This window comes from Pongo pygmaeus, chromosome 1, assembly GCF_028885625.2.
Source record: "Pongo pygmaeus isolate AG05252 chromosome 1, NHGRI_mPonPyg2-v2.0_pri, whole genome shotgun sequence".
Taxonomy (NCBI): domain Eukaryota; kingdom Metazoa; phylum Chordata; class Mammalia; order Primates; family Hominidae; genus Pongo; species Pongo pygmaeus.
This window is the reverse complement of record NC_072373.2, coordinates 188,278,488-188,566,845: the sequence shown is the minus strand read 5'-3', so window position 1 is coordinate 188,566,845 and position 288,358 is coordinate 188,278,488. Positions and strand designations below refer to the sequence as shown.

Here is a 288,358-nt window from a genome sequence, read left to right as displayed (position 1 = left end):
GAGAGCATGAACCTATTCATGAGAGATCCACCTCCCATGACCAAAACACCTCTCATTAGGCCCTACCTCCAATATTGGGATCAAATTTTGACATGAGGTTTGAGGTTACAAACATTCAAACTACAGCATAAATTAATATAGTTCAACACATTTATAAAATAAAGGAGAAATGTCATTGAATCATCTCACTCCATGCAAAATAAGCATTTGAAGAAACTCAAAACTAGTTCATAATTAAGTAAAACAACACGACATTTCACAAACTAGAACTAGACTTCATATGATAAAGAGCAGCTACAAAATATTTCTGGTAAAAGTAATACTTAGGGTAAAGTGTTAAAAATTTTCTGCCTAAGATAAGGAAAAAGAAAAAATTCTACTTCCATTATTTCTATTTATCACTGTACTAGAGATCCTGGCCAGTGTAATGTCATCAAAAGAAATAAAAGATGCAATAACTGGAAATAAAGGAAAAAACTGCCAACATTAAAGAAAATATAATTGTGTATGTAGAAAACACAACAGACTCTACAAACTATTAGAATTAATAAGTGAAAATGGAGAAGTAAGGACTTCTTAAAACCTACTCTTCAAAAAAAAGGAACAAAAACACTGGCAGAGGAGACTGTAAAAATCAACTTTTTCAGAACTCAGAAAATAATGAAAGGTTTGGCACAATCTGAAGAGCATTTGTTAAAAATACACACACACACACACACACACACACACACACAGCTAAATCTCAGTAAGAACAGTATGGTTTACAGTACTTTAACCTGCCTTATTTCCATACTTTTCTCCCCAGCTCCATGGTAGCCTTAAAAACCAATAGACTTACAATCATAGTAACCACGAACCAGCAGCCTAGCAGCCATTGAGGGGATAGAATTAATTTGGTGCTCCCCAAAATCCCCATCCTCAGAGATATATCATTATCTGGCTTTTCTGGAAGTTCCCCGAAAGCCCCCGCTCATGGAGCTAGTCTTTATTTGACCTAATTTAGAGTTCACTCACTGTGAACTTTCCCCTGGGACATTTGTTGAGAACAATTAGTGGTATTTGTTTAATTGCAGTGGCCTGAGGCAATTATGACAGTTAAGGCAAACAAGAAGCTAACCAAATAATCTAAAAGGAAAACTGGAGAAAGAAATGTCCATTCAGGGTTTTGAAAAGCTCCAATATATTCCTAGGACTCTAGAAGGCCAAGCACATGTGCAAAGCTTTGCATATGTCCAGGTAGGCGTAAGAAGAATCTAATACCTCAGCTTTGGTGAACCTGGAGGCTCTGTACAAGCAAGAAGTAAAAGCTAAGGCAGAAATGTAAAGTACTGCCAGGGTATTGAAAATATCCCCACAATATGCATACATAACCCTTTGGAAAATACTGGGAGATATATTGGTTTAATGCCTTTAAGAAGATCTCAGTCCAAAGCTCACCAATAAAGTAAATAAGCAGAGACTTAATGGCCACACATAACAAAAATTACAAATCTTACAGAATTCGTTCAGAAAAATCACTAAATAAACAAACATAAGCAGCCACAACAACAAACAGCATCAAAAAGCTGAAAGGAGGATGTGATTTCCTGAGTTTCCACATCATACTTTTTAAAATGTCCAATCTTCAACAACAAAAATATGAGACACGCTAATAAACAAGAAAATATGGCCCATATACAAGAAAAGAACAATCAATAGAAAATCTCACTGAGGAATGTACTAGACAAATATGTTAAATCAGCTATTTTCAATACAGCCAAAAAAAATTAGAAGAAACTATACTAAAGAACTAAAGGAAAGTATAACAATATCTCATCAAAAGGAGAATATCAATAAAGAGAATGTATTTAAAAGAATTCTTATTCTGCCGAGGGAGAAAAAAATTAAAGAACTAGCTAAAAATTCTGGACTTGAAAAGCACAGTAACTGAAATAAAATTTACTAGTGGGGTTCTGTAGCAGATTGGAAATGTTTGAAGAATTTGGCAGAAGGAAGTATCAGAAAGCTTGAAGATAATTAATTGAGATTAAACGTCTGTGAAACAGAAAGAAAAAACACTGAAAAATATAAGCAGAACCTCACAAATTGTGGCACACCACCAAGCATACTAATGTTTGATATGTGTAAGGGAGTCTCAGAAGCAGAGGAGAAAGAGAAAGGGAGCAGAAAAAGTATTCGAAGAAATAATAATAATAAACTCCCCAAATTTGATAAAAATATTAATCTACAAATCCCAGAGGCTTAAATAACTCCAAGTAAGATGAACTCAAAGAGAGCCACAGCTACACACACCTAATGCATGGTGGCTCACACCTGTAACCCCAACACTTTGGGAGCCTGAGGCAGGAGGATTGCTTGAGCCCAGGAGGTCGAGACTGCAGTGAGCCATGATCATGCCACTGCACTCCAGCCTGGGTGACAGAGCAAGACCCTGTCTCCAAATTAATAATAATACTAATAATAATTGGAAAAGAATAGAGCTATATAGGAGTAAAGTTTTTGTATGCTATCTAAATTAAGTTGGTATTAATTCAAACTAGATTGTTTTAAGTTGTTAATTGTAATCCCCAAAGCAATCAATAAGAAAATATCCCTAAAATATATAGCAAAAGAAATGACAAGGAAATTAAAACAGTACACTAGAAAATACTTATTTAACACAAAAGGCCATAATGAAAGAATAGATGAACAAAATAAGACATAAGATATATAGGAAGAAAATACTAAATAGCAGCTGTAAATTCTACCATATCAGTAATTACATTCAATTTAAAATGTTTAAATATTCCAATCAAAAAGTAATATTTGTGGGCTGGACCAAAAATACTTGATTCATCTATACATAGTCTACAAGAATTATACTTTAAATTCAAAGACACAAATAGGTTGAAAGCCAAAGGATAGAAGATACACTTTGCAAACCATAATAAAAAGAGAACTGAAGTGGCTACACTAATATTAGATAAAATAGCCTTTAAGAAAAAATTATTTGAGACAAAGGACATTTAATAAGGATAAACTGGTCAGTTCACCAGAATACATAATTATAAATATATATTCATCTAATAACACATCCCCAAAACTCATGAAGCAAAAACTGACAGAAGTGAAGGGAGAAACAGACTATTTAAAATAAGAGAGTGAGACTTCAATGTTCCACTTGAAATAATAAATTAAAAACTATACCAAAGTCAACAAAGAAGGAGAGGACTTGAACAAAGCTATAAACCAACCTGTCCTAATAGACATCTATAGAACTGTCCACCTGAAAATAGTAGAAATTCCTCCCACGTACACACAGAACATTCTCCAGGATTGACCACATGTATTAAGCTATTTTGAAAACCTCAATAAATCTGAGTGTTTAAATAATGTAAGGCATATTCTCTGACCACAATGGAATGAAATTAGATTGAAATATCATGAGAAGGAAATTTGGGAAAAACTCAAATATGGAGAAATTAAACAACACACTCCTAAATAACCAATTAGTCAAAGAAGAAACCACTTTCTTAGAAAATTAGGAAATATTTTGAGATGAACGAAACATGCAACATAACAAAACTTATGGGTTGCAGCAAAAGCAGTGCAAAGAGGGAAATGCAGAGCTTAAACACATACACATGAACATAATCTGAAATCAGTAACTTAAACTTCTATCTTATGAAACTAAAAAGGGTCAAACTAAACTCAAAGCAAGCAGAGGAGAAATAATAAATGAAGAACAAAAATAGAGAAAATAGATGAAACTGAAGATTAGCTCATTGACAGATACATGAAAAAATGCTCATCATCACTGGCCATCAGAGAAATGCAAATCAAAACCACAGTGAGATACCATCTCACACCAGTTAGAATGGTGATCATTAAAAAGTCAGGAAACAGTGCTGGAGAGGATGTAGAGAAATAGGAACGCTTTTACACTGTTGGTGGGACTGTAAACTAGTTCAACCATTGTGGAAGACAGTGTGGCGATTCCTCAGGGATCTAGAACTAGAAATACCATTTGACCCCACCATCCCATTACTGGGCATATACCCAAAGGATTTTAAATCATGCTGCTATAAAGACACATGCACATGTATGTTTATTGTGGCACTATTCACAATAGCAAAGACTTGGAACCAACCCAAATGTCCATCAATGATAGACTGGATTAAGAAAATGTGGCACATATACACCACGGAATACTATGCAGCCATAAAAAATGATGAGTTCATGTCCTTTGTAGAGACATGGATGAAGCTAGAAGCCATCATTCTGAGCAAAATATCGCAAGGACAGAAAACCAAACACCACATGTTCTCACTCATAGGTGGGAATTGAACAATGAGAACACTTGGACACAGGGTAGGGAACATCACACACAGGGGCCTGTCATGGGGGAGGGGGAAGGGGGAGGGATAGCATTAGGAGATATACCTAATGTAAATGACAAGTTAACGGGTGCAGCACACCAACATGGCACATGTATACATATGTAACAAACCTGCACGTTGTGCACATGTACCCTAGAACTTAAAATATAATAATAAAAAATTTTACAAATTTAAAAGAAGAAAATGTAGAGAAAATTGATAAGCCTTCGTACCAACATTGTACAAGCATTTCAATTTCTCCATATGTGTGCTAACACTTGTCTTTTCTTGGCTATTATTAAATAACTTGGCTATTATAAAATAGCCATCTCAACAGGTGTGAGGTGATATCCTTGTGGTTTTAATTTCTGTTTCTCAGATGATTAGTGATTAAACACTTTTACATACATCTGTTGGCCATTCATACCCTCTCCTTTGGAGAAATGTCTCTTTAACTCCTTTGTACATTTTTAATCAGGTTATTTGTACTTTGTTTGTTCTGTTGTTGTCATTTTGCTCCTGAGTTGTAGGAGTTCCTTATATTTTTTTGGATATTGACCCCTATATGGTTGGAAAATATCTTCTCTCATTCCATAGGCTACCTTTAAACTCTGTTGATTGTTTCCTTTGCTCTGCATAAGATTTTAGCATGATGCAATCCCATTTGTCTATTTTTGTTTTTGTTGCCTGTGCTTTGGGGGTCAGATGCAAAAAATCATTGCCAAGACCAATGTTAAAAAGTTTTTCCCCTATATTTTCCTGTAGGAATTTTACAGTACAGTTTCAGGTTTATATTTAAGTCTTTAATACATTCTGTGTTGATTTTTTTGTGTGGTATAAGACAAGGGTCCAATTTTATCCTTTTGCATGTAGATATCCAGTTTTTCCAACATCATTTATTGAAGAGACTATCCTTTCTCCATTCTGTATTCTTAGCACCCTTATTGACTGCATATACATGGATTTATTTCTGGGCTCTCTATCCTATCCCATTGATCTGTATGTCTGCCTTTATGCCAGTAACATTGTTTTAATTACTGTGGGTTTGTAATATTTTTGAAACCAGGAATTATAAGGTCTCCAACTTTGTTCTTCTTTCAAGATTACTTTGGCTATTTGGGGTTTTTAGTGGTTTTATATAAACTTTAGGAATGTATTTTCTTTTAAAAACACCATTGTGTATTATGAAAAAGGCCATACTGCCCAAAGTAATTCATAGATTCAATGCTATTCACATTAAACTACCATTGACATTCCTCACAGAATTAGAAAAAAAAAATACTTTAAAATTTATATAGAACCAAAAAAGAGCCCACATAACCAAGACAATCCTAAGCAAAAAGAACAAAGCTGGAGGCATCATGCTACCCAAGTTCAAACTATACTACAAGGCTACAGTAACCAAAACAGCATGGTACTGGTACAAAAACAGACACATAGATCAATGGAACAGAATAGAGATCTCAGAAAAAAGACAACATATCTACATCCATGTGACCTTCGACTAACCTGGCAAAAACAAGCAATGGAGAAAGGATTCCCTGTTTAATAAATGGTGCTGGGAAAACTGGCTAGCCATATGCAGAAAATTGAAACTGGACAACTTCCTTACACCTTATACAAAAATTAACTCAAGATGGATTAAAGACTTAAATGTAAAACCCAAAACTGGCCAGGCACTGTGGCTCACGCCTGTAATCCCAGCACTTTGGGAGGCCGAGGTGGGTGGATCACAAGGTTAGGAGATCAAGACCATCCTGGCTAACACGGTGAAACCCCCTCTCTACTAAAAATACAAAAAATTAGCTGGGCGTGGTGGTGGGCACCTGAGGTCCCAGCTACTCGGGAGGCTGAGGCAGGAGAATGGCATGAACCTGGGAGGCAGAGCTTGCAGTGAGCCAAGATCGCACCACTGCACTCCAGCCTGGGTGACAAATGGAGATTCCGTCAAAAAAAAAAAAAAAAAAAAAAAAAACCAAAACTATAAAAACCCTAGAAGAAAATCTAGGCTATACCATCCAGGACATAAGTGCAGGCAAAGATTTCGTGACAAAAACATCAAAAACAATTGCAACAAAAACAAAAATTGACAAATAGGATCTAATTAAACTAAAGAACTTCTGAACAGCAAAAGAAACTATCATCAGAGTGAACAGACAACCTACAGGAATGGGAGATAATTTTTACAATCTATCTCTCTGACAAAGGTCTAATATCCAGAATCTACAAGGAACTTAAACAAATTTACAAGAAAAAAACAACCCCATCAAAAAGTGGGCAAAGAACATGAAAAGACACTTCTCAAAAGAAGACATTTATGCAGCAAAAAACATATGAAAAAAAGCTCAACATCACTGATCATTAGAGAAATGCAAATCAAAACTTTTTGATACATACACATTTGATACATACACATCAAAAAGTGAAATGATGAGATACCATTTCATGCCAGTCAGAATGGCGATTATTAAAATGTCAAGAAACAACAAAGACTGGTAAGGCTGTGGAGAAATAGGAAAGCTTTTACACTGTTGGTGGGAATGTCAATTAGTTCAACCATTGTGGAAGACAGTGTGGCGATTTCTCAAAGGTCTAGAACCAGAAATACCATTTGACCCAGCAATCTCATTACTAAGTATATGCCCAAAGGAGTATAAATCATTCTATTATAAAGATACATGCACACATATGTTCATTGCAGCATCATTCACAATAGTAAAGACATGAAATCAACCAAAAATGCCCATCAATGATAGACTGGATAAAGAAAATATGGTACATATACACCACGGAATACTATGCAGCCATAAAAAGGAATGAGATCATGCCCTTCGCAAGGACATGGATGGAGCTGGAAGCCATTATCCTCAGCAAACTAACACAGGAATGGAATACCACACACCACATGTTCGCACTTATAAGTGGGAGCTGAACAATGAGAACACATGGACACAGGGAGGGGAACAACACACATCGGGGCTGGTCAGAGGATGCAGTAGGAGGGAGAACACTAGGATAAATAGCTAATGCATGCGGGGCTTAATACCTAGGTGATGGGTTGATAGGTGTAGCAAACCACCATGGCACACGTTTACCTATATAGAAATGCAAATCAAAACCATGATGAGATAGCATCTCATGCCAGTCAGAATGGTGATTATTAAAATGTCAAGAAACAACAGATACTGGTGAGGCTGTGGAGAAATAGGAAAGCTTTTACACTGTTGGTGGGAATGTCAATTAGTTCAACCATTGTGGAAGACAACAAACCTGCATGCCCTGCACATGTATCCCGGAACTTAAAATAAAATAATAAAATAGAATATGCCATTGTGATTTTGATGCAAACTCAATGGGAAATAATATGGAGTTTCCTCAAAAAAAGTTAAAAATAGGACACCATATAATCCAGCAATGTCACTTCTGGGTAGATATACAAAAGAATTGAGATCACAATCTCAAAGAAATATTTGCATTCTCATGTTCATTGGAGCATTATTCACAACAACCAAGATATAAAATAACTTAAATGTCCCCAAACCAATGAATGGATAAAGAATATGTGTTATACATACAATGGAATATCTTTCAGCCTTAAAAAAGTAGAAGGTCATGCTATATGTGACAACATGGATGAACCTGGAGGACACTATGCTTAGTGAAATAAGTCAGTCACATAAGCACATATACTGCATGACTCCACTTAAATGAGTTATCTAAAATAGTTAAATTCATAAAAGCAGAGAATATAATGGTAATTACAAGGGGCTGGAGGGGAGGGGAAATGGGGAGTGCAGCAGGTGAAAAGTTTTAGTTATGCAAAAAGAAGAAGTTCTAGAGAGCTGCTGTATAACACTGTGCCTAGAGTTAACAATACTTTATTGTACACTTAAAATTTTGTTAAGAGGGTAAATCTCAAGCTAAATGTTCTTACTACAAAAAAGAGGCAAGTATCAGAGGAAACTTTTGGAGGTGATGACTATGTTTATTATCTTGATGGTGATGATGGTTTTATGGGTGTGTGCATATGTTCGAACCTATAAAATTGTATACATTAAATATGTGCAATTTGGAATAACAATTATATTTCAATAAGGCCACTAAAAATATTTTAAAACAGAGTGTATTGTACAAGAAAAAATTTGACAACCCTTTAGCTATACTTATCAAGAAAAAGAAAAAAGAGAGAAACCTCAAATTACTAAAATCAGGAATGAAAGAGAGAACATTACAACTAACCTCACAGAAATAAGAAGATTATAAGGGAATGCTATGAAAAATTCAATGCCAACAAATTTTAAAACCTAGATGAAATGGATAAATTCCTAGAAAAACACAAACTACCAAACTGACTCAAGAAGAAACAAAAAATCTGAATAAGCCTATAACATGTAAAGAAATTGAATTAGTAATTCACACAAAGGAAACCCCAATGCCTTAACTAGTGAAACACACCAAACTTTTAAAGAAGAATTATATTAATATTTCACAAATTATTCCAAAAAATAAAAGAGCATGAAACACTTCCCAATCCATTCTATGAGGCCAGTATTATACCCCGACACGAAAACCACATAAAAACATCACAAGAAAACTGCAGACCAACATGGCTTATAAATATAGACACAAAAATCCTCGACAAAACACTAACAAACCAAATCCACAAAATATTACACAAAAGGATTATACACAAGATCAAGTGGGATTTATTACACGAATGATAGTTGGCCCAACATAAAAAATCCATCAATGTCATGCACCATGTTAATGGAATAAAGGATAAAAGCCTCATGATCTTCTCAATAGATGCAGAAAAAGCATTGACAAAACTCAACACCTTTTCATGATTAAAAAAACACTAAGCAAACTAAGAATAGAAGGGAACTTCCTCAACCTGAAAAAAGTTGACTATAAAAACCCACAACTAACATCATACTTAACAGCAAAAGACTATAAGTTTTCCTCCTGAGATCAAAAACAACACACAGGATGTCCACTCTCACCACTTCTACTCAACATTTCACTGGAGATTCTAATTATGGCAATAGTCAATGGAAAGAAATTTTTTAAAATCACATTGAAAAAGACATAAAACTCTCTGTATTCATAGATGACGCTATTCTATAGACAGAAAATGTTAAGGAAGCCACTAAAAAGCAATTAGAGCTAAGAAACAAATTCAGCAAGGTTGCAGGATACAAGATCAATATAGTGAAATTAACTTTATTTCCACACATCAGCAGCAAAAAAATCCAAAAAGGAAATTAAGAAAACAAATCTATTTATAATAACATCAGAATGAATAAAACAATTAGAAATGAATTCAGCAAAAGAAGTATAATACTCATACAATAAAAGTTACAAAAGATCATTGAAAGAAATTAAAGGTCTAAATAAATGGAATGGCATCCCATGTTACAGGATGGGAAGCTTTAATATTATTAAGATGGCAATATTCCCCAAATTGATCTACAGATTCAGTGCAATCTCTACCAAATTCCAGTTGTCTTTTTTGAAGACATTGAAAAGCTGATGCTAAATTTATATGGAAATATAAGGGATGCAGAATAGCCAAAACAATCTTGAAAAAGAAAAGCAAGGTCAGAGGACTCATGCTTCTCAATTTCAAATGAGCCAAGACAGTGCAGTACTGGTGTAAGAACAGATACAAAGATAAACAGGATTAAAATAAAGAAGGGAGGAGGGGAGAGGGGAGAGGGGAATTGGGAGTGACTGCTAATGAGAACAGGGTTTATTTTTGGAGAGTTGAACATCTCCGGAATTAGATAATGGTTGCACAACTTTGTGCAACCATTCACAAACTTTTCTCCATTCAACCCAAATTGGAAAAAAACAAATATCAGTGGTTTAAAAAAATAAAACACTGAATTGTACACTTATAAAGGGTAAATTTTATGGTATGTGAATTATGTCTCACTTCAAAATGAATAAATGAGTTTAATTAGGCACATAACTTAGTTTTGCAAGATAAGAAGAGTTCTGTGGATGAATGGTGGTGAAGATACAACAAAGGGAATGTGCTTACTGCCGCTAAACTGCACGCTTAAAGATAGTTAAGCTTAAAGTAGTTAAGATAGTATATTGTGTGTTATATGTATCTTACCACAATTAAAATAAAGTCATTAAATGACTGAATGATAGAGAAAAATAGTGAATTTAGCAAGGCCAGTGCATACAAAATCAATTTTTTTTAATTTTATTTGTATATACCAGCAACAAGCCATTAGAAAATAAAATGTTAAGAAAAATAATATTTACAATAGCATCACAAAACAAATCAACCTAGGATTAGATTCAAAATAGGTGTGTAAGACCTCAACCCAAAAACTCAAAAATATTGTTGAAATATGTTAAAGACTGAATAAATAAATGGAGAAATATAATATATTCATAATTAGACAATATTGTTAAGATGTTCACTCTCCCTCTATAGATTCAAAATGATCCCAATAAAATCCCCAGATGGTTTTGATTTTTGTGGAAATTGATAGGCAGACTCTAAATTTTTATTGAAATGCAAAGAGTCAAGGCAATTTTGAAGAGAAAGAAGAGCAGAGCTAAAGGATGTATGCTATCATATAATGAGACTTATTATAAAGGTACAGGAAACAGGACAGTGTGACATTGAAAAATAAACATAGACAAATAGACCGAACATAAACTATCTATAAACAAATTCGTGCACATATGGATGCTAGATTTAAGACAAAGCTGCCAATACCACCCAATAGGGAGAAGACTGCCTTCTTAGAAAATGACATAGGACAAGATCTTTATGATTAAAAGATTGATAAATTGGACTATGCTAAAATGAATAACTTTCTTTCTTCAAAACATGCCATTAAGGGAATGAGAAGCCATGGAGTGGGAGGTGTTTACAAAACAGAGCTGATAAAGAGCTCACAGTCATGTTTATTAAAAGCCCCTACAAATCAGTAAGAAAAAAGACAGACAATATAATAGAAAAATGGTCAAGAGACTTGAATAGGCACTTCACAAACAAGGATAATTTCAAATGGCCCCCAAGAAACCTATGAAAAGATGTTCAACAGCTTTAGTCATCTAAGAAATGCAAAATAAACCCAAAATGAGTTACTACTACACGCTCATCAGTATAGTTAAAATTAAAAGAACTGGTATTACCCAGTATTGGCAAAGACGTGAAAAAAAAACTAGAACTTTCTATGCTGCTGGTGAGTGGGGACAATTGTACATTCACCTTCGAAAATGGTTTAGCAGGATCTGGCAAAGTTGAACATATGCGTATGATAGGACCCAATAATCCCAAGTATATTTCCAAGAGAAATGTGTACATATATACACAAAAAGATGTATACAAGAAATCTATAGCATCATCATTTGTCATCACCCCAAACTGGAAAAAAAACAAATGCCTATTAATAGCAGAAGAAATAAATAAACCATGGTGAAGTTCTACAATGGAATAATATACAGCAATGAAAAAGAGTAAACTATATGCAACAGCATAAACAAATCTCACAGATGTAATGCTGACCAAAAGAAATCAGACACAAAACACACACACCGTTTGGTTCCATTGAGTTGATTTCAAAACTAGACAAAGATTTCTGTGGTGTTAGAAAGCAGAATAGTAGCTGCCTTTGGGGTGAGGGTTTGGGACTGGCTGGAGACACAAGGAGCTGGGGGGTCTGGAGTGGTCTTAACATTATGTTTTTTGACCTGGATGGTGTCCAAACAGTGGTTTTCATTTTGGAAGATGTCACTGCACTGTAAACTTATGACTTCTGCTCTTTCATGTGGTATGTTATACTTCAATTAAATAGCTTGAAAAATTAAAGTAGATACATTTGACTCTAATGGCATCTTCAAGCCAAGTCCATCCCAGCAGTGTGGCCCTGGTATCAACTGATGTGCATTCTGGGGTCTAGAGAAACCCACTGATCAGCTCCTCAAAACCCACTGAGATCCATGGGCTTTGGCTCCTCATCCCAAGTCTGCAGTTGCTCAGTGTGCCCCACGGCTACCTGCAAAGGCAGGTGAGGGCCTCCATATTATAATCCTTGCACCCCTTTCCTCTTCTTGGACCCAAAGCACTCTGAATATATGGCCCCTTGCCTCTCAAATTCTGCCCCTTTAATCCTAAAACCACACATGGCTTTCCCCCAAGCCATTTGAATCCAAAAGCCTGAGAAAGTGTCTCACCTCATGAATAAGGAAAGAAAATCACATAACTTCATCTCAAAAAAAAAAAAAAAAAAAAAAAAAGCATCCTACATTTGAATCTCATCTTAGCAACTTGCTAGCTTAAGTAGTAGCCTTGAGTAAATTACTCAACCTCTCTCAGGTTGAGAATTAAAAATAGTATCTGTCTTTCAGATTTATTTCAGAGAAGAGAAAATACATGTAAATACTTAGCACAAAGATTTGTACTTTGCTTGTTAATTTCATTTTTGGAAAAATCAAAAGCAGAAACAAAAAGCACACCTTTTCTAAAACCTGGCCTTATCCTGGCTTTTGGTGTTAACTCTTTATAGATAAGGTAGGGAAACCATGCCAGAGCATAAAGCCATAAAAACAGTGGGCGGGAGGGAAATGTAGGCACCACCTAGCCAATCTTCCAGACAAAGCGAGACCCTCTGCGAGTCCACCTCTGGGACCACCTACTTCCATCCTCCTTGTCACAGGAAGCTCACCCCTTCATAGTACAGCCCACCTAGCTTGATTAAGACATATTAATTCATTCAAGGACTACTTATAGACTGCGTGGTATATGCCAGGCACTGTGCCAGGTGTTGAAGATGCAAGGAACAAGATGGATGCCAGCCTTGCCCTTTTGGCACTAAGAGCCTAATGAGGTAATGAACTGTAATTTTTAGGAAGTTCTCTGTGTAACAGTGTGTTGAACAAGTAGGACTCACGGTCCAAAGCACCTGTCTTTTTGTCTTCCACTGTTCAGGTCCTCCCTTGACTTTTCTAGCCACTTTTGGGTGATACAAGTCCTCCAGTCAGTCATGAGGGTGTCCAATCTCAGGTAGCTGTCAACTCTCCCAAATCCATTCAACATTACAGCTCTTCACTGCCCCTCTGCCAAGCTCAGACCAGGCCCAGGTGGAAAACCCAACCAGGCTTCTTTCCCTCTTCCTCCCTTGCCCACTGGCTGGCTAATACTGATGACCCCCACCCGAGACAGGAAAGTTCTTAGGTGCTAGGTACTGTTTTTTGCTGGCTTTGGGCTCCCTGGATCTGGCAGGTGTTTAGAGTTGAAGCTTCCTTTCCATGGGTGCTTCTGTGGTTTCTTTAGGGCTAGCCACTCACCCATCACTGAGTGATTCTCTTGGTCAAGCATCTTGCTGCATGTTTGCCCCTCCAGCCAACCTTCCCAGGGGAGGCGGAGGCTGGGGACCTGTTGCAACTCCATCCAAGGCTTTTTGTGCATATGGCCCGAAGCTGGTCTGTACAAAACACTTCAGCATCCTCTGCCTTGACATTCTGAGGCTGTAGGATTCTCCCAACACACCCTCCTCTTTTTCCACTTACCCACTGGCTGATGGCCAGCCTGACCCGCTTCAGATTTCTCAGATGGGAATCAGACCCCAGTTCACTGCCCTTCTTCTCCCCTCTCAAACTGCAGAGGCATAAGTTTCTATTATAATGGAGAAGAAAGAAAATAGCACTTCTCTCTTGACTTATGGAAGACAAAGACTCATCCCTCCAGCAGCATCCTAAGATTCAGGGGTGATGGGAGCATTCTGCCCTGGGTACAGGCAGTGAGGAGGTGCAGTGTTGCAGAGAATTTTTAAATCATAGTAAAACCAGTTAAATGCTGGTCTAATTTTTATGATCAATATGCTCTGGCAATACTAAACAGTGTCTGTGACAAAATACTTCTCCCTGCTGGGACAGACCCTTCCTGCCCCACCCTTTGGTACATCACTGCCCCCAGTCTCTCCCCTTTGCATTAGGGTTGGGGGACTTTGGACCACACTTATAGTTCTCTCCAAAAGTCCTCTCCACCAATGGTTACACAACCTGCCCTCTTACTACCCCTGAGGTGAGCGGTGGCATTTAGAGTCATTGAGCCAAAATTTTTATATCACCTTTGAAAATGAACATGTTGGACTGGCCGGTGCATGACTTTAACACATGGACACAGGCAAGTGAACATCACACACTGGAGCCTGTCAGGGGGTTGGTGGCTAGGGGAGGGATAGCATTAGGAGAAACACCTAATGTAGATGACAGGTTGATGGGTGCAGCAAACCACCATGGCACGTGTATATCTATATAACAAACCTGCACATTCTGCACATGTATCCCAGAACTTAAAGTATAATTTTTTTAAAAGTCCAATTTAATAGGCCGTTGCCCTCACAGCAAGCTAGAATATGCCTTCCTGTAACTCCTGTTCCCATCCTGGAGATAATTATGTCCTTCAGGGGCAGGAACATACTAAGGATTCAGTGAGTTAAGAGGCAAAGCACCTGACTCAGGAGTGGCCAATAAGTCCTAATCGCCACTCTCCCACCCCGCATCTGGGCGTGTGAGGGGACTGATGGAGAAGTGGTGTCTTCCCAACCTCCGCTTGAGATTCATCTAAAGAGTCTCACACATCCACCCGTCTGCCTGCTCTACAAACAGAAGCTCCTTTCATCCTTTCCCACCTGTACAAACACCACTGAGTCTTTTATTTTTAATTTTTTGGTTAAAAAATTATAAAATCAAGAGTGTTCTTTAAGAAAATTAAAACACATACCTCACAGAGAGCTAATAGCATTTAATAACACTGTTAATCACATTTTGGGGTACCACTGTTGTGTTTATTTATATGCATCTATCTATATGGATACACACATCCTCACTAGCATCAAACTGTGTAAGAATCCTATATTCTGTCCTTTTCATGTAATTCTGTTCTCTTTGCCTCTTCAGAACGCCTCCCTCTACCTCTTCAATGCTGATTGATCTCCCCTCACCCTAACTCTTGTGGCATTTGAGATATCCCAAACTTTTTGCACTTAGCTACATTTTCCTGCAGTGACATTTCATGGTTTAATGCTTTATCTTTTTAAAATTAATTTTCCTCAAATTTGTATATTTTACTACAAAAGGGATGCTTATTCATGCAACATCCCAAACATTACAGATGTGTATAAAATCAAAAGTGAAAACTACGCCACCCAGCTTGTAATTCCACAGCCTGGAATTACAACTAACACTGCAGATTACACCTTTTCACATTTTTCTATGCATATACAAACATACGTGGGTATATATGCAAACATATACATGCATATTTTTTCACAAAAATGGAACATTTCTATGTAGACTATTCTCAAACTCGCTTTCTTAACTCATATGGCTTGGACATATTCTGTATCAGTATATATTGATCTACTTTTTTCTTTTCAGTAATTACATACCATTCTATTATGTACATGCACCATAACTTTCTAAATTTGCTCCCTGTTAGCTGGGCGCAGTGGCTCACACCTGTAATCCCAGCACTTTGGGAAGCCAATGCAGGAGAATGGCTTGAGCCCAGGAGTTTGAGACCAACCTGGGCAACGTGGGGAAACCCCATCTCTACAATAAAAAATTTTTAAAAATTAGCCAGGCATGATGGCGCACACCTGTAGTCCCAGCTACTTGGGAAGCTGAGGTGGGAGGATCACTTGAATCCAGGAGGTCACGGCTGCAGTGAGCCATGATTGCGCCACTGCACTCCAGCCTGGGCAACAGAGCAAGATCCTGTCTCAAAAGTGAAATAAAATAAATTTGCTTCCTCTTGATGGATACTTAAGGACTTTCTGGTCATTTGCTATCACTAACAATGTTTCCACGGACGTCTTCATAGATAAATAATTCAGCATGTTGTACGATGCTTCTGTAGGATAAATTTCTAGAAGTGCAATTGCTGGGACACAGAGCATGCACATCTTAAAGAGTGACAGATGCTGCCAAATTTCCCTCTAAGAAGCCTACATGAATTTACACTCCTGTCAATAGTGTATGAGGGGACCAGCTTACCCACATACTCACCAACATTGGATGCAATCACTTTAATGTTAGCAACTCTAATTGGTGGTTTTGCTCTGTTGTGTTGTTTTGTTTTTTGAGACAGAGTTTCATTCTTGTTGCCCAGGCTGGAATGCAATGACACGGCCTCAGCTTACTGCAACCTCAGCCTCCTGGGTTCAAGCGATTCTCCTGCCTCAGCCTCCCGAGTAGCTGGGATTACAGGCTCCTGCCACCACACCTGGATAATTTTTTTTGTATTTTTAGTAGAGATGGGGTTTTACCATGTTGGGCAAGCTGGTCTCGAACTCGTGATCTCAGGTGATCCACCCACCTCGGCCTCCCAAAGTGCTGGGAGGATTACAGGCTTAAGCCACTGCGCCAGGCCTCTGTTGTTAAGTTCAGTGATGGGACAGAGACTGCTAGCCCCCTCCTTAATCCAATTCCCCCTTCTTCCATACCAGTATATATTTTAGCTGAGCAAATGTTCACTCAACTAAAGGGACATTCCCTAGACTCTCTTCAAGCTGGGTGTGTGGCTGTGTGACTAAGATCTGACCATATACGTAGCCAGATATAAGTGTAAGAGGAGTGTGTGATTTCCAAGTTGTGCTGTAGAAGGGAAGAAGCATTCCCTCCCCTTCCCCTGTGCTCGATAGACTACTATATGCAGTAGGCCCTGTGCCAGCTAAACTATGGATGCAATGGCTGAAACGTGCAGCCACCATGGAGGATGACATGGAATCTGAATGTTGAGGATGGCAGAGAAGCAAGACATCTCAGATCCACAACACTACAGAATCACCATACTAGCTCTGGGCCGTCTACTCATATTTTCACACAGGAAAGAAAAAAACTCTTCCTTTAAGCCACTGTATTTTGACCTTTCTTTATCACAGCCCCCAAACTTGTATCCTGACTAATAAAGGTGGGAATTTGAGAAGACATTTTAAAATGCATTTACTTTGGCTTTTTCCCCATCAAGTCCTGCCAGCGTTTTTTCCCAACTGGGTTGAAGTTCCTTGAGAGCCTGACCTTATCTCACTAGCTGTTTACTGGTTGATTACAAGTGTTCTGCTGGTGTTCCGGCCACTCACAGTGGACAGAACCCACTTTCATAAACTTGCAGGATTCCTAAGAGTGACCTGTTTCACAAATACTGGCCCACACTGCACCAAGGTCAGAGGCAAAGTAAAAAACTTTCCAAAATTTTCAGCATAACAGTCATTGTGCCTTATGCAGTCTAAAAAATTCTTGTAGAATTTATTTGGGTATGATTTCTCAGAGCTATATATGTTTTTTGTTTGTTTGTTTTGTTTTTTGAGATGGAGTCTCTCTGTCGCCCAGGCTGGGGTGCAGTGGCACAATCTCGGCTCACTGCAAGCTCCGCCTCCTGGGTTCATGCCATTCTCCTGCCTCAGCCTCCCAAGTAGCTGGGACTACAGGCGCCCGCCAAGATGCCCGGCTAATTGTTTATATTTGTAGTAGAGCTGAGGTTTCACCATGTTAGCCAGGATGGTCTCGATCTCCTGACCTCGTGATCCGCTATATGTTTTTAAAAGTTAAAGATTTGATAGACCATGAGCACCAATACTACAAGTCTCTTGTTATCTGCCTTTTGCACATTCATAAGGTTCCTAAGTAAAGCGGGTGAGAGGGTTGGGGCAACTGATGATTAGAACCACATACATTGATGCACTAAGTTATTTGTGAGATGCTTCTCCTAAAATTGTAGGTCTGCTCAGCTGCCAGACACACCAGCTGTGATAGAAGTAGCCATAGAATCTGGAGAAAGTAGCTTGGAATCTTCTGAAGCCCAAATACGTCTAAGTCACAGCTATTGATGGTAAATATCAGGAAGGTTTGAGCTGGGTTTTAAAAATAGACATTCAGAGTGAGCTGGGAAAAAGGACTTTACTAAAGCCTAAGAAGAAAATCAGGGCCTGGTGAGTGATGGCAGTTACAAAGTTGGTGCAAATTTTGGGGAGATGAATTTCAGTTCTCTCTGATATTTTACAATTTGTGAGCTGCCTTGTTAAGGTGGTAGTTTGCTGAAAATATTTAAGGAGAAATTAGATGATCATTTTCAGGGAGATTGTAAAAGGGCTTGCCTCACTTACGAATGGTGAATGTGACTTGGCTCCTTGTAATTATAAACTTCCACATCCCTATGCATTACCCCAGTGACCTTTACTTTTGACCAAGGCATTATGAAGGTTGTGAGAAGAATTTGTATTTGCTATGGTATGAATGTATTCCCCAAATTTCATGTGTTGGAAACTTAATCCCCAAATTCATATGTTGATTGAACATGAGGCCTTTGGGAGGTAATTAAAATTAGATAAGGTCATCGGGGTAGGGCTGTCATGATGGGACTGGTGGCTTTGTATGGAGAGGAAGAGAAACCTGAGCTGACACCCAAACACTTGCCCTGTCACCATGTGATGTCCCCCACCATGTTATGACACAGCAAGAAAGCTCTCACCAGATGCAAGCAACATGCTCTTGGACTTCCCGGCCTCCACAGCTGTGAGCTAAATAAACTTCTTTTCTTTATAAATTACCCAGTCTGTGGTATTCTGTTATTGCAACAGAAAATGGACTAAGACAATATTCTTTTTTAAAATATCTCTAAGACTCCTAGGACTTCCATGAGCTAATGCCCATTACCTAGAGGTGATTTGCTATTAGACATAAGATCTTTTAAAGACCATGTATATTTAGGCTGGGCACAGTGGCTCACTCCTGTACACCCAGGACTTTGGGAGACTGAGGTGGGCAGATCATTTGAAACCAGGAGTTCGAGACCAGCCTGGTCAACATGGTGAAACCCCGTCTCTACAAATATATATATATATTGTATATATGTGTATATATATATAAAAATTAGCCATGCGTGGTAGCTCACGCTTGTAATCTCAGGCACAAGAATTGCTTGAACCCTGGAGGTGGAGGTTGCAGTGAGCCAAGACTGTGCCACTGCACTCCAGCCTGGGTGACAGAGTGAGACTGTCTTAAAAAAATAAGAAAGACCATGTGTATTTAGAAAGATTGACAACATCAACAATACCTCTTAGAGCTCTATTTCTTAAGCAACTTAGAATCTTCTCTCCTACATTTATCAAGGCAAATACTTTGCCAGCATTACAGAACTTACTGTAACCACCAAAAGGCAGAGTTGTATGTTGTCTTGCTTTGAGGCCACTCATAACAGTCTTAACTGGGATCAGTATGCCCCACCTCACGTAAAGGTAGACTCAGGAAGTAATCCATGATTGTAGCAGTGACCATGTGTGGTGGATGCTCATGATCTTGCAGGATGAGCACATCTTTTCAAAGCTAACTGTACTAAGTTTTTGGCTTGGGATATCCCTCACCCTACCTCCATACCCCAAGACCCCTTTCTCAATAATAACTACACTTTAACCTAGTCCTTGTATTCACTAAATTACCAGTAAGTCATAAAAAGTGAACATAGGCACCCAATATGGACCTCTGCTCTGAAAGAACAAAACACACTCCCCAGTGACCAAGTGTCAGTTGGTAAAAACAGAAATGAACAAACAGCTTCACCAAAATGAGCCAAGATATCCCAAATCCATTCAATTTTCTCCTCTACCCAGTGGCTGTGTGGTCAGCCTCACCCACATCTTCTTCAGGGAAGCCTGTAATTGAATCATTAAATTCCACCCTCTCATGTTTCACTTGAGGAAACGGAACCAGAAAAGCTGGGTTATTTTGCAGAGCTACATATTCGCCCGTGTCATCCTGCTGCCACCAAATAAATGTATTTTCTATAGGGCATCTGTAGTTTCTTGGTAGAGGAAACGGTAAGACTGCCTTCTGCCTTTGTGCTTCTTGAAATCTTGATATTTTGGTGAAATGATGTGCAGCAGAATCCTTAGGTTCTATTATGGCAGTCAATAAATATCACACATTTTAATTCCTGTTGATTTTACAGTTCACGCCTACATAGAATAAAAAATGCATCCTAAAAAGAATTAGGAAAGTTGGCAAAGAGTTGACCATGGGTACATTAAGATTATATAATATCACATTAAAAGTGTAGAAGTGAATATAACATAGAGGATAAGGAGAAACACTTTTGGAAATCAGATATACCCAGTAGAGAGCTGGTAAACATTTAACAACAGATGAGGGGGCAGGAGAAAGAAGAGATCTTGCTTGTAGCATCTGCCAATTTTCACGGTGCAAATATTGCCACCCTCACTGAATTCAAGTTATCATAACATCACTGAATGCAAAGTTGGAAAAAGAGGTCCACAGTCAGCTGTCATGAGTAGGTACAAGCCAGCACTGCCACTGGATGTAGCCCAGTTAAAGTTTGTGCTAATTTATTATTCATTTATTCTTTCTTTCTTATATTGAGTGCCTATAATAAGCCAGGTCTTATGCTAAATGCTGGGGTTAAACAGGAAGAAAAAAGGAGACTTGGTGTTCATCCTCTTGGAGCTCACAGTCTAGTGGAGAGATAAGCATTTAATCATAAAAGTATGAAAAAATGTAAAATTGTAACTGTGACAAATGTTAAGGAGGGAGAGTCTATGGTGCTAAGAGGTCATGGAACTGGAGGTTAGGCAGGGTCAGTGTTCCTGAGGCTTTAGAGCATCATCATGCAGAGGAAAAGAGACGAGATCAAGCCAGAAGCCAGAGCATGTGCAAAGGTCCCGTGGTAGGAGGGAATGTTGCCTATCACAAGATAATATCTAGACACGATCATCTTTGTCCTGTTCTTTTCTATATTCCCTTACTTACAAAGGTTTCAAAAATCAGTCAGAGGCCAGGTGCGGTGGCTCACACCTGTAATCCCAGCACTTTGGGAGGCCAAGGCGGGTGGATTACCTGAGGCCAGGAGTTCAAGAGCAGCCTGACCAACGTGGCGAAACCCCGTCTCTACTAAAAATACAAAAAATTAGCTGGGCATAGTGGCAGGTGCCTGTAATCCCAGCTACTTGGGAGGCTGAGGCAGGAGAATTGTTTGAACCCAGGAGGCGGAAGCTGCAGTGAGCTGAGATCACACCATTGCACTCCAGCCTGGGCAACAAGACTGAAACTCCATCTCAAAAAAAAAAAAAAATCAGTGAGAAACATCCTGGATGCTGCTGCAAAGATAATTAGAATTTTTATATCAGGAATACAAAGACAGAAGTAGTTAGTGTTCTTTTTCAGCTTTTTAAAATAAGCTCATGTGTTGAACTCCATGTCAGAAATAATAGTCCTAAAGGCCAAAGTTTTGGATTTGAAAGCGTTGTGTTTTCTTGGTGGGGATGAAGTGTCTCTTGAGACTCCAAAGGGAGAGGATGTCGAATTTAAGCCTTTGCTATGGAATGAATAAAGAAGAGAAGAGATGCACCCCACCCTCCCCTGAGCACGGGATGGGAGCCACACAGGCTGTAAGTAGAGTTGGATGAGAAGTGTTCCTTTATGAAGAAAACCAGTGGATCTTGGAGAAGATGATCAGCAAGGAGAGGAGGAGACAATGAACAGGAGGAGGCCAAGCCAATGGCTGCAGACCATCATCAAGCCAGTCCCGGGAGTCCTTCCAGCTGAGGGGCCACAAAAGCAGTGCCATCACCACTCTCTGGAGAAGACCTTCCATTGACAGATGCCTACAAGACACAAATGATGAACCAGAAAAGTGACAGTCTCCTGGACCCCAAACTTGTGCTGAGTGTCATTGGAGCTGCCCCTTGGCCAACAACCTGAGCTGCTCATAAACTCCCAAACATAGGATGGTATTCCTGACACCCAGAGGGGAAGTAAGAAGCACAGAAGGAAAAGCCCTTAACTATGCTGGGCTGTCACTTGGGAAAACCTGCCCCAGCGCACTCCTTTGGGAAGCAGAGAGGTGGACCATGTGGCTGGAGCATAGTGCAAGCTAAGGATGAAGCGACAGAGGCCACATCATAAGGCCTTGTAGACTCTGTTAAGGCATGTGTCTTTAGATAAAAGTAATAGGCCATTGGAGGACTTTAAGCAGAGGAGAGACATGAGTTGCTTTGTGAAAAGAATCTAGAACTGGAGTACTTTCTGCTGGGGCCGGGTAAGGTGCCAGCTTGGAGAGAGGTCCATCGTCCTCTCACTTTCTCTCCCCAATGCTCTACCCATTATGTCCCAGCATTCCTGATGAGCTTTAGGGACTCCTTGACTCCCCTGATCTCAGGCTAACCCTGGGGTCCTGATTCTCTTTCCATCGGAAAGCAGATATGTAATAGGCACTACTGGTGAGAGTGTGAGGAAACAGGTTCCGTCTACTTCTTGGTAAAAATTAAATTTAGTACCAAATTTTGGAGGGCAGCCAATGGAGATGCACCCTAAAGAAACAACCTCAATGACTGTTAATAGGAAATTAGTTAAATACAATATGGTACATGGTGCATCCACATAGGGAATATTATGCAACAGTTAGAATGGGGTTGTAACATTTATTGACATGAAGAGTCCCAAAAGAGACTGTGAAGTAGAAATGGCAAGTTATAAAACTATGTAACTCATGTGTGTCAGTGAGGGGCAAAAAAAAAAAAACCATGGAAGACTGTATTTCAAGCTGATGATGGTGACTTTCTTTAGAGGGGAAATAATGGGGAATTTTCACTTGTTACAGAATGCATTTTAGTAATAGTTGAACGATAATGTACTGCATTTGAACACATGAGAAGCAGTAAAAACGTAAGGCCATTTGGGAAGTTGGATGAAAGGGAAGCTTTGACAATTGGCCGAGAGGCTGCTGCTGAGGGTGACCACAAGGACCAGACCACTGGTTTTACTATTAATATTTCCTCTGACTATTTTACTATTAATATTTCCTCTGACCCTGGATAAGTCGTTTCTCCTCTCTGGGCCTCCATTTCCTTGTGTGTAAAAGGCCGAGGGCAAATGTAAGTCTCCTAGGAAAAGCCGAGACCTGCAAATGGAAGAATCCTGATTCTTCCATTTAGTAGATGAATGACTTTGGCTGAATGACTTACCTCGTTGGACCTGTTTTCTTGTATGAGAAAGGGCACCACCCCAACAGAGGCCCTGCGCCACCCTGGAGCAGGGTGGGCACTTAACACAGACTTGGATCTCTTGCTCAAGTGACCTCCAGAGCTTCTCCACCTCTGCGGTTCAGTGATTCCATACCAGTGAGTGGTCTCATCTTAAAGTGGGACCTCAGTTAAACCATTTTCTGCTGTGGGAAAGCGTTCTTTTATCACAGTGTATTTAAGTTGCAAAAAATTTTTTATGCTACTCTGTGTCCAGCTTCAGGAATTCAAATGAAATGTTAATCTCATGATTCTTCCCTTGAAACAATTTGCAGTCTAAAATAGGACTTGCGGCAGGGAGAAAGAACTCTTATTTCATCAACTTAAAATTAAAAGAATGTTTCTTTCTAGCACCTTTTTTTTGATCTCAAAAAATCCTTTCCTGTTATACAAAGTCTTGTCAAAAAAGGAGCATTAATTATATCAAACACTAAAAAGAGCTTTTAAAACTCTGAATTTGAGCAAACTGATTGAAAATAATTATATTTCAAAGAATTCTTACCTTTCACAAGAGTCAGTCAAGCTCAGTTAACTTCAATCATTCACTCACCTTTTCAATGGGTATTTTAATTTTGAGTGCCTGCTATGTGCCTAGGTGTTAGAGATAATTATTTTCAAAACATACAGGGATTTAAAAAATCCTGGCCAGGCGCGGTGGCTCACGCCTGTAATCCCAACACTTTGGGAGGCTGAGGCAGGTGGATCACGAGGTCAAGAGTTCAAGACCAGCCTGGCCAACATGGTGAACCCCATCTCTACTAAAAATACAAAAATTAGCCAGGCGTGGTGGCAGGTGCCTGTAATCCCAGCTACTCGGGAGGCTGAGGCAGAGAATTGCTTAAACCCAGGAGGCAGAGGTTGCAGTGAGTTGAGATCACGCCACTACACTCCAGCCTGGGCGACAGAGTAAGACTCTGTCTCAAAATAAATAAATAAATAAATCCTGACCTCCTGCAGCTTACCCTCTAGCAGGGATGGGAGTTGAGGGAAACAGACAATAAACAAACAGTGTAGGAAAGGTAAACAGAAAAGATCAGGAGATGAGCATCCTAATTTTAAATGTAGGGTCACTTAAAGCTTCACTAAAGCTTTCTCTATTAATTAATTCCCTATTAATAGGCATTGAGGTTATTTCTTTAGGAGGCACCTCCATAGACTGCCCTCCAAAATTTGGTACCAATTTTAATTTTCACCAAGAAGTAGACAGAGCCTGATTCCTCACACTCTCACCAATAGTGCCTGTTACAAATCTGCTTTCCAGTGGAAAGAGAATCACCACCCCAGGATCAACCTGGGGTTGGGAGAGTCAAGGGGTTCTCAAAGTTCATCAGGGATGCTGCGACATAATGGGCAGAGCATTGGGGAAAGAAAATGAGAGGACAATGGACCTCCCTCCAAGTTTTCCAGACCAAAAACCTGGAAATATGGAGAAGCAGGTCATGTGGGAATAACAAATGCAATGTTCAATGACAGCCTGGAATATTGAAGAAAGAACCTAGAAGCAAGACAATGCAGTCAGAGCAGAGGAAACAAGGAGCAGAGTTGGCACAATGGGTCAGAGAGGCAGGCCCACGATGGAGCACGCCTGGCTCATTAAAGAACTGCAGGGAGGCGGGGTGGGGAGTGGGACTGGGGCAGGGAGTGGACAGGCAGTAGATGAGGTCATAGAGAGACAGGGACCAGTCTGTGTAGACTTGCACTGGCCACACTAAGGACTGGTTTTCACTTTGAGTGAGATAGAAGCATTGGAGAGGTTTTTTGGTTTTGTTTCGAGATGGAGTCTTGCTCTATCGCCCAGGCTAGAGTGCAGTGGCACAATCTTAGCTCACTGCAACCTCCACCTCCCAGGTTCAAGCAATTTTCCTGCCTCAGCCTCCCTAGTAGCTGGGATTACAGACACCCACCAGCACACCCAGCTAATTTTGTATTCTAGTAGAGATGGGGTTTCACCATGTTGGCCAGGCTGGTCTTGAATTCCTGACCTCAAGCAATCCACCCACCACGGCCTCCCAAACTGCTGGGATTACAGGCATGAGCCACGACGCCCGGCCCATTGGAGAGTTTTGAGCAGAGAATGATGCAATCTGAGTTTGGTTTTTAACTAAATCGCCCTCACTTCTGTTCTAGGAGCAAGGATGGAAACTGGAAGGCTGGGTAAGAGGCTCCTGCAGGAATATCCCAGACAGAAAGTTGAGATTAGATTAGAGCAGGAGCTGGGGGTGGTCAGATTCTGGGTATGTTTTGCTGGTAGAGACAACAGGCTTTACTAAAGGATTAGATACGGGGCATGAGAGAAAGTGAGGGAAAAAGGGTTTTGGCCTGAGCAATGGAAAAGGTGGACATGAGAAAGAGCAAGTTCAAGGGGGAAGATTAAGAGCTCATGGGCATTTTTTATTTGAGATGTTTAGTAGGGATCCAAATGGAAATATGGAAGTAGGAAGTTGAACCCATAAGGGAGGGGTCTGAGGGAGACAAGGTTTGGGAGTTGTTAGCATATAGTGGCATTTAAAACTCTGGTGGATGAGATCCCCAAGTGAATAGGTGAAGAAAAGAGAAAAGCTCCAAAGACTGAGCCCTGGGCACCACAACATTTAAAGCCTGAGGTCGAGGAGACACTAATGAAGGTGACTGAGAATGGGTGGCTTTTTAGTGGAATATTAAGGAGATTGGGGTGTCCAAGGGGGAAACGTGTTTCAGGAGAACAAAGAGATCAGCTGTGTCAAATCGTACTAAAGGGTCAAGTAAGATGAGGACCGAGAATTGACCTCTGGATATGGATATGTGGAGGTCCCTGATGATCTTGGTGAAATCAATGTCTCTGAAAGGACAGAGAGGGTTCAGGGGATCAGGGGAGAAGAGGAAATGGAGACAATATGTTATGCAACTCTTCAACAAGTTCTGATGCAAAGGGAAGCAGGGAAGAGAGACGTTTTGGCATGTTTGCATGATGATGGGAAGGATGGAGTAGACACAATTGACGATGGATGCAGGAGAGAGGGGAGATCAACAAACGAGCTGGGAGCATTCAAATGCATGAGGAGGCTGCACTCCATTGCACCAATGATCACCTTGGCCATAGATGGGAACACAAACGCTTCATCTACGGGAAGGAAAGGAATGGCAGAGCGGCAAGTACAGTTGCTGGAAGGTGCTGCCGGTGGCACAGGGAGCTCGCAGAAACTCTTTTCTGACAGCTTCTGTTTTCTCTGAGAGTGAGCTCACAGAGCAGGTGCTGGAGTTTGGAGACAGATGAAGAGGCATGAAAGAGGAGAGCAGACTGGGGATGGACGAGGGAAAAGCCCCACTCACTGAAACTGGAGAACAGTGGGCTTAGAAAACATCCCAATAAAGTAATTTGCAAAAAGAAAAGAACAGCAGAATTGAAAGGGGTGAGGGACAAGGGTAGAGTGAAAACTGCTATGTCATTTTGGATAAGTCAGACAATAAGAGCCACAAGTACTAGCCTTGTAGGTGGAGGGGGGATTTGAGCTGATTTACTGAGAACAGTGAATTTGAGTATTTATCGAGAAATTAATAATAATGCCAAGTACTTTACGTTAACTAGGTTATTTAATCCTAACAAAACCCAAGTAGCTATTTGTATCATCATCACCAAGCACAGAATCATCTGCTTTAGGTCACACAGATTTAGTGGTAGAGCTGGTACTGAATCCTAGCTCTGTCTGGCTCCAGCATCCTCACTTCTAAGCTCTCCTTCAACCTACCGTTAAAAAGTGCTTGAGAAGCTGCGGTCTTGATGTCAGCAATTGGGAATTCAGCAGAACTTACTGGCAGGATGAGCTTCATGTGGACAAGGCTGGGTAGTCCACCAGGGCACGCTTCACTCACTTATGAAGGACAGAATAAAAGGGTATTGTCTCTTTAGAAACAGTGGACTTTCCAGAAGAAGTGTATAACCCATGAATATAACTGTTCAGGGTCATAAGGGCACAAAGCCACACACTGCATTTTCTTAAAGCAAAGCATATTTATATTTAGAAACATAAACTGTAAAGAGCCAGTGTAGGAAAATTCAGAGGAAAAAGTGTACCCAGGGGCCTATTGTGGGTGAAGAGGAACACTGACTACTCCCTGAACTTTGTTTAATATTCAGGTTATTGATCTTATAATTCTACTAAGCTAGCATCATTTTAAACCTGAAATCATTAACATTCTTCTCGGTCACCCAAAATGCATGCAAAATACAAATCATAACTGATGGATTTATTAAATTAGGTTTCCACAAGCACTCAAAAACTGACTACTAACTTAGTCTTCTGAGGTGTTCAGGATCATAACTCTCACATCAGATTCTCCTAAAAACCTTAAACACCCCCAAAATATCACAAATGTTTAAAGTGTGATTATCACTATTATATTAAAACTATTTACAAAAATACTGATGCCCCTGACTTAAATTTATTTCTCGGTCATCTCTATCTTTTACCTATTGTTATTCTTGTTTTTTCCCTGTTCTGGGGGGTTACCTCCTAGAATTGTAGCAATTTTACCAGCTCTGATATATACCTCCTCTGCATAATGCAGTAGCCAATAGCCATTTAAATTATTTAAATTAATTAAGTTAATTAAATTTAAATTAATTAAGTTTAATTTAAAATTCAGTCCCCGGCAGCCACATTTCAAGTGCTCAATAGCTACCTAGAGCTGGTAGCTACCATACGGGCAGTACAGATAAAGAAAATTTCCACCACTGAAGATGGTTCTTTTGAACAGAGCTCATCTATACCTTCTTCAGAATGTAGTCATCTTATTAGACTCAGAAGAAGAAACAAACACCATCTCAGAGGAGCTAAGTTTGCAAGTTCTGGGATGTCAACCTATTAGCTCTCAGTTGAGAAATAGAACCTGGTTGCACAGTGCAAGGAGACTCAAACCTGAGCCTCTATTCATTGGCCTAAGCTTCTTATATAATAAAGTTTCACTCATTGCATCAATAGGACTTATTTCATGTAAAATTTGTATTTTTGACATTTGATATCTTTCCCAGATATGATATACCCTTTAAGTCTCACAAGCTCAGAATTACCTTATTAATTTGACTGTCATTGTGATCTATTGACCCACTCTGTGAGCAGTATTGAAATTTTAAGTAGACTTCATCAGACTCTCATTATAATTAGCTAGAACAGCTAGAAGAGAGAATCTGTGCAATGATTTCCGCTGTTTGAAAGACTTGATTGATTTATAATCTTAGAACTGACTTTGGTCTTACTGTAGACGACCATTGATGCCAAATGATTGCTGACCTTTTGTTTACCTGGATATGTTGCTTGACCCATGGCTTCAAACCGTCCTTGTTCTTGGTACCATTCTTACTTTTTCCAAGGTTCTTGGTCTATTCACATATGTTTGTGTTTGTTCTTTCTTGCTTACACATATTAAAACACTAAATATATTTGCTTTATAACCCAATATATGTTTTAAAAGCATCTGGCCAGGTACAGTGGCTCAAGCCTGTAATCCCAATACTGTGGAAGGCCAAAGCAGGTGTATCACTTGAGCTCAGGAGTTTGAGACCATCCTGGGCAACATGATGAAACCCCATCTCTACAAAAAATTGCCAGGTACGGTGGCATGCGCCTGTTGTCCAGGCAACTCAGGAGGCTGAAATGGGAGGATAGCTTAAGCCAGGGAGGTGGAGGTTGCAGTGAACTGAGACTGCACCATCGCACTGCAGCCTGAGCAACACAGTGAGACCCCATCTCAAAAAACAAAAAGCACCAAAAATTCTAAATATCAAGTCTTCTGCTTATTTAAAGTAACGAAAATTAGGCATATTCTATTATATCCATCCCTCCTTTTGTATTACAGTTACTTTTTGTACATTTACTTTTAACCTTTATCTTTTGGATATCATTAGAAACTTATGGACTTCTATTAATTTATTCCAAATAATTGCATTCATAATAATGATACGTATTCTTTATGTTCAATTGTTATAACTTATTGAATGGGAGTTTCTTGAAGTCCTTTCAGTTCAAACATATTTGAAATTATTCTTGCATCTGGAAAACAAAGTTTTCCAGAATTATTTTGATTTTTCCTAGTTCTTTAAATAGAGAATGATACTAAAGACCAAAATTTGTATGCTAGATTGCTATTTCTTCATAGATAAAAGTGTTTTTATCACTGTTGGGCCACTTTTATTAACAGAGCTTAAAAAGATATTTTTAAGGTCATAACCCAGCATTGATTTTTTTCAAACAAACATTTATTTGCTGTACTCTCCTAAAATTATGATGTTTCATTTACCACTAAGACTTACTAACATAACTGAACAAAACAAATTTAAATAGTCTTTCAGAAGGTCATCTTTCCCATAAGAGCCGTTCAATACAATTTTCAGAAGAAAATAGAATTCTTTTGTTTCCCTTATAACAGGCTAGGTTATTTGGACCTAGCAGAGCTTTCAAAGGGCTACTTCCTCAAGCTAAGAGCGAACCAAAGTAAACTATCCCTCATGTACTGGAAGCCCTAATTCACTTCACCTAAGTGGTTCAATTTTTTTTAAAGCCATATATTTAATTAAAATAATGCCCTTACACACATGAAAGAAACAAAACATCTTTGGAGAAAGCCTAGAATGACCAGAAATAAGCAAACAATGGCCCTCTGGCCAAATCCAACCTATGGCCTGTCTTTGTAAGACCCACAACCTAAAAATAGTTTTAATATATTTAAAGTGTTGTCAGAAGAAGAAGGAGGAAAGGAGAAGCAGGAAGAAAAGGAGAAGCAACTGAGACTGTATATGGCCTTCAAAGCCTAAAATGCTTATTATGTTGTCCTTACAGAAAATGTCTGCCAATCTCTGTACATGCCTTCACCTTAGGTCACTGAGCAATTCATAATCATAAATAAACAAGAGCATAAAAATCAATATGCCATGAGTAAAATCAACAGATGGCACAGACAACAGAACAAGATCTGCAAATATTTCTGAAACTGGAATTATCTGGAGACTCTAGATAATTAAGCTTAATGTTTTTTAAAATAAAAGACAAGGTTTACAAGATACAGGGGAGAAGAGGAAACTATAGAAACTTCTAACTATGGTATAGAAGATAGGAAAAAGAACCAGATAGAACTTTTGAAAAATAAAATACAACATCTCAACAAATGGGTGGACTTTAGAATTTGACATGTTGCAATGGGAATTTGTGAATTAGAAAATAAGTCAGGAGAAATGCAAAATGGGAAGACAGAGGATTGGGAGACATACAAAATAGGCTAAGAGATACGGAATATAAAGTGAGATGGTCTAGTAAATGGCTAATGTTTCTTGTTCTAGAAAGAGATAGAAGACAGAAAATGAGTCAGAGAAATATTTCAAGAGAAAACATTTCAAGGTAATTTTCCAGAACTGATAACACCATTCCAAATATTCAGGAATCCAAGCAAATTCCAAGCAAGACAAATAAATATAAATACACTAGACACATCATAATGAAACTGTCAAATATTAAAGACAAAGAAAGGAGTCTTAAAAGCAACCAGAGAAGACTTTTTTTTTTCTTGAGACAGAGTCTCGCTCTGTCACCCAGGCTGGAGTGCAGTGGCATGATCTCAGCTCACTGCAACCGCTGCCTGCCGGGTTCAAGCAATTCTCCTGCTGCAGCCTCCCGAGCAGCTGGGATTACAGGCGTGTGCCACCACGCCCAGCTAATTTTTGTGTTTTTAGTAGAGATGCGGTTTCACCATGTTGGTCAGGCTGGTCTCAAACTCCTGACCTCAGGTGATCCACCCGCCTTGGCCTCCCACAGTGCTGGGATTACAGGTGTGAGCCACCGCATCCAGCCCTAAGAGTTGATTTCTAAACAACAATGAAAACCAGAAGACAATAAAATCATGTCATTAATGGCCTGAAAAAAATTGCCAAACTGGAATTATATAGCCAATGAAAATGTTTTTCAAGAACTAGAACAAAATAAAGATATTTCCAAATAAACAAAAACTGACAGAATTTGCCACCAATGAAATCATGCTAAGAGGAATTAATACAGGTTGTGCTTCAAGCAGAAGGAAAGTGAGCCCAGATGAATAATCTGAGATTCAGGAAGGAATGATGAAACTGACAATACCAAGTGTTGACAAAGATGTGGAGCAACTGGTACTCTCATACATTGCTAGTGAGAATGTAAAATGATACAGCTACTTTGGGAAAAAGTTTATTACTTTACTATAAAGCTAAATATGCACTTACTATTCAACCTAGTAATTCTACTCATAGTTGTTTACCCAAGATAAATACAAATATATAACATTTGTAACCAAATGTTACAGTGGCTTTACTTGTAATAGCCAGAAACTGGAAGCAACCAGATCCAGCTCAAATGTCTATCATTTGGAGAATGAATAAAAAGTGGTAGTATACCCACACAATGGAATACTACTCAGCAGTAAAAAGTAATGAATTACTGATATATGCAACAAAAGGAATGGATCTCAAAAACATTGTACTGAGCAAAAGAAGGTGGAAACAAGAGGGAATATACTATATTATTCCACTTATATGAAGTTCTAGAAAAGACAAAACTAATCTATAGGAATAGAAAACAGATTAGTGGCTACTTAAGGCCAAGAGTAGAAGGCAATTGACAATAAACAGCACAAGGGATATTTAGGGGTGATGGAAAGGTTATCTTAATTGTAGTGATTACATGGGTGTAAATACTTATCAAAACCTATCAAACTCTACACTTTAAATGGATACATTTCACTGTATGTAAATTCTACTACAATGAAGTTGTTTGAAAATAAAACAACATGATGGCACCAATGAACATCAGATACCTAGAAATAAATTTAACAAACATGCAAGTCCTCCACACTGAAAATTATACATGAGAAAAATTAAAGACAAAAGAATGAGATGGGATATTAAATGTTACACAAATTTTTTAAAGCTCCTTCCATTAAGAAGCCAATTCTATTGTCCTACCTTTTGAATCTGGGTGGCCTTGTGATTTTCTTTGACAAACAAAATGTGGTGGAAATGATGTTGTATGAATTTCAGAGTAGAGGCCTCAAGAGACCACCTTTGAACTCTTGGAACACTACTCTGTGACTACCATGTTTAAAAAAACAAAAAAACTGACCTACACAGGATAAGAGGCCACATGAAGGACAACAAAGGGACCCCAGCTGACAGCCGGCAACAATTGCCTGATGTATGATTGAGGCCATCCTGGACCCTCCAGTCCAGCCAAAACTCTAGCTGAATACAGCCACATGAATGAGCCTCAGTGAAACCATCAAAGGAAGTGCCCAGGCAACACACAGAGTCATGAGAAATAATAAATTGTTGTTTTAAGCCACTACATTGTAAGGTAGCTTCTTACACAGAAATAGATGATTTATAGAAGTGATATACTATGTGCATGGATTGAAGACTACATATTTTAAAGACATCAATTATTACCAAACCAATTTGTAGATTTATTGCAATCCCCAAAAAATACCAGTGGGTTAATTCTGTGACAATATATTTCTAAAAACTATTTGGAAATGTCAAGGGCCAAAAGTAGGTATGTTATTCTTAAAGAAAGACAAAGGTTAAGAAAGTGCTTTATGAGTTATCAAGATTTCTTATAACAATACAGTAATTATGAGAGTGTGGTAATAGGGCAAGATTTTAAAAATAAACCAGTGGAATAGAATAGAGAGTCCAGAAATGTGTGTGTGTGTGTGTGTGTGTGTGTGTGTGTGTGTGTGGTGTGTGTGTCTGTGTGTCTGTGTAGACAACTGGTTAATGATAAAGGTGACATTGCAGAGAATTGGAGAAAGAAAAACTTTTAAAATAAATAATATGGAGTTAATTGAATACTCATATAGAAAAATAACCAAACTCAATCCCTACCTCATAACACATACAAATATGAGTTTCAGGTGGATTGTATATCTAGATGTGAATGGCAACAATAAAGCTTTTAAAAGTTAATATGGGGGATAGCTTTACAACATTGGAATAAAGAAAAATCTTCATCAACTGGATATAAAAAGACTAACCATAAAGAAAAAATTACAATTCAATGACATAAATATTAGGAATATCTCCTCATCCTCAAAATATACCATTAAGAAGGCTGGGTGTGATGGCTCACACCTGTAATCCCAGCACTTTGGGAGGGTGAGGCAGGTGGATCACTTGAGTCCAGGAGTTTGAGACTAGCCTTGGCAACATGGCAAAACCCCATCTCTACCAAAATACAAAAATTAGCCCAGCGTGGTGGCATGCACCTGTAGTCCCAGCTACTTGAGAGGCTGAGGTGGGAGAATTGCTTGAGCCTGGAAGGCAGAGGTTGCAGCGAACCAAGATCATGCCACTGCACTCCAGCCTGGGTGACAAGAGTGAGACCCCATCTCAAACAAAAATAAATAAATAGATGTAGATAGATATAGATACCATTAAGAGAGTGAGAAGATAAGCCGCTGGGTGGAGAAAATGTTTGCAAAAATATAACTGACAAAGGGCTTGTATCCAGAACATTTACAAATCAATAATAAAAATAGAAAAGTGAAATAGAAACAGTAAAATAGAAATACAGACAAAAGAATTAAATAGGCACACCACAAAAGAAGAAAAAGAAATGGGCAACAGCATACAAAAAGATGCTCAATATAACTCGTGATCAGGAAAATACAAATTAAAACCACAACTGATATGCTCCTACATGACCTACAACCCCACGATACTACTCCACCTAGATATATACCCAACAGAAAGTACTAGGTTGGTGCAAAAATAATTGAGGTTTTTGCCATTACTTTTAATATATATGGCTGCACCAAGAAACCTGTATAAAATGTTCCTGACAGCTTCGCCTGAAATGACCAAAAACTGGATACAACCTAAATATCCATCAACAATAGACGAAATAAATACATTAGGGTAGATCCAAACAAAGGAATATTAAGCAGTAATGAAAAACGAATCCACTATGGCTACATAGAACAAAATGGAAAATTTCACAAACATAATGTTGAATTTTGAAAAGCTATGCCCAAAAGAATAAATTATTTTCTTCTATATACATATTAAAGTTTTTTTAATAGGCAAAATGAAACTTTAGAATTTAGGAATATGAAGTTGGGTAGTAAAGTTTTAAATAAAAGCAAATGCAAGATTACCATAAAAGTCAGGATAATAGTTACCTTTGGGTAAAGGGAAGGAGCAGTAATTAAGAGGAGATACAGTGGGGGGTTTTGGAGAGGGGAGGAGACTAGCAATTGTTTAGTTTTTGACCAGGCTAGTCATTACACAAATATTTGCTTTGTGATAAATAACTAAGTTTTGTACTTTTATGCACTTCTCTGCAAGTGTGTTATATTTCACAATAAAATTATGTTAAGGAAAATAAAATGAAGGGCATCAGACTTTACACCAGCAAGTCTGGATGATAGAAGATAATAAAGCAATGCCTTCAAAATTCTAAGAAATTATTTTCAGAGTCGATTGTTACAAATAAACAAGATATTTATCAAATGTATGGGTAGTATAAAAATATTCTCAGACATACATGGACCAAAAAAATTACCTTCCACATACCCGTTCTAAGAAAGCTTTTTGAAGATGTGGTTTAGTAAGGCAAGAGGTAAACCAAGAAAGAAGCATCCGTTTCTGGAGATGGGGATGTCATCCGTGAATGCAGTGAAAAGTTCCAGGGTAACATCAGAACAGCTAGTCTAGACTGAAGCAGGAGAACAGAGGTTCTAAAACACTAGAAAGGAATTCTCTTGGGAAACATTTTTTTCCAATAGGATATCTGATATTAGTAATAGTTTAGAAAGATAGACTGAAAGAAAAAGAAAGGCCACTTAAAAATTTTAATTCAGATGGGAAAATGAAAACCATAGCGTACCATTTGGCTATAATGGAACAAGGTCTTCGTCATAATAATGTAAACAGTCTTAATAATGTAAATAATTTTGTTGATCTTCAATTCTAAAATTCATCTAGAGCTAAAACATGGATATTATAGTTATAGAATAAACATCACTGACCTTGACAATATACAAGTTAGAGTATATACAGAACTTGGGGTATGAGAGAAGGAAGAAGAGAGAAGGAAAGAGTACAGACACTAATATCCTCATCTTACAAAGAGGAGAATCAAAAGGTTCTAGCTACATTTGATAAAACAAGAACTAAAGGCATAGCCTCCCTGGTCTATCCCCTGTTTCCTCTCTTCACCCTGTCTTTCGCCCTCCTCGCATTACCTCCTCCCTTCAGTGCCTCAAAAAGTCCCACTGCCTCTCTGCTCAAGGTCTTTGTGCACGCTGTTCTCTCTGCCTGGGATGTTCAGTCCTCTTTTTTGCTCATTTAACGATCTTTATCCTCAGTCTCACTTTGAGCATCAGCTCCTCAGAGAAGCCTTCCTTTAATCCCCAGGCTTAATCAGTTTCTCCTAAACCCTCAGAGTCTACCACACCTTCTTTGTCATTGATCAGGTCAGAATTACTCATCTATGTGTGCGTCAGTCATCTTTGCCACAATAATGCTGCATAACAACTACAACCAAACCTAAGTGGCAAACAACAATAAAAATTTGTTCTAAGAAGCCTGTGGGTCCATTTGGATAGTCCTGATCTGAGCAGGGCTTGGTGGGACTCACCTGAGCGTATGCAGTCAGCTGCTGATCTTGGCTGAACTCTTTCATAGGTCTGAGCCTTGGCTGGGACAATCTCTCTTTCTCCAACAGGATCCCAGAATTGTTCTCAGTGCCAGCTTTCCAGGAGAACCAACAGATGGACACAAGGCCTCTGAGATCCAGGCTCAAAACTGGCACACCATCACTTTTGCCAACATTGTGTTGGCCAAAGCAAGCGCAAGGCTAGCCTAGATTCAGGGAATGGGAAATAGACTTCACCTGCTTGCTGTTGGGAGCACTGCAAAGTCACACTACCAAGGGTGCAGATACTGGGAAGAGGGAGAGGAACGTGGAGGACTGGGTCCATTTTGGCAATCAACCTACCATAGCATGATTTATTTGATTAATGCCTGTCTCCCCAAGAAGACTATAAAAGCATGATAAGGTCAGGAAGCATGCTTTGTTTGTTCACTGTTTTATCCTTGATGCCAGCACAAGTGTCTGACCTATAATAGTTACCCAATGACGATCTTAAATCTGTGTCTGATAATTCTAATATCTGAGCTTCCATGTTTCCATTATCTGTTTTCTTCTGATGGATGTCAGTTATATTATCAGGTTTACTCACATGCCTGAATTACTTTGATTTGATATCCGATTTTGTAGTAGAAGAATTGTTTATATGCATAACTTGAGGTCTCAGATGATCATATCTTCCACTAGAGAAGATTTATATTTGCTTTTGCCAGTTGCCTGAGGGGCACTAGCAATACAGGACTATCATCATCCAGTGGCAAGAACTGAGATTTTTCTGGGCCACCGAGATGACTGGAAGCTGAGCCGCAGTCTGGGTAAGGCCTGATTTAGCTCTCGGATACAATAGACCATTTTTTTAACATGTCCAACCTTTCTTGTTGTCCTTAGCCAGACAGTTGCCCCTTCTATTCCTAGAGGTGGAAATTCTCCCTCAATAAATATTCATTCAATAAGATGCTAGATAAATCTAATGGCCTCCATTCTTGGCCTTTTTGCAGTATTTAATATTATAGGAGGAACGAAAACGTTGCAGTTTTCAAAGATGCCTGCAGCTGTTTCTGCATTCTAGGGGTGGCAGCAAAATTCATCTTTGGGAGAAGACTGCTCTTTTGTCTGGGAAAATGTTTTAATGAGTCTCTTGAGTATGCAAAGGTAAGCTGAGAAATTAGTCTGGAGGGAGAGGTTGAAACAATGAAGAGATACTCTGCGGCTAGAAAATGCCAACCTCTGAGTACAGGGGTTGTAACAATGCAAACTAGATTTTTGCCTTCTTGAGTGGGGGCAACTGGGGATTTGGGACCCCAGGATCAGAGAAAAGACGATCTGGGTTTAGCATGCTCTGCAGTAGGAAGGAGCCGTAGAGCTCCTGTGAGAGGGAGTGGCTGGTCCTGCCCTGCGATCTCTCTGTTTTACACTCAGATCTCTGCTCCTTTGTTATCCTACAGCTGGTGTCTGCGGTACTGAAGGGAACTAAGAGATGAGCTTGTGTCCACACTGGGACAGATTCATCAGGGGAATGTGACCTTTCTCATGCCATGCCTTCCTCTGGAGACAGCATGAGGGTGTAGCAGCATCTTAATGGAGGAAGGTGGTCCCCACATGCCAGCAGCCCAGAGCAGTGGATCAGAGCTGGCAGCTGCAAATGGCACCCAAGCTACAAGCATCAGCCATTGACAGCTCCTGTCATCCCCCCAGTTACTCCCCTAATCCTGCCCATTTTACTCCTTATGTAATTCTTGAATTTTTCCCCTCTTCTCCAGTCCTTCAGGTCTCCTCAGGTCTTGCCTAGACAACTGCAGTAGCCTTAAACCATCCTCCAGTTTTTTCTGCTTCTAGTCCATTATTATAGCTGCTAAGATGATTTTCTTTTTTTCAAAACATAGATCTGGTTGCAAGCTCTCCTACGCAGAATCCTTCTGTGCCTACGGGGTAAAGTCTCAAATCTGACAGATGGCAGACAAAGCTATCACCATCCAGCTCTAACTTACATGTCAGATCTTTCCTAGCTTAGCTTCCTCCACTCCCACATCATGCTCTCATGGTACATGGTGACAGAGTGTAGTGGTGAAGCCCAAGCTCCAGAGAGCCAGGCTGCCAGGGTTCAAATCCCACCTCTGTTCCTAACAAGCACTGTGATCATAGGCAAGTGAGCCAATCTCATCTGTACATAAGATTGTGTGAGGATCAAGTGACCCAATATATCTAAAATCTAAGAGCAGTGCCTCATGGTGCCTCATTAGTATTTGCTAGTGTCATCATCGTTACTGTTATTCCCCACACATTCCTATTTACTATCACTCTATTTTTTTCCCTCCCAGCCATTGAGACGGAGTCTTGCTCTGTTGCCCAGGCTGGAGTGCAGTGGCACTATCTCAGCTCATTGCAACCTCTGCCTCCCAGGTTCAAGCGATTCTCCTGCCTCAGCCTCCCAAGTAGCTGGGATTACAGGCGGCTGCCACCACATCTGGATGATTTTTGTGTTTTTAGTAGAGACAGGGTGTCACCATATTGGCCAGGCTGATCTGGAACTCCTGACCTCAAGTAATCTGCCGGCCTCGGCCTCCCAAAGTGCTGGGATTATAGGCATGTGCCACTGCACCCGGCCACTATGAAGCTACTTCTAATCTTCCATACCCACCTCCTTCTTCTCAAGAATGCTTGGCATCCACTTATCATTTGGGATCACAGTTCTCTTCTCACATGTCTGTCTCCCATCAAGTTATGCTTTAAAAGCAAGCAGTGCCCCCATCTTACTATCTCTGTTTCCGCAGTGCCTGGCACATAGTAGATGTGCTTTACATATCTCTAGAATAAACGTTCATCTCCCATCCTGGATGGTAGAATCCCCAAAATGGGATCACATCTCAGTCATCTTTGTGTTCCTCAGTTCTTAATCCAGCACGTTGAATTTCATCCTCCGCCTGCTGCCAACACTCTCCAGTGATCCCTGTGAAAGCCACAGGTCTCCAGCCAGTCTCTGAACAATTCATTTCTGATCTTAGACACTGGGTCATGCCTGGTGAACCCCAGAACAGTTAGTGTGTGACCTATCACCCGCTCTTGCTGTGTGCAAACCCTCATACTGCTATGTCAATGTCTTATAGCCCTAGGCAGGGAATTTGGAGAGTGTTCGCAGGATTGACACAAGGAGAAAATGGGCAACTTTTGTTCTGACCCCAGTTCCCACAAAATTCCAATATGCATATGATTTACTCAAATAGGGCTTGGGTTAGCAAAAGTCTAGAGAATTTGATGGGGGCATGGAAGCAGAGCCAAATGGTCTTTGGCAACAGAACACTTCATTGCAAAGGAAAACATCCACTTAAATAAAAGATAAAGCAAAACAGCCTGCCAACTTTATGACCTTGAATACTGCATATGATCATCTCAAAAGAATGGTCAAGAATATTCATTTCTAACACATTCTTGGGCCTACTGAAACTGAGGAACAAGACAAGTTCAGCAAACATTGAAAATATTAATTGCTTGGTTCTGCCAAATGGCCTGACTGTAATGTTAAATGAACCCCCATCAGTGAGCTGGTTGAGTACACACTAGCCCACCGACTCCCCTGAAGATGGTTTATTATGGATAGTGACCAGTGTCAATCTGTGTTTTCTATCACCTAAGAGTCAGAAGACTGATGACCCTGGCTTTTTTAAAAACCAATAACCCAACATTTCAAATGTCTTTTACTCCCTAGGAACTGGATAGGAGAGACCCAGGGTGTTTTGAAAATCATTTCTTAGGGCTGGGTGCAGTGGCTCATGCCTGTAATCCCAGGACTTTGGGAGGCTGAGGCAGGCAGATCACAAAGTCAGGAGATCAAGACCATCCTGGCTAACACAGTGAAACCCCATCTCTATTAAAAATACAACAACAACAAAAAAAACTAGCTGGGTGTGGTGGTGCACACCTGTAGTGCCAGCTACTTGGGAGGCTGAGGCACGAGAATCGCTTGAATCTGGGAGGCAGAGGTTGCAGTGAGCCGAGATCAAACTACTGCACTCCAGCCTGGGTGACAGAGTGAGACTCTGTATCAAAAAAAAAAAAAAGTCATTTCTTAAAGAGAAATACCAAGAGAGGCCACAGAGAGAGGAGGACTAGCTGCTCATGGGCACTGGGAGGAGACAGTGCTTTAGAGCGACCACCCCATTCCTGGGTCTTGTGCCAGCTGGGAACAATGTTGTCTGAGCACCGATGCTAAGATGGGATTTTAGTAAACCAAATCACAAGATCCCAGAGCATGTCCCAGAGCACCAGTGTGCTCATTTCCTGTGGAGATTACTCTTCCCAGTCCCTGGCCTGGCTTCTCAGAGGCTCTGAAATGCAGGCTTCATGGAACAGAAGGTGGTCACAGAAAGGTGTCTTCAGCCTGTATTGGGGGGTATCTTAGGATTCCCTCACACTTGAGCAGCTCAGGTCTCAAGTCTTAGGAGGCTCAGGGGTAAGCCCCTCCATCTCTGTCTATTAATCAGGGCCACCAGGGATCGTCTCCACTCCCTTTATCTTAGTATGTTATTCACCTGCCTACACAAAGAGCTTCAGGCAGGGAAACAGGGTGGCTGGAGGACAGGGTGAGAGGGGCACCTGTTTCTTGTAACTTCTTTTTAACTTCTCAAATATTATGCCATATATAACATATTCAGAGACTAAATATAATTATAAAAAGAATACTCATGCCCTTGGCCTTGTGAGCAAGTCGGGAAAGGCATATGCCATAAGGAAGGGCATAGTCCCAGTGTTTGCCAGAGCCCAGGAAAAAGGCGTTTGGACCTTCTTGGGATGTCCAATTGCCAGGGCCTTGTAAGCCTGAGGCTGCCGTGGCCAGCTCCTGCCTGAGAAGGAAGCTGACACCCAGGAAAGCAGGACGCAGAGCGGGAGTCCTCATGACGGCATTGGAGCACCTCCATCTACCCTCCCTCCGACTTTCCAAGCACAGAAACCTTTTCTGCTCTAAAAAGAAATAAATAGAATTTGTCGTATAACAACGCAGCAGAGAACTCCTGAGCCCGTGTAGAGGGTCATCTGCACAACCTCTAGGGGAATCGGCACCAAAAAAAGCAGCAGAAGGGCCAGATGTGGTGGCTCACACCTGTAATCCCAGCTCTTTAGGAGGCCAAGGTGGGCAGATCACTTGAGGTCAGGAGTTCAAGACCACCCTCACCAACATAGTAAAACCTCATCTCTACTAAAAACACAAAAATTAGCCTGGCATGGTGGCACATGTCTATAGTCCCAGCTGCTAAGAAGGCTGAAGCAGGAGAATCACTTAAACCCGGGAGGCAGATGTTCCAGCGAGCTGAGATCGCACCACTGCACTCCAGCCTGGGCGACACAGCAAGATACTATCTAAAAACAAACAAACAAACAAACAAACAAAAAAAACAGCAGGAGAAGTGCTCAGGCATTTTGGGGTCAGAGACATCTAGAACTGAATCCTGGCCTGATCAAATTGTTTATTAAACATAGAATTGGGGCAAATGACTGGGCTTTTCAGAGCTTTGTTTTTCTTAGATTATAGGCTGGGACTAATAATGGTGCGTGTCCACTAGAATGTAAGTTCCAGGAGGGCAGGGACCTGCCCTGTCTGTCTTCTTTACTGTCTACATCTCAGGGCCTGCACAAGGCCTGGTACAGGTGCTCGTTAAACAGCTTTTCAATGAATGAATGATGAGTGTCTCATGGGGTTGTTGTCACGATTAAACAAGAAAATGCATGTCAGGTACTTAGAAGAGCAAGTAGCCCTTGTTGAACATGAAACAAAGATTGCCTTTTATTGTTATTATTGATTTGGGTAGAAATTTGTGGAGATTGGTTTTTTTTTTTTTCATTTTGTAACTTGTTACTGAAGTATAACATTCATGCATAAAATTACAAAATTATTTAAATTATTTGGCCCAACCCCCACCAATTTCTCTTTGTCCCAGGGCACTTCAGCCAGGTCATCCCTCCTGTGACATCTTGTTCTGTCCATTTACACACTTGCCATACCTCAGGCTGATTGGTTCAATTAGATGGTGGCCAGTTGGCTTCACTTCTCCAAAGGAGAAATCAATGTGGGAAAGTCTTTGTTCCCTGCAGATACCAGCAAGAGTTATTGGAGAGGTGGTAATGGTGCATGTTAGTGTAGCAACGTCAAGAACACGTCTTAGCTCCAGGGCCTTCGTGATTCCCAAGTGCTGCCTGCAAAGGCAGCCACCAAGCCTGATGGTTTTCTCATCTCCTCTTGTAAATGGGGATCCTGCCTTTCATCATGATGATGCCAGCAGCTATTAGAACTAAAACACCAAACAGATAGGGATAAACTAGGGAGTGGTCTCTTGAGTTGCTCATTCATTCGTTGCACATCCACTTAGTATTATCACTGAGTTACGTGCTTAGCACAAAGCCATAAACGAATTATAGTCTCTGCCTTGGAGGATTAATTTTCTTGTAGGCTAAATAGATACTGAATGAATGATTACAGATCAAACGAGTGTTGTGAGAAGGGAGGTCTGGAGTTCTTTGTGTGTATGGAGAGGAAAGGGCTAACTTAGTGGACTGAGAGTGAGGGATGAGGGAAGGCCTTCTCGACTGTCCAAGCTGTCCAGAGACAAGAATGGTGGGATCAGGTGAGGCTGCTTTGGGGACCACCTTTCTGAGGAGTCTTCCTGAGTCACTGCTAGCCTGCATCACTGAGCCACATTTGAGCAGTACCAGGCCACACACAAGACATTCTGGGTGCCTTGAATGTCCCCGAGCTATACCTGGCAGGCAGTTGGGAGTTCTGACTCTGAAGGAGAAGCCAGGATGCCACTCACACCCAAAGTTCACTGGGCCTGCCCGCCTCTCACTCGAGGGACTTTCCCTAGTACCGGGTGGCAAAACCATCCCTGTGACATGTTCCCATCCTTCTTCCTCTATGCAGAGTCCTCCAAGCTTTGGATTCTGGCATGTAAAAATGCAGCTCCAGATATTCCAGGAAAATGCCTGCTCTCTCCAAAGCCTGCCTTTCTCCACTAGAGTCAACAAACTTTCTTCCTGTAAAGGACCAGATGGTAAATATTTTAAGCTTTGTGGGCCACACAGGCCCTGTCACAGCTGCCCAGCTCTGCTGTAGTAGCATCAAAGCAGCACAGACTGTACCTGAGCACATAAGCATGGCTGTTTCCAATAAAACTTTCTTGACTAAAACGCCACAGGATCTGACCCACACACCACAGTCTGCCAACCCTGTTCTAGACTATTGTCTTCTGCAGAGTTTTAAAGTCTAATTCCATGCTCAGCCATGTGTTCTTTGTTTTAGGAGGTATTCCCCCTCCTTTCCCTGGAGCAGCTCGGCCTCCCAGCCCACCTTTAAGGGCTGCAAGAGGGGCAAAAAGCAAATTGCTAAGAAGGGAAAAGATATCAGGATGTTTTTCAAAGCATTATTCTGCAACATATTACAGCCTGAAAAAAGTATTAATACTTATGGCACACAAAGTGCAATCCTGTCTGACTCTACCTATTGGGATAAAAGCCTGGACAGCCAGGAACTAGTCTCCCCACTTCCGTTCATGCTTCCATTCAACCTCACTCTCTTGCCAAGGTGACTTCTGACAACACATTTTTGATCACGTCACTCTTCTGCTTAAAGCCCTACAATGGCTCCTCATTGCTCTTATGATAAAGGATCTATAGGACAATAGAGTTCCTATCCCACTTCTTTCTTGCCACCAAAGCCCAGTGTGCCTGGGCCCAAGAGATGGATCATGGCGGTCTATGCCAATCATGGCAATCCTATGCCAGTGATTGGCCTGGGGGAGGACCAGTGTCACAGTTCTGGCCAATAATACACAAGCAGAGGTCTGCTGGGGACATTTGGGAAAGTTCTTCTCTGATAAGACAGCCTGCAAGAAGAAGGTTTGTTCATGGCCCCTTCTTTTCTATTCGGGAAACAGGAATATAGGGATGGGATGCCTGGAGCTGCAGTGGCATGCTGGATCATACTGCTCCTACACTGTGCCTTAGAGAGAATGAAATTCATCAAGAGTCCCTTGGGACCCCTGAAGTCTCAAGTGCTCAAAGTATATCCCAGACTGAGCAAAGTTTCTAAGACAGCCCAGACCAAATTCAGTTCTTAATGGTGCGGGGAGCAGGAAGAGGAATGGGTAAGAGCAGGTCTCCCCACCTCATGGCCGACAGGAGCCTTTCTTCCTCTGCTGCTGGTGCACAAAGGATCAATATTATCCTCCCAGGAGATAAGTTCGATGGATAAGTTCGATGGATGGTCACCCAAGCCTGCCCACTGCTGGCAAGTCAGGCCTATGGGTAAGCACTTAGGAAACTTGTACTTGAATTAACATGAGGAGCTGCAGAAGTACTTGGTTTTATTTACACAGCTCAGCACCTAGATAGATTTTCAAGATTTTGAGCTCTTGTGTATACATGTCATGCCGCCAAAGTTGCTATTAACTCTTGGGCAATTTGCAACATATCCTAGACCAGTCTTGGCTTCCAGTGGTCACCCTCCAAACAGGCACTGCTGGGTTCTTGGAATGTGGTCAAAGAACTCAACAATCGACTTCTCCAAATATGTGTGTAAAGTTGTGAAAGCTGTGCCTTCTCCCCACCTTCTCCCAGCAGCGTGGGGCACAACAATGGGCAAGAGCCAAGGGGAGTTCATTTTTCTTTGCCTTCCTGTGAAGAGACCATCTCTTTCTTCAGACTTACTGTGAAAGGAAGCATTGTTGGAAGAAACTCAATAATCTTGCTGTCTGTCAAGGAGAAGTTGGAATCCAGGTCTTCATGGGGTTCTCTCCTTATGTCCCCTGAGTGCCCCCCACCTTCTTCCTTTCTGTTCTCCAGCCACCCCGTGGGACAAAACACAAGAATGCCAATCAAGCTGGGATTTCTCCTGGGAGAAGAAAAAGCCTAATAGAAAAGAGAAACACACACACAAAAAAAATCTTTTCAGCTCATATTTGTATGTGTATTCAGAATGAGAAAAGCCAAGATTTCTAAGATGGAGTGTCCCCCAGCCCCAGGAACTTACTATTAAGTAACACTGAGTGGTGACCATGTGTCCAGTCTTGTTCTAAGTGTTCGTCACATAATAACTCATTTAATCATCACAACAACCGTATGAAGTCAATGCTATTATCATCATCATCCCCATTTTACAGATGTGAAAACAGGCACTGAGAGTTCATGCCCAAGATTACAGTTGGGAAGTGAGAGAACTCCAATTTGACCCAGCAGTCTGATTCTAGAGCCTTCTGTAACCTCTTAGGAGGGGAGATAAAACATCAAAGACAGAGTGAGCTATTTAAAATGTGAATTTGTAACAAGAAAAAAACAAACAACCCCATCAAAAAGTGGGCAAAGGATATGAACAGACATTTCTCAAAAGAAGACATTTATGCAGCCAAAAGACACATGAAAAAATGTTCATCATCACTAGCCATCAGAGAAATGCAAATCAAAACTACAAAGAGATACCATCTCACACCAGTTAGAATGGCAATCATTAAAAAGTCAGGAAACAACAGGTGCTGGAGAGGATGTGGAGAAATAGGAATACTTTTACACTGTTGGTGGGACTGTAAACTAGTTCAACCATTGTGGAAGTCAGTGTGGCAATTCCTCAGGGATCTAGAACTAGAAATACCATTTGACCCAGCCATCCCATTACTGGGTATATACTCAAAGGACTATAAATCATGCTGCTATAAAGACACATGCACACGTATGTTTATTGTGGCACTATTCACAATAGCAAGGACTTGGAACCAACCCAAATGTCCAACAATGATAGACTGGATTAAGAAAATGTGGCACATATACACCATGGAATACTATGCAGCCATAAAAAATGATGAGTTCATGTCCTTTGTAGGGACATGGATGAAGCTGAAAATCATCATTCTCAGTAAACTATCCCAAGGACAAAAAAACCAAACACCACATGTTCTCACTCATAGATGGGAATTGAACAATGAGAACACATGGACACAGGAAGGGGAACATCACACTCTGGGGACCGTTGTGGGGTGGGGGGAGAGGGGAGGGATAGCATTAGGAGATATACCTAATGTTAAATGACGAGTTAATGGGTGCAGCACATCAGCATGGCACATGTATACATATGTAACTAACCTGCACATTGTGCACATGTACCCTAAAACTTAAAGTATAATAATAAAAAATAAATAAATAAAAATAAAATAAAATGTGAATTTGATTATGTCACCCCACCACTTAAAATCCTTTCAATAGCCTCACACTGTTTTTAGGATGAAGGCCAACTTCTCACCCTGCCAGCCTCCCTGACCTTCCCTGCACTCCACCACGTGGCCTCTGGTCTGTGTCTCAGATGTGCCGTGCTCCCTCCCACTGCCCAACTTTGGTATTAGCTGTTTCCTCTATATAAATCCATTTCCCCTTCTCCTCCCCCTCCTCCTCCTTCTCTTCTCCTTCCTCTTTTCTCCCCTCCTCCTATTTCCTCTTTCTCCTCCCACTCCTCCTTTTCCTCCTTCTCCAGTTCTTCACTCTAGCATCCCTTCCTTAGGTGAGCCTCCCCTGACACTTGATCTTTGACCCTCGTCTACCCCACATACTGTCATGGCCACACCACTGTCCCTGTCAGTGTGCTACCACAATGATTCATGGTCATTTGAGTAACCTTTGTTCCTTCTCCACACCAGCACTGTCCAATAGAAATATCGTATGAGCCAGACAGGACATCTGACGTTTTTCCAGTAGCCATATTTTAAAAAGTAAAAGAAACAAATGACATTTATTTTAACAATGTATTTTATTTAACCCAATGTATCCAAAATATGGTCATTTGAACATGTAATCAATAACAAAATTATTAATAAGATACTTTACCTTCTTTTTATTATCCTAAGCATTCATACCCTTAGGATACATGTCAATTCAGACCAGCTGTGCTCCAAGTGTCCAGATACACATGTGGCTTGTGGCTATGCTATTGAACAAGGCAGATCTTGTCCCATCTCTGTTTTTAAGAAAGGTCAAGTGTGTGGCCGTCTCTCTGGTGATACAACCGAGGTCAAAGCAATCAGTCCAGCGGCTCTCACCCAGCAGTGATTCCTAACCCAGGGGACATTTGGCAACATCTGGAAATAGTTTCGATTGTCTTGATCAGAAAGTGAGAGGGTGGGATTGGCTATTGATATCTACCGGTTAGAGGCCAAAGAAGCTACCAAACATCCTAAAATGCACAGGACATCCCCTCACAATGAAGATTGATTCCACCAAAGCGGTCCAGGGCTAGGTGAGCTCTTGGACTCACGCATGTGTTCATTCTCTCATTCACTCATTTCCCCCCACTTCTTGGGACCTGTTCCTTCTGTCATCTACACTGTCAGCTGTGCTGGTTAAAGACTAACAGCCTACTTAATGCTGAGCCTGCCTTTATCCATCAGTCCAGTAGACAGGTTCTTCCCGACAGACTGCCAAGCCAGGAGGGGAGAATTCCACATCTGCCTCCTGGAGGGGTGTTGGGAGCCACCTGGCCTTCGCCTTGGGTTGGAATCCACCCCCAACAACATACAGACACACCAAGAGGCTGGAGAGTGGGATTTAGTCATTATTTCCATTGCAAACCATTTCTGAGCATCATTAAAAATCTTCACTTGAGTTTGTGCAAGGAGGGCAGGTGTACCAGACCGTGAACAAGCACATTGTCAGCCTGGCCCTGTCTGCCTAGTCGGCCTCAGGAGACAAGCTAGAATATGCATGAGACAGCCCGACTTCCCCAGGGGAGCTTGAAAGTGACGTGCACCCCGCCTGGGCTCACCCAGGGCTCTGCCCGTCTCGACAACCCTTCCCTCCCTCAGCTCTGTGCCAGGGAGGCGGGCACAACTGACAGCATCCACTGAAACACATTTATCCTTTAACGCCCTCCTCATTTTAGGAGATTTAGGGAACACAGCTCACTTTCTAAAAGGGCCAGAACAACATGTTTGTAAGCAGAAAACTGGATTGAGATTTGAAGGGATTTCCCCAAGCCCTCCTGGCTCTGAGCAGCCCTTCACCACCCCATTGTCTTTTGGGGGATATTTCCTTACACAGGCTCTGCCCAGGTCCTGAGAAAACAAAGTGAAAGTTTCTAATACAGGGCCTGGCCTATAGTGGAGATTTTATTTTAAAAATAACTTTTTAGTTGGCAGCAACCTAGAAGGAGCCTAAGTTGAACCATCTGGGACCTCTACGAGCTCCCAGACTCCTCACTCTTGGCACATGAGACATGACTTTTGTTTTTTACAGCTTTGTTGAGGTATAATTAACATGTAAACACTGAAGATAATTAAAGCGCCTAATTCGATAAGTCTTGACAAATGTGTACACCTGTGAAACCATCACCACAATCAAGATGGTAAGCAAATCCATGGCTCCTAAAGCTTCCCCAAGGCCCTTGGGAATCTCTCCCCCTCTCCCCATACCCAGGCAACTACCCATCTGCTTTTGGTCAGTGATATGGTTTGGCTGTGTCCCCACCCAAATCTCATCTTGAATTGTAGTTCCCATAATTCCCACATGTTGTAGGAGGGACCCAGTGGGAGGTCACTGAATCATGGGGGCAGGTCTTTCCTGTGCTGGTCTCGTGACAGTAAATAAGTCTCACAGGATCTGATGGTTTTATAAAGGAGAGCACCCCTGCACACCTTTCTTGCCTGCCGCCATGTAAGGCATGACTTTTCTCCTTCACCTTCCACCATGACTGTGAGGCCTCCCCAGCCATGTGGAACTGTGAAGCAATTCAACCTCTTCCCTTTATAAATTACCCAGTCTCGGGTATGCTTTTATTAGCAGCGTGAGAACAGACTAATACACTCAGTATGGGTTGGTTTGCATTTTACATAATTTTATATAAATAAAATCAGAGATCTACTCATTTTTTGCCTGACTTTTCTCATTCAGCATAACTATTTTGAGTTTCATCCATGTTATTGCATGTTCTCTTTTATTATTGAGTAGTATTCCATTGTATGGATATACCAAAATTTGTTTATCCATTTACTTGATGGGCTATTACAAATAAAGTGGCTGTGAACATTCATGCACCAGTCTTTTTGTGGACATGTCCTTCCATTTCTCCTGGAGAGAAACCTAGGAGTATTTATCTAGAAATGGCTAGGATCATAAGGTAGGTCTAAATTTAACTTTTTAAGGAATTGCTAAACTGTTTCCCAAGGTGGTTGTTCCATTTGATGTTCCTATCAGCAGTGTATGAGAGTTCCAGATGCTCCACATTCTTGCCAGCACTCAGTGTAGAGTGTAATTGGACTTTTTAATTTTAATATTCTAGTGGATGTGCACTACTTCAGTATGGTTTTAATTTGCATTAAGACCATGAGGATTGATGTGCTTTCCATGTGTTTATTTGTCATCCATTTATCTTCTTTGTCGAAGTGTCTGCTCTAATCTTTTGCTCATTTTTTTAGTGTGATTATTGTTTTCTTGTTATTGCCTTTTGAGAGTTGTTCATGCATTCTGGACCTAATTGTTTTATCAGCTATGTGATTAGCAAAATATTTTCTCTCATTCTGTTGCTTGTCTTCTCATTGTCTTAACAGCATCTTTTGAAGAATAGGAGTTCTTAACTTTTAATTTAAAAAAGAATATTCACCTTATTGGGAGGTGGTTTCCCAGATGTTGGGGGATATACTAGGATGCTCCACCAGATGATAACAATGAGTTCTCTCATCCCAAACCAACCTGCCCCCTTGCTGAGCAACCTGCATCCAAATGGAGCCTCCCAGGAGATTTCTAAGTGAGACCTCTCTGTGCCTCAGTTTCCTCATCTGTAGAATGAAGATGATAATAGATAATAATACCCGCATCATAGGGCTGAGGAAGGAATTAGTTAATAGAGTTAAAGCTCTTACAAACATGTCTGGTACTTAGTAAGTGCTATGTGTTAACCTTGGTATTGTTACTTCACACTACAGATTTCCACGCAAAACAAATATATCACCTTGGGGCAAAATACCTGGACAGTCTTCTTTACTTTGTTTTGTGTTTGATAAGTATTTATTTATTTCTTATGCCAGTCCTGGGCTGAATGCCTTACCTCATTTACCCACTAAAACAACCCTAAGAAGAAGGTACAATCATTATCCCCATTTTACAGATGACGAAACTGAGAGCCAGCATGGTTAGGCAGTGGCTAAGCTAGAACTGAAACTTAGTTCCTCTGGCCCAAACACATGCTGGAAACCATCAGTCCGCAGTGACTGTCCTCCAAGAAGGAGTGTGCCCAAGAGTGGAATGGGCCACTCCTAGAATCACGTGGGGCTGCTGCCTCAGGGCTTTGCCTGTCCATTCGTCCAGGTGTGGAATTACAAACACACCAGAGAATGCAAAAGGAAGGTGCAGGGACATCTGCCATGTTCTCCATGCCTTTTAGAAAACATGGAGTTTGGCTGGGTGCGGTGGCTCACTCCTGTCATCCCAGCACTTTGGGAAGCTGAGGCGGGCAGATCACAAGGTCAGGAGATGGAGACCATCCTGGCTAACACAGTGAAACCTCGTCTCTACTAAAAATACGAAAAAATTAGCCAGGTGTGGTGGCAGGCACCTGTAGTCCCAGCTACTCGGGAGGCTGAGGCAGGAGAATGACGTGAACCTGGGAGATGGAGCTTGCAGTGAGCTGAGATGGCGCCACTGCACTCCAGCCTGGGCGACAGAGTGAGACTCCGTCTCCAAAAAAAAGAAAGAAAACATAGAGTTGTTCCTTTGGCCACATACATGTGACTCTACAAAAAAATGTGATACCGTAGACATCAAGGGAATATGCATGTTAAAAAAAAGGAATGCCCCACAAATGTTACCATGGCAAAAACAGAAAGTCTACAGTGTCCCCCAGTACGCTGTTAGCATTGTTGTAAACAAACAAGTTGAGGACCAGAGAATTAATGTGCATATTGAGCATATTGGGCACCAGAAATGCGTGAAGGAAAATGATTAGAAAAAGAAGGAAGGCAAAGAATAAGATACCAGTGTTTAACAAAGCGCCAGCCTGCTCCACCCAGGGAAGCACACTTTGTGAGAGCCAGTGGAATGGGGTCTGGGCTGCTGGAACCTATTCCCTATGATTCATGTCATAATAGGTGTTAAATAAAAAAGGCCTCTGGACTGCAAAAGAAGATAAAAAATAAAACATTTATTGACCACATTCTTTTTTCTTTCTTTCTTTCTTTTTTTCTTTTTCTTTTTTTTTTTTTTTTTGAGACCGAGTCTCGCTCTGTCACCTAGGCTGGAGTGCAGTGGCATGATCTCGGCTCACTGCAACCTCTGCCTCCCGGGTTCAAGCAACTCTGTGCCTCAGCCTTCCGAGTAGCTGGGGCTACAGGCACCCACCACAATGCCCGACTATTTTTGTATGTTCAATAGAGACGGGGTTTCACCATCTTGGCCAGGGTGATCTTGAACTCCTGACCTCGTGATCCACCCACCTCAGCCTCCTAAAGTGCTGGGATTACAGGTGTGAGCCACCATGCCCGGCCCAACCACATTCTTTTTGCCAGCACTGGGTTAGGCATTTGGAGGGATACAAAAATGAATAATATCTATTCCTTAACCTTGAATAGTACTAGCTTACACTTTTATAGCTTTTACTACATGTGAGGTTTTGTGTTATGTGCTTTACATATATCAACTGATTTATTTCTTGGAGCAGCCCCATGAGAAACAGGGCTATGAGATGAATACCCTCCTAATCCCCATTTTATAGATGGAGAGGCATTCAAAACCTTGTCCAAAGTGTCACAGTCGGTAAGGAATAGACTCAGGATCTGGTTCCAGGCAGGCAGGCTGCAGAGTTCACACCACTCTCTACGTGGCCACTTGAACTCAGGGGGAAGGTGGGGAGGGGCGTGAACATGCAACTGGACAGTGTATGTGGAGGACAACCAGGTACCCAGTGAGTCCTCACAAGCTCAGAGGTGTTCCACTGAAAAAGCTGAGTAACTCTACTCTGGAAAATGTCACCTACACCAGCCCATTTATTCAAGAAATACTCACTGAGCATGCACAGTGTGCTGGGTTTGTGCCCAATGGGAGAGACACACCATGAGCACATTGGACAGGGATCCTGCCTTGCAATGGAGAAGGCATACCTGGACTGGGAATCTCAAAGGAGCTGAGCGCCACTGGGAAGTGCAGAGGGATTTGGGACCATATTACTTGGGGGCTGACCTCCTCCTGGCCCTGGGGTAAGCTTGCTGGAAGAAGGGACGTTCAGCAGAGAGCTAGCTGTGCTATGTGGCGAGGGGGCATTCTAAGCAGGGGAAAGAGAATGAGATTGTAATGATAGAGACTTCTTGGGCATTCAAGGGCTTAAAAGAAATCCAATGCAACTAGGATGTAGAAAGAAAAGTGAAGAGACATGCCAGATGGAGCCAGACGGCATTCAAGGGCCAGATTTTTGTGGTCCCTCCATCCTGAAGCAATGAGGGCGTAGTTGTAGGGCACGTGAACCAGGGTAAGAAACTGCTATTACAAATCCACTCCAAAATATACAACCCATCAATCACAGTGCAAATATCTCATACCTAACAGTTTGAGGCATGGATTCATTCCTGGTCGGTAAACTGCTGTATCAGTCATCTATTGTCCTAATGCCGTGTAACAAACAACCATAAAGTTTCAGTGGCACACACAATCGTATTTATTGCTCAGGCATCCAGGGTCAAATAGGGCTTGGCTAGATAGCTCTGCTGATCTCCCTGCACCCACTCCCATGCCTTGGGTTGCTGGCTAAAGGCTGAGCTGAGCTGCACAACTGGAGTGACTTGGCTCCATCCTGTGTCTTTCCATCTCCAGCAGAACAGTCAGGAATATTCCTGTGGAGATGGCAGAGATGCAACAAACAGGCAGAAACATGCAGGATTTTTTGTGACTTAGCCTTGGAACTGACACACCATCGCTTCTGCCTCATTTTATTGCAATGGAGAACATACGCCATTGCTTTGGCCAGTGTACTTCAGCTTTATGGGAAGGGCTCCAAGTCCACATGACAATAGACACAGATACAAGGAGAAGTGAGATGCAGAACCATTTAATGCACTCTGTCTACCACGATCTCCAGCCCAAATATGTTGATTCAGGAACCCTGGCTCCTGCCACCTGAGGAGCCTTGTCATCACAGGAAACCACTCAATAAAAGGGGAAAATAAGAATGAAGGAGGCAAGTGGCCTCTTAAGAGCCTTGAGCTACAAGTGGCACACATCACTTCCTCTCACATTCTGCTGATGAAAACCAGTCACATGACTAAGCCTACCTTCAAGTCCCCAGCCAGACAGCTGCTTTCCAGCCACAACTGTTTAGTTTGGAAGGGGAGATCAACTTTGATAGACAACCAGCCATCTCTGCTGCAGGGAGTGACCCACCTGGTGCTACCCTAAGTTCCTAAAGGAATGAGGATCAGAGTAAGATTTTTCTGCAACACAGCACTGCTGCAGGCAGAAGTGATGACAAACCCTTCATCATAACCGGAATCACCTGCCAGATGTGTCAAAGAGGCACCAAAAAATAGCACATGTGCTCAGGCATTAGTCTGCACTAAGTTGCTGCAAAGATGCTTGTCGTTGCAGATTTAATGCAGCAGAGAGAGAGATAGAAACTAGACACATTACATTGTTCCTGGACTCCACCTCCCCTCCTGAGGCCACACCCAAGTACCCGGTGGGACATATATGAGGGGATCCCCCTCCCCGGCCTCAGACTTCCCTCTCCCACCTCCTGTGGAAGCTGCCAGCAAGCTCTGGGCATGCCCAGCCCGTGGAGAGAAGGAATCCCGGCAACTTCTGCCCTGCCTCCCTCTCAGAACGATGCGCCCAGGAACGTGAATCTCTGGAAAGCCGCGGGTCGGCTTGTCAAGCCTCTCTCCAGAAAACAGAGACATGAAGTGAATGCCAATGATCCCCACACCCGTGAGGAGGGGGATGCAATTATAGAAAATTCTGCTTACAGTTCAGATTCAATATTTGGAAGGGATAATCCTGAAATAAGAGATTGCCTGATTTCTTTCCCAAGCCTGTGAATGGTTCATTAGCTCCTATTTGACATTTGATGGTTCCGTCTGATTGGCTTTATTGTGGAGTTGGACTTTAAGAAAGTCCCCAAGACAGAGCAATCAAGTTTCACAATGATCCCCAACTGCAAATTTGAAAACACAAATGGCAGCTGCGTCTTGGACATCAATCCCATGAATGCGGTGGGGGATTTGTATTTCATCCCCACTTAATGAAACTCAATCCTGCTTGGCAAATCGGGGCCCCTGACTCAGCAGTTAGGATCTCCTCTGCAGCTCAGCCCGGGTGCTGCAAACAAAGAACCCCAGACTTGAGCATCAGCAGAGATGCGGTGCGTCCTGATCTTGGGCAGGGCCACTTAGGCACTGGGGCCCTGAAGGAAGGAGAGGTCTCTGAGGAATGTGAAATTGAGGCTGTACTCTCTAGAGGATGCAGTCTAAAACTGTGGAGATGGGTCCCTTGCACCAAAAACAGAAGCACCAAAAACAGAAGCAATAAAGATAGCAGATGTTCATTTCCATGGTGGGGGCCCAAGGCTGCAGGAATTCCCCAGAAGGGGAAAGTAGGAAAGGCTGTGGTCTGGGCGGGCTTCCTGGAAACAGGATGTTTGCAGAGGGCAGAGGGAGGCAGCCCAGGCAGATGTCAGCAAAGGGCTGGAGGGTTCTGCTCAACAGCTCCCCCACTTCCTGGCTGGAGACGGTACCCCTTCTGGATTTCCACCACCTCCTCGGCTTCCCCATTTGCTGCGTGGCCATTGTCCTTATCTGTGCATCTGCCACGTGGCGCCGTCCTCCTCTGTCCTCTTCAACCACAGACCCTTTGCAGGCAGGGATGAACGTATCCATTTCTGAGCCCTGGTGCCCTACAGGGACTTGGAACCCAATAAATATTTGATGGCTGAACGGAAAATGGCACCTAACTGTATTACGTGCCCTCAGGTCATTGTTATTCCTGCGGGGGCAGGGGGTGGACTGGCCTCCTGGACCATTGTCTGTGCCATTTCTTTGAGATCAGGAATCCAGGGCCTTCCGTGGGGTAGTGTTCGTGGGAGATGAACACTCAATTGTTTTCTTTAACCTCTGGAAGGGACATTCCAAGGCTGGAGGGGACGAGGGGACACCTCTGGAGGATCTCAAACGTGAGGAGGGCTTTATATCTGCTGACCACCCACACAGGCCCGGTGTGTGGTGCTAGTGACAGCCAAGGCGGCCTGCCCTTGGAAGCAGGTTAGTAGCCCTCCCTGGGCCTCAGGGTTCTCTCTGTAAAAAGGGGGAGGTTCCATGCCTCCTGGGGCTGTGTGAGGAACACGCATGTTCACACTTTTGCAGCCTTGAAACCACAGACTCCCAGCACGCACTTCCTGGCACTACTGTGCCTTCGTTCCACCCTCCTCACCGATCCATTTCAAGGCAGAGGTGTCATTCACGTCTCACAGTGGAGGGCACAGACACTCAGAGAAGAGAACAACTTGTCCAATACCCCACACTCGTGTCGACCTCTGCTGTGCCTGACTCCAAAGCCCCAGCGCCCGGCCGGCTGCTGGGCAAGACAGGAGTTGAGGAAGGGCGATCCTGCTGGCGCGGATGGTGTGGGCTGGGCGCGCTCCAGGTCCTCCATGAATTCCCAGTTTCCAGGCAGCTGCGCCCCGGGCCCGCCTCCCCGAGTCGGCCCCCACCTCTGCACACAGAGACCTCTCCTCACCTCCCGCCCCGCCAGACCACAAGGCCGCCTGAGTCAGATGGGATCCCTGCCCCCATCAGCCCTTCTGCACTGCCCAGCACATGTGGCCTCCCTCCCAGCCCACCCACACACCACACACCCTCACATCCACACGGTCACAGACACACTCACACACACAGCAAGAAACCACTCACACACGCTCCCATATGCCACACACACACACACATCCACTCACACACGTGCTGACACAGGCTCACATACACATGCCCACACTCTCACATGCAGATACACACACAGACACAGAAAGCACTCCCATATACACATACTCCCACACACCAGCACACGATCCTCACACACACGGACACACAACATGCTCCCCTACACACACGAGAGCACTCACACGTACACACGAATACACACACATAATCACTCTCACATGTGGACACGCGCGGACATGAAAAGCACACCTGGATACACATGTTCCCACGCACATTCTCACCAGGGCTTGGGGCATGTACACACATGTTCACACACAGATACAACCCCCACCCCTACCACACACACACGCGCCTTTCACACCTGCAGTGTGGCCATGGGCAAGGAAGCCGGGTCAGAGCCATGCACCTCTCCTCCTCACAGAACACTCAGGCGAAGCTGGTCTCTGGGGGCCCCGTGTCCTCCTTGTAGTTCTCCCTCTGCCCTTGGCTGCCCCCAAGACCCGACTTCAACGCAGGTCCCACCTGGGGCCTGAACTTCCTCCTCTCTTCCCTTCAGCCCCACTGTTCACCTCCGCATCTCCTCTCTGCAGACCCCAGGACTCGGGCATCAGCAGGGGCTTTTTGGTAATGACCCCGCACACCTCCTCTCCCCGCACCCCCAAGGAGCATCGCTGATGGTGACTGTCACGGTCATGCTGGTAGGACCCCCAGGCGCAGACATGGGGACAGGGAGGCTCTCTGTTACCCCTCAAAGCAAAGCGCAGAAATGTCTGCTCACCCCATTAACTCTCAAGGTGGTGCCTCAGGGAAATCGATTAGGACTCATTCCCCGTCTGCAGTCTTCCCCGCCATCACCAGGGGGCAGCCCTGATTCACATTTGTGTTAAATACCTGTTACCCAACCCCAGGCCAGAAAGGTGTTGCACCTTGGAAGCATTCGTATAAACAAACCTGACGGGCGTGTGTGCGTGTGTGTGTCCGCGCACATGCTTATGTAACAAGGTCAGTACAATATGGGTAGACTGGGAAAGTAAGTCAAAGGGGAAGACACAGATTGAATGAACTTTAGTACAGTCACTAATGTTGGAGCAAAATGTGGTTCTGAGTTTACTGGTGACCATAGCAAAAATAGAACCACTCATTAGATCACCCACCTCTCCGGGGAAAAACCAGATTCATCTGGAGGGCTTCTGGGAAATCTATCACATCTTGGTTTATACAACTCTCCCTACAGAGTCTTACAGATCAACTGTTCATGTGTTGATCCTACCTTAAATTTTTCATCTCTCTGTTTTATGCTTTGATGTGAAGTGATAGTTAAGGGCATCGGGTCCACTTTCTATCCTCCTATCTTTTCTTGAACTCATTCCAATTGGGTTTTCATCCTCACCACTGTTGGAATTGGTCTTATCAAAGTCAGCAGTGACTTCCATATTGCCAAATCCAAGGACAATTCTCTGTCTTCATTTTGCTAGAGCTAGCCACATTTGACGAAGTGAGCATGTTCTTGCTCCTGAAGCCCTTTCTTCATTGGGCTTCAAAGAAGCAAGTCTCTTTTTGTTCTTCATCAACTGTTCCTTCCCCACCATCCACTCTGCTGGTTCCTCCTTCTCTGCCTCATCTCCAGGTATTACAGTGCCCTAGAGCTCAGCCCTGGGACCTCTCCTCTCCATCCTGTCACTCTCTTAATCCAGTTTCAGGTCTCTGAGCACCAGATACACTTGACGACCACGCTATCTATATCTGTGGCCCACTCCTTTACTCACATCTCAAACAGGCATCTCAAGTTTAATGTGTCCAGACCCAGCTCTTGATACACTCACCTGACATGTTCCTTCCCATTTCTCATCTCAGTAAATGGCAGCACTAATTGACTTGAGGCAACCATAGAGTTGTCCTGGACTGCTCTCTTCATCCACTCTTTCCATCCAAGCACACAAAATCCTGAGGCCTCTGGCTTCAGAGAATCTCTAGAATCCAACCCTTTCTCATCATCTCTATTCCTGCCTCCCTATCCAAGTCACCAAACTGCCCTGTGGGCAGTGGTTTGTCTGTTTTGTTAAGTGCTGTATCCCATACTAGTACATAATAGGCTATCAGTAAATCATTTTTGATTAAATGATCGAATGCCCTAGGGGCGTCTATGCACACAAAACACAAAAAGCATTCTGTTTCTCAGTAAACAAGTGATTTCACAACTATGAAAACAATAATAACATACATTTTTTGAACACCTACCACATGCCAGCAAGATGCTAGATGAGGTGATTAAGGCTCAGAGAAATAGGAAATGGCCGAAAGCTAAATATCTAGTGCTTGGTGGAATAGACACTTGAATCATATCCATTTATTCAATTCATCAAGTATTTGCTGAGCACCAATTATGTGCCAGGTATTGTTTTGGGAGAATAAAACAGGCAAATTCCTTACTCTAATAGAAAGATGCAAGAAATGAGATGTGTATATATGACAGGTGCTATGAGAAGGAGGGTAAGAGAATTAGGAGTGATGGGGAAACTCTCTGAGGGAGGAGGATCAAGAAAGATCTCTGAGGAAGTGGCATTTGAGCAGAGACCTGAATGAAGAGAGGGATGAAGAGCAAAGACCTAAAGGTAAATAATCTTGGTGTGTCTGGGGGACCTCAAGGAAGCTAGGGTGGCTGAAACTCAGAGAGTGAAGGGCAGAGTTTTTGGAGTTGAGGTCAAAGATAAAGATAGGATGCCAAATGGTCCTTGTAGGCAGAAGCCTTTGGATTTTCCTCTGAGTGAAGCAGAAAGCCGCTAGTAGGTGTGAGCACGGGAGAGACATGATGATCTGACTTAGAATTTAACAGGATTCCTCTGGCAGCTACATGGAGAAAGGCCTGGAGAAGGTCCAGGGAGATCTGTACGGGTGCTTGCGATGGTTAATTTTATGTGTCACCTTGGCCAGGTCATGATGCCCAGCTGTTTGATAAAACACCAGTCTAGATGTTGCTGTGAAAATAATTTTTATGTGATAAACATTTATAATCAGTAGACTTTGATTAAGCAGATGACCCTTCATAATGGTAGGTGGGCTTTCTATCCAATCAGTTGAAAGCCTTAAGAGAAAAGACCTTGGGTGGTCAAGGCACATGGATCACCTGAGGTCAGGAGTTCAAGACCAGCTTGGCCAATGTGGCAAAGCCCCATCTCTACTAAAAATACAAAAATCAACTGCGCATTGTGGTGGGTTCCTGTAATCCCAGCTACTCAGGAGGCTGAGGCAGGAGAATTGCTTGAACCTGGGAGGCGGAGGTTACAGTGAGCTGAGATCGCACCACTGCACTCCCGCATGGGTGACAGAACAAGACTGGAGTGCAGTGACCATTATGAAGGGTCATCTGCTTGATCAAAGTCGTTGAGGTGACAGAACAAGACTCCATCTCAAAAGAAAAAAAAAACAGTAAAGGCCTTCTTCAGGAAGAAGCATTTTGCCTCAACGACTGCAACATAGGAACCCTAAGTTTCTCACCTGCTAGCCTGCCCTGCAGATTTCAGAGTCAAGACTGCAATATCAAATCTAATCTGAATTTCCAGCCAGCCAAACTTCCCTACAGATTTCAGACTTACCAGCTCAACAATCATGTGAGCCAGTTCTTTAAAATAAATCTAGGTAGATGATACATAGATAGATCTATCCAATAGGATAAATGTGCCAGGTATTGTTTTAGGAGAACAAAACAGACAAATTCTTTACTGGAATAGAACTTACATTCTAGGAGACAGAAAGATGCAAAAATTTAGATGGATATATATGACAGGTGCTACGAGAAAGCAAGTTAAAAGAGTTAGGAGTGATGGGAGAAGCTCTCTGAAGTAAGATTTTTTTCAATGTGATTAACATTTATAATCAGTAGACTTTCTAATAAGAAATATATATCTCTATACAGGATGTGTGTGTGTGTGTGTGTGTGTTCTGTGTCTGTGTGTGGGTGTGTGTGTGTGTATGTTCTGCTTATCTGGAGAACCCTGCCTAATACAAGGCTATTGCAATAATCCATTCAACCTGTGATGATAGCTTGAACCTTGATCATAGCAGTGGAGATGATGAGATATGGGTGGAATCTAGAAGTATCTTGAAGGTAGAGCCAACTGGATTTGCTAGTGAATTTAATTTGGCAAATAAAAAAGAGATATCAAGGATGACTCCCAGATTTTTGACTTGACAACTGGGTGAATGGTAGTACTATCAACCGGTATGAGAGGCACTGAGGGAGCCGGTAGATAAATGAGTTTGGGACTGAGAAGAAAGGCCAGGCTATGGCGTAAACAGAGTGTTGATGGCATTAAAGTCCTTGCGATGGGATAAATCACTGAGGGGGTGATTACAGACAGGAAGAAAGAGGTCCAAAGACAGCCTTGGTGCCCCCTGGGCACTCTAACACCTAGAGGTCAGGAAGAGAAGGAAAAACGAAGGAAGGAAGCTGAGAATATGGAGCCAGTGAGATTGGCAGAAAATGTGGAGAGTCCTGGGAGCCAAATGGTGAAAGCACTTTACTCCGAGAAAGACGGAGTGGTCAGCTATGACAAATGCTGTGGGGAACTGGGCAGTTTGGGGCAGGGAGAGCCCTGGGTTCTGGGCACCATAGCAGTGGGCACTGAACAGAGAGGCCAGGATAGAGAGCAGAGCTGCCCAAATGCACACGGGCAAACTGTCACCCACCCCGCATCTGTGATTGAGGCTTCCACACAGGGTGAGCTCCAGGCTCTTGTGACAGTCACTTCCCATATCCATAAAGAAGGAAGTGCCCTGATAATACCACGTCAATGCACATGGGCTGGCCAGGGGTAGCGTCAAGGATTTGCGTCTGTGGCCAAGTTGGTTGTGATGGATGGTGGGTCATTTAGAAAGAGATTAGGAGGAGGTGGGTTTGACAAATAAACTTGAGTCATGTTAGGCAGATAGGGAAGTCATACCTGGTTCCCAGGGAAGACTGACACATGACAGGCCCTGGCTGGAGGAGCCACAGGGCGAAGAAAGGACAGAGACCATGGCCAAGGGGCCCCCAGACCCTACAAGTGTGTTCCATTGATATGGGGGTCAAGGGAGATGAGCTTCCTCTCGTGGAAAGACCATAGATTTAGGTATCAAGCAGCCTCATAACAACCTCAAACACTGGAGAAGTCACATTATTTTTACAAATGAGAAACCGAGATCACAGAGGTCGTCGCTTGTCCAAGGTCCTACAGTTGATCATACCCAGGTCTGGACATTCCAGCCCAGCATTGAGTTCAGCCTGTGCAAGTCAGAAAGCAGCACTGGTCCCGCTATAGATTGAGAGATGGGGCTTGTCATGGGAGTTCCATAAGGAGAGGCAGGGAAACCCCCCTTCATGACGCATCCCCCATAAGCCAGGCACATGCTGGGGAAATGGTTGGTTTTAGGGAAAGTCACAGGCTCTCCTGGGACAGGTATCGTTCAGTTTTTCTTTACAACGACCACTATGAGGCCTTTTTAAAAATTATTAGTACCATTTTCTCTACTTTACTGATGAAGAAGCGGAGGCTCAGAGAAGCTAAGTAATGTACCAGAGATCACACAGCTGGTAAGTGCTGGCATTTGGGTTTGAACCCAGCTCTCCTTATGTCTAAGTCCTGGGTTCCTTTTTCTATAACACCACAGGCTGAGCAAAGGCAAGAATTCCAGGTAGAAAATCTGCTCACCCCTCTTGCTCCCACAGTGACAACAAACATGGCACTTCACTGGGCCTCAGGTTACTCATCTGTAAAATGGGAATAACCATTATGCCCATCCTTTAGGATTCAATGGGATTATGACTAACATAGCTTTGTGCACAGTATTCAAGAAATGAGAGCTGTTGTTCCCAGATGGTTGTTTTCATTTTACAGATTAGAGGGCATGTAACATTCCCTTCATTTCCACAGACTCTAAAGAGCAAAGGCTGAAGTCTGGATTCAAAGCAATACATAAGAAATTCCAAAGTTCACTTGAGCTTCTTCATTTCAGTCTGAGATAAGAAAAAGGAAGATGGCATTTCAGGCAGGTGGAATGAATAGGCAAAGACATGAGATGGGATTAGACCTGTGCAGATAGGGTTGGGGAAGCACGATGACATCAGATTTTAGCCACTTTTGGGAGTGGCATCTTAAATGCCAAAGTGAGCTATCAGGGCTTCAATCCAACGTTCAGGCTCAACGTCAGGGGAGCCCGCCACATGCCAGAGTCTGTGCCTGGCAGAGATGAGCCCTGGCACAGGCACTGTTTACAGCTGCCTGGTATGGCAGTGGTGATATCACCCTTAGAGACTTTGCCCTCTTCTCTCTGACCCAACCTTCAACCACTGGGGCAGTAGGTTATGCATTGCCTAGAAGGCAACTGTAAGATTCAGGGGCTGCTATGGATGCATTATCCAGGAGATAAGGGCAACCTCAGGTGGGCCGGGGCCCTCACAGCAACATTATGCGAGGGGCTGTATCATGCCCATTTGATGGAAGAGGAAACTAAGGTTCCATTAGAATTGATGTGACTTATCCTAAATCACACAGCTGCAGTAGGACCAGAATTTGAATTCAGGTCAATCTGCCTCCAACATGACTGCCTTTTCCTCCTTGCTGGCTTAGGCTATTGGCTTCTGAAAGCACAGACAGATGAGATAGGTCAAACATGGCCTGACAGCACCCAGGCACAGGTGGGATATGGCAGACAGAGGCAGGTTCAAAACCTGGGGCCAGGACTGGTCTGAAAGATAGTCGTTAAATAGCACTGAGGAGAGGGAGTGAGAGAGATGTGGGTCTTGGGGGAGTGGGGCCTTGAGAACCCTGAAATCAGCCGTGTCTGCCCACTTTGCCCTGGACCAGCCTGTCTGTCTGTATCCTTCCCCCAGAGAAATGACCATGGGCTGACCTGGGCCAAGGACACCTGGCTGGAGCCCCTTCTCTGACATTAACTAGCTCCGTGACCTGGGGCAAGCCACACTCCCTCCTGAGCCTCACTTTTCCTGTCTGTAAAATGGCCTCCCTATCATCACACCCACACAGGTGTCTTGAGGAGTGAATGATGATGTGCTCCAAGGCCCCCATGGAGAGCCCGGCACATGGCAGGCACTCGGTGTTCAAGCACTGTGTTCCCATAGACTCTGGGCTCCTGCCCTCCTCGCCCCCAACCCCCTTCCTAGGAACCAGCCCCGGCTTGTCAGAGAGCCAGCTAGCTGTCAACCCCACCCCAGCTGGCCAGTTAATGAGTGACCAGGGCTACGGAGCCTGACCTATAAGGAGGTGCTAGGCAGGGACACAGATGGGAGACGGTGGACAGCGGCAGGGGGAACCCAGGGAGCACGATGGGCTGCAGGGCTGTGTCAGGGCTCCTGCCAGGAGTGGCCGTGGTCCTCCTGCTGCTGCTGCAGAGCACACAGTCAGTCTACATCCAGGTGAGTCCCTTGGCCAGCGTGCCCTTTGCCTGAAGGGCCCCACGGTGGGAGGTTAGGCTGGAGAGGGTGTACTGGGAATTCTGGGGCCACCGGGGGAGCACGGGGACCGGGGCTCAGCCCAACACCCATCACAGCCCCGGGACCAAGGCAGCTGGTGGGTGGGGGCAGCCAGATGTTGATGGCAGTGATGATGGCGATGACAACACCAAACTGATTCAGCACTGCTCCCCTCGAAGGCCCATGCTGGTCACAGAGGTCAGGGTGTGGAACAGAAGGCTCCTCCCTGCATGGGAGGAGCCCAGAAAGGGAAGGAGACCCCCTGTTATGCTCCCACAGTTCCGTATATTCACCCACATGTGGGTGGAGGAGGACAGGCTCCAGAATAATTTTCCTGAGAGGTAACCCTTGAGCTGGCACTGCAAGATGAACAGGAGGTTGCCAGACACAGAGAATGGGGAGACTGTTCCAGGCCGAGAGCACAGCACGTGCAAAGGCCTGATAGAAGACTGTGGGGGTTCCAGTACCCTTCCAGGGGACATGGGAGACTGGCAGGAGTCGTCACAGCAGGGCCTGTCTGCCACGTCACAGGGGATGCTGCTGGCCTCGCCCAGCATAGCAGAGACGTCTGTGGCCCTGGGTGTCACACCCCTGACTCTGGGCATGGTCTCCTTGGGAAGAACAAAGTGGGTCCCAGAGAGAGGTACAGGAGACTTGGCCTCCCCAACAGTCCTGGCCTCAGAGACCAGCTACCTGGGGCTGTCATCACTCTGCCATGTCAGCTCAGGCAGGCATACTAAGTTGGCGAGTGTGTCCTGGTACCAGGCCCCATGGGAGATGTCAGATGAGGGAGCTGAGGCTGAGTGGGGAACAGACAGGCAGCCGGTCACTGGCAGAGGTGGGATTTGAACCAGGACTTGTCTGTCTCTAAAGCCTTGAACCACCGTGCTCCACAGTCTCGCTGCTTCTTCCTCACACCTCCCACCCCAGCGGCTTTTTTCAGTGTGGCCCTGGACTTCCCATAGAGATGGGGAAGGCTCCGGAGGATCTGCAGGGTTTGAGCGACCCTGGGTGTCATGGCAGTGCCTGCCCCGGCCCAGGTCTTGATCTGCTCCTATATCCTCTCCCCTGCCTGTAGTACCAAGGCTTCCGGGTCCAGCTGGAATCCATGAAGAAGCTGAGTGACCTGGAGGCACAGTGGACACCCAGCCCCCGCCTGCAGGCCCAGAGCCTCCTGCCCGCCATGTGCCACCACCCTGCTCTGCCCCAGGACCTCCAGCCTGTCTGCGCCTCGAAGGAGGCTTCCAGCATCTTCAAGACCCTGAGTAAGTGCCCCTGCTCCCTGCGGAACCTTTCTGCTATGTCTCCTCCCACGCCCAGGCTCCTCCACCTGGGTTGTTTCTCTTAAGCACCCAGCAGCTGAGGATGGGGAGATTCAAGTAACTCAGGCCCTGTTCCGCTGGCTCTCAGGACTCCCTGGTTTGGGCACTGTGAGTCAGGCATGCCTGGAACCCGCTTCATCCCCTTAGTCCACGCCAGGCACAGACCCATCAACAGACAATGGCTGCATGGAGCAGAAAAAAGAGGTGGCTGACATCTGCGGTGGGACAGGGGTCTGAAAGGCTTCCAAGAGGAGGTGTCAGCCAAGCTGAAAATTGAGGGATGGTGCAGAGCCGGGCAGGAGAATGTAGCAACTAACTAGCACTTACTGAGCACCTACTGTGTGCCGGGACATGTCGGTCCTGCGTTATCTCCTCATGGTGACCCTGTCCATTTAGCAAACAAGAAATCTCATGCACAGGGAGTGTGAGTGACTTGCCCAGTCGCCGCTAGGAAGGAGAGCATCTGGGACTTGAACCCAAGCCCTCACTCCACCTCTAGAGGTTCCTGCTCCCCGTCTGTGGAAGATGCTGCCCACTCCCAAGCAGACCTTTTCTGCTGCCTGGCCACAGAGGGCCCAGGTTCGGGTCAGCTGACCAGTTCTCTCCCTGCCCAGGGACCATCGCCAATGACGACTGTGAGCTGTGTGTGAATGTTGCGTGTACCGGCTGCCTCTGAGATGGCCCTGGGTGCCCTGAGCCCACCGGGGATACCTCGCCCTTCAGCCCACCACCCTGGCAGCCTCCCATCACCATCCATGCTCAAGATGGGTCCCTGGCCACCGTGGTCATCACCACCCTTCCAGGGCCTGAGCAGCTGGATCTGGTGCAAAGCAATCGGACACAGAGTTGGAGGGTCAGGCCCCTGAGGCAGCCCAGCTCCTGAATAAAGATTCTATAACACACGAGTCCACGTGTCCTTTGTTCATCCCCAGGAGCCATGGGAGGAGCTTCTGGAGCAGAAGTATGTGTTGAGGAGAAAGGTTGGACTAAAAATACCAGGCAGGAATTTTCCTGAAGTTTTCAAGGCCCAGGGAGTTGACTGATTGAACCCCATCCCAAATACGAGGGAACTGAGGCTCGGAGCAGGAATGAGGCATCCAGGATCACAGAGCTCAGAAGCCACAGAGCCAGCCAGACCTGGCGACCCCCAGGCTGAACTCAAGGACTCCCCAGCTTCGGAGCAAGAGCACCTGTGCTCCTGACCCAGGAGTGGGGTTGGGGCAGGGAGGAGGTGAGACAGAGGGACAGAGTGGAGGGAAGATTCAAGCAGCATGCCCTCCCAAGCCATAATCAGGGCCGACTCTGCCTGGGTCCTGCCTGAGAAGATCGGCCCTTGGCCTTCATTCTCACTCCCAAGCTCCCACTTTTCCCAACCCCACAGGGACCATCTGGCCAGCTCCAGCTGGGAGGCCTTCCCACCCTCTCTCCATCCTGGCAGCCTGAGGAATATTAATAATAATTAATAGCCAACAAAGGCCAGGCACAGTGGCTCACACCTGTAATTCCAGTACTTTAGGAGGCCATGATGGGAGGATTGGTTGAGGCCATGAGTTTGAGACAAACCTGGGCAACATAGGGAGATCCCATCTCTATGAAAAAGTTGAAAATTAGCCAGGAGTATTGGCACTTGCCTGTAGTTCCAGCTACTCAGGAGGCTGAGACAGGAGGATCACTTGAACCTGGGAGGTTGAGGCCATAGTGAGCTGCGATCACACCACTGCACTCCAGCCTTGGCAACAGAGCAAGACCCTGTCTTTAAAAATAATAATAATTATAGGCTGGGTGACTCACGCCTGTAACCCCAGCACTTTGGGAGGTCAAGATGGGAGGATCACTGAGGTCGGGAGTTTGAGACCAGCCTGGCCAACATGGCGAAACCCCGTCTTCACTAAATACAAAAATTAGCCAGGCCTGTAATCCCAGCTACTCGGGAGGCTGAGGCAAGAGAATCACTTGAACCCAGGAGGCGGAGGTTGCAGTGAGCCAAGATCGCACCACTGCACTCCAGCCTGGGCGACAAGAACAAGACCCTGTCTCAGAAAAAAATTGAAAAAAAAATAAAAATAATAATAATTATTATAATTATAATAGCCAATGTTTATTGAGCATTCGCTCTATCCCAGGCACTATCCTACTCACTTGGCACTCATGGTAATTCATGGAGTCCTCACAACAGACCGATGAAGTAGATACTGTTATTATCACCCCACCCAGTCTAAGAAGAGTCAGGTACGGAGAGAAAAACTAAGCCCAGATCATAGACCAAGCAAAGTGACAAGGCAGGGCACTTCCCAGGACATGTGGGCCAGGGTCCATGCTCTGACCACCATATTACTGCCTTGCTCCAGCTGATGATGCCTGATGGGGGCCCAGTGCAGCCTCCACATCCTTGCAGCCAACCTCAGTGCCTTTATTCAGGCCGGGAGCCATGCTGGGAACTTCTGGGAGCAGGGTCTTTCCAGAGTGGGGTCCCCCAAAGCCTTGGTCCTGGACAGCCGGGGAGGAGCAAAGTTGGAGGCCAAGGGGCTGTGCCATCTGAACTCAGCTCCCGAAGACCCGGGTGCATGCCCGAGACAGCTGCTTAGTTCTGCTCACGAGTCCTGCAATCTCCCAGGCTACAGGTTCCTCCTTGCCCTCACCCCACAGGCAAGGCTGGTGAAGGGCCTTTGCAATGCCTCCTGCAGTTCTCTGGGCCCCTACTTCTCACCCCTCCATCCTCACTCACTGGGGCCTTTATCACTACCTTTGGGCCAGGCCAGACCTTCCTTCCTGGCCCTGCGTCCTGTGGGCCCTCCATGCCCACCATGCCAGAGGAGCACCGCAGCACAACTCTGATGGTGCCCCTACTCCGCGGTTCCACACTGCCACCTACCAAGTCTAACCGGAGCTTGTGCACTATCTAGATCTAGACTCATCTCCCACTGCTTCCTGCAGCTACGCTGGCTTCCCACCTGCCTGCTGGAGACAGCAAAGAGAACTGCCGCCGTCTGAGTCCCGCCATGTGCCAGCCACACGGCTGTGCTGCTGCCAAGAAGCAGTAATGATACCAGCATCAACGAGCTGCTCTCTGTGGGCCTGGCGGAGCTTCTTCTTTTCCTTCTTCTTTGTTTATCATCTCCCCACTTCCTCCCAAACCCCAACCCCTGGTAACCACTATTCTACTCTACTTCTATGAGTTCAACTTTTTTAGATTCCACATTTCAGTGAGCTCAAGTAGGATTTGTCTTTCTGTGCCTGGGTTATTTCACTTAGCGTAATGTCCCCCAGTTTCATCCACTTCGTCACCCACGACAGGATTTTTTCTTTTTTAAGGCTGAATAGTATTTCATTGTGTATATATATCACATTTCCTTGATCCATGCATTTGTTGATAGATACCTTGGTTGATTCTATATCTTGACTATTGTGAATCATGCTGAAATAGATATGAGACTGTAGATATTTCTTTGACATACTGATTTCGTATTTTTGGCTATATGCCCAGAAGTGGGATTGCTGGATTGTATGGCATTTCTAGTTTTAATTTTTTGAGGAAACTTCATACCGTTTTCCATAATGGCTATGCTAAATTATCTTTCCACCAACAGTGTGTGAGGGTTCCATTTTCTCCACACCCTTGCCAACACTTGTTATCTTTTCTTTTTGCTAATGTGTGTGTGTATTTATCTATTTATTTATTTATTTGAGATGAGATTTTTCTATGTTGCCCAGGTTGGTCTCAAACTCCCATGCTCAAGTGATCCTCCCTTCTCAGCCTCTCAAGTAGCTAGGATTACATACAGGTGGGTGCCCCCATACCCAGCAAGCATCTTTTTTTTTCTGTTTTGACAAAAATCCTTCCTACAGATGTGAGGTGATGTCTCGTCATGATTTTAATTTGCATTTCCCTGTTGATTAGTGATGTTGAGCACCTTCTCATATGCCTCCTTGCCTTTTGTATGTCTTCTTTTGAAAAATGTCACCAGATGCCGTGGCCCACCACTGTAATCCCAGCACTTTGGGAGGCCGAGGCGGGTGGATCACCTCAGGTCAGGAGCTCTAGACCAGCCTGACCAACATGGTGAAACCCCATCTCTACTAAAAATACAAAAATTAACTGGGCATGGTGGCACATGCCTGTAATCCCAGCTACTCGGGAGGCTGAGGCAGGAGAATTGCTTGAACTCAGGAGGCGGAAGTTGCAGTGAGCCAAGATCACAACACTGCACTCCAGCCTGGGTGGCAGAGCAAGACTCCGTCTCAAAAAAAAAAAAAGGAAAAAAAAGAAAAATGTCTATTCAGTTGCTTTGCCTGTTTTTAAATTGGGTTATTTGTTTTCTTGCTATTGAGTTGTTTGAATTCTGTATATATTTTGGATATTAATCCACTAGCATATGTTTCATTTGAAATATTTTGTCTCATTCTATATATTCTTTTCATTCCTTACCTGTGCAGAAGCAGTTCAATTTGCTGCACTCCTTTTTGTCTATTTTTGGTTTTGTTGCCTGTGGTTTTGGGATCATAGGCAAGAAATCTTTGCCAAGACCAATGTCAAGAAGTTTTCCTCTATGTTTCCTCTAGTACATTTTTTGTTGTTGTTGTTACTTTGTTTTGTTTTGGGTTTTGGTGTTTGTTTGTTTGTTTGTTTGTTTTTGGCAAGGTCTCACTGTGTTGTGTAGGCTGGCCTCGAATTCCTGGGCTCCAGTGATCCTCTTGCCTCAAGCTTCCGAGTAGCTGGGACTACAGGCATTCACCACTGCTCCTGGCTTCTTCCAGTAGCTTTATAGTTTCAGGTCTTAAGTTTAAGACTTTAATCCATTTTGAGTTAATTTTTGTACATAAGGTTAGATAAGTGTCTAATTTCATTTTTCTGCATGTCCCAATACCATTTATTGAAGAGACTGTCCTTTCCCCATTGTGTGATCTTGGCACTTTTGTCAAAGATCAGATTGTAAATGTGTAGATTTATTTCTGGGCTCTCTCTATTCTGTTCCATTAGTCTCGTTGTCTGCTTTGTGCCAGTACTATGCTGTTCTACAGCTCTATAGTAGATTTTGAGATCAAGTAGTGTGATGCTTCCAGCTTTTTCTTTTTTGCTCAACATTGCTTTGGCTATTTGGGGAATTTAGGATTGTTTTTCCTATTTCTGTGAAAAAATGTAATTGGAATTTTGATAGGGATTGCATTAAATCTGTGGATCATTCTGGATAGTATAAACATTTAAAAAATATTAATTCTTCCAATCCATGAACATGGAATACCTTTCCATTTATTTGCATCTTGTTTAATTTCTTTCATCAATGTTTTATGTTTTTCTAGTGTATGATTCTTTTCCATCATTGGTTAAATTTATTCCTAAGATATGTGTTGTTGTTGCTGCTGTTTAAATGGGATTGTTTTCTTGATTTCTTTTTCAGATCGTTCATTGTTAATTATAGAAATGCTACTGATTTTTGTATGTTGATTTTGTAATCTGCAACTTTACTAAATTTGCTTATTAGTTCTAATAGCTTTTTAGTAGAGTCTCTAGAGTTTTCTATACATAAGATGATGTCATTTGCAAATACAAACAATTTAACTTCTTCCTTTCCAAGTTGGATGCTTTTTGATTTCTTTTTCTTGCCTAATTGCTCTCGTTAGGACTTCCAGTACAGTACTATGTTGAATAAAAGTGGCAAGAATGGGCACCCTTGTCTTGTTCCTGATGTTAAAGGGATAGCTTCCAGTGCTTTTGAGTCTTCTCCCTTTTTCTTAGTCTAGCTAAAGATTTTGCAATTTTATATTTTCAAAAACCCAACTCTTACTTTTGTTGATCTTTTCTATTGTTTTTCTAGTTTCTATTTCAGTTATTTCTGCTCTGATCTTTTCTTTTCTTCGTTAACTTTGGGCTTAGTTTGTTCTTCTTTTTTAGTTCCTTGAGGTATAACAATAGGTTGTTTATATGAAATCTTTCTTCTTTTTTGATGTAGGCATTTATTGCTATAAATGTTCCTCTTTGAACTGCTTTTGCTGCACCCCATAAGCTTTTGTATGCTGTATTTTTGTTTTCACTTGTCTCAAGATACTTTTCAATTTCTCTTTTGATTTCTTATTTGACCCAGTGGTTGTTCAAAACCAGGGGAGTTTTAAGAATTTTTCCAGCATTTTTTCATTTACTCTTCACTCAACCCTACGATATATGGATTCTTATCTTCCCCATTTTACAGATGAGAAAACTGAGGAGAGAACAGGCTAGGTAGCCTGCCTAAAGGCACATAGCTGTAAAAGACAGAGCCAGGATTTATACCCAAAGAGTCTGGCTCCAGAGTTAGGGCATTAAATGATTCTACTCCACCATACATCTCACTTAATCCCCCACCAACCTTGGGAGGTAGGGTCTGTTATCATCCTCACTTTCAGATGAGAAACCAAGCCTCAGAGAGGGACACTCAGCTTGTAAATGACACAGTAAGGCTCAAACTCAGTCCTGTCTGCCATCCCAAGCTCCACTCTGTCCTGACTGAACCATTCCAGTGTCTTTGTGTCTGTCTGCACCATTCCCACCTTCTGCAACACTCTCTTTCTCCCTACTTCCACAATGGTTTTGAAATTCCCTGCATCCCAGTGCAAATCCCGAGGGGTGATGCAAATGCACTTGCCCTTCCCCTTTCATAAAGCCTTCCTGATCTCAACTAGAAGAGATCTTATGTTTTGAATTCTGAAGCCCATGGAATCCCCCTTGTGATGCTTCCCCTCCACCCCACTCCTCAGGATGGACCCTTGGGAGTTCTGCCTCCTCTTTTTTTTTGATGCCTCTACCTTTGCTAATAGGCCTCACTTCCACACCCTGCCTCCTCACCCTGTCTGAACCACTTTCAGCCTGATCCTGGTCCCCTTTTCTCTAGTTTGTTTTACCACTTATTGAATTCATCTTACGTTTGTGTCAGGCCTGAACTGAGGGCTTTATATGCATTATTTCACCCAGCCTGGGAGGCAGGAAATATTAGTGTCCCAGTTTTATAGAGGAAGAGGTGGAGGCACAGAGAGGGAAGGTGACTTTCCAAAGATCACACAGTACTTGGAAAAGCTGTGGCTGGGACCTTGCCCTGTTTTATATCCTCATGCAATTATCCATGTGGGTCTGGAGGTCAGAGAGACTTCCCCAGGCACAGAAGCCATTACACAACAGGGTGGCCAGCGCTGTGCAAGGGTTGTGGGTGATCACAGTGCCCAGAAAGCACCAAGGTCAAGGTCACAATGGGAACACTGAGACTCTTCCTGGGGGGTTGAGAAAGTTGTCTTGAGGAGAGGCCATGGAACGAAAGCCTTGGAGCCTGAGTAGGAGTTTGCCTGGACAGCAGTGTGGGACGAGGGGCAGTGGAGAGGTAAGCAGCAGCAGAGGAAATGGCAAGAGGTGTGGTTTGGGATGTGGTCAGGGCTGGAGGCCACACTAGCATGGCTGGTGGGAGCCAAGTCCTTGAATACCCAAGAGTTTGGTGCCAGTCTCCTAGTGGGCCAAGTGCCCGTGTTGTTCGTCCAAACCAGCTCAGACTGGCTCCCGTGCTTACATGTGGCTCAGTGAATTTGGTGACCTCAGGAGATGTGAAAGAAAACCAAACCCTCCCCACCACCCGCTGCCTCGGTGGTTTGGAGATCCAGATCCTCTCTACGCCTCTGTGTTGTGGCAGCCCCAGGGACAGTGAGCAGCTTAGCAGGGAGAGTGGGGTCCTTCGCTCAGTACATTACATCCCGAGCTTCCAGGGCAGGGTAGACTAGGGATGAAGGAAGGAAGGAAGGCAACACCCAGAGTACTCTGGAATCTGCTTTATTAGCTGGGGGTTGGAGTGGCAGGGAAAGACAGCGTTGGGGCGAGGCCTCCAGTCACCCAGTTCCTCCCCGGGCTGCTCCTCCCAACTGGACCAGGGTAGGTTGAGCTGCTGGGAGTGGAGTATCATGGGTGGCCCTTCCTGCGGAGGAAAGAGCTTCCCTGCTGCGGAGGGGAGGCAGGCAGTGGGCAAGCCCCCCTAGCATCCAGTACAGGCAGCGTAGGCACAGATCTCACATGTGCTCGGGTCCTCAGCGATTTCCTCTGCACAACAGAGATGGAGCCTCGTGAGAACCAGCATTTCTTCGCGAGGCCCCTGCCGCCCTTGGCCCAGAGCTTATATGTCACCACCCAGCCCCAGGAGAATCTCAGCAGGCCCGTATTCTGACCTACTGGGCTTTTTGCCCCAAACCAGGGCACGCAGACCACTCAAACTAACCAATCAAAGCAGAGATTCCACCAGAAAGAGAGGCAACTAAGACCAGATGAACGGTCTTAATTCCCAAACCTCAGCAGCTACAACTTGGAACTGAAGTGGGCATGGAACAGACCCACCAATCAGAGCCAAGCTCCCTAGTTCCACCAGTCAGAGCTGAGCCCTTCCTCCAAATCCCACCAATCAGAGCACATCTCTTCCTCAAGTGCCACCAGAGTATTCCCGAGCCCCACCAATCAGAGAGGAAGGAGGCTGCTCACCCAGCCTCTGAAGTATCTCCTGGGCATTGGGCTTCTTGCAGAGAGGCTTGAGCTCTTCTGGAAAGTTCGGGTTGCTACAGAGGATGGGAACCACAGGTTCACCAGGGATGGGTGCAAACTTCCTGAGTTTCCCAACCCTGGGCTCCTGGGGCTCCTGGAGGTCTTTAAGCTTCTTCACTGACTCCAGAGAAAAAGAGAAATTTCCATCCTGGAAGAGAGAAGCCCAAAGCATGAGGCCAGGCTGCAGCCTGCTTCCTGGCTGTGCCCCCCATGCTGGCTCCGGTCCAGCCCAGTGGTGCTCACAGGCAGTGTTTGTGGCATATGGGAGCCAGGCGATCCACTGCGGGGCACTGTGAGGGGCAGAGTTCAGGCCCCACGTCCTGGCTTGGCTCCGTGATGCTGGACACTCTGGAACCTGCAAATTCTGCATGTTGTATGGGGAATGGAGAAAATGGGTGTGAAGCTCCAGGAACACCATAGGTGCCTAATGAGTAGGAGCCAGTGTGCTGATTTTTAGGGAGAGGCAAAGGACCAGCGCCCAGGCATCGTAGCTCCACGTGGCCAAGCCCAGGCTGTCCTTCCTCTGCCTGAGAGCGGTGCGGCTGATTACTGGGCCCCCAGCTCCAGCCTGCAGCCTGGTTTTTGTTTGAGACGCAATAAAAGGCCTCCTGGAATCTGGCTTTGATAGAGAGCAGGGCCCCCGCTAGGTGTCAGCTTGGCCTGTCGCCAGCATTGGCACTGGTAGGCACACTCATCTGTCAGGACCTCCAGGGTGTCCATATGGTTCCTGGGACCCACAGGAGTGCTTTGGCTGAGCACAGAACTGAGGAGTAAGGTCTGGATTTAAATCGAGCTCCTACGCTTCCCACAGCCATGTGCCCATGGCCTGTTACAGAACCTTTGTGAGGCTGTTTTCCCCTCTGTAAAATGAGACTAATAATCCCTTTCTTCCAGGTTGATAGTGGAGGCTACAGTGAGGGGCTGAGGAAGGAGCCGACACATGGGACACTCAGTAAATTGGTCAACTCCCCACCTTCCTCATATGGTTATTCCTCTTCCCTCCACTGGGTTTCTTTCTCCTCCAAAGTTGAAGGGAAAGGTGTGTGTGTGGCTGGACTGAACAGGAGCTCCTCGAAGAAGGCCAAGCCTCGGACACACACCCTCAATCCAGCCCCAAAGAGGAGGTACTCTCTCAGGGGACCAGCCCTGGGCACTAGGGGCAGGGAGCCAGCTGGGCCAGGGTAGGGACACAGGACTCACCTGCACGGTGACCCCTCCTGCCAAGGTGGCCCAGGCCCCGAGGAGGCACAGTGCGGAGAGCAGGAGGGCATTCATGGCAGCAGTGCCAGAGAGAGGAGTGGCTGTTCTGGATGCCAGGGGGAAGCGGCGGGACTTTTAAAGAGGGCGGGTTACTGAGTAACCTGGAAGCCTTTGTCAGTCTCATCTGCTCACCTGTCAGGCCTTATCAGATAAGGCTCGAGACAGCCCTAGGAGATAAGAGCCAGGCACGGGGGACCCCAGCCCCTTCCTGAGCACCTACTTTGACCCACAGCTGGGCTGGGTCCTGCATTCATTCACCAACAAGGCACATTCACTCACGACTGCCCTGTGCAGGTGTGTGGGGTCGGCAGACCCTGCCCCTGAGGAGGAGGGCCCAGCCTGACAATGAAATGCAGGGCGATTAGGGTGGGGTGATTAGGATGAGGTGACGGGGCTGCACTGCGGGCTGAGCTCTGGAGAATGGGTGGAAGTTTTCTCAGAGAAGGGACTGAGGACAGAAGGCCATTTCATGCCAAAGGGACAGCCAGGAGGTGAGACAGGCCTGGAATATTCAGGGAAATGTGAGAAATTCCCTGGGGAGGCTGCAGGGCAAGTCAGGGGCTGGGGGGCTGGATTTGATTGCTGCGACTTTAAGGAAGCCCTCCGCACAGCCTGGGTTCGGTCCCACCTACTGCCCAGTTGTGAGGCCTGTGAACTTGGGCCAGTGCTTTCCCCTCTCTGTGGCTCGTTGTCCCTTGTGTCCCCTGTGGGAAACAAAAATAATACCTACCTCATGGGGTAGGTGTGTGGTAGGCATTACTGTTTCGAGAATCAAGTGAGGTTTTAAAAACACTTAGCTCAATGCCTGGCACACAGAAGGTGCTCAGCAGAGGTCCATTCCCGTATTATTTTTAGCAGCCACAGCAGCTCCTGGTCCTCCCTGGCCCCACTGGTGACCTCCTGCCCGTCTGAGTCACAGGCTGTCCCCATCCTGTGCTGGTCCCCATCCTGTCCTGCCTGCCCTGCAGCCTCAGGGTGTCCTTGAATGAGCTCCTTCCCAATCCGCCCGCCCCCCTTGCCCCTGCAGATGCAGTCCCCTTTCCGCGGATCTCACTGCGGAATTGCTTGGGTGTGCCCGCGCCCCTCTAGACTCTGACCCCATTCAGACTGCGCCCTCAGCGCAGCGTGCATTCACTGTGTGCTGTTGTGAGCAGGAATCCCCAGGACACAGGAGAAAGGGTAGCCCTGGGATTGTCATCTTTCTACTCAGCCAGCCTGGCCCAATGCCAGGACAGCCCTAGGGCGGGAGGTTAGGCAGGAATTCCTGGGTGGGGAGAGTCAGTCAACACTGAAGAGGGAATTGGAGAGAGCAGGGCCTGACCAGGAGGGAACTGCAGGGACAAGGCCCTCAGGGAGGGGCAGGGAGCTCCTGGCCCAGCTCCCAGGGCAGTCCTCACAGCTGCACTGGATTTCCCACCCCTTTCTGGTGAGTGGGTGTGTGTGTGTGTGTGTGTGTGTGTGTGTTAAGGAGGGGGTGTGTCTGCGGAGATGTGTATGTCTGTGTATGCCAAGGTGTCTGTATATACTCTGATGGGTGTGTGTAGCCAAGGTGTGTTGGTATGTGTGCTTGTGCTGAAGGTGTGTGTGTGCTGAGGCATGTGTGTACACTGAGGAGTGTATGTGTATATATGCTGAGGTGTACGTGTGCGTATGCTGAGGGGTATATGTGTGTCCGTGTACACCAAGGTATCTGTGCAAGGAGGTGTGCATATATACATCGAGGTGTGTGTGTGTCAGTGTGTATATACACAGGCATGTGTGTGTGTACACCGAGGTGTGTGTGTTTGCTGGGCTGTGTGTCTGCTGGGCTGTGTGTCTGCTGGGGTGTGTGTATGTGCACTGTGGTATGTGTGTGTATGTGCACTGAGGTGTGTGTGTGTATGCTGAGCTGAGTGCGTCTGCTATGTTGTGTGTGTGTGTGCCGAGGTGTGTGTATACACTGAGGTGCATGTGTGTGCTGAGGTGTGTGTGTGCTGATGTGTGTGAGTGCTGACGTGTGTGTATACACTGAGGTGCATATGTGTGCTGAGGTGTGTGTGTGCTGACGTGTGTGTATACACTGAGGTGTGTGTGAGTGCTGATGTGTGTGTATACACTGAGGTGTGTGTGTGCTGACGTGTGTGTGTGTTGACGTGTGTGTATATGCTGAGGTGCGTGTGTGCTGAGGTGTGTGTGTGCTGACATGTGTGTATACACTGAGGTGCGTGTGTGCTGAGGTGTGTGTGTGCTGATGTGTGTATACACTGAGGTGTGTGTGTGCTGACGTGTGTGTCTACACTGAGGTGTGTGTGCGCTGACGTGTGTGTCTACATTGAGGTGTGTGTGCTGACGTGTGTGTCTACACTGAGGTGTGTGTGTGTGCTGACGTGTGTGTCTACACTGAGGTGTGTGTGCTGATGTGTGTGTCTACACTGAGGTGTGTGTGTGTGCTGATGTGTGTGTCTACTGAGGTGTGTGTGTGCTGACGTGTGTGTCTACACTGAGGTGTGTGTGCGTGCCTGGACATGTGTGTCTACACTGAGGTGTGTGTGCTGACGTGTGTGTCTACACTGAGGTGTGTGTGCTGACGTGTGTGTCTACACTGAGGTGTGTGTGTGTGCTGACGTGTGTGTCTACACTGAGGTGTGTGTGCTGACGTGTGTGTCTACACTGAGGTGTGTGTGCTGACGTGTGTGTCTACACTGAGGTGTGTGTGTGTGCTGACGTGTGTGTCTACACTGAGGTGTGTGTGTGTGCTGACGTGTGTGTCTACACTGAGGTGTGTGTGCTGACGTGTGTGTCTACACTGAGGTGTGTGTGTGTGCTGATGTGTGTGTCTACACTGAGGTGTGTGTGTGTGCTGACGTGTGTGTCTACACTGAGGTGTGTGTGTGCTGATGTGTGTGTCTGAGATGTGTGTGTGCTGATGTGTCTACACTGAGGTGTGTGTGCTGACGTGTGTGTATACACTGAGGTGTGTGTGCTGACGTGTGTGTCTACACTGAGATGTGTGTGTGTGCTGACGTGTGTGTCTACACTGAGGTGTGTGTGTGTGCTGACGTGTGTGTCTACACTGAGGTGTGTGTGCTGACGTGTGTGTCTACACTGAGGTGTGTGTGTGTGCTGACGTGTGTGTCTACACTGAGGTGTGTGTGTGTGCTGACGTGTGTGTCTACACTGAGGTGTGTGTGTGCTGATGTGTGTGTCTGAGATGTGTGTGTGCTGATGTGTCTACACTGAGGTGTGTGTGCTGACGTGTGTGTATACACTGAGGTGTGTGCTGACGTGTGTGTCTACACTGAGATGTGTGTGTGTGCTGACGTGTGTGTATACACTGAGGTGTGTGTGCTGACGCGTCTACACTGAGGTGTGTGTGTGTGCTGACGTGTGTGCCTACACTGAGGTGTGTGTGTGTGCTGACGTGTGTGTCTACACTGAGGTGTGTGTGTGTGCTGACGTGTGCGTATACACTGAGGTGTGTGTGCTGATGTGTGTGTCTACACTGAGGTGTGTGTGTGTGCTGACGTGTGTGTCTACACTGAGATGTGTGTGTGCTGTGTGTGTCTACACTGAGGTGTGTGTGCTGACGTGTGTGTCTACACTGAGGTGTGTGTGTGTGCTGACGTGTGTGTATACACTGAGGTGTGTGTGTGTGCTGACGTGTGTGTCTACACTGAGGTGTGTGTGCTGACGTGTGTGTCTACACTGAGGTGTGTGTGTGTGCTGACGTGTGTGTCTACACTGAGGTGTGTGTGCGTGCCTGGACATGTGTGTGTGCCCACACAGTGGTCCCCTCGCTGAGTGCAGGTGGGAGTGGGCGTGTGAGTGAGTGGGGTTAGGGGAAGGAATGGGGCTGAGGGTCGGGGCGTGGGACTTGGATGCTGAGCAACAGGATGTCAGGGGATGGAGCTGGGGGGAAGGTGAGGGGCAGGACTTTCGGAGGCTGGGGTGGGGATGAACAACGGGAGAAGTTCGGGAGTGCGGCTGAGGTCCATGCTAGACTGGAGTCGGGGCTTGCGGAGACTGGAGCGGGGTTGGGATTGGGGCTCAATTCGGGCGACACTAAAGTAGGTTTGGATTAGGGTCAGGTTGAGGTGGAGCTGAGGTTGGGCAGGGGTAAATTAGAGTCAGGTGTGGAGCCGAGGGCGCAGTCCAGATTGAGCTGATGTGGTGCTTGTAACTGACGTGGAGGCTGGTTTGGGCTAGGTTAGGGCTCATTGGCAGGACTGGGATTGGAGTTGAGTTTGCAGCAGAGATTGGAGGTGTGGCTGGGTTAGGTTTATGATGGGGGTGGGTCTGGCCTAAGTGTGACGCTACAGCTGGGTTGGGATTTGACTTTCAGTTAAGGATGGGGCTTAGGTGGGGCCACCAGGCTGAGGACCTGTTTTTTCTGACTCATTTTGGTCTTTCCCCGCCCAAGCTGTGGCAGGAATGAGGGTAAAGGGCAGGGGCTTTCATCCCTGAGCCTCTTTCTCCCACAGCCCCCCTGGCCAAGACTTGCCTGCTATAAGACAGGGATGGAACGGAGTGACATCACTCCACACTATGGGAAAGAGGAAGTGACTCCTAGGCCATGGCCCTTAGGGTCCTCCCCTACCCAACTCCACCTCTGACCTCTACCCTGGGAAATGGGAACCAACTCCCCTTCCCTTGTTCCCCAAGCCCCTCTGCCTAGTCTGGCCCCAGCTGTGAGTTCAGGCCCCCTCCCCTCTGAACCTCCAGGGTGCTCAGGACCTCTGCAGCCTGCTCTGAAGCTGCTGGAAGTTGGATCTTGGGCTCTTCCCTGAATCCAAGCTTCCTGCCTCCCACTCCAGCCCACACCCTGAGTCCTCAGGCCCTGGTCCCCAGCACCCCCACATCCCTCATTCTTCCCATATGGGTAGAAGGAGGGTCTGAGGCTGTTTGGGTTTCCCACACTCCAAGACTGCCTTTTCTGGCAAACTCTTGCTCCTAATAGCCTTCCAAGCCATGCCACCTGTCCTGCCTGCCTCCCCCTCTGAAAACCCATCAGTGGCTGCCCAAACCCTTTGGAAGAAAGCCAGCCTCCCTTGCCTGGCATTCAGGGTTTTTGTGATCAGGCCCCTGCTGAGCTCTCTATTCAACCAGGATCCCAAAGGACTCCCTGGAGTGGACCCAGAAGGAGGGACTTAAACCTGGCGTGCTGTGGCTTCAAGGGCTCAAGCTTCAGAGCCAGGCAGCCCTGTAATAGAATCCAGTGTCACCGGCCGGGCACGCGGTGGCTCACACCTGTAATCCCAGCACTTTGGGAGGCAGAGGCGGGTGGATCACGAGGTCAGGAGTTCAAGACCAGCCTGGCCAACATAGTGAAGCCCCGTCTCTACTAAAAATACAAAAATTAGCTGGGCATGGTGGCACATGCATGTAGTTCCAGCTACTCGGGAGGCTGAGGCAGGAGAATTGCTTGAACCCATTAGGCAGAGGTTGCAGTGAGCCGAAATCGCACCACCACACTCCAGCCTGGGCAACAGAGTGAGGAAAAACGCTGCATGACCTTTCTGAGCCTCAGTTTCTGCTCTAAAAAATGGAGACAATAACAGCTAGATTGCAAATTTCAGTTTTTCTGGAAGACTCTCCTAACTGACCCCAGCCCTGGCAAGCCTGAGTTAAGACCATTTCTACTCCTCTGAGCTCCACCAGCCTCCTACATCTTCCCCGTCACAAAACTTAGCAAATTGTCTGTCTAGCCTACTGCCCTGGGAGCTGCTTGAAAGCAGAGACTGTGTCCTACTCGACTGAGGCCCCAGTACTCATACAAGGCCTGGTACTTAGTAGGTACCACTGAGTCTTTAAAGAATGAGGCAGGTTGTAACGTTTGGTTGTAACGTTTGTAATGATCATCACATTAATGACAGCAGCTAATATTTATCAAGACTCACCCTGTGCCAGGCTCTGGCCAAGTGCTTTACAAGTGTGGAAACCAGTCTCACTCCCTAAAGCCCCGCCACCCCTCACCCACTTACAGAAGCTGCAGAGGCTCTGCCCTGCTGTTGGGGCAGCCCTCCAGTCTCTGTGAGGATGCTGATGTTTGATTCTTGTGTCTAGGTGATCTTATCATGGCTCCTGTGTGCACATTAAAATTGGGACCATTAAGGCTCAGTCCCCCCATTCCCACAGGCCCAGAGGCCTAATCGGACCTCAGCAGGAAGGCCTGGAACACAGCCCAGGTGGGAACCTGAAGACTCCAATACAGATCTGTGTAAACTTGACAGGGGTGTGGTCCACAATACACAGCCTCTCCAACCTGCTTGTAAATGTGTCTTGGAGGGTGTAACAATCTCTGGTTCCTATAAGAATCCAGAACTGCCTGAGGCAGACATTACAATATATGTGAACCTCCTGACAGCACTGGAAACACCTAAGAAATAACCGCATAACCCTATTTTATACATGGGTAAACTGAAGCTCAGAGGCTCAGAGAGGTTAAGAAAGTATAATTTTCCCAAAGATGCATACAGGGGTGCTGTGTACAGTTGTATTGGTTGTGCACTGCACAAGGGTACCCGACCAACAGAGAGCGTAAGTGTGGACACAAGCATGGGACTACATCAGCCTAGAGGAAAGCACAATACTTCAGACTCATTGCCAGGTGGACTGGGTGGCAGCTGTGGTCACGTAGCTAGAAATCCCAGAACAGAATCCAGTTCTCTCAACTGCCAAAGAAAAGCCTAAAGTTCTACTGAGTCCATCCCATTCCTCTGCACTGTCGTCTTCCTGGTCCCAAACACCCATTTTTGCCACCTTCTAGGGAAAAGGAAAAAGAAAGGAGTGGCCACTGAGTCAGACCCTGTGAGGTAGGTCAATGATATCTATCTTAGAGGATGAAACTGAGGCTCTCAGAAAGAGTGCTCAATGTCACAGAGAAAGTGGTTGGCTGAGTTGGAATTGGAAGACTTTTGGCTGAAGCCCAGGTCCAGGCTAGGGTGGAGGGATCTCTCCCCCACCCCCAGGCCGTGGGTGGCCCGGCTCTTTCCCTTGATGCTCCAGGGGGCAGCTGGGGAGTGGGCAGGGGGCGTGCCTGGCTGTTTGCTCAGCGGTGTCATCTCAGGGCCCTGCGGCCTGACCAGGAAGAGGCGGTGAAGAAGCTCCGTTCACCATCTGCTCCCCCTCAGCGGGACAGCAGCTGCAGCCTTCTCCCGCATCCCCCAGCCTGCTTTGGGTATCGGCCACCAAGACAACCTCCCACACCCAAAGGCTGACAGGGAAGGAGAGCACAGCTGGAGCTCCCTCCACCTGCCCCCATAGAAGACGCTCGCAGAGTCCACAGGCTACAGGGAGGGTAGGGCATGGGTACAGACTCCCTGGGACGAGGGAGGAACAAGCTGAGGCTACCGGTCCTCCTGGCACCAGGTCAGAGAATGCTTACCCGACAAGGTGGCATTTGCAACAGGTCTTGATCAATGGGAAGATTTGGACCCATGGAGGGGAGAACCGCGAGGCAAAGGCCTGGCAGCAGGAAGCATAAAGGGCAAAGCGGGGGCGGCTGAGGTGGAAGCAGAGGGTGTCTTGAGGACTCATGGACCAGCAGCCCAGAGAAGGCGGCTTCACACACCGGGCTGAGGAGTTTTGCCCTTCACCTGGTGACAGCGGGGAGCTACAGGAGGTTTCAGAGTAGGGGAGGCCTTGGTAAGAGTCATGATTCAGAAGGAGCACCCTGGCACTTGGCGTTGAAAGTGGACTGTCTAGTGATGGCTGCTGCATGGGTCCAGGAGAGAAGGTCTGTGTTCCACCCCTGGCAGTGCCCCAGAAGGGCAGGGGGTGGATTGGAAGCATAGAATGGCAGGAAAAGCAACTGGTCTTGGCAACTTGTCAATAGATGGAGAGGAGAGGGAGGGAGACAGAGAAGGGAAGATCGCCCTTGGGAACCTAATATGTGCCAGAGCAGCTTTTGCCATCTGACTCCTCACTGATGGTCTCAATAACATGTTGAGGTGAAGTATTGCATCCCCATTTTACAGATGAGCAAACTGAGGCTCAGAGAGGGCAATGTCTTACCAAAACAGAATTCTAGGTTCTTCTGACTCCCAAACTCTGAATTCTTTCCGTTGCCTCAAGTATTTTGCTAGCCTATGGGGCCTGCAGGGAACATGCAGGCTAAGCTGCTCTTCTTGGAGCAACTTCTGGTGTAAGAGCTTTAGGGCGGCAGGGGAGGGGATGCCTGGGGCCAGGAGCCGGTATAGATCTGGGATCTAGCTCAAAGGGATAACGGAGGGAGGAGTCCTCAAAGCCACAAGGACAAGCCAGGGATGTGATAAGAAAATTTGTATCAGACCCACAGGTCTAACCCTGACAGTGCCTGTGAACCCAGCTCCAACCCAGGCAAGCGTCTCCCTCCTCCTGCAAGTTCCCCTATCCTAGTGGGAGGAGGGAGTGGCTATCAAGTCATCAAATTTGAGTGAGGAGCAATCTTCCTGTCTCCTGTCTCCTTTATGGGCACACAGATACACAAAGTCCCAGTCACTATCACACAGGCGACAACGTATCACATGCTCAGCTACAGACTCACATGCTCACACAAGCACAGGAGCACACACGCACAAGGCCTTGCTCACATATGGTCACACACACACACACACACACACACACACACACAGAGTCACACGGAAACAGAGGGCTGTTCCAGGAAGGCCTCTGCCTATGAACGTCACTCAGGCATGGGAAGGTTGGGAAGTGTCCTTGGACATCTTTATTGCCATTGTCTGGGACAGGAAGTTGCCTCTCTGACCTTTGGGGGATGTGGGGTGAGAGTGGTGCCATCCGTCTACCATGAGGCCAGCTCAGGCCTACCTCTGGGGTAGGGTGACCAGGGGTGGTCAGGGCAGCTGGGGAGTACTATGGAAGAGACAGCGCGCCCTCGAGAAGAGCAGGCACGCCTGGGGCAGATGTGGGTTCCTGTCCTCTTGCCAGCCTCGCTCACTGGCTTTGACCTTGGGCAAATCACTTCACCTCTCTGAGTTGGCACTGTCCAGCCATAAAAGATAATGACACCAACCTCACAAGGCATCTGGGCATGCTCACTCAGATAATGACTGTCCAATGCCAGGCAGGGACCTGGCAATGTGGCAATAACCATCGTTGTTTGTGACAGCCACAGGAGTTGGTGTACAAGTGGAGACAAGGCTTGCTCCAGCTCAGAGGCAGGGCTGGTTGGGGGACAAAGGTAGCTGCCCAGTGGGCAAGGCGCATGGCTGGCTGGACCACAGCCCTCTGTATGCTTGCAGAAACCATGCCAGCCTCCAGCATTAGCTAGCCCCAGAAGAGGAAGGAGCAGAGCCTGAGGAGCCTCAGAGTGTAGGGTTGACATTGGGCACCTTCTCCCACCTGAGTCCTAGAGCAGGGGAGCCATAGGCACCAGGAGGCTGGGACGGGGCAGCAGGTTTCAGAGGCAGCTCTAGAGTGGGCCCCAGCAGTATGTGGCTGAGAACTAGACAGGCTCCTTGGCTTCCTCCAGCAAGCTCTGACACAGGAGAGGAGGGGCACAGATTCTAAGGGGTGGCTAGTGGAATCCCTACCTTTCTTTAGGAGCACCAAAATCTGGGGGCTGCAGAGAAAGGGAGCACAGCCCTAAGTAAGGGTAAAGGAAACCCTCCAAAAGAGGAAAGGTGCACAGCCGGCAGCCCCGCCCTCTAGTGGCCACAGGCACTCACTACAGCCTCATTGCAAAGTAGCTTTGGCTTTATTCTAAGGCCCTCATTCTCCGCCTGGTCGCTCAGGGAACAAGGCCTGAGACAGCACAGTGTGGTGGTGAATGGCGCAGACATTGGAGCTGGATGGCCTAGGTTCAAAACCCCAACTTTACTGTTGCTATTACTATTATTACCTGTACCACTTACAAGCTGGATGACCTTGGGCAAGGGACTTCATTTCTGTTGCTCTGCAAGATGAAGTTGATAATAACAGTATCTATCACACACAGTTATTTCAAAGAGTAAATATGATAATCTACATCAGGTGCTTAGGATAAGTAATATTAAGTAACAGGAACTTTTAATAAAGAGTAGCTGTCCAATTCTGTACTTCTGAGGTCAGCATTGCTTAGGGGGTACTGCAGGAGAGCTGGGGGTTGAAGCCCTGACCTAGGGTTGAATTCTGGTTCTGACGCAGTCAGTTACCAAGTCTCTGCTTTGTACGTGTTGACTAGTCACATATATTAAGGGAAGAGTCCAAGGAGGTAAGTTCAAAAATCACTCTTGAAAATCCTTTGGGAAGGCAGCACTTTTGTGGATAAACATGTCTCAATAAGCCCAACCTGGCCAGTTTTTCTAGTTCTTGGTTGAAGTCTGTCTTTGAGCATTGGAGGAAGCTGCTGGCTTGAACCCAAGACAATGCTGCACCAAACATGTGTATCTTTATCCACCGGAATTGACTCAGTAATGAGATGCTCACGCAGAAGGTGCATGGAAGCAAATACCAGTTATAGACTCAGATTTGAATCTTCCATCTCACACTCAGGGGCACATGCCCATCACAGGTGGATACTCCACCATCACATTATTTAAAATTTTCATTCCTTCTCTTTTTGGCCAAGTATATACAACTGAATTTACATGTTTTGATTGAATGCATTCATGATACAACTCCGTTATGTCTCACCTCTCCAAAGCTGTTTCCTCTTCTGTAAAATGAGAGCAGTAACAGCACTACATCATCAGACTATTGTGCAATCAAATAAGACAGTATGTGTAGGAATTTTAAATCGCTGCCAGGCAAATGACTTTCTTCATTCCCTTCCCCCAAATTTTCCCTAACTGTGTGAAATGTGAGCAGACCCTTCCCTCTCTGGGTCTCAATGTTCTCCAACAACAAAATGTGGGGGTTGTGTTAGTTGATTTCTAAGGCCCCTTCTAGCTTGAAGCTTTTAGGATAGTGCTGTAATTCTAGGGCATTTAATGCAGTCAAACCTTCAATGCATTTGATCTTAGCCAAAAGGCCAAGAAGCTATCAAGCCTTCAGTGAATGTTAACTGATGCTTACATGGTTTTTCCAGGACTCCTTTACCCAACTGATAAGGGTCACATCTATAAACAGCAGCCCTTTAAACACTGCAGTATCTTAAAACCTTGAGAATTATACATGCATCTAATCACCTTATTTTTCATTTCATCAGCAGAAGTATACTTCAGCTGCATCTGAATCAGCACAAGGTGACTACATTTAGTGGTGCCCTTACTACAGTCCTTCAGAGGCACCGCGAATGACAAATGCTTACCTGTGATGGGAGTGAAGCACAGCTTTCCCTCCAAGGAACACACACGGACACATGGACACACACATGGAGGATAGTCACTATCCTTGGCTTTGGGAAAATTCCTTTTTTTAGATAGCAGTGAGGTAAAAGGAAATGAACTCTGGAGTTAGGTCTGGACTGAATTATTCCAGCTCCTCTATTAGCTGTGAGAATTTGGGCAGGTTGACTTTGCTGGGCCTTGTTTCCCTATCTGTAAAACTGCCAAAGATGTTTCTGGTGGCATTGTGTGGGTTACGTTAGAAGCAGCCTGAGGCTTTGGGTAGACCATGGGATTGATGAAAAGGTACCCCTTCTAGAGTGGGAGGGACTCCAGGTTAATCTCACTTCCAGCCACATGGCTGGTCTGCCCATTGCTTAGCCTCTCCAGGCCTGTTTCCACATCAGTGAAGTGGGGACAGCATTTCTCACAGAATTGCTACACTCAGCTCTTGACCAGCAGCCCTGCACTGCTCCTGCCTCAACCCACAACCCCCACGCTAAGGTAGCTCCCATGCCTTGCCCAAGGTAATGGTATAAATGGCAATACCTCCTCCCATCTGTCTGGGACCCTTTGAAGACTCAACTTGGTAGCCCATACCTGGAGCCTCTCCTAAACCACGGCCCCAATCCTCAGTATGACCTAACTCCTCATCACCAGAATCTTGCCTTACCAGAGCATACCTTCAGAATAGCCTCCCTGGGCTGGCATTTGCTACCTGTCCTGGGCAAGTCTGTACCCCCTGAAGGCAGGAACTGCGGCTTCCTCATCTCTGGATTTCTCATGAGAGGGCTTGACACAGAATATGTGCTCAGCAAATGTAAAGCCCCACTTTCACCTTTTGGAAATAGCTCTGAGAAGGCAGTGCTGGGGACAAGATGGGGCAAGGGCAGGGGGTAGGGAGAGGGGAATTCCCTCAGGAAGTATGAGAGGATTGTGCAAAAAACATGATGCCTGGAATCAAATGACCTGGATTCAAACCTCCGCTCTATCACCTGCCAACTAAAGAATCTAGACAAGTTTCTATACCTCTATCTGAGCTGTTCCCATGTCGGTAAAAGGAGGACCACAATATCTACTTAGCACAGCACCTGGCACATACTGAGTACCAGTATGCTTTATGTCCCATGTGCCGTCCTAAATGTTTAAATGTACTAATTTATGTAAATCCCACTACAACTCTAGGAGGCAGATACTATCCTCATTGTACTGGCGCTGCAAATAAGGAAAACGAGGCCCAGGGAAATCCAGTGACTTCCCCAAGTTCACGGAGCTAGTAAGATGCTCACTAAATGGCAGCAATTACTGTCCTCAGGTAGTAATGCAAAGGACACAATCTCAGTGACCCCAAGGACTCTGGGGTCCTGGCTGTGGGGTTTCTGCACCTGGACTAGCTCCACTCTCACTTCTTCAATTACAGCAAACAACGGAGACCAATCAGTGTTGTAAATAGAGTTAACATAATATATTTATTTTAAGTGCCATTCATGCATATCAGTTCTGGCAGCAACAATCCTAATGACACTTGGAATATTTCTTTACAGCACTAAACAGTTACAAATAATGGTTGCCGTTCATCATAGAGGCAAAATATGAAATCGTGCAATAGCAAAACTGTAGAAACATTAAAACACTGACTGTCCAACAGCAGTACAGAGAGCAAGTTGTATCTGCACAAAAAGCCAATGCATTTTCATCACATATATACAATATAGATATGTACACATCACCCTCTGAATGAACAATATCAAAATACTCTATTCCATTTGAAATTATCCCCGGATTGATTCCCTCCCACTTCAAAGGACATCTGAGCGACACGTATTTACAAGAACACACATGAATACATTTACATTTCAAAAACTGCCACAAATGCCAGTCGGATTATTCTCCTGGACAGAGTGCCCCCATTTGTTTACATGCATTTACTATTCTTTCCCCCTAAAGTCTTCAGTCAATTTAAGCCCAAGACAGAACTTGTTCTGCATTAGCAACTACCATACGAAATGGCCACTAGAGGGACTCTCTGCACCTCACCAGGTAACCCTGTCTGGCCAGGGCCCACAGAAAAGGCCTGTCCTGGGCTCCTGGACCAGCTGGATCACAGGAGAGTGGGATGGGTCTGCGTGAAGGCTTTGCCTCCATGGCCATTCTTGCTAAGTTTAAATTCTCATAAAAATATTCATCACTGCAAATCAGTAAATGATTGCCAAATGGGAAATTCGCTTCACACAATTTATAAAATCATCATCAGTGGTTCTACTCAAATCACTCAGTATGAGACTGCATTCCAATATCCAAATTGTTTAAAGTGCACTTTGCTACCCAAGCAATTAAAACAGTTTCAAAACAGCTATTTTGGTGTCTAGAAAACAGTGACTTAAGCAAACCATGGAAAATCACCTCTCTTTTTTCAAGCATTTACTCTGCAGGCTGCCATCTCATCTTGCCTCTGATCCTTCTAAGAGGCGCAAGTTGGCTGCCTTTCCAGAATCCTCTGATTTTCGTTGATCCAAGGGGCTGGAACTGAGCTTCCTTTTTCATGCCAAGTAGGGTCCAAACAACAGAGAAACATAAAGCTCTTCCTTTCTCCCCAACCTCACCAGCCCTTACCATGGCTGGCTTCCCAGTGATTCATTCAAGGCAACACTCCATTAAAACACACACACACACACACACACACACACACACACACACACACACACACACACACCTGCACACTCTCTCACACACAGCACACACACACAGAAACAAAAGATGTTTGTTTAGTTCAAGTAGAGATTACTCAACCATAGAATCACTAAGGCTAATTAAAGTGATTTAGCATGGCTGTAAGACCAGAGATGCTAAAAAGCAACTAGTGAGCAGTTATTATTCTTCGACTTGATGGAATATATTTCCCCATTAGAATTGACACTTTTTTGGGGGCCTAAAGAATCAATTCAAAATCTATTCATTAAAAAAAAAAAACCCTCATTTCTTCTAGTTTTATCATAAAACTAAGATAATCAGTCCATGCAAACTGTGATATGATATGAAACAAAACAAACCACCACCACTAAAAAACCCGTAAGAGGTGGGCTGCATTTCAAAGAAAGGGACCAAATGTCATGCATACACAGACATACAAGACAACAGAAACAGCAGGCCACATAATATCTACATTAAACACTGAAGCAAATAAAACTGTAAGTGGCTCTATCCTCCTTTCAAGACAACCTAGATGAGTGGGGAAACTTGCTTTAGAAACACTGCCCTGCTGTTGTTGCCCAAATGGAATCTGATTCAAATTCCAGAAAAATCTGATTTAACTAATAAGTCTGAATCAGCAAGAATGCCAAGACAGAGAAATCTATTCACATGGTAAAAGGACTGATGATAGAGAATGACACAATGTCTCTCTGAGTGTCTTATCTGTAAATTCTTATCAAGAAAAGTAATTCTGGGCCGGGCGCAGTGGCTCACGTCTGTAATCCCAGCACTCTGGGAGGCTGAGGCAGGCAGACTGCCTGAGCTCAAGAGTTTGCAACCAGCCCAGGCAACATGGTGAAAGCCCGTCTCTACTAAAATACAAAAAATTAGCCAGGCATGGCGGTGTGCACCTGCACTCCCAGCTACTCGGAAGGCTGAGGCAGGAGAATTGCTTGAACCCGGGAGGCGGAGGTTGCAGTGAGCCAAGATCACGCCACTGCACTCCAGCCTGGGCGACAGGGCAAGACCCCATCTCAAAAAAAGAAAAAAATAATAATTATGTGCTTTCAGACACATTTCTCCTTAATGAACCCAACAGGAGCTAAGCATTCACAGAAGGTAGCAATAAATATTAAAATAACACTTTTGAATAATAAATACATAGGTGAATGTGGAAGCACTGATGTGTTTAAAGAGCCAAGCAATGCCCAATTTCTTACCGATCAATAAATTTTAGAGCTGTTATAACACAGATTTAGAAAAGCAGACATAAATACTCTATGATCCCCCAAGCATCAAAACCAATTCGGTCAGTTCTTCTTCATGCTGCTCAGGAGCAACATGCCCCTTTGGATTGTTGCAGAGTGTCAAATTCTGGTTTCCTTGACTTCTTAGGTAGAATTCATTACCCACATTTCTAAAAAAGATTAAATAAGGGGAACTGGGCTTTGGAAAAAAATCTATTTCCTTTCAGTTTCCTACATCAGTTAAAAGCATTCTGCAGAAAATAGCCTAACAAGGAATAAAAACTGACAATAACTTTCCTTTCAAGACATAATAATCCAATTAGAAAAAACTGAAGCCTTTCAGTAATTTTTGTACATATATTTACACATATGTATCTTTATATAAACTGCTTGCAGCAAAATAGGCTCCGTCTGAAAAATCAGTCTGGCACTTGTGGTTAACATCAAACTGACACAAATACGCAAAAAGCCGTCCAAATCACACAACAGTTAGGAGCTACATAGGGCAGCTGGCAGGGAGACAAACATGTAGTACTTGTTTGGGTCAGATAAAAGCAGTAAGTTATCCAGCTAAAATCCTTCTGATTGTCTTCAAAAGTAATTTTGATAACATTGGCAAAGTGATTAGCAAGTTTGTTTTCTCAACTGGATTCTCTTAAACCTTTCCCTTCACTGCACAGAAAGGTAACATTAGGGTCTGGTGTCTTGCAGAAACAAGCCCTACACAATTGAATCCCAATCAAAGTCATCCTGGATGTCATCTGGAGGCAGGGAACGCCGCATCTGGAAGGCTTGGGAAGGCATCATGTGCTGCTGGTTCATGGCTCTGTGATGGCCTGGAAGGAAAGAGGCAATAATAGCAGCGACTTGGGTAGAGAAGAAAGTAAGAAATAAACTAACCCCTACTGTGTACTTCCTATATGCCAGCTACATATTATCTCACTAATTCAACCTAAGCCTTCAAAAAGTGGCTCTTATGATCCTTATTTTATAGGTAAGGGGATAGGGTTTAAGAGGATGAGTAAATTACCCAAAGTTACACAAACCAGTAGGGGACAAAGATAAGATCTGAGGTCAGTCCACTAGATCCACACTCCTTCCATTATAGCAGGCTGCAGTAAGGAAGACACAAGAAAAGTGCCAATGTAGCCACTGCTCTTACAGTCTGTTTTGCTCCAATACATTGTTTCAGTAACATGAATTGGCTCCCATGAGAATGGTAAACAGGATAATGATGGCAGTGCACCAATGACGTCATACTGAATTTTCCCCAGCAAGCTAATTTCTGTGCCACCAAGTAACGTCAAGTGAACACAGAGGACATCAACAAGGGAACACAGGAAACCAGAAGGAACCACAGCTGAGTACAGAATGCCCATCTTCCCATGCTCTTCTTGCACCGGTTTGGCCATGTGCTGTTTGTGCTCCCCAATTTTGATTCATTGGGTCTATGTCTCCACCGTATCTTGACAGACCCCCTTCTAAACCAGCCGCTTTTTAAAAGTAGAGGTTGATATTTACTTGTAGAATTCTTTCTTTTATTACAAATTATACATATCCTTTTAACTGTTGTGGAAGTTTTACTAGATTATTTTTCTAGTACTCTGATTACAAAATTTCAAGTAGTCTGCTACTCATTTTTCTCATATGCCCTGAAATATTTTCTTGTACAATTATTTAATGTTAAGGTTTTCAGTATATCACAATACAGGTAAAATGCCTCCATTTAAAAAAAAACTTGTAAGTTCCTTAATGTGGGTCAGGCACTAATTTACATGATTCTCATTTAATCCTAACAACTTGAGGACGTAGGTAGTTTTATTAGCCCCTTTTACAAACAGGGAAGCTGAGGTAGGAGGGTTAGGTAGCTTGCCTAATATCACACAGCCATTAAGTGGCAAAGCATGAAGATTCAAACACAAGTAATCTGGCTCCAGAGTCTTACCACCTTATGGTGCCACTTACAAATTAGTAGTAAGCACTCACAACAGGTTAACATTCCTTCCCCCTTCAGCAAAGGACATATCACTTTTTCCCAACTCCTTCCTCACTGCTGTCTGCCACACAGTTCTTCAAGGTTTTAAATCCATCCCCAACCCCATTACCTTTATGTCTTTTCCTCAAATAGCCTAAGTAAAGGATTGTGTGGTATGTGAGAAAAACAATGGACTCTGAATCCAGACACTGGGGCTTGAGTCCTGGTCTGGCCACTCACTAAACTGGGTGGCCTGGGCAAGGCATTTCTCCTTCGGAGCCTCCATTATCCTAAGTGATCCTTAAGATACTTTCCAGCTCTAACAATGTGCCGTATTCCCCTGGCTAAATGAAACGTATCCTGCATTCAAGAACCCAGCGGGAAAAGTGTATGAACCAGTTAACTCCTAAAATTTACCTTCTCTACAAGGTACTTCCCTGGAAACTATAGCTGGGGGAACTCCATAGGAATGAATGAAGCAGAATCTACACGAGCTAATAAAGTAGGTTCCTAAAACCTGCTAAAGTCCTGTCAAACACCCTCAACTATGACCCCAGGACTTCTTAGAGAGGCAAGAGAATAAATAACTAGAATAAGTAGAATCATTGCATCTTGGGCTAATAAGGACTTCAGGTCCTACAGTCCAAATATCAACTGATGCTTGAATCCCTTTCCTAGCACAAGTGCCAAGTGGCTGTCCAGACATTGTTCCCTAGCCCCTCTTAACAGGGAGTTCACTCCTTGAGGCAGCCTCATTCACCACTGGGAAAGTTAACACTTCTCAAAATTAAACTCTGGGTAATAACTCACACACACACACACACACATACACACACACACACACATTTACCTGCCATCGTTGTTCCTGGAGTGCTGAGTGCCTGTGGGATATGAGGATAACCAGGGGGTGGCATCACTGAAGGAGGGAGATTTTGCCTAGAATCTATGTACAAATTTCCTAATCAGATTAAAAGCAGAAAGAGGGAAAACATGTTACCACAAATAAAACAAATGGAGCACTAAAATCTTAACAGAATTGTTACTCTGAAAGTAAATTAAGCAGGTAAAATGAGGAGAAAGGGGGAAGAAAATATTATTCCTTTCAGATGCTAAAACTGTGGTCTTGGCCTTTTGAACAGGGTGCCAGGCTGGGTGTGAACACACTGGAACTAATGCTGGCGCTGCCACTAACTGTACACTGGTAGGCGAGTTATGTCTATTATTGTTGCTGTCACATACCTCATTACAATTCAAAAGTATTTTTGTATCCATTACTTCATCTGACCCTCCCACTAAGCCCCAAAGGAGGGTAAGACAGGGATTGTTACACCCATTTTACAGATGAGGCAACTGAAACTCAGAAAGGCTAACCTGACTTGCCCAAAGACACATTAGTTTGACAGTGCTAGGACTAGAATCCAGTTCTCCTAACTCATGGACTCTCTTTTTTGAGACAGGGTCTCACTCTGTCACCCAGGCTAGAATGCAGTGGCACAATCTCGGCTCACTGCAACTTCTGCCTCCTGGGTTCAGGCGATTCTCCTGCCTCACCCTCCTGAGTAGCTGGGATTACAGGCATGCACTACCACGCCTGGCTAATTCTTGTATTTTTAGTAGAGATGGGGTTTCACCATGTTGACCAGGCTGATCTCAAACCCCTGACCTCAAGTGATCCACCTGTCTCAGCCTCCCAAAGTGCTGGGATTACAGGCATGAGCCACCACACCCAGCCACTCATGGACTCTTTCTACATCACAACCTATTTCTCTACTTCCCTGACGTTCTCACCCTTGAAGCAGGCCTAACTATGTGTAACCATGTGTACCCTTGTTAATTAACAAGTACCTGGGGAGCACAAAGTAACAATAAAGATCTGCACATGGTAAAAGAGCTACATCAAGCAATGATAATTAAAAACATATTATTCTGGGCAGTACACGGTGGCTCAGGCCTGTAATCCCAGCACTTTGGGAGGCAGAGGCGGGCAGATCACCTGAGGTCACGAGTTCAAGATCGGACTGGCCAACATGGCAAAACTCTGTCTCTACTAAAAATACAAAGAATTAGCTGGGCGTGGTGGCACGCGCCTGTAGTCCCAGCTACTCAGACTTGAACCTGGGAGACGGAGGTTGCAGTGAACCGAGATTGTGCTACTACACTCCAGCCTGGATAATAGAGTGAGACCCTGTCACAAGAGAGGGGAGGGGAGGGGAGGGGAATATTATTCTGGAGTGTGAGGATGGGGACCATGGATCTCATTCAAATTTTACTTCAGAAGCTTCTTAATATATTTTCATTAACAGGAGACATCAAGTGTTATCGCCTCCAAAATGTCAACTACATTACATCACAATGCAAAAGAGAGAACAAACATGACCTCTCCCCCAATAACTCATGAGGAATGATTATAAAAGTGGTTCACATTGTAAGGAACATCTGGAATTCTGGAAAGGCTACTTCCCTAAGGTTATCTACTATTTCATGTAAATTACACTTGAATTCCAGTAATGTTGTAATGAAACTAAAAAATAGTAATCATTTTTCCAGAGGAAACTAAAAAGAGTGGAAAAAATCTTCCACTTCTATTAAGGTAAGGCATTCTGTATTTGGCTGCTCACAAGTCTTTACCCTCCAGTGGAAAGCCGGACTATCCAGGCTTGAGATGGCCTCAGAGATAATCTCATCTGACCTTACCTCTGTCCATGTAGATAGGGAAACAGAGACAGAGAAGAAATGAGACAGAACTAGGACCAGAATTCAAGACTTCTGACCCCCTGTCCCTGCCTCCCATAACATGCCTTTTATCAGTGAAGTTTATAGTCAGAACTGAGCTCTTTTATTGACTGACCATACTGATGATTTAGAAAGAAAAAAGAGGAGAAAAGTTATACTAAACTACAGCTCTAATTACTGGTGCGAGTGACGTGGGGCGGAATCCTGTCTCCAAATGCTGATCGGTCTTCACGTGCACAGCTAGTGTACTTTCTAAAGACTGCACCAAGCTGGAGGGGCCACACCACTCAGAGTAATATGGTCACTCACACACCCACAACTTCCCTGTCTCTGTCCTTCAAAATCTTAGCTCTCATTCCACACATCTTTCGAGTTCATGTCATAATGAAAATGTAAAACTGATTTTTATTGGGAATTAATCTTTCATCACTTCTCTTTTATGGCTTCGTAATTCTTACCTTAAAGGCAGAGGGGAGTAAGAATTACAGGATTATGACAATAAACAAACATCTACATAAAAGTCTTAACTTTCTGAAATTTCATCATAGTCGTAACACTTTTATTTTCATATAGAAATTCCCATTAATTCTCATTTTTTCCCATATTCTCAATATAGAGTCTGAATGAGTGTATTCCTGAATTTCCTATGTAAGAAATTAACTTCCAATGCAGTTTCCAAAGATTTCAGGCACTGCTTGAGGCACTATGGATACAACAATGAAAAAACACAACTCTGCTTTTCGGGAGTGTATTCTTGGGCATGTTGGGTAGGGGCAAACAAAGTAAATTAAATAGTATGTGACATGCTATGGAAAAAAAGCAGAGAGAGAGAACAAGGAGTGCTGAGTAGTGGTACCATTTAAATAGGATGACCAAGGAAGGAATCCCCCAAGCAGGTGTTTTTTTGAGGAAAAAAAAAACGGAACAAGATGAGGAAATGAGTCATGTGTCTATCTGAGGGAAGACCAGTCTGGACAAGAGGAAACAGCAAGTACAAAGGCCCTGTTTAGGTAGAGTGTGCTACCTAGTGTGTTCAAAGAACACCAGGGAGACCAGTAGTGTTGGAGCACAGAGGTGGAGGGGAGAAGGCAGGAGACAAGATCCGAAAATAATCGGTGATCAGATTGTGTAGGCCATGTAGGCCATAGTAACAACATTGGTCTTTACTGAGAAAGATGGAGGGTTTTGAGCAGAAAACAGACATGACATGATCTGACCTCTCTGTCTTGCAAAATCCTACTTAACCTACAAAGTCCAGCTTATGCTGTCTTCTAGGAAAATTTTCCATCTTTCCAAGAGAAGTATGCACCCCTTTCTCTGAATTCTTATTGCACTTACACCCTATGGAGAAGTGTAGCCCTCAACATACTGAGTTTCTTTTTTTTTTTTTGAGATGGAGTCTCGCTCTGTCGCCCAGGCTGGAGTGTGGTGGCCCGATCTTGGCTCACTGCAAGCTCTGCCTCCCGGGTTCACGCCATTCTCCTGCCTCAGCCTCCTGAGTAGCTGGGACTACAGGCGCCTGCCACCACATCTGGCTAATTTTTTTGTATTTTTTTTAGTAGAGACGGGGTTTCACCATGTTAACCAAGATGGTCTCTATCTCCTGACCTCATGATCTGCCTGCCTCGGCCTCCCAAAGTGAACATACTGTATTTCTTGATGGATCTGTCTCAACCACTAGGTTGTGAACTCTTTGAGATAAAAGCTACTACAGGGGTCATGTCTTTATTCTCAGTGCCCAATACAAAGCTAGACACAGAAAAGGTGTCTAGTGTGTGCTCAATGACTGCATTCCTACCTATATCTAATGACCTTTAAGCAAAGCATCAAATTAGAATAGTACAGTCAGAAGATATAAACAAATTATAACCACAGGTAAAAAGATTTAGGAAAAGATGTCATAGACTGTGTTCTATAACATCCTTCTCCCCTTTCCCCTTCCACACTAGCACACTACACCACTAATTTCTGGAGTCTATAGGAAGCTCAAGGAGGTATTTTCCAAGAGGGTCCTTGAAGACAGGAATGACAGGAAAGGTTTAAGGAAATGGAGAGACTATATTCTGGGACTCAAGACCTACACCTAAGTGAATTTTACAACGTTGGGTAAGTCACTTTCTCCCCCTGGATTACAATGTCCTCATCTGTTAAATAAAGGGATAAAATCAACAGCTCTCTGAAAGTCTCCTCTTGACTAGACTTCTAAGAAATTATGACAAAGAATTATTGGGGTGCAGAGATGAGGAAAGTGAAAGATCTGAACGGATGTGATATACAGGGATGTAAGACAAGAGAAAAAAGGAATGACAGAAAGACACTGACACTTAAAACAAGAGGAAGCAGGCTGGACATGTAAAAAAAAATCTGAATATTTGTGAACAGACATCAGCAGGCATGAAGTGATGAATACTTGGAGCACCATAATTGATGAGAGAACAACTGTTGTCAGAGGCCAACACGGCTTGGCAGGCATGAGTCAGAAGGAAAATACAAAAGTGGAGTGAGAGTAGAAAGAATTGAAGAAAAACTATAGTTTTTCTACCTTTGATAGGCTGTGACTAGGTAGCACTGAGAATCACGAAGGTGTCATCGGGACCCTAGAAAGGAGGAGGGCCCTGACAAAAGAGATGACAGAAAAAATTAACAGAATAACAGAACACCAGAACAAATAACCAAGGTCAAGGCTCAAGAAGAGATGACTACAGAAGTCTAGGAACAAAGGGCTTCAGGAAAATAACTCAGGATCTCAGTCTAGAGAGAATCTAGGAGTGCCTGGGTACTCTGACAGAGGACAGCAGCAGATAAAGTGTTTTTTCCATGACAAAACTACCAAGTTCCAAGACCAAAAGGTACACATAGACCTTTCTTACAGACTTAGGGCACAAAACTGAAATTCACCAACATGAGAGCTACTGGCTAACATGTACACTGGCTTTTGAGATTGCCTTCTTCTTCTTCTTCTTCGAGACGAAGTCTCCCTCTTGTCACCCAGGCTGGAGTGCACTGGCGTGATCTCGGCTCACTGCAACCTCCGCCTCCCAGGTTCCAGCAATTCTCCTGCCTCAACCCCACCGGGTGGCTGGGATTACAGGCATGTGCCACCAGGTCCGGCTAATTTTTGTGTTTTTAGTAGAGATGGGGTTTCGCCATGTTGGCCAGGCTGGTCTCGAACTCTTGACTTCAGGTGATCAGCCCGCCTCGGCCTCCCAAAGTGCTGGGATTGCAGGCATGAGCCACCATGCCTGGCCGAGATTGCCTTCTTCTAACGCTGACCCACATCTTCTTCTACTTCTCCTGCCTAAGGCAACAATCTATGAGCAACACAGGTACTTATCCCCAAACACACAAGACTAGTGATATATACATAAGCTATTTAATCTCACTTAGTACTTTTTGAGACTGACTGAAATGGTTAGAGATGGAGTTAGCAAAGAAGTGAACATTATGACAGCACTCAGAAGCAACAATTTTGGATGAACACAGAAAGAAAAGAAGAAAGGAGAAAAAAGGACAAAAAACAGACAGAGGTGGTACACCTGGTCTAAGGACTTAAAGCAAGTTGGAAAAATGAAAGTGATATATCCTGAAAGGGACAAAGTACGAGCTTAGAACCCATGAGAGAAACAAAGAAGACATGCTGTCCATCTGCAAGAAAGGATTAAAAAAAAAAAGAAATGGAAGAAGGGCACATAAGTGAGGATACCTGAATTACAGAGATCTTGATGCTTAAAAATGAATAGATATCAGAAAGATACCAAAAAGAACTAACAAAAGGAGAGAGAGAGAGAGACAAAGAAGCTAAAAAGTTATCAAAAAATAAATTTTAGTGTCTGGCACAGAGGGCAATCAGCCAGGGACTGAACAAGGCCCTTGTGTGGATAGAATTTACTGAATGAATAGGTCACCAGAATCAAATAGTGACTGAAAGTTTCAGGCAGGGTAAGCTATTCAAAATAGCTTAGGAAAAGCTATTCAACATGGAAGAAGAAAAGATAATAGATTTCCACTACATCAAAGGATACAGAAATAAAGATTTCATGAAAAGAAAGACACAGACTGATAAGCTTGAGCTGAATAAACTCAAACCATAGGTGAAAGAAAGATGTGAAATCAGATAGAATAATGGTTAAAGGAAGCCACTCAGGATAGAGAAGAGAGAGCTTGTTGGCATAAAATGTAAAATCAATATAACATACAGAAAAGAAGTAAACTTGATGATAAGAGAAGGTAAGGAATTAAAATGAAGGAAGAAGTAACTGGGATATGAAATTCCTACAGAAAAATGTGCAATCAGAGTGGAAGACATGGCTGCAAGGGTAAAGAATGAAGGAAGAAAGTGAGATTTAAAAAATACATAGGAAAGATTTGGGGTCTAAAGTAAAACATCAGTGAGACTATTTTCCATTATGTCTACTCTTCAAACACTTTGAATTGTTTAATTTTAAAATTCTTAGGAGATACACAAGACACGTTGATTTCCATTGCAGATCTGTACAAATTTAAATTAATATAATTTCATAATTACGTTCCTATAAAAACATAAGTATCTCCAATATATTTAATTCTTGTTTGATAACTTTGTAAAAGGATAACGATTACAACAGTTAACTGTAAATAATAAAGCAATCATATAAATTACAACAGAAAAACATACAGTCTCTTTACCTCAATTTTTCTAAGATATACCCTACATATAAATTATTTGCTTTCATTCGTTTCTTATAAATAAAAATTTGTAAACAGATCACTGTCACCATTAGCAGCAAACCAAGTTGGTTAAGACAGTTACTAAATTTCGTATGAATGAGAAAATGAGAAAAATCAAGAAGATAACTAATCCCATACCTGTTCCAATGTGTTGGGAAGGTTTTGTTGGATGCATGGCACCATGACAAACATTTTGCTGAACATTACTCTGTGAATGTATAAGGCCAGTTTGTGTAAAGAACTGATTAAGAGAAGAACAGAGATCAGCAAACTGAACCTGGTCTAAAGACCAGTTCTTGAGATCTGCCTGTCTCATACTCTCCATCAGACCTATGAGGAAAGCATTAAAAATATGTTAGCACTGTTATGCAATAAACATTGCAAGGAAAATAGCAAGACATAATTTTTTTCAGCCCTCAAAATTTCCACTCACTCCACTTTATGGTAGTGATTTATCCACGCAATGAAGAATGACCTTTTTAAATTATTCAAAGCCCAATTATTTTAAATGTGGCCAAATTTCTTTCAGAACTTGTCTGTGACCCTCTGCTACATCAACTGGCCAAAATTATTATGAATTTTACCAACTGCAAAAGAAATGCTATATAAGATGATGTTTATTTCTACCACAAAGAAAGTTATAATCTAGCAGAGAAACAGGATCATGTGTATTTGGTTATATGTCAAAAAGAACCAACACTCACCTTGAAACTGTGAAAGGTCTACGTCTGACCAATTAACACTGCTGGCAATTCGACAGCTTTCTTTTAGCATATCAAGTGTCGCATACCAATCATTTGAAACACCTATAAAATATTGACAACAGTGTAATTCCTGGATGGTGAAAGGGTGAAGTGTGGTAAGGGAAAAACGATGAGCTGGCCTTATTCCTGAAATTGGCTGATTCTTGTCCCGTCTTACAAGGGGATTTGTACCCATTATATCATGCGTTGGGCAATCTGCTCTGTGAGACAGGCAGAAAGGTATTATTTCTCTCCATTTTACAAATAAAAGAAACTGAACCAGAGAAGTGACATAACTTAGCAAGGTTGTCATGATGAATCTAAGACTTGAACCCAGGTCTTCTAACCTCCAGTCTAGCAGCTTCCAAATTGCCACATCACCTAGTAATATCAAACTTGATATTGCTCTTTACATTATAGTACCAATAAATGAACAGATAGGAAATGTCATGCAAATCTGTATTTTCTCCTATATAAAGTTAATTTTCCTGTCTTCTTATGACCTTAAAAAAACTCAGAGAGGCAGGTTCACATTTAGAGGCAATACACAGTACAATTTAATGCAATGACTTAACGCAGGTGGATTAGATCATATAGTAAGAGTAAATGCTTCTTCCAAGGCAACCTTAAGAGAAAAAAATTTAACACAGTCACCCTGCCAAGGTAGTGAAGGAAGAGGGGTGAGATCTCTGTAAGAAATGCTGATGAATCCACGTCAGGGCATTTTTAGTCAGAAATGGTATTCTCTGATATGACATCAGGAGAGTTTAAGACTCCATAATCTGTATGTCAGCAAACCAGTCATTAGTCAGAGGCCATGCAGCAAGAGTTACCCTCAATGAGACAGCAGTGCTAAACAGAGGAAGAAAATTCTCCGTTCAGTGACTGCTGTCAAGCCACTCTGTTTCTAGGATCTCCCCTGGATGGATGAAGATAAAGACCAATAAAAAGGGCTGGTTGGTTTGCTTTTGCTACATCGAGGCAACTCTTGGCTCTATCAACTACTGGCTACTTGATTACAAAATTCTGCCAATTATGGATTTTTAAAATAAACAATCAACTACAGACAACATGACCCTGCCATGAAGCAAGTCATAACTTAGGAAGAAATTTGTTAGGTGGGAGGGGATTAAACTAATACCCAAATGAGCCACGAACATGCAAGTCTACCAGACTCACATCCTTTAGTTCAAGAAGAACTTCACGGATAAGGAAACCAAGGTTCAAAGGAATTATATGATTTAAGTCACTCAGGTAATACAACAGCCAAAGCAGTACTAGAATCTAGATCTCTTGAGGTAAACACAACTCAGGTAGTCAAAAGGTCAGGGTAGGAAAAAGGTTAACTGAAATGAGATTATGAGCAGGAACCAGGACATTTGCCATGACTAATTTGTTGTTGTTGTGGGTAAGAGGAAGAGGAGGCTCCTTTAATAAATAGTGACCTGGCAAATAAAAATAAAGCAAACTCCGCAGCGAGTGGGTGAGCAAATCCTATCCACTTAGCAAATGTCTGCTAATTTTAGTTCTTTTAGAATAACTGGTGTTATCAGCTTTGAAGTCAGACATGTCAGAATATAAACCCCAGTTCTACCACTTACCACAGTATGATCTTAAGCAAATTACTTAAAATTCTTTTAGTTGTACTTTTCCTATATATCAAATGTGGTCATCTATACTTGATTTGGGAGGATAATGTAAGATAATGTATCTAAATTATAAACAAGAGTTAAAATAAAAACCTGCAAGGGTTGCTGGGTTTGCCTATGTTGCCACAATAAATTTTAATCAAGAAAGTCGCCAGGTCAGTCTATGAATTAAATGAGTTACAACTATAGGATTATAGCAAGGAAACACAAAAGGAAACAGATGTAAAGAGGTTTTGGTAGTAAATACTACATGAGCTCCAAATAACAAAGGACAGATCCTAATTCACAGTTAGCCAACCAGGAGACAAAAACTTACCAGAATTACAGGATACCTGTTGTGGGGGTGGGGGTGCCTGATGTGTTAACGTCTGATGCTGATGGTTCGGATGGTGCTGTATGTGTTGATGTGGAGAGGGATGCTGGGGGTGAGGGGACTGGAGCTGGCTGTGTTGCTGTGGGTGTGGTGCTGGGTGTGGGGAACGCTGCGGATGCTGCGGTAAACCATGCGGTCGATGGGGAGGATGTGGAGATGGCTGTGTGTGCATCTGGGGGTGAGATAGTGAGACCTGTGCAACCGAATTACTGCCCGTGGTGTTGAGGCCACTGCCATGACTGTTGGACAGGCTGCTTTGGTTGCTGTGTGGGTGAGTGCTCACTGTACTGCTGGGAGAGTGCTGATAGGAACATGAAGTGTGGGACTGCTGGGAAGATTCAGAAGGGATGTTCATCAAACCTAAAAACAGAACAAGATCATTTATGGTCAGATTTCAGTTGTATTTTACGACAAACATTTGTAAAATTATTAACATAACAAAAGCATATGATGCCAGGAAGCAACACTGGTTCAATTTAACAAGTGCTAATGCAACATCCACTACACACTAGGCTCTGTGGTTATTGAGAAGAAATATAATGCCCCACCCTCAAGTGGAAGAGAAAGACAAGATTATGACCAACAATTTAAGTACTAAAGCTAAAGTATACAGAGGATTATGAAAACTCTTCCTCCTTGTCTGTTCAGCTAGGAGGAGGCTGAAAATATACAGAAGCCTTTCTTTTAAAGACAGTGCCTGAACTGAGTCTTGAAAGATAAGGAAATGTTCGGGGAAAAGTGGGAAAGGTGTTGGGGTCACACTCAGGATGGCTCTCTGAAGGCATAAAGACCAAGGCTTTGATAGAAGACTGCACAATCTAAACTAAAACTCGACTGGCTAATAGTTTAAAACTTTTCCCAATAGGTAAAAGTAATGGAAAGACAAAGGAAAAGAGGAAGTTGTTTATGCCAAATAGGGAAGGGGCACAGGCTGCGAGCTGGAACATGCCTGTGAGCGCGTCTAGCACAAACATCTTGGTTAAGGTACAAGGACATACATAGAATGTACTACATGCCTGTGAGCATGTTTAACAGCTACACAGGATAGGGCCCAACAAAAAGTTATTAGCATAAAGTAAGAAGGCTTAAAGGAAGTTAGTTTTTAAAAGAAACTATTATTTTCTAACGCTTATGATTTATTCTTTAACAAGAACGGAAACTATGAAGAGGAACTTTTTACTTTCTACATAGTGAAGGTGTAAGCTGCAGGATGAGCTCTGTAAATGTTAGCTGCCATGATGATGATTAAGCCAAAAATGCTTAATGTTAAGGATAATTTATGTTTGGTCTGCAAGTAGTTAGATAACCTTACTGCAACATTTGGTTCTATGTAACTAGACTATTTTCAAATCCTAAAGTGTAGCCCACGCAATGTTATGCTGAACCAAACATAAAAATAATTTTATTGAATGAAAAAAAAACAAGATAATATCAATCAATAAAAGAATCAAGCTTTTTAAAAAAGATAAAATTATTCTCCTATTTGTCATTAGCAGTAAAACTGTATTTGCATACATTGCAAGATAATCTTAAAAGCTACCAAGTTTTACAGGCAGAAGAGTTAATAAAAGTTCTTGCCTTGGCCCTAGAAAATAGTCACATGTAAGGAATCTATAGGGTTATTACTGTAAGATCAAAGAAAGCAGTAATTTATCAATTTTCAATAAAATCCTAGCATTTTACAAGGGAACCAAGGTCTGATCTGTATCAACATTTTCAATCTCAAATTATTTCTAAATAAAAGAAAGCAAAATCTCTCTCCAGAAGCCCAATATATAAAACTGATAAGTATAATACAGTTTTTTTTTTGAAGCTGGGGAAGGAAGCTTACTAGGTCTACCTCTGCACAGTTCTCCTCCTGCAGTCCCTAAGATCTTTACAAAAGCCAAGGCCTCTGAAGAGAACAATCTGAAAATCACTGATCTAATCCAACCGTCTTTATTGTACAAATGGGGATACTGAGGTCCAGAGATGAGAAGTAAACTCAGATGACTTAATGGCAGAACCTGGACTAGAACCCAGAATTCCTATCGATGCTCCTTTTTTTTTTTTTTTTAATAGTGTGATGGAATGGAATTATGGGCTTCAGAAATTGTCATCATTGTTATTTCAAAGCCCTTATTTTTCTATTGTGAATACCAAGGTTGGATTTGCTTAGCAAAGTCTTCCATTAGTTCTTTTTATACTTTTATAGATAAAAAACTTAAAAGTTGGAAAACATATGAATCTTACTTTAAACTCAAATACTAACCAGAAAAAGCCATTTCACATACACAACATCAGTATTCATCAATATAAATAACAGTATATAACATTAACATTAACTGATAGTAAGTATTAAAATGCAAACAGTATAAAGACAAGGAGTTCTGTTCAATTTTGTTCACTGCTATGAACATGTAAACTGAGTTGGGGTGCCACAGTTTGAATGTATGTGTCCCTCCAAAATTCGTATGTTGGAACTTAAACCCCCAGGTGATGGTATTAAGAAGTGGGACCTTTAGGAGGTAATTAGGGATTGGGCCTTGCAAAAGGGGTTGAGAGAACTAGCTACTTTTTGCCCTTCCATGTCGTCTGCCACATGAGGACACAGCATTCAGCTCCATGTGACAATACCGCTAAAAGGCATCATTTATGATGAAAAAGCCCTCGCCAGACACCAAATCTGCTGGTTCCTTGATCTTGAACTTCCCAACCTCCCAAACTGTGAGAAATAAATTTCAGTTGTTTATAAATTACCCATTCTAAGGTATTTTGATACAGCAGCAGGAAAAGAATAAAACATGGGGTGTAAATAGTTAATGTGCCAAACAAACAAGTAATTAGGAAATGCTTCAACAGTAGAGTTCCCAACAATTTCTGACTATTCATCTCTGGGAAAAAGATAATGTGACATTTTTACCCTCTGATTAAAATTAAACCAGCAGCTAATGGGACGAGAACACATTATAACAAGAATCTAGTATTTGGTCAAGATGTAACAGTATATCTCAACTACAGTCACTTTTAATACTAAAATCTGACTTAAGTATATCGTGTACAACAATGACCTAGAGTTTACTAGTAGCTGATGTATTCACTTCTAAGTGCCACACTCAAAATCACAAATTTGGCGCTACCACATTCCGATAGTTATCTCTTTTTGCTAATACCAGTCAGAACAAAAGCAAGGCACATCTATTCTTGTGGTGCAACATTCACCATTCAAACACTTCAAATGCCAGATATCACTAATTAATTATACTAGTGTTTCCCATATGGTATAGATGCAGTGTCAGAATTCTTTAATACAGTGCTCCTGGCTGCCACTAGTAAACAAGTAAGTAGGCATGCAACATAAAATTTACCTGCCATTTTTGTGCTATAATATAAATAGAACACAGTAAAGGCACAAAGGGCAAAATATAATTACCCGATTCTTATTATGATGATAATATTCTAAGATTAAGAGTGTAACAGCTGCCATGTGAAATTTTTAAAAATCTTTTTCCAATAAAACTTTGTTATAAAAAAGATTTTAAGAAAACTCACCTTGTTGACTAAGTGACTGCTCAAAAACTGACTTATAAAGGCTCCGAAATGAGGCACTAAGATCTTCAAAATTATATTCTGAGAAAAGTAGTTGCTTGTCTCTTTCTGGAAGGTTGTACTGTGGTTGCTGCTGAGGAGTTAATGATTGAGAAACTGATTCTGGATGGCTTGTCACCTAACATTAAAAGAAAACACAACTAATTCAGCCTCTCTACTAATTACAATTGGCTTGTTATATAAAATATGTAACTGAAAACAGTGCCAACATTGGAATTCAAAGAAAATAACTCTTCTGTCTTAGGCTTTCCCATCCTCTGTTAAAGCATAATGCACAGAAAGCAAAACACCTAAACTGAATCTTGAAGAACTGTAGAAGTCTAACCCAACCTCCATATTTCACAGAAGGAAAGAATTCAAAGAAGTTAAATAACTTGCCTAAGATCATACAAATAAGTGATGAGTTAGGCCTAGAATCCTTCTAGGCTTTCTGTAGAATCTTCAATCTTGATTTCTACAGAAGCTATTTTATCTCAAACTCCACTAAGCTATAAAACTACTAACATTTCTTTCATTTATTCAATTAATTTTTAGTATACAAACCCAAATACTGTGATTACTGTGAGTCAGATGTATGGCTCTGCCCAAAGCAACAAGGAGCTTAAATATGCCTAACTCTACATTTCCAGGGAAAACTTATCTTTAAAAGCAGGAAAACTAGAAATAAAATCAATAAAAGATAATCATCTGTATTTCTTAAAGACTACGTACTATATGAAAGGGTGGTAAACTACCATTTGTTTAGTGTTTTGAAAAATTAAGGTATGAATATTGACTAGAAACTTACGTAGCCATTAAAAATAATGCTCATAAGGAGTCTGCAATAACGTGGAAAAATATGAATTTTTACATAGGAAAATGGCTCCGCCACTGGCACCCTAATGTCCTTACACATCTCCACACAAACCATGTAGGCAAGGCTCCATGGCAGGATGACCTAAGCCTTGGTGGAACACCCTGTGATTATCCTGGAACAAGTGGTTTTGAGGCGAAAATTCTCATCTGCCCTTATGTCTTGTAGGAGATGGCCATGGGGCAGTTACTCATCTACCTTTCTATTTTGCAAGACGTTGCCAAGAAACAGTTTCTCATCTACCTCCCTGGCTGAGTGAGGCATGGGGCTTTCTGCCTTACTCCCTTAGGGTACAGCTGCAGGTTACAAAACTGCTTAGTTGCACTATGGAATTTGTTCCTCTATTACAGAGTGAGCTACTACTCGAGTAGTCTGTCATTTGATCCTCTGTTTTGGTACTGTCACGTGGGATGTGGGGAGCTGACACTATGCTAACCTGGTTTATACTGTCTGTATAAGTAATAAAATTATCTCAATCTATGTGGGCTCATTGTGGCCTTACAGGATCAAACTATATAGATGTGATAAACCCAACCAGCAGCTGCCACTTCACTGTTGCTTAGGGACTGCTCAACCATTTGACACCTTGTTGTTGCAAGAAAATAGCAGGGCTGGGCGCGGTGGCTCAACGCCTATAATCCCAGCACTTTAAGAGGCCGAGGCAGGTGGATCACCTGAAGTCAGAAGTTCGAGACCAGCCTGGCCAACATGGTGAAACCCTGTCTCAATTAAAAATACAAAAATTAGCTAGGTGTGGTGGCTCACGCCTGTAATCCCAGCAACTTGAGAGGCTGAAGCAAGAGAATCACCTGAACCTGGGAGGCAGAGGTTGCCATAAGCTGAGATCGCACCATTGCACTCTAGTCTGGGCGACAGAGAGAGACTCCATCTCAAAAACAACAAAAAAAGCAGTCTACAAAGTCTAGCTTTAAACATGGCAGTTTAACCCTCTTACATTTATTGGCACAATGAACATGTTAGCTGTGTCTGTCATCTAGTTCTATACATGCTTCTTTAATTTGTCCTTTTATAATGTTTTGTGATACTGGACTGTGTGCTTTGCTTTCTTTTGGTCAAGATTTTTTACACTTAAATTACTTCAAAAAGCAACTTAAAATCATTATATCTTTGCTTAGTTTGCTTCAATGTTCCAACTGGTTGTTTTATAACTTCACTTTGTCATTATTATTTAATTTAATTAATCTTGATCACGGGTAAGTAATTTTTTTCAGGAAAGACACATGAAAACAAGGGCAGGATACTTTCTAATCTCTGCATATCAAAGAACGTCTTTCTCTTGCCTTCACATATGAATTAAAATTTGGGCATAGTATTTGTTATTCGAAACGCATTCCCTCAAAACTCTGCATACAATGCTCCATTATCTTCTGGCATTTAGTAGCATCAAAAAGAAGCCCGAGGCCAGGCATGGTGGCTCATGCCTGTAATCCTAGCACTTTGGGAAGCCAACAGGGCAGGAGGATTGCTTAAGCCAGGAGTTCGAGACCAGTTTGGCCCACTTAGCAAGATCTTGTGTCTAAAAAGAGAGAGAAAAAAAGAGGGGGAGGTCTGATTTGTGTTTCTTTATATATAATTTACTTATTCTGTTATTTTTATGGGTAACTACTTATGAAATTTTAAAATTTGCCATAATGTATCTAGATACAGCAGTCCTTTGGTATCCACGAGGGACTGGTTACAGGAACCCCAACTCACTAGGACACCAAAATCTGCACATGCTAAAGTCCCTTATACAAAATGCTGTAATATTTGCATATAACCTATCCTCCCATATACTTTAAATCATCTCTAGATGATTAATACCTAATACAATGTAAACAGTTGTTAAACTATATTTTTTTCTTTAAAAAAAAAAAAAAAGAAAGAAAGAAAGAAATACAATCTCGCTCTATCGCCCAGGTTGGAGTGGAATGACGTGATTACTCCTGGGTTCAAGTGATCCTCCCTTCTCAGCCTCCTAAGGTGCATGCCACAATGTCTGGCTATTTCGTTTTTTTAAGACAGGGTCTCACTATGTTGGCCAGGCTGATATCAATTGCCTCAAGCAATCCTCTTGCCTCAGCCTCCCAAAGTACTGGGATTACAGGTATGAGCCACCTCATTCCAGCATGTATTTTTTATTGCTGTATCTTTTTATTTTAATTGTTTTTTGTTGTTCAAATATTTTCAATCCAATGTTTGGTTAAACCTGTGGATGTGGAACCTACAGATACGGAGGGCTGACAGTATAGGTTTTTTCCCCATTAATTTCTTCTAGAACTCAGTAACCCTTTAAATCTCTATTTCTTCTGAAAACTGCTTCTATAACAACTTTTTCTTCTGCAGGGACAACTATAATTCTCAGTTCTCCACCTTTATTGTCTTCTTTTACATAATTTTTATTCCATTTTCTTTCTTCTCCATTGTGGGATAATACTTTTTTTTTTTTTACACAGCAATAATAATTTTGCAGAGGCAACTTTTTCCCTACATTCAATGTGAATTTTAATTCTGCTACGTTTTTCTTTCCGTTGTGTTATTTTCTTTCGGGTCCCTCCCTTTATATCTTTGTCCCGTGTAAGTTTTTTCCTATTTACTCATCCTGGAACAATAGGGAGTGACCTGGTAAGATCAAATTTACACTGACAAACAATGTGGTGTGTAGCTCTTGGGCTCTATTATCTGCTCACTGAGGAAGACAGTTGCCAGGTAGTTTGAAAAGAAATAACAGATAACCTAAGACTCATGTTCTTGTAATAGGTAACAAATTAGTATAGGAGCAAGAATACATACACACAGGTCCCTTTATAGCATGGCTTTCCCCCTCCGATCCAAATTGAAAATACATGAGTAGTTAACAATTGAGTGTACCAGGCCACCCTAACCTCCAGGGTTTATAGAATTCCCTTCTCAGATCTACAGCTGGAAACCATGTTGAGACACACATCTTCTAAGCTCTTTTTCTAAGAAGTACAGAATATCACCAACTATCGCTCTACTAGACTAAAGTGCAATTTTTTTCCTGTTCCAATTGCTTTTCTCTTGGACACAGGACAGAATAAAGTAGACCAAAATCTGTTAACACTGCACAACCATTTTTTAAAAATCTAATATGGTACCAAATTAAAACACTAACAAACTACAATCTCCTCTAATTAAGTTTGATCTACTTACTAAGTTAATAAATTTATTAGTGAGAAAAACATACCTTCATTTTTAAATTTGCATTTCAATTATGTTTGGTTTAAAGTACTAAATGAATAACTATTAACACGTTAACTTCATCAAGCTTACCGGTGTATAACTATGCACACTTCCAACACTGTTCAAATTAACAGATGCCAAACTCTGGTCTGAGAGACTGTTGTTAAGGCTACTGCGTGGGCTATCACTACCATCCTGATCAGTGTTATACAATGTTACCTAAAATGAAAAAAGAAAAATGACAATTGAATATAAGGGTACTTCTTAAGCAACTCTGCAAAAATACAATTGAGCAGGCATATGGCAAGAAGAAAAAAATCTCAGTGGCCTTTCCCTAAGTGCTCACCCCAATTCCATGCCCCATATGGCTAAATTTGTGTTCATCATAAAATAATTTTCTCAATACTCAAACTAAAGGACATGTCTTTCAGAGGTATAGAAATTTAATTTATAGCATAATTTACCAGGTATAATTAGCCCATAAACATTTAACGAGAGAGGAATATAATAGATTTTTACTTTATTAAATATTTCTATAATGCATAAATTTTTGCTCAGGCTTTAAGCAAAATTACTGTTCTATCAGAATTTTAGAAATCAAAACGAAGCACATACAAAAAAAAAAGATTTTTTTTTTTTAAATCACAGGCATCACTGTATTTTTAATACTGAAGATTGGAAACAACTTTTCAACACATTTATAAAATCGTAATTAAATGATCTAACTTTTAAAAAATAATATGCTAATATATGCATTAGATGTGAAAAACTGTCAAACTGTTGTTAATGGTTATCTAGAAGGGGCTGAGGATTCCTGAAGACTTTTACATTTGTGTATATTTTTACAGTGCTTGAGTTTGTCTATAAGTATTATAATTTTTAATTAGAAGCAAACAAACAAAAAAAGGTATTTTTGGAATAGAAAACTAGCCTATTTGCAGTGAGCCAAGATCGCGCCACTGCACTCCAACCTGGTGACAGAGCGAGACTCTGCCTCAAAAAAAAAAAAAAAAAAAGCAAACATAAAGGAAGAAAAAAATAATACATATTATCACGAATAAGAGTTTTGACCTCATGGACTCTCTACAAAGGTCTCAGTTACCCAGGTATCCAGAGACCACACTTTGAGAACCACTGATACACTGTATGACCAGCACTCTAGAAGCTCATGTACTCTCCCATTCATCATGTACGTCAGTCATTATCCATCCATATCTCCTGTCCCAGGTAACCACTTCTATCACTACTGATTGGTTTTCCTATTTTTGAACTAAGTATAAATGGTATCACATAGTGTATATCCTTGTTACAAGGCCTTGTTTTCTATTGCATTAATATCTACTCTTTGTATTTCCTTCTTTCCTTTTTAAAATTCATTTTTTTTGTGCAACAGAGCTTTATTGTTTTACCATTTACATATTTGGAAGTATAAATCCTCCATGTTTTATCCTTTTCTTCAATATTTTCTTTTTTTTTCTCTTTTTGAGACGGAGTCTCGCTTTGTCACCTAGGCTGGAGTGCAATGGTGCGATCTCGGCTCACTGCAACCTCTGTCTCCCAGGTTCAAGCGATTCTCCTGCCTCAGCCTCCCAAATAGTTGGGATTACGGATGCACGCCACAGTGCCTGGCTAATTTTTGTTATTTTTAGTGGAGACAGGGTTTCACTATGTTGGTCCCGCTGGTCTCGAACTCCTGACCTCGTGATCCACCCCACCTCAGCCTCCCAAAGTGCTGGGATTACAGGCGTGAGCCACTGCACCTGGCCTTCAATATTTCCTTTAGCTACCGTTGGTCATTTGGATTCTCATTTTTGTTTTACTATCAGCTTATTTTCTACCCACCTCCTCTCTCCCACAAAGAACATCTGGACTAGAATCACATTAAATTTGTATATCAACTTTGGAAAAACTGTCTTCTTTACAATAGTCTTCTGCATGAAAATTATATAATTTATTTATGTCATTTTCTTTCAGTAATTTTTATAGTGTTCTGTGTAGAGTTCATCTTTCATTTAAGCCAAGGTATTTGATGTTTCTGAATGCTAACATAAGTGTTATCTTTTAAATTTTATTTTCAAACTATCTGTGACCAGTAGGCAGAAATAAAACTGATTTCTGAAGAGAATTCACTAAATTCCCTTATTAATTCTAAGGCTTTATCCAAAGATTCTTTTCAATTTTCTGTGATCATCTATGGCAACTTTATTTCTGTCTTTCCAAACTTTATGCTTTTTATTTCTTGTTTGTAACTTCTAACTGGCAAGGACCTCCAATACAATGTCAAATAAAAGTGCTGACGGCAAACATCTTTCTCTTCTTCCATACCTCCAAGAGAAAGTTTTCAGTATTTCACCATTTAATATAGCATTTGCTATATGCTTCTTTATAGATATTCTTTATCACACTGAAAAAATTTCCACCTATTTACAGCTAAGAGTTTTATTAAGTCATGACCTCTGAGTATGCCTTTGTAATATTCCGTATAAAATGTGGAGTATACACGTAGCACTTCTAACTACAAACAGAAGAATAACAGCAATAGATTTCCTAGTGCTAGATAGACCTAGCTTGCATTTCTAGAATACAACTGTGTTTGTGATGTTATCTTTTTTATGTATTGCTGGATTAAATTAGACAACATTTTGTTTAAGATTTTAATACCTATGCTCATGAGATTGGCTGAAAATTTCCTTTCTTGTAAAATTTTTGTCAGGTTTTGCTACTTAGGTTACGATGGTTTCATAATATAAATTGGGACATGTTACCTCTTTTTTAAAATTCTCTTGAAGTGTTTATAGAAGATCAATATTATTTTTTCACTAAATATTTATAAGAATTCCTTGAAGCTTGCTGGGCCTGAAGTCTTCTATAAAGAAATATTTTTTAATTATGGGTTTAATATATACGGAAGTATTAACATTTTCTATTTATTCTTGTGCCAGTTTTGATAAGTCATTTTTTATGATTTTGTCTATTTCATCTAAAATTTCAACTTTATTTACATAAGATGTTCATATCTATCCTTCCATTATCTTTTTAATTCTGTAGAATCCATATAGCTCCTTTTTTTCATTCCAGATATCAGCAAATTGTATTTCTCTTTCTTCATCAACTTTAATAGCACCTTTCTGTTTTTTCATTTTTGAAAGCTTTTTATTGCTGTATTTCCAAATTTACTAATCTTTCCATCTGTTTAGTCTGTTATTAATCCCATCTAGTGTACTTTTCAATTCAGACACTGCAGTTTTTATCTCTAGGAGTTTGCTTTGGGTTTATTCCATGTGTCTACACAGATTGTTTAATGTGTCTTTTAGCTTCTCCATGAAATATAGATAAAACTGCTTTAATGTCCTTTTCTAAGCTAATTCTATCATTTCTATCATTTCTGGGTCAGTTGTGACTTTTTCCTCACTATGGGTTGTTTACTGTAAAAAAGTAAAGAACATTAGTGAGCTCTGGGGACAGTTTCAAGCAAACTAATAAACGTATAAGTTGCTGGTGGCAATCCGGATCTACGCAAAGGAATAAAGAATAGCAGAAATGGTAACTATGTGGGTAAATGTAAAGCCATTTTTTTTTCTGATTTAAATCTCTTGAAATGATAATTGATTGTTTAAAGCAAAAATAACAAATACGTATTGTAGGTTTCTATCACAGGGAAAAAAATGGGAGTGTACAGTAATAAAGTTCTTATACATGATATAGTATAGTATCTTCATATTTTTAGTATGAGATGGGTTTTTGCCATGTTGGCCAGGCTGGTCTTGAATACCTGGCCTCAAGTGATCCACCCACCTCAGCCTCCCAAAGTGCTGGTATTAAAGGGGTGAGCCACCACACCCAGTCCAAATACTGTATTTCTTTAAATGAGGTTGTTTGTTGTTTTGATTTGGTCTGCATGTTCTATGAGTTACAGAAAAGCATGCTTAAATCTATTACTACGATCTTCTTTATTCCTTTTTCCTCTCCTCCTGCACACTAAAAACAACCTTGTTTGACCTTTTCCCCATGTCCCATTTACCTCTTAAGTTTTTCTGAATTTTCCATCCTTTTTTCTTTCTGTGCTTCTATCTGCACATTTTCTACAGACCTATCTTCCAGTTCATTAAATTTCTCTGCTGATGTGTCTGATCTGCTATTAAATCCATCTACTGGGTCTATTCAAGTTTCCTCTTGATTCTTCCATATAAATTCCAATTCTCTGGTAAATTTTCTATAACTCATCTATTTTCTTGACCATATCAGTTATAGTTATTTTGCAATAAATATTCAATCACTTGTTTACATTGTCTTCCCCCAACTGCATGTTTAGTTATTTCGAACTATCTCTCCTAGCATGCCTGGAAATTTTGACTGAATGCTGCACCTTATACTTATGGAAAATTACAGAAGCTCTGGATGATGTTATCTTCCTCCAAAGAGAATTCCGTTTTCTTTCGGCAGAAGGAATATTAGCATACCACTCTAGTAACTGTTGAGGCTGATCTATTTGGGTTTGCTCTTACTCTCAGAACAAAATTTTTCTCAGATATCAAGTTGAAAGCCTAGGGTGTATTACCATGGCTCTCTCCTCCTTTGAAGACCATAAACTACAATATTTGTCCCTCCTATTCTGTGAGAGTGTTGAATTTTGGCTAGCGAAAAACTACTTTGTGTCTGAGCCCTAGCACACACAATTAGGAGTTAGCAAATGCCTTAAGTGGATACTACTTACAAAAAGTTGAACTCAGCCAGATGCGGTGGCTCACACCTGTAATCCCAGCACTTTGGGAGGCCAAGGCGGGCAGATCACCTGAGGTCAGGAGTTTGAGACCAGCCTGGCCAACATGATGAAACCCCATCTCTACTAAAAATACAAAAATTAGCCAGGCACGGTGGTGGGTACCCATAATCCCAGCTACTTGGGAGGCTGAGGCAGGAGAATTGCTTGAACCCGGGAGGCGGAGGTTGCAGTGAGCTGAGATCGCCCCACTGCACTCCAGTCTGGGCGACATAGTGAGATCCTGTCTCAAAAAAAAAAAAAAGTTGAATTCACCCCTGATATTCCTCAGGATCTCAGCTCTGCAAGCACTGGCTCTTTGGTAACCCCAAACTCCAATTTTGTCTCCCTGGCTGAATGACTGCTCTAGGCTACTGCTCTCTGTGTAGCCCCTATGCCATGCACTGAGAATCGGGAAATGTACCAAAGGAAAATGTACAAAGCTTATCTCAATGTGTTTACCTATTCTCTGGGCTCCTGAACCTGAAGCCCTGGCTGTCTCAGTTTCCAATACCTCCCTCTTCTTTTTTTTCAATCAAGGAGGTGGGTGGGGAGGGGTGTGTGGCTATGTATGTCTGGTATTTTACACAGATAGGCAGAAAGGTTAATCTAATACCAGTTAATCTAATCCAGTCATATCTGGATGCAGAAAACCAAAATCTTCAGCTCCTTTGACATCACATTATTCGGTCATAAAGTCCCATCATTACTACTTCCTAATTGTTTCCTAGTAACCACACTATCATCTATGTTTAGGTCTTCATCACCACTTAGACTACTGCACAGAGCAGTATTAGGTATTTCTGATTCTAACCCAACCACTTCACCAGAAATTCTCACCTAACTGGTCACCATTAGAGATCATTTTTTAAAGTACGTATTTCTGGGCCCTATTCATAATGACACAGTAACTGATTTGGTAGAACTGCAATGGAATCCTGGGATTACCACCACTACCACCACCCACCACCCCCCAACTGCCCCATAAACCCTCTCTCTAAGTGACTGTGATGTAATTATTCCAGAGACTGCCATGTGGGAAGAATCATTCCTCTATGCCTAGGCTACCAGTTTCCTTTCTGAACTAGAAATATGAATATGTCACTCTGATTATAATCTGTCATCTGTTTAATCATTATCTTTCTACAAGTAAAAGGATCCTAGGAGTACCATATTAGTGCAATGATGTATGTGTATGTGTTCATATTTATGTGTGTGCGTGAAGTGGAAGAATGACAGTCAGGGAGAGGGAAAGAGAAAAAGAGGGTGAAAGCTAGAGGGAGAAAATGAAAACAAGACTGAAAGAGAATCTAAGCAGAAGTATGAGAGATGTGTGGCTCTGGAGTATTCATGGTCTAGTAGGGAAGAAAACAGATGAACAAAACTGGATTCATGAACCTCCCAGAGTCTTTTTAGGGTTTTGAGATGTAAGATTAAGAAACTGTCTTATAAAGAAGAGACAGATATATACCTGTATCCCACTAGGTATATAATGACAAAGTTTTGACTCAACCATCAAAATGTAGCAAACAACCATGTACTATTTCTGGCTATATTCCTAGACTTGAATATCATGAAAATAGGTAGACCACCATCCCAGTGAACTCTATGAGGCTGTCCAATTATTTATTTTACTAGATTCTGTTAACTCCCCAGAATTTGACAATCTTTTTCTCAACCACATATCTGGAGAGGCAATTAACGATCCTGAAACAAATTGACTCAATAAAATGCTGGCTCACAAATTCTATCAACGGGAACTGTGAGAGCCAAGAATTTTTAAACGAGTATAGAACTTCTCAATAAGGACCTTCCAATTTCTCCTGAGAGATATTTTGTTCTAATTTGTGCATATCTCAAAACATTCTGAATTTAGCCTTCAAGCTACCATGCATAGGGTAGACAAATTTATATAATCTTTAAACTGAACCATATAGGATTCTATCATTATTACAAAGGCAAATTAAATGTACTACTCAATGACATTTCAATAATGTTTAAAAAAATGAAATTACTTTGTTAGTCACAGTGTTGATTGCCAGAGTTGGAGAGGCACTTCCCGAAATAATACACTCCATTCCCAAAGAATCTGAATCTATGCTATATGGAGTTGAGGCCTAAAATACAAGAACAAAATAAATAATTATTAGCTCATATATCCAGCAACTTTAACACAGTTTGAAGGGATCTCATCAAATTCTTGAACATCCAGTTTTGTGCTTTGTTTCTGAAAATGAATTTAAATCACTAGTGAAATCTCTTCTACTATATTTTAGTATGCTACTGACTTGATATTACAAAGTCCTTTGGTATGGCTACTCTCTAACAACTCTTTTAATTTACTGCAGGATAGGCTGACAAAAATTAGAAACAAACTTCTGTAGTGAAAATTGCTAATGATCCCCTAATATCCATTCTCCCCTCATCCCTTTCAGTAATAGATATTTACAGTATCTACTCATGTCTGCCCAGCCACAGACTACCTGTCTAGATTCATGAAGAGCTACCTGCGGCCATGTGACTACAGTGTGACCAATGGGATGTGAGCAGGAGTGATGTGTGCCACTTCTGGGTCATGTCTTTGAAAGAAACCTGCTTGCCCACCGAAATTCATTCGTTCTTTCTCTCTTATTGCAGATTTAAGACAGATATGGTAGTGGTGATCTTGCTTAACCATAAATAGCTGAGGGTAATACCCTGGGAAAATACTGGAAAAACAGGATTAGAAGGAACCTCAACATCTGAATGACCTTGTGAAACAGAGCTGTTTATATCTCTGACCCACCCGTCAGTTTGGGCTTCTACCTGACAGAGAAATAAATCTCTCTGGTTTAAGCCAGTTATAGATGTTTAAAACTTTTGCTATTTATTTTTATTGATACATATTAGATGTACACATTTTGAGTATACATGTGATAATTTAATACATTCATATAATCAAACGAAAAATTTGAGATATCCTCAAATTTTATTTATCTTTTGTTTATACTGGGAATATTCAAATTATTCTCTTCTAAGCTATTTCAAAATATACAATCAATTAATGTTAACTACAGCCACCCTACTGATTTATCAGACATCAGGTCTTATTTCTTCTTCTTCTTCTTCTTCTTCTTCTTTTTTGGGATGGAGTCTCGCTCTGTTGCCCAGGCTGTAGTGCAGTGATGCAATCTCGGCTCACTGCAACCTCCACCTCCCATGCTCAAGCGATTCTCCTGCCTCAGCCTCCCAAGTAGCTGGAATTACAGGTGTGTGTCACCACACCTGGCTGATTTTTGTATTTTTAGTAGAGACAGGGTTCACCATGTTGGCCAGGCTGGTCTCGAACTCCTGACCTAAAGTGATCCACCTGCCTCAGCCTCCCAAAGTGCTACTACAGGCGTTGAGTCATCATGCCCAGCCAGTTCTTATTTCTTCTATCTAAGTGTATATTTATATCCATTAATCAACCTGTCTTCATCTCCCTTCCCCCTACCCTTCCTGGCCTCTGATAAGCACCAATCTACTTTCTATCTTCATGTAATCCACTTTTTTAGCTACCACGTATGAGTGAGAATACGCAATATTTGTCTTTCTGTGAGTGTACATCAGTTATAGTTTTATTTTTCTTCCTTTGCTAGAGCAACTGAACAATCTCCTAAATATACTTCATATGTACTGTTTAGAGTTAACATGGGTGTTAAAAACAATACAGAAAGTTTTCTGCTATTAGAATTTTGAATATATACATTGTGATAACTCCTCTCTCTAAGAAACGGTTTTTATTGCTTTATTGAGCCCTCAAAAGTTCAACTCCAATGGTAAATGTTAAAGAGGGGCAAACAGAAGTAATTTATGATTATGACGCTAGCTACATATATATTCCCTCTCTGGCAAAAACTATTTGTCCCACACATGATCCTAATTGTACATGCATTTCTAAAAGATCATACCAGATGAGCGAGAGAGCAATTTCACCAAGACACATTTTGAAATTAATCTATCCTTTAATCCCTCAGCATTTTCCTCATTCTAGATAATCTAATCAACCTTCGGGCAGAGAATAGGGATCTTGATTGAAAAAGACCAGAGCTACACCCACAAGCTAGAATCCAGCACTTAGGTCCCAGGTACACATTGAGAGCAAGGTGAAATAGAGCAAGCTATAAAAACAACTCTATTTATGCCTCAGTTTTAGTGCCAGCCAACCAAGCTATAATTAAGTTAACACAGAAGATTACTTTAGAAAGGTACAAATCTCATATTCCCTTAACTCAACTCAGTCATCTCAGTCTGAACTATTGGTTCACTAATTCTCATTCTTCCCTTCTGGTAGGAAAAGGGAAACTTTTGTTATCTGATTTCACGTAAATTACTCAAACTTTATGCTTGTTTTCTCATCTATAAAAAGAGGATTATGCTACTTCCTTTAGAGGTCTGTTAAGAATATCAACACAGTATTTCATGTAAAGCGCTTAGCATGGTAACTGAAACACACAGTAAGTGCTGGCCACTATGATGACCACTAGAATATACCTGCTACTGATGCCAAGGATCTGCTGATACAAAGAAATACTCATCCCTCAACAAAATACTAGCAAACCATATTCAACAGTTCAGTAAAAGGATTATTCACCATGATCAAGTGGGATTTATCCCTGGGATGTAAGGCTGACTCAATATACACGCATTAATAAATGTGATTCACCATATTAAGAGAATCAAAGACAAAAAGAATAAAGGATCATCCCAAAAATATTTTTAAAAGCATTTGACAAAATTCAATATCCTTTCATGACAAAAACGCTCAACAAATAAGGTATAGAAGGAACATTCCTCAACACAATAAAGGTCATATATAATAAGTCCATAGCTAACACCATACTCAATGGTGAAAAGTTAAAGGTTTTTCCTCTTAAGACCAGGAACAAGACAAGGATGCCCACTGTCACCATTTCTATTCAACATAGTACTGGATGGCCTAGCCAAGGCAATTAGGCAAGAGAAGGAACTAGAGATGCTCTTCGACTTATGGTGGGGTTACATTCCAATAAACCCATCATAAACTGAAACTACCGTAAGTCAAAAATGCACTTAATGTACTTAACCTACTGAACATCACAGCTCAGCCTAACCTACCTTAAACATATTCAGAACAATTACACATTAAGCCACACATGAGCAAAAGCATCTATTTTATAATAAAGTGTTAAATATCTCATGTAATTTATTGAATACTATATTGAAGGTGAAAAACAGAATGGTTGTATAGGTACTCGAAGTACTGTTGCTACTGAATATGTGTTGCTTTTGCACCATCATAAAGTCAAAAAATTGTAAGCCAAAACATTCTCTAAGTCAGGTACTATCTACAAAAGGCGTCCAAATAGGAAGCAATGAAGTGAAATTGTCTTTGCTGACATGCTCTTACATAGACCAAATCCTAAAGACTTCAACAAAAACAGAACAGTATTCAGTAAAGTTGTAAACAAATTCAGTAACGTTGCAGGATACAAGATTAACCTATAAAAATCAATAGCATTTCTATACACTAACAACAAACTATCTAAAAAAGCTATTAAGAAAACAATTCATTTTCTCTTTCTCCAAGATGGTAGATTAAAGGGATTAACATGCCCCTCCCACTTGGAAAAATAAAATCATGTGTAGAGATTCATGCTGTTAACTTTTTTTCCTAGAAGCAACACAGGAACTTAACAGAAAAATTGAAAGAAAATGCAGACCTTTTGAAATAAGTGGCGGGCAGCAGCCTACACCATGAAGCAGGTAGAAAACTGTGTCTCTAGAGCTTGAGTGGGAGAGAGACTTCCTCCATGACACATACTCCCACTAGGGAGTCAGGCCAGTGGGAATTGCCTTAACCCTACCCAGGTATAAAATTCCTTAACCCAATCCAGGCCACGGGGGAATGCCTTAATGCTACCCAGTGCTGGAGCTGACTTAATGAGCAGTGGGGAGAATATGAGGAGAAGCGGCATCACGACATGCTTTACATCCATTCCCAGACTCCAGCAGGCCCGGAGGGAAGCCATTCCTGATCCTATCTCAGGGAAGACTGCCAGCTAATTCAGGCAGAGGTCACAGGTTGAGAGACGCTCCCAACTGAGACTTGCGATATAATCTTGAGTGCAGATGGAACCTCCTGGTCAGAACCAAGGGGCAAGTGAGAAGTGTGCTACAGCCACAGGTGCAGGAGCTGGGTGTCCCTGCTTTGCAGGCAGACCTGGAGGCATATGGCCTGAAAACTGTGGTTTCTGTCTTGGCTGGGAAGGCTTATAGCCTGGGGCAGTTTTGAGTTCTAAGTGCAGGCTGCCTATAACCCAACTAGCTGCTGCTAGCAGAACACTGGGTGTGAGACCTGTGTTGCCAAGTCTGTGGGAGCTGAGTGGGGCTTAATGCCATTTGCTACACCCGATGCCCCGTGCAGATTATTTTATGCATCAGAGGCAGCTGTGCTCCACCCTGTAACACCATCCCAACAGCCACGGAACTGCCCTCTGACCCCCACTGGGGCCACTGCTTGCACCCACATGTGAAAAGCCAGAGTGCAGACTTGCTTGACCTGGCCCCCATCTGGCTTTGTCCCTTCACTCGCTCTGGTAGCATAACACAACAGACTGGAACTTTGGAAAGCTCCATGGCCCTGTCTATGGCCTGAGACACCAGAGTACCTTGGGTAACATAAGGCAAGCACAAATCCCACCACTACCACCATAGTTGGTGTTCTTTTGCAAGCACCACCTCTTGAGGCCAACCAGCACAGCCCATTACAACATCTGCAGGGACAATAACACCACCCTGAGGAAGGAGAAATTTTTTGCATGACCTAGCTATCGTCACTGCCTGTATCACCCTGGCTAACCAGAAGGTCTTGAGTCTGTCCACGTGCCCAGTACATTACTACTACAGTTGGCATTTGAGAAAGCCAACACAAATCTCAAGGAGATTTCCTTGAGATAACCAAGGAAATCTCATAGTCTACATAACTCCCTTCCCACCCCCATCAGAGCTGGTGCTGGTACCCGCTGCTGGGAGACTAGAGGACAGGTCACATCACTGAATCCCTTGCATACATTCCCCAGCACCAGACTGGAGTGTGGCAACCCCACTGAGCAGCTACACCCAGAAGAGCAGCAAGCTCCACAGTAGTCTGGCCCTCAGGGACTGCTACTCCCAAGGGAAGGGGCAGGGCGGGGAGTGTACTACATTAAGGGAGCACCTCATGAGACAAAAGAAACCAGACTGCAGGCCTCAAGTCCTTTAACTTTCCACTTGTGGGGGAGTTTCTTTTATCAGAGAAACATGGGCAGTGCTAAGCTCAGTGGGGAAAGTTTGTTTGGCTCTACCCCAAAGTCAGGCGGCCCTGGTGCTCGTGAAGGGTCTTGAAGATTGGGATTTCTTCTCCTCTTGCCCATCATTGCTGACACAGCTGGGGCCTCTCCCATGGGACCTTGGCATGGGTGCATCTGTAGATACTCTTCCTGGAACACTTTGGGGTAACTGCATCCTTATAGGAGGTGTGCCCTCCAGATTCAGGCTTCCATGAGAGGTAGAGTCATAATCCCTTTTTACATGGAACATCACATTCCTGCAGATGAAAGGGATGCCTGTCTGATCTGAATAGCTGGAACATCTGGTCAGGGGTGTGACTGGGAGGTGACTGTTTTCCTGCTGGCCTGAAAGACAGCTTTGGGGGTTTCCTTCCTTCGCCCTTGAAAAGACCTCAGTGCATTTCACTAAGAGCTTCCCTAGCAGCCCCTGCCAAGGCTGGGAACTTTGCCCACCACTGGGGTAATGCCTTTACTACCTCCTTTGGCCATACCTGTGGATACCTCCTATCAGCCTGAAGCCTAAACTATTCAACTCAGTGAATAAAGTACTGGAGGAGAAAATTTTTAAATGCACGCCACTGGGGAACAAGATAAGCTTAAACAGACCTCTGCCATTCCAGCTCCACTGGAGATAGTGAGCCTGCTCACACATCCAGCACAATGCTACTACAACCAGCATCTGAGAAAGCCACTACACAAAGATTCTCTGTAACCAAGAAACTATAGAGTTTTCACCACGGAAAGCACCCAGAGCCAAAGCTGGGTGACAATAAACTAAAAACATTAAAGTTACATCCTGGAGTAGTGAGGGTGAGGGGGGCCGGGGGAAGGTAAGAAATGAAAAGACACAGTTGAATCAAAAATAAATTCAAAAATAATTAGAAGTGGCTGGGCACAGTGGCTCATGCCTGTAATCCCAGCACTTTGGGAGGTGAAAGTGGGTGGATCATTTGAGGTCAGGAGTTCGAGACCAGCCTGGCCAACATGGTGAAACCCCATCTCTACTAAAAATACAAAATTTGGCTGGGCATGGTGGCATGCACCTGTAATCCCAGCTACTCAGGAGGCTGAGCCAGGAGAATGGCTTGAACCCAAGAGGTGGAGGTTGAGCCAAGATGGTGCCACTGCACTCCAGCCTGAGCGACATAGCAAGACTCCGTCTCAATAATAACATAATTTAAAAAGTTAATTGTGAGTTTACTCAAAGAAATACAAGGTGAAAATACAACAGAAAAAATTTTTAAAAATTCACGATATGAAGGAAAAATTTTCTAAAGAGACAAGTATTTTAAAGCAAAGCTAATCAGAACTTCGGAAATAAAAGACCTATTTAGAGAACTACAAAATGTGGTACAAAGTTTTAACAACAGACTAGACCAGGTAGAAAAAAATAATTTCAGAGGTCGAAGACAAGGCTTTCAGGTTAACCTCATCAGATAAAAATAAAGAAAAGAAATGAACAATCTCCAAAATATATGGGATTGTGTAAAAGAGCCAAACCTAAGAATCATAGGTGTTCCTGAGGGAGAAGAAAAAGTTAAAATTTGGAAAACCTATTTGAGGGAATAATTAAGGAAAATTTCCCTGGTCTTGCTAGAGATACAAGAAGCTCAAAGAACTTCTGGGAGATTCACTGCAAAAAGGACATCACCAAAGGCATGGACTCATCAGATTATCTAAAGTCAAAGTGAAAGAAAGACGTCTAAGAGCAGTTAGACAAAAGCATCAGGTAACCTATAGAAGAAAACCTATCAGACTAACAGCAGACTTCTCAGCAGAAACCTTACAAGCCAGAAGGGCTTGGGGTCCTATCTTTTCTCCTTAACAGTATAACTGTCAGCCAAGAATTTTGTATCTAGCAAAAACAAAAAACAAAAAAAACCTGTTTCGTAAGTGAAGGAGAAATAAAGTCTCTCAGAAAAGGAAATGCTAAGGAAGCTTGTCAATAATAGGCCTGCCTACAAGAAATGCTAAAAGGAGTTCTTGAAACAAAAGGTTGATGTGCAAAAGAATAGAAACTCCTGAAAGTATAAACTTCACAGGGCTTGTGAAACAATAACACAAGGAAGAAAACAAAGTCACCATGTAACAATCAACAGCATGACTGGAACAGTATCTCACATCTCAATATTAATGTTGAATGTACAGGTCTAAATGTTCCACTTGAAAGATATACACTGGCTGAATGGATTAAAAAAAAAATCACAAACTAAGTATCTGCTGTCTTCAGAAGACACACCTAACATGTAAGGATTCTTAAAGACTCAAGATAAAGGAGTGAAAAAAGATATTTCTGGCAAATGGAAGCCAAAAGCAAGCAGGAGTAGCTATTCATATATCATATAAAAAAGACTTTAAAACAACAACAGTTAAAAAAAAAAAGACACGATTATATAATGATAAAAGGATCAATTCAACAAGAAGATATAACAAACCTAAATATACATGCACCTAACTCCAATGCCCCCAGATTCATAAAATCACTAGTACTAGAGCTAAGAAAAGAGACATGGTACACATACACAATGGAATATTATTCAGTCTTTAAAGAACAGGAAATTCTGTCTAGGGGGCATTATGCTAAGTGAAATAAGCCAGCCACAGATAGAAAATACTGTATAATTTCACTTACATGTGGATTCTAAAAAAACCCCAAACTCATAAAAGCAGAGAATAGAATGGTGATTACCAGAAGCGGGAACAGGCAAAGAGGAGACACTGATCAATGGGTACAAAGTTCTGGTGTTCTATTGCACATCCCAATGACTACAGTTAATAATATATTGTATATTTCAAAATAGCTCAGAGGATTTTAAATGTTCTCACCACAAATGATATCTGAAGTGATAAACTAGCCTAATTTGATCATTCTACAATGTATATATGTGCTGAAACATCACATTGTACCCCATAAATATATACAATTATTGTCAATTAAAAATAAAATAAAAGTAAAAACAAAGGAATACTCAATGGTGACTAACAAGAAAGATGACAGCTTTGGTATGAGGCACTGTACTCCCACATAGCATCAACTATTACAAAACAGTAAATTAAACAAACAAAAAAAAGCTTTTAATTATTTTTTCATGAATACTTCAGTTTCAATAGAGACAGTAAAGGCACACTCTTCACATACTCTGACATACTCAGTAGTATGGTACATATTTTTATTTATAGGTGCACTGATTCTATGTTCTTAATAGGCAAAAAGTAGTCTGATCAGTAAAGCCAATAGATCCAGGCATCCCAAAATGTATTTGGATAATTTATTACAGCAGCCATCAACCGAAATTCCGGACAAAGAAAGTATCAATGAATCTAATCTGCTGGCACCGGTTAGCTCAAGAAAGGTCCTTTCTGGAGTTCCCTAATCATACCCATTTGAGTTCCACTTCCTGTTTGGCAGTGCGATACCCCTATAGACCAACCTTCTGCTGATAACTATAAAGTATGATGGTGAGAAAAAAAACAGCTTCCTGAGCATTCCAAAGGGTAAATAAAATAGGCAGGTTGGGGAGGTAAGTCAAAACTTAGGAAGAATGTGGGTGAATTTCCTGTTTTGCTGCAGCTTTGCCCCAAGATTAGGCAATAGATGTGGAGTGCAGACAGCTAAAGCTGTTCTTCTGTCAGGAGGAACTAGGGAAAAGACCCGAGGTAAACACAGCCAGCCACCAAAGAGAAAAGGGAATCCCGTAAGAGAGGAAGTTGAAAGAGATTCCATAATCCTGTGTATGACACAGCACAAATGTGCCAGGCTGAGGCCTGAACCATGCATATACAGATTTGCATCAAAGCAGAGGCTTAAGGATCAAATTGAAATTGGAACCACTATTCACAGAAGGTGAAAGAGAAAGCTTACAGTGTAACACAGTTAAGCCAGGTAAAGTACAGATATCAATATTCTATAGATTATTATAGAACCCAGAGTCCATAAAAACATAATATTCACAATGTCTAGGACACAATCCAAAATTACCTAGCACACAAGTAACGGAAAATATAGCCCATTCTTGGCAGAAAGGGAAATCTACAGATGCCCACTCCAAAAAAAGACTGAGTTGTTGGAATTATGAGACAAGGATTTTAAAACAGCTACTATAATTATTTATGCTCAATGAAATAAAGTTAAAAAAACACTTGAATGGAAATATAATAAAGGAAATCTCAAGAGAAAAATAAAAAAATCAAAATTTTAGAATGGAAAAATATCCAAAAGAAAAATATATCAATGGATGACCTTAATAATGAAATGGAAATGAGTAAGTAAAGAATCAGTAAACTTAAAGGCGGATCAGTATAACCAATCTGAAGAACCAAAAGCTTATGAAAAAAAGAACAGAGCCTCAGAAAGCTGTGGGACAATCTCAAAAGGTCTAATGTATATCTGTGATTTCTGGAAGAACAAAGAGAGAAAAGGGCAGAAAAAAATAGAGGAAATAATGACCAAAATCTTTGAAAATTTAGTAAAAGACAAATTTAACAAATTCAAGAAGCTCAGCAAACCCCAATAAAAATAAATGGAAGGAAAAACCACACTTAGATACATCATAATCAAATTCTTGAAAATAAAGATAGAAAAAAGCTAGAGAAAAACTACATATCACATGCAGGTAAACATCGACTGGGAAATGACTGTGGATTTCTCATCAGAAATGATGGAGGTCATAAGACAGTGAACATCTTTAAAGTGCTAAAATAAAACAGAATTATCAATTCAGACTGTATATCTAATAAAAAATACTCTTCAAAAATGAAGGCAGGCTGGGTGTGGTGGCTCACACACCTAGCACTTTGGGAGGTGGGGACGGGAGGATCACTTGAGGCCAAGAGTTTGAGACCAGCCTGGTCAACATAGTGAGACACCCATCTCTAAGGGGGAAAAAAATTTATATATCATATCATATACATATATATGTGAAACAGAAAATTTTTAAAAATGAAGGCAAAATAAATACATTTTCAGGGAAAGAAAAACTAAGTGAATTTGTTGCTAGGAAACCTGCGCTATAAGAAAGTTCTTTAGGCAGGGGAAAATTATAGCAAAGAAAAAACCTGGACCTTCTGAAACAAATGAAAGCACCAGAAATGGTAGACACTGGGTAAATATAAAAGACTACTGTTTTCCTCTTAAGTTTTAAAAATCACATAAATTATTTAAGGCAAAAGTTATAACACTGTCTTATGAACATCTACAGATGTAACACATATTACAACTATGGGGTATAGTGAGGGAAAGAACAAAGAGGATCTACATGGTTGGAAGATTTTTACATTTATATGAAGTGATACACTAATAACTGAGTAGATTGCAAAAGGTTAAGGATGTACACTGGAATTCCTAGATATAAATAAATAAATAGGAATAGCTAAAAAGCCAACAGATAAATTAAAATGAGATACTAAAATATATCCAAAATAATCTAAAAGAAGGCAGGAAAAGGGAAAAGAGATGAAACTAAAAACAGAGGTCAAACAGAAAACAAAACATAAACCTAAATCAGTCATATTAATGATTCCATTAAATGTTAAGTAAATGCTCAATGAAAAGGCAAAGACTTTCAGAGAGGCTAAAAAAGCAAGACTGATAAATGCTGTCTCCAAGAGCCACACTTTCAAATATATAGATCTGGGGTAGAGGGGAGGAGAGGAACAGGAAAACTGTCTCTATTTGCAGATGACACAATTACTTATGACAAATCGCAAGAGGCATCTTCAAATAACTATTAGAACTAACAAGATAATAAAATACAAAGTTAATATACAAAAATTAATTATATTTTTATATACTAGCTACAAGCAATTGGAAAATGGATTTAAAAATACTTTGCAATAGGCTGGGCGCAGTGGCTCACTCCTGTAATCCCAGCACTTTGGGAAGCCGAGGGTGGCGGATCACAAGGTCAAGAGATCAAGACCATCCTGGCCAACATGGCGAAACCCCATCTCTACTAAAAATACAAAACTTCGCTGGGCGTGGTGGTGTGCGCCTGTAGTCCCAGCTACTTGGGAGGCTGAGGCAGAAGAATGGCTTGCACCCGGGAGGCAGAGGTTGCAGTGAGCCGAGATCGTGCCACTGCATTCCAGCCTGGCGACAGAGCAAGACTCCACCTCCAAAAAAAAAAAAAAAAAAAAATCCTTACAATACCGTTGAAAAACAAAATACTCAGGATTAAATCTAACAGGAAGCATCCATGTCTCCATGCTGAAAACCAAAAAACACTCCTTAGAGAAATTAAATTAGACCTAATGAATGGAGAAATATAACATTTTTATGGATTAGAATATTCAATATTGCTAGGATGTCAATTTTCTCCAGATCACTGCTTACCTGGGGACAAGAGTAGAGTGAACTTCTGGGGATGATGAAAATGTTCATGTGCCACTGTTGATAATTTCACAGTTGTATAGATCCCAAAACTCCTCAACTTATAAACTTGAAATACGCAGTTAACTGTACAACTATCCCTCAATAGTGTTGTAAAAAAACAAAATCCTACCCATTCATCACAATGATCTCTTACGAAACTTTTCATGATCTCCATCTCTAACCAGACAGGATTTCCACCATTTTTAACCCCCAGGAAATTCTACTTAGACATACATATTGGAGACAACATGCAGTGCTCTCACATAATGTACACTCAGTAGTTTTCCCAATTGAAATAAATATTTATTCAGTTCTACAGCTAAGAGTAGGCATGCAGATTGCAATTCTTCCTGTGCTTACTTACACCCTTTCCTTTAACTAAATCCTCACTCTTTCTCAGACTCCACCTCAGAGACGGAAGGCACACAGTGAGGGAATCACTTAATCAACAAAACCACTCTGGTATTATAATTGAGAAATTGAATTACAAATAACAGCATGACAACAATTTCAGATACATGTCCAGATGGAGAGTATCCCACCTAGAAAAATGTTCTCTTTTCTATTTATCCATCTATCCTCCAGTTCTTTTACTGATTATACTTGTAATCACCTTCAGGTGATTGTAAACACCTTCAGGAAAAAGTAATGTGTATTTCTTCCACCTTTGTTCCAAAAAAAGCTGGATAATTGCAGATAATGTGTTGATTTTTCCTCAAGGGCCAATATGTTTAGGATAGTTGAGTTGACATATCTGGCCTCTTCTCCCTCATATAACTTTTATAACAATGCATTGTAAGATTTTAGGCAAAACTATCCACAGCAATTTCCTCCTAACTGATCTTTTGCCCTTGTTCCCTTACCACTTATATTCTACATAACAGCTAGAGTGACCGTGTTAAAATTTAAGTCACATCATGTCACTACTCTATTCATATCCCTCCAATGGCTTTCCACCTCCCTCAGAATAAAGACTGTCTTTACAATGGCTTACAAAGCCCTGCACAATTTGCCTCCTGCTCCCACCCCTTACTTCTCTAATGTGAAGTTCTATCACTACTCCTCCCTCCTCAAACACTGTCCAGCCACAGTAGCCTCCTTGTTGTTTCTCACCATGCCAAGTACATCACTACCTCAGAGCCTTTGCACTTTGTAGGACAGCAGATTCCCAGGCCTGTACAGCTGACAATCCACTTACATCTATATAAAGAAACTACAGCCAGAAAAATTAAATACATATTCTAAGTTATAACATACAACTTTAAAACTAGGTCTCCAAACTTCCAGGTTAGTTCAGGAGTCCTCTCTTTTCCACAGTTTCACTTTCTGCAGTTTCAGTTTCCTGTGATCAACCATGGTCTAAAAATATTAAAGAAAAAAATTCCCGAAATAACCAATTCATAAGTTTTAAATTGCATGTTATTCTGAGCAGGGTGATAAAATCTTGTATCACCCCACTCTGTCCCACCTGGGACATGAATCATCCCTTGTCCATCATATCCACTTTGTATACACTACCAGCAGCCCTCTTGGTTATCAGATTGACTGTTGTGGTACCGCTTTATTACTGTTGTTGTTAACCTCTTACTGTGCCTAATTTATAAATTAAACTTTATCACAGGTATGCCTGTTTAGGAAAAAAACATGGTATATATAGGGTTCAGTGCTATCTGGTTTCAGGCAGCCACTGGGGGTCTTGGAACGGTATATACCCCTCACGGAGGTCTACTGTACCATTTCCCAAAAATCTTGTACCAAATAAAAATGATACCCTCATGACTTTATAACATAACTTGACTTTGTGCTTACTATGTAAAAACATGGTAAAATAGTAACCTAAACAGAAACTTTAGGTCTTTAAATGATGTTAAAACACAAAGCAATCTAAAGTTTTGGGTGCCCAGCATGGGGGCTTATGCCTATAATCCTAGCACTTTGAGAGGCCAAGGCAGGAGGTCTCAGCCAGGTGTTTGACACAAAGAAAGACTTGTCTCTACAAAAATAAGAAAAACTAGCTGGGCATAGTGGCATGTACCTATAGTCCCAGCTAATGCTAATCAGGAAGCTAAACAGTTGAGGACAGCTTGAGCCCAGGAGGTCGAGACTGCAGTGAGCCATGGTCACAACACTGCATTCCAGCCTGGGCAACAGAGTGAGACTTTGTCTCCAACAAATAAAGTTTTGGAGTTTTCTTTTTAGAATTTCCATTTTCTACCACTGGCAACACCCCTATCCTCACTCCTAGCAGCTTTAAATGTTCAGACAGTTTACATTTCCAACAGGTGCATTATTTCCTAATTATAACTCTTTCAAAGTACCTTACCTGGGCTAAGCATACAACAGAAACACAGAAAATATTTGAAATCACTACCCATATGCAATAGTCACATTCAGAGTTCCAACTTCTTCTGTAAAAGTGTTGAATGCGTCACTTATATTTTTTAACTCTGAATATGGAACTTAGGCACACAAAGCAGTGACCGGGAAGAGACTATTTCAATTACATGAAACAATACACTCAAAAAGATACACCGTTGAGTCTACTAATTTAAGAGGAACAGTTGTGCATATACACACTTGAAAAGAGACAAAGTATGTTTTTAAAGGATTTCTTGGACTAGGAATTGAAAATCCAGGAGGCTGCAAAGGAAAAAACAAAAACAAACGGTCTGAAAACACATTCCACCAATAGAAAAAAAGTAAAGACATAGCAAAAACCATCCAAACCCTCCCAAATCCCACCTACACTCTGAAGGTTGCTTACTACAAATAACAGCAATTTTCTCCTTGAGGGCTTTTTTTCTGATTGGGAAGCATGCTTTGGCTTCATGCAGGGCAAGCCAAAGGTGCTGAAAAGCTAAAGTCCCTAGAAGCATCACTCAATTAATGAGAAGGAAGAACTGATGGATAAATATCCCACTCGTTCGCCTGCAGTTCTAAACTGCCTCCCGGAGTCCCCAGTGAGATTGAGCTCTAAGTGCTAACAGTTTTAACTTACTGGGTAATTTACCCTTATTGGCTTCATTCCCTGTCCTATCTCCTTGCCCTACTTTGCAAGGATCATCCCTCAAACTACCTGTGCTCAACTCCTTGTCTGCTTCTGAGGAAACCCAAACCATGGCAGACAACTTTTCTTTTTCTCAAAAGAAAAGTCTCCTAGGATAGATACAAAATCTTCCTTTAATGCAATAGTTCTCAAATTTTTAGTCTCAGGACAATAATCATTAATTCATTTAAAACCAACAAGAATAAACATACATGTTAACACAATATTATTTTGCATAAAACATTCTCCAAAACAAAAATATTTAGAAGAATGGCATTAATTTACATATTTTTAATTGCTTTAACGCTTGCCATTATAGAAGACACATCTGCCTCAGCATTCAATCTATGGCAAAATCACATGTCATGTAGTCTCTAGAAAAGTTGTGAGCGATAATGAATGAAAAAAGCAAAGAACATCTGAGTTTCATTATGAACATAGTTCTGACCTCATGTGCTGCCTGAAACAGCCTCATACACAGAGAACTACTGAGACAGCATCACAAGTTTCTATAAGCAAAGAATAACATTAGAAAATAGCCAAGACAAAAGATTTAAGTTAAAAAGGGGGTTGGGGGATCAAAGAATGAATAGACAAGAATATGATTTCTTGATTATCAACATGATAAAAATAACTTGGAGCACTCACTGTTTTGAGGCTTTTCTTTCTTTTCTTGAGAAAGGGTCTTGCTCTGTTGCTCAGGCTGGAGTGTAGTGGCACAATCATGACTCACAGCAACCTCAAACTCCTGGGCTCATGCAATCCTCTGGCCTCAGCCTCCCCAGTAGCTGTGACTAGAGGCAGGTGCCACCACACCAAGTTTTTTTTTTTTCTTATGATAGAGATGGAGAGGTGGGTCTTATCTTGCTGCCCAGGACTCTCAAAGTGCTGCGATTACAGGCATGATCCACTGCTAAAAAACTACCTAAGATATATGTTCCCTCTTCTACTCCTTGACACTAGTTTCCTTGGAATAGTTTAATTGCTTGCAAGCCCAAATTAAAAAGCAAAATGCAAAAACGTCAGGAAACTGGCCAAGCACAGGTGACTCACACCTTAATCCCGGTACTCTGGGGGGCAAGGCAGGAGAACTGCTTGAGCCCAGGAGTTTGAGACCAGCCTGGGAAATGTAGCAAGACCCTGTCTCTATTTAAAAAAAAAGAAGAAAAAAAAAAGGATATAATAAGTTGAAAAATAAGGAATTACTGTCTTTCTTGGATTCCATGCTCAGTCAACCATACTGACCTGTCTTGCGCTTTGAGGGCATTCCTTTTTACGACCAGTTTTTCACCTTCCAAATCCCACTTATCTGCCCTATTTCAGTTCATCCATCAGGCCTCCAATTAACATCACTTCTTTAAGAAAACCTTCCCTGATTCTTAGATTGTTATGCCTCTCTGCTACATGGCCCCACAGTTCTCAAAAACCCTTATCTTTCTGTGACCACATAATTTATCATCCACAGTCTATTTGGAGAATGAATGCGGAACCAGTAGTTATGCTGAGACAATAAGCAACACCAGGAATATACATTCATCCTACCTTATCAGTTTATCTTCCCTGCTTGAGTAAGAGCTTCATGAGGAGAGGGTATGACTGTCTTGTTTACCAACTGTTCCCTCAACACTTAACTCAGTGCTTAGAATACAAAAGGTGTGGTCTGATAAGCATGAATTTTTATAATGCAAATTAACTTCAGAAAGGAAAATCTTATCCAGACAAAATTAACTACTGTGTTCCCACTCAAATCCTAATACTTTTCCACCCAATACCTTTAAAAAGACCTCTTATCTTGTGTTTACTCCTACCTTTCTCTCTCTAAATTCCCTCCCCTCAATCAGAACATAACTTCATGAGGACAGGATGTAGGTTTTGTGTTTTGTTCATTGCTGTTTCCTCAGGATCTAGAACAATACCTTTTCATGATAGACACTTAACCCTCATTTATAGAGATGTACCCTGAATGGTATTCTCTCTACTTTGCTCTGCTTATCTCCACCTGAAAGCTAAGCCACATAACCTATGCAGCCTTCTCAGACAGTACTAGTAAGAAATAATCTCTCCTTCCTCTGCACACAATAGTTTATCTTTCTTAAAATACCTTCTATACTTTACCCTTGTCCTAAAATTATGTGTCTTACGTCTTATTCTTCTTGGTATGCACCACAGTACCCTAGTACAATGCCTGGCACACAGTATTTACAGAATAAAGATCTGTCAAACTGATAAAATGACACTACATATAATTACAGGTATATACAGCATTCAGAAAGCACGCTAGTTTTCCAAAGAACCTCATTCATGTATATATCCCCAGCTCAGGCCATTACTATTGCAACACCATCTGTATCTACTCAGCATCTTCCTCTTGCAATGGGTTATTTTGTGAAGAGTATGTACCTTAACTGTTTTGATTCACTTCTCAACCCTATGGGCTATCAAATCAAAGTAAAAGTCCTGATCTCATAACTTTAGTTTATCTAACCAAATCTGTCTACTCCTTATCTAAATATCCACACTCCAGCCTGAGTTCTTCACAATAATTTAAAGGGTCTTCAATTATGCCCACCTGTACTTCTTACCTACTAGTCAATCATGCATGCTGTGTCTCCAAGTGGAACATCCTTTAGCATTTTCTACGCAAAAACAGCTCCACTTTCACACCAAAATTATTAGTCTCAAAGTCTCATTCCTCTTCCTTAGAGGCCTTCCCAGACAGCATTATGTATTTTGAGTCACTTCAGTTGGTCTCCCAAATTCATTACTTAATGTTTGCTCTGTCATTTATAATCACATTTATGTTACTTAATTATATATGTTTGAATTAATGTAGGGAATTCTGCTTTAAATCAAGGATGATGAGCTTACAACAGAATATGCATCTGTAAAAAGAATTTTGATTCAGTGTTGTAGTCTTCAGCATAACAAATACCAGTAGAAGAATAATGTAATTGTAGACAGCACAGACTGTGAAGGCAATACTATCTGAGTTCAAATTCTGGCTTTGGTATTTTTTAGTACCTTGGATAACTCACTTAACATCCATGTTCATCAGCTTCATCAGAGTTATTTTAAAAATTACATGAGTTAATACACATAAAATCGTTTAAAAAGAATTTGACACATAAATTCAGCATAATCTTCTATTGTTTTGAGTTTTAGCCTCTTACTTATAGCTGAGAACACTGAAGTGCAAAAAATTTAACAACTTGCCAAAAGTCACAAGAACTAGTCAGTTGTGAAGGCAGAAAAGAAACATGAGATTCCTACTAGAGTCTGTCCATTTTATTCAGTATCTTTTCAATAAACTGAAATTTTATTCAATCTGTTTAAGGTCTTCAGGACCATTATATGATTAAAAACTGATAAGATGAAATAAATTTTTAAAAGGAAAAGGAGATTTATAAACTAACTCATGGATTAAGAAAAGAAGAAATATAATAATAATAGAACAGAGAGCACACACAGGCTTATGCTCATGTAAAATGGAGGGGACAGGTAAGTATTCCAGAGAACTGGGTTAAGCATATTAGGATGGAGCCAGCCTGGCCAACATGGTGAAACCCCATCTCTACTAAAAATACAAAAATTAGTTGGGTGTGGTGGTGAACTCCCGTAATCCCAGCTACTCGAAGGGGCTGAGGCAGGAGAATCACTTGAACCCAGGAGGCAGAGGTTGCAGCGAGCCAAGATTGCACCACTGCACTCCAGCCTGGGTGTCTTTTGAGACTCTGTCTCAAAAGAAAAAATAAATAAATAAAAACAAGAAAGAAAAAATAATATTAGGATAGAGGTAACTGTCAAGCTTTATCTTCCATTTAAGACATAAAGATGCTCTTGCTTGCATTTTTTAAAATCACTTCTCTTTAGAAGTTTAGAAAGTCTTTTTTCAGCTGGGCCCAGTGGCTCACACCTATAATGCTAGCACTTTGGGAGGCTGAAGTGGGTGGACTACTTGAGCCCAGGAGTTTGAGACCAGCCTGGGCAATATAGCAAGACCCCATCTCTACAAAAAATTTTAAAATTAGCTGGGTGTGGTAGTAGTCCCAGCTACTCAGGAGGCTGAGGCAGGAGGATCAACCTGGGCCCAGGAGGTAGAGGCTGCAGTGAGCCAGCAGCACCACTGCACTCTAGCCTGGGTGACAGAGTGAAATCCAGTCTCCCCCGCCCCCCCCAAAAAAGGAAAGAAAGCCTTCTCTGTTCCATCAAAAGCTCATCACTTCAAAATTAAAAATGTGTGAAATAATTTTTATTTTTTCACGCAGAATTTCAATGTTTACATATGGACAAAGGAATCACAAATTTCAGAAATTTAATAAGGAACTTAGAGGGGTATCAATTTATTTACCATCTACATTTAACTTTTATCCTTTAAATGTCTGAAGGTCACGTTCAGGACCATCACTATTTGCCCTAGGCATTTTCTTAGATAAAACCCAATGGTTACTTAAAATATAAACTCTGTCCTAACAAAAATACTATATATTATATAACCTCTCATTTCCCACTCTAAAAAAAAACTCTAAAGGAAAAATACAGGTAATTCAGTTTATCAGAGCAGGAAATTATGTTTCATAAGAACACTATATTTTAGTATATTTGTTAAATAATATCTGTCCCCCTAATTATATGCCCTTTGCTTATAGCTAATCTCTTTGTATGCTCCTACAGGGGCAACCAATATCCAGCTTAGGCCAAAATGAATATCAGTATTAGTAATCGAAAGGCCCTGGTATGGTTATGAATATTTTGTGAAAATATACCACAAAAGTAAATTTCTGAATATTTTACATTTTAAACTTAAAGGGATGATCAAAAAGCAGTAGAAAATGAATACAGAAAATATATGTCCAAAATGTACATTCAATAACACATGCCTTTTGTAACCTGAATCCTGTATTTCTTTAGGCCTCCACTATAAAACTGCCAATACAGTCTCAGAAAAAAAAGGAAGACTCTCAAAAATAGGGAGGGATTGCTTTAATAAAACAAGGTAACAAGAATAAAAGGCAAGCTTAATATCCAAAAGACACACACAGTTGTTAACCCAATTCCAACTTCCAAAAATAACTGAAATTCCATGAACTTCAAAAGAAAAAAGCAAACAGAGAAGAACACAATTCTTCAGCTCTTCAGTCTTTTCCAAATTGTTTAACAATGCTATGTGTTTTTAAAAATGTGGATTTTTCTCCCCTTCCTTCAAATTCTGGCAACAGATGCTAAATGTTTTATACTCCACATATTCATATAATGTCCATGCATTAAGCCTACTTTAAAAGGCAAAGGCTAGGTATAAGCTGAGAGGAGTGCTTAAAAAAAAAAAAAAGGCAAAGGCAGGAGAGCAGAAACTGATGTTCATTCCTTCTCAAATAATAACATACTGAGCTTATCAACATCTCTTATAAAATTGTCTAGCTCTGGCCGGGCGCAGTGGGTCATGCCTGTAGTACCAGCACTTTGAGAGGCCAAGGTGGGTGGATCACCTGAGGTCAGAAGTTCGAAACCAGCCTGGCCAACATGGCAAAATCCTGTCTCTACTAAAAATATAAAAATTAGCCGGGCACAGTGGGTGCCTGTAATCCCAGCTACTTGGGAGGCTGAGTCAGGAGAATGGCTTGAACACAGGAGGTGGGGGTTGCAGTGAGCTGAGATCATGCCATTGCACTCTAGCCTGGTTGACAGAGCAAGACTCCATCTCAAAAAAAAAAAAAATTTGTCTAGCTCTGTTACCAGAAGACCATGTCACCAATACTAAACTTTAACTTTTTTTTTTTTTCTTTTTTCTTTTATTGTAATTATTATTATTATTATTATTATTATACTTTAGGTTTTATGGTACATGTGCCCAATGTGCAGGTAAGTTACATATGTATACATGTGCCATGCTGGTGCACTGCACCCACCAACTCGTCATCTAGCATTAGGTATATCTCCCAATGTTATCCCTCCCCCCTCCCCCCAACCCACAACAGTCCCTGAAGTGTGATGTTCCCCTTCCTGTGTCCATGTGTTCTCATTGTTCAATTCCCACCTATGAGTGAGAATATGCGGTGTTTGGTTTTTTGTTCTTGTGATAGTTTACTGAGAATGATGATTTCCAATTTCATCCATGTCCCTACAAAGGACATGAACTCATCATTTCTTATGGCTGCATAGTATTCCATGGTGTAGATGTGCCACATTTTCTTAATCCAGTCTATCATTGTTGGACATTTGGGTTGGTTCCAAGTCTTTGCTATTGTGAATAATGCGGCAATAAACATACGTGTGCATGTGTCTTTATAGCAGCATGATTTATAGTCCTTTGGGTATATACCCAGTAATGGGATGGCTGGGTCGAATGGAATTTCTAGTTCTAGATCCCTGAGGAATCGCCACACTGACTTCCACAAGGGTTGAACTAGTTTACAGTCCCACCAACAGTGTAAAAGTGTTCCTATTTCTCCACATCCTCTCCAGCACCTGTTGTTTCCTGACTTTTTAATGATCGCCATTCTAACTGGTGTGAGATGGTATCTCATTGTGGTTTTGATTTGCATTTCTCTGATGGCCAGTGATGGTGAGCATTTTTTCATGTGTCTTTAAACTCTGGTTTGTGTAAAGTCAAAAGTTGTTCTGGCCTAAGAATTCATTTTATATATCTTGATAACTGGCGTACTGAATTCCCTCTGCTGAATCCAATAAATCTTCCTTACTAAATCTCATTGCTGTTATACCTCATGAACTCATGTGATCCCAACCTAATCCCAGTTTGAGATCTTTATCTTTGAGGCTCAAAAGTTTTAACCCTTTACCAGGAATGGGCATAGAACAAATTTATTTGACCAAGCATTTACTTTGTTTCTTCCATCTTATCCTATTCTCTTTGCCCTGATTCATGCTGCAAACATTTACTAGTATCTATTATAAGCTGTGAAAAACAGTAACACTGGAGATACAAATGTAAGGTATTTTCTCTGCCCTTAAGGGGCACATATTCCAGTAGAGGAGATAAATATAAAAACAAATAATTTCTACAAAGTGTGAGAAATTCCATAAAAGAGTTTTATAAAAATTCTACAAGAACACAAATGGAAGAGAGTAAGGGAAGCTTCACAAAGCAGTTAACATTTGAAATGGGTCTTGAAGAACAGTAAGGTAGGATGGATATGTGTTTGTATGTTTTAGTTGAGATGCTGGAAATGTAGAAAGGATAAGGAAAGCTGACGGCAGTCAAAGTGCTGACTAAAAATATGTTAAAATAGACAACTTAGGACATTAACTACAGTTCCTTTTTACTTTCACTCTTGCAAATTAATTTTAACCATTAATTCACAAGTAAGAATTATCTTACAAGCAATACACACACACACACAACTTAGAAATGTGTGTACAAAGTGACTATTAAATGGACAGAACCAGGAAAAGGTATTTTGAGGACAATGGGGAAAATTCAATGCAACCAAACTGATCCTCTATAATAGAAGGGAATAGTTGTGTTACATAAAACTATTCCTAAATGTTGTAGATGTAGAGAAAAGAATACCAAATTAAAACTCAAGAGAGCTGGATTCAAGTCTCAAACAACACCTGCGCCCTAACTATGACAAAACCTTTTACTTAATTCCTAAACTGTCCCTCAGAGTTAAGATCAAATAAAATGAGTCTGAAAAGTGTTCTGAAAAATGTAAAATGCTACACAAATAAAATCTTACCGTCATTATAGTTACATGTGCTAGACTGGAAAAGAACTTTCAAAATCTGTATTTCAGACATATTCAATGCATTATACTAAATTTATGACAAAGAGCCTTTACCCGTTCTACAGATCGTGCTCTCTTCTTTGGCCGAGTAGGCAGCGCATCTTCCTTCGGATTGGTGTCTATTGCCCAGTAGGACCCCTAGAGGTAAAGAAATTATATTAATAGTATATTACAGCAACCCTATGATATTAAAATGGATTTTTATAATCCTTTGCAACAAAAGCAAACAATTCTGCAAATACAATGGAAAAATAGCATAAGAAACACTTGTTTTGAACTGAGAAAAAGATTATATAAGAAAATATATCCACTTATAATTACATTATTAAAAGAAAACTTTCATAAACTGAAGAATCCAAATCCAAGAACTTCTGCCACACCAAAATTTAGAAAGAAAATGATCAACAAAACACATTTTTTATAGTAATTCTCAATTGAACAGATGTTAATTATATGACATTAAAAGAATTTAATGTATAAAGATACTGTAGCTTCTATATCCCAGGACCTCACAAATCTACATGGTTAGTGAAACATTTTTAAAGACAAACTGCTTGAACACATTCTATATAGTAAGTGTTCCTGAGAAGCAATGATATGTACATAAATTTTTTACTGCTTACTCTGTCGTGACTTAACTATTCTCTCTTACTTTTTGATACAAGTTATCACAGCATTCATTTGAAATATGTATGGAGCACCTACTGTGTTCCAGGCACTCAGAAACTGTGACTCTCCAAAAAAAAAAAAAAAAAAAAAAAAAAAAAAAAAAACTTTGGAAAAGCATAGATCCATAGATAATATAACTTTGCAAATATTATACAAACAAGAAGAGCAAAACACAGAAAGATAAAGTGGCTTTCCCATTCAAAGTTGTGAGAACCAGGAACAACGACAAACAGAAACAAAGTCTGGATTTTTAGCTCTTTTTCCCTCAATTATCCTGCCTCTATACACACACACGGAGGAGGAAAGCATGAAAGAGGGGAGTTCAAGAAAGGGAAAGAGGGAAGGGAGGAAGATATGCATTTCAGAAACAGAAACACAATGTATATCCTAGTTTTACAATTAATCCCAGTGATCACATCCAAATTTAGTCTTCACCTCTACTATCTCATTAATCTTCCTAGGCTGTTTTCTAAGGCAACATTTGACAATGAGGGGAAATACAACCCTCACCTATCAATCCTCACACTTTATGCCCAACACGAATCATCTCCTTATACTTTCTTGAACATACCATGTTGTTTATCTGTTCCTGTCCTACACGCTGACCTCACTACTTGTAATACCCACCATACCAATGACAAACTCATATTCCACCTTCAAATTTTACCTCAGATTATCCAAAGGAATCCTTTTCTGACCGTCCTGCCATACCCAAGAATTCATCACTCTCTCCCTCTGCAAGATCTCTATACTTTTTACACATTTAGACCACTGTTTGCAAATTAACATTCAATTCTGTTTACAGGTCTGTATCACCTTCTAGGCTATAAATTCCTTATGGGTAGGGACTATTTTACTCGTTTCTATATCCACAGTGCCAGGCACAATGTCAGACACAAAGCAAGTACTCAATTAACATCTGTTGAAATGAGAAGGGAAAAAAAGCTGTTTAACCAACTGCACCAAGAATATCAGTGTACAGGGTATTACTATGTACATGTCAGTGTACACTGTTGGGGTACAAGGTAGGTATGTACGTCTCAGATCCTGGCCTATGCAGGTACCTGAGCTTAATGCTCATTTCATCACCCAGCCACTGCTGGGGTATTTCTATGTCATCTTTTCAAAACAGTCACTACATTTCAGCTAAGGAGTCTACCAGATGTGGTAAGAATCTGCTAGGTAGGACCTACGAACTTGCCAAGAACCCTATAAAATGTAGATGCTACAAAAAGCACTAAAAATAGGAAAACAATGATTTTGGGAATAGGTTTGGCTAGCAAGTTTCAGAATAAACGCAAGGGGGAAAAATTTTATACTGAGTTCCTATAAAAATTAAAAATAAAGTAGGAGAGAAAATACCAAAACTCATTGGACAATAGTTTAAAAACCACTTTTCATAGAAATGATAAATTCCAGCGTTTAGTTTTGTTTTGGATGGGTGTGTATATGTGTATTAATCTGGGGAAACCACTCAATGTCCAAACTTGACCCTGATTTGTTAGTAAACATTTCCATAAAATTACAAAAACAAATAGATATCTCTTCTTCCACACAAAATACGAATGGTTGTGGCTTGTCACAAATAAATCAACAAAAGGGAAAAAATTTCCCCATAGCCTACCTATCCACTAGGTATTCATAAAATCCTGAACGCCTAAATGCAAATTCTAATAATTAAAAAGATTCACAAAAGTAATTGTGAAATCTTCCACCAAATAGTTCAGGCTAACACAGTATTTGAGTTTGATCTCTGAAATCACAGGTTTGAATAAAGAGACCTTAAAATTCCTCTTCACATATCAAAACCATAGTAAGATAACACTTTATACCCACTAGCATGTCTATGATCAAAAAAACAGAAAATAGCAAGTACAGGCCAAGTATCCCTTATCCAAAATGCTTGAAATCAGAAGTCTTTTGGATTTCAGATTTTTTCAGATTTTGGAATACCTGCATATACCTAATGAGATATCTTGGGGATGGGACCCAAGTCTAAAGCTCAAAATTGATTTATGTTTCATATAAATGTTTATATACATAGTTTGAAGGTAATTTTTTGTAATAATTTTAATAATTTTGTGCATGAAAACAAAATGTTGACTGTAATCCATCATATGAGGTCAGGCATGGAATTTTCCACTAGTGGCATCATGTTGGTGCTCAACAAGTTTTGGATTTTATAGCATTTGTATTTCAAATTTTCAGATTAAGGATGCTCAACCTGTATTGGCAAGCACGTAGAGAAACTGAAACTCTTATGCACTGCTTATAGTAATGTGTTAACAGTGTAAACACTGTAGAAAATATGGCAATTCCTAAAAAAATTAAACGGAATTACCAAATCATCCAGCAATTCCACTTTTGGATATATATCCAAAAGATACAAAAGCAGGAACTCAAGTATTTTAACACCCATGTTCACAGTTATATTACTCACAACAGCCAAAAGGTAAAGCAGACCAAGTGTCCATTGAAGGATAAATGGATAAACAAATAGGCCACACACATACAATGGAGTATTATTCAGCCTTAAAAAGGAGAGAGATTCTGGCGGGGCATGGTGGCTCATGCCTGCAATCCCAACACTTTGGGAGGCCAAGGCACGCAGATCACAAAAGGTCAGGAGATCCAGACCATCCTGGCTAACACAGTGCAACCCTGTTTCTACTTTAAAAAAAAAAAAATACAAAAAATTAGCCGGGCATGGTGGCAGGTGCCTGTAGTCCCAGCTACTGGGGAGGCTGATGCAGGAGAATGGCGTGAACCCAGAAGGCGGAGCTTGCAGTGAGCTGAGATCACGCCACTGCACTCCAGCCTGGGTGACAGAGCGAGACTCCATCTCCAAAAAAGAAACCAAACAAAAACAAAAAAAGAGGGAAACTCTGACACATAAGCCAGTCACAGAAGGACAAATATTGTATGATTCCACTTAGAAGTACTAAAATTCTTAAAGACAAAGAGTAGAATGATGCTTGGTAAGGGTTAAGGGAAGGGAATATAGGTACTTATTGTTTAATGAGTGAAGAATTTAAGTGTGGGAAGATGAAAACGTTCTCGAGATGGATGGTAGTGATAACTGCACAAGAATGTGAATGAACTTAATATTACTGAACTGTACACTTAAAATGATTCAAATGGTAAGAATTATGTTATGTATATTTTACCACCAAAAAAGTACCTCTCAGCCGTTTCTATTTTTATTTTTTTTAAACACAGTGGCACGATCATGGCGTAATGCAGCCTTGACCTCCAAAGCTGAAGTGATCCCGAGCCTCACAAGTAGCTGAGACCACAGGTCCACACCCCACCCCCACGCCTGTTTTTGTTTTATACTTTAAGTTTTAGGGCACATGTGCACAATGTGCAGGTTAGTTACATATGTATACATGTGCCACGCTGGTGTGATGCACCCATTAACTCGTCATTTAACATTAGGTACATCTCCTAATGCTATCCCTCCCCCCTCCCCCCACCCCACAACAGGCCCCAGTGTGTGATGCTCCCCTTCCTGTGTCCATGTGATCTCACTGTTCAATTCCCACCTATGAGTGAGAACATGCGGTGTTTGGTTTTTCGTCCTTGCGATAGTTTGCTGAGAATGATGGTTTCCAGTCTCATCTATGTCCCTAAAAAGGACATTAACTCATCATTTTTTATGGCTGCATAGTATTCCATGGTGTATATGTGCCACATTTTCTTATCCAGTCTATCATTGTTGGACATCTGGGTTGGTTCCAAGTCTTTGCTATTGTGAATACTGCCGCAATAAACATACGTGTGCATGTGTCTTTATAGCAGTATGATTTACAATCCTTTGCGTATATACCCAGTAATGGGATGGCTGGGTCAAATGCTATTTCTAGTTCTAGATCCCTGAGGAATCACCACACTGACTTCCACAATGGTTGAACTAGTTTACAGTCCCACCAATAGTGTAAAAGTGTTCCTATCTTTCCACATCCTCTCCAGCACCTGTTGTTTCCTGACTTTTTAATGATCGCCATTCTAACTGGTGTGAGATGGTATCTCATTGTGGTTTTGATTTGCATTTCTCTGATGGCCAGTGATGATGAGCATTTTTTCATGTGCCTTTTGGCTGCATAAATGTCTTCTTTTGAGAAGTGTCTGTTCATATCCTTCGCCCACTTGTTGATGGGGTTGTTTTTTTCTTGTAAATTTGTTTGAGTTCTTTGTAGATTCTGGATATTAGCCCTTTGTCAGATGAGTAGATTGTAAAAATTTTCTCCCATTCTGTAGGTTGCCTGTTCACTCTGATGGGAGTTTCTTTTGCTGTGCAGAAGCTCTTTAGTTTAATTAGATCTCATTTGTCAATTTTGGCTTTTGTTGCCATTGCTTTTGGTGTTTTAGACATGAAGTCCTTGCCCATGCCTATGTCCTGAATAGTATTGCCTAGGTTTTCTTCTAGGGCTTTTATGGTTTTAGTTCTAACATTTAAGTCTTTAATCCATCTTGAATTAATTTTTGTATAAGGTGTAAGGAATGGATTCAGTTTCAACTTTCTACATATGGCTAGCCAGTTTTCCCAGCACCATTTATTAAATAGGGAATCCTTTCCCCATTTCTTGTTTTTGTCAGGTTTGTCAAAGATCAGATGGTTGTAGATATGCGGCGTTATTTCTGAGGGCTCTGTTCTGTTCCATTGGTCTATATCTCTGTTTTGGTACCAGTACCATGCTGTTTTGGTTACTGTAGCCTTGTAGTATAGTCTGAAGTCAGGTAGCGTGATGCCTCCAGCTTTGTTCTTTTGGCTTAGGATTGATTTGGCGATGCGGGCTCTTTTTTGGTTCCATATGAACTTTAAAGTAGTTTTTTCCAATTCTATGAAGAAAGTCATTGGTAGCTTGATAGGGATGGCACTGAATCTATAAATTACCTTGGGCAGTATGGCCATTTTCACGATATTGATTCTTCCTACCCATGAGCATGGAATGTTCTTCCATTTGTTTGTAAACTCTTTTATTTCATTGAGCAGTGGTTTGTAGTTCTCCTTGAAGAGGTCCTTCACGCCCCTTGTAAGTTGGATTCCTAGGTATTTTATTCTCTTTGAAGCAATTGTGAATGGGAGTTCACTCATGATTTGGCTCTCTGTTTGTCTGTTATTGGTGTATAAGAATGCTTGTGATTTTTGCACATTGATTTTGTATCCTGAGACTTTGCTGAAGTTGCTTATCAGCTTAAGGAGATTTTGGGCTGAGACGATGGGATTTTCTAGATATACAATCATGTCATCTGCAAACAGGGACAATTTGACTTGCTCTTTTCCTAATTGAATACCCTTTATTTCCTTCTCCTGCCTGATTGCCCTGGCCAGAACTTCCAACACTATGTTGAATAGGAGTGGTGAGAGAGGGCATCCCTGTCTTGTGCCAGTTTTCAAAGGGAATGCTTCCAGTTTTTGCCCATTCAGTATGATATTGGCTGTGGGTTTGTCATAGATAGCTCTTATTATTTTGAGATACGTCCCATCAATACCTAATTTATTGAGAGTTTTTAGTATGAACAGTTGTTGAATTTTGTCACAGGCCTTTTCTGCATCTGACGTAGATTTGGTCTTTTCACATAGTCCCATATTTCTTGGAGACTTTGTTCGTTTCTTTTTATTCTTTTTTCTCTAAACTTCTCTTCTCGCTTCATTTCATTCATTTGATCTTCCATCACTGATACCCTTTCTTCCAGTTCATCAAATTGGCTACTGAGGCTTGCACATTTGTCACGTAGTTCTCGTGCCTTGGTTTTCAGCTCCATCATGTCCTTTAAGGACTTCTCTGCATTGGTTTTTCTAGTTAGCCATTCATCTAATTTTTTTTCATGGTTTTTAACTTCTTTGCCATGGGTTCGAACTTCCTCCTTTAGCTCAGAGTAGTTTGATCGTCTGAAGCCTTCTTCTCTCAACTCGTCAAAGTCATTCTCCATCCAGCTTTGTTCCATTGCTGGTGAGGAGCCGCGTTCCTTTGGAGGAGGAGAGGCGCTCTGATTTTTAGAGTTTCCAGTTTTTCTCCTCTGTCTTTTCCCCATCTTTGTGGTTTTATCTACCTTTGGTCTTTGATGTTGGTGATGTACAGATGGGGTTTTGGCGTGGATGTCCTTTCTGTTTGTTAGTTTTCCTTCTAACAGTCAGGACCCTCAGCTGCAGGTCTGTTGGAGTTTGCTGGAGGTCCACTCCAGACCCTGTTTGCCTGGGTATCAGCAGCGAAGGCTGCAGAACAGCAGATATTGGTAAGCAGCAAATGTTGCTGCCTGATCGTTCCTCTGGAAGTTTTGTCTCGGAGTACCCGGCTGTGTGAGGTGTCAGTGTGCCCCTACTGGGGGGTGCCTCCCAGTTAGGCTACTCGGGGGTCAGAGACCCACTTGAGGAGGCAGTCTGTCTGTTCTCAGATCTCCAGCTGCGTGCTGGGAGAACCACTATTCTCTTCAAAGCTATCAGACATTTAAGTCTGCAGATTCTGCTGCCTTTTGTTTGGCTATGCCCTGCCCCCAGAGGTGGAGTCCACAGAGTAAGGTAGGCCTCCTTGAGCTGTGGTGGGCTCCACCCAGTTGGAGCTTCCTGGCCGCTTTGTTTACCTACTCAAGCCTAGGCAATAACGGGTGCCCCTCCCACAGCCTTGCTGCCGCCCTGCAGTTTGATCTCAGACTGCTGTGCTAGCAATGAGCGAGACTCCGTGGGAGCAGGACCCTCCGAGCCGGGTGCGGGATATAATCTCCTGGTGTGCCGTTTGCTAAGACCGTTGGAAAAGCGCAGTATCAGTGTGGGAGTGACCCAATTTTCCAGGTGCTGTCTGTCACCCCTTTCTTTGACTAGGAAAGGGAATTCCCTGACCCCTTGCGCTTTCCAGGTGAGGTAATGCCTCGCCCTGCTTCAGCTCACGCTCGGTGCGCTGCACCCACTGTCCTGCACCCACTTTCCGACACTCCCCAGTGAGATGAACCCAGTACCTCAGTTGGAAATGCAGAAATCACCCACCTTCTGCGTCGCTCATGCTAGGAGCCGTAGACTGGAGCTGTTCCTATTCGGCCATCTTGGCTCCACCCGGTTTTTTGTTTTTTGTTTTTTGTTTTTTTTTTGAGACAGAGTCTCACTCTGTTGGCCATGCTGGAGTACAGTAGCGCAACCTCGGCTCACTGCAACCTCTGCCTCCTGGGGTCAAGCAAGTCTCCTGCCTTAGCCTCCCAGGTAGCTGGGATTACAGGCGCCCGCCACCACGCCCGGATAATTTTTGTATTTTTAGTTGAGACGAGGTTTCATCATGTTGGCTAGGCTCATTTCGAACTCCTGACCTCAGGTGATCTGCCTCCCAAGTCTGGGATTACAGGTATGAGCCACTGCACCAGGCCTAGTTTTCTGACTTTTTGTAGAAATGAGGTCTCGTCATGTTGCCCAGGTTGGTCTCAAACTCTTGGGCTCAAATGATCCTCCTGCCTTGGGCATCCCAAAATGCTGGGGTTACAGGTGTGAGCTACCACACCCGGCCATCTAAGAAGCAGTTACCTTTGCTCTTCCTTGTTAGACATTATAGAAATCTCACAAAAATTGAACTGCCATTTTAGATAGCCAATCAACAAACACAGGCTCAGTCCAATTTCCTCCCAGAGTAGGATCTACACCACTAGGCTCATGTGGAGCAAGTAGGAAACAGGAGGTTTTTGTTTAAGTGGTTTTGGTTTTTTTTGTTTTTTGTTTTTTGGCAGGAAAAAGGGTGTTGAGGCAAGGTCTTGCTTTGGTGCCAACACTGGAACACAGTGGCACACAATCATAGATCACTGCAACCTCAAACTCCTGGGCTTAATCAATACTCCTTCCTCAGCCTCCTGAATAGGTAGGACTATAAGTGCCTGCCACCAGGCCCAGCTAATATTTTCCTTTATCTTTTTGTAGAGACAGGGTCTTGCTATGTTGCCCAAGCTCATCTTGAACTTCTGGCCTCTAAGGATCTTCCCACCTAGGCATCCCAAGCACTAGGATTACAGGCATGAGCCATCATGCTCAATCTAGTTTTATTTTTAAAATCACCTTTGCTGAAGTATATTTAAATAAAAATAAAATGCACCCATTTTAAGTGTGCAATTTAAAAAATTCTGACAACTGTATACCTTCATGTAACTAACACTAAAAATACAGAACCCTAAAAATCTCCTTTGCGTGACTCAGGAAGCAATTCCTTTTCCTTCGCCTTCTCTCATCCCATACAACCACTGATTCCTATCATTGTGCATTTTCTAGCATTTCATACAAGTGAACTCAAACTCTCGACAGAAGTGTATGACAAGACAGCTGTTCTGTCCTTGACAACACTTGGTATTTTAAGCCTTTTCAATTATACCCTCTCTACTGATGTTTGGTTGTGCCTCAGTGATTTTCAAGTGCATTTCTCTAACAAATAAAGATGTTGTACATCTTTGCATGTACTTATTTGCCACTCATATATTATCCTTTGTAAAGTGTCTATTGATATCTTTTGCCCATGTTTTATTCGGATTATAAGCATACAGGCTATTTCTGTTATTAGACTTTTTAGTATTCCAAATATCTTTTGCCCATGTTTTATCTGGATTATAAGAATATAGGCTATTTCTGGGCCAGGCGCGGTGACTCACGCCTGTAATCCCAGCACTTTGGGAGGCCGAGGCAAGTGGATCACGAGGTAAGGAGATCGAGACCATCCTGGCTAACATGGTAAAACCCCGTCTCTACTAAAAATACCAAAAATTAGCCGGGCATGGTGGCAGGCGCCTGTAGTCCCAGCTACTCTGGAGGCTGAGGCAGGAGAATGGCTTGAACCCAGGAGGCGGAGCCTGCAGTGAGCGGAGATCGTGCCACTGCACTCCAGCCTGGGCAACAGAGCGAGACTCCATCTCAAAAAAAAAAAAAAAAAAATATATATATATATATATATATATATAGAGAGAGAGAGAGAGAGGCTATTTCTGTTATTAGACTTTTTAATATTCCAAATAACAAGTCATTTCTATGTGAATATGGACTGTATTTTCTCACAATCTGTGGTTATGTTTTCATAATGGAACCTTGTAAGGAGCAAAAAGCTTTTCATTCAATGAAGTCCAATTTATCAAATTTTCATTTTATGGTATGTGCTTCATATCTTTTTTTTTTTAATTTGCCTACTCCAAGATAGCAAATATATTCTCCACTGTTTTCTTCCATAAGTTTTATAGTCTTAACTTCCATGTTCAGGTCTCTGGTACACCTAGGGTTAATTTTCTGTATAAGTGTGTGATAAGGAGCAATATTAATTTTTCATTCACTCAGACATACAACATCATTTCTTTAAAATATTGTAACATTTCCCTACTGAATTACATTAGTACCTCTGTCAAAATACAAACACACACACACACACACACACACATATATACACACACATATATATATGACAGTCTATTTCTAAACTCTATTCTATTGATCTACATGTCTATCCTTATGCCAATACCATTTTTTATTTTTTTACTTTTTGAGACAGGAGTCTCACTCTGTCACCCAGGCTGGAGTGGAGTGCTGTGATCTCACTCACTGCAACCTCCACCTCCCAGGTTCAAGCAATTCTCCCACCTCAGCCTCCCAAGTAGCTGGGAATACAGGTGTGCACCACTATGCCTGGTTAATTTTTCTATGTTTTTGGTAGAGATGGGATTTCGCCACGTTGGCCAGGCTCGTCTCAAACTCCTGACCTCAAGTGATCCGCCGACCTCAGTCTCCAAAGTGCTGTGATTACGGCATGAGCCACCATGCCCGGCTGCCAATACCATTTTATCTAAATTATTGTTAACTGTATAAAAATTAGAAATCAGGCAGTATATATCCTACAACTTTGGTTCCCCACCACCACCACCGCAAGCTGACCTGCAGGCTGGCAGTGGTTTGCCCAACTTCAGTTTTTTCCAACATTATTTTGCCTGTTGTAGGCCCTTTGCATTTCCACATAAATAAGAGGACCAGCACGCCAATTTCTAAAAATGAAACCTATGAGGCATTTTTTTTTTTTCCTTTTTGAGATAGGGTCTCTGTCACCCTGGCTGGAGTGCAATGGCACAATCATGGCTCACTGCAGCCTCAACCTCCCAGGCCCAAGAGATCCTCCCACCTCAGCCTCCCGCGTAGCTGGGACCATACCTGGCATGCACAACCATACCTGGCAAATTTGTCTTCTTTTTTGTATGTTGCCCAGGCTGGTCTCGGACTCCTGGACTCAAGCAATCCTCCTATCTCAGCTTCCCAAAGCACTGGAATTACAGGTGTGAGCCACCACACCCGGCCTAGGATTTTTTTATTGGGTTTATATTAACTCTATAAATCTATCTGGGGAGGACTGGTATCTAACATTGAGTCTTCCACTCCACAAACATACTATATACGTCTCCATTCATGTAGATCTCCCCTTATTTCTCTTGGTAATGTTTTGCAGTTTTCAGTGAACAGGTCAACATGTATTTTGTTAAAATGTATCCCTAAAGTATTTCATTATTTTGCTTTTGTTAACTTCATTTTCCAAGCATTCCTTCCTAGTATAGAAAAAAATATATATTGATCTTGTATCTTGTAACCTTGCTAAACTCACATATTATTTCCAGTAGTTTTTCCCATAGATTCCTTAGGATCTAATGTTTGCAAATAAAGACAAGCTTACATTATTCTTTTTCAATCTGGATGCCTTCTATTTCTTTTTCTTGCCTTACTCCATTGGCTAGGACCTCTAATAGAATTTTGAATAAAAGTGGTTGAATGTAAACATCCTTGCTTTGTTCTCAATCTCAGAGTATATTAACTATAGATTTTTCATAAATGCTTCTAATCAAGGAAATTCTCTTTTTATTGGTGGTTTGCTGGATGAGTGTTAACCTTGGTCAAATATTTTTTCTACACCTGACATGGTATGATTTTTTTAGCTATCTTCTACTCACTTGATGAGTTACTTAAATCTCCCTGGTTTTAAAGGTATATGTACCAAAATGGACATCTTTTGAATGTAACTAACTACCCATCAATTGTCACACATAAAACTAAAACAAACGTACCTATCTTGTAAATACTGATTCCAGATTTCAAATACAACTCTAATAGATTCTAGAGTATTATTACTCTGGCTTTTGTACTTACGTTTTCAAAATGCCAGACTTATGAAGTATTTGATGGCCTATAATTTTGTTGAAGGATAGTCATCTCTGCTCCACAATCACAAAAAATATTCTCCTGTTTAGATTTATATATTCCAAGTAGAATGATGAATCCAATCAACTATTTCATTTTTTTATCATCTATTCCCTTGCAAGCTAAATGAAAACACAAATCTTTTGGGGTTAGCCAAATTACCTTTCCCAGGCATAACGCTCTTTAGTAATTATTCTCTATAATAATTATATAAAAGTTGTAGTAGATGATTTTAAAGGTCCTTTTCTGCCCTTAAGATTTAGGATTTGCCAAATATTTGTGTGTTTGCTCTTTCACAGAAATTGCAGGAGGTAAGAAAGAAGAATATCTTAAGATTAACACAAAACAATATAAGGTCAGATATTGGAGGAGGGAATACTTTGATACATATTTTGCTTAACACTCAATATACTATTTGGGTCCATTGAACTAAATTTAGTTTTTTGTTTGTTTTTACAGAGGTAGGGTCTTGCTCATCAGCTTTTTAAAGACATCATGTGTTCACAGATGGAAGACTTAATGTTAAGATGGCGACACTCCCCAAATCAATGTATAGATTCAATGTAAGTCCTATCAAAATCCCAGCTGGCTTTTTTGCAGATATTGACAAGATAATCCTAAAATATATATTGTAATGTCAAGGAGCCCAGAATAGCCTAAATAATCTTGAAAAAGAAGAACTTGGAGGATTCACATTCTCAGACTTCAAAACTTATTATAAAGTTGTAGTAATCAGGACAGTGTGATGCTGGCATAGGAGCAGACATACAGATCAATGGAACTGATCCGATAGTCTAGAAGTAAATCCATGTATTATATATTCATGGTCAAATTGTTTTCCACAGACAACCAAGACAATTCAACAGGGAAATTGTCTTTTCAACAATTAGTGCCAGGAAAATGGTCCACATGCAAAAGAATGAAACTAGGTCTCCTAACTCACACCACATGTAAAAATTAATCAAAATGGATCAAAGATCTAAATGGAAGGGATAAAACTGTGAAACTTTTAGAAAAGATAAATGTAAATCTTTGTAACCTTGGATTAGGAAATCTTTTCTTAGCTATGACATCAAAAGTCCAAGCAACCCAAAGAAAATTGAAGAATTCATAGAAATTGCAAACTTGTTTTGTCAACAGACCCTATTAAGAAAGTGAAAACAGATCTGGTACTTGCCTCCTGCACTTAGAAAAACCAAATAGCAAGCAGATAATCACATTTCAAACATAGCATCTAAGAGACAACACTAGAATTTAACAAAGAAGTAACAGGAAACACCTGAGGCAGGGAAGGAGGCGAGGGAAGCAGGCTGCCAGCTCAGCTGGAATCTTGGAGAGGCTGCCCACTGTGGGAAAAGGATAAGTGAGTGATTCCCAGAGGTCCACATTCTCATTATGAACATCTGTAACCCTAACCACAGAAGAATCCCTACAAGGGCCCTGGGACTAGCATAGGGAGCTTCCTGACAGCTCCACCAGGGTCTGAAGCACACACTCTCTGACCTGAGAACTGCCTGCAGCTGCAGCCACTGACAACTCTGCCACCCCTAGCAGCATAGCCACAGCATATTTGTACACGCCTTGAGAACAGACTTCCCCAGCCCACCGCAAACACTGCTCCAGCTACCTGAGCACGCTGCCAAAGTGCCTGGGGATCACCCCCACTCTGCCCACCAAAGCTAGTGCCCAAGTACAGCTAAGGACAAGCCACCCTGGCCTGGCACATCCCCTTCAAGTGCCAACGCACACTGCCTAGGGGACCAGGGATTGCCCCACTCACCATGGCTGGCATCCGTGCATACTTCCTGCGGCCCTGAGGACAAATTCACCCAGCTTGCCACTACCACAACCACCAGCCACCTATGAGTGATACATGAGGTCTGGGGAATGGCCCTCCCACACATCACAGCCACTGATAACATCAATGCATACCACTTCGGAACCCAAGGGTTGTCCCACCACCATTACTGCCATCACCCATGCTGTCCAGGGGAATGAGGACACACCACCTGTCCAGCCCACTGCTGCCACTGTCAGCAACCAGCCAAGCTGCCTTGAGGCCAAAGAATGGCCCAATTGGACCCACTAACACCACCGGCACACTACCCAGGGTCTCAAGGACAGGAACATCCAACCCACCACTACCACCACCAGGGCCCAAGAACTGGCCTACTGAGCATCCACATCCTTAGCACAGCCTCGCCACAGCCTCCACTAATGACTATAGCCCAAGTCACTGAGAAAAACACAAAAATCACTGATGCCATTTACAACTGAAGAAATCATATGGAGACTACACTGCTACATACACCCAGAATCAAAGCTAAAGTGTTCTATGCGACAGACGTCTCATAGATACATCTTCAGGAAAAAGTCTTACCCTAGGAAATTCAATCTAAAAAACTGGAAGAAGTAACTGCTACATTAGATGCACAGACATCAACATAAAAACACAAGAAATGTGAAAAAAAAAAATACAACACCTCCAAAGAAACACAATAATTCTCCAACAATAGATTCCAATGAAAATGAAATTTATTAAATACCAGAAAAAAAAATTGAAATAATAATATTAAAGAAGCTCAGTGAGATACAAGAGAACACAAATAAACAGTACGAAGAAACCGGAAAAACAACTGAGGATACGAATGAGAAATTCACCAGGGACAGATATCATTAAAAAGAACCAAAAACAGATCCTGGAATGAAAGAATTCAATAAATGAAATTCTAAAAATTCATTTGACAGCTTCAACAATAGACTAGATCAAGCAGAAAGAATCATCTCAGAACTTGATGAGAGATCTTTAGAAATAACTCAATAAGACAAAAAAGAAAAAAGAAAAAAAAGAATGAAAGAGGGCTCTCCTGCCACCACTACTGCCATCATTCTCACCACACATGCTGCCCAGGGGACCAAGGACACCGCAATCTACCCAGCCCACTGCTGCACATGTGACATATGGGACACCACAAAGGGACCAAAGTAGACAAATTCTGGGTGTTCCAGAAACTGAAGATGAAAGGCATAGAAAGTTTATTTAACAAAGTAACAGCAGAAAACTTACCAATCTATTACAGCAAGAAATTTAGACATCCAGATACAGGAAGCTCAGGGATCCCCAAATAGATACAATCCAAAAAGGTTTTCTTTGTGACACATTATACTCAAACTGGCAAAAGTCAAACACAAAGTTCTAAAAAAGCAAGAAAAAACTAGTCTATTATTATAAGAGAATCTTCGTCAGACTAACAGTGGATTTCTCAGCAGAAACCTTACAGACCAGGAGAGAATGGGATGATATATTCAAGTGCTGGAAGAACACAGCATGTAGGTAAAAAATACTATTCCCAGGAAAGTTACCCTGAAGCGAAATAAAGTCTTTCCCAGAAATACAAAAACTGAAGGAATTCATGACCATTAAACAAACCCTACAAAGAAAGGGCTTACGGGAGTCCTACGTCCATGAGCAAAAGGACGGTATCTACCATCAAGAAAACACAGACAAGTATAAAAACTCACTGGTAGAACGAACACGCAAATGAAGAAGAGAAAAAACTCAAATGTTACCACTACAGAAAACTACCAAATTGCAATAATAAGCAACAAGAGAGAAAGGAATGCAAGATATAAAACAACCAGAAAATAATTAACAGAATGACAGAAATAAATCCTCACGTATCCATAACAACCTTGAATGTAAACAGATTAAATTTTCCACTTAAAAGATACAGACTACCTGAATGGATTTAAACAAAAAACAAAAACCATGACCCAACTATATGCTGCCTACAAGAAACTTGCTTCACCTGTAAGGAAACGTAGACTGAAAGTAAAGGAATGGAGAAAGATATTCCACACAAACAGTAACCAAGATAAGTAGAGACAGTTGCATTAGATAAAACAGACTTTAAGTCAAAAACAACAAAAAGAGACAAAGACAGTCATCATATAATAATAAAGGGATCAATTCACCAAGAAGATACAAAAACTGTAAATATATATGCATCCAACACTGGAGCAACCAGATATGTAAAACAAGTATGAAACAAAGAAACACTGGATTTAAACTGCACTTAGAACAAAAGGACCTAAAAAACATCTACTGAATATTTTATCCAACAGCTGCAGAATACCCGTTGTTCCCATCAGTACGTGGAATATTCCCCAGGATAGACCATTTGTTAGGTCCCAAAAAAGTCTCAAAAAAATTTTAAAATCAAAATTATGCCAAGTATAGTCTCAGATAACATGGACTAAAACTAGAAAGCAACAACAAGAGGAACTTTGGAAACTCTACAAATACATGGAAAGTAAACAAGATGCTCCTGAATGACTATTGGATCAATAAAGAAATTAAGAAGGAAATAAAAAACTTTCTTGAAATAAATGAAAATTAAAACACAACATACCAAAACCTATGGAATATAGCAAAAGCAAAAGTAGAGCTAAAGGAAAGTTTATAACAATAAATGCCTACATCAAAAAAAGCAGAAAGATTTCAAATAAACATCTAACAATGCACTTCAAGAACCAGAAAAACAAGAACAAACCAAACACAAAATTAATAGAAGAAAAGAAATAATGCAGCCTGGGCAATGGGCTGATCTCATCTCTAAATGAATATTTAAAAATTAGCCTGGCATGGTGACATCTGCCTATAATCCCAGCTACTCAAGAGACTGAAGTGAGAGGTATCCTGTTAGTCCTGGAGTTCATGGCTGCAATGAGCTAGGATCGTGTCACTTCCCTCCAGACTGGGCAATACAGCAAGACCTTGAATCTAAAAAAATTAAGAAAATAGAAAAAATAAAGGTCAGAGCAAAACTAAACAAAAGAGGTTTAAAAAATACAAACTATCAACTAAAAGTTGGTTTTTTGAAAACATTAAGAAAAATCAATACACTGACAGCCACACTAATCAAGAAAAACAAAAAAAGAGAGAAGACCCAAATAAAATCAGAAACAAAAAAGAAGACGTAACAACTGACATCACAGAAATACAGATCACCAGACTATTATGAACTAGATGCTACCAAACTGTAAAACTGAGAGGAAATGAATAAATTCATGGACACATACAAGCTACTAATACTGAATCAGGAAGAAACAGAAAATCTGAACAAACCAGTAACAAGTAACAAGATTGAATCAGTAATTAAAAGTCTTGGCCAGGCGTGGTGGCTCACGCCTGTAATCCGAGCACCTTGGGAGGCCGAGGCGGGCAGATCAAGAGGTCAGGAGTTCGAGACCAGCCTGACCAATATGGTGAAACCCAGTCTCTATTAAAAGTACAAAAATTAGCTGGGCATGGTGGCATGCACCTGTAATCCCAGCTACTCAGAAGGCTGAGGCAGGAGAATCGCTTGAACCCGGGAGGCGAAGGTTGCAGTGAGCCAAGATTGCACTACTGCACTCCAGCCTGAGACTCGTCTCAAAAAAAAAAAAAAACAAGTCTCCCAACAAAGAAAAGCCCAAGATTACAAAGCCTTCACTGCCGAATTCTGCCAAACTTACAAAGAACTAACCCAATTCCCAAACTGTTCCCAAAAATTAAAGAGGAAGGAATTTTCCTTTATTCATTCTATGAGGCCTGCATTACCCTGATACCAAAACCAAACAAGGACATCACAAAAAAGAACTGCAGGCCAATTATCTCTGATGTTCACAGACACAAAAATCCTCAACAAAATATTAGCAAACCAAATCCGACTGCACATCTAAAAGATAATACACCATGCCCAAGTGGAATTTACCCCAGGGATACAAGAATGGTTCAACATAGGCATATCAATAAACCCAATACGTCACATCAACAGAATGAAAGACAAAAATCATATGATCATTTCAACAGATACAGAAAAAGCATTTGATAAAATTCAACATCATTTCATAAGAATTCTCAAGAAATCAGGCATAACAAAAACACACCTCAACATAATAAAGGCCATTTATGACAAACCCACAGCTAACATCATACCAAAGTGGGAAAAGCTGGTCAAGACAAGGATGCCCACTTTCACTACTACTATTCAATATAGTACTGAAGTCCTAGTCAGCACAGTCAGGCAAGAAAAGGAAATAAAAGGCATCTAAACTGGAAAAGAGGAAGGCAAATTGTCCCTCTTTGCACATGACATGACCTTACATCTAGAAAAACCTAAAGACTCCCCCAAAAAACTCAATGGTCCTAGGAAAAGTGAATGTCCATAGGCAGAAGAATGCTCCTGTATCTCACCATAAACAAAATTCAACTCAAAATGGATTAAACACCTAAATGAAAGACTCAAAACTAAAAAACTACTAGAAGAAACACAGGGGAAATATTTCAGGACATTGAGTAGACGAAGATTTTATGACTAAGACCTCAAAAGCACAGGCAACAAAACAAAAATAAACAAATGAGATTATATTAAACTAAAAGGCTTCTGCATAGCAAAGTAAATAATCAACGCAGTGAGGAGACACTCTGTTGGGTAGGAGAAAATATCTGCAAACCATTCATCTGACAAGAGACTAATATTCAGAATATACAAGGAACTCAACTTCAATAATTATTTACATGCACATACACATACACACACACACGTACCCATTAAAAAGTGGGCAAAAAAACATGAATGGGCATTTCTCATAGGAAGGCATACAAATGGCCAACAGGTATATGAAAAAAATGTTCAACATCAATAATCATTAAGGAAATGCAAATCAAAACCACAAGGTGATATCCTCTTACAGCAGTTAGAATAGCTATGATTAAAAAGACAAAAAAAAACAGACACTGAAGAGGATGTGGAAAAAAGGGAGCTCTCATATACTTTTGGTGGGAATGTAAATTAGTACAGCCATTATGGAAAATAGTATGTTGCTTTCTAAAAAAAAAAAAAAACTAAAAATAGAACTACCATATGAAGCAGCAATTCCACTACTAGGTATTTACCCAAAGGAAAAGAAATCATTATATCAAAGGGATACCTGCAACCCCATGTTTACTGCAACACTATTCACAAAAGCAAAGATATAGAATCAAACTGAATATCCATCAATGGCTGAATGGGATAAAGAACATATGGTATATATACACAATGAAATACTATCATAAAAAAGAATGAAAGCCTGTCATTTGTAGCAACATGGATGGAACTGAAAGTATGTTAAGCCAGGCACAGAAAGACAAATACCATATAGTATCATTTATATGTGGGAGGTAAAAAAGTTAATCTCATGGAGGTAAAGAGCAGAATGACAGTCACCAGAGGATGGGAAGAGTGTAGCAGTGCCGGGTGAAAATAAGTTTATTAATGGGTATAAACATACAGTTAGATAGAAGAAATAAGTTCCAAAGCAGGGTAGACTGGCTATAATTAACAACAATGTACTGTTTATTTCAAAATAAACAGAAGAGAGGACTTGAAGTATTCCCAATACGTTAAAATGATAAATACTTAAGGTGATATATTCCCTAATTACCCTGAGTTGATCACTACACATTCTATGCCTGTAACAAAATACCACAAGTACTCCATAAAAATGCAAATAATATGTATCAATTAAAAAGTTTTAAAAAATTTTTAAGAAGGTAAAAAAATACAACACACAATAAAAGGAAATACTTGCAAATTATATAAGCAATACAGGATCCGTATCTAAAATATATAAAGAACTCTTACAACTGAGTTATAAGGGAGAAATAATTCCATTTAAAATGGGCACATAATCTAAATAAACATTTCTCCAAAGGAGATGTACAAATGGTCAACAGGCACATCAAAATTTGATCACTATCAATTGCCATTAATCCAATGAAAATCAAAACCATTACAAAATGAGGTATCATTTTATACCCACAAGGATGACCATAATAAAAAAGGCACTTAATAACTACTACTGGCAAGGATGTGAAAAACTGCGACCTCAAAACTGTGCGAATGTAAACGGTAAAGCTGACTGTTCCTCAAAAGATTAAACATATGACCCAGCAATTCCATTCCTAAAAAACTGAAAACATACACAAGAGAAATAAAAACACTGAGTCTATCCTAAAGTGTATACACAAATACTCACAGCAGCATTTTTGTTTCAAAGTAGAAACAATCTAAATGTTCTTCAGCTGGATAAAGAGACTAACAATTGTGGTATAGCTATCCAATGGAGTATCATTCTAGCATAAAAAGGAATGAAGTACTATTACATGCTACAATATGGATGACCCCGAAAACCTTATGCTAAGTGAAAGAAGCCCAAAATGCCACATATAATTATTTTATATGAAATGTTCAAAATAGGTAACATGTCCAGAATAGGCAAATTCACAGAAACAGAAAGTAATGTAGTGGTTGCCAGGAACTTGAGATGGTGGAAACGGTGAGAGATTGTTAATGGATAGGTTTCTTTTTGGGAGGGATGAAATGAAAATGTCCTGAAATTTGGTAGTGATGATTACACAACTTTGCAATTATTAATAAAACTACTGAATTATATACTTTTAAAAGACAACATTGGCTGGGTGTCGTGGCTCACGCCTGTAATCCCAGCACTTTGGGAGGCTGAGGTGGGCGGATCACGAGGTCAGGAGATCGAGACCATCCTCGCTAACACTGTGAAACCCCATCTCTACTAAAAATACAAAAAATTAGCCGGGCGTGGTGGCAGGCACCTGTAGTCCCAGCTACTCGGGAGGCTGAGGCAGGAGAATGGCGTGAACCCGGGAGGTGGAGTTTGCAGTGAGCCGAGATTGCACCACTGCACTCCAGCTTGGGTAACAGAGCAAGACTCCATCTCAAAAAAAAAAAAAGACAACATTTATGGTATGTAAATTTTTTCTCAATAAAAAACATTTTTTTGATCTAAGAGAAAAAGGAATCAATAGGCTTTAATCAAACACAGGGTATGTCCAATACAGTCAAAAGTCACCTTTCACAAAGCAAAGCCAGTGATATTGTCCAGAAAGAATTCAAGTCCCTGATTTTTCTTTTTTTTTTTTTTAAAGTTCCGGGATACATGTGCAAGAACGTGCAGGTTTGTTACATAGGTGTAAGTGTGCCATGGTGGTTTACTGCACCTATCAACCTGTCACCTAGGTTTTAAGCCCTGCATACATTAGCTATTTGTCCTGATGTTTTTCCTCCCCTTGCTGCCCCCCCACGACCCGATAGGCCCCAGTATGTGTTGTCCCCTTCCCTGTGTCCATGTGTCCTCATTGTTCAACTCCCACTATGAGTGAGAACATGTGGTGTTTGGTTTTCTGTTCCTCTGTTAGTTTGCTGAGGATGGTGGCTTCCGGTTTCATTCATGTCCCTGCAAAGGATGTGATCTCATTCCTTTTTATGGCTGCACAGTATTCCATGGTGTATATGTACCATATTCTCTTTATAATTGATGGGCATTTGGGTTGATTCCATGTCTTTGCTACTGTGAACAGTGCTGCAATAAACATACATGTGCATGTATCTTTATAACAGAATGATTATAAAGATATGCTGAGTAAAAGAAATAGACATAAATGAGTATATATTTCTTTGGGTATAAGGCTCCTGATTTCTAGCTGATTCCTGGCTCTCCTCCGGACCATGTTAGTCTCTGATAAAAGTTACCTAAAGTAGTCATTAAGAGAAAAATCAAGGAATTCACCTACATGAAGATTAAGAACTCAAAAGATTCTCCCAAATTTAAAGTAGATGTGAATCAATGTCAAGAAGTGAAATAAGTTTTCTGGCCCCAACCTAATGATCAAAAATCAAAGTCTGAGTAAAATGAGGCAAAGTGACGATTTCTAGAACATTCAAAGACCAATCTTAAAATGGCAAAAAATTAATGTACAATTTGAAAAGTTTCTTTGAGAAGAGAATAGCGACTTCTTAGTTAACTAGGAAAAGACAAACATCGCTTTTGAGATAAACATTTATTAGGCATCTACTGTGTATCAGACACTGCTGGGTATGATGGAGGTATGAAAATGTCAAAGACCTAATCCTTGTAAACGAAAAACTCACAATTGAATGGAACAGATCAATACATAGACAGCTACATCATTTGGGAGCTATAATAGTGAAATTCTCCAAGAACCATGAGAGCAAAAAGAAGAGAGCAATTAATTTTGAAAAGTTAGAGTAGGTTAAAAAAGGAAAATAACTTCCTTTCCGAGTTATTATACTGAAATGTGAGCTGGGCTTTAAAGGATAAAGAAAATGAAATACTATTTTAGATACCGTGTATCATAAATGCAAGAAAAACAGTACAGTATATATAGCTTGAATATGAAGTTTAGAAGTATGAAGCTGGAGCCTGGACTTGAAAATAGGGCCACAGAAGTAGACTTGTGTTTTTACTCATGTGCCATACCTTAAGGCAGCAATGTAGAAGGCACAGAAAAAGTAAACAGAGACTAGAGGAGACTAGTTGAAAGTGACATGGTATTTTAGGTTATTTATTGTTAAAATCATTTTACTTTTTAAAAAATCTCAACTCTTCTAATTATTTTGTTTTCATATAAAAACCAGGATCTGAAAAGATCAGTGATGACAGAAGGAATCACATGAGACTGAATTAGGTTCACAGGATTGCTAAACACTATATAGATAAGGATAATACTTCATACCCTCTTAAAATAAAACCCCAAAGGGAAGCAGAGTCTCCTATGCATGTTTCATGTTCAGGAACTACTAAATAACTGGTCAGGGACATCACATAAGTCCTAATTCTCTAGCATTAAAACAACTGCTTGAATCCATTTCACCAATTACCTATGCATATACACAAGAAGGACCAAAGGGAAGCTCTATAATTAAAAAGTCCAGTAGGCCGGGCACGTGGGAGGCTGAGGTGGGCAGATCACCTGAGGTCAGGAGTTTGAGACCAGCCTGGCCAACATGGAGAAACCCCGTCTCTACTAAAAATACAAAATTAGCTGGGCGTGGTGGCACATGCCTGTAATCTCAGCTACTCAGGAGGCTATCCGGGAGGCAGAGGTTGCAGTGAGCAGAGAATCACGCCATTGCACTCCAGCCTGGACAACAAGAGCAAAACTCCATCTCAAAAAAAAAAAAAAGTCCAGTAATTGAAATAAAAATTCACCAATAGATTAGACAGAATCAGAGTCAGAGATCCTGAAAATAGGTCAGTAGAAACTAACGAATCTGAAGAACAAAAAGATGAGAAAAATTAACAGTCTCAAGGACTTGTGAAAAAATTTCATGTCTTATTATAACTGACCCTAAAAGAAAAAGAGAAAAGATGGGGCCAAAAGAATTTTTAATAAATAATAACTGAAAATATCCCAAATTTGGATGAAAGCCTCCTCTTATTGATCCTAGATTAGCAGGCCTGGAATAAATATAAAAACACTACATCAAAGCATATCACAGTCAAACTGCTGAAATCCAAAGAAAAAGAGAAAAATTACTGAAAGCTACCAAAAGTGGCAGGGGTTTGAAGGTGCAACACTCATTACATATAGAAGAATAAAAATAAGAATGACAGCTGACTTTTCATAGAAAATAATGGAGGCAATGGAACATCTTCAAAATTGAATATATTCAAAACTCTGACAAGTGGGAATACCCTGCAAACCCAGGAATCCATACCCAGAAAAAAGTATACTGAGGATGAAATAAAGATATTTTCAGATGAACAAAGACCTATAAAATTTATTGCCTGCAGACCTACACTACAAGAACTGCCAGAGGATACTGTTAGGCTGAAGAGAAAGGATACCAGATGGAAACTTAGATTTATAGGAAAGAACATCAGAAAAGGTAAATAACTAAGAAAATATTTCCTCCAATGTAATTTCCTTAAAAGGCAACTAACTATTTAAAGCAAGTAACACAAATCCTAAGACAGGATTTACGGTATAAGTAGAAGCACAAGATATGACAATAGCACAAAGAAAGGAATGTAGATAAATGAAATTATACTGTTGTAACCTTAATACATTTTTAAATGTATGGCAAGAGGTAGAGTAGGTGGTATAAACTGTAAGGTATGAAGTGGAGGGTGGTATAATATTACCTCCAAATAGACTCTGATAAGTTGGTGATACATATTGTTAAGCTCTGGAATGACTACTAAAAAACTAATTAAAAGAGGACACTAAGAAGTCAAGAGACGAAATAAAATAGAATCCTATAAACTATCTGATTAACCCCAAAGGTTGCAGAAATAAAGCAACATTAAGAACAAAAGAAAAGCAAACAGCAACAATACCAATAATCATATTAAATACAAAGACTAAGTGGTCTAAATAGAAGGTGGAGATCATTAGACAATTTTAAAAGCAAGAGCCAATGGCCACATGTTGTTTACCAGAGAAACGCTTTAAACACAAAGATGTTTACAATCTAAAAGCAAAATACTGGAAAAAGATACACCATGATGTTGCATAAGAAAGCTGGAATGGCTAAATTAGTATCAGACAAAGTAGGCTTCAGGACAAAGAGCATTTTAAGAAATTAAGTGCCAGATGCGGTGGCTCATGCCTGTAATCCCAGCACTTTAGGAGGCTGAGGCAGGCAGATCACAAGGTCAGGAGTTCAAGACCAGCCTGGCCAATATAGTGAAACCCCATCTCTACTAAAAATGCAAAAATTAGCTGGGCATGGTGGCACGTGCCTGTAGTCCCAGCTACTCGGGAGGCTGAGGCAGAAGAATCGCTTGAACCTGGGAGGTGGAGGCTGCAGTGAGCCGAGATCGCATCAGTGCATTCCAGCCTGAGCAACAGAGCAAGACTTCGTCTCAAAAAACAGAAATTAAGAAGAACATTTCATAAAGATAAAAGAACAATTTATCCGGAAGAATAAACACACTACACATAAACAGCAATTTGCAATGGGCCTAAATGCAAAATTTAAAATTATAAAACTTAAAAAGAAAATCTTCAGGACCATACTTGATTTCCTGATGGCATACACAAGTCACTTACCGTTAAATTAAAAATTGATAAATTCAACCTCACCAAAATTCAAATTTTCTACTTTTTAAAACACTATTGTGAAAGCAAACAGGCAAACCATAGTCTAAAAAAACATTTAAACAACAGAAATCTAAGGAAAGATTTGTATCCAGAATATATTTTTTAAAACGCTTACAACTCAGTAATAATGACAACCAATTTTTTCTAAGTCAGAAGACTTTTAAAAGAACTTTCAGAGGAGAAGATACACAAATGCCCTGGAAACACATGAAAAGATGCTCAATATCAACAGCCATCAGGAAAATTCAAATCAAAACCATGATGAAATACCACTTCACACCCAGTAGAATGGCTACAGTTAAAAAGACAGGTAATAACCAACTGTTGGCCACGGGAAGCAAAACTGCAACTCTCAGGTATTGCTGTTGGGAATGTAAAATAGCACAACCACTTTGGGAAAGGGTTTGGCAGTTTCTTATAAAGTTAACCTTCCATCTGCCCTCTGACCCAGTAATTCTATCCTTCAGGAGAAATGAAAGCATGTCCATAGAAAACTTGTTTAAGAATTTACTAGTAATTCTTTATTAATAGCCTAAAATTGAAAACACCTGAAGTGTCAACAAATAAATGTATAAACAAATTGTCATAGATTCATACAATGGAATACCACTTAACAATAAGAAACAAATAAGTGATATATGTAGCAGCATTACAGACATTATGCTGAGTGAAAGACACAAATGAGTATATATTGAATGATTCCATTTACATGTAGTTCTATTATGTGAACTTATGGAAAAAATCTACTAAGCACTCAAGCATCACTATCTGAAACTGGGGCTTAACCACAGGCTTATTTTGAGGATCAAGATAATGCATGTAAAATGGCTCTAAATTCTTTAAAGCAATATACAGATGTAGACATTAATTTATATCAACAATTCTAGTACAACACAGTAATGTCCTTTCTGATGGAAAAGACTGCAGTGGCCTACCCTGTAAAATCCCAAAGAAAGATCACAAACAAGAATTCTACAACTTTGACCACATTTTCCAAAAATCAATCAAGATACCCTAAAACAGAAGTTAATTCCAGAAGGGAGGAAAGTGGAACCCAACTGAAAACCAGGTGTCACTGTTAAGTAGAAGAGAGCAAACAAATACCAGCAATTCATAAACTTCAGAAAAAAAATCAAGGTAATCAAGATATAGAAAATCCATCAGAAATGGCTGGGTGCAGTGGCTCACACCTGCAACCTCAGCACTTTGGGAGGCCAACGCAGGTGGATCATTTGAGGTCAGGAGTTCGAGACCAGCCTGGCCAACATGGTGAAATCCCATCTCTACTGAAAAAGAAAAAAATACAAAATACAAAATACAAAAATTAGCCAGGCGTGGTGGCACATGCTTGTAATCCCACCTACTGGGGAGGGTGAGGCAGGAGAATCATGTGAGCCTGGAAGGCAGAGGTACAGTGAAACAAGATCATGCCACTGCACTCCAGCCTGGGTGATGGAGTGAGATTCTGTCTCAAAAAAAAACAAAAAAAAGAAAGAAAGAAAAGAAAATGCATCAGAAATGAAGATGTGTCAAAGATCAACAATAAACTTAAATGTCTTTATTCCCATCATTATAAAGTATTACTTCAAATAAAATGCATTTTAACTATTCCAAAACTTTATTTCTAGCTAAAATTTTATGTCAACACAAAGTACCCTGCATATTTACCTTAGGTTGAAAATAGCCTAACAAAAAAGCTACTACCTGATTAAGTACAAATAAACCAAAAATGCTAATATTAATTTCAGACTCCTGGGGACAGCAGTCCCTGTCATAAATAGCTAAACATTCCAAATGGTGAAATATATTACTATTGCCAAGTATATGCCCGTTGGTAAAGGGAATCATCATAGATAATTCTCTGCTCTTCCTTAGCTTTCAATGCACATTTACCTCAGGAGCTGGATTCCTCTTGTCCCTGACTTCTTTGGCTTCATACCATGCCTTCATCTTTTATTTTTTTAACCTCTCCCAGTTTATTTTGGCAATCCAACTTCAAAAGATCTGTTTGCCTTGTTTTCTCCCAACTTCTTAGGATGCTGTTCCTGGTAACTGCTCAGGCACAGCATTTGCATGCACCACAGATCTAGAGCAACCATACTTTGAGTTTCAATCCTGCTTTATACCTGTTCCCTAAACACAGTTAAGAATAGCACCCCTTTCATTCTCAGAAGTTTCTGGCTTGGACAATAGGTTAAATAGCTACTGAGACCACAAAAATAGACTATGAATGGTCAAACACACAGTAAGTACTCAAAGGCAGGCTGCTTGTCTGGCTAGTTGACTGAATGAACATGTGGATAACAACTATTCCAATGCCTGCTTAGGTCCTTGAAATACCCTTTTTGAACAAATACAAGTTTTTATTACTTTTAAATACATTGATCATCAAATTAAGCCTAGAGAGAGTGTTAAGAAATTTACTCTTAATGGATTAAAATATGTAATTGGCATATTGACTGTGGTATAGTAAACAATTACCCTAAATGTTAAAGATACTTAAAAAGTATATCCTATTAAGGGATTAACAGACATATCTTGCTTTTAAATCATAGTGCCAATCAATCCTTTTAGAAACTTTAAGTTAGAGATAAAGTTTTACTATATCATAACGAATTTCCAAGAAACAGATGGCTCACCTACATAATCCACTCACAAGGCAGCTTAACATGACTATTATGTTACTACTTGAGTGTTATAGCTCAATATCTGTCAAGTCTAAGCCGAAAAGAAAGTAACTTGATGGTCAAATGATCATACAACTAGCAAAAACATGTCTTTCAAATAGTGATTAAACTCTGATAAATCCGTATGATGGAATATATGCAATGAAATGAAACAAAACTGCTGATATGCACAACGACATGGATGGCTCTGAAATACATTATACTAAAGCAAAGAAGCCAGACTCAGAAGGCCATGTACTATATGAGTCCCATTTATACGGCATTTTGGAAAAGGCAAAATTATAGGGACTCAAACAGATCAGTAGTTGCAAAGGCCTGGGGATGAGGGAAAGGGCTACCAAGTGACAATCTAGAATACTGTTCTCTATTTTGATTACAGTGATGGTTATGCTATGTTTGTTGAAACTAACAGAATTACACACCAAAGAGTAAATTTTACCATACATAATTTTTTTTTTATTTCTAGGTATGTTATTTTTTTAAAGTAGTTTAGATCTGGAAAAGAAAGAAGAGGCCAAAAACAACAAAATGTTCTCTTCCAACTTTAAAAAGAGAACAGAGAACACTGCATGTCTAAACAAAAGGCAGCTGCAACCACACTGCTCGAACAGTATTAACGTCAGGGCTCTAAGCCAACACTTCTTTCAGCTTCTGCAGTGTTATCTCCCTGAATCAGACTCTCACTTCTATCTAACTCAATCTTTCTAATCTTCTGAATACCTTGGCTTTCTAACCTTGGTTTGTCTAACGGAATGCCTCACATTCATAATTCACCTCTGTCTCGACAATCACTCAATGGCACTAATCCATTTCTTCACTCTTGGATCTCACGTTAGTACTTATATTAATTCCCTTAATTCCTGATTCTACCCAGCTTTGCTCTGACTCGTCCCTCAGCTAAACTTGATCACATCCTCTTCTAGCCCTCAACTCGAGTTCTTACCTACCATGAGTTAAAATGACAAACGCTAGCAACCTCATCTATTCAAGTGCTTCAGAAGTGACAAACTCTAAAGTCTCCCTTGGGAAGCTATATCAGTGTTTTTTCACTTCAATAAATATGACATTCTTATTTCAGTCCAACCAAACTCTTGCTTATCCTTCAGTCCTACTTCCTGTTTAGTTTGTAGAGAAACACAGATAAGCAGTCATCATCTTCTTCACAAAAATCATGGATTTACTTAAGACTAGTGTTAAAATTGTACTTTTATCTTCCTTCTTTAGAGTAATACCTATGACTCCTACAACACTGTTCATCATTTAGTGTTATATTTTATGTTCCCTCAAATGTCTCCAGTTTTTCTACATATTTTTTAAAGAAAATGACCAAAATGGGATACCAGAGCTTAACAAGCAATTTACAAATAAATATAACATAATACTAACATAGCCCCCCAAAAAAGAATACCCTTTGAAAAGAAAGATCAGTCAACTATGTTATGGTCCCTTATACCAAGCTACAGAATAGGAATAGAAAAAAATTCATAATTTGTGAGACGTGGTGGCTCACACCTCTAATCCCAATACTTTTGGAAGCCAAGGCAGGAGGATCACTTGAGGCCAGGAGTTCAGGACCAGTCTAGGCAACATAGTGAGAACTCCATCTCCATAAAAAATTTCAAAAACTTAGCCAGGCATGGTGGCATGTGCTGTCATCCTGGCTACTCTGGAGAATCACCTGAGCCCAGTAAGATATGAGAGCACCACTGCACTGGGCAAAAGGGCAAGATCCTGTCTCAAAAGAAATTTTTAAAGAAAAAAATCACAATCCTGTAAGTTTCAAAAGTTAGTCTCTTAGCAGTGAATTTGTTATTTCCTCACAAACCAGGAGACCCCAATCTCTATGGTCACTGAGGCTTTACAACTTCCCATTCCCAGGCAAGACAAAGATTCCCCAACCCCTACACCCCTAAAAACTATTCTATGAATTAACTGTAGTTATTTCCCCAGGATAGTCAGGTGGCCTTCACGTGGTTTTAAACTTCTTAGCTATTTTCTCAGTTCTATTAGAGCCCACTGCTACTAAGTTTAGATAACTGTTGAAACTAAGCCCTATAATCCTTTAGTTCCTTTCAAGTCAAAGATTATTTTTCTGAACTGAAGAAAGGCAAACAAAATTGAGAAAAGGTTAAGCTGAAAAGCAGAGAAAGAGAATTATATTTTTTAAACTACATTTAGCCAGTAATCTGCTTTTCCCTAATGTAAATACTTACCTTTAAGATAATTAAGATACATGTATGAATTACACAATAAGACTTATAACCCAAAGAATTAAAAAAAAAAAGACAAATAGAGAGAAAACAGAACTAATGAAAAGAGAAGAGATAAAAGACGGGATTTAAAAAATGGAGATAGACTACAGAATGTATAGACAGGGTGAAAAGGGTGTATGTAATCAAGAGAAAAGAAAAACAAATCTGTCCCCAAAAAAGCAGCAAAGTGGATGCAAAATTGAATTTCATTTTGTGTGTGTGTGTGTGTTTTTAAATAAAGTGGTAACATAGCTGCTTGAAATTAGTTGTAAAGAGGTGAGGAAAATGAATCTCAGACCACCAATGTACATAAAGGGTACCAAATTTTAAGGGCTTTTACGACACAATCTTCTTGAAAATGAAGGATTAAGTAAGGAATAGATAGCCACATAAAAACATCTATGATTCAACAATACACTTCATGATTAGGTTGTTCTTCACACCTCTCTGATAATACAATGAACAGAAAGCTGTATCGTGAAAATACAGAGAAGATGCTATAGGAGCTACTTCTACCTTTTGACCTAAGTCATGGCAGCAGCTAGCAAAATCCTAAGGGGTTATAAAGTCCATCCCATACCCAAGACCAAAATCTACCCCCACCCCACCTTGGCTCAATGGTTTTCTCCCACTGTGGTGAGGGTGGTTTTGGAAAAGCTCCTCAAATGTCAGGAAACACTGTCATACAAAAAGAAAAACAATTCATAAGTACCAAAACTTAACTACCATTTTGGTCTCCCTCTCAAGGAAGATTGATATCATGGAAAAAGTAGTAATCTAAGAACTAAGAAACCAAGTGTATTTTGCTTGTTCAGCATTCATTCTAAGACTTTTTCTGTAATTCCAGGTGATTTAGGGGGTGGCGGGGTGAAAACCAGGCATACTCTCTCTATTAAGTGTTACTCAGCTGGTAGAATATAAACCAGAAGCTGCTGAAAGACATATTTGCCACTAATTGGACTGAAAATGAAGCTATCAGAGAAGTTAGCACAACTAAGGGATGAAAAGAGACATTCCTGGTGATATAATTTAAGAACCTGGCTCCAGTTCTTCCTTAAGTACTTTTCTCCTTAAGTTAGTTTGTATTGAGTTTCTGTGACTGACAAGTATGTCTGGCAAATATGCCTGGGTTCTACTTCCACACTGAACCTGAGCAAGCTGTTTCTCATCTACTGGCCTTAGTTTCTTCTTTTATGAAATGGGCTTGAGCTGAAGTCTTCAAAGCTTTTTTAAAGCAGTGGAATTTTGTGTTTTCTTAAAAAACAAAATCTCATTTTGAAATCAAAAATAAAAATGACTTTATTCACATAGATGTATTTTATAAGACCAAATTTACATCTATGTCTGACCAAAATCAAAGAGAAAAATGTATTTAAACCTCGCTTTGTGGCCAGGCGCGGCAGCTCACGCCTGTAATCCCAGCACTTTGAGAGGCTGAGGTGGTCCTGTCACTTGAGGTCAGGAGTTCGACACCAGCTTGGCCAAGATGGTGAAACCCCATCTCTACTAAAAATACAAAAGTTAGCCAGGCATGGTCATGTACGCAGGTAGTTCCAGCTACTCAAGAGGCTGAGGCAGGAGAATTGCTTAAACCCGGGAGACGGAGGCTGCAGTGAGCTGAGACTGCACCACTGCACTCCAGCCTGGGCAACAGAGTGAGACTCCGTCTCAAAATTAACAAACAAACACACAAACAAACAAATAAAATAAACCTCACTTTGAGAATGAAAAGAAAAATTACTACTACAAATGTACTTTATAAAATCAAATGTATGATATTTACTTATTATGACCAAAATCAGTAAGAATGAGGTGTTTTAATAAATACAAAACCTTAAAACTGAAAACTACTGGTAAAAGATGAAAGCTCTGATTAGCCTCTCAGGACTCAATTTATTTCTGTATTTTGTTTTAGTTGCACATTGAGAACCCTGATTCAAAAAGAAGAGTTGCAAAGAGTAACATGTTTTCCACATCTGTCTTACCCCATATATTAAAGATGAACAAAAGCTTAAACTTCTACACAAAAGAAAAATACCTGATATGACACATTTTTAAGAGTCTCCAATTGGTTAAAATCAAGTACATGATAGAATTAAGGATTCATGTGTATTGATTTTTAATTTTTTTAATTATTTCAAACTCATTTAAAAATCCAATCAGAACCAAAATGTTTACAGAACCCAAATAGTAACTTCACAGGACTCTAGTAAATAATCTCTGAAGTCTGTTAAAAATATTTTTCAGGCTGATCCATATATACTCATTGCCTACAGAAAATGTGATAAAGAATTTTATTTTTAAAATCGAATTATCTTTTTGTAATAAGCCTCCTTTCCTTTAAAGGAAAAGGTGCACCAATTCCTATTCAGAATCTCAAAGTTAAAAACATAGAGAAACAATTTTTTACAAGACTATTATAATAATCTGTTCAATCTCACTGAGAACCAACTTGACGGAGCAGATAGATGATAAAAAGTGCTATAAAATGTTCATTACTTCAGAAAAACTGCTTAAAGATAGAAACGAATAACTCTTCATCTCTAACCTCAAGAAGTTAACAGTCTAACAGAGGATACAGTATATTCATTCATTCAACAAAGGTGTCTCCTCAGTGCCATCAGCCACTGTGCAAGCAACTGGGTCTAAACAGTGAACAAGATACACGTGATCCCTACTTGCATAAATTTAGATTTTAAGGGCAGTAGATAACTAACAAAGAGCTTGAAAAAAAGAGACCATATGAGTAGGTTAACTTTTTTTTTTGAAGATTGCTGCCCACTATGTGAAAGTTAATATAAACTGGAGGGATCAAGCCCAGCCATTGAGAGTCCAATTAGGAGCTACTACAATGATGACGGTCGCTACAAAATAAAAAGAACTCAAAAAAGGGAGCAACAAATTCAGCTGAAGTATGGGGAAACAAAAAAGCCTCAGAGAAGTCATGTTGCAGCTCAATACTGAAAGATAAGAAGCAGTCTAGACAAGTAAAGCAAGGAAATTTGTACAGAAGACCATATGAATAGCATGTTTGGAAAACTTCAAGTAGTTCTTCACAATGAGTCTTGAATGAGGTGAATTATAGCTGGAAAGGCAGATAGAGGAAAAAAAACAGTAAAGAATATTTTACAAGAAGAGAAAGTAAACACCTCCTGGACACTAAGGAATACTTTCAAGCAAGGTGCTTACATGACCAGGCTTACATTTTAGAAAGATTCTTCCAAAATCAGTTAGCCTAAAAATAAATGTAAGAAGTCTAGCCACCTAAACAAGCATCGTGGTTCCCAATAAATACACTGTCTCAAAGTCCTAATCTAGTAACTTACCTTGACAACCAAATATAGTACAACCAAGTACTCTTAAGTTTCAGAAACCAAGCAACTAGGACCAAGTTCAGGGCACACTATAGTTGACTAGCTATTAAAACAACAAAAAAAGGGGGGAGTCACCATAGAAAAAACGCTAAAAACATGAAAAATGCAATGGTGTCAGGAGATAAGAGTCAAGTAGAGAATACTCTTCTTGATTACATTCAGAAGTGGGCTAATAACAGAGAAACTACTTTATTCCAGTGTAAGAATACTTCTACTTTTTGCCAGTTACACAGAGATGCACCCCTTATATGTAATGAATTATGGTTCCTGACAAGCAGCTCAACTACGAAATTTAATTTAATACACAGTACTTCAACCAAAGATTAGATTAGAAACAGCAAAGTACAACAGTGCTGTGGTGTGCAACAGCTATACACTAGTTAGCTTCCCACAGCTTAAAACTCTCTAACAAGCTTTAGAGCAGGGTAGGGGAGGACTTACTATTTTGCAGAGGTTCCTATTCGATGAACTGGAAAAGTTCTTAATTCAAACATGACAAGTGACATACTGAAGAATTCAACTGTTTTAAGAAGATGAATCCTACCTTTCCAGGGTCATCCTTAGATCGAGGCACTTTAAGGAAACATTTGTTCAATGACAGATTATGTCGTATGGAATTCTGGAATTAAAGAAGAAAAGCCATAAGGTCGATAAAATCCAAAAAACATAACCCAAATTTAAAAACAGAATTAGAAATCTAAACATCTCTATGCTTTGCAAAACAATTACAAATGGAATAAACTTTTTAATCAGGTTAAAATTTAAATCTTTCTGACTTTCAAATTATGAATGCTACGAGGGGAAGCTGTTACTGGAAAATAATCTCTAGAGGATTTCATAAAATGTAATATATGTAGCATTTTAAGTGTTTACGACTTTTATTGATACAGGAAGATGCCTGTAATGTAATGTTAAATATTAAATTCCAAATATAAAATTGGCATATTATGATACATATTATGACTTTAATTGTGGTACTTATTTTATTTATTTATTCTTGGAAATAAGCCAGAATGCAAAATGTTAGAAGTTACTCTACATGAAATTAAAGATGATGACTATTTTCTTCTCTTTACTTTTCTGCAAAGTCCAAATGGTCTGCAAGACACGTGTATTACCACTTTTTTAATTAGTTTAAAAAATGTTTTAAAAAAACATTCACTGCTCTATTACAAAAAAACATATAGAACCCTATTAGGTTCTCACCACAATCTGTAAAAAAGAAAACCACATGGAAAGATACTGGCTACAGGGAGCTGGGAAGAACATCTAAATTCCTCATTGTAGCAGGGAAGAACACCCAAGATGGGTAGCAGGAAAATGCCCTTGGAAACCTGCAGAGTCTGTGAAGCAGAAATTTATTCATGAATAAGTAGGACTGTACCCCAATTCTTACAGAATATGCCCCAAAGTCCATTTCTTCTCAATTAAATGCTCCAAAACCCATTCTCAAATTATCTTGTTTGTTCCCAAATGGCTAGTATTTGGGAGAGAAGAGGTCCAACTGCATTTAGCCATTACTTAGAATGGCACCTTCTGGGATCATATTTTGGCATAATATCTGTTTTTTTTTTAATATAAAATTCAGTAGTCTAAGAATGTCTATAATAAAACTTCTCTCCCTCAGGCACAATATTGGAATTTTAAACGTTTTAAAAAGATGACTACAGAATATAAATTCAAGACCATCTTATTACCAAAGCAGAAATTTAAAACTTATGCTTGGGATGTAAACAGCTACAAAGAATGACGCTCTCTCCCAAAGAGAAAACCCTAGGTAAGCTTTAAAAAAGCAAACAAAAAAAAACCTATTTTTAAGCCACATCAGAGAGCTCAGGTTGCAAGGCAACCAAACCACATTCCTAAGAGGAGCAAGGCTATTCAATGAGAAACTGGACACACAACTAAATCACCTTTGGCAGAGCATAGGAAAAAGAGATGGCCACCATCCAAGCAGTTAAAAAGAAATCAGCTAAAATTTTGAAGTCCAAGCATGGGGTTGTCACTTTAGAGCAACAAGGACCCCAGACACGAGAAGTTCCCACACACTCTTAAGCTCTTCTCCATAGGCCTTTACCATGTGTTCCTAAGAAAAAATAGGGGTAGGAAAGGAGATCCAAGAAAGTCTCCCCTAGTGGCATAAACAGGAAGAAAGTGATTGACAGTGACAGGCGGTGAGGAGACAAAGCCCACCAACCTTCCATAGATTTTACAAAGCAAAAAAACAAGTTTGCAGTAAAGGCAGCAAAACCTCTCACCCACAGGACTCTGGCAAAGATTCACTGCTTCTGGGGGAAGAATGGAAACAAAACCCTGGTGCCTCTAGGGAGGGGTAGGAAACCCTTACCCAGTACATAGGCAAAGATGTTCTGCTGCTGGAGGAAAAGTAGAAGCAAATCCCTTGAACTCTGGGAGAGGTATAGGAAACTACCTTGGGCCCAGGATCCTATACAGATACCATGTAGAGGTCTGCTACACCTGGAGAAGAGGCGCGAAACTCTCACCCAGAAGTAACTACAGATACACGAGACTAGTCTGGCTGAGGGAAAGAAACACTGAAAAAGCCCACCCTAAGTTCGGGGGTCTGCATAAGACTAAGGCTGGACCAACACAACAGAGAAAACCCCTTGCCTCTACCAAAAGCATAGCACTGAATAACAAGCAAACGCAGTCTACTGACAGAGAAGGGACAAGAAATCCTCATGTGTAAAAAGGCAGGCAGAGACAACTAAAATCTAAAGAGATGAAAAAACAAAAAAATCCTACCGTACCCTCTCCAAGCACAAGTTAACAGGAGCCCACTGCTGGAGGAATGTAAAGTTTGTGGTATACTGAAGATAAAGACATCAATTTAAAAAATCCAAATTACTGACAGACTGACTCAATCCCCACAAGAACGGCCTGAAAAAAAGATGCTTGTCCATTCACAAGTACAAGTACTATTTAACTCAATGTCTACCATTCTTCTACACAGATATCTGGTCTCAGTCAACAATTATAAGACATAGAAAAGAAAGCAAAACTTACTGCCAAGAGATAAAATAATCAACAAAACCCAAGAGAAGACTCTGGTGTTAGAACTATCAGAAAAAAAAAATTAAAATAACTATGATTAATATGTTAAAGGGTCTAGCAGAAAAAAAGTGGACAACTTGCTTGCATAAAGAGATGGAGAATTTCAACAGAAATGTGAAAACTAAAGAAAGAGACAAATATAAACGATAGAAATAAAAAACATTAAACATGATTAAAGATTTTAAAAATTCCTCAGATGGGCTCATCATTAAACTAGACACAACTAGGGAAAGGCTCAGAGAATTTGAGGGTAGAGTAACAGAAATTTCCAAACGGAGACTGGTACATTCACAAAGAGCAAAACAAAAACAAAACAGATCATCCAAGAACTGTGTGATGATAAGTGCAATTAAAGTCCCAGAAGGAGAAAAAAAAGGAATGGGGCGGAGGGAAAATCTGAAGTAACAGTCAAGAATCTTCAAAAAATAATGCAAGACATCAATCCAAATATGCAAGAATTTCAGAGAACACCAAGCAGAATAAAGTAAAAATCCACATCCCCATATTAATTATAGTGAAAGGGCTAAAAAATCAAAATAAAGAACATCTTGAAGGCAGCCAGAGAAAGCAGATTACATATAAAGGAATAAAGATAAGAATTACAGTGGACTTCTCAAAAACTATGCAAGCCAGAAGGCAATGGAGTGACATCTTAAAATACTGAAAGAAAAAAAACCTGTGCAGTGAAAATATCTCTCAAAAATAAAGGCAAAATAAAGACTTCCAAACAAAAGTTGAAAAAATTCATTTCAGCTCACTGACACTGTTATAAGGAAGTTCTTTTGGCAGAAGTATGAAATCAAACAAAAATGCAGATCACAAAAATAAATGAACAGTGCCAGAAATGGTAAAAAATGAAGGTAGATTTAATGCTTTAAAAAAAAAACTGTATGAAGATATTCAGACTGTAAAACATAAATTGTATAAAGCAAATATAATTTATTACGGAGTTTGGAACTATGTAAAAGTAAAATGTATGACAACAATACCAAAAAGGATGGGTCAAAGGAACTGGAAAGACGTGGTTTATAAAATTCTTACATTATACATGAAATGATTTAATACTATTTGAAGGTAGAGTGCAGTAACTTAAAGATGTTACAATCAACTGAATATTTGCATCCCCTCAAAATTCTCATGTTGAAACTTAATTCCCAATGTGATGATATTTGGAGGTGGAGCCTTTAAGGTGATTAGGTTATGAAGGGTGTCCTCATGAATGAGACTAGTGTTTATAAAAGAGGCCTCAGAGAGTTTATTTCCCTTTTCTACCATGTGAGGTTATAATGAGAATGGGATCATCTATGAGCCAGGAAACAGGCCATCACCGGAATCTGCTGGCATCTTGATTTTGGAATTCCCAGCCTCCAGAATTATGAGAAATAAACATTTGTTGTTTGTAAGCCCCCCACTCTAGGTTTTTGGTTTTCTTTTTGTTGTTACAGCAGCCTGAATAAACTAAGATGTATATAGTAAACCCTAGAGTAATCACTAAAAAAAATTTAGAAAGGGGATAACTAATAATAGAATCGTGGCGATAAAATGGAATCATAAAAAATACACAATTCAAATCTAAAATAAGACATGAAAAAAGAAAGAGGCATCAGACAAACTAGTTCACCTACCCAGCTTAAAAGTTCAAGATGAGGGGAAAATACAAATCAAGATGGTCAGAAGAAACAAGTATCATTAGTAAATGGCTCAGTGTGAACTCATCACTTCAAAGGAAGTACACACCTCTACAGTCTTCCTCCTCTACAAAAAGCTTAAATGTTGGAAATCTTCAGGGTTCTGCCCTATGTCTTTTTCATTTCTACATCTGCTGCCTAGCCAATCTCATCTACAGCCAATGGCCACCTGTGATAAATCACTTAAATCTGTCTAGATCCAGCACAGACCTTTCTCCTGAGTTCCTAACGTATATTTCCAACTATCAGCTGCACATCTCCAGAAACTCCTCAAACTCAACATATTTAAAACTAAACTCAATCTTTATGCCCAATGTGATGTTATTCCAGTTTTCCCTTCTCAGTTTAAAGACATTATTATTCACATAACTGCTCCAATGAGAAACCTAAAAAACATCCTTAACTCCTGTCTCTTTCTTACCTTCTAAAACAAATCTATCACTAAATCTTACTAAGCCTACCTTAGATCTGCCTATCTTACCCCATCTTTTCTGTGACTGTCTCAGTCCAGGGAACCAGTCTCAGCAAAACTAGTACAACAGCTTCCTAACTGGTGTCTCCCTTCCTCTCAGCCCTGCTTCCATCATTCTCCACCCTGCAGAGAGTTATGTCTTCACAATGCAATTTTGGTGTTACCCCTTCACTTAAAAACTTCCTGTGCACTTAGGACAAAATCCAATATTCTTAAGCCTCCAAAGACTCTTCATGATCTGACCCTATCTTGCTTTCTACATTCATCCCCTCCAATGTTCTCTCTCAGGTTCTAAGCTTTCCACAAGTTGCTACATCCGCAAAGATTACTGCCCCCCAGCCTTACTCCATCTTCTTCACTTAAATCAATCTACTCAGTTTTCAATTCATTCTTGGATTAAACTTCAGTTCTTTAGGGAAGCCCTTTCTGGTGTTCACAGATTAGTTAAATTCCACTGTAATAAACTTTGTCATCCTGAATTTCTCATCACCTTTGCAATTGTTTGTTTAATGGTCTTCCCCCTCCATGCTGTATTCTCTACCAAAATGTAAATAGGTTCCATGAGGGTAGGAACCTTGTCTTTTAACCCAAAAGCTAGGATACAATGTTTTTCAAAGGGTAATCACATATCTGTTGGAAAAAAAATACCTAAAACCTATTTAGAATGTAAAAACACTGAGATACGAAAGCCAAGACTTGTACATACACATAAAACCCACAAAGAGGTTACTTCAGACCTTACAGCTTGGGTAGTCCCCATCTCCCATAACCCCAAGAAAAGAAGTTGGTGAAGTGGAGAGGCAGAAATAATTAGGTGATTTTTTTCAATCACCTAATCAATCAATATGATGAAGCCATGCTGATTGGCCTTAAAAACACCATCCCCAAAAGCAGTTTCTCAAAACTACAGTTTATCTGCACTAGAATTACTTGAAATGTTATTTTAATGCAGATTCCTAGGCTCTATCTAAGGCACCTAATTTAAAATCTCTGGAGTAGTGACCTGACAGTTCTAATTTTAAAAGCATTCTATGTAATTTTTATTTTAAAGCTGAGTTTAAACTGCCACCTCCAATCCAACCAAGTGCTACATTCTTATCCATTCTTTCTTCTGTGAGTCCTGGTTTCTGTCCCTACAGGTCCCCCCAAAAATCAGTGTAAGTACTCATTTGTTCTACCCTACCTAAAATGGTTTCAGAATTGCTCTCAACTTTCTAACTTCTTCCCTCCCAGCTTCTTTCCTAGGGGTTTTTTGGAGATAGAGACTGCCTCTACTGAAGTTCCACTACAGAACACAAATCTACTAAGTTGATGATTTCTTTGTAACTATTTCTGGCCTTGGAATGTATGCCATGAAGGTATATAAGGTATATACCAAAAGTTTCTTCAATTTGCTTTTTTCTGTGTGATCACACTATTAATTCAAAACAATGTTAGGCTTGTTTCTGCCTGCATTCTCTTTGAGGGTTTCCTTTTTTCATCCCTTTTGATTTTTTTTTAAATATGTAAAAACATGTACTTGGGTTCAAAAGTTAAAACTATACAAAAAGGTATACTCAAAATCTTATTTCCTTCTACATCCTTTCCACCTTGGCTCCCACCTATCCCCTAGAGGTAGTTATATTAAATACATTTCTAGTTTAAATTCCTAAATTTCTCTTCACAACAATGAGCAAACACATAATGTATAATATTATTTCTTTTTTACCCACACAAAAAGTAGAACAATACACCCACACACTTTTGTATTTTTCTTTTTTTAAATTATCCTAAACTTCAACAACTTAATAAGTTAACTTTCCTCAAAGTGAATACCATGAAATTTTATTTTTTATTTTATTCTTTTGGAGACAGGGTCTCGCTGTCACCAGGCTGCAGTATAGTGGCATGATCACAACTCACTGCAACCTCAACCTCCTGGGCTCTAGCAATCCTTCCACCTCAGCCTCTCAAGTAGCTGGGACCACAGGGACACACTACCACGCCCAGCTAATTTCTTTTTTATTTTTTATTTTGTGGAGACAGGGTCTCGCTATGCTGGCCAGGCTGGTCTCAAGTATTCTCCTGCCTTGGCCTCCCAAAGTGCTGGGATTATAGGCATGAGCCATGAGCCCCCACTGCACAGAGCCTGAAAATTTAATTCCTTTTCCTCTAGTTCAGAATACAAAATCATTCAATTATGGAATATCCAAAGAGGTATTTTTAATATGTAATCTCCCTTCAAGGCCCTGACACGAAATGAAAGGGAGTTTACTAAAATTCTATTTGAGTCCTTTTAAGCAACAGGGGCAACATAATGTCCTCTGTGTTGCATAAGTTGACTCTGCATTTCTGGAAAGGTGGCGACAGTCACTTTAAGATCTTTCTCCAAACCTCTCTTCAACCAACACACGCTAACTTCACAAGTTCTAAGTGACCTCCCATTTTCCCACAACTCATCTCCTCCATACCTGAAGAAGAGTTAGCAGCAGACTGCTGAAGTGTTCTAAACAAATCTAAGGAGAGTGAATGGGAAGTAAAATAGAAAAAGGCCTGTGCAAAGGAGAAGATAAACTAGGTTCCATCTGTCTCCACTCAAAGTGCTCAAAATATTTCTATGTTTATAAAAATAAAATTAAAAGTGATCATGCCATGTGCTAGGCACCAAATACTTAAAAACTGGGTAAAGGAAACTTTAATAGCAATCTCTGGAAATATTAAAAGTCTGCCTAAAGCAGTAGATAGGACCAGATCATCTCTCTCAGGATCTTCTAGTTCTAAGAGCAACATCATCCTTCTCTACCCATTAGTTCTCTATTTCTATTTCTTCCCATTGAAACTGTATCACTACATCTAAAACAGTTTCAGACCCATGACTTGGGCTGGCTATTGGCAAGAAGTATCAACAGAATGGATTTGGCATTCTCAGGTAGATGTCATCAAAAATGAAGCCAGACAAGTTAATGAGGAAAACAATATTCGAACTTTATATGCTATTCTTTAAATTTGGACCAAGCTCTTCAGTTTGGCATTCATATATTCATAGGATCTCCATATTCTGACTCTATCACACTCTCTACTGCAAACCACTATAACCAAGTGCTTCTTAACACTTGAACTTTGAAAAACACCTCCACAAATCTTAACTCTTCTTCAAAACACAGCTCAAGTCCCACTTCCCTCAATGGCTATCTTATGATTCCCCACTTCCTTGTACTCTAGTGGCATTTACTCTCTGTACCACTCAATTTAGATTATCATACTCCCCATAAACTCATTAACTGTACCCTTCATTTAACACTTTTTACTAGGTCACATACACAATGGATATTTTTATAGTTTACACACAGTAGGTGTGGCCAATTAGTCAACTATTTATAGCACAGCACTCTGGATTCCTCTATTACAGAGGTTTTTATACAGCATAATTACTTGTTTATATGTATTCTTCTCATCTAATAAAGATTGTAAGCTCCCTTAGGCCCTGTGCTACGCTTCATAGTACTGCAAAAGCCTAGCATACTGCTTCACAAGAGCAGATAATAAATAAATCCTTTTCACATTATCGAATGAAAGACAAAATCAGCTGAGGACCAGGCGTGGTGGCTCACACCTGTAATACCAGCACTTTGGGAGGCCAAGGTAGACGGATCACTTGAAGTCAGGAGTTCGGAACCAGCCTGGCCAACATGGTGAAACCCCATCTCTACTAAAAATACAAAAAAATAGCTGGGCATAGTGGCATGCGCCTGTAGTCCCTGCTACTCGGGAGGCTGAGGCATGAGAATCACTTGAACTCGGGAGGTAGAGCTTGCAGTGAGCCGAGATCACACCACTGCACTCCAGCCTGGGCAACAGAGCGAGACTCCAACTCAAAAAAAAAAAAAAAAAAAAAGCAGAAAAGAGGAGGATATCATGTAGACCAGAGATTCCAAATTAGTACTCCCTAGGCTGAACCCAGACACAAGACTTATGTCCGGCCTGCAGAGATTCATGAAAATCAGAATTAGTTGACAACAGTTAAAAATTTGAAAATTACACACAAAATCCAGAGTTCCCTTTTCTTGGGGAGCGGGGTAAACTGGAAGATCTGCCATGTGCCCTAAAAAGCAGTAACTGACTAGAACATAGTTGCTCCTTTTACATTAAACACACTCTTTAGTCTGGCACCTTTTTTGCTTTCCCCATTTACGTCACCTATCTGGCATCTGCAGGCACTTAGGTTTACAATCAATGATACGGACCCATGAATTCTTATTGGGCTTTCTAAGCCACATACTCAAATTTTAGCCATTTCTACTCCCTAGCCACCACGTGTTTTCATTGCCACACAGGTTTATCAAAATTTTCTAGCCTTTTCTCAGGCTAAATCTTGACAAAAAAACTCTACAGTACCCAGGGGTAAAGCCAGAAAGCACAGCTTAAATAGAGCCACTACTACTTGCTTAGAATGATGCATTGATTCATGTTTCATTCAAGTTTTATTAGGTATATCCTCCACTGAAACATTTTGTTAGGGTAGACTCCTATTCAAAATATACTGTTAACAATCACTTCTCATACTGAGTCAGCCAGTTGAGGGGAGTTTATCCTGGAAAATTAAATTTAATAAGTATTTAATATAGTTTTTGCAGAATTATGCATCTTGTGTAATGGTTAAGAACATGAGCATTGAAAAAAATCTCTACATCTACCAAGTCTGGTACCAAATCCTGACTCTATCATTCTCTAGCTGAGAAACTCTACACAGTTACTTAACTTCTCTAATCCTTAGTTTTTTTACCTTTAAAATTTGGAAAATAATAGTACCTACTTCATAAGGCTATTGTGTGGCCTAAAGAGACAATGATGGCACTTAGTATAGTGCCTGGCAGACAGAAAATAATAAAAGCAGCTATCATTTGAGTTATCTGAGTACAGAAACAAAAACTAATGAAACAAGATTTCTGAACAAAAAAACTAAGTTTATAATACTGTTATTAATAAAGCATATGGTAACACAAGAGACTGATTCTATAGGGAGATGAGAAATAATACATGAGCTGAAATAATAGGGCAATATCAACTAAAAAAAAAAGGGGGGGGGGGGGGCGCAGCAAAAGAGACAAGGTCCAAGGAGAAATAAGAGAAAAACAAAAGCAAGAAGGAAATAGATGTGCTTACTTACAGGGACAGCTAGTAGGCTGGAATGGCGAGAAGTATATGAAAGGAAGGTACAAAAAATAAAGCTAAAAAGGTAGATTGGGACCAAGATTCATGCTTTCATTCAAACTGCACTTATTGAAGCTTACTAAATGGAAGCACTGTGTGCTAAGGTATGGAAGAGAAAGAGATACAAAAACTTCAATGAGGCACAATCTCTTCCCTTACAAGGGAATCATGCACAGCACATCCTTGGTGCACAGTAAATCAGCAAATGTCTCTAATAAACCCAGTCAAATGAAAAAGGCAAAAGTGTTGAAGTAGGAAGGCCTAAGAGAAACTAAAGAGTAACTACCATCTAATGATAGACCTAAAGCCCCATAACTCCCTTCCTCTACATGTATACACACACCCCACACAGCACACGACTTGTTAATTCCTATGTAAGAATATGAATATAACATGTGCAGAGACGAAAGAAAGCGGTGGCCCACATCTATAATCCCGGCACTTTGGGAAGCAGAGGCAGACAGATCACTTGAGGCCAAGACCAGTCCAGGCAACATAGCAAGACCCTAAAAATTGGCCAGGTGGGCATAGCAGCACGCACCCGTTGTCCCAGCTACTCAGTAGGACCACTTGAGCCCAGGAGTTTGAGGCTGCAGTGAGCTAGGATCATACCACTGAACTCCAGCCAGGCTGACAGAGAAAAGACTTTGTCTAAAAACAAAATAAAACTTAAAATAAAAATTTAAAAAAAGAAAGTTGAATTATTTGTTGTATAACATAAATTAACTAGTACCTCAAAAGTCTCCTTAAAGAAATGGTTGATTCCAGGGGCAAGGAAGATACAACATAGCCCTGGAACATCTCAAGGTGCCAAAAAGAAAGTGCTAAGCAAACAGAAGTATGGGGCCAGCCTGTAAGAGCTCCCAGTGGCCAAAGTTGCACAATTTGAATGACAACAATAGCACAAAGAATAAACATCTATGAGTGCATACTATTATAAATAAATGATTGAATGAATAAAAGGGACTAACGGAACAACTCATCTTTTCAGAAGAATATCAATTAATAAATGTCAAAGGAATTAAGGAAAAGAGACAATCACCATTTAAAAACACTAATAATTGGCCAGGCACAGTGGCTCACACCTGTAATCCCAGCACTTTGGGAGGCTGAGGCAGGTGGATCACCTGATGTCAGGAGTTCGAGATCAGCCTGGCCAACATGGTGAAACCCTGTCTCTACTAAAAATATAAAAATTAGCTAGACACAGTGGTGGGCACCTGTAATCCCAGCTACTCGAGAGGCTGAGGCAGGAGAATTGCGTGAACCCAGGAGATGGAGGTTACAGTGAGCCGACACGGTGCCCCTGCACTCCAGCCTGGACGACAAAGCAAGACTCTGCCTTAAAAAAAAGGGGGGAGAGGAGGGGAGAGGAGAGGGGAGAGAGTAATAATTGCTACAGTTATAACCTACCAATGAATGCTAAAATTAATGGATAAAAGTTTAAGAAATAAAGTACAGTAAGTCTTCATTTAGCACTGCTAATGGGGTTCTTGGAAACTGCAACATTAAGTCAAACAAAAGTATAGCACGTCTTCAAATAACATCATTTCGTTATAATGCTGATGAGGAAAAAAATTGGTCTCATTTTATGTTGTTTTGCTTAAAGTCAGTTTCCAAGAACCTATCAAAGTTGAGGACTTACTGTATTTGCATATGCTCAAAGCATCCCCCCAAAACATATTATTTACAAAGTGATAAACAGTAAACTTTATAATAAAGAAATCTGGCAGACATCCCCTTAACCAAAGAATCATAGTTAACATTCCCATTAAGACATATTTACATTATCTATCCTCTGATACGTTATGCACAAAAGGCCATATCTGTATTATTCTTCCCAAAAATGTATTACCTCATTCTAATTACAAGAAAACATCTAATCATGAGCAATACATATTGCCCAGGCTGGTCTCAAACTCTTGTCCTAAAGCAATCCTCTTGCCTTCATCTCTCAACGTGCTGAGATTACAGGCATGAGCCACCATGCTCAGTCAATTTCTTAGTTTTGATAATTGTACCATGGTTATGTAAGATGTTAGTTAACATTAGAAGAAGCTGATGAAGTATACATGGGAACCTTCTGTATTGCTTTTGCAACTCTTGCAATAATCTAAAATTCTTTCAAGATAAATATTTTTTAAAAAGTCTTGGCCAGGCACAGTGTCTCACACCTGTAATCCCAAAACTTTGGCAGGCCAAAGCAGGAGGATCACTTGAAGCCAGGAGTTCGAGACCAGCATGGGCAACAGGGCAAGGCCCCATCTCTACAGGAAATTTAAAAATTAGCTGGCCATGGTGGCGTGCTCAGGCACTCGAGCTTGGGTAACAGAGCAAGACCTTGTCTCTAATTAAAATAAAAAAAAATCTTGGCCAGGCACGGTGGCTCACACCTGTAATCCCAGCACTTTGGGAGGCCGAGGCAGGTGGATCACAAGGTCAAGAGATCAAGACCACCCTGGCTAACACGGTGAAATCCCATCTCTACTAAAAATACAAAAAATTTGCTGGGCGTGGTGGTGGGCATCTGTAGTCCCAGCTACTTAGGAGGCTGAGGCAGGAGAATGGCGTGAACCCGGGAGGCGAAGCTTGCAGTGAGCCAAGATCGCGCCACTGCACTCCAGCCTGGGCATCAGAGCAAGACTCCGTCTCAAAAAAAAAAAAAAAAAAAAAAAAAAATCTTGACTGATAAAGACAGTTAGTACTAGTTGCAATACTATGTTGTTTTTCACTTTAGGCTCACTGTCAACTCACCTGAACTGCAGGTATGGTTTCCAGTGAACGCTACATTATCCCTGCTCTTACTTTATGCTACATCAGTCCTATAACATAATCAAGCTTCAATACACTAATAATCTACCAAAAATAAAGTTATTCACCTAAGCTAAAAACTTTTTGACATCCTAAAAATCACTAGAGATCAAAATTTCATATTCAATTACATGAGCATTCACAAAGCTTTATTTTTAGTGGAAATCAACATTATCATTGCTTACTTCATAAAAGTAATAATTTAAATAAAATCCTTACCTTCCAACCACTGCCAGCCTCTCTATAATATGGGAAGTTATCACAAATCCACTGATAAATTTCACTTAAAGTCATTTTCTTTTTGGGTGAACTATTAATTGCAAATGTAATGAGGCTGGCATAACTGTATGGAGGTTTCCCATCTTTGTGCTGTTGGACTTCTTCCTGGTCCAGAGTTGTATTTGGGTCAAGGAGTGCATTCTTCTTAGAAATTCCTGTTCCATGTGCATTTTGTGTAGCATCAGATTTTTGGATGGCTGCTCTCATGGTGAGCTGTGGTAACCAGTCCATAGATGTTAGGCTGCTCTCCAGTTCAGATGTCATCCTGAAGGTAAATAGACTCCTTAGTCAATATCAAGGAAAGAACCCCTGCTTCTCAAAATATCCAATATTCACAAATCTAGGAGTTCCAAAGTGAGGAAAAGCCTGAGTTAGATCTGGAGGAAAAAGATTGAGTATGTTAATGAGCAAACCAAATATTTAAGGGATCAACATTTCCAATCTTTTTTTATTTTTTCCTCACCAAAACATAACAAACTTGGTTTTAAAACTGTTTAAAATACAGAACAAATATAGACAAACAAAGTGGTTCCGATGCCAATCTTTCTAAAAATCGCTGCCTGTTTCTTTAAGAGGGCAACAGGATCTTGGTAAGAAAAACCCAGCTGCAGCCCAACTCTTTTACTCACCACCACCACCACAAGCCGTTAAAAGCTTAAAATGTACCTCTGGCATTTCTGTTACACAAATTTTAGGAGAGTCATAAAAACAAATTACCAAAAAGTACGGTGGAGGCAAGAGGTCAGAGAAGTAACTGAGAAACTGGCACAGGAATCTGCATGAAGGAAAGAAGGTAGAGTTTATGCAGGTAGGAGGTAGGAAGAGTAAAGCAGGGTATACAAGAATAGCAAGGAGACAAGCTAGCTGGGGGAGTTGACCGGAAAAAGGAATGCAAAGTCAAGGACACTGATGAGTGAGAGAAAAATAAAATAGGCAGTACCAGGGAGTTACTTTTTTTAAAAAACAAGTCAAGGAACAGGTTTACAAAAACTAACTGAAATTGTGGGAGTACAGAATATAAGGCATTAAATCACATAAATGGTCAGCAAGAAAAGAAGCATTAAAAACTAAAAGACAGGTTTGGGCAAACGTCCAGTGATTTGAATTCTGTAGTGTATTTCTCTCCAAAGCTGAAAAATTCAGACCATTACCACACAAAGAAAGAAAACTAAATCTGCCAGGTTAACACATATCCTCGAAAAAGGAGAAAGCTGCTCTAAGAATTGAAGATAAGAAATAGAAACAAGGCTTGACACTTCACATTGGAATTGCTAACTTTCAGCAGAGGATATAAGCCCTTCTATTCTGGGATCAAAGAAGCAGGAATAATGACTGACAATAAAGTAGAGAAGAATGAAAAGACTTCTAAGTGATATCAAAATAAAGGAAAAAAGGACAACAAGATAAAAAAAAAAAAACTTAAAGGTTTCTTTTGACTTAAAGTCAAAAGAAAACATTTGTAGCTATGAAAATCCCATATAGCCCCTTCATTCCAAACGGCTCCTGACAAAAAGCAGCCTTGAATATTACGTATAGGATCTGAACAACTTGGAGGCAACAGAGAATAATAAAGAACAGGGAGTTTGGGGTAAGGAAGACCCAGAGTCTAAGTACTGATTCTAACAGTTATAAGCTGTAGAACTGTGAAGATGTTAATTACCTCTACCTCCCAGTTTTCTCATCTGTAAAATGCAACAATAGTACTTATGGTCAAAATATTACTTTGAAAATTAAATGTGTTAAAACATGCACAAAAGAAATACTCAGTAAGTGTTGGTTAATAATATTAGTCTAGGAGTATCTTGGGAGGGCACTATAAAGTAAACCACATTTAGCAAAAGCCATTATAAATCAGAAGACAACCACGAGGATTCTACCTGCACTGCCAGTAAATTGAGTCCTCTTGATTTTCGTGTATGTTGATCCATAATTTTACCTTACTCATTTTCTCAAATTCCCTCCATCTCTATTGTACACATTCCTCTGAACCTGAACTTTAAATTCATCTATATAGCATCTTCAGAGATCTTTTAAAAAAAAAAAAAAAAAAAAAAAAAACTTACTATCCTACTCTACAATCTCAACCAGAAATGCCTGTTCCCAGCAAGAAGTTATAGGGACTTGTAGAATAAGAAGATAGGATAATTTAGAGATCACACAATGTCAAAACAGTAGAGAAAGTACCCTAGAGATCAGAGATTAATCCCTTCAGTAATGAAAAACTGCAGTTAAAGCTCATCCAATTTCACACAGGTAGTTAGCAGTAGCACGAAAACCAGAGCCCAGATCTCCTGATATCCAATCTGGTAGTTTTGCTAAACATACCTCATCTGTAAAATGAAAAAATTTAAATAGTTCCCACCTCACTGATGTAAAGTATTCAGAACAGTGCTAGGCAAGTCATAAGTATTCAACAAATGTTAACTACTCGTATCGGTAATAAGAGTAGTTGCTTATATTATTATTCACATTTCATTCAATAAAGATTGGCTATTTTATACCATGCTGTCATCCAATTTACCTCAATCAAGTCTCCATGGAGTAGAGCTTTATTTTGTTCAAATTCTCAAAGCAGCCAGTTACATGCATTTTCATACAAAAGCATATTACAAATTGGAATATAATTGTTATTGCAGGTGCTCCCTACTGAGAACCATCTTTGCCTTCTGCTCCCTTCCACCAGTGCCAGTAATGAGACTTTATAAGAATCTCAGTAATACAGGTATTTACTATGTGTTATATATTTAACAAGGATGCATAAATTATACATGTGTAAAGAGCTATGTTACAGTAAAAAATAAAATAAAATAAAAATACACACATAGGAAGTGTGGTAAAATTCCTGTCCTCCAGGAACTTATAATCCAATAAAGAAGTTCAGACACAACAAAGAACTGAATAAAAGTACACGGCTGAGCTCTGGGTGCTATGAAGGTTCAGGAAAAGGAATAAACAACATGGATTAAAGCCTTGAGGGTAAAGAAGGAAGAACTTAGCTAAGTCTTCAGCTAAGATTGACTTAGCTAAGTCTTCAGCTAAGTTAAGATTGACTTAGCTAAGTCTTCAGCTAAGTTAAGATTGACTTAGCTGAAGAACTTCAGCTAAGTGAAGATTTAAATAGACTGGAAAGAAAAAGGACCCTAGTCTTCAAAGCCATCATGTGTAAAAATTATTCCACTGTGCTTATATTCATCAGTTCCGCAAGAGCAAATTTTAAGTACACTATAAAAACATCTCAAATTTAAACTCTAAAAAAGTGGGGCTTCTGTTCTGTTTGCAGTTTCTTAAATTTTATATACAGCATTCTTGGTAGTGAAGCAAAAAGTGCCCCCATTGTTGGTACTTAGGCTGGTGGCTACTGTGGTTCTCCATCAAGCGTGGAGAGCACAAAAGATGACCATTAGGTTTGGCCAGATCACCAATAACTTTAGACACAAACTTATTAGGCCAGGTGCAGTGGCTCACGCCTGTAATCCCCACACTTTGGGAGGCTGAGGTGGGCAGATCACCTGAGGTCTGGAGTTTGAGACCAGTCTGACCAACATGGTGAAACCCCGTCTCTACTAAAAATACAAAAATTAGCTGGATGTGGTGGCACATCCCTGTAATCCCAGCTACTTGGGAGGCTGAGGCAGGAGAATCACTTGAACCTAGGAGCTGAAGGTTGCAGTGAGCCGAGGTTGCACCACTGCAATCCAGCTTGGGCAACAGAGCGAGACTCTGTCTCAAAAAAGGAAAAAAAAAAAAAAAGAAAGAAAGAAACAAACTTATTAGTGGAATGATGATGACAGAAGTCCACTTGTATACGAGAACAGATGGTGGTAAATTTAAAAACAGCACGGGAGGCTGGGAGGAATCTGGTTATGGAAATCTGGTTAAGAAATGTCAGGCCCTCATTACCTCACCTCATTCCAAAAGCTTCCTAGCTGGCTTCCTGGACTCTGATGTCTCAACCACTCCTCCCTACTAATCATATCCAGTCCATGCATGGACTCCAAGAGAAACCTATCAACACTGCTTTCATGTCATTATGCCTAAACACTTTCAATGGCTCCCTAACTCCTACTATACTAAATCTAAATTCCTCATTTTCAACTACTTTAGCTTTTACTAATCTTTCATTAATCCTTCTCTAAATTCCTAGAGCAATTACAACCTCAGTTTGGCAACTGACATGTTGTTTCACATGCATAGTTGAATCACATGCTTAAGCTTTCTACCCTCACCTCCTCTCCCCCCGACCACTGAGGACAGTGACCATACATTAGTACTTCTGATGCTATCTAATACCGTGCCAGGTACAAGTTATCTGAAAAATAACATAGTAACTGGATAAGGAATAAGGGCCTTCTTTTCTGGAATGTCCTTTCCTTCTCTGTCTGCCTGGCTGGCTTCTACTTCAAGACCAAACATCTCCCACTACAGAAAGCCTGGTCAATTCCCTCTTTCCATCCTCCATCTCCTAAGCTAAAGGAGCTATTATTCCTAAAGCAGAGTATAAATACTCCTATCACAGAATTTATATGTAACTGTGATTATCTTTATCTACCTCTCTCCCATGAGATTCTGATCTCCTTAAAAGAAGAAACTTTCATGATCGAAATAGTAACTGTCCAATGAAGGTATGCGTGTGCTCCTCCCCAAACAAGTGAGACTGTAACAAGTTCAAAAGTTAAAATAAAGAGGTGAGAGTACTAAGTAGCAGAAGGTAAGGGTACTCATAGGTTTGAAGTCTTTGATAAGACAGAAAAAAGTATGACTCAGAGCACAGACTAACAGGCAGCTTTACACAAGAAAAGAAACCATTCTACCAGAATAACAAAGAAAAATGAGAATATAGAAGTAAGATGAAAAGCATATACTGTTACCTGTGGGAGAAAGCAAGGCAGAGAGAAGAATTTGTCTGCAGTTCTTAAATCTATGATGGTAACTATTACTTAAAAGAAGTTCCATACAGAATTTTTTTCTTCATAAAATTAAAGGATAAGGAGCATCAGGTTCAGGCTACAACAACTCAAAACTGAGTCATAACACGGGGGTTTTAATCTCACTTTATGAAACAGGGACACTCATATGATCCCATGCATGCTTTTTAGCTACTTTAGTACACTGCGTGGCCTACCTCTGCAACTTTCCTAATTCCCAAAGTGTAGCAAAGGCTTACTCAGAAAGTTTTTCAAGTTTCAACCGTATCAAAAAGGGGGGCAAATGGGTACAGATATTGTTGGCTCCCTAAATGGAGGTAAGAGTAAGACACAAAAGAAAATAAAGAGTAAGAACAATGAGGGTAACAATGTTGTGACCCAAATATTACTGAATCCTCCCACTTCATTCCCGGCACGTGGCATTTCATCTTAAGACCTGCGGCACATAAAAAAACTGAGCAACTTAGAACTCAGGAGAAATTCTGGTTATTACCACAGGACTGATTCTTGAATTATTCCGATCTCATGCATCTCTTTGGGTCAATATGTGCTATCACTCCTATTACAGTGTTTCAACACCCAAAGCAACCAGAAGCAGGGACTACGGCAGAGACTCCTATTGCCACTTAATATCTGTTCTTACCTTTTACCTTAGGAATAAATCTCAATTTTATTCAGGATGGTATTGCACCTTTTGCCCTGCCTGCCCTCTGGAATGTGGACAGAATTAACTATTGCTCCAGCAGTCATCTTGGATCGTAAGATGATCCTGAACATGGAGGCCAGACACTGAGCATATGGAAACAGAGAAAAAGTCTGGGTCCCTGATTTTTTTTGTGAAGTAGATTGTAAAGCTGCCATCCCAGCCGCAGAATGCCTACCCTACAGACTTTTAATGTATGTAACTACTATAAAAGAGTCTCTATTAGCAGATGAATGTAGTTCCTAACATAGAGAATTTAGGACATGGCAGTGTGGTGATACAAGTAACATAACCTAAAATAGCACACTCTCTTAAAGATGAATTAATGAGTTAATAAATTCCGATACTGACGGTTGGAAAGCTGATTACAAAGAATTTGGTTGACCTGTTATCTGGGGAATTTGAAAAGCAAGCCATATGCCAACTGAGGCTAGTGCAAAAACAGAAATGCAGGAAAAATTTAGAATGTTGACATGTGTTGGCTCTTTCTCGCCATTTAAAGTGAAGTCCTAAAAGAGAAATAAACTTTTATTAGAGTTACAAGAAGAAACAGAGAAAGTACAGATTTGCTAAGATAGGTACTGCCTGCCCTTTTCCTGCAATTTCAGCTAAGAGTCCTATAATCTGAAGTCTTGCAAGGCTGAAAAAACCAAGTGCTTCTGAAGTCCAAACTGAGGTAGGTGAGTGTAGCTACAAAACTACAGCATTAGCAGTAGAGAAGACTGATACCTTACCACACAAAGGTAATGTTAAGGTGTTGTCTTTCCACCCAGACTATTGTTTCAAAGGCCTCACGAAAGCCACCTTTTCCTTAGGAGCTTAAAGAGGTCAAATAACTCGGATGAAGGAAAATATCTTCTTTATTTCCACTAACTTGTGACCGAAATTTAGCATTTCCTTTAACTATGACAGTAGACAACAAATCACAGTAACATTAATAGTATCTGTAACTCTGCCACCAATAAAAATCACAAATATAACCAATGAGAAATGTTGCAGAAATCTAAAATTTTTATTTAAACTCATCAACTACTTCAAAACTGACTTTCTTAGATTTGTCACTAGATCTTTTGTTCAATGTGTTATTTTAAAAATATATATTACTATGTCACAAAGTTAATATTTTGAAAACTGTATTTTGATATAATTAACTGGTTTTATTTTTAATCTTTTGTATTTTATGATTTTTTTCCTTCTATTTTTATTATAAGTTCAGGGGTACATTTGCAGGATGTGCAGGTTTGTTACATAAGTAAACGTGTGCCATGGTGGTTTGCTGCACAGATCAAACCATCATCTATGTATTAAGCCTGGCATCCATTAGCTATTCCTCATGATACCCTCCCTCCCCCTACCCCACCCCTGTATTTTATGAATTTTGAAACATTATTCTGAGAAAGATGCATAAGCTTCACCAGACTGTTAAAGATGTTCCATGGCACCAAAACAAGATATCCCTGAGGTAAGTAAAGTACAAATGGCAGTCTTCACACTAAAAAAAAAAAAAAGTGTCTGGGCAGGTCCTTTGGCTCTAATTACTTGAAGGAGCAAAAAGTCTAGAAATTAAATTTTTTAAGGTAACTATATGGGAGGGTGAGAGGTGAAAGAGTCTAAACTGCAAAAGTCTCTTAAGTTTCTAAAATACTCCCCAAGGCTTATCAACGAAGAGAGCTGTAAAAACTGTGCATTTCCCAGAAAGGGCATCTTTATCAATACCAATCTAAGATGTGGCCATCGAGGATACTGGACAAGGTAAGATTCCTTGAAAGACCATAAAGGACAGTGAAAATCTTCCCAAAGAGCAGATTAAAAGGACTTATTACTCTGCCAGGGAGTCTCTGCCCCTCCTATCCAGCAGGATTTTATGATCAATATGGACTAGTGACTACTGAGTTTCCCATTATCCTCTTTTCTGAATAACACCTTTTATTGTTGTTTTACTATTCCTTCTCCACCACGGTATTCTGGATATGTAGAGTGCATATAATTCATCTTTGGTTTATATAGGTTTTCAAACCACAAGAAGTCATCCTTGGCTCTGATGAAAGCGACTGTATCCAGAGATCTTATATTTTCCGATATAGTAAATGGTAGAATCTCTGGGTTGTCTCCCTTGAGGAATGGGTAAATGAGTACTAGATATAGGAAGAAAAGTTTATGTGGATGCTTGGGTACACAAAGGAGTCAACTATGGAAGAAATCTAAAAAGAAATAAAATAATTTACTAAAGACTGACTTTATATTTTGTTATCATGTAATATAAAATAAATTTTTTTAGGTTTGTAAATGAAGAAATAACTTAGGCTATTTCCAAAGGAAAACAGCTGGTGTTACTTTTTTCTAAATTAGTTATAACAACCCAAATCAAAGTTTCTATTCTTAGTATAATTTCAGCAAAATAAAAGAGTAAATGTCCACATATATGGGAAAAGACATGGCTTTGTGATTAAGAATAGAGGCTCTGGAGCAAGACTGCCTGGATTGGAATCCAAGTTCTTCCCTTCAGCTATGTGGTCCCGAACAAGTAAATTAACCTCCTTATGCCTCTGTTTCATCTGTAAAATGAGGATAAAATAATACCCACCCCAAAGGATTGTTGTAAGATTAAATGAGTTAATACATATAAAGCACTGAGAACACTTTCCAACACATAGTAACTGCTCATATTGTTATCAAGTTAATATTTATATGAAATTCATACTCTTCAGGGTTTCCTAAATTTTTTTTCTTTTTTGAGACGGAGTTTCACTCTTGTCGCCCAGGCTGGAGTGCAATGGCACGTCTCAGCTCACTGCAACCTCCACCTCCCGTGTTCAAGCGATTCTCTTGCCTCAGCCTCCCGAGTAGCTGGGATTACAGGTGTGTGCCACCACGCCCAGTTAAATTTTCTATATCTAGTAGAGACGGGGCTTCACCATGTTGACCAGGCTGGTCTCGAACTCCTGACCTCAGGTGATCCGCCTGCTTCAGCCTCCCAAAGTGCTGGGATTACAGGCGTGAGCCACCACACCCAGCCAAGTCCTGGTATTAATTATTTTGGAGACCAACAATACTTCTTAAAATCTCCAAGGGAAAAAAATTCACAATATTTTTTAATCTGTTCTAGGGTATACAATGCATTGTGGTTAAAAGAAAAAGTTGGCTGGGACGCGGTGGCTCACACCTGTAATCCCAACACTTTGGGAGGCCAAAGTGGGCAGATCACGAGGTCAGGAGTTGGAGACCAGCCTGGCCAACATGGTGAAACCCCATTTCTACTAAAAAAATACAAAAATTAGCTGGGCATGGTGGCATGCATCTGTAATCCCAGCTACTTGGGAGGCTGAGGCAGGAGAATCGCATGAACCCAGGAGGCGGAGGCTGCAGTGAGCCAAGATCCCACTACTGCCCTCCAGCCTGGGTGACAGAGTGAGACTCCATCTTGGGGAAAAAAAAAAAAAAAACTTTTAACAAGCTGATCTAAATTACCCTTGCTACAAAGAAGTAAATTTCTATAAATTCTATCTTGGAAAATGAGAACTGGTCAGGGTTCTCTTCATAATGACTGTAACATATTCTACAACAGTAACACTATTTGGGTTCCTTCTTCTCTAAGTTAAAAGTCCAGAACTTCTCCAACTCTTCTCACAAGATCTGTTTTAAGAATCACAATATGTTTATTGCTCTTCTCTAGTCTCTCCAAATCATTCCACAATTATTTAATCTTAGATTCATAAAACTGTGTTCTGAATTTATACAATCTAAAGCCTTCTTTAGAATTCCATTTAGGGCCAGGCATGGTGGTTCACACCTGTAATCCCAGCACTTTGGGAGGAAGAGACGGGCGGATCACTTGAGCCCAGGAGTTCAAGATCAGCATGGGCAACATGGCGAAACCCCGTCTTTACAAAAAATACAAAAAAAAATTAGTCAAGTGTGGTGGTGTGTCCCTGTAGTCCCAGCTACCCAGAAGGCTAAGGTGGGAGGATCACCTGAGCCCAGGGAAGTCAAGACTGCAGTGAATTGTGATCACACCACTGCACTCCACCCTGGGCAATAGAATGAGACCCTGTCACAAAAAAATAAAATAAAAATAGAACTCCACTTAGAATACAAACCTAAAGATCATATATATTGTCAAAGATATTTTATGCTATAATTCTCACCTTCAAAATATTTCACTTTACAATTCAGGGAGGAAAAAATAAAGATTGTTGAACATTAACCAAATGTTTATTCTGTCATCAAGTAAATACTGTATTTTGCATTTAAATCTCACCTTATTAAAATGTCTATGTCTCTGAGTAGTTGTAAAGACTGATGAACACAACCAGTCTTTCGCATAAGAACATTCAACATCATCTTTGCAGCTGTAATTTAAAAACTCAGCATCTGCTCCAGAATGTTTCTTATATCCAGTTTAGAACACACACACACATCCTTCAAGTAACATATGTCCACTAATTTTGTTTCATTAAAGTGGTTATCCTGACCTCTGTTTGCAATCATACTACTTCAGCTCACCAACCAACATTTACTGGATATTCTATCATCAGTTTGTTTCTCCACAACTTCTGCCTCCATGGCATTATACAAGTAAGTATGGCATCAATGCTGGCAGAGGGCTAACACAGTGGAAAGTGATCCTGTCTTGTCTTTTAGTGTTAAGTATGATGTACAGAAAATGCTAAAGAAACAGTTTAAGCTGCTATATGTGGTGTTTATGGATCAGCAGTTCTCAAAGTGTGGTCCAGAGACCCTTCAGGCAGTCTGAAGAGTCAAAACTATTTTCATAAAATATTATTTGCCTTTTTCACTCTGATCCTCTTATAAAGTGTATAGTAGAGCTTTTCAGATGCTATGTGGTGGGTGATATCACAACAGATTTAATGCAGAGAGAGAGAAGAGAATCCAGCTGTCTTCTATTAAGTCAGATATTTAAAAGATCTGCAAAAATGTAATGTAATGCCAATGTTCTCACTAAATTTTGTTTTGGAACATAAGTTACTTTTCATAAAACTTGTTATCTATGTTGGCAAAGGGTTTTTTAAAGATCCACAATGTAGAACTGAATTCAATTATATTTGTTATATGCTGTACACTACGGAGACTTTTCTTATTTTTTATGTGAATATCTTAAATTTTTCTTAATTTTAATTTGTAATACAATAAATATTGACAGATATAACCCACATAAACAAAAGCTCTTTAAGCACTAATTTTTTAAGGGACAAAAAATAAGCAACACTGATCTTCAGTCTTTTGGTCTCTTATTTAGACATGTGTCTTAATATAGTATATACAATATTTATATATGAATATATGTTTCTTAATATATATATTTATGTGTGTGTTTCTTATATATAACAGAAAGAGTAAGGACTTTGAAGTTACTGTGATACCTAGGCTTAAATTCTTACTCTCCCACTTACTAATTATGTATCCGTAAAGAAGTCAAATAAACCTCTAAGCCTCAAAGAAGTGCTCTGAGGAATAAATGACAAGATACATGTGGAATATTTAGCACACAGTGAATGCTTGGCACATAGTAGGCATTCAATAAATGAAAAATATTATAATCAATTTTGTTAGAAACACTTTTAAAAAAGACATGCTTATTTTCCCTTTGTCAAAAGTCTCCATAGTGTACAACATATAAAAATACAATTCAATTCAGTCCTATGCTGTGGATTTAAAAAGACAAAAATCTTCCCTGCTCATGCCCATGTCAGGCTTTGCATGAAGTGCACAGCACCTGAAGAGGCCAAAAAATAATCTCTGAATTACCTGTAAGTCTTCTCTGATAAGCAATCTGACACAAGCTATTTAACAATATAAAATGTCTGAAATAATAAATATTACAGACCTTCCATACTGCTCATTATGATTACTTGAGTTGGAGTTATTTTCAGAGGATCATAAATACATTCTATCTACCTTTAGATTTCTTGTTATAATTTCAAGTGCACTAAGTTTCAAAGAAAAATTAGACTGAGTCTTTTACACAAAACCATTTTAATTTTTATTAAAAAATGGACAAAAAAATAAAAAGGGGTAAGTAGAGAAAGCTGGGTAAAGAAAATACATTCAACTAGAATTAAAATGTTAGAAGATAGTAAATAAGTACGTTCCCTTGAGCACATGGTAGAAGATGAGTAGTTCCGTCAAAAAAAGGCTATGATATTTTAAGGAAAAAGTTCCTATGCTGGAGAAGAAAAAGATAGTTAAAGTCTATGTTAAAATTCACTCAACTCTGAACTTTAAAACAACAGTCATCAAAGAAGAGAAAAATTAGAGGACTACGCCAGTCAATTCATTGGAGGAATTCATATTCATTGAAGGAGTTCAAAAAAATAAGTAGGAATAAGTTAAGCTAGAATCCCTTAAGGTTATGGATCGCACCATGAGTCAGCTGACCGTTACCTACTACTAGTTAATATCTAAACAAACAGACCTTCTGTTGTAACAGTGCATCAGTCATTATCTACTTACATAAAACATCAACACTGATTAGCATTAAAATTCCATGCATGGTATGAAAAGGAGTGAAAAAGTGTGAAGATAACTGACTTACATGAAAATCCCAGCACTATTTGGGATATTCACTAATAATCCACGTGTAAAGATGCTGCAGCTTAAACTTACCAAGACTCTAAGAATCTCTCTGCCTAAAGTCTTTCTTATTCTATCTTCTTTATTCTATTATACTGGCTCCTTTTAAAAGACCCTACATTTTTTGTTTCTATTTTTTCTTTCTTGCCATCACTTTAAAACATCTGAACTTTGCTGTCTTTATCACAGACTTTATCTTTTTCTTCTTATCAAGTACAGCAACTTCTTCCTTAAAACATCACAATCTTTACTTGATGGAACTACTCATCCCCTCCCATGTGCTCAAAGAAGCCACAGTTATTTACTATCTTTTAAATTTTTATTTGGTAATTCGTAAATATGAATACCCTAATTTTCAACCCTCCACTAAGCAGATATGGGATATCAGGCTCTTTTCTCAATTTCAAAAGCATAAAGGACTTAGACTGTCAGATTTCAAGGTTTACTGTAAAATTCCAATGACCAAGTTTTGGAGAAAGGACAGACATAGATCAATAGAATAGAGTCCAAGAAAAGACCCATACAGTCACTTGATTTTTGATAAAGGCATCAGACAAGTCAGTGGGGAAAGGAAAGACTTTTTAAAAAATTATGTTGAAACAACTGTCTGCATGGGAGAAAAATTAACAAAGACCCTTATATCACATCATACATAAAAATCTGAAAAATTAACAACAAACCTAGATGTAAAAGCTAAATCTATAAAACTTGCAGAAGAAATCATAAGAGAAAATCTGGTTAGGCAAATATTTCTTCGATATGACACCAAAAATAATCGCAATTCATAAAACAACTGATAAACTGGACTTTATCAAAATTTAAAACTTTTGTTCTTCAAAGACAGTGTTAGGAGAATGAAAAGGCAAGCCACAGACTGGCAGAAACCATTTGCAAAGCATATATCTTAAAAAGGACTTGTGTAGGGCTTAACCCTACAAATTACAGGGCTCACATCTGTAATCCCAGCACCTAGGGGGCCAAGGCAGGAGGATCACTTGAGGCCAGGAGTGTAAGACCAGCCTGGGCAACATCGCAAGAACTCATCTCTAAAGAAAAAAAAAATTTTTTTGTTTTTGTTTAATCAAGGCAGGAAGACCGCTGGAGTCCAGGAGTTCGAGGCTGCAATGAGCTATGATCATGCCACTGTACTCCAGCCTGGGCAACAAAGCAAGATCCACCTCACCGTGGGTGGAGGGGATGAACCAACAGGACTTGTATCCAGAAAATATAAAGAACTCTCAAAACTCAATGAGATGAGAAAACCCATTTTTTTAAAGGGCAAAAGACTTGAACAGGTGCTTCAACAAATAAAATATAGCAAAGATTCAGAGGAGCCGAGGGCAGGAGCCGGATGGGGCCAGGAGGACGGGAGCGGGCTCAGGATCCCAACGCTGGTGGGAGGAAAGGCAGGAGTGGGAGCCAGGGGATGGGACCCTGAGGAGGGGGGTGCAAGGCCAGAGGACGGGACCCTGAGGAGGGGGGTGCAAGGCCAGGGGACAGAACCCTAAAGAGGGGCTGCAAAGAAAAAAGATTCATAAGAAAAGATGCTCAACATCATTAGTTATTAGGCAAATGCAAATTAAAACTACACTGAGATATCACTACACACCTACCAAAAAGGCTAATTGAAAGACTGACCATACTAAATGTTCACAAGCATATGGAGCAAATGGAACTCTTACACACTGCTGGTGGGAGTTTAAAAAGGCACAACTGCTTTAAGGACAACGGCTTGGCAGTTTCTTAAACATACACCTACAATATGGCAGTGATTTCACCCCCAGGTATTTAGCCAAAAACTGAAAACAATCCAAATATCCATCAACAGGTGAATGAATAAACAAACTGTTGTGAATATACCCAATGGAATAAAAAGGAATGAACTGCTGATGCATGCAGCAACACAGATAAATCTCAAAATAATGAAACAAAACCCAGATAAAAATAAGAATACATATTGTATGATACCATTTATGTTAAAATCTAGAAAATGCAAATATATAATAAGGAACAGAAAAGCAGATCAGTAGATACCTTGCAGACAGAGGGACAGCAGGGAAGAACTTCACAGAAGCACTTTTGGCAACTGTTGGGAATGACGGGTATGTTCACCACACTGATGTGGTGATGATTTATGTGTGTATGTATTTGTCAGACTTATAAAATTGTACTATGTCAATTACATCTCAGTAAAGCTGTTTTTAAAAAACAAATATTTGTGGGCTCGGCATGGTGGCTCACGCCTGTAATCCCAGCACTTTGGGAGGCTACGGTGGGCAGATTGCTTGAGCTCAGGATGTTGAGAACAGCCTGGGCAACATGGTGAAATCCATTTCTACAAATAAATACAAAAATTAGCCAGGTGTGGTGGTGGGCACCTGTAGTCCCAGCTACTCGGGAGGCTGAGACAAGACGATTGCTTGAGCCTGGAAGGTGGAGGCTGCAGTGAACCAAGATCACACCACTGTACCCCAGCCTGGGTGACACAGTGAGACTCTACCTCCAAAAATAAAATAAAAAACAAGTATTTGTGATTTGGAGTAAGTAAAGATTTCTCAACTTGGACATAAAAAGAGACAAACAAATATTTGTGATTAGGAATAAGTAAATATTTCTCGGCTTGACCAATGTAAGAAAAAATTGGTAAGTCAGATGTTACCAAAATTTAAAACTTTCTTGCTCAAACAAAAAAAAAAAACTTGTATCCAGAGTATTTAGAGAACTCATATAACTCAATAATTAGAAGACAAACTACCCAGTTTCAAAATGTACAAAAAATTTAAACAAGGACACATAAACCCCAATAAACACAAGAAAGATGCTCAACATCACTAGTTATCAGGTAAATGCAAACTAAAACAACAAGATACTATTCCAAACCCACTAAAATGTCCAAAAAAATCTGAAAAGCAATAATAATAATCCTCCTTCCTGAATTTATTTTAAGCATACTAGGTTCTTCTTGATATCGATAGCAAAAAAAAAAAAAATTGTGCTGTGAGGTAAAGCATGAATGAGTATCTCCACTTCATATGGCTTCCAATCCAGTCTCACGAGCTTCTCTTGGTTTTCTATTTCTTGAATTATATATAGACCTATCTTGCACTATACTAAGAAGCACTATCTTTTTCTCAGCCTCTGTTTACTCAGATAGTCTCGTCTTTCCATAACTCCATGCTTTGTGCTTTTCAACATAGCTGATATATCATTTTGCAAGCTCCAAATATATGTGAGGGACTGGGAAGGTGTTAATAAAACTGTGAAGAAATGGATCCCTATACTAAAAGCCCCATTCAGATCCCTAACCTTCAAAAGAGACCCAGCCAAGCACTTATCCATCAGGTTCTCAAGTAAGCACTAGTAGGGGGTGGAATAATCTTTTTGTTTTCCTTTTCTTTTGTTGCTTTTATGGACTCTTGAACACTAGTAAGGATGTAAGTATCCAATATATATTTGTCAGATCGAATAGAATTGAGGCAGGAGTCCAATTCCAATTCTAAGGATACTCTGGATGTTCTAATATAAAGCTGGGAATCAAGTCTCCCATTCAATACCCAATGACCATAAGGAATCCTAAAATTATCCTCTCTTGAAATCCGTTCTCAACCATAAGTGGATACATGCTGCTTTTTCTCAAACGCTTTCTGTAGTGTTTTGCCTAGCTCATACCATTGCCCTTTCTCAGAGGTGCCTCCATCCCCAGGGCTCTGAATGTTGTACTATACCTTGTCTGTACCAGTAATACAGGAACAAATTAAAGGATCTGAACCAAGGGTGCTACTTGATTCAAGCTGTTTACCTAAATTTTCTCCCCCAGGATTTAGAATTAGAAGTGAAACAGTTTAGGCTGCTCTCCTGAATAAAGAAGCCATGAACTTGAGGCTGGGCACGGTGGCTCATGTCCGTAATACCAGTACTTTGGGAAGCCGAGGAGGGCAGATCACCTGAGATCAGGAGTTTGAGACCAGCCTGGCCAACATGGTGAAACCCCATCTCTACTAAAAATAAAAAATAAAAAAATTATCTGGGTGTGGTGGCAGGCACCTGTAATCTCAGTTACTTGGGAGACTGAGGCAGGAGAACTGCTTGAACCCGGGAGGCGGAGGCTGCAGTGAGCAGAGATCACGCCATTGCACTCCAGCCTGGGCAACAAGAGCGAACCTCAGTTTCAAAAAAAAAAAGAAGCAGCAGCAGCAGCTATGAACTTGAGGGATAGAATGGCTATGTGTAAGAAAAATCAAAGAAAGTTGCCTGTAGAAATGAAGAAATAAATTAGATTCAGAGAAACTCAACGCAGAAGAATAAGTACAATGCCTAGGTTTCTAACAGCATTTCATCAATTCCTAGTTCCATTTCAAGAGAATAAACTATCCTTGTATTCTGTAAAACACAACCATGTTTTCTAAATTCATTCCATAAATTCTTTTTCTTTTTTGTTTGATGTATCCAGAGTTTGTTTTCTTGCAACCAAGTGAAGCTTTTTTTAAACTTTAGATTCAGGGGGTAAACATACATGTTTGTTACATGGGTATATTGCATATTGGTGGAGATTGGGCTTCTAGTGTACCCACAATCCAAATAGTGAACATTATACCCAACATGTAATTTTTCAACCCTCATCCTCCTCCCACCCTCCCCCCGGTGGAGTCTTCAGTGTCTATTATTTCCATCTTTATGTACATGCATACCCATTATGTAGCTTCCACTTACAAGTGAGAAGATGCGGTATTTGATTTTGTTTCTGAGTTATTTCACTTAGGATAATAAACTCCAACTCCATGTTGCTGAAAAGTACATGATTTCATTCTTTTTTATGCTGCATAGTATTCCATGGTATCTGTATAGTACACTTTCTTTATTCAGTCAACTGCTGATGGACAGTTAGGCTGCTTCCATGACTTTGCTATTATGAATAGTGTTGAACATGACTACAAGTGTCCTTTTTTTTTTTTTTTTTTTGTGAGACAGAGTCGCACTCTGTCCCCCAGGCTGGAATGCAGTGGCGCAATCTTGGCTCACTGCAACCTCTGCCTCGCAGGTTCAAGCAATTCTCCTGCCTCTGCCTCTCAATTAGCTGGGATTACAGGTGTGCACCACCTTGTCTGAGTGATTTTTCTATTTTTAGTAGAGACAAGGTTTCACGATGTTAGCCAGGCTGGTCTTGAACTCCTGACCTCAGGTGATCCGCTGCCTTGGCCTCCCAAAGTGCTGGGATTACAGGCATGACCCACCACACCTGGCCAGGTGTCTTTTTTATATAGTGATTTGTTTTATTTTGGGCAGATAACCCCAGTAGTGTGTTTGCTGGATCAAAAGGTAGGTCTATTTTTAGTTCTTTGAGAAATCTCCATAGTTTTCCACAGAGGTTGAACATTCCCGTCAGCAGTGTACAAGCATTGCCTTTTCTCCACAACCACACCAACATCTGTTATTCTTTGGCTTTTTAACAGCAATTCTGACTGGTGTAAGATGGTATCACATTGTGATTTTAATTTGCATTTCTCTGATGATTAGTAATGTTGAGCATTTTTTTCACGTGTTTGTTGGCACTTGTATTTCTTCAAGAAATGTCTCATGTCCTCTGCCTAGTTTTTAAAAGAAGCTGTTTTTTCCTCGTTGAGTTATTAGAGTTCCGTGTAGATTCTGGATGTTCATCCTTTCTGAAAGTAATCATTTGCAAATATTTTCTCCCATTCTATAGGCTGTTTAATCTGTTGAGTATTTCTTTTGCTGTGAAGAAGCTTTAGTTTAATTAAGTCTCATTTGTCTATTTTGTCTTCATCTATAGGCTGTTTAATCTGTTGAGTATTTCTTTTGCTGTGAAGAAGCTTTAGTTTAATTAAGTCTCATTTGTCTATTTTGTCTTCATCATAAATTCTTTGCCTAGGCCAACATCCAAGAGTTCTTCCTAAGTTTTCTTCTAGGACTTTTATAGTTTAAGGTCTTATGTTCAAGTCTTTAATCCATCCATCCTGAGTTAATTTTCATACATGGTGAGACACAAGGGTCCAGTTTCATTCTTTTGCATATGGCTAGCCAATATCCCAGCACCATCTATTGAATAGGGTGTTAATGTCCTTTCTCCACTGTTTATTTTCATCAACTTTGTCAAAGATCAGTTGGTTGTAGGTATGTGGCTTTATTTCTAGGCTCTCTATTCTGTTCCACTGATCTCTATGCATATTTTTGTACCACTATCATGCCGCTTTAGTTACTATAGCCTTGTAGTATAATTTGAAGTCAGGCAATCTGATGCCTCTGAATTTGTTCCTTTTGCTTAGGATCGCTTTGGCTGAGTGCTTTTTTGATTCCATATGAACTCCAGCGCTGTTTTTCTAATTCTGTGAAAACTGATGTTGGTAATTTGAAAAGAACTTCATTGAATCTGTAGATTGCTTTGAATAGTATGGTCACTTTCGTGATATTGATTCTTCCAATCCATCAGCACAAGATGTTTTGCCATTTGTTTCTGTCATCTGCAATTTCTTCCATTGGTGTTTTATAGTTCTCCTCGTAAAGATCTTTCACCTCCTTGGTTAAATGTATTCCTAGGGGTGTGTGTGGGTGTGTGTGTGTGTGTGTCTGTGTGTGTCTACTGTAAACGGGATTGGGTTCTTGATTTGTTTATCAGCTTGAAGTTATTTATAGAAATGCTACTGATCGTTGTACATTGATTTTCTATCCTGAAACTTTAATGAAGTCTAGGAGTCTTCAGACTTTTCTAAGTATACAGTCATGTTATCAGCAAACTTCCTCTTTTCCAATTTGGATGCCTTTTATTTCTTTCTCTTGCCTAATTGCTCTGGCTAGGATTTCCAGTACTATGTTGAACAAGAGTGGTGAGAGTGGACATCCTTGTCTTGTTCCTGTTCTTAAGGAGAATGTTTTCAACTTCTCCCCTTCAACACGATGTTGTCTGTAGGTTTGTCATATATAGCTCTTATTTTAAGGTATGTACCTCCAGTGTCTAGTTTATTGAGGGTTGTTGTGAAGCAATGTTGGATTTTATCAAATCTCTTTTCTGCATCTATAGAGATAATCATATGGTTTTGGGGTTTGGTTCTATTTATGTGGTGAATCATGTTTATTGATTTGCATATGCTTAAACATTCTTGCATCCCTGGAATAAAACCCACTTGACCATGATACATTATCTTTTTGATGTGCCGTTGGATTCAGCATTTGTTGAGGATTTTTGCACCTATGTTCATTAGGGATATTGGCCTGTGGTTTTCTTTTCTGGTTGTGTCCTTGCCTGACTTTGGTATCTGGTGTCCTCACCTGACTTTGATACTGGTTTTGTAGAATGAGTTAGAAAGGAATTACTCCTCCTCAATTTTCTGAAATAGTTTCAGTATTCTTTTCTAAATACCAGCTTTTCTTTATATGTCTGGCAAAATTCAGCTACAAATCTATCTGGTCCTGGCCTTTTTTGTTGTTAGAAGGTGATACGGTTTGGCTGTGTCCCTACCCAAATCTCACCATAATTCCCATGTGTCGTGGGAGGGATTCAGTGGCAGGTAATTGAATCATGGGGGCAGTTACCCTCATACTGTTCTCTTGATAGTGAGTTCTCACGAGATCTGATGGTTTTACAATGGGCTTGCCTCCACTTTGCTCAGCACTTCTCCTTCCTGCCGCCATGTGAAGAACATGTCTGCTTCCCCTTCTGCCATGACTGTAAGTTTCCTGAGGCTTCCCCAGCCCTGTGGAACTGTGAGTCAATTAAACCTCTTTCCTTTATAAATTACCCAGTCTCAGGTAGTTCTTTATATCAGCATGAGAACAGACTAATACAGAAGTTTTCCTTTACTACTGATTGAATTTTGTTACTTGTTATTGGTTTGTTCAGGATTCACATTTCTTCCTGGTTCAATCTTGCGAGGTTGTATCTTTCCAGGAATTTGTGCATTTCCCCTAGGTTTTTCTAGTTTATGAGCACAGAAATGTTCACAGCAGTCTCTGATGATCTTTTGTATTTCTGTGGTGTCAAGTGTAATGTTGTCTTTATCATTTCTGCTTATATTTAAAATCTTTCTTTTTTTCTTGGTTAACTTAGCTAGCAGTCTGTCAATTTTGTGTATCCTTTCAAAGAAGGAACTTTTTGTTTCACTTATCCTTTGTATCATTTTTTTTTATCTCATTTAGGTCTGCTCTGATCTTTGCTCTTTTCTTCTGCTAGCTTTTTGTGTGGTTTGTTATTTTTCTAGTTCCTTGATGTATGGTGGTAGCTTGAGATCTTCCTATCTTTTTAATGTGGGCATTTAACACTATAAACTTTCCTCTTAGCACTGTCTTTGCTGTATCCCAGAGGTTTTGGTATACTGTGTCTCCATTTTCATTTATTTCAAAATTGTTTTCAATTTCCGCCTTAATTGCATTGTTTACCCAAAGTTCATTCAGGAGCATGTTGTTTAGTTTCCATCTACTTGAATAATTAAGAGTTCCTCTTGATATTTGATTTCTAATTTTATTCCACTGTGCTCCAAAAAGATATTTGATCTGATTTCGGTATTTTGGAATGTATTGAGACTTGCTTTAATGGCCAAGCATATGGTCAATTTTGGAGAATGTTCCACGTGCAGATGAGATTAATGTATGTTCTGTAAATGTCTATTAGGTCCATTTGGTCTACAGTTTAAGTCCAGAATTTCTTTTTCGAATTTCTGCCTCAATGATCTGAACAGTGATGTCAGCGAGGTGTTGATGTTCTCCACTATTATTGTATTGCTATCAATCTGTTTGCTTTGGCCTAGCAGTATTTATGAATCTGGTGTGGGGTGCACATATATTTAGGATGGTTAAATCTTCTTGTTGTATCGAACCCTTTATCATTATATAATGCTCGTCTTTTTTTTTTTTATTTACCGTTATTGGTTTGAAGTTTATCTGATACGAGAATGGATACTACTGCTGGCATTTGTTTTCCATTTGCATGATAAATCTTTTTTCACCCCTTTGAGTCTGTAACTGTCTTTAACCAGTGTGTGGCGGGGGCATCTCTTGCTGGCAGCAGATGGTTGGGTCTTTTTTTTTTTTTTTAATTTAATTTGCCACCCTGTATGTTTTAAGTGGAGCATTTAGGCCATTTACATTCAAGGTTAATACTGATATGTGGCTGGGTGTGGTGGCTCATGCCCGTAATCCTAGCCCTTAAGAGGCCAAAGTGGGCAGATTACTTGAGGTCAGGAGCTCGAGACCAGCCTGGCCAACATGGCAAAACCTCATCTCTACTAAAAAATACAAAAGTTAGCCAGGTGTGGTGGTACACACCAGTAATCCCAGCTACTTGGGAAGCTGAGGCAGGAGAATTGCTCGGACCCAGGAGGCAGAGGTTGCAGTGAACTAAGATCATGCCACTGCACTCCAACCTGGGCAAGACAGCAAGACTCCATCTTAAAATATATATACAGGCCGGGCACGGCGGCTCACGCCGTAATCCCAGCACTTTGGAAGGCCCAGGCGGGCAGATCACGAGGTCAGGAGTTTGAGACCTGCCTGGCCAATATGGTGAAATCCTGTCTCTACTAAAAATACAAAATTAGCTGGGTGTGGTGGCACACACCTGTAGTCCCAGCCACTAGGGAGGCTGAGGCAGGAGCATCACTTGTACCCAGGAGAGAGAGGTTGCAGTGAGCCGAGATCGTGCCACTACACTCCAGCCTGGATGATGGAGCAAGACTCTGTCTCAAAAAAAAAAAAAAGACAGAGACAGAGATATAGATATGTGAGGTTTTGTTCCTGTCACAGTATTGTTAGCTGCCTTAGAGTTTCAACTATATAACTGCTTTATAGACTCTGTGAGCTTTGTATTTTTATGACGGTAAGTACTGTCCTTTCGTTAATATGTTTAGAACTCCTTTCAGCATTTCTTATATGATCAGTATAGTGGTGATGAATTCCTTTCACATTTGTTTGTCTGGGAAAGACTTTATTTCTCCATCATTTACAAAGATTATTTTTTGGCAGGATATAAAATTCTTGGCCGGTGGTTGTGCACGGTGGCTCACACCTGTAATCCCAGTATGTTGAGAGGCCAAGGCGGGCAGATCACTTGAGCTCAGGAGTTTAAGACCAGTTTGAGCAACATGGCAAAATCTTGTCTCTACAAAATAATACAAGAAAATTAGCCGGGCATGGTGGCACGTGCTTGTAGTTCCAGCTACTTGGAAGGCTGAGCCAGAGGATCACCTAAGCCTGGGAGGTAAAGGCTGTGGTGAGCTGTGATCACGCCACCGTACTCCAGGTCTGGCCAGCAAGCTGAGACCCTGTCCAAAAAACAAACAAAATAAATTCTTGGCTGGTAATTTTTTCTTTAAGGCCGCTAAAAATAGGCCCCCAATCTCTTCCAGCTGGCTTGCAGGGTTTCTGCTGAGAAGTTTGGTGTTAGTTTGATAGGATTTCCTTTATAGGTAATCCCTTCTCTCTTGCTACTCTTAGAATTTTTTCCTTCACACTGACTTTGAACGGTCTGATGACTATATGCTTAGACGAGGTTCTTCTCGCAATTTATCTTTCAGGAGTTCTCTGAGCTTGTTTCTGGATGTCTAAATCTCTTCCCAGACTAGGGAAGTTTTCCCTAATTACTTCCTGAAATATCTTTTCTACACTTTTTACTTTTTCTTCTCTAGAATATCTATAACCTGTAAGTTTGGATGCTTTATACAATCCCATATTTCTCCAAGAACTTTTCACTTTTTTTTTTCTTTTGAGATGGAGTTTCACTCTGTCACCCAGTCTGGAGCACAGTGGCACCATCTTGGCTCGCCACAACCTCCACCTCCTGGAATCAAGCGATTCTCCTGCCTCAGCCTCCCAAGCAGCTGCAATTACAGTCACACGCCACAACGCCCTGCTAATTTTTTTTGTATTTTTTAGTAGAGATGGGGTTTTCACCATGTTGGCCAGGCTGGTCTTGAACTCCTGACCCTCAAGTGATCCACCCGCCTCCACCTCCCAAAGTGTTGGGATTACAGGCATGAGGTACCACACCTGGCCTTTGTTCACTTATTTTACTTCTTTTTTTCTTTATGTTCATCTGACTCGGTTAACTCAAAAGACCTGTCTTCCAGCTCTGAAATTCTTTCTTCTACTTTCTCTAGACTAGTATTAAAGCTTTCAACTATATTTTGTAATTCTTTCAATGAATTTTTCATTTCCAAAAGATGTTTGGGTTCATTTTTAGTGATATCTCCTTTCATATCCCAAACTGTTTTTCTGATGTGTGAGCGTTTTCAACTTTCTCTTGGATGTCATTGAGCTTCTTTAAAACCAACATTCTGAATTCTTTATCTTGTATTTCAAAGATTTTAATTTTGGTTAGGATCCATTGCTGAAGAGTTAGTGTGATCCTTCTGGAGCATTGTAACACACTTTTTTCATAGTTTCAGAGTTGTTCCTCTGGTTGCTTCAAATCTAGATAAGCCGTCTCTCCTTATTTTTTGAATTTGCTTTCATTTGGATGTGATTTTTCTCCCCTTCAGGAGGTGTCTATAATATCTGTTGCATAGGGTCATAGGGTCTTTTGGCTTTAGTTCTGGGTGCTTTCAGTGGCAAAGAGTCTGTATTAAGTTCCTTGGTTGTAGATAGCCTTTGAATGGTAGTTTTCCCAAATGCTGGTTGTATTAGTGATGTACTGCGCACGTGAGCAGGTTTACTGCGTCTTGTGGGGCCAGGGTGGTGGAGGTCTCAGGAAGTTTATCTAGATCCCTAGCGCTGCACACTTGTGTCAGCAGATTTTCTACTGTGTCATGCAATTAAACTTCCAGGTCAGTTGGTGGCACTCACAGGTAAGAGCCAGCTGAAGCCATTGTAGATGGGTATATATGTGATCCTTGTTTACAGAGAAGCTCTCTGTTGCCTCAAGCAGTGGGGCTGATCTGCAGAATGCACAGGTGTCTGAGCTCCCTGCCCAGCCCTGGAGCAGGAGACCAAGACAGGTGGGTCCAGACCAGGCAGGCCCACCTACAGGTCTCCCAATAGCAGGGCACAAGCACCAGGTATGGGGGGCAGGGGAGAGTTGGGGTCCAATGGGCAACCACCAGTTACCCAGAGGTATGCCTAGGCATGGAGTTGGGAAATCTCCACTGCCCCAAGTTCTCTGTATGGCAAGTAGAGTACAGCCTAAACCCTAATCTAGAAAAGTGGGTGCTCCAAATGCCTAAAGATACATCTCTGCACTGAGTGCCACTGAACCATAAAGCTTGCCTATGATAAGCTTATTATATCAAATCATATAATTTTTTTTATTTTTCAGTAGTATTATTTTGCACTATACATGCACTGTCAGTAGGCATGTGTTTTATATTTAACTCATTAGTATATTCAGTGATGCTTTTTATTCCCTATTACCTCTGATATATGATTCCCCCTCATAAAAACTCAAAATTTCTCCATCTCCCTGAAATTAAAAAAAAAAAAATCTGCTGTCTTTTGCTAACAAAAAAGCAAAATATTTTATCAATTTTAAACAAGATTTTTTTCCAATTTTAGTATTCCAAAATTAAAGTGCTGGTTTTCTATTATCTTTTTCCACAGTCTCCTGCACTGACATTTCTCTTTTTTACTTATTTTTTATAGTACCCTCAATTAAGAAGAATATTGTTTGGCAGACTTCATTTAAGAAAAAAGCCTGAAATTACAATAAATACTTATAGCCAAGAGGCAGTAGAGTTAAATGGTTAAAGCATGGGCACTGGATAAGGACCTATGTATGAATCCCAGCTCTATCCCTAATTACCTATATATCTTTGAGTTACTTAACTTTACCTCAGTTTCCTCACTTGTGAAGTAAGGATAATAATGGTACTGACCTCATAGAATTGTTGGGGGAACTTAATAAACTTAAAGTGCTTAAATAATGCCTGGTCTAATAGTAAGAAGAGAGAGATGTGAACCTGTATCTACATTATCTTAAGTCTATATACCACAGCTGCTTTATCAATACCAGTATGCTTCTAGAAATGAGGTAGCAAGAAGGCTTGAAATAAATCTGCCTTCTTCTGGTAGTTCTAAACAGCAGGGTCATCAATTTCAAGAGGAGGGAAATGAGGAAACAGATGAACAGGAAATTCATCTGGGGCATTGAAATATTTCTATGTGTTCCCTGGCATACCCTAAGTAGACAAATTAGATCAATAATAAAAGGCATCTTTAAGGAAGAAGCATTAACAAAAATGAGTGATAAAAAGGGATAAATAAGAAAAATGTAAGCGAAAGAGATCTCAGGTAGAAGGCATTAAATATCACCAGAAACTACTACAAGTACTACTGTGTCCCAAGCTGTATACATGTGAGAACCATAAAATAAATCCTCTAATAAATGTTAGGTAATTCAGAAATGCAGAAAGGGTTCCATTTCAACAAGCCCTAGGAAACAGCAAACCTATTTTGCTTTGACCGAACCAAATTAACAGAAGTCCTAGCTCAAGTAATCGGACAAGAGAAAAAAATAAAGGGCACACAAATTAGAAAGGAAGAGGTCAAATTATCCTTGTTTACAGATGATATGATCTTATATTTGGAAAAACCTAAAGACTCCACCTAAAAACTACTAGAACTGACAGTTGCAGGAGACAAAAATCAACATACAAAAACCAGTTTCTATATGCCAAGAGTGAACAATCCAAAAAAGAAATCAAGAAAATAATCTCATTTACAATAGGTACAAATAAAATAAAATACCTAGGAATTAACCAAAGAAGTGAAAGACCTCCACAATGAAAACCATCAATTATTTATGAAAGAAGCTGAAGAAGACACCAAGAAAAGGAAAGACAGTCCAGGTTCATGGACTAGAAGAATCAATATTGTTAAAATGTACATACTACACAAAGCAAACTAAAGATTCAATGCAATCCCTATCAAAATACCAATGACATTCTTCACAGACATAGGAAAAAAAAAATCCTAAAATTTATACGAAACCACCAAAGACTCAGAATACCCAAAGCTATCCTGAGCAAAAAGAACAAAACTGGGGGAATCACATTATGTGACTTCAAGTTATACTACAGAGCTATAGTAACCAAAACAGTATGGTACTTGCATAAAAACAGACATGCCAATGGAACAGGATGGAGAACCCAGAAACAAATATATTTATCTACAGTGAACTCATTTTTGTCAAAGGTTCCAAGGGCATACAATGGAAAGGACAGTCTCTTCAACAAGGTGCTGGGAAAACTGGATACCCATATGCAGAAGAATGACATTAGACCCCTATTCCTTGCCATATACAAAAATCAAACCAAAATGGATTAAAGCCTTAAATCTAAGACCTCAAACTAAACTACTAAAAGAAAACATTGGGGAAACTCTCCAGGATGTTGGAGTGGGCAAAGATTACTTGAGTTACACCCCACAAGCACAGGCAACCAAAGCGAAAATAGACACATGGGATCACATCAAGTTAAAAAGCTTCTGCACAGCAAAGGAAACAATCAACAAAGTTAAGGGACAAGCCACAAAATGGCTGAAAATATCTGCAAACTACCCATTCGACAAAGGATTAATAACCAGAATATATAAGGAGCTCAAATAACTGTATAGGAGAAAGTTTAATAATCTGATTTTTAAAATGGGCAAAAGATCTAAATAGGCATTTCTCAAAAGACATACAAATGGCAAACACGTGTATGAAAAGGTGCTCAATGTCATTGATCATCAGGGAAATGCAAATCGAAACTATAGTAACATGTCATCTCACCCCAGATAAAATGGCTTTTATCTAAAAGACAGGCAATAACAAATGCTGGAGAGGATGTGGAGAAAAGGGAACACTGGATTTTGTACACTGTTGGTGGGAATGCATATTAGTACAACCACTATGGTGAACAGTTTGGAAGTTCCTCAAAAAAAACTGAAAGTAGAGCTACCATAAGATCCAACAATCTCACTGCTGGGTATATACCCAAAAGAAGGCAAATCAGTATATTAAAGAGATACCTGCACTCCCATATTATTTGCAATACTGTTCACAATAGCCAAGATTTGGAAGCATCCTAAGTGTCCCTCAACAGATGAACAGATAAAATGTGGTACATATATACACGAGATCCTGTCATTTTCAACATGGATGGAACTGGGGGTCATTATGCTAAGTGAAATAAGCCAGGCACGAAAATACAAACTGCCATATCCTCACTTATTTGTGAGAGACAAAAATGAAAACAACTCAGAGATAGAGAGTAGAAGGATGGTTGGTTACCAGAGGCTGGGAAGGGTAAGCGGGGTATCAGGGAGAGTGAGAATGATTAATGGGTACAAAAAAACAAAAGGAGTGACTAAGACCTTGTGTTTGATAGCACAACAGGGTGACTATAGTCAGTAATAATTTAATTGTACATTTTTAAATAACTAAAAGAGTATAATTGGATTCTTTGTAACACAAAAGATAAACACTTGAGGTGATGAATATACCCCACTTACGGATGTGATTATGCACTGCATGCCTGTATCAAAATATCTCATGTACTCCATAAATATACATTTTACCCACAAAAATTAAAAACTGAAACAGAAGGAAGTTACAAAAAATGGTCTATTGTTACAATATGTAAAAGAAGTATGTCATATGAGATACATACGTATTTATTCACTTGTCTGCATAAAGCAAATAATCAAGGAAGCCTTTGCTTTTTCAGTAAGCTGTTGCTCTTACTGAATCTGTACTTGGAAATAAAATACAGGTACATCTGAGGATTCAAATCCATCTTATCCAAACTCAGGAAATAAAAAGATTCTGCTAAACTTTTAAGATTCTACTGTTTAACAGAAATTATATCCATCACTCTCCGAACTTTTTTCTTTTTTTTTTTTTGGAGACAGTCTCACTCTGTCGCCCAGGCTGGAGTGCAGTGGCACAATCTCAGCTCACTGCAACCTCCACCTCCCAGGTTCAGGCAATTCTCCTGCCTCAGCCTCCCAAGTAGCTGGGACTACAGGCGAGCGCCACCACACCTAGCTAATTTTTTATATTTTTAGTCAAGACGGGGTTTCACCATATTGGCCAGGCTGGTCTCGAACTCCTGACCTCATGATCTGCCCACCTTGGCCTCCCAAAGTGCTGGGATTACAGGCATGAGCCACGGTGCCCAGTCCCACTCTCTGAACTCTTACTCTTACTATCCAAAACTCAGGAATTGAACAGATGTGAATGGCCTATCCCTCACTATCCAGACTCTTATCACCCAAACTCAGGATATAAATACAATAGATTCAGACTGCAAATACTTGTGATTCTTAACATAAATTTTTAATATAATTTCAGTGTTTAAAAAACTTTTGAGGATTTTTTAAGTAATATGCAGTACTCTACTAAATCTCATAAATACTAGCTGCAAAACATCTTAGAAAATACCTTCTTGTACCCTATTTCTCAGCAGTCCGTTGGAACAAGGATGGCAGCTATTAAGCTGTTGCCCCTCAGCTCCAAACTGCAGCACCCCTACCCATATTCTGCTTTGTGGTGCTTGCACTAAGACTCTCTGTGAACCACATTCCTTCTTTGCCAGCTGGCTTCCTATAAAGCTCTCCCAAGAAGAGGCACTAAAGATGGACTGAAAGGTTGGAGGAGGAACAAAAGACTGTATCTTCCTATCTAATCTTCAGGTTTCGTAAGAGCCATTTCCCCAGCAAAGGCTCCTTCAGCCATACAGCAGCAGGTCCTTCCAACAGCAACAAGTGAATCCAGCTTGCAGTGCTTCCAACACTTGCAGAACTAGCTTCATCATAAACCACTGAGAGACACCAGCATCAGCCAGCAAGGTCTGTGTCTCAACCTCACAGAACCGCTCTTCCAAGCTCAGATACCAGCATCAATCATGCAGCGGCTTCTGAGAGGTCTAAGTTTCATTTCTTCAGGGACTTTCCTCTAAGTTCCTAATGTTTTCTCGTTCCCTTTGGTCCCTGAGCCCTACAGGCAGTAGCTGCTGCCTGTTATGTCTATCTTTGTGATACTTTAGTTTTGTTTTTATCCTTTATGTTACTTAGTTAACACATTTATATCTAGTTATCAATTCTATTAAAGTATTATCTCTGTTCAAATACTGGTATGGTTTCAGCCTCCCTAGAGAACCCTGAATGATAAAACAGTCTCATGTAGAATATGATGTTGTTACAGTGACTTTTGTTGAAATGCAATTCTACCTATACTAGCAAGTAAAGTAGACCAAAGTGTCAGAGCAATTTGGTTAACATTACAGAGTATACTTAACTATCACTACAACTACTTTGCAGCCATTTTTTTAAGGAAAATTTAGAGGGTCTTTTTCTAATTCACATATAATATCTACTGGTATAAAAAAGGCAAGTTCAGTCTTTCCAAATTTTCTGCAATAAATATGTACTACTTTTTAATCATAAAAATACAGTAAGCCTAATTTTAACAACAATTCTAACAGAGTCAGGTTAAACAAGGATCCACTATCATCCACAGAAAACAATACTTGTTTACCTTACCCAAAATATTTAAGGAGACTGGGGGAGAGAGTTTTAATTCATTTACTAACTATCCTCTTCTAACCAACAAATTTTTTATACTTTCCTTCTATTCACTGCCTTCACTTATACATAAATTGTCCACTCCCACTCATACCTGTGCCTACAAACTCCCACCTGCCTATCCATTTTCTGATTCCCAGCCATATGTCCAGTTCTTCTCCACCAACTCATTTGCTTCCTGTCTTGAGGTTAGCCACTTTCTAGATATACAGATAGTATATACAAGGTAGTATATACAAGACAGAGAAGGCAAACAAGCAGTATTTTTCAGTAGTTTTGAGTTACTTTAAGAGTTCTGGCTCTACTCCTATTGGGTAGCGTAGTTTGCAGGGGCCATCTCTGGTTTGGGAAGACTCTATGGGAAAGTAGACTAAAATTTATTGTGGTTATTAAGTAATCCAGTTTTTCTTCCCTTCTTCGTCTCAAAACAATACTGGCTTCCACTAAGAAAAATCGGTGACAGACAATGGTCTTCTACACATACATCTAAGAATGAGAATCCTCTGTTTCAGAGGTGGACCACACAGAATATTAGAGAAATGAAAGACATACATAAGGACACTAAATATCATGACTCCGAATGCCGTAGGGCTTCTCAGTTTATAAATTAAATGCTAGATACCATGATTAGATATCATGACTCAGATGCCATAAGGCTTCTCAGTTTATAAATTAAATGCTAGATATATAGCTATATCCCAAAAAATTCTGATTCTAGAATATTGTGCAGAAGAATTACAACACAATGAGTAAATTATAACTTATGTTACCTCTTCTCTTTCATCAAACAAAAGTTACACACATTCCTAACCCAATGTCATATAAAGGCTTAACCTAAAGATAAATATAGTATTCACATAAAGAGATTTAAAATTTCAGTCAATTACCTTAATATATGAGTGTTTCAGCATTTCCCACAACTAAAATATCTTAAGGAAGTCTAATTGGTAGAAAGTGGACACTAAAGAAATAACAACAGTCGTTTTACCAAAAAAAATGCTTTTCTACTGAGAAATAGGATAGTCAGCCTTGCCTTGTGAAAAGTCAAGTACATAAAAACTACAAACGTAACTTCATTGTTCATTTTGTGTGTGTGTGGCATTCTGGAAAATCAGGATTTCTCTCAAGCCTAAGGATTCCTTGACTTCCCAATCATGGCTCTGGCAATTTTGTATCTGTCCTCTCTCTCCTTCTGCCCTCCAAAGCTGGGCAATTGTAACTCTTCATCATCTAGGCTGCTCCAACCACACTGACCTCCTCCATTCCTCCTCAAACATACAAGGCAGCCTCCTGCCTTGGACCTTCCTGCACTCCCTCTGTGCCTAAAGAATGCTCGACTACCACTTATCCAATATATGGCTCCCTCCATCATACTTTAAGATCTTCACTCAAATGTCCCCTTTTTCAGTGAAGCCTTCCCTTAGGACTGGCCTGTCTAAAACAACACATACTCCTATTATTTCCTATTCCCCTTCTCCATTTTTCTCCTTAGCCCTTATCATATCACTAACAGATACTTATACTATTTTGTTTATTAACTGTCCCTCCACCAAAATATAAATTCCAAGATTACAGGATTTTTACATGTTACGCTCATTGCTATGCCCCAACATTTAGAATAGTATCTGACAACAGTAGATGCTCAATATGCTAGATGAATAAATGATATGGTTGACTACACCACCACATGTAACTAGTAGGTCCTGCCATAAACACTTCATATTCTAAGATTTCAATTAGCAGATTCGGTTTAGATTATTTTTCACTCTGGGAACCACGACAATCCCTCAGGGGCCAGTGTGAAGGTAGAACATGGAAGCTTACACCAGCAAAAAGAAGTCACACATTTATCTGCTTTACTAATTTGACTTCACATATGAATTGACTGGCAAAACTGATCTGGTGACTTCAAAAATCTGAAACCACTGGGTTGTACACAGCAAAACAGTTCCTACTTTTTACATTTCTCATGTTTTATTGTAAATGAGAGAAATCTAGATATTATGTTTTTACCATCCCTTAGAAAGAAATTAAAATTAGTATCTTCAGTCTTATTTAATAATCTGCTACAAAAGCCACCAAATTTACTATGTTCTAATTAAATTGAGTAGAAAGCAGGTTTAGGTTTTTTTTTTTTTTTTTGAGATGGAGTTTCGCTCGTCGCCCAGGCTGGAGTGCAATGGCAGGTCTCAGCTCACTGCAACCTCCGCCTCCCGGGTTCAAGTGATTCTCCTATCTCAGCCTCCCGAGTAGCTGGGATTACAGGCACGTGCAAACATGCCCAGCTAATTTTTGTATTTTTAGTAGAGATGGGGTTTCACCATGTTGGCCAGAATGGTCTCAATTTCTTGACCTCGTGATCCGCCTGCCTTGGCCTCCCAAAGTGCTGGGATTACAGGCATCAGCCACCTCACCTGGGGTTTTTTTTTTTTTTTTAGGACAGATTCTCGCTCTGTCCCCCAGGCTGGAGTGCAGTGGCACGATCTCAGCTGACTGCAACCTCCACCTACCAGGTTCAAGCGATTCTCCTGCCTCAGCCTCCTGAGTAACTGTGATTACAGGTGTGAGCCACCACACCTGGCTAATTATTTTGTATTTTTAATAGAGACAGGGTTTTGCCATGTTGGCCAGGCTGGTCTCAAACTCCTGACCTCAGGTGATCCACCCGCCTTGGCCTCCCAAAATGCTGGGAGTACAGATGTGAGCCACTGCGCCCAGCCCAGATTAGTCTTTTTAAAAGAAACACAAAGAAGTGTTAATTATGTTGTTTCATTTACAAATTACCACCACACTATACTCAGTTCACTAAATGAAGATTAAAAGCATATCCAAATCCCATTACCACAAAAATTTCAGTAAGCAGAAATATCATTCCATTCCACCAAATTGCACTACTTGACAAAACAAGCTACAATATTTTATTCTGAATCTCACCTTGAAATTCATTGTAATATGAGGTGACCAGTCTAACTTTTAAAATGCTATAAGTTCTAATAAAGAAAAAAAAAAAGAGCACTCACCTTAATGAAGTTACAGATGGACAAGCCTGTCCATACAAACCCATCTGGCCACAAAGAGAATCTGAAAAGTAAAGAAGAGTTAGTTATCAGATACTGCAAAGTAAATTAAACCGTAAGTCTCACTTTAGATTTAATTTAAAACACTCTGAAAACAGAAGTAGAATGCTAAAAGAATCACCCCATCAGAACACAAACTTACATGAAAGAAAAATGCTACTGAGTCATAAGAGGGATTACACTAAGACAGACAGACATATCAGGAAGCCTACAGACATATCAGGAAGCATAACAGAAATAGATACACTATAACTGTAACATCTAAAGAAGCTGAGATTTCATAAGATGTAACAAATGATTATGGCTATGTCATAAAGAGTGTCCAAACTGTTTTAGTAGAGTCCTAGGGATTCTAGAGAGGTGCCCCAAAGCTACCATAGAGTTAAGCATGCAAGATTCCAATCTCCAAGTAAGTGCCCCACCAAATCTATTCTTCCATCAAAATAGTGCTACCTTTATTGGTTTTAAATATTGGACTTCACAAAGACTTCATCTAAGAAACAGTTCCATTACTTTAAAAAAAAAGTAGTCGTAATAGTAGTAGTAGTAAAGAGAAGCACTGAAACAGAAAGAGCTTTGAATTCAAATTCTAGATTTTAGGTTCAAATTCTAACTGTGGCACTACTGACACCTTAAAGGATTTATATAACTTCAATGAACCTCAGTTTCTTCATCTGTAACGTGGGGCTAATACCACCTACAAAACTTTATTCAGAGGGGATTAAACTGCAAGCTTGTTGTTAGAATTAAATAAATCAACAAATGTAAAAGTGTCTATCAGCACTACTATGGAGCACATGGGAGGGTATCAATATTTTCATTAGGCAGAATGATGATTCACAAATGCCTAATGGTGACACATAAATGGGATAAGGTAAAATGGGTTTAAGTGTATACATATGCATACACTGCACAAGTGGCGGAAACTGTGAGCAACTGAAGAGAGCATGTTCAGTCTGAAGGGATCAGGGCTATTCCCAGTTCTAGTCAATTGTTGCTAGGCAGGAGTATTATAGACCCAGCATTTTAAGAACTTCCAATTTTTCAAGAGAAACAAAAAAATCCAAAATATTACCTGCAATCTCTTGATTTTTTATTTTAACTTTTTTAAAAAATGCAGATGGGGTCTCGCTATGTTGCCCAGGCTGTTCTTGAACTCCTGGGCTCAAGTGATCCTCCTTCCTCAGCCTCCCAAAGTGCTGAGCTTACAGGTATAAGCCACTGCACCTGGCCCTGATTTTCATTTCCTGAATACTATGTGGGCCAAACAGAAACTGGATTTTGCTGCAAGTTTGTAACCTTTGGTTTAGGAGGTGACTGAAGTCCCTGCATCTAATAATTATCCCTGCATACACTGAAGAGAGACACAGATAGACACTTCCATTTCTGCCAGAATGACAGGGTGGATGGCTCAATCTCGTAACCACTGAAAATAAATAAAATGCTGAGTAAAATATCTTAAAATCTTTACATAGAAATCAAAAACTTGACAGAAAATGAGGTATGATCAGAATCCAAAAACTAGGTGCAACAGTGGAAACTAGAAAGGTATGCAGAGTACTGATAATAGCTTTCCTTCACCTTTAGGGCATTATGCCAAGCAATATGAATTCTGGCTTGCAATTCCAAGACCTTGTGGGACCCAATGTACAAGATGCAACAACATTCAGATCTTAACCAAGAGAACTGCCAGGAAAACTGCTTTTTTAACCTTAGCACTTAGGGCTGGTGAGGGGATCCAGGACTATGACAGCAGCAATGTTCAGTTCTTAACCAAGAAAATTGCCAGGAAAACTACTTTTTTAACCTCAGCACTTAGTGCTGGGAGGGGATCAGGGACTGTGACAGCAGTGCAAGGGTGTCTTCCCTGATATTTCACAACCACAAGCTGATCTTCCCCTAGATTATGGTTCTAAAAGCTTCATACCGGCCGGGCGTGGTGGCTCATGCCTGTAATCCCAGCACTTTGGGAAGCCGAGGCAGCCAGATCACCTGAGGTCAGAAGTTTGAGACCAGCCCGACCAATATGATGAAACCCCGTCTCTACTGAAAATACAAAAAATTTAGCCAGGCATGGTGGCATGTGCCTGTAATCCCAGCTACTTGGGAGGCTGAGACAGGAGAATCGCTTGAACCTGGGAGGCAGAGGTTGCAGTGAGCCAAGATCGCACCACTGCACTCCAGCCTAGGCAATAAGAGCAAAATTCTGTCTCAAAAAAAAAAAAAGCTTCATACCTAGAATTGTGTTTAGGGTAGCCCTAGGATGGTTGTATCCCCCACCCAATCTTGATAGAAGCGAACGTACGTTCTCTCTGGAGGAAATCACCTTTGACCTAAGCCTGGAAAAATTCCCACAGGTAAGATCTCAAAATAAATGTGTTCACAATTAAAAATCACAAAACCCAGAAGGAAATCAGCTGCTCACAGCAAAATACAGCAGAAACATCAGTTAGCACAATAAAACCACAAGGAATGCAGATACAAAAGTTACTAGACATCCCTGGGACCAGGGTCCAGTGTGGACTGCCCCTCGTCCTGGGAAATGGGGTGTGGCTGAAAAGGCAGCCGTCCCCTTGCCTGTCATGGAACACACTTTCGTGGGGAACCTGGCGCTAAACCACTCACAGACAACCTGCTTCTGGGTCACGGTTTCGTACACAGCAGAGCAGCTTTCTTTAAAAAAAAAAAAAAATTACTAGACATCCTTCTCTACTGTTTTATGTGTGATTTACCTAGTCTTGTATTTTAATTGCCTGTAGGTAGATAGATCTCAACTCTTCATCTCTAGCAGACAGCAATCTCCTGATCTCCTAACAAATATCTAACATTCCCTCCTGGAAATCCCAAATTTACCATGTTTAAAACTGAATTCATCATCTTTTCTTAATATACTTCCTTCCTGGATAAAATGGCACAGCCTTTTCATCTAAGAATGGCTTTCAGGTTTCTAGCTTAACTCTTACTCTTTGTTAGAGCAGACTAATTTTTTTTCCAACTCTTAGTCTCTATGAGGAATTACTTCAGTAAACACTCCTGGCCTCTTAACCCATTCCTCTCCAAAGAGGTAAATTGGTTAGTACATAGAGCTAACTTAACAAAAGAACTGAGTACCAGGGACTCAGAATCTTTTTATTTTTTTGAGATGGAGTTTTCACTCTTGTTGCCCAGGCTGGAGGGCAATGGCGCCAACTCGGCTCACTGCAACCTCCGCCTCCTGGGTTCAAGCAATTCTCCTGTCTCAGCCTCTCAAGTAGATGGGATTACAGGCATGCATCACCATGTCTGGGTACTTTTTTGTATTCAGTAGACAGGGTTTGACCATGTTCGTCAGGCTGGTCTTGAACTGCTGACCTCAGGTGATCCACCTGCCTTGGTTAGGATCCCAAAGTGCTGGGATTACAGGCATGAGCCACCACACCCAGCCCTCAGTCTCTTTCTTTTCGCTCTCCATCCAGGATTCTACAAGGCAATGATCCGAGTGTGTCTGCTCTGCTGACCCAAACATCCTCTAGGGTGCACTGTCCCATTGACAGATAGGGATGAGGGGCTGCAGAAAGTTAGCCAACTCATTTGGCTCTTAAACCTAAGTCACGTTCTACAATATAGGTTTTATCAAAAACAAAGACAACTCCTTTGAAACTTAAACACAGAGTTACCATAAAACCCAGCAATTATAAGCATATACATCTCCAAGAGAATTTAAATGTTCCTACAAAAACATGCACACAAATGATCATTTGCACACAAACGTGCAGCACTACTCATAAAGCCAAAAAGTGAAAATAACCCAAATGTTTGTCAACTAATGAACAGATAAACAAAACATGGTTTATCTAATAGCATATAATATACAATGCAACTTTATTCAGCCATAAAAAGGAATGAAGTACTTTTACATGCTACAACATAGATGAAACTTGAAGGCCTTATGCTAAGTGAAAAAGACATAAAAGACCACATGCTGTATGATTCCATTTATACGAAATGTCCAGAATAGGCAAATCTATAGAAATGAAAAGTAGATTAGTGGTTGCCAGGAGATGGGGGAAGAGAGGAAGACTGCAGATGGGAAGTGACTGCTAGGAGGTTTCTTTTTAGAGTGATGAAAATGGCCTAATTGATAGTGATAATGGTTGCACAACTTTGTGAATACATTAAAAACTACTGAATTGTACACTTCAAAATGGTGAACTTCACAGTATGTGATTTTTACCTGAATAAAATGCTAATTTTTTTAAAGGTACTGTCTTGCTTCATCTGTAGGTTCTTATTTCTCAGTCAGTTCAAAACTCAGGCAAGGGAAAATGATCTCATATACTGAACTGTCCAAACATCAACACCCTTAGTACCTCCAATAAGTTACCATTTACTATCAAATTCTAACTTCTAGTTATCTTTCCAATCCGCTCTAGCTTCAATGCTTTAGTTCCAGTGTTACTCATTTTTCCTCTAGATTACTGTCCTTAAATGACGTCCTGAACCCTAGCCTTGTTGACTGAAAGAACAAACATATACCAGTCTTCTCCCAACCCAGGCAACTGAACAGCAACAGGGAAATCTCACAAAAGAAGGCTAAGGTTCACATTGAAGTCAGGAAATTTCAAAGTCCTCCAAGTCACAAACAAATCTCTGTGGCATCAACTATAGTTGAACAACTATATTAACTCATTCAGTTACATCCATAATTTATTTACATGGTTTTATTTGGTGCCAACAGCAAAAATCTCCATATCTTTTGAAAACTAATATGTATCAAGAAAGAGTCGAATGACACAACCAGAATATGAGTACTAAAAGCCAGGCATTAGCTAATGAGTATGCTGCAATACAAGCTATTTACTGTATTATATTCCATTACCAACAGGAAAGCATGGAATTTTTTTTAACATAAGCAGTATTCAAGCGTACATTAAACTGAGTCACAAACTATCCACATTTAGGAAGCAGCCATCACAACACACTAACAGTTGTATAATAACATATTATCTGGGGGTATAGAGTGAAACAGAACTAAGTATTTTGAAAAAGCTCTGAATAAGTTCTTTTTGTTTTTAAGAGACAGAGTCTTGCTTTGTTGCCCAGGCTGGAGTACAGTGGCCAGATGATAGCTCACCGCAGCCTCGAACTTCTGAGCTCAAGCAATCCTCTTGCCTCAGCCTTCCTAGTACCTGGGACCACAGGTGCACACCACTGCATTGGGCCTTTTTTTTTTTTTTTTTTTTGTAGAAACAAGGTCTTGCTGTGTTGTCCAAGCTGATGTCAAACTCCTGGCCTCAAATGATCCTCTCACCTCAGCCTCCCAAAGCACTGGGATTACAGGCATGAGTCATCACACCCAGCCCAAAATACTTAGGAGCTCTCTCCCCTCTCCCACCTACACAGAAATGTAATGCTTTATAATTTACAAAAAACTTACTACCATTCATGACCTTGCAGCTGAAGACTCAAGACTAGAATCCCAACTATTGACAGTTACTGTGTGACCTTGGATATGTTAACTTCCCTAAGGCTTAATTTTCTCCTTCATAAGAAAGGAAAAATGCAGTAAATGCCTCAGTTACTATGACAGTAGTTTGAGTGAAAGCATTAGTCTAACACCAGACAAAGGTAAGAATTAAAAATTTGTTAAAACTATTACGCTTAGGAATGGAAAACCAAACGTCGTATGTTCTCATAAGTGGGAGCTAAGCTATGAGGATGCAAAGGCATAAGAATGATACAATCGACTTTGGGGACTCAGGGGAAAGGGTGGGAGTGGGGTGAAGGATAAAAGACTACACATTGGGTACAGTGTACACTGCTCGGGTGATGGGTGCACCAAAATCTCAAAAATCACCACTAAAGAACTTATTCATGTAACTAAGCACCACTTGTTCCCCAAAAATCTACTGAAATAAAAAAATTAAAAATTCATTTTTTATTTATTTATTAAAAAAACTGTCACAGCTCTAGAGGTCAAGAAGCTATTCTTTTTTTTACTTCTGAATTCAGCCATATCTTTCCAAAAGACTTGAAAGTATAACATTCACTAACATCCATGAAGAAACAACCCCTTTGATTCAAGAAACTTGACTGAACATTGCAGATTATTATACCATTAGTAACAGGTAATCATTAAAGCAGTCGCAAAAATAACCTGTATCCTAATCAACCCAAATAGAAGAAATGTGCCAGAGGAAAGAGTAAAGGGAAAGAATCCTGATGAGTGAGAAGCAATCAGCTGTTCATCCCAGCCACTCTAGCTAAACCTGAAGGCAGTGGTGCAGCTTGAGCTAAGAAGTCATCTGCTTTCAGAGGGCAATTAAAATCATGAGGATCTGCAATTCACCACAGAGTATCAGAAGAGAGGCCACATAGATAATTAAGAGAAACCATTAAAAAAAAAAACTTGAGGAAGTTGGACTGCAGATAGCAGCAAGTGATTTAAGAAGGAGAAAGGCAATAGTGTTCAGTGTAGATCAAGAAGGATAAAAATTGAAAAGAGAATACTGGCTTTTAATAGAAGATAATACGACAGTGGGTGAGTTTTGTGGAATAGTGAAGGCAAAAATTAGCATGGATACGGGTTAAGAATCAGGAGTGAAAGAAAAATAAAAGTTTAGCTACAAGTTGTATTAAATAAAATTAAGTAGAAAGTGTAAGAACAGAAGGTATAGATTAAGAATTCAGGAAAGGTAGAGAATGTTAGAACTTTCTTCACATTATCTCTATTACCTTATTTTATTCTTCATAAATAGAAATATAAAACCGAAAAGCTCATCACCATCTGATATGATTTTTATTTCTCCCCAATCAGAATGTGAGCTCCATGTTTCATTCTGTTATATTCCCAAAACCTAGTATATAGCCAGCACTCGTATTTATTCAGTGAATGAATAAACCAGATTCTTCAAAAATTGGGGGGAAAAAAGAAACTTAAAATGAGATCTGACAACTCACCAGGTCTTTAATACAGTCTTTTGTATCCATCACTTTACTTCTAAGCAATTTAGGACCAGTCTGCAGTTAGAAGACCAAGTTAGGTATCCAGAATATACAAAGAACTCTTACAACTCAATAACCGAAAGACTAATAATCCAATTTAATAATGGGCAAGAATCTGAACAGACATTTCTACAAAGAAGATATATGAATGTCCAATAAATACATGAAAAGACGTTCAGCATCATTAATCACTAGGGAAATACAATTTTTTTTTTTTTTTTTTTTTTTGGAGATGGAGTTTCACTCTTGTCACCCAGACTGGAGTGCAGTGGAGTGATCTTGGCGCACTGCAACCTCCACCTCCCAGGTTCAAGCGATTCTCCTGCCTCAGCCTCCCAAGTAGCTGGGTTTACAGGCATGCGCCACCATGCCCGGCTAATTTTTTTTGTATTTTTAGTAGAGAAAGGGTTTCACCATGTTGGTCAAGCTGGTCTCAAATTCCCGACGTCAGGTGATCCACCCACCTCAGCCTCCCAAAGTGCTGGGATTACAGGCATGAGCCACTGCACTCAGCCGGGAAATATAAATTAAAACAAGACACCACTTCATACCCACTAACATGGCTATAATCAAAAAGACACAAAATAACAAGTGTTGCAACGATGTGGAGAAATTCAAACTTTCATGCATTGTTAGTACAAGTGTAAAATAATGTTGCTACTTTGGGAAAGTTTGGCAGTTCATCAAAAAGTTAGACATAAGAGTTACCATATGACCCAGAAATTCTATACCCAAGAAATGAAAACATACATCCACAGAAAATGAGAACACATGGACACAGGAAGGGGAACATCACACTTCGGGGACTGTTGTGGGGTGGGGGGAGAGGGGAGGGATAGCATTGGGGGATATACCTAATGCTAGATGACGAGTTAGTGGGTGCAGCGCACCAGCATGGCACATGTATACATATGTAACTTACCTGCACATTGCGCACATGTACCATAAAACCTAAAGTATAATAATAATAATAATAATAAATAAATAAATAAAAATCTGTACAAGAATGTTCATAGCAGTATTAAATCATAATAGCAAAAAAAATGAAAATAGGCCAGGTGCAATAGCTCACACCTGTAATCCCAGCACTGTGGGAGGCCGAAGCAGGCAGATCGCTTGAGCCCAGGAATTCAAGACCAGTCTGGGCAACATGGCAAGATCCCATCTCTAAAAAAATACAAAAATTAGCTAGACGCGGTGGCTGGTGCGTGTAGTTCCGGCTACTCAGGAGGCTGAGGTGGAAGGATCAATTGGGCCCAAGAGGTGGAGGCTGCAGTGAGCTGTGATCGCATCACTGCTTTCCAGCTCAGCGATAGAGCAAGACCTTGTTTTGTTTTGTTTTGTTTAAAAAGTGGAAATAATCTAATCCAAATGCCCATCAACTGATAAATGGATGTGTTACATCCACATAATGGAATACTGTTTGACAATAAAAAGGAATAAATGTTACAACATATATAACCCTTAACAACATTATGCTAAGTGAAAGAAACCAGTCATAAAAGATTACATATTGCATGATTCCATTTACATCAAACATCCAAAATAGGCAAATTCATGTGAGTAATTAGATAGCAGTTTCTTAGGGTTAGCAGTAAGAGAAAAAGTAAATGGAGAATAGGGATTGACTGCTATTAGGTATGGAGTTTCTTTTCAAGGGAGGAGAAAAACGTTCTAAAATTAGACTGTAGCAATGGTTGCACAACCCTGTGAATACACTAAAAAACACTGAATTTTACACTCAACTAGATGAACTGTATGGTATGTGAATTATATCTCAACAAAGCAGTTAGGAAAAAAAAATAAGTTCAGAACCACCACACACAAATGTTTTTATTCTGTCACATTCCTGCTTCTTCTCTCACTAGTGCCACAGGATACACCCCCAAACCCCAAAGCTGGAACAGGAAAGGGAGAGTAAAAGTAACTACCTCACCAGAAAACAACTCTAGAAAAAACAATTACTTACAAATCTGTAACTCCTTGAACCATTCAATAGTTTTCTGGTGGCCTCCACTATTTTCAAACCATATTGTTTATTCACTCAACACGTTGAATGAAGATACATGTACGGCCAATAAAAGTTTCATACACCTGAAAAAATTATCAAGGAAACTACTACTATCTACAAATCGACTACTTAGGCTATACCCCTCTCCTACTAAAACAAGACCAGGGCCAGGAAGAGACTAACAGAAGGTGAAAAAAAATCAGCTTCAGCTTTTAAAGACTGTTTTAACAGTAGGAAATATACGTAACTGCCTCTTTTCCTCCATATTTTAGGACTAGTGTCAATAAAACAGGTGGTGAGCATGGGGGAGGGGGGCTTCCTGGCCAAACATCACAGAGCTATAACTTCTTCCAAACCCCAAACCTTACTTCCTGCAATTTATGTAAACAGATCACAAGCCACCCTCTTCAAACTAAATCATAACCCAAGCAAACAGCACAAGATTCTATTTCTGGGTCTGTCATTAACTCACTAGATAATCCTGAGGCTTCAGTCTCTCTACTTTGCTCAAAAACTTAACTACCTAATATTTGGTCCCAAAACCGTATCATGCGGTCTAATAAAGAACCCTTTCCCAATTTACACATTTATTTTTACAGAAAACCTGACAAAGGTATATGAAATTAGATCACACTGTACATTTAAATACTGAAATTATACGGTATATGAAATTAGATCACATTATATGTTTAAAGGTATATGAAATTAGAGGTATACGAAATTAGATCACATTATATGTTTAAAGGTATATGAAATTAGATCACATTATATGTTTAAATCACCTTTATTGAATACACATGAAATATGAAAAAATCCAAAAGCTAATCTACTGCAAAAATGTTGAACTCTCACATTTTAAGCAATATTTAAAGGTATTCACTAAACAAAGATAGAATAAGTTTTTGGAGGGCTAAAGGCTGTGAGGCTTTAAATTTGAGCTCAGTTATATTTAGAAAACCAAGATGCCACTTCCCTGGATCCTGTATCTTTATCTTGGGCATTTGATTCATGTGCGTTGCCTGGTGTAATTCAAAGCAACAGATCCTACCCATATTGCTGAAAAGTCCACTGAACCTAACAGAACTTACTGGCTGTCAGAAGAATAAAATGCTGTACTGAAACTGAAAAGATAGGAAGCTATAAAGTCTCCACTGCCAGAGATGTTTAACAAAATAAAAATTACCTGCCTCGTTCCCAAAGTCAGTAAACAAACCACTGCTGACTTTATAATCATTTCTATCCCATTCCTGGAAATCCTGATTTAGGTGAAACTTGGGAAATCTATTAATTAAAAGTTATCTCAGGTGATTCTGATGTAGTCTGATTCTGGAACTACTGGTTTAGGACAAGGGTAGCACAATGGTTTCCTATCATTTGTCAATAATGCTCAACAGGTAGTTGCTGCCTGAAGTGCTACAATGAAAAAATAATGTCTAAACACAACCAGAAATTAGTAGTCTGCCAAGGACATGGTGATGGGGAATTGGTAACATGAAAATCATTTATCTGTCATCCCTGATTCAGTTAGACCACTGAATGGACTGTTTGTAAGGAGACTTTTGACGTAAGAAGAGATCCAGGTCTGGATTATTTATTTTTAACTGACAGAATCTCCAGCTGACTCCAGAAAGGTAGGAAACAGAAGAACAGACCTGATATATGTACCAGGACTCTTCAAAAGTACTTATTAAGCACCCAGTATTATAAAGAAAAAGACGACAGTATGACTTTTGCTCTCCAGATGTTTATAATCTTGTTGGAGAAATGAAAATTCTACATAACATAAACGTGGGTTTTTTAAATAAAGTAAATAAAAAGACTTTTGCACCACTTTGGATAACAGTGGGAGCCAGTGGAAGAACTGAGTGACAGGCCAAAAACAGTCAAGTATGAACTGACTCAAGAGGAAACCAAATGTGGGTTCCTGATCAGTATATGATTAAAGAGATGCATGAAGAAGATTCCACTGGCATCATTTTCCAGGGGAAAAAAAATGGGAGACTTTATCATCAAGGCATGATGCATTGGAGGACAAATAATCCATTTCATGTTGTTTCTGTAAGCATCTGTCCCTACCACTGGAATGTCGAATTAACTTGTTATCTCCCATAATGCCTAGCACATGTTCTACGCATAATACTCCAAAATGATTGCTGAATTGTCATAAAAGAAGAAAAAATCTAGCAGATATTTCAAAAGGAACAGAATTTGGTACAGATAGAGACGTGAAGGGCCAAAGGAGTCAAATTATCCAAAAGGTGGAGAGAGTGGGAAGTGGCTATCATTCAGTTAAAGGAGATTTAAGAAATACAACAGCCAAATGCAGTGTATATACCTTATCTGGATCTTGAGTCAACTAAAAACCAACTGTAAAGAGATGTTTTTAAGGAATCAGGACATTTTATTATGAACTGGATATTAGATGACACCTAAAAATATTGTCTATTTTGTTAGACACAATGACGACATGGGTTATATAAGAAAATATCTACATTTTCTTAGAGATGCATACTGACATAGAGGTGAAAAGACAGTGTCTATGAATTTCTTTGAAATACTTAAAAAAAAAAAGGTATTTGAGGCATATGTGGCACCTATCTTAATTTGTTGAATCTCGATGGGTAAAGGGGGGTTCTTCGTATTTTATATACTTCTGAATATACTCAAAAGGGCAGTTGGACTAAAGTTGTTTGGTGTTAGTTGCTCAACAATACCAATGGATAATTAATTTTTTTTCTTTCTCAGATTTCAGGAAGCTAAGGATGACTAGTACTTCTGAGAAAACAGCCTAGACTCAATCAGAAGAAAATGGGCATTCATTAGTTAGCTCTACTAATAAGAAATCTCTCTGAATCTACTCAAAGAACTTGTTGTAAATTAAGATGAGAACTGAATATGAGCCAAGAGAGTGACTCAGCTGCTAAAAAGAAACAAAATGCAATCTTAGGCTTCATTAGAAGAACAGTATCCAGAAAAGGAGGGTAACAGTACCATGTACTCCTCACTACTTAGTTCACAACTGGAGTATTGTATTCTGAGGGTTTTTTGCTTTGTTTTAATATAGAATTAAAAAAATATCACCTATGGAGGGAAACGTGTTCTGTTCTGAGCACCACATTTTAAGAACACTTACAGGACAGAATCCTTGGAAGGAGGGATATCAAACTAGTGAGGGATCAGAAACCAAATGTCAAGTGTATAATGACTGAAGAAACTGGGTGTGTTTAGCTTGGAGAAGAAAACACTTTCTAGCCTTCCACCTCACCTCTACCATACAGACCAGTGTAATATTTTCCAGAGGATTTCAAGAGTTGTTAATGCACATTCCATAATTAAAGAAGATTGAGATAAACACTTTTTTCTCTAAATAACTTAAAGTGTTCAATATCCTAAAATGCTTTGTTAATGAAAATGATGATCGGTATTTCTCAAATATGACCATTCATTCATTCAACAAATATTTATTAAGCACCAATTATTAGCCAATCACTCCTCCAAGTGCTGGGGATACAACAATGAACAGTTTTAATATCCTGGAGGATAGTCTGGGGAACAACCAAGCTGGGTCTCTATTCCTCTAACTTGCATTGTGCTTCCTCATTTCTAAGTCTTTGACTATGCTCTCAGCCTGGAATGCTCCATGTCTAATCTTAATCCAAACACTATCTCATCCATGAAGCTTTTTTCATCATCATAAGCAAAAAACACTCCCTCTTCTCAGTAAAACCATAGCTCTTAGTATCTATACCCATTTCTTGCTAAGAGACTATGCCTCTTAATTACCTTTGGATCTCTCACAATATCCAGGACAGTGTCTTGCATGCGCAGGTACTCAAGAGATATATGCTGAATAATCACCTTCAAATAATTGAAAGATTATCTTGTGAAAGAAGGCAGACTAGGTCTCTACTGTTCCACAGGGAAGAACTAAGAAAAAGAGATGACGTTAGATGCAAATTCTGCTTCAATTACAAGTAACAACAAACAGGTTACCTTATAGCTATGAGTGACCAAAGGTGTTCTAAAAGTAGCCAAATGACTATATATCAAGTGTTTTAGCGATATATTTCACTGACCTGAATGATTAACTCTTAAAATTCTAGGAACTACTATATATATATATGTATATATATACACACATATACTATATATGTATATATATACACACATATACTATATATGTATATATATACACACATATACTATATATGTATATATATACACACATATACTATATATGTATATATATACACACATATACTATATATGTATATACACACATATACTATATATGTATATACACACATATACTATATATGTATATACACACATATACTATATATGTGTATATACACACATATACTATATATGTGTATATACACACATATACTATATATGTGTATATACACACATATACTATATGTGTATATATATACACATATATACACACATATAGTATATATGTATAAAACAGTGATATATGTTATATATGGTATATATGTTATACATATATACACTATATATAGTATATATATAACATATATACTATACATACTATGTATAACATATATACCATATATAACATATATCACTGTTTTAGACAAAACTATCTGTAGTAATATTAAAATTCTTAAAATTAAGTTTAAACACGCAACATCCTTTACTAGTACAGTGATGCATCGCTTAACAGGGATACTTTCTAAGAAACATGTCATTAGGCGATTTCATCACTGTACAAACGTCAGAGTGTACTTCCACAAACCCAGATGGCAGAGCCTCCTACACACCTATGCTATATGGTACAGCCTATTGCTCCTAGGCTACAAGCTTGAATGGCATGTTACTGCACTGAATATGGTAGGCAACTGGAATACAAAAGTATTTGTGTATCTAAACACAGAAAAGGTAAAGTAAAAATACTGTATAAAAGATGGTATGCCTGTATAGGACACTTACAATGAATGGAGCTTGCAGGACTGGCAGTTGCTCAGAGTGAATGAGTGAGTGATGAGTGACTGTGAAGGCCTGGGACGTTACTGCACACTACTGTAAACTTTATAAATACTGTACACATAGACTACACTAAATTTATTTTTTTAAATTACACTACAAGATTATGATGGCTTTGAGGTCACTAGGCAATAGAAATTTTTCAGCTCCATTATAACCTTATGGGACCACCACTGTATATATATGCCCCACAGTTGACCAAAATGTCATTATGTGGCACATGACTGATAATGGCTATATAATAATGCCTATTATGTGTCACACACAGTGTTAAGTATAGAGGATAAGAGTCAAAAAGACACTGTCTCCATCCTGGAAAAATCGATACAATGTTGTTTGATTAAGTTCCCAAAGCAAACCTGAATGCCCAGATCATCTACCTCAGTAACAAATGCTCATTAGATGAGGAAATTCCTTAAATTGTCAGTATTTTGCAATCAGAGAAATAACTATGAAGCCATCAGCTTCCCTTAAAGTCATCTATTCACATCCCTAAATCCATTAAGTTCTTTAAACAAGCTACTCATTCTGCCTTTCTAGTCGTAAAGAAGAAAACAGAAGAAATCACAGGATACTTCCAGATGCCAAGGACATCTCTGATTTTTCTCCCAAACTAAAAGCTGTAGTCTTTGCTGGCAGGGACCCTGCCTTAGTCGTGTCCCCAGTATTTAGTGCTGTGCCCAGGACACAGCAAAAGAGGGAACAAATGAGCAAGCGAATGAGTGAGAGAAATGAGTCCAATGTACCTGGATGAAAAACACTACCTTAAAGAAGCACTAACAATTTGGTTTTTTATTAGAAATCTGCCAAGGAATGGAAGCATATAAGTAGATCCTTAAGTTAGTTTTCAGGATTTAAATTGGAGTGCTATTTCTAGATCATTTACTGATAAATAATTACTGTAAGTAAACTTAAGGTCTTGGTTGCTTCCAGAGGACTAAAATTAATTTCTTGATCAGCAGAGCTAAATGACCAACTTCTAATGCAAAGAAAAACCCAAACCACTTAATACACTCACAACTTGACCCATACGATAATCAATAATTTATCAAACTGATTTGTTAACAAACTGCTTAGAAAGCAAAACAACTTCATAGCATCAAGTGTTTAAACTGCTCTTCAAAAGTCCCAAAATCAGGCTGGGCACTGTGGCTTACACCTGTAATTCCAGCACTTTGGGAGGCGGATCACATGAGGTCTGGAGTTTGAGACCAGCCAGGCCAACATGGTGAAACCTCGTCCCTACTAAAAATACAAAAATTAGCCAGGCGTGATGGCGGGCGCCTGTAATCCCAGCTACTTGGGAGGCTGAGGCAGGAGAATCACTTGAACCCAGGAGGTTGAGGTTGCAATGAGCAGAGATCACACCACTGCACCCCAGCCTGGGAGAGGGAGTGAGACTCCAACTCAAAAAAAAAGTCCGAAGATCCACATTTTTCCAAATTCTCACTTGAACCATAAAAATCAAACTGTATACATTTTCTTTGAGTACAAAAATGATATATGGTCACTGTAGAGAACTTAGGAAATATATACAGGTTCAAAGAAGAAAATTTAAATTACCCATTATGATGCATTCTCTCCCAGTCTTTTTTTCTATGCAGATATAACTTCTTTATATACTGTTACTCTTCCTAACCACCAGGCAACAGACAACACATCTCCCACTGTGGCAGTAACCTAGGCATCCTTAGTAGAATCATGTTCCAGGGATACTTTCTCAACGTCTAAATTTTATAGATGTGTACTCACATAAAACAAAACCAAATTTGCTGAGTAATCTTTTAAAGTTTCCCTTAACTCCTGAATTCTACAAAGACAAAGAATGCAGATGCAAGTAAAAATGCTTCCAATGACTAGAAATGGACCTAAATTTAACAAAGGAAGAAACCGCTCCCATTGGTTTTATGTACTCTAAGTCTGATATTATCATATGTTCTGCTCCAAGTAGACCAGGTCCCTTGGGGTCTATAACCTTCCATTTTTACCTCAAAAATCCAGAGTAAGTTCCTCACCAAAACTTTGTCAGTTTCATACTAAGAGTAAGAAACAAGGAGAATGCAGGGTCTGGGTTCCAGCATCTGCTCCACTACTAAATAACTGAGTGGCACTGAGTCCCAGCTTCTATCTCATCTTCTCCATTTGTCAATAGGAATATCACTATTAACACATATCACTATTAACACATATCACAAGGCTGTTATAAGGCTCCAAAATCCAACAGATCAGATAAAACACTTTTGAAAAAAAATATTATTCAAATGTAAGGTGGAAATCTTTTGAAAATACACATCTCCTATAATAATATAAAACACGACTTCCTCTGATACACAAAGGTGCCATTTCTGATGGTGATGGCTACCCACGTATACACAGTGGGACAATACCATCAACAGTTCTGTACACAGGGTAGACAAGTAAAGGGTCACAGACTCACAGACCCAACTATCCTAGCAGAAAGAGATGCCATGTATCATTCACCTCCTGCCATAACAGTCTGCTCCATCCTCATTCAGAAAGGCCAACCTGACCCCGACTGCTGCATGTTTGACTGTTGTGTGTGTAATTACCCAAAATTTGATGGCCAAGCCACAGAAACTTTTTAAAGTTAATTTTAATAATTTAATAAGCACCCATGTACCACCAGCCAAAATCTAGAGTCTTTATGATAACCTACTTCCATCATATTGAATCCCCTCTCTCTGTAAGCAAACAAAATTTGCAACAGTTAGTTCTAGCAGTCTTTCCTTTATTATCCATTCCTCTCACAAATCTGTTTCAACACAATAGTGCTAACTGGAAACAAGGCTTATTAATGATGTCAAAGGTCATGTCCCAATCTTAAAAAAAAAAAAGATGATTCCAATTTACAAGGTTTTTAATAAGGTCACTCTGGAACCACACTCTACCAATCAATCAGAAGATCAATCTTATTTCCTTAGTAAACACTATACCACTGAGGAGGACTCTAGGTAGGAGAATTCCGTTAGAACTTTTCGTTTTATACTCCAGGTGAAAACTCTGACTGAAAGTCAGTTTACTGGGTAAAGCTCATCCTAGAACAGCTGGCCAACTCTATGGAATCCACAGACTCTCTACATTGATTTGAAGACAATAAAAATAGATATCATGCAGTTTCTGGAGAGACTCTCTAAAAATTCCCACCCAGGCCGGGCCTGGCGGCTCACGCCTGCAATCCCAGCACTTTGGGAGGCCAAGGAGGGAGGAAGAGGCCAAGAGTTCAAGACCAGCCTAGGGAGCCAGCATAGTCAGATCTTGTCTGAATTAAAAATAAATAAATTAGCCAGGTGTGGTGGTACGCACCTCTAGTCCCAGCCACTTGGGGAGCTAAGGCAGGAGGATCGCTTGAGCCCAGCAGTTGGGAGGTTGCAATGAGCTCTCATGGAGTCACTATACTCCAGCCTGGGTGACACAGTGACATCTTGTCTCAAAAAAATAAAAATTCCTACCCAAAGACCCAGTCATCTTTAAATTGTCAGCATTCAATTCAGAACACAGTTCTCTAAGTCTATGTTCTAAAAACAGTTCCTCTTATTGCACTCTAAGTTTGAGTCCCACTCTACAAGTATGAGTCTTGTTACAGACTATTTCATCAATTGATGATGGGAAACAAGTCAGACAGTGTGGTATTAATGTAGGTCCAATTACATCAAAATCAAATCACTTTAGATTTATGGTAAAAATTCTTAGAGCAAACAAGTGGCTTAGTAATTATTAGAAACAAGGCCTTTATTAATAGTCTCAAGGTCAGAGCTCTTATTTAATATGGTCCTAATTATCTCATATCACATATTCATACTTATCCTTTTTTTTTTTTTTTTTTTGAGACAATGTCTTACTCCCTTGCCCAGACACTAGAATGCAGCGGCGTTGCAACCTTGGCCTCCCAGGTTCAAGCGATTCTCCTGCCTCAGCCTCCCAAATAGCTGGGATTGCAGGAACCCACAACCATGCCCAGCTTATTTTTGTATTTTTACTAGAGACGAGGTTTCACTATGTGGACCAGGCTGGTCTCAAACTCCTGACCTCAAGTGATCCGCCCGCCTCAGCCTCCCAAGGTGCTAGGTTTACAGGCGTGAGCTACCACGCCAGGTCATTTTTCCTATATTTTATCTTGTTATAGCACTAAAGTTTGACACTGTGTGAGTCTCATTTCCTTTTTGTTTCATCTGTGTTGTCCTGATCCCACAGAATAATAGCCACTTTGAAAGACATCACATTCTCAGGTTATCAGTTGATATACATGTCAAATAGAATGGCAGCCAAAGGTACCTAACTACAAAAGGTTACTTAAAATAAGTAGAATGTCATTGTTATAAATATAAAAACAACATCTGGTTCCATATAACAAAGCTATTTCCATATCCCAACAGATGGCCCACAGTAATAATGCTCTGCTGATCTGGTTATAACAAAGTCTATTAAATCAAAAATCCTGTACAGCAGATGCCTTTTCCAATTTCAGAGTAAGTCAATCTCTTTAACCAAAACACTATGCTTTGGTTCTTATTTGTGCACTAAAATCATGTTATGCCAATTAAGATGGTCAAATTTTGTGACAGTTGTTATAAAATGCCACTGTGGTGTTTTCTGGGTTTTGGAGTGGAAGAGGTAAAGAATAACTCCCTCTAGGACTGAAAGGCTAACTGTTCAAAATGGAAAACAAAAATTCACAGTTAAAGGAAGGCTGAGGAGAGAGGTAAAAGTGAGCTTTAGCTGTCTCAAGCCAAGGTTTCTGAATAGTGGCAATGTAGAAAGCTAAGTGACTAACAAAGCCAACAGTGAAGATCAGTGAAAATAATGTAATTTCTGAGCTGAGAAGCTTTCAGCAGGGAAAAACAAAAAAACGTCTAAACAATATGTATCTTTGTACACTGTAGTGTTAAGCCTACTTTTAAAAGAAATGCGGATGCGATGTCAAGTTAAAATTGCTGTTTAACTGTTTCCCCAACTACATTCAGAATCAAATCTTCAGATTCTGATCATGCCCTTACTTGAAATATTATCCTCTATTAATTCATAACACAGTAAACAGAACAGTGTAGTGATGAAGAGCCACAGAGTTCTGAAAATAGACTACAAGGGTTCAAATCCTGGCTCTTTCCATTCCTAGCTATGTTCCCTTAGTCAAATTAACCTCTCTGTGCCCATTTCCTCATCTGTAAAACTACCGTACTGACAAAATTTACAACTACAATAAATTTATAAAATCTACTGATAAAATTTATAAAATATTAAGGGTTGTAAGATATGCATAATGAATGTAGAGTACTTAGAACACTTTTAGGCCCATAGTAAGGCTTCAAAAAATGTTAGCTATTATTATCATTATCATCACACGAACTCCATGAAAGTTCTGAAAGAAAATAAATATGAAATGATTTGTCTAAAACACAGAACAAACAAGTGGCAGGATCTAGGGAAAAAAATCTTCATTTTAAGTCCGGAAGAAAATCAGTGGGCTGAGTGCAGTGGCTCACACCTGTAATTTACCTAGCGCTTTGGGAGGCCAGGTTGGCGGATCACTTGAGCCCGGGAGTTCACGACCAGCCTGGGCAACACAGCGAAACCACTTCTCTACAAAAAATACAAAAATTAGCTGAGCATGGTGGCGCGCACCTGTAGTCCCAGCTACTTGGGGCGCTGAGGTGGGAGGATCACTGGGGCCCAGGACGTTGAGGTTGCAATGAGCCATGATCACGCCACTGCACTCCAGCCTGGGCAAGAGTGAGACCCTGTCTCAAAAACAAAACAAACAAACAAACAAAAAACAGTGATTCTTTGAGTGAGTACATTTTCCAGTCCCTCTAAGTCTCCAGGAAATTACATGAGAATCTTTAAGTTAAAACAGCAGCACAGAGTAGTGGAAACAGCACAAATATGAACTAAGAAGACCCACCTGCTCCACCAATTACTTAAGTGTACAACCCTAAGCAGGTCACCTAAACTTCAAATTGCTCATCTTAAGATGTTCTGCCTTTATCACAGGGTTGTTGAGATCAAATTAGAGAATGTATGAGAAAATGTGTATAAACCAATAAAACACTATATGAATGTTCAAGGGCCATGTCTTACTCATCTTTATATCCCCAATGCTTAGCAAAATGCATGGCAGAGGTTATAATTTAAAAGAAGCCCATGGGAGGGGTTGGCAGGGTGAAGATTCAATGAAAATGGGGAGGAGTTTAAAAGAATTAAGAAACTTGGCCAGGCGCGGTGGCTTACACCTGTAGTCTCAGCACTTTGAGAAGCCAAGGCAGGCAGACCACTTGAGGTCAGGAGTTCAAGACCAGCCTGGCCAACATGGTGAAACCTCGTCTCTACTAAAAATGCAGAAATTAGCCAGGCATGGTGGTGCACACCTGTAATCCCAGCTACTGGGGAGGATGAGGTGGGAGAATTGCTTGAACCTAGGAGGCAGAGGTTGCAGCGAGCCGAGATGGCACCACTGCACTCCAGCCTAGGCAACAGAGAGAAACTCTGCCGCTAATAATAATAATAATAATAATAATAATAATAATAATAAAAGAATAAGAAACTCAAATGCCCATCAACTAAAGCAATGGATATCAACGTAGTATATACATACAGTGGAATATTATTTGGCAATAAAAAGGAGTGAAATACTGATACATGCTACATGGATGAGCCTTGAAACATATGCAAGTGAAAGAAGTCAGACACAAAAGACTGTATGTTTTATGAAATGCCCACAACAGGCATTTGGAATTATCAACATCTCTACAAGATTGTAAGTACATTAGTGGCTGCCTGGAGGTGAGGGTACAGGGAGTGACTGCCGATGGGTACAAGGCTTCTTTTTGAAATGCTGTCCTAAAAATGACTGTGGCGATGGTTGCACAACTTTGTGAATACATTAAAAACCACTGACTTGTATACTTTAAATGTGTGAATGAAATGGTATGTGAATTATACTTCAAGAAAGCTGTTTTTTTTTAAAAAAAAAAAAAAAGAATAAAAGTTTAAGGAGAGAAGGGTTAAAGTATAAAATCACTGGCTTTGGAACATAAGTTTGTTTCTTTTTTTAAGGAAATACTAATAATTACCATATCAGATCCTAACGTCTCTACAAATCCTGTGAAAAACAAATCTGGCATCTATTCTTACCCCTCCTTTCAAATTTCTCTCTAAGGTTACAAATTATCTCTTCTGGTTTAATTCAATTGTCTTTTCATTGTAGTCACTGTTTCTGAACTTCTACACCGCATTTGAAACTGTCAACACCCTGCCCTTGTAGAAAATCTTCCTATCCTGGAAATGGTGCACTTTCTGGTTCTTCTCAGAATGCTATCAGCCTATTACAGGACCTAAAATTCCAAACCTCAGAACTCTGTCTTCATTATACTACTACCCTCCCAACACACATCTACTGATGTGTTTTACTAGCATCTATATCCCTGGTCAGTGCAAAATCTACCTTTCATCTAACCGTTCATTGTATATGGGAATAATTACATGCATAAGGTTAAGCAACTTGCCCAAAGTCCCTTCTGATTTTAATACATTATGAAGATTTAATGAATTAAACACACGTAGGCGCTTAGAATATCTGCCATACAGTAAGTAAATGTTAGCTATTATTTTATTCCTACAACCACTATCTTATATCAGACCCTCATCAGCTTATTCCTAAAATTCTCCATAAGCATTCTAATCAGTCTCTCCACTCCCAGGACACTCAGATGACACAAAAACCTTCCTCAGGAACAAGATGCATCATCTTACTCTCATTCTTTAGAACCCACTGTGGTACCCTATCAAACTAAAACCTCTATCCTTGAAAGATCCTCCATCAATACCCCCTCACCAATCCTAAACTCATTTATTATTATTCACCAACACAGATGATCTGACTGTCAAGCTCCTTGATATCATTTGTACATTGCCACTTCTCTCGCTTTGCACAGGCCCCTTCACTCTCCTGAAATACACCTCTTTCCCTTTGGAAATTTGTATCTTTCTCAAATGTCCCTTACACTTTTGACCTTGGCTGTACTGTTATCCCAAGGAGAAGTTTGATGCAGTTTGGTAACTCTGAATGATGTACATGTTTCCCCAACAGAAAAAGAAACTGTTCTTTCGACATAAGTTGAAGCTTTCCAAGAGACCACGTATCTTATTCGTCTCTTCATACAGACTACTTCACACATAGATAACACGGTACTTTACAGAAGTACACAAATGCTGACTTACCAAAAAAAAAAAAAAAAAAGCCTCAGTATGTATCAGAACAACATTCTCCATTTTCCACTGCCCCACCCATACTTAGCATAATGAAAGCAGATATAATCTAAAATCTATATTTAAATATTTTCATTCTACATAGAAGGAAAGGGAATATACGAACTGTGCCAGATAAAAGGAAAAAAATGTCAAAAATATACTCAAAGAACGTACAATGTGAAAAACAAAGTGAGAATGCAGGCCACTTTGGAATCTAATAAGTGACTTTGAAACATTAAGTTTTTTTATTTTACCCAAACTAATGAACAAAAAAGAGCCAAAATAAACACGTTCTAGCCTCATCCAAAAAAAATCTAACGAAAGCATGAGAAACTTCCCAGTTTTGTCCTCAGCAGCACAAAACCAAGAAGATTCACCTCAATTCTGAGACACAAAAGCAAAAAGAGAAATCCTCCTATTTATCTAAGAAATTAAAAAATTTAATCACATCTATATAATATATGCCACTCAGAAAAAGAGACAGGAGTTACTGCTTTTCTATAAATATTTGCTAGGGACCAGGAGGAATAGGCTTCTCTCACTGTTACCGCGGGAACAATCTGTGGTCTCAAAACAGCAAAACAGAAGATGGAAACCCTAATCTGGAAGAGACATTAAGAAAAAAACTACTCAAAACATGTTTCAAACCAGTTTCAAAAAAGAGAGTGCAATGGGTACTCAACAGAGTAAGAGGAAAAGTGAAGTAAAAGAGCTTCTACAAAATAAGTGACTCGGTGAAACTAGTGCTGCCTTGTGAGAAAAAGAGCTATGCATATAACGCTCCTATGACATCACGCTTTTCAACTGGGAAACAAAACAGAAGGAAGAAAACACACACAAATAAATCTCAGAAAAAGACCAAAAAGGTGCCCACCAATCTCTAACTCCTTCAGGAATTAGAGTGAATGGCTCTAACTCATTCAGGAATCCAACTAGGGACAACACAGATGTGGAATGCACCAACACGGAATAGTAAAACCTTTGCTAACCAGACATACAAAAAGTAAAACAGAGAAATGAAAACTATACACCTGAATGTATCCGTAGCAAGCGTTTATTCTCTATGATTAAGCAACAGAGAAAAGAATAAGAGCAGCTAATGGAAGAGGAGAAAAGATGTTAATGAAACTAAGCCCTGTTATGTCCCCTACTGGCCTCAATTTCAGAGTACAACTCTTGATTCTTCATCTAACCAACAGTCGGCCTCGGCAAAGCAAACTGACCCTAACACCTTCCATGCCACCCAGAGGAAATCACAGAGGAAAAACCATCCCGTTAACCTCCCTCCTCACCAGCTGCAAAAATGGAGCTGGGAGGGGGGGCGGCAGACACTCTACCACGTGGGCAGGATGCAACACACACAGGACAGCAACACGTCCGCATGGAACGGCTGCCTTTGCCCTAATCCCAGCAAAGGACACAGACACAGGATGGGCGGGAACGCAGGCACCCTCGCATGGGCCTCCTCTCCCCAAAGGGCCACTCCAAGGCGTGAGATACAGCCCGCCCTGCCGGCAGAAAAGCGCCCCCAAGCTTAAAGGGAAGAAGCCGCAGAGTGCCGGGGTCGGGGGCTAGTCCAGGCCAGGGGACAAGTCATGGAGGGAAGGAGACGGTCGCTGCCCTCGGACTAGGCGCCCCCGGGATCCACGTCTGGTTCCCCGGGGCCCCGCCTGGGGGAGGGGCGGGAGACGCGAAGCCGCTGCTTCCCGGCTGAGGGGCAGCAGCAGCTGAGAAGAAGCGCCGCGGGGGAGGGAGGGACCCAGCCCTCGGCGTCCGCCAAGCCCCAGCCGGGGCCCAGGCCCCCTGCCCCGCCCGCCGCCCACCGCCCACTCCGCAGCGCGGCTGCGGCTGGAAGAGAGAGGGCGTCTCGCGCAGGGCAGCCCCTGCCTCCGTCCTGGGAGATGCCCCAGCCCCGCCTCCTCGTCCGCCGCCCAGGCCCGGCCGCCCCGGCGGCGGGCACTCACCTCAGGCTGCGCAGGCCGGGACGGCCCGGCCGAGCCCCGGCCGCTGCGTGTGTCTCCGCCCCCCGGGAAAGGTCCCAACGGTGCCTACTGCGAGCGGTCGAGGCCCTGAGCAGCGCCGAGAGCGGCGGCGGCAGCAAGAGCAGCCAACATCCGGGGCCGCGCACCCGGAACTACTTCCCGACCCGCATCCCCCTCCCGCCCTCGCTGCCACCGCCTCCTGCGACGTCGCTGAGCCGCCGGCCCGGCGTCAGCGGCGTCAAGTCCCTGCGCGGCCACGGCCGCTTCGACGCACGCGGGATCCCTCCGCTGGGACAAGTAGTGCCCTGAGACTCCCGGGGCTCTGCCTCGGCGCAGCCGGTGTTATCTAGCGGCCGGCAGTTCCGAGCTACTTGGGGTCCTTGTGCCTCGGAGTGGCGTCTGGGGAGCAAAGGCGGCGGAGGCAACCGCGCAGTTGAGGACAGTAGGGATCGGTGGCTTTGGACCCTCCCCACGGATACCTGGGGCCCCATGCCCGGAAGGAATGGTGCCTTCTGCCCTCCCCCGCCCCTCAACCTCCGCCACCTCACCGAAGCGCCCGGCACCTTAGCCTCCTCTCCAGGAAACCGGACGCCTTTTCCGACCTGGCATACCACGGATTCCGGGACCCCCAACAAAGGCGCCTTGGACCTTCAGGACACCCCTCCTTTCAGAACTTCATGAGTCCCAGGTGCTAGACTCACGTCTGAGGAGGCCTTTCCCGTGCCTGGTCTTTCTTTCTTAGAGGAGTTGGACCTCTAAAGGCCCTTCTGATTCTCAAGGTAGCTACCCAGGTTATGGTCCTACTATCAGTAGGTGGAGCGTTTAGAAGGGTAGTTTGGTCGACGAGTGAACTTTGGAATTTACTTCTACGTCAGTCTTCACTGATTCTTTCTCTAAACTATTAGCACTGATAATCTGCCCTGTAATTTCACACTTAATTACATTCCATTGTAGTATTTGCTGTTGCTTCATTCGCGTTAGTCACATATTCCCCTGCAGCGCCACTCTTTTGAACTCACAGTGGGTGGCTCAATATTTGGAGACTTAGATATTTGTTAGATGAATACTAGGCTGATTGGATGAGAGGAAAAGGAGAGGCATGAGTGAATTGGCCCTGGGTACTTTTTTGACATAGTCTCAAAGGGTTCAGATAAAGACCTCCAGCAGATCTGAGCACACAATTGCTTCAGTAAACATTGAACACCTGCCGTTTGGTCAAGCATTTCCAGGCACTGGAGATTCAAAGTATTCACATATTCCTTTTCTTTATAAGACTAGCAAGATTCTGAAGATTCATGTACTCATTCACTCAACAAATATTTGCCAATCACTACTAAGGTTGCCAGACACTATTTTAGTGCTTGGGATGTATCAGTAAAGAGAAGAGAGAGAGAAAACAAATACCCTTCCCTGTTGGAGCTTTCATTCTAATATAGGGAGAAAGATGATAAACGTAAGAGAATTATGTAATAGGTTAGAAGGCATTAGGTGCTATGGGAAAAAAAAAATACACCAGGGTAAGGGGTATGAGGAAAACTGGAGGAAGGGGGTTTGCAATTTTTTTTTTAAGAGGAAATCCTGCTCTCCCGCCCAGGCTGGAGTGCAGTGACGCGATGTCGGCTCACTGCAACTCCCGGGTTCAAGTGATTTCCTGCCTCAGCCTCCTAAGTAGCTGGGATTACAGGCACGCGCTACCACGCCCGGCTAATTTTTGTATTTTTAGTAGAGATGGGGTTTCACCATGTTGGCCAGGCTGGTCTCAAACTCCCGAACTCAAGTGATCCGCGCTCCTCGGCCTCCCAAAGTGCTGGGATTACAGGCGTGAGCCACCGTGCCTGGCCTGCAATTTTAAATAGAGCCGTCAGCATGGGCCTCATTTAAAATGACTTTAAATCGGAGACCTGAAAGAGCTGAGGGAGTCAGCCATGCAGTTGTCTGGGGAAGAGTGTCCCAGGAAGAAGGAACAGCTAGCTGGTGGAAAGGCCCGTAGACAAAAGCCTCGGGAAGTGTTAGAAATAATGAGAAGGCCAGGACGGTTGGAGCAGTAAGCAAATGGGGGCGGAATGAGGAGATAAGATCAGAGAGAGGGGTCTCAAGTAGGGAGCTGTAAGAATCTTGGCTGAAACAGAACCACTGCTGGGCTTTGAACAGAGGAGTGATAGGATCTGACTCGTGCTTTCAAAGATCACTCTGGCCGCCGTGCTAAGAGCAGACCAAAGAGGACGATGGTAGAAGCCAGAGGCTCCATTACCCAGGTACAGAATGATGGCTTGAACCAGATAGTAGCAATGAGTAAGATAAATAAGATGCAGTCTCAGCCGGGCACAGTGGCGCTTGACTGTAATCCCAGTTATTAAGGAGGCTGAGGCAGGAGGATAGGATCACTTGAGCCCAAGAGTTCAAGTGCAGCCCGGGCAACACAGCAAGCCCCCATCTCTAAAAAATAAATAACATACAGTCTGTCTACAGTCTCCCAACACTTTGGGAGGCAGAGGCGGGAGGATTGCGTGAGCACAGGAGTTCAAGACCAGCCTGGGCAACATAGGGAGACTCTGTCTCTACAAAAATAAAAAAATTAGCAGGCAGGGTGGTGTGCATCCGTGGTCCCAGCTATGTGGGAGGCTGAGATGGGAGGATCCCTTGGGCCCAAGAGGTCAAGGCTGCAATGAGTTGTGATTGCGCCACTGCACTCCAGCCTGGGTAACAGAGCGAGACCCTGTCTTTAAAAAAAAAAAGAGAGAGAGAGAAAGTAGACTTAGCTCCAAGTCTGGAGCTTTTGGTTGTTTTTTTTTCTTTATAAAAATTTTTTAACTTTATAGAAATGGGATCTCACTATGTTGCTCAGACTTGTCTTGAACTCCTGTTTAGCACCACCTCTTAGAAGTGTTGGGCAGCTCCGCTCCTCTCACTTGTCTGGAATTCTAAGGCACTTCCCTAAAGTGCTCATCCTGAGCTAATATGGGATAGGGCTGGAGAGAGAACAGAGGTGGATAGCTGCCAGAATGAGGTGGGAAGGTGGGGATCAGCAGCCTTTGGGAAGGAAAGAAGTATTAGTCCCAGGGTATTAAAGGGTGGAGGGGCAATAAAATTTATTACATATGGGATTCATGCTAAATGAGTAGATTTTAGCTTCTCTTGCCATAATAAACAAAAAAAATGGATAACTGTGTGAGATGATGGCTCTGTTAATTTGCTTCACTATAGTGACTTTTTGACTATCCCATAACATCGTGTTGTGTACCTTAAATATATAGATTAAAAAAAGAGTGGAGGAGTATCCCTCCTCAAAAAAAAAAAAAAAAAGAAAAAGAAAGAATAAAGCAGGCCGGGCATGGTGGCTAACGCCTGTAATCCCAGCACTTTGGGAGGCCAAGGTGGGAGGATCTCTTGAGCTCATGAGGTTGAGACCAACCTGGGCCACAAAGTGACACCCTGACTCTAAGAAAAATCAATAAAAAGCTAGGATGGCCATAGCAGCAGGGGGAATTCTGGAACATTGTGAGGAAGAAAAGCTTAAAGCCTAGATTGAGAAGGCAGACCTAGATTCAAGTCTAATATTCCATAGCTTACTTCCTTTGTGCCTACATCAGTTATTTAGTTTCTCTTAGCCTCTGTTTCCCTGCCTATAAAATGGGAACAATGATCATAGCTACGTAGCAAAAGAGACCATGCACAGGCTGCCAAAAATATAGGTTCCCCAAGACAGCTGTTACTATTATTTATAAGGTCCCAGTGTTGGCACAGAAAAGAGTATAGTAGTTGACTGTCTTGGGAGACAGGAGTGGACTAGAAGGGAGGGTGCAGAGCAGGATAGCCTTCAAAGAGGAGATATTATCCAGCTCAAGGGACAGATCCTTAAAAGACACAGATTGCCCAGAGGAATGAAGTAGTGGTTTTATTGTTTTGTATTGTTTGCAATCTTGTCCTAGCTTCATCTGAATTCTGAATTCTCTGAAAGGAACACAGCCCAGAGCTGGGCTGCAATAGCCCTACAAAAACCTTCATTGGACACTGGCAGTGCTTCAACAGCCGAGTGTTCAACACTTCACGTGACCTAGACACTTAGATAAATGAGCCTTCACCTGATCCTTTTCTCCCTCTGTATTGTAAGAGGAAATCAGAAAATGAGAAATGAATTTAAAATGAGCCAAGACTTGCAAGAGGGAGAGGGAAAAACACGAGAGAGCCCCTCCTATTATTCCTAGCCCGGGAAAAGCCTTCCAGATTCCCTGGGTATCTTTAATATTTTATAATTCTTGAATTAGGTTTTTTAAAAGGCTATACGTAGGCCATCTGAGAGGTCTCAGCACTACTGACTGCTATTTAAGGAAAATGCTTGGGCGTTGGTCACTCTGCACACTTAAATAGCATTCAATAATCATTTAGCAAGCACCTCCTCTATACCAGATGTTGTACTAAATACCAAGGAGTCAAAAGAGAATAAAAGAGAAGCAGACATGTAAACAGTTAATCCCAATGCAATTTGGTAGAAATTTATACTTGTGCCATGGAAACAGAAAAGAAGCAAAGCTTAATTCTGTCAAATTGGATGAGGTGGAGGGTGGGGCACAGTCACTGGGGCCAAAGAAAGCTTCACCCTTCAAAGGTAAAGTTAAGGCTAAATTTTAATAAATGAGTAGGAATTTGCCATGCAGAGATAGAAGCAGGACTGGGAGTAGAGAAAGACAATTGGGGGCAGAGAACAGCTTGTGCAAAGTCAAAAAGGTTGGGTAGATACAAGAAAAGTAGAGGCCACAGAAGTGATAGTCTTATAAGTAGTCATTAAATATTGGTGGCTGATGGGAATAACTAACTCATGCAGCTAGACCACATCACTCTATGTAAACCGTCGAGTTCCTGTCCTCTGGTAGCTTGGTGTTAACTTCAGATTATATCAGTAAAGGCAAAATGTGATCCTTCCCAAAGACTCTACTACTTATTATTAGTAGAAAGGAGTAGCTTAGATTATTTTTTCCCAGTAGAAGGCATTAGCCTAAAATACATTTTTTCCCTAGGCTGTCAATGATTTTGCACTAGTGCATTCATAACAGTCTGCCATCCCCCACCTGCAACCCATCTTCATGTTCCTTGTAACCACCTGGTTCAAACCTTGGCTTACCTCCACTCTTAGAATCAGCCGAGCTAATTAAAAGCACAGTGAAAGACACAAAGGCACCAAGACAGCTGAGCAAACATTAACAAATGCGTAGAGTAAATAAAGTACTTGTATTTTGTGTAAGCAATGGTGCAGATGAAACTTGGGTGGCACTAGGAAGAGTGAGTCAGAGGATGTTCAGAGTAGGATCAAGGAAAATCTCTCTGCCAGTTAGTTTGCAATATCTTTTGGGATGATAGAAAGTAACCTGGTTAGCAGGAAAAAGTAGCCAAGGTTTGCAGCCCAAAGGAGCCTGAAACTCTGGTACAAACTCGGTAGTAAGAAACAATTATTTAAAGTTGTAAAGATATTGGCTTACTTCATGCCTAATGAGCTAAATAAGAACCATCAAGAAACCCCAATGTTAGATGGAGTTTGGTGGGGAATAATTAACATTTATTGTTCTTTGTGTGAGTAGCAACACAATAGGCCCTTTGCATCTGTTTGATTTTTTTAATCCTTACAGTAAAACTACAAGATGGTCATCATGTAAAAGAAGAGGAAACAGGCTCAGTAGTTTAAGTGTCAGAGGCAGGATTTGAAGCCAGAATTGTCTGATCCTAAGCCCTCTCTCCTGCCTTCAAAGACTCTAAACCAACAGGATTGTTTACACCAATATGAGAGTCGTAAGGTCCTGGGTGAGGCACTATGAGAAAGTGTATTTACATCCAAGTATCACAAATAAAGGGTAAAGAGACCCTGTGGAAAACTATATAATTGTTCCCAAACACTTATTGTGCCTTCCAGAATTGGATTGTAATTTCCTATTGACAGCAGGCTTGGCTGTGTGACTTGCATTAGCTAATGAAATGTGAGTGGCAGTATAAGCCACTTCCGGCTGGAAGCTCTCAGTCAATGTGCTGCACCATGTTTTCCTTTCCTGCTGTCCTCATGACCAGCAACGTTCTGGATAGAGGCTAATCCATCAGCCTCAGTCCCAGAGTGAAGACAATGTGCAGCAAAGCCACAGCTGACCTGGGAAGGACACAGCATAAGCGAGAAAAACAACCTTTGCCGATTAGGCCACTGAGATTTTGGGGTAGATACCATAGCATAACAGAGCCTATAATGACTAATGCAGACACTTTCTGAATCTTGCTCTTTAGTGACACAAATTTCTGGTGTCATCTTCAGGTAGAAAGATTGCTTGGGGATTATGAGAAGATACAGAGAATGGGATGATTGGTGTAGTATAGTGAAAGGCTTTAAAATAGAGTATTTGAGGTATTTGAGGCAGGGCATGGTGGCTCACACCTGTAATCCCAGAGCTTTGGGAGGCCAAGGCATGAGGATTGCTTGAGGCTAAGAGTTAGAGACCCGCTGGGAGTGGTGGCTCATACCTGTAATCCCAGCACTTTGGGAGGCCGAGGCGGGTGAATCACCTGAGGTCAGGAGTTCGAGACCAGCCTGGCCAACATGGTGAAACCCTGTCTCTACTAAAAATACAAAAATTAGCTGGGCGTGGTGGTGTATGCTTGTAATCCCAGCTACTCAGGAGGGTGAGGCAGGAGAATTGCTTGAACCTGGGAGGCAGAGGTTGCAGTGAGCTGAGATTGTGCCACTGCACTCCAGTCTGGACGACAGAGCAAGACTCTGTCTCAAAAAAAATAAAAGAGAGAGAGAGACCCTACCTTGAGCAACATAGTGAGACAGTGCCTCTAAATAAAAATAAAATAAAATAAAATAAAAATACGGATTTTGAAACTCAGTCAGTCTTGATCTGTGGGCTCAGACAACCCTTTATAAGTGCCATGGACCATGTCATGCCCCAGAAGGTGGGGAACTTACAAAGAATGTTAAGATATAGCTCCTGTTTTTCTTTTCTTTTATTATTATTATTTTTAATAGAGGCAAGGTGTCATTATGTTGCCCAGGCTGGTCTCGAAATCCTGGCCTCAAACAATCCTCCTGCCTCAACTTCCCAAAGTGTCGGAATTATAGGTGTGAACTACCATGCCCAGCACAGTCCCTGTTTTTGAGATAAGGGCCATGCTCATTTGCTTCTATACCTAGCAACCCATCACTATATGTGGCAGCCTCTAGGCCCTAAATAAGTAAATTTTTGTCAAATTAATGCTATGGAATAATCTAGAACTATAACTGAAGTCCCCTAATTCCCCACAAAGGCTCTTCCTGTGTTGTGACATATTGCTAACTTGGGTTAAGGGATTATTAGTAGCTAATTTTTATATAAAACATTATGTGTACCTAATTTATTTGAAATGCCAAATAAATGAAAAATATCTGGAACAATAGGATCTGCAGGCCCTGGAACATGGTAAATATTCAGTAAAAGCACTCAGTCCTCTCTGAAGGAATCACAAAGCATGGAAGACACTGAAGATCCCAAAGGACTTGGCAATGAGAAATCTAGCTTGAAGTGCACTGGGGACCAAGTTTTTAATGGGACCAGATTAAGAGAACATGTAGGTGAAGGTTAAATTTAGGTAAACAGGCTGGGCACAGTGGCTCACACCTGTAATCCCAGCCTTTGGGAGGCAGAGGCAGGTGAATCGCTTGAGCCCAGGAGTTCAAGACCAGCCTGGGCAACATGGTGAAACTCTGTAGTCCTGGCTGCTTGGGAGGTTGAGGTGGGAGATCACTTGAACCTGGGAGTTTGAGGCTGCAGTGATTTGTGTTCATGCCACTGCATTCCAGCCTGGGCAACAGAGAAAGTACCTTGTCTCAACAAAAAAAAAATTTTTTAAATTAGACAAACATAGGTGCAAAGTCCTAAGTCTTAACACTTCCCAGACATTTCCAAAGCTTACTGGGCAGTAATTGAAAAACCATCTGTGGAATGTCCTTGATGCAAGCATTGAAGAGAGTCCTGAGAACTAATTAGGACTGCTCAGATCTGTGATCAGTTCTTCAAAACTAGGAAGAGATTCAACCTGTTGTTTCTACTATTCACTTAAGAAGTGACAATACTGCAAACATAACAGGCATCTAATTCTGGAGTATGACAATGTTGGCATAATTAGAATTTGAGGGCCGGGCACAGTGGCTCACGCCTGTAGTCCCAGCACGTTGGAAGGCTGAAGCAGGTGGATCGCTTGAGCCCAGGAGTTCTCGACCAGCCTGGGCAACATGGGAAAAACTCCATCTCTACAAAAAATACAAAAATTAGCTGGACGTGGTAGCACACACCTGTAGTCCCAGCTACTAGGTGGGAGGATCACTTGAACCCAGACGTTGAGGCTGCAGTGAGCCTGATCACGCCACTGCACTCCAGCCTGGGCAACAGAGATCCTATCTCAAAAAAAAAAGATGTGAGAGATAGATGCAACAAGACTGGCAAAATGTTGATGTCTGTAGAAGTTCAGAGGAGGGAACAATGGCTTCCATCAGAAACAGGAAACAGAAAAAGGAAGTAATATTTTATATTAATAAATCCCTGTAATGTAAGAGTTGGAGATTATCCTCCTCATTTCATAGGCAAGGGAAACTGAGGTCACTTTGCTAGTGAATGGCAATATAAAGACTTGAGCATCAATTCATGACTTTGAAATCCCTCCTTTTGCTAACACACCACACAGACTGCTTAAATATGTCATCTCATACTCTATTTCAGTGAAAATAAAGAAGAGTTGCTTTACTACTTAAAGGAAACTTATTTGTAATTCCTATGTCTTTCACCTTTCCTAAAGGATCTCATTTCCACCTTTTAGCAACTATTTTGAATACTTACTGACTTACGATGTTTTCATTATATCTCATCTAAGTTCATGATTCACCCATGGCTTGCCCCCACTTTAGTATGGTAGAATAAATAAGAAATGTTTCTTTTTGCAATGATTCTTAAAGCAAAATATGCTAAAAAGGCATGTGCACCCACACACACACACGCGCGCGCACACAAAGACAAAGTTTCTTTTAATGTACTTAAGTAAAGTATTTCCCTTCTTAACTATTTAGCAGTTAATTTATGGCCTATACTATGTCCACTGCCCCCATTAGATCTCTTTTTCTGCAGTGTTAAGTATAGCCAAGCTTAACTCTTCTAGTGGGGTTTCTTGTTCCATGCTACCATGAAATATACCACCCTTATTTCTACAAATTTCATCTGGAGTTGATCTTTTTCTAAAATGAAATTTGCTAGAAATGCTGGTGAAATTAATATTTATTTATTCAGTAAATATTTATTAAGTGCTAATTCTAGGTTAGGTATTGTGCTAAGTGCTGGGAGTACAAAGATAAAAGCAGTAGCTAGGGGGCAGTATAGCATAATAGCAATTAAGAGTAAGAGCTCCCCGCCAGCATGGTGGCTCACGTCTGTAATCCCAGCAATTTGGGAGGCTGAGGCAGGTGGATCACCTGAGGTCAGGAGTTCAAGACCAGCCTGGCCAACACGGCGAAACCCCGTCTCTACTAAAAATACAAAAATCAGCCGGGTGTGGTGCCGCGTGCCTGTAATCCCAGCTACTCAGGAGGCTGAGGCAGGAAAATCACTTGAACCTGGGAGGTGGAGGCTGCAGGGAGGCAGAGGCTGCAGTGAGCCAAGATCACGCCATTGAACTCCAGCCTGGGCAACAAGAGCGAAACTTTGTCTCAAAAAAAAAAAAAAATGTGGGCTCCCTTGTCTGGGGTTAAATGGCCAGCCCTGCCACTCACTAGTTCAACGATTTTAGTTAGGCAAATTGCTTAATCTCTCTGAGCTTCAGTTTCCTCATCTGTAAATGGGGATAATAATAACACAGACAGTCCCCGACTTAAGACGGTTTGATTTAAAATTTTTTGACTTCACAGTGGTGTGAAAACAATATGCATTCAGTAGAAACCATACTTGAATTTTGAATTTTGATCTTTTCCCAGGCTAGCAATATGTGGTACAATACTCTTCCATGAGAGATTCAACATGTTATTATAAAATAATACATTTATTTTATTATTTATTATTTAGGCCTTATGATCGATGATTTTGCCCAATTGTAGGCTAATATAATTGTTCTGGACCTGTTTAAGATAGGCAAAGCTGAGCTGTGATGTTCGGTAGGTTAGGTGTATTAAATGCATTTTTGACTTAGGATATCTTCAACTTCTGATGAGTTTATCAGGATGTAGTCCCCATCCTAAATGAAGGAGCATCTGTACCTACCTGTCTAGGTATGCTGTGAGTTAACTGAAACCACGCACAGGTAGACTGCTTAACACAGTGCTTAGCACATGAGAAGTGCTATAAATGTTAGCTCTTCCTATTCCCCTGTATGGTTCATATAGGAAGGATAGTGGAAGAAGGAATTTGATCTGACTGAGGGTGAGCATTTTTTGTTGGTTTTTTTTGTTTGTTTGTTTGTTTGTTTGTTTGTTTTGAGATGGGATTTCATTCTGTCACCCAGGTTGGAGTGCAGTGGCACCATCTCGGCTCCCTGCAACCTCTGCCTCCCAGGCAAGGGTGAGTGTTTGAAGGAAGAGTTTGCAGATACAGAAACACTTGACCACATCCTTGAAAAATGAGTTCAAGTTTGTTGAGGCAAAGTAGGCAGAAGAATGATTCCAAGGATAAAGGCCTGGCTCCATTCTTCAACGTGGGACATATTTGAAAAGCGCCTTCCATCTCTCAGGCTCCCTAGGGTTTGGGTGAGGTGAGATCAGATGAGATACGTATGGCAACTGTATCACTGCTCAGATCCTTCCTCCGCCCATTCCTATCCACTAGGGTTGAACACAAAAGCACACCCCCACTTTACCCTACCCGACAAAAAACTTCTTGCCGACAAAACTCCCTCTCAGAGTCTTTTTCTCAAGGAATTTAACCTAAGACATTATGAATAATACTAACTATAATTTGCAATAGAAAAGTATCACTTATGGCCAGGCGCGGTAGCTCACGCGTGTAATCCCAGCACTTTGGGAGGCTGAGCCAGGGGGATCGGGAGGTCAGGAGACTGGGACCATCCTGGCTAACACGCTGAAACCCCGTCTTTACTAAAAATACAAATAATTAGCCAGACATCGTGGCACGCGCCTGTAGTCCCAGCTACTCCGGAGGCTGAGGCAGAAGAATCGCTTGAACCCAGGAGGCGGAGGTTGCAGTGAGCTGAGATTGCTGCCACTGCACTCCAGCCCGGGCGACAGAGCAAGACTCCATCTCAGAAAAAAAAGAAAGAAAGAAAAATATCATTTATGTATATAATGTAGAAACCTGACTATGAAGGTCTAGCTAGGGGAAATACACATTAATTTATTCATTAAACCATCACAATGCATTTGTCCAACATTGTATTAAATAATATTCTGCATTTCCTTATATGTAAGTCTTTATTGTGCATATAATCTTGGATAGATGCACTTAATGTTTTAAATATAGAGAAACTTCAGATATGCAAGTAATATGATGAATCCTCATATACCAACATTTTCCAACGTCAACAGTTATCAAGTAGTAACTAACCTTATTTTTTTTTTTTTTTTTTTTTTTTGAGATGGAGTTTCGCTCTGTCACCCAGGCTGGAGTGCAGTAGTGCAATCTCGGCTCACTGCAACCACTGCCTCCCAGGTTCAAGCGATTCTCCTGCCTCAGCCTCCCAAGTAGCTGGGACTTCAGGCACGTGCCACCACACCCAGCTAATTTTTGTTATTTTTAGTAGAGACGGGGTTTCGCCATGTTGGCCAGGCTGGTCTCAAACTCCTGACCTCAGGTGATCCACCTGCCTCAGATAACTAACATTTTTAATCTATATCCCTACCCTCACCCTCACGTTGTCCCTTCTGTGTTACTTTGAAGCAAATTCCAGACTTCATACTACAATACACACATATTTTAAAAATACATCTCCAAAAGATAAGAACTCTTTTATTAACAAAACATACCATTAACTTATCTAAAAATGAATGAGAATTTTTGAAGTCACTAGTATTAAGATATGTCTTTGTTCCTGTCAGTATTTAAACTTTCAATCACCTTATGAATTTTTTAAAATTTTGTTTGTTTGAATCAAAGCTCAAGTAAGATCCACACGTGGAAATTAATAAGTCTCTTAAATCTTTTTTTATTTTGTAAGTTCCTTTTCCATTATTTTTTCTTGCAATGTATTTGTTGAAGAAACCACACCATTTTTCCTGTAGTATTTCTACAGTATGGATTTTGCTAATTGTTTCCCTATTGTGGTGTTTAACATGTATCTCTGCCCTCCATTTTTTGTTTGTTTTTTGTTGTTGTTGTTGTTGTTGAGACGGAGTCTTGCTCTGTTGCCCAGGCTGGAGTGCAGGGATGCCATCTCCACTCACTGCAACCTCCACCTCCTGGGCTTAAGCAATTATCCTGCCTCAGCCTCCCGAGTAGCTAGGATTACAGGCGCCCGCCACCACGCCCAGCTAATTTTTATATTTTTAGTGGAGAGGCGGTTTCACCACGTTGGCCCGGCTGGTTTCGAACTCCTGACCTCAAGTGATTCCGCCTGTCTTGGCCTCCCAAAGTGCTGAGATTACAAATGTGAGCCACCACGCCAGGCCTGTCTGTGTTTTGTGTAAATGAGTACTTGGATCCAGAGGCTGGATCATTCATATGTGATTTTTCTCATGTTTTTCCATCAAGAAGGCACAAAATATCTGGTTCTCTTTCCTCTCATTTTTCTTAGTTAAATACTTAAAAATTTTTCCTCCCAAGAAGTTACAATTAGCATAACTTGGGTTGCAAGTTAAGAATTGCAGCTGGTATATAATTGGGCCACCATAGGACAACTGATCTTTAAGAAACCCTAAAATTAATCTAGTCCTACTGTTACCATGGTGTTATTTGTCATCATTATCTTATTGTTCATCAGGTATTGCTAAGTACTGATCATGGCATCCAGGACTGGGCTAGGAACCATGTTGTAATAACTGGCACCATTTATTCAGTTCTTGCTGTAGGCCAACTACTTCATTTCGGATATTTCTAATCATCATAACAACCCCACAGTGCAAATTTTAATATCCCCATTTTATAGAAGAAAACTAAATTCAGGAAGATAAAATGACTTTCCTAAGTCCATTAGGAAATATCTAAGGCAAATGGCAAAAGCAGAGGTGGCATGTAACCCAGATATGTCTGGTGCCCAAGGCATGTCTGCTTTTTCCCTCTAACTCCCAGTCCTTTGAAAATACAACTAAATTATAAGAATAATCCCTGCCTTCAGTGGGATTATATCTGTTTAGGAGAAAGAGATTAAAGTACTAAAACAATTAAGGAATGTCAGATAAGAAAGCAGTATGTAGAACATGAATAATGAAAATGTGTGCATTTTGCATGTGGTTTGACTGCTATAAATGAGCAATAAGGAGAAGGGGACATCAATGTTGATTGAAGTTCCTGAAGGAGGCTTCATCAAGCAATGCAGAAATCATTGCAAATATAAAAGCTTTACCAATGAGCGAAGGGGTCCTTTGCACAAGCATTCTCTCCCTTGGGATCCATGTCACACTGACACAAAGATTTTGTCACCATGGCAACTGGTCATTGGACCAATGAAATAATCAGTTGTCATGGTAACATGATCTCCATCTTACGCCCACCAGGCACCTGTTCTAAATCATCACATCCTCCAACAACCTCAAACCACCTCAATGCTCCTTTCTTCTTTCCCTTAGTCACCTTGCTATCCCCAGCCACCTATGATGGCACCCCTAAATTTATGTTTAGATGGATATATGAGACTGTTAAAAAGCCAGAGGAAATGAAAGTGACTTTGTAGCATAGAGCTGCACTTCAGAGAGGAGGGAAAACCTCTCAAATATAAGAGTTGAATGAGCCAGAGCACTGAAGAAGAGCCTTTGAAATTTTCATCCGTACATTTCCCTAATAAAATTCCTTTGGATTTTGAGACATTGCACTATTTTGACTATCCTCCTATGTCTGTTTATTTCTTTCTTTCTTTTCTTTTTTTTTTTAAGACGTTTTGCTCTGTCACCCAGGCTGCAGTGCAGTGGCACCATCTCAGCTCACTGCAACCTCCACCTTCCGGGTTCAAGTGATACTCCTGCCTCAGCGTCCTGAGTAGCTGGGATTACAGGCGCATGCCACCACACCCAGCTACTTTTGTATTTTTAGTAGAGATGGGGTTTCACCATGTTGGTCAGGCTGGTCTCAAACTCCTGACCTCAGGTGATCCACCCACCTCTGTGTTCCAAAGTGCTGGGATTACAGGCATGAACCACTGTGTCCGGCCCTGTCTACTTCTTTATTGGCTCCTTTTCTTTCTCCCGTCTCCTAAATGCAGGTGTCTCTCAAAGCTCCACCCTTCGTATCTGCTCTTTCTCTAAACTGCACTGCCCAGTACCATAGCCACTAGCCACATGATAGCTATTGAGCCCATGAAATTATTTATAGACATGCTGAACTGAGATGTGCTGTAAGTGTAAAATGCATATCAGATTGTAAAGATTTTGTGTAAAAATGTAAAATATCTAATAATTTTATATTACATGTTGAAAAAACAATTTGGATATGTTTAGTACAATAAAATACATAATTAAAATTTAATTTCACTTTTTTTTTTAGATTTTTAATATGGTTGCTGAAAATTTTAAATTGCATGTGTAGCTTGCGTTCACAGCTTGTGTTATGTTTCCATTTGACAGCACTGATCTAAATGTTTTTCCTAAAAACGTCTCACCCATGCTCTAGGTGTCACATATCCCCATCATGAAATGATTTTAAGGTTCCAAATCCCAGCCTGTTTTCTGAGATTCAAACCCACATTTCCACTGTCCTGCTGGCCTTTCACAGACAGGCACTAGCTCTTCAGCTCAACATGAGCAAAGCTATGAGCTTTCCTTCCAAACCTGTTTTTTATCCTGGTTGGCTTTATTAATCTTTTGTGCTAGTTCTTATTGCTGTTGTAACAACTTACCACAAACTTAATGGCTTAAAATAACATAAATGTATTATTTTACAGCTCTGGAGGTCAGCAGCCTGAAATAGGTTCCACTGGGCTAAAAGCAAGGTTTTGCAGAAGCTACATTCCTCTGGAGGTTCTAAGAGACAATCTATTTCCTTGATTTATTCAACTTCTAGGAGCTGCCAGCATTCTTTGGCTCATAGCCCCTTCCATCTTCAAAGCCAGCAATAGTCGAGTTTCTCTCATGTCACATCACTCTGACACTCACTCTCCTGCCTCCCTCTTTTATTTCTAAGGACCGTTGTGATTGCATTGGGCCAACACAGACAATACAGGACAATCTCTCCACCTCAAGATCAGCTGATTAGCAACCTCAAACTTCATCTTCACTCTTAATTCTCCCTTTCCACATAAATTAATACATTCACAGGTTCCAAGGATTAGGGGATGGACATCTCACATGAAAGGGCTGGACAGAAAGGGAGAATCTGTGTGCAAGTCCAGCAAGAAAAGAAATGACCATCAGAACAGATCAGATGGGATAGCTCTCATTGCTTTTAAAGTGGATTGCTGAGACTAATAGAGATCAGTTAAAGGGCTGGCTGCGATGGACACCAATGGTCTAACCTCCCACTTAGTTCACTGCAAAATCTACCTTCTCCAAAACTCCTTTCCTGATTACTCCTCTCCCCAAGTTACACTTTCCCTCCATGATATGTGATAACTTTTGTATTTCCTTGGACATCTGTCTTACTCTGCTTTGTATTTTGATGAGATATTTAAGCACTTGATCTTACTTAACCTGTCTACTAGGTTGGGAAATATTTTGTGAATAGAAACTGCTTGATTCACCTTTGTGTTTAGCCATGGTGCCTAACATGGTACTTAATATATAGTAGTTTCTCCATAACTATTTCTTGAATTTAGTTGAATAGAAACAAATCATGTTGGCATAGAGTGGGTATGTTGCCACAATCACTAATTTCCCTAAACAGTGGACACTTTCTAGTTGACTTCCACTTAACTGATACTCTTCCTACTATCTTAAAAGAACCATCAGTGTGAAGCCTTATAGGTAATGGGCTGTTGTGCACTTGAGTTTCATGCTCATCCGGAGTCAGTTGTATTTTAGTTAATAACCTATTGACATCATGTGTAGTTGATATTCTAACTAATTTATTTAATATAGTTATATAAACCAATGTACTGTAAATGTCAAAAGAATGAGAGTTGTTTCTGTAAAGACTGTGTTGATTATCCTAGAAATGCAAGGAAGTGCAGCATCCTAAAATCTATTGATGTAGTATACCACTTTAACAGATTAAAGGAGGAAAAACTACGACCTTTTCAATAAATACAGAAAAGGCATCAACATTTAACACTGATTCATGGTTTTAAAAAATCTTTAGAACTGGAATTAAAAGTCTAGCTATGGTCCTTATATAGAGATAATATCATTGATTACATACAAAGACCCAAAATAATCTATAAAATAGAATCTTTTTTTTTTTTTTTTTTTTTTTTTTTTTTGAGATGGAGTCTTGCTCTGTCGCCCAGCCTGGAGTGCAGTGGCATGATCTTGGCTCACTGTAACCTCCGCCTCCTGGGTCAAGTGATTCTCCTGCCTCAGCCTCCTGAGTAGCTGGGATTACAGGCATGCACCACCACGCCCGGCTAATTTTTGTATTTTTAGTAGAGACAGGGTTTCACCATGTTGGTCAGACTGGTCTTGAACTCCTCACCTCAGGTGATCCGCCCACCTCAGCCTCCCAGAGTGCTGGGATTACAGGCTTGAGCCACCACACCCGAGCTAGAATAGAATCTATTAAAGCTAGTAAGGAAGTTTAGCAAGTTTGCCATATTCAAGACCAATAAAGAAATCAATAGCCTTTCTTTTTTCTTTTCTCTTTCTTTATTTGTTTTAGAGACAGGGGTCTCACTACATTGCCCAGGCTGGAGTGCAGTGGCTACTCACAGGTGCGATCACTGTGTACTACAGCCTCAAACTCCTGAGCTGAAGTGATCCTCCTGCGTCAGCCTCCAGAGGAGCTCAGACTACAGCTATATGCCACCATGCCTGGCTCAATAGACTTTCAATATCAATAAATAATTAAAACCTGTATTAGAAATGAAGATCTCATCCACAATACTGACACAAATAAAAAGATTATTAGAAATCAACCTGACAAACATTATGTAAGATCATTGTGAAGAAAATTCCAAAATTGAAGAACGAATACAAATACATACACAGATCTGAATAAATGAAGATATCCACCAGATTCATGAGTTCAATATCATAAAGATGTAAATTCTTCCCTGATTTGTCCATAAATTCAATATAATTCTAAATTAAATCCAGGTATGACTTTTTGTGGAACTAAACAGTCTGATCTTAGGATTCATTTGGAAGTAGAAAAGGACAAGATAATTTTGAAGATGCGGAACAACATAGAAAGACTGTGCCACCACATATCAACTTATTTTATTTTATTTATTTATATTTTGAGACTGAGTCTTGCTCTGTCACCCAGGCTGGAGTACAGTGGTGCAATCTCGGCTCACTGCAACCTCTACTTCCTGGGTTCAAGTGATTCTTGTGCGTTAGCCTCCCGAGTAGCTGAGATTACAGGCATGCGCCACCATGCCCGTCTAATTTTTGTGTTTTTAGTACAGACAGGGTTTCATCATGTTGGCCAGGCTGGTCTCGAATTCCTGACCTCAAGTGATCCACCCTCCTCGGCCTCCCAAAGTGCTGGGATTACAGGCATGAGCCACCGTGCCCAGCCTTATTTTAAAGTTATAAGATTTAAGATGGTATGACATTAGCTTAGGGATAGACAAATTGTTGAATGCAATGGAAAAGAGACCCTAGAAAGAAGTCCATGAATATACACAGACTTGACATGCTCAAAGGTGGTATTACAAATGTAGAGGGAAGGAATGAATTAGTCAATAAATGGAAAATTGGTTGTTCTAAAGGACCAAAATAATATACTTGCCCCCTGGGGAGCCCCAGGGGCTGCTGACATTCCTTCCTCTCCCAACACTTCTCAATCTCCCCACAGAGTGAGAGCCTGGCCTCCATTGCTCTCAGTACATCAGAAGACACAATGACTCTGGTGCCCAGGTCCCACCCTACCAGACTCATAGAGAGTCTCCCCATCCCCATCAATCTCAGATAAAGCATAAAGCACCATATAACAGCACTGAAGACTGGTTTGCCAACTGGTTACACAGAGAAGCTGTGTAACACAGCCCAGAAGTTAACTAACTCCCCGTAGAGCAAACTTCAACCAAGAACAAACAGAAGTGGAGCCAGAAAATAAATTATTTACCCTTTCTCCTGTCTCTGATGCACAATTCTGAGGTGTAGCACTTCCAGGAAACCCATCTGGAAGATGTCCTGGGTAACCAAGCCACAGGCTGAATTTCCTTAGGAAGCTGTGCCCAGCTTCTAACATGGTATCCTGCATTTGCTTTCTTTTCTTCCATGCCTTATTTCCCTTTTCCCCTCACTCTTGTTGGCCTGGGACTGCCCCTCTCAATACCTTAGCATGGAGGTGGTATTTCAGGCTCTGTTTTTCAGAGAACCTGGGTAGACAGTTGCATGTATAGAAAAAAAGTTAGGTCTCTACACCACACCATATCCAAAATCATATCTAAGAGGAATAAAAACCTAAATATGTAAAATAAAGCTTTAAAACATTTTGAAGAGAATGTAGAAAAACCTTTCTCTCAGAATAGGAAATGTTTTTTTAAAACAAAAAAAGCATAAACCATGAAAGAAAATTTTGATATGTATGATTACCTATAATTTAAAACATGTATTTAACAAAAGATGATATGAAACAGAAGAATTACATGCTGCACTCTGAGAGAAGATATTTGTACTTTCCGCGCTATCTGCAGAGGGGTCCATAAGGCGTTGTTCTGGATTCCCGTCGTAACTTAAAGGGAAACTTTCACAATGTCCGGAGCCCTTGATGTCCTGCAAATGAAGGAGGAGGATGTCCTTAAGTTCCTTGCAGCAGGAACCCACTTAGGTGGCACCAATCTTGACTTCCAGATGGAACAGTACATCTATAAAAGGAAAAGTGATGGCATCTATATCATAAATCTGAAGAGGACCTGGGAGAAGCTTCTGCTGGCAGCTCGTGCTATTGTTGCCATTGAAAACCCTGCTGATGTCAGTGTTATATCCTCCAGGAATACTGGCCAGAGGGCTGTGCTGAAGTTTGCTGCTGCCACTGGAGCCACTCCAATTGCTGGCCGCTTCACTCCTGGAACCTTCACTAACCAGATCCAGGCAGCCTTCCGGGAGCCACGGCTTCTTGTGGTTACTGACCCCAGGGCTGACCACCAGCCTCTCACGGAGGCATCTTATGTTAACCTACCTACCATTGCGCTGTGTAACACAGATTCTCCTCTGTGCTATGTGGACATTGCCATCCCTTGCAACAACAAGGGAGCTCACTCAGTGGGTTTGATGTGGTGGATGCTGGCTCGGGAAGTTCTGCGCATGCGTGGCACCATTTCCCGTGAACACCCATGGGAGGTCATGCCTGATCTGTACTTCTACAGAGATCCTGAAGAGATTGAAAAAGAAGAGCAGGCTGCTGCTGAAAAGGCAGTGACCAAGGAGGAATTTCAAGGTGAATGGACTGCTCCAGCTCCTGAGTTCACTGCTACTCAGCCTGAGGTTGCAGACTGGTTTGAAGGCATGCAGGTGCCCTCTGTGCCTATTCGCGGTTCCCTACTGAAGACTGGAGCGCTCAGCCTGCCACGGAAGACTGGTCTGCAGCTCCCACTGCTCAGGCCGCTGAATGGGTAGGAGCAACTACTGACTGGTCTTAAGCTGTTCTTGCATAGGCTCTTAAACAACATGGAAAAATGGTTGATGGAAAATAAACATCAGTTTCTAAAAAAAAAAAAAAAAAAAAGATATTTGTAATTCATTTGATTGACAAGAAAACGTACGCCGAATTTATTTATTTATTTATTTATGAGACGGAGTCTCTCTCTGTCGCCCAGCTGGAGTGCAATGGTGCGATCTCAGCTCACTATAACCTCCGCCTCTCTGGTTCAAGCGATTCTCTTGTCTCAGCCTCCCAAGTAGCTGGGATTACAGGCACGCGCCACCACGCCCCACTAATTTTTTGTAATTTTAGTAGAGACAGGGTTTCATTATGTTGGCCAGGCTGGTCTCAAACGCCTGACCTCATGATCTGCCCGCCTCAGCCTCCCAAAGTGCTGGGATTACAGGCATGAGGCACCACGCCCGGCAGTTATGCTGAATTTATAACAAAATTCCTACAAATCAAGAATACAAGATGAAGAGCAGAAAAAATGGGTAAAGAACAGAAACTGGGAATTCCTAGAAGAGGACTTCCGGATGGCCAATAAACATATAAAAGATAATGAACCTTATTATTGATTAAACAAACCATTTGGGATACCATTTCACACCCACCTAATTGGAAAAAATCGTAAGAGAATAATACCAGTGTTGGGCCACGCTCAGTGGCTCACGCCTGTAATCCCAGCACTTTGGGAGGCCGAGGCAGGCGGATCACAAGGTCAGGAGATCGAGACCATCCTGGCTAACACAGTGAAACCCCATCTCTACTAAAAATACAAAAAATTAGCCGGGCATGGTGGTGGGCGCCTGTAGTCCCAGCTACTCGGGAGGCTGAGGCAGGAGAATGGTGTGAACCCGGCAGGCGGAGCTTGCAGTGAGTGCCGAGATCACGCCACCGCACTCCAGCCTGGGGTACAGAGCAAGACTCCGTCTCAAAAAAAAAAAAAAAAAAAAGAATAATACCAGTGTTGGATATAGAGCAACAAACTCTCATACACTGCTGGTGAGAGTGTCAATTGTAATAACTTATTAGAAAATGACAGTGTATTTGTGAAGGTGAAGATGTGCATGTGCTTTGACTCAGAAATTCCATGTCTTGCTATATTTGCCAGGCTAGAGAAGCCCTCACACATCTGTATACAAGGAGATGTATATAAAAATGATAATTGCAGTGTTTTTTGTAATAGAAAATATTGGCAACAACTCAGATATTCAACAAGAGAAAATATAAATAAGTTTTAGTATATTCACAAAATAGAATATTATGCAGCAGTTCAAATGAATTAACCAGAGCTGCATACATCAACAAGGGTAAGTCAAACACATAATGATGAGAGAAAAAAAAGTCAAGTTGCAGAATAATGCATACAGTATACCATTTATATATAGATTTAAATTATGTGCAGGCGCGGTGGCTCACGCCTGTAATCCCAGCACTTTGGGAGGCTGAGGCACGCAGACCACAAGGACAAGGGATCGAGAGCATCCTGGCCAATATGGTGAAACCCCGTCACTACTAAAAATACAAAAATTAGCTGGGCGTGGTGGTGCGTGCCTGTAGTCCCAGGTACTTGGGAGGCTGAGGCAGGAGAATCGCTTGAGGAGAAGCAGAGGTTGCAGTGAGCTGAGATCGCACCACTGCACTCCAGCCTGGCGACAGAGTGAGACTCCGTCTCAAAAAAAAATATATATATATATATATACACACATACATATATATATGTAAAACAAAGCCATATATTTATGACACACGTATTTTGAGTATAAGAACACATATGGGAAAACTAAATACAGGATTCAGGATAGTTGTTATAGATGGGAGAGAGGAACAGAAATGAGATCAGCATGGAGTGTACAGAAGATTTCACTTCTACCTGAAATGTTTATTCTTTTTTGAAAAATCTGAAGTATGACAAAATGTTAGCATTCATGTAGCTGGGTGTGGGAACAGGTATCCATTCTGTTTTTCTCTTTGTATGTTTGCAACATTCATTAATTTCTTAACTTTGCACCATTTCATTAATTTTTTTTAACTAAGTGGAATGCTTTTGAAGGAGAGAAGAATGTGCCATCCCAAAATATGCCAGATTGGTATATTTATTATTTCAAGTTGAAAACATTGGAGACAAGGTGCAGTGGCTCACACCTGTAGTCCAAGCACTTTGGGAGGCCAAGGTGAGCAGATCACTTGAGCCCTGGAGATCGAGACCAGCCTGGGTAACATAGTGAGACCCCATCTCTACAAAAAATATGAAAATTAGCCTGGTGTGGGAACATGTACCTATAGTACCAACTACTCAGGAGGCTGAGGTTGGAGAATAATTTGATCCCGGGAGGTCAAGGCTGCAGTGAGCTGTGATTGTACCACTGCACTCTAGCCTGGGTGACAGAGCGAGAACCTGTCTCAAGACAAAAAAACAAAACAAAACAAAACAAAAACCATAGCAAGACCCCATCTTTACAAAATAAAAACTTTTTGTTTTGTTTTGTTTGAGACAGAGTTTCATTCTTGTTGCCCAGGCTGGAGTGCAATGGCGCAATTTTGGCACACTAGAACCTCCGCCTCCCAGGGTCAAGCAATTCTTCTGCCTCAGCCTCCCAAGTAGCTGGGATTACAGTTTTGTGCCACCATGTCCAGCTAATTTTGTATTTTTAGTAGAGACGGAGTTTCACTATGTTGGCCAGGCTGGTTTCGAACTCCTGACCTCAGGTGATCCACCCGCCTCAGCCTCCCAAAGTGCTGGGATTACAGGGATGAGCCACCGCACCTGGCCAAAACATTTTTTAAAAAAGAAAACATTGGAGAAATTGTAGTTTCAGAAAGGGCGAGAGCTGACCATTTTTCTTCCTGCATGTAGGCAGATTCCTCTGGGAGGGGTACCCTCTCTATACCAGAGCAAGGAAATAGCCCTTATCACTAGAAACTTGGAATCGAAGGCTGCAATGGGCCTGAATAAACATACCTAGTGAAGTTACCCTTAGCTTTTACCTGTATTACACCCCTCTGTGTATTTCCTAACGACTCCCCTAGAAAATTTTACTGCCCTAGCCAGATTTTATTTTCTCTCAGGTTTGGGAAACATTTTTGTGAAATAGTTTCAAACTCTCCTGAGAGATCAGTAGATATTCAAACATATTTCTCTCTCGGAGCACAGTTCTGGGTCATTTCTTCTCAAGTTTATTGCTCTTTGTCTAAAAAGTATGAAAGTATCTTGCTTTGGCCATTTCTTCAGACTTCACTCATAAAGATCCCCATGTACATGTAAAACTAATACAATTTGTATACTTTTATTCATCTGCTTGGTGTCAATTTGGTTTCCAGATCCAGCCAAAGAGCCCACTAGGAGCTAGAAGGGGGATTGGCCGTCATCTGTGGCTCCCCTATTCATTGGAAAGACTCAGTGAAGACTGAAGACTGACTGAGTTGCTGAAAAAAAAAAAAAAAAGCGAAAACAACTGTTGAAATAAATGTAAACAAAACAACTCTATAGTTGGGTAAACAATTTTAAGTAATTTAAAGTCCTACACATAGACATCTTCCCAGGTGTGTTTAAGTTCTTGCACATCAAAGAAACCCAAACTGAAGAATCATAAAAATGCATATTGTGAGTGGTTTGTTCAAGAATGATAATACAGAGTTCCAATCAGTGGACTGTTGTACAAAGAAACACAAGCTTGCCTCACATTTGAAGGCCTGTGAATGGATGTATATAAATGGGTTTGAACTTAAAATATTTAAAATAAGTACAGATCATATTTTATGATTCCCTGCTTTAATGGAATGGTTCCATTTCTAGACTGATCGCATTGGATAAATGGCCTTTGTGATAGTCATTCTAAGATCTCTTAACACAGATTAAAGGCCCCTATGTTATTCATTGACCTCGGTGCTGATGGTTTTCTGGAGGACCGAGTGAACCAGAAGAGGTGGGGTACAAACATCCTAGGCAGAGGAAAAAAAGGGAGCAAATTCAACAAAACATGGACATGGAATAGAGCATCAATTTCTTCTACGGGAGGGTATAGCAGAAGGGGAGTGGGAAAGTTGAGAAAACAAGTTATGGTAAAAGAAAAAAAGAGGCAGTTGAATTTAGTTTAGTCTCCATTTTCACATACTGGTTCTCTAAGGTTTGCTAAATAGTTTCAAGCTTTCTGGGACTGGCAGATCTTCAAAGCTAACTATTCCTCTCTTAGGACACATTTACAGATTCTGCAGAAGACTCAGTAGGAAGATTCTGTTGTACCTTATATAATTCAGGTGATACCATCTCCCTTTCATTGGCTACTCTCATCTCAGCCTCTGTTTTTTGGTGGTCCAGTCTACACTGGGTCTTTCTGTTAGGAGTTCCATGGCTCTTCCAGGCAATCCTCTTAGGCAAGATTTTAAAGGGTTTAAGCCAGCTCTCCTTCCAAAGAAACCTTCCACCCTGACAAACTCTTGGAGTGCAGGCCAGTTGATATAATCATTTATTTGACCTTCACCCCTGTAGTTGGAACAGCTAGCTAGTCCACCACTGCCTTTCACATGTCCTAGGCAAGAGTTAGATATCGGTCCACTGCATCCCACTACCTGCAGGAGTTACATAGCAAGGTCTCCAGGTGGTCCCATTGAAATGGCTCCCCCTTGGCTTAAGAAAAAGAAAGTATCACCCAACCCTGCTTATTGGGAGAGAGGGAGGAGAAATCCTCACAAGCTTATGTCTCTCCAGAAAAGTCCTCTTCAAAGAAGCCCTACAGCAACATTTCTTTACCTCCCTGAGGATGAGGGGCTTGAGAACTGTGCAACTGGTTTTTGATTATCTACTTTGAAACTCCCGCAGAAGGGTATGCTGACAATTTTGCCATCTAATATCTACTGCCTTAGGGTTTCTGGTGGAAACTTCCTATTTGAAATCTATTACACTTACATTTGTGGACTAAACAATACTTGGATGTGATGTATTATTATTTTACTATCCTAATGGATTAAATTTACCAGTGTTTTATTTAAGATTTTGGAAGCTATGTTTATAAATGAAATTGACCTATACATGTGCTTTTTTTATACAGACCTTGTGTCATGTAGCAGGACAGAAATTTGCATACGATGACTCAGATGTGCGAAAGAATGTTAACATTTGTTACTTTCTGTAATGACTCCTATTTTAGACTCAAGCATCAATTCCTACTAATAGCAGGGGGAAATTTTTAAATTGTGTTTATGTCTCTGTGAGTTTAAATAGAATTTAATTCATTCAAAATTCACACTCCCGGCTGAGTGCGGTGGCTCACACCTGTGATCCCAGCACTTTGGGAGGCCAAGGTAGGTGGATCATTTGAGGTCAGGGGTTCGAGACCAGCCTAGCCAACATGGTGAAACTCTGTCTCTACTAAAAATACAAAATAAATTAGCCAGCTACTCAGGAGGCTGAGGCAGGAAAATCACTTGAGGCTGGGAAGTGGAGGTTACAGTGAGCCGAGGTCACGCCACTGCACTCCAGTCTGGGCGACAGAATGAGACCCTGTCTCAAAAAAAAAAAAAAAAAAAAAAAAAAAATCACACTCCCTGCTGGCTGTTTTCTCCCCTCATAAAAGCAGGAGGAGAATACCACACTGTCCTGTGGCCTTCCCTGAGATGTCCCTTGTCCCACTGTTGAAGCTGACAGAGGGAAGCCTGGCTGTATCTTATCTTTGATGGCATCATTTTGCTGCCTATTACTGAGATTCCTCATTCCTGCATTCTGTGCTCTGCTTATGCAACCCAAGGCTTCCTGCAGCCAAGTGGTTCCCCTCAGCACCATCTGTCCCCTGAGGAATCCAAGGAACTCTTGACTGCTTTCCTTGACATGATGTACTGGTGGGATCCTGGGAGGCTGCTCTCAGACTTCTCCCTCATCCGTTGCTACCTGAGTCATACTGAACATGGTACCAACCCCAATACAGGGTTGTCCCGAGGAACCTGCATCACCTGAAATAAAATCTGGAAAGTGGGCATGAGCCATGTTTTGGAATTTCACCAGATCTGTATCCCCAAATCACTTATTTCTGGCCTCCCACTCCTTTGTCTCTCACACACTCTGCTTTTCCCAATTATCAGAAGAACTTCCTGCTTTCCCTTCCTGTCTCTCAGGAATTCTTCTACCAAATACCCTTTTCCTTCCTACGTGGCATTAGCCCTCGCCTACTTTGATTCAATAACAGTACAGGCAAGGGTGTGGCAGGGAAATAATCCAAATTATTAAGAGAAAATGCAGCCAGGCATGGTGGCTCACACCTGTAATCCCAGCACTTTGGGAGGCCAAGGTGAGTGGATCTCTTGAGTCCAGGAGTTTGAGACCAGCCTGAGCAACATGATGAAACCCTGTCTCTACTAAAAATACAAAAAGTTAGCCAGGTGTGGTGGCACGCACCTGTAGTACCAGCTACTTGGGAGGCTGAGGTGGAAGAATCACCTGAGCCCAGGAAGTTGAGGCTGCAGTGAGGAATGATAGCACCACTGGGTGACAGGAGTGAGACCCTGACTCCAAAAAGAGAGACAAAGAGAGAGAGAGAGAGAGAGAGAGAATATGCATTAGGGTATTTTCTACAAACATTTCAACTAGCTTACTTACATTTAAGTCCAAGATATTTATTGTTCTTATGCTTTTGCTGCTAAATCAAGGATCGACTCGCACATAATATTTCTCTATTATACTGGTGGGGTAGCACACTGCCTATTTCCTCCAAGTGGTTTAATTGGCTTCTTGAAACCCATACTAATAACTATTACATGTAATACATTTCCCTTTCCCTTGCAGATAAAAGTGGCCAACTAGATGTAAGCAGAAGTCACTGGGTAGGCTTCCAGGAACGCTGTCATTATTGCCCTTCTTCCCTTTGTCCTTTCTGTTGCTTGGAAGGCAGATGAGGTGGCTAGAGCTTCAAAAGCCATATTGGACCAAGAGTAACCTAGAACATGTAGGTGTGTGCCAAAGATGGCAGAGCACAAGGAAAGGGGAGATCCTGGATGCTTAATGACCAAGGAGCAGCCACACCAACCCTGAACTGCCTAACTCTGCTCTTCTTTATTCTGAGGAAGAAATATGCCTCTTTTGTATTTAAGTTGCTTTAATTAGTATCTTCTACAAACAATCACATGTAATTTCTTACAAATTATTCAGTTAAGTGATGTATTCAGTCATACAACTAGATCGGCCACTTGTAATCCCAGCACTTTGGAAGGCTGAGGTGGAAGGACCACTTGAGGCCAGGAGCTGGAGACCAGCCTGAGCAATATAGTGAGACCCCATCTCTACAAAAAATTTAAAAATGAGCAGGGTGTGGTGGTGCATGCCTGTAGTCCAAGCTACTTGGGAAGTTGAGGCAGAAGGATCACTTGAGCCCAAGAGGTTGAGACTGCAGTGATCTATGATTGTGTCACTGCACTCCAGCCTAGGTGACAGAGTGAGATCCTGTCAAAAGAAAGAAAGAGAGAAAAAGAAAAAAGAAAGAGAGAAAGACAGAGAGGGAGAGAGAGAGGGAGGGAAGGAAGGAAGGAAGGAAGGGAGGGAGGGAGGGAGGGAGGGAGGGAGGGAGGGAGGGAGGGGAATTTTAAAAAAACTAACAAAGTCATACTACTAGTAAGATGTTAATACTCCGATTTATCTAGCTCCAAAGCCCATATTCTTGCCTTTCCAGGAGGAAACTTCTCTTTTACAAGAGGAAAATAGTATATTTTTGTAAAGTATCTGCAATAAAATGAAAAAAATGGTAGTTGGCTCCACCATATTTAGGGAAAGGTAATTTTTTTTATATCTAGAGTTCTTTACGTGAGAAAGCATTTCAGCTAGCAAAATAGTTCTCTATTAGATGTATGCAACATAAAATTATAGAAACACACCATGGCCTATCAAACTAGACATAATTTATTCCCTATCTCTGACTTTTTCTATTAATATTAATTGGCTTCTTATTCATTTCTTTTGTTGTCAGCTAGCATACACTGACAGACAAGCAGAAAGAGGTACCAATGTTGAGGAAAATGAATAGGGAACATTTTTGAAACTTATAACAAATTATATTCATTAATGTAACTTTTTTCATTTGGAAAGAAATCCACAATTATTTAACTGTAAGTCTAATGCATTAGGTCTACCTTGTGGGACACATAGCTTGCATTCTCTCATCTATATGATTGCCCGATGAGGTCTTAGACTATCAGGATGGAAAAGACATAGAAGACAAGGAATAGATAGGTCTGTGGGCCATTATGAACCTACAAGCCCGTATAAACATTTCAGCCTTTAAAGTTTAAGAGATCATTTAATGAGAATAGGAAATCAACCATATGTACTACTTAACCTACACGTTCTAAATTGCTACTGAGGAAAATATCAGTAGAATAAGTGAGGAAAATTGTGATACGTTTTTGGCAAAATACCAAAAAGCAACATAAGGTTTTTAGAATGGTTTATTAAATAATACTGTTATTATCATCTCCTTTTGGAAAAAGAAGAAATGATTGTCTGCGGCTGTTGAAAACATTCAGAGTTTGAGTGTCCTGTGTAGCATAAAGGAAGGTAAAACTGTGATTTATCAGCAGATGCCACTTTTTGGTTTTAAGGTTTTATAGTAGGAAGAATAATGACACTCCCACCCCTACAAAGACATCCATGTTCTAATCCCCAGGACCTGTGACTATGTTACCTTACGTAGTAAAAGGGGCTTTGCAGATGTGATTAATGTAAAGGTTTTAAAATAGAGATATTATTCTGAATAATCTGAGTGGGCCTGATATGGTTTGTATTTGTGTCCCCACCCAAATCTCATGTCAAATTATAATCCCCAATGTTGGAAGAGGGGCCTGGTGGGAGGTGATTGGATCATGATGGTGGATTTCCTCTTTGCTATTCTCATAATAGTGAGTTCTCACAAGATCTGGTTGTTTAAAAGTGTGTAGCATCTCCTCCTTCACTCTCTTCCTCCTGCTCCAGCCATGTATGACATGTCTCCTTCCTCTTTGCCTTCTGCCATGATTGTAAGTTTCCTGAGGCCTCCCCAGCCATGCTTCCTGTACAGCCTGTAGAACTGTGAGCCAATTAAACCTCTTTTCCTTATAAATTACATAATCTCAGGTATTTCTTTATAGTAGTGTGAGAATGAAGTAATACAGGGCCCAATGTAATAACAAGGGTCATTAAAAGATGAAAGAGGGAAGCTGAAGAGAGAGATTTGACTACAAAGACAGAGGTCAGAGTGATGTCATTATTGAAGGAGGCCATGAGCCAAGGAAGGCAAAGAAACAGCGCCTAGAAGTTGAAAAAGGCAAGGAACAGATTCTCCCCTAGAGCCTCCAGAAGGAACACAGCCCTGCCTTGACTTTAGCCCCATAAGACCCATTTCTACACTTCTGATCCCCAAAACTATAAGATAATGCATGTCTGCTGTTTCAAGCTACAAAGTTTGTGGTAATTTGTTATAGCAACAATAGGAAATAAACATGAGTTTCAAACTTTTATTTGCTTAAGCAAGGTAAAACAATTGAATCAATAGGAAGTGAGACGGGTGGTAGGTCCCGCCCATTCTCCTCTCCTCTCAACTTCCCTCACCACTTTCTTTCTTTTTTTTTTTTTTTTTTGGACACAGAGTCTCATTCCATCACCCAGGTTGGAGTGCAATGGTGTAATCTCAGCTCACTGCAACCTCTGCCTCTCAGCTTCAAATTATTGTCATGCCTCAGCCTCCTGAGTAGTTGGGACTACAGGCGCCTGCCACTACGCCTGGCTAATCTTTGTATTTTTAGTAGAGATGGGATTTCGCCATGTGGGCCAGGTGGTCTCGAACTCCTGGCCTCAAGTGATCCACCTGCCTCAGCCTCCCAAAGTGCTGTGATTACAGGCATGAGTCACCGCGCCCTGGCTGATATCACCACTTTCTAAGGAGTTTGTTTTAAATGGAAATATGCAAATCAAGGAATAAACCACAGGCCTTGGAGAAATGGCTGGTTCCAAAATTAGGACAGAAAATATACAAGATGAATCTGAAACATCTTCTAGTGCCAGAAATAAGGAAAAAGCAACATAAACAAAACTAAACAAAACCAAAAACCACAATAACACAATGATGGGAATATGTTAAAGAGAAACAGGGACCAACTGAAAGAACTCTCAATGGCCAAAGCTGGAACAATTTGAGCAACAAAATAAACAAATTAGTATTGGATTATAACCCAATGAACAAAATAAATATCCATGAAATCCGGGGTGACTCTTTCCTTCCAAATTCTGAACAATGCGCCCACATGAAAAACTGCATTTCCCATTTCTCTTGCAGATAGGAACAGCCAATTGGATGAAAGCAGAAGTCACTGAATGAAATAAATAAGTGATTGAAGAATAAGTAAATGAGGAGAAGAGGTGAATCTCCCATGCAAACGAATTCAAAATAATTTATGTAGCTACTCTGCCCTGAAGGAAGCAAGCATACCACCCCACTCCTTAGTGTGGGCCGTGCATAGCAACGCTTTCTTCCGAAGAGTACAGCTGGGACTACAGGCATGCACCACCAAGCCTGGCTGATTTTTAAAATTATATTTTTTGGTACAGACAGGGTCTCACTTTGTTGCCCAGGCTGGTCTCGAGCTCCTGGGCTCAAGCGATCCTTCTGTGTTGGCCTCCCAAAGTGCTGGGATTACAGGCATCAGCCACCATGCCTGGCCCAGGCTCTTTTACTAGGACATAGGACTTGGTACATAGACAGGTACTATCTCTTGGAAATGGCGGTATTCTGAAAGACTTCCTCCATGTCTCATATGGCTTGTCAGCAGTCTCTGGAGATGTGATGTATATTATACAGATCTAGTCTGAGTCTTACCTCCTATAGGCCAGGACTCACTCTCCTATTCTTGTAAATAACTAAGGGGCTATCTGGAATCCAAGCTGTGCCATCAACAGAGTACAGATTATAGCTTATGAACATAAATAACATCACAGATCAAGCAAGGCCAGAAGATAGCCAGTACCCTTTGGGCCACATTTGGAACTATCCAGAATGGCTACAACATATTTTTTTTTCTTTTAGGAGAGATAGAGGGCTCTCTATGTTGCCCAGGCTTGTCTTGAATGCCTGGCCTCAAGCAATCCTTTCACCTCAGCCTCCTAACTAGCCAGGATTAACAATATAATACTTTATCCTAACGTTACCAGTTGTCTGTGAAGTTGTGCACAGCCTCTAAAGGTACCATAGAGAGCTTTACTATGTGCATAGGTCTTTGGAATATATTTCCCTAGAGATATGATGACACCACCCGCCCCCCCAAAAAAGCAACTGATGGGGAATGTTTAGATTTATCTTAAACCTAGGTTGAAAGGAACATTTAGTGAACCCATGACTAAATTATTTTCCAACACTATCTCTCATTGCCCCTGTGCCCAGCTACCAAACACCTTCCTGGAAGACAAGTGCACACTTTGCGTCTGCACCTCTGGTTATCACCAGCTTGGGCTTGTTCCTTCTCGGTAGTTGGCTCAGGGCAGCTGATTTGTCCTTGGCCCCTGGTGTCTATGGGTTTCTTGAACAGCCTAGTGACACTTCCAATGAGACTATGGAATGATGGCATTTTAAAGCTGGCCTTAGAGGTTATCTAAAGCCCTTCATTTTGCAGATGGCTAGTGAGGTTTTAGAGGCTTTTCTATTTTTGTTTTTTTGTTTTGAGATGGAATTTCGCTCTTGTTGCCCAGGCTGGAGTGCAGTGGCACGATCCAGCTCACTGCAGCCTCTGCCTCCCAGGCTCAAGCAATTCTCCTGCCTCAGCCTCCCAAGTAGCTGGAATTACAGGCGCCTGCCACCATGCCCGGCTAATTTTTATATTTTAGTAGAGACGGGGTTTTGCCACGTTGGCCAGGCTGGTCTTGAACTGTTGGCCTCAGGTGATCTGCCCACCTCGGCCTCCCAGAGTGCTGGGATTATAGGCATGAGCCACCATGACTGGCCAGTTTTAGTGGCTTTTCTAATGTCACATGCTAGCTAGTTAGCAGTGCTAGGCAGGACAAGAACTTGGGTCTCCCAGTTCGATGGTTTCTTTCCTACTACCCATGTTGTCTCCTACATAGTCTGCCTAATCTATGCTATATACAGTACACTCCCTTCCATTGAATATAACTAAATTATCTGATGTAGTCAAATAAAAACTGCACCTAGGAGCCTTCAGTTGGCTTCAAGATAAAAAAAATAAAATATGTAGGCTTCAGCAAGATATGACAAAATAAATACAAGATACTGATTGTATGTTGTCACCTTCCCAGGCAAGAAAGGACAGGGCCAATCACTATTAATTTTTCCAAGTAAGGGGTATGGCTCATCTGACTTTTGCTTTTCACCAGGTCCAAGTGACTTAGTTGGCAAATCAGTGTGAAGGTCAATTATTCAAAATAGTTTTATTCACATTGCTGAGATTATCATATATGAAGATGTAGTTTGATGATGGGGTGGTGCTATGGTTTGAATGTTTCTGTCCCCCCAAAATTTATATGCTAACACCTAACACCAATGTGATGGAATTAGGAAGTGGGGACTTGAGAGGTGATCAGGTCATGAAGGCAGAGCCCTCACGATTGGGATTAGTGCCCTTATAAAAGAGACCCCAGACAGCCGCATTGCCACTTCCGCCATGTGAGGACACAGCAAGAAGTTACCATCTATGAACCAGAAAATAGGCCCTCATCAGACATCTAATATGCCAACACCTTGATCTCGAACTTCCCAGTCTCCAGAACTATGAGCAATACATTTTTGTCATTTGTAGGCCAACAAATTTATGGTATATTAGTATAGCAGCCCTAACAAAGACAGGTGAGGTGGGCTTGTGCCCCTAGCTGCTCTCACAATGTTATGTTTATGGTAGTGGCTGCTCTCACAATGTTATGTTTATGGTAGTGGCATTCTTCTGATACAATGGCAAACAGAAGAGATGTAGTTGTTCCTAACCTTTCAGAGGAAACAGCCAGTTATGCTGCTGCTAGCCTGCAGGGAAACTTTGTCTGAATTTTCTTTTTTTTTTTTTTTTTTTTTGAGGAGGAGTCTCACTCTGTCGCCCAGGCTGGAGTGCAGTGGTGTGTGATCTCAGCTCACTGCAAGCTCCGCCTCCCAGGTTCACGCCATTCTCCTGCCTCAGCCTCCCAAGTAGCTGGGACTACCGGCAGCCACCACCACGCCCAGCTAATTTTTTTTTTTTGTATTTTTATTAGAGACAGGGTTTCACCGTGTTAGCCAGGATGGTCTCAATCTCCTGACCTCGTGATCTGCCCGCCTTGGCCTCTCAAAGTGCAGGCGTAAGCCACTGCGCCCAGCCTTGTCTGAATTTTTAAGTCACCTCCTGGCCAGGCGCAGTGGCTCACGCCTGCAATCCCAGCACTTTGGGAGGCCGAGGCAGGTGGATCACTTGAGGTCAGGAGTTGAAGACCAGCCTGGCCAACATTGCATAACCCTGTCTCTACTAAAAATACAAAAAAATTAGCCAGGCATGGTGGCACACACCTGTAGTCCCAACTACTTAGGAGGCTGAGGCAGGAGAATTGCTCGAACCCAGGAGGTGGAGGTTGCAGTGAGCTGAGATCACGCCACTGCATTCCAGCCTGGGTGACAGAGTGAGACTCTCAATAAAATAAAATAAAATAAAATAAAATGTCACTTCCTTACGACCTATGGAATAAACTTTTTAGCATGACATAAGAGGCCCTATGGGACCTTCAGCTTCCACTCTAGTAATATCCAATTACTTGAAATTCCCTGAACATGCTTTTCTGTGTCTTAGCTCCATGACTATTTATGGTGAATCTTTCTCACGTTTCTTTGCTTGCTAGAATCAGCTCAAGTAATATGTTCTCCCTGATGCATGGTGGCTTGGTACCCTTGCGCAAATAAAAAAACTATGTCTTCTACCCGGAGAACACATAAAGGTAGGTGTGTAGCATAGTAAGCTGGATTTCATGCTAGACTTCAGTTCCCATGTTTGCTTTCATGGGATGCTCTTATGCACTGAACGACCTATATAACTGTTCCTAATTACACAACTGCATGAACTAGTCCCTGCCAGAGTATCTGAGACACCCCATGGGCACTTCTCCAAATAGACCACTGAAAGGAGGTCCGGGAAAAAAAGCACAAGCAGTGGCCTGAGCAGCAAAGTGGCCAACAGTGGTCCAGCTAAGTGGTTTTAGTGGCAGTCTAAGGGAACCACAAAGCAGGTGTCCACACTAAAAGCAAGCAGTGGTCAGTGCAGAACATCAAGAGTAGAAACAAGCAGAAGTATGAAATGAAGCCTGGGCTGTTTGGTGCGAACATGTGAGATATTTACCAGAGAGTCTCAGCATTAGAAAAGAGAGTGTGACCCACATGAATTCTGAGTCTGACGAGGCTGGTAGTTATACCACCCCACTCCCCAGCCACAGGACCCAGCCAATCGTACCCTGTACTCTTGGCCACAATGACTAGTCCAGGGCTAGAATGTGACTTGAGTCAGGCCAATCAAAGTTCTTCCTGGGAATTTTTTCATTTGGAGATAGAAGAAAAGTTATCCAGCCTTCCAGATAAAGAACATTTAGAATGTGAATGAGGGCTATCTTCCCTGCTTTGTGGAGGAAGGTAATTCCCATAGAAGAGAATGGGATCAACGAAGAATAAGAAGGTTGGGATTGAAAAAAATGAGAAAGGCCAATTTGGAAAATGCATTTTAGTCTCTGGATCTACTTGTGACTGAAGTCCATTCCTAGCCTTCCAAGGACTGAGTCAGTACACTCCCTTGCTGCTTATGCTAACTTGGATTTCTGTCATTTGTGAATGAATAACTTCTAACTTAATACAGGCAGGGAAACTTGGAAGGGTTCTGGGTACTTGAGCTGCCCAGGTGGGACCTATCTGTGACTCTTCCATGACCTTTTGGAATTGAGAATTTTCAGTTCATGACAAATTAGCAATTCATTTTCAGCTCATCAAGAACACTAGAGTTCCCTGCCTCTTACTTCCCTGGATATTACTGAGTTCTTTTGACAATCTGACTAAATTGCTTACTTTTTAAGGTTAAATCTCCTTGTTCTGATCCATAGCTTTGACACACAGAAGGGCAGATTATGTGGCTGTCCAAATCATCCATCTGACCTGGGAATTCTGCCTTGCTGAACAATTACCAAAGTTATATCAAAAAAGATAGAAAATAAGGCATAAGATCTTCCTAGTAAGCCCTTTTATAAAATAAAGAACATCTACCATATGAATAACCTTCTCAATACCCTGGTTTGCATGCTCACATATTCATATTTTAAGCACGTATGTAGATATGTATATGTATGTGTGTGTATATATATATATTCATCCAAAGAAAGTCTGTACAAGTTGCTTTTTGTGCCAGTGATATGCCACAAAGCCGTTAATCCATTCTCATCATGGACCAGTTAGTTTAAAATAGAAGGTACCAATAATACTTATCAATCTTAAAATGGAAAACATTCACAAGTCAGGCAGGATACAGTCTTCGCAGTGACAAGTGGAAAATGGCCAGAGCCCATTAGGAGCAGAATTGGGAGGAATGATCTACCTAAACGATCATTTGTCAGTGTCCAAAGACAATAAACCAGAAATGAATTCCCCCAGGTCTCACCATGAGGAAAATCCATAGCAGGTGAAGCCTAGCAGCAAGAGCTTCCAAGATCAAAGGCAGTAAATGGCAGTCATGCCCTTTAGCAGCTAGCCCCTAGGGGTAACAAAAACAAGCTTTAGGCTCCTCAAAGGAGGAAATTCACAAGGACTAGCAAGAGGATCGGGATCCTAGACCAGCAGCAGGCTCAGGCTAGCGCTTCTAAACCAATGGGAACAAGAATGTCTACTAATACAGCCTGGCTATTGCAGATGAAAGCTACAACCCAGTGAGCATGCAAGGGCTCAGGCAATGGCGCAACATCTTTCACCCACTGGTAGGCAAAAGGAATTCAGCTCAAATTAGGAACTAAAGGTACAAATACGACTAAGACATAGCATACTTGCTCTCAAGGTGCTTACAATCTAGATGGTGACAGAGCCGAAAGGAGATGATTTCAAACTTTTGCAGTCAGTGGGGGAATTTGACAAGTGCCAGAGGAGATGAATGCATAGTGTGCTATGAGAAGACAAAGAAGAGTCACTTGCCCCAGGTTTAGGAACACTTGTTGGAGATGATGTTATTTGAGCTGATTCTAGCAGGCAAAGAAAGGTGAGAAAAATTTACCATAAACAGTCATGGAGGGGAAACACAGCAAAGCAAGTTCAGGGCATGTCAAGTAATTGGGTATTACTAGAGTGGAAAGCTGAAGGTCCCATAGGGTCTCTTATGCCATGCTAAGAAGTTTATTCCACAGGCCATGGGGAAGTATGGTGGAAACTGCTCATCATCCCTATCATCATTTCTCCTCTTCCTTTTTGTAATGGAAGCCGTTCTCTCCTCCACTAAATTTAGCTAAGCATATGTCTGTCCAGTTAGGGAATATATTACCCAGCCTTCCTTGCAGTAGATGTGACCATGCAACCAAGTTCTAGCCAATGAGATGTGAATGGAAGTTAAGAGCACAACTTTGATGTTATGTCATTAAAAGGAAGCTACTTGCTCTCCACCTTCTCTTTCCCTTCTTTCTCCTTCCAGAGGTCTAGACACAGATGTGGCCAAGTGAGCCAGGCTCAACTATGCAAACAATGAGCACATCCTGGAGTAGGTGGCACACTGAGATGAAAGAAACCTGGGTTCCAAGATGAACAAGTGGAGCAGAGCTATCTGTATAGTGAGACATCCACCTTACTGGACTATTAAGTGAGAAATAAATAAACTTCTTATTGACTCACTCTTTTAGAGGGTCTATGTTATAGCAGCATAGCCTGTATCCTAACATGGAAGGGAAGGAAACAGTATTGAGGCTTCTAATCTAATTCCTGACTTGGTCAGAAATGGCTAAGAGGCTAGGAAAGGCTGAGACAACAAATGTCTATCCTTAATGATTATAGCTGAGTCAAGCTAAGGCTGGCAGACAGCAGGATAAGCAACTATGCAGCCTTGTCTTGGGAGAGATAGGAAAAGTCCCTTGAAAACTATAAACTTCTACCTGGTTCTAGGAGCCAAGTTCATCCAGAGCAGGATTGCAGCCAGCAAACACCTGAATGCCTTCTTTGCACTCCACCCTGCAAAACTATGTCCATGGCCACCTTCAAAAGCTGACTCCAACAAGCCTGCCAATAAGACTTTGTTGACTAACCCCACTTAGTCATTTTGTGTTAATTATGTTTGCAGAAAGGAAAATGTATTTATGATCCTCCTCTGTTTTCTGAAGAGGATGGGTCCTCTAATTGGAAGAACTTCCGTTTTGCTGAACACAGTCATTTGTCCAGGGTACACTTTTTGGAAGTATGAGCTGGGACAAAATGTTTTCCTCTGAGTTATGAAGGGCTGAGGAATTTGGAAGAGGCTCTGGAGTGGGAGAGTTAACAGCAGCAAAGCTGGAGGCTTGGAGGGTGGAGAAGAGTAGAAAAAACACTCTAGTAGCAGAACCAGAGAGGTTACTCTGGAAAATAGTTTATAGATGGATTACTAAATGAATTGTTGCAAGCTACATGATGTGAATTGTGTCTCTACTTCAGTAAATTTTGCCTGGTTCACTAAGGCCCTTGTATGAGAGGACACAGGGGGTGTGAGCTTGAATAAGAGGATGAGGCTGATATCTGGATGACATATAACATCTGAAAAAAAAAAAAAAACTAGAGCAAGGAAAGTCAGAGACAGTGCCAGAGATTAAAATTCTAGAATTTCACACACCCTCCCTTATTAATTCTATAATTTAAAAATTATATAGATTGCATTGCCATAATTTAAGAATTATCATTCACCCAATATGCAATCAGAGTGCACATTACTAAAATAATTGCTTATTAAATGCTTACAATAATTCAGAAATGGAACCCTTTCTTCTAGCTGGGGTTGAGGTGAATTTTAGGGAAGGCAACAGGGAACAAGTTGTGTCTAAGCTGGGTCTTGAAGGGTGGACAGGAATTGGTTACGCGAATACTTTTCAGAGGCAGGGAACAGCAAAGATGATGTGACCAAAGTCAATGTCACACTTTTTTTCAATAAATATGTATCAATATCCACTGTGTGCCACACACTGTGCTAAGTCCCAGAGATATGAAGATTAATTTGGCTTCCCAGGCTTCTGTTAATATAGCCCCCAATTTTTCTACACATTCCATTACTGGTTTGTCACATCTATAAGACCCTTCTTGGCCACATTTCTGTGTGGTCAGTTTTTCCCTTGAATTCTATTGTTGTGATGCTATTGGTTGATTAATTGAGATGGAGTTTTGCTCTTGTTGCCCAGGCTGGAGTGCAGTGGCACAATCTCAGCTCACTGCAACCTCCGCCTCCCAGGTTCAAGTGATTCTCCTGCCTCAGCCTCCCGAGTAGCTGGGATTACAGGCTCACACCACCACGCTCAGCTAATTTTTTGTATTTTCAGTAGAGATAGGTTTTCATCATGTTGGCCAGGCTGGTCTTGAACTCCTGACCTCAGGTGATCCACCAGCCTCGGCCTCTCAAAGTGCAGGGATTACAGGCATGAGCCACTGCACCTGGCCATGTGATGCTTTTTTTTTCACTCCTTAATTATACCACTTTTCCATTTATCCTAGAGCATTTTATGTAAGTTTTTAAATTTTTAATTTTTGTGTACATAGTAGGTGTATATATTTGTGGGGTACATGATATGTTTTGATACAGGCATGCAATGTGAAATAATCACGTCATGGAGAATGGGGTATCCATCCCCTCAAGCATTTATCCTTTGTGTTAGGAACAATCCAATTACTTTAGTGCATTTTAACCTGCTATTGATGACCATTTCTCTAATTTATCAAGGTAACTTGAATTTTGATCTTCTATATACTTGGCAGATCTATCTTCTTGGGGACATATGTAATGTTTATAAAAACACTCCTTCTACTGTCCAGTCCCATATCTCAATACCCTTCTATGCCAATATATAGTGAAGGTTGAAAGAAAGATAAGAAATAAAGCCCCAAAACCCCAGGTTACGAAAGCCTGCTATATCTGTATTGGCCACAGTTTTGTAAACTGAACTTGCAATGATGTTTTCTTAAATGACAACCACAATTGCTACCAACAGAAACTGAGTGCCTACCACATGTAGAAACAATATGCATGATGCACTGCCCCTGACCTTGAGAGGTTTAATCTAGATGGGGAGGTAATTAGACAACGCACATATTCTGTTTGGTAGGAGAATTTTCCACTCATCTTCCCAATGGAGTAAGAGAGAACAAAATGTGGGAACAGAGGAATTATCTCCTCTCCCCTGTCCTCTTACGGCTATGTTCACAAGGAAGAAGGAGATACTAACCTGATTGGTCAAAGCTCAGGCCAAAGGAAAATATTTTTTATTTTTTATTTTTTGAGATGGAGTCTTGCTCTGTCACCAGGCTGGAGTCCAGTGGCACAATCTTGGCTCACTGCAACCTCCGCCTCCTGGGTTCAAGCAATTCTCCTGCCTCAGCCTCCGGAGTAACTGGGACTACAGGCGTGCACCACCAGGTTCAGTTAATTTTTTGTATTTTTAGTAGAGATGGGGTTTCACCATGTTGGCCAGGATTGTCTTGATCTCTTGACCTCGTGAGCCGCCTGCCTCGGCCTCTCAAAGTGTTGGGATTACAGGCATGAGCCACTGCGCCCAGCCTAGAAGTATTTTTTTATGTGCTCACACAACACTTTCGACACCAAATGTGTGGGTCTCTTCTACAACAAGCAATTCTCCAATTCTTTTCATACACCAACTGGGTATCCTACAATTCAATTCAATTCAATTCTGACACTATCTACTGGTGCTAGCATCAGATGCTACAAGTTAAGAGTTTGGTCCCATAATACTGCCCTCACTTCAAATGCCAGTCACAAGTCTGGGCCTTCTGTGCTTCTGACTAACTAGTTATAAATTGGGGCTTCCTACGACCCCCTCCTTGGGTTCAATAGTTTGCTAGAATGGCCAGGTGTGGTGGCTTACACCTGTAATCCTAGTGCCTTGGGAGGCTGAGGTAGAAGGACTGCTTGAGGCCAGAGTTTGAGGCCAGCCAGGGCAATATGGCAAGACCTCATCTATACAAAAAAATTATTTTAAAAAATTAGCTGGGCTTGGTGGCACATGCCTATAGTCCCAGCTACTTGGGAGGCTAAGGCAGGAGGATTGCTTGAGCCCAGGAGGTTGAGGCTGCAGTGAGCTGTGATTGTGCCACTACACTCCAACCTTGGTGACAGAGCTAGACCCTATAATATAAATGTTTAAAAAATTTGCTAGAATGGCTCACAGAAGTCAGGGAAATACTTCACTTATGTTTTCTGGTTTATCATAAAGGATACCATTTAGGAAGAGCCTTGGAAGAGATGCATAGGCAAAGTGTGGGGTGAGGAACGAGGAACTTCCACGTCCTCTCCAAATGCACCATCGCCTAGCAACTTGATGTAGTCACCAACCCAGAAGCTCTTGGAACCCCGTCCTTTAGGATTTTTTTGTTTTTTTGGAGTCAGAGTCTAGCTCTGTCGCCCAGGCTGGAGTGCAGTGGCGTGATCTCGGCTCACTGCAACCTCTGCCTCCTGGGTTTAAGCAATTCTCCTGCCTCAGCCTCCCGAGTAGCTGGGACTACAGACGTATAGACACACGCTGCCATGTCCAGCTGATTTTTTGTATTGTAGTAGAAACAAGGTTTCACCATGTTGCCCAGGCTGGTCTCAAACTCCTGAGCTCAGACAACCCGCCCACCTCGGCCTCCCAAAGTGCTAGGATTACAGGCATGAGCCATGGCCCCTGGCCTGTCCTTTAGGGTTTTTATGGAGGCTTCATTAAGTAGGAATGATTGATTACATCATTGGCCATTGGTGACCAACTTAACCTTCAACCCCTTTCCTCTCTCTAGAGGCTGGGGTGGGTGAGTGGGTGGGGTTAAAGTTCCAACTCTGTAATCACATGGTTGGTTCCTCTGGTAACCAGCTCCTCATCTTTGGGAGATTTCCAAAAGTCACCTTACTAGCATAAACTCAGGTGTGGTTGAAGGGGGCCTGTTAGGAATAACACAACTTTATCATTCTGGAGCTGTTTCAGGAGCCAGGGACTAAACCCAGTATTTCAGGAAAAGATGCTCCTACAGCTCCTATCACTTAGGAAATTACAAGGATTTTAGGAGATGTAGTCAGGAGCTGGGGACAGAGACCAAAATATATATCCCTTGTTATATCACAATATCAAACCAGGATATTAATTAGTCCACACTAGTGGTTGGGGCCACTTTGTGCTAAAGGATCATTCCCTATTTTCTTCTTTTCTTTTTTTTTTTTCTTGAGACAGAGTCTCCCGCTGTTGCCCAGGCTGGAGTGCAGTGGCATGATCTCGGCTCACTGCAACCTCCGCCTCCTGGGTTCAAGCAATTCTCCTACCTCAGTCTCCCGAGTAGCTGGAACTATACAGGCGCCCGCCACCACGCCCAGCTAATTCTTTTTTAGTACAGATGGGGGTTTCGCCATGTTGGCCAGGCTGGTCTCGAACTCCTAACCTCAGGTGATCCATCCACCTCAGCCTCCCAAAGTGCTGGGATTACAGGCATGAGCCACTGTGCTTAGCCCTCATTTCCTTCTGAGTAGGCCCAGACCAGTCTGAATTTAGCACATACTTGGATGAGTAAAGCTTTGCAGACCTAATCATCTTCCCCTCTCTTTCTGTAGGCATGCCTAAGCATACTGGTCCCAAAACTTACAGTGCGGGGAGGGTGGGGCAGGGAATTAGGAAGCATCGCTTCAGCCTTAAACCTAAGCCATGCAATTCGACTCCATCTTTTTGCAGAGCTCTGCTTTAGAGGTTGTTGGGTGCTAGCTCAGCTATGAATAAAATGATCCTTGGGTCTCTACTCCAATTTTTCTTGGATATAGTTCCCTTGGGAACCCTAAGGAGAGGAGGGATGATTAGCAGAGCAGGATTTGGCTATTTCTGGTCTTCGATTGTAGCAGACTGTATAGTTGATCACAATTGTTCACAAATTTTTGCTGCCTTTCCCAGGGAAGGATTATATTTCCCTTACTTCATTGACATCAGGTGTGGCCAGGTGAACTCGGTCTGGCCAAGAAGATGTGACCTGACCATGTGTAAGTGCCAAGCACAAGTATTAAGAGCCAGCATGTGGTTCATTATAATCACTTTCCTTCTTCCATGAGAGACCAACATGTTCCAGATAGAGACTGCTCTGGGCTCGGTGCAGTGGCTCATGCCTGTAATCCTAACAATTTGGGAGGCTGAGGCAGGCAGATCACTTGAGGCCAGGAGTTCAAGATCAGCTTGGGCAACACAGTGAGATCCCTATCTCTACAAAAAAAGAAAAACAGCTGGGCATGCTGGTACGCATCTGTAGTCCTACCCTCTCAGGAGGCTGAGGTGGGAGGATTGCTTGAGCCCAGGAGTTTGAGGCTGCAGTGAGCTCTGATTATACCATTGCACTTCAGCATGGGCAACAGAGCAAGATCCTCTCTCTGAAAAAAAAATAGTAAAGACTGCTCTATCAGCCTGGGTCCTGGCGCAAAAACAACCTAGAGGATAGCCACACTATCCTACCATGTATGAGTACATTTTCAGAAATAAGACTTCATTGTTGTAAGCCCTCTTGGGATCACTTGTCACCACAGCCTAACCTAGCTTATCTTGACTGATACATTTACCATATTTTCATCTATACGAAGCACCATTGTTTATCCTCCCAACATCTATTCTCCTTTTTTTTTGAGACGGCATCTTGCTCTGTGGCCCAGGCTGGCATGCAGTGGTACAATCTCGGCTCACTGCAACCTCCACCTCCTGGGTTCAAGTGGTTCTTGTGCCTCAGCCTCCTGAGTAGCTGGGATCACAGGCATGCGCCACCATGCCCGGCTAGTTTTTTTGCATTTTTAGTAGACAGGGTTTCTCCGTGTTGGCCAGGCTGGTCTCGAACTCCTGACCTAAAGTGATCCGCCCACCTCGACCTCCCAAAGTACTGGGATTACAGGCATAAGCCACTGCATCTGGCCACCTATTTTCCTTTCAGTCCTCCTAAAATACCTCCAATTTTTCCCCAGTTCATCCACCTCTACATGGCCATGTGCTTGGAGGAAGGGGGTCTAATTCCCAGCCCCAAGGAATGAACCATAATGAAATTAAGCCATTCATGATAGTTTCCTTTTCTTTGATGGTAACTGGCTTAGACATGGGCATATACGACTGGAAAGTCAGCTTGAGGGCTTCTGAGAAAAGTTTTCCTTGCTGACTAAGAAAAGAGACATGCAGGAAGAAATAGTCTCTCTGCTTCTGCTGGACATTGTGCGTATGTGTATGTCACCTGGAATTGTGGCAGCCATTTTGTAGCTATGAGGGGCACTAGCCCAAGGCTGTCAGAGTGAAAATATGGAAAGAGTCTGGGTCACTGATGATGAGGCGGGCAGATCACTTGAGGTCAGGAGTTAGAAATCAGCCTGGCCAACATGGCGAAACCCCGCCTCTACTAAAAATAAAAAAATTAGCTGGGTGTGATGGCGCATTCCTATAATCCCAGCTACTCGGGAGGCTGAGGCAAGAGAGTCAATTGAACTTGGGAGGCGGAGGTTGCAGTGAGCCAAGATCGCGCCACTGCACTCCAGTCTGAATGACAGAGTGAGACTCTGTCTCAAAAAAAAAAGATTCCTAACCTACCTACCTCCAGGTTTCTTGTTACATGAGATAATTCATTTTCCTTTTTGTTTAAGACAGTTGAGCCTGGAGTGGAGGGGGAAATAATGAGTTTGGCCTAGGGATATTGAGGTGATGGCAGAACAGCATCCTTTTAAATCCTAAAGCTCAGGGAACATCAAGGTTAAATTTGAATTTGGGAGTCATCTATGGAGAAATATTCCATAAAGTAATACATCTTAGAAAGCAGACCTGTACCTGGAAAAGCTGCCTCTGTGCTTGAGGAATTCTGGTGACATAAGAGAACATTGCACCTACATGTGTAGTCATTTCCTAACTGGATATGCTACTGTCCCAGGTCTTTGTGTCCCATCTGGAGAAGGGGAGATCACAGAGGCGGTAGTGAGCTCCTGGTGAGGGAGTTCAGAGAAAGTGATTACAACATCTGGACCCCATCCTCAGATTCTGCTCTTCTCAAGCCTGGCTTTTATGGACCTCGATAGCCATTTACAGTTAACTTAAACATTCTAGTCTAGTGTGGATGGCTTTGAAAATGGGTTATAAGTAACTTTTAAATTCACTGACTCATATATCTTTTAGTAAATTATCGTCCCAGAAAATCAAGGTTCTGATTATCTTATAGACCTCCTGTGGGTGATACTATAGAAGCCTTAAAGGAAGCATCACATTCTATGGGTGATACTATAGGAGCCAGGGTCAAAAAATATATAACATGAAATATCAAGGAAAAGGCCAATGTAGAACATAGAGGTTCTAGTGCCCAAGCTTAGGAAGTGTGAAACAAAAATTATGGGAGGCCATTGTTTTGGACTGAGCTTTTGCACTAGGCCACAACAGACCAGACCAAACCAAATCGAGTCCCTCCTGCTAAATGCCACATAATCAAACTTGAGACACATCCCACAACAGACCAGGTTTTCCTGAAAACAGGAGATTTCAGTTTACCTGAGTCAGAATAAGGAAGTCCCCTCTGCTTTAACCCTTACCAAAAAAGTAACCCAAAGTAGCCTGATGTTAAGCAATCAGCTCTTCTTCCATTGCTCTATTTCCTTGCTCCCCTCTTTTAAAACCCACTCTTCTGCCACTGCCCAGTGAAAGCTCTCATTCTATTCTGTGGAATGGAGGCTACCCCAATTCATGAATCTCAAAAGCCAATTCAATCTATAACTAAATTTGTTGTAATTTTGTCTTTTGCCATAAGATAGTTTTGAAAGTTACTAATCCATAGGGCACTGTTGTTACTTGAAGAAAATACATTCATAGAAGGGGGGAGGAGATATTTTGCAACATCAAAATATTTACTTAAGATTGCTTGAAAAGGCCAGGCACGGTGGCTCACGCCTGTAATCCCAGCACTTTGGGAGGCCGAGGCGGGTGGATCACGAGGTCAGGAGATCGAGACCATCCTGGCTAACACGGTGAAACCTCGTCTCTACTAAAAAATACAAAAATTTAGCCGGGCGTAGTGGCGGGCTCCTGCAGTCCCAGCTACTCCGGAGGCTGAGGCAGGAGAATGGCATGAACCCGGGATGCGGAGCTTGCAGTGAGCCGAGATCGCGCCACAGCACTCCAGCCTGGGCCACAGAGGGAGACTCCGTCTCAAAAAAAAAAAAAAAAAAAAAAAAATTGCCTGAAAAATAATTTTTGAAATTCTAGTATACAGAACTTTCCTACAGGCTCATCTTAGTGAGTAAATGCACACACCTAAATGTCATTTACCTTAGTGAGTAAATGACACCAGTCAGCACACACAATATTTACAGAGAAGCCTGTGCCTTCCCTGAGACAACTTACCCCATTTCTAAGGTGCCATTGCTGGGTCTACCTTGAAACTACTCTTGCTTCCCTAAGCCAAAAAAGAAAAAAAAAAAAAGACATATTTTAATGAACTGGAAGAGCAAATGCAGTCTCCAAAGATGGCTAACTTCAATCCCGCAGTTATTTAGAAAGGAAAATCTGGCTTCAAACACTATTGTCTGTAGGCAGGGTTTGCAATTGGCCAGGATCAAGGACAGTGTTTAAAGATGACTCAGTTGTATGGCCTGGGGAGAGCGGGAGTGGTGAAGGGAGACCAGCCAGTGGTCCTTCTAACTGAAAAAGATGCTAGGTCAATTTTTTACGACCTCGAGTCTGTGAAGGCTCAGACCTGCTGAAACCTAGGAGGGGATGTCCAGTGTAAGAAAATCTGAGACCCCAGGAAATGCACTTTCAAATTATCTGAATGGGAGGTGGGTAAGACTCAACTTCTCCCTCTCCTACATCCTCCCCCAC

General features: G+C 41.0%; 4 protein-coding genes across 12 annotated transcripts; 2 read left to right on the top strand and 2 right to left on the bottom strand.

Moving 5' to 3' along the window:
* Positions 1-63,274: 63,274 nt before the first annotated feature.
* Positions 63,275-65,684, top strand: GUCA2B (guanylate cyclase activator 2B). The gene is made up of 3 exons (XM_054454378.1): positions 63,275-63,405; positions 64,541-64,727; positions 65,399-65,684. Exons 1-3 carry the CDS (start codon positions 63,316-63,318, stop codon positions 65,458-65,460), a joined length of 339 nt encoding a protein of 112 aa, XP_054310353.1. The 5' UTR covers positions 63,275-63,315; the 3' UTR covers positions 65,461-65,684.
* A 6,867-nt stretch (positions 65,685-72,551) lies between these two features.
* On the bottom strand, positions 72,552-74,631 carry GUCA2A (guanylate cyclase activator 2A). 3 transcript variants are annotated; one of them, XM_054454317.1, is made up of 3 exons: positions 74,524-74,631; positions 73,264-73,471; positions 72,552-72,831 (listed from the first exon to the last, which is right to left on the bottom strand). In XM_054454317.1, the coding sequence occupies exons 1-3, from the start codon at positions 74,596-74,598 to the stop codon at positions 72,767-72,769; spliced, it is 348 nt and encodes a 115-aa protein (XP_054310292.1). In that variant the 5' UTR covers positions 74,599-74,631; the 3' UTR covers positions 72,552-72,766. The 3 variants fall into 3 exon arrangements, with proteins under 3 accessions (XP_054310292.1, XP_054310303.1, XP_054310283.1); XM_054454328.1 differs by lacking the exon at positions 74,524-74,631 and adding an exon at positions 73,567-73,806 and having other exon boundaries at positions 72,553-72,831; XM_054454308.1 differs by lacking the exon at positions 74,524-74,631 and having other exon boundaries at positions 72,553-72,831; positions 73,264-73,865.
* A 12,624-nt stretch (positions 74,632-87,255) lies between these two features.
* On the bottom strand, positions 87,256-245,650 carry FOXJ3 (forkhead box J3). 7 transcript variants are annotated; one of them, XM_063657188.1, is made up of 14 exons: positions 232,218-234,861; positions 231,045-231,188; positions 218,210-218,270; positions 185,409-185,733; positions 172,498-172,572; positions 138,871-138,954; positions 116,343-116,444; positions 109,659-109,787; positions 105,455-105,629; positions 101,867-102,283; positions 99,863-99,964; positions 99,297-99,488; positions 92,569-92,676; positions 87,256-90,579 (listed from the first exon to the last, which is right to left on the bottom strand). In XM_063657188.1, the coding sequence occupies exons 3-14, from the start codon at positions 218,251-218,253 to the stop codon at positions 90,464-90,466; spliced, it is 1,869 nt and encodes a 622-aa protein (XP_063513258.1). In that variant the 5' UTR covers positions 218,254-218,270; positions 231,045-231,188; positions 232,218-234,861; the 3' UTR covers positions 87,256-90,463. The 7 variants fall into 7 exon arrangements, with proteins under 7 accessions (XP_063513258.1, XP_054348476.1, XP_054348461.1 ...); XM_054492501.2 differs by lacking the exons at positions 231,045-231,188; positions 232,218-234,861 and adding an exon at positions 243,067-245,650; XM_054492486.2 differs by lacking the exons at positions 231,045-231,188; positions 232,218-234,861 and adding an exon at positions 242,501-242,701.
* A 15,736-nt stretch (positions 245,651-261,386) lies between these two features.
* On the top strand, positions 261,387-262,343 carry LOC129038199 (small ribosomal subunit protein uS2-like). The gene has a single exon (XM_054490919.2). The coding sequence runs from the start codon at positions 261,465-261,467 to the stop codon at positions 262,326-262,328; it is 864 nt and encodes a 287-aa protein (XP_054346894.1). The 5' UTR covers positions 261,387-261,464; the 3' UTR covers positions 262,329-262,343.
* Positions 262,344-288,358: the final 26,015 nt, after the last annotated feature.

What these genes read in the sequence shown, in the direction of transcription:
- GUCA2B (XM_054454378.1), top strand. Translation starts at nt 63,316, where the DNA reads ATGGGCTGCAGGGCTGTGTCAGGGCTCCTGCCAGGAGTGGCCGTGGTC. An exon ending in CACAGTCAGTCTACATCCAG is followed by an intron (nt 63,406 to 64,540) that starts GTGAGTCCCTTG and finishes CCCTGCCTGTAG; the next exon opens with TACCAAGGCTTCCGGGTCCA. An exon ending in CAGCATCTTCAAGACCCTGA is followed by an intron (nt 64,728 to 65,398) that starts GTAAGTGCCCCT and finishes CTCCCTGCCCAG; the next exon opens with GGACCATCGCCAATGACGAC.
- GUCA2A (XM_054454308.1), bottom strand. Translation starts at nt 73,741, where the DNA reads ATGGTGTTCCTGGAGCTTCACACCCATTTTCTCCATTCCCCATACAAC. An exon ending in GGAGATACTTCAGAGGCTGG is followed by an intron (nt 72,832 to 73,263) that starts GTGAGCAGCCTC and finishes TCTGTTGTGCAG; the next exon opens with AGGAAATCGCTGAGGACCCG.
- FOXJ3 (XM_054492501.2), bottom strand. Translation starts at nt 218,253, where the DNA reads ATGGGTTTGTATGGACAGGCTTGTCCATCTGTAACTTCATTAAG. An exon ending in CTAAGGATGACCCTGGAAAG is followed by an intron (nt 138,955 to 172,497) that starts GTAGGATTCATC and finishes CTTTACCTCTAG; the next exon opens with GGGTCCTACTGGGCAATAGA. An exon ending in TCCAGGAACAACGATGGCAG is followed by an intron (nt 90,580 to 92,568) that starts GTAAATGTGTGT and finishes CTTTCCTTCCAG; the next exon opens with GCCATCACAGAGCCATGAAC.
- LOC129038199 (XM_054490919.2), top strand. Translation starts at nt 261,465, where the DNA reads ATGTCCGGAGCCCTTGATGTCCTGCAAATGAAGGAGGAGGATGTCCTT.